This window comes from Ceratotherium simum, chromosome 35 (assembly GCF_057802395.1).
Source record: "Ceratotherium simum simum isolate JZ-2026a chromosome 35, ASM5780239v1, whole genome shotgun sequence".
In the NCBI taxonomy this organism is placed as follows: domain Eukaryota; kingdom Metazoa; phylum Chordata; class Mammalia; order Perissodactyla; family Rhinocerotidae; genus Ceratotherium; species Ceratotherium simum.
Genome location: NC_141934.1, coordinates 24,210,529 through 24,447,563, shown reverse-complemented (window position 1 = coordinate 24,447,563; position 237,035 = coordinate 24,210,529). Strand labels below are relative to the sequence as shown.

General features: G+C 46.2%; 4 protein-coding genes across 12 annotated transcripts; all 4 read right to left on the bottom strand.

Annotated features, from left to right (window-relative positions):
* Positions 1 to 1,275: 1,275 nt before the first annotated feature.
* On the bottom strand, positions 1,276 to 60,030 carry MLXIP (MLX interacting protein). Of its 3 annotated transcripts, none has more exons than XM_087423346.1 (17): positions 59,539 to 60,029; positions 19,832 to 19,938; positions 18,971 to 19,056; positions 16,983 to 17,072; positions 16,519 to 16,560; positions 15,985 to 16,156; positions 15,174 to 15,263; positions 14,508 to 14,599; positions 12,857 to 13,511; positions 12,277 to 12,398; positions 11,975 to 12,155; positions 10,534 to 10,661; positions 9,595 to 9,696; positions 9,322 to 9,449; positions 8,932 to 9,055; positions 7,376 to 7,505; positions 1,276 to 6,384 (listed from the first exon to the last, which is right to left on the bottom strand). In XM_087423346.1, the coding sequence occupies exons 1-17, from the start codon at positions 59,949 to 59,951 to the stop codon at positions 6,314 to 6,316; spliced, it is 2,733 nt and encodes a 910-aa protein (XP_087279472.1). In that variant the 5' UTR covers positions 59,952 to 60,029; the 3' UTR covers positions 1,276 to 6,313. The 3 variants fall into 3 exon arrangements, with proteins under 3 accessions (XP_087279472.1, XP_087279471.1, XP_087279473.1); XM_087423345.1 differs by having other exon boundaries at positions 1,276 to 6,435; positions 59,539 to 60,028; XM_087423347.1 differs by lacking the exons at positions 1,276 to 6,384; positions 7,376 to 7,505; positions 8,932 to 9,055; positions 9,322 to 9,449 and adding an exon at positions 11,257 to 11,381 and having other exon boundaries at positions 59,539 to 60,030.
* A 15,096-nt stretch (positions 60,031 to 75,126) lies between these two features.
* BCL7A (BAF chromatin remodeling complex subunit BCL7A) lies at positions 75,127 to 106,170 on the bottom strand. 6 transcript variants are annotated; one of them, XM_087423341.1, is made up of 8 exons: positions 105,658 to 106,170; positions 105,156 to 105,251; positions 98,819 to 98,911; positions 98,200 to 98,281; positions 94,735 to 94,831; positions 88,817 to 88,984; positions 82,040 to 82,224; positions 75,127 to 78,018 (listed from the first exon to the last, which is right to left on the bottom strand). In XM_087423341.1, the coding sequence occupies exons 2-8, from the start codon at positions 105,245 to 105,247 to the stop codon at positions 77,947 to 77,949; spliced, it is 789 nt and encodes a 262-aa protein (XP_087279467.1). In that variant the 5' UTR covers positions 105,248 to 105,251; positions 105,658 to 106,170; the 3' UTR covers positions 75,127 to 77,946. The 6 variants fall into 6 exon arrangements, with proteins under 6 accessions (XP_087279467.1, XP_087279469.1, XP_004430078.1 ...); XM_087423343.1 differs by lacking the exon at positions 105,658 to 106,170 and having other exon boundaries at positions 82,103 to 82,224; positions 105,156 to 105,385; XM_087423342.1 differs by lacking the exons at positions 75,127 to 78,018; positions 105,658 to 106,170 and adding an exon at positions 80,317 to 81,798 and having other exon boundaries at positions 105,156 to 105,393.
* Positions 106,171 to 118,116: 11,946 nt separating this feature from the next.
* On the bottom strand, positions 118,117 to 183,881 carry CFAP251 (cilia and flagella associated protein 251). The gene is made up of 21 exons (XM_087423339.1): positions 181,543 to 183,881; positions 180,230 to 180,640; positions 175,162 to 175,302; positions 173,005 to 173,114; positions 167,445 to 167,556; positions 167,107 to 167,187; positions 160,123 to 160,200; positions 158,804 to 158,854; positions 156,448 to 156,662; positions 154,309 to 154,503; positions 153,323 to 153,573; positions 152,833 to 152,984; positions 151,511 to 151,684; positions 150,212 to 150,396; positions 144,386 to 144,500; positions 143,587 to 143,750; positions 139,344 to 139,434; positions 138,992 to 139,135; positions 120,333 to 120,561; positions 119,526 to 119,627; positions 118,117 to 118,380 (listed from the first exon to the last, which is right to left on the bottom strand). Exons 1-21 carry the CDS (start codon positions 182,140 to 182,142, stop codon positions 118,244 to 118,246), a joined length of 3,738 nt encoding a protein of 1,245 aa, XP_087279465.1. The 5' UTR covers positions 182,143 to 183,881; the 3' UTR covers positions 118,117 to 118,243.
* Positions 183,882 to 183,948: 67 nt separating this feature from the next.
* PSMD9 (proteasome 26S subunit, non-ATPase 9) lies at positions 183,949 to 205,071 on the bottom strand. Of its 2 annotated transcripts, none has more exons than XM_087423340.1 (6): positions 204,856 to 205,071; positions 200,656 to 200,758; positions 196,793 to 197,004; positions 194,452 to 194,553; positions 185,927 to 186,012; positions 183,949 to 185,599 (listed from the first exon to the last, which is right to left on the bottom strand). In XM_087423340.1, exons 1-6 carry the CDS (start codon positions 204,991 to 204,993, stop codon positions 185,572 to 185,574), a joined length of 669 nt encoding a protein of 222 aa, XP_087279466.1. In that variant the 5' UTR covers positions 204,994 to 205,071; the 3' UTR covers positions 183,949 to 185,571. The 2 variants fall into 2 exon arrangements, with proteins under 2 accessions (XP_087279466.1, XP_014642622.1); XM_014787136.2 differs by having other exon boundaries at positions 185,927 to 186,015; positions 204,856 to 205,069.
* Positions 205,072 to 237,035: the final 31,964 nt, after the last annotated feature.

Below are 237,035 nucleotides of genomic sequence, written 5' to 3'. Positions count from 1 at the left end.
GCTAGGAGTTGGAATTAACTCGACAGCACTAACAACAAAAAAATGAGAATAATCATGCCACCAACTTGAGAATTGTCCAGAGGTGTGTATGCCCTCAAGGTGGCCCAACGCCTGACACTGAGAGGAATGAGATCCAGTGTGCTGGTTTCACTCCCTCTAGACACTCCGCTCCTCTCTTCCCAGCCTATCCACCCTCTACCTTGTCGAAATTATGCCCCGAGCATCTTTTAAGAACCCATACATAATAAAGCAGACACCTGTTGATTAGCTCAATGGAAATCGAGTTTATTCTTCATGAGCCACTTACCTCTCTCTAGGGCCCCTGGTTCTCAAGGCCCAAAGTCTTGCTTTGCGTCATGAAACTTTTTCCCTTGGCGGAGGCGTGGGGGTTTGATCAGACAAGAGCCTGTGTATCAACCCACTGCATTTTAGTCAAGAGATACAGATCTGGGCAGCTGCTTGCTGAAGCAAGCCAGCAGCTCCACACAGGGGCCGGGCGGCCTGCAAGGGAACAGCACGGCACATCTCATCGGGTCACCCTGCCCAGGCACAAGGAGCTGGGGTGGGAGAGTGGCGAGCACAGGAAGACAGTATGGAAAAGAAAAAAGCTTCTAAATGAAACAGAGATAATCAAAATCCTTTCAGCACAACAAAGGGACACCTCTGCTGGTCAACTTCCCAGCATTTTCCGTCTATGATATTGCGTCACAGCAGGGAGCAGGGAGCCCACAGCCTCCTGGAGCCACCACCACGACTCAGAATCCTTTCAGCTGGGGCCAGTGTTGGCCATACTGATGATAACCTACGCTTTCTTAAGTACAGCGCTTCCTGGGTTACTGAGCACCCTGACTTCCATTTTATGTGAACTTCAAAACCACCCTGTGAAGTGCACAGGGCAGGTGCTGTTTGCCCAAATTCCAGATGAGGAAACAGGCAGTTTGCCCAAGGACCACTGAACTCTGTCCTCCTGGGAAAGGTCTGGAGCACCAGGCCCGGTGAGTTCACGGGCAGATCTGTCATATTGGGTACCTGTCTTGGCCCTTTCAGTGGAGGCCTCTCTGTAGGACCACTGTCTTTTTGGACACACCTCCAGAACCCCTCACCCGCCTTGAGCCTCTTTTCTCACCCCCAACACCTCCAGTCCAGGCTGAGCCCACACCTTCCAAGGGTAGAATGAGGGAGCAGTCATGGGCATCACTTTGATTACTTCTGGTCTCATTTTATCATCTCTTCCACAGCTCAAGAGGGTAGCATTTAAGACCACACATCACAGGCTTTTCAAAAAAATACAGCTTTTTATTGTCTTGGATGCAAATATAGTTTTAAAACTGCATTGTAGTGTTGAATACAGCTGGTGGAAACGTGCTTCTCGACTGCGGAGCATAAAGGGCTGTCTTCTGGATGACGCAGGCCTGAGGGAGCCTCTGATCAAACAAGACTCTTCTGGGTTTTGTTTTTCAGACCACAAGGAGTAACTGTCTCCTAAAAGTGCCCTGACACAATCATCAAAGCTCACAACAAAAAAATGAACCATTTACACAATGAACTGAAATCTGAAAAAGGAAAAGAACATGGTGTTTCAGCTGTGGTGTTACAAAATAAGCAAATGAATACAGCATCCTTTTGCAGGCTATGTGAAAAGGTTCAGATATAGAAACCGCAGGACGTCATGGGGAGAGGCTGCATTCGAGCTCCCTGTGAGAAACACAGCCGGGAATTGTGTCTCCCAGGGCTGAGCCCTTTATGCCTTTTAACTGCAGGATGTAAACTCCACGGAAATGTATAAAACTTCAGTTTCTCCCAACCGTCCACAATCTCAGCTCTTGAGAGTAGCACAATCTCTGTTCAGAAACCCAGAGGAGAATTCTTCAAATTAGCGATGCCTAGGGTTGACTGTGGAACCAAAAGTTTGACTGGGAGATGGAGGTGAATTTTGCTAAATAATTGGAAAGGAATTTCACAAAAATAAAATTCCATTAAGTAAACATATACGCAGGCTTGTGCAAGTGCACGCGCGCACACACACACACTCAAAGTCAAAGCCAACATTCAACATGAAAAGTTCCCTTTTCTTACTCAAAGGCTGATTTTCGTAAGCCCAACAAGGAAATAGCCGTGCAGGGAGCCGGGAAAGGCGAGTCCTCAGTAGGAAAGGAAAATTGGGCAGTTGACCTGTGTGCGTGCACACAGGGGTCCGAAGGCTTCTCTCTGTTGCTGGAACCACTCTGATCACAGAAACCTGCCGAGTGGATCAAGGCCAAGGCGACTACTGAATGGTACAAACTTGTTTTGAGCTTCCAAGCTTGCTCCCTCCCACCCCACCGCCATGTTCAGATGTGAAAATCCTCTTTAATATACAAGGCATCAGGGGCACCAAATCCCAAACCACAGACCAACGGGCATCCTAGTGGCTCCTGCGCTGCCCACATCAGGGCTCTCTCAACTCCCTTCGCCAAGGAGACCAGGACCAAGGAAAAACTGCAAAGCTCGGTTTCGACATGTGATGGGCAGGTTTCACCTACGGCAAAGCGCTGAACGGGAAGAGGGCGTCTGGAGGGAAAGGCGATTCTTCCCGCCAGAGACAAAGGAGAGAGAGGCCCAACTCGCCCCAGGTTTGATAGGGGGCTTCAGGATTGAGGTGACCACAAGAGGGGAAGGGACTGCTGAGAGCAGGGAGGGGTGATGAGGCGATGTGGTAAGCCTGCCCCTCTGGAGCCAGTGGGATGAAAGGTCTGACCTGAGGCAAGGTCGGCCAGTGCAGGGCCTGGGTCCACAGCACCGCACCCACCACACACTGAGCGAGCCTGCTGGCCATGGGCAGACAGACCACAGGACGGCCCCGGCTCCTCTCTGATGAGTTCTTGTTCAGCTAGATAGTAAACACTTGTGATGCTGAAAACAACGGTGAACCTGCCGCCTTGGGACTCATCCAGGTGGAAGGCCAGCACCTCACAAGGAAGGGAAGCCCCACTGAGGGGAAGCTGGGGTGGAGCCCGCCAGGACTGCACATGGAGACAGGAGGTGTATGACCCCTCCTGCTGGAGGGTGTGCCAGGATCAGGTAACGATGTCACTCGCCACCACACCCCTTCACCTGGGGCCGGACAGAGGGGTATGGCACCACCCTGGGGTGCCATGTCCCTTAAGATTCTAAGTTTATATTTCCATTGGCCAGAGCAGAAAAACCCACAGGTCTGACCTTGAGAAAGGTGAGGTGGGCTCAGGTCACAAGGACAGGAAGTGGGGAAGGTTGGGTACACAAGGACACACAGGTGACCAGTGACCACCTCTCCTCCTGAAGAGGTTCCAGGAACACAGTGTGCTGGGGATTTCACCGTCCTCCCAGTCCTTTCTCCTTGACAAGACCCGGTGTTTTCATCAACACTAACTTCTCACATTGGGACTGCTTCCCTCGTGCTGTGAAAAACTGCCAGAAAGTGGCCCATCTGCCACCGGCCAGGGCCCTCCGGAGGGGGTGACAACTGGTGTGTAACAGGAGGGACGGGCCAGTCAATTTCAGAAAGCCCTGTGGTGGTGCCTGCTCTGTCCCTGCACTTCTCACTCATCGTGAAAGAGCAAACAGTGATGGGAAAGGAGCCGATGGCACAGAAAGATTTCACAGAATCACTTTCAGAGATTTATGTGCCAGACAGCCTCTTTTTCTTTTCAGTATGATTTTCTTATTCTTCAAAGTGTCAGCATTTTTAAGTTTCTTTTATGGGAGTAGGGACAGGAGGGGGGGTGGAAACGAGCGTAAACAAACCATAGCCCTGCAGTCAGTGTCCAGTGGAGGCTGCTGGCTGAGTGGCCTCAGGGTCCCCACACCCTGGCCCAGGACAGAAGTGCAGGCTAGGCTCCCGCGATTCACTGGGCAAGATTCCAAAACAAGAAAACTTCGGGACAAGAAACAATCGTGTCTATAGTAAGAGATACAGCTTTGTGGCCCTACAGCCGTGGTAATGCTGAGCACCAAGAGAAATGGATTTAAGAAAGATTTCAAAAGAGGAACGCGCATCTAGTTAACAGTCTGCTGGGGCACGTGGACGGATGCGCGCGCACACACATCCTTCAAAGTCTCACACAACCTAACGGCCTTAAATATTTAACAGAATCATGAACATTAAATCAGCAAAAGAGAGAGAGAGAGGGAGAGGTAGGCCAAAGCAAGAGGCCAATTATATACCCCACGGAGTTTAAAGAAAAATGATTCCCAGAAAAGGGTGGGGAGAAAGCTATTGATTTCGGAGAGGTCTTGGCGAGCCGAGCACTGCGGCCATCCACGCGGTTTACGAAGGCACAGGAACTGGGGAAGGAGCCAAGCTCATGACCCTCCACAAGCCCTCACGGCTGGGAACGTTTTGTGTTTTTTCTTTTGACCTTAGCAGAGTTCTTATCACAGCCGTTTCTCCTTTGGAAGGGCGACTTCATGTTTATCCTAGGGGTGAAGGACGGCTCTCTTACCGCTTCCCAGTGGGAATTGTAGACTGGCCCAGCCTTGCCTCGTGCTCGCCCCTCAGAAAAGTGATGTGAAGGTCTGTAAACATGTTTTCTGGGGAGACTGAGGGGTGCCGCCAAGCTGCTCTTATACGGGGCTGAAGCACAGACACCGGAGCAGGCGACTAGTCACAGACCTGTGGCATGGCCATCAGCAGGGAGAGGACCCCTCCCTCTGTCCTCCATCAAGCAAAGCTGAGGCAGGGCTGGCTGCCCTCTGAGCACCTTCTGCAGGCTTCCAAACCAGTGGGAGCCTCCGAATGGATCTGAACTTCAGGAGGTAGCCCGTGGTACCCGCCACCCCCCACCCCACAGCTCCCCGGCTCCCTCGAAGCCCACCCAGACTCCTGGCCTGCCTAGCACTGCCCAGTCTCCATTTCTGGCAGGGAGGACAGAGGTCGAAGGGAAAGCCTGCTGGCTCTGAACTTCACAGCAGGACGTTCAAAGCACATTCTTTCAAGGAGGAGGTGCCCTTGGCTGGGCTTCCTGAGTGTTAGAGAGCACCCTCCCACCTGCAGCTACCCTCGCAGACGCAGTGAGACCTGGACCCACCCTCCTGCTGCACCTCCCTCTGAACCAACTATAATTCCCACATTCGGAAACAGTCCACTGTCCCCAGATATTCCTCCACCTTGATCAAATCTGAGTATAATTCTTTACTGTCTGATCTGGGAGACGCCTAGAGACAGCTCTGAGACTGGCCACCTCGGAGTTCTGCCTGTCAACACTCAATTTCTTCCTCCAAATATGAGACAGGACAGACTTCAGGTGTGATGACATCTTTGGTCTGAGAACTGCTATGGTTTGGGGCTCCCGGCTGAACAATCCAGACAAGGGGACCAGGCTGACGGCAGCACCGTGGAGTCTGGCCTTTCAAACGCTACACCCTAAGGGCCACAAGCGTCCATCAGGCACAGCTGGCTCGTCCGTGGCTGCAGCTTGGAAGCAGGTGGAGAACAAGGGTGGAAGGGCTGTGTTGTGAGGACGCCCGAGGAGGCCCGGGCTGAGACCCCGCCATGATTCTCAAGTCAGCGACCCAGTGGATGCTGCAATGTCATGTGGAACTAAATCAAGACAGATTAAAACATCGCCCGAGAGGGTTTCCAAGCCAGAGCAGCAGCTTTGCACTGTTGTGCTTTCCTTCTCGTCCCACAGGCACCCACACGGGCTTTTGCACACGTGCGTTCTGGGGCTCCCCCAGCAGCCGGTGCAGTAGGAGAAGGCTATGCCTGTGCATAAGCCTGAGCAGATATCCAGATCTACCTACAAAGTCCGAGTCAGGGAAGGAAGAAAGATGCCTTCCAACTGCTCCACGGGTGGGCCAGAGCGGGCGCAAGGAGTCATTCCGAGCAGTACAAGTGCCCAGGATGTGACAGGAGGGAATATCTGTAAGTCTCAAGACAGGAACTGGAAGGACCCTTAAGTCTCCTAACTTGCAGGAGCAGGCGTTGCCCCCTCTTGTCCCATCCACTCCCCACACTGGCGTCGTGGCCCTGACATACACCAGCAGGACAGAACAGCACAGGACAAGGCGGTGCTCCCCTTTGTCTGGGCTGCTCCGAGGGTAAGAGAGGTCATTGAATGAGGTCACTGAGTGAGAGTTCACAGCAAGGGGTTCCCAAAGATGGGCTATTGCTGTCGGCAGGACCCGAACCTGCTTCAGACCTGAGCGTGGTGTTCTGAGCGGCCCAGCGGGCCAGCAGAGTCGAAGGGAGGTCCTGAGGCTCTGCATCAGGAGAGGCGTGGGGCACAGCCACCCCTCCACAGGCAGGGAAGGGTCTCCGTGGCATCTCATGCAGCCACGTGCCTGCTAAGCATTGCTAAGACTCCGCCGATCTCTTGCCAATTCGGGTGACAGCCTCTACCGCCTGCTCTGGCAGCTGGGACGGGTCTGTGAGAATGGAGGTGGTGGTGCTCAGATGCCGGAGGGTGTTCAGCACCACTGGAAGACAGGAGCGGGGTTAGCCTGGAGACACAGGCACACGCGGCAGCTTCGAGCCCCACAATGGATAGTACACGCGGTCTTATACATACAACTCGCGTGGTGATTCTCATGCCTGCCAAAGTGGGAGGCACAGAGCTAGACTGATGGACACCAGGAAAGCCTCCACAATGAGATCCAGGCACTCCCACTCTCTGCCTCTAAGATAACCCTCCGAACCCTGTCTCCTCCCCTGTAGGCAGGCAGAGAACCCTAAGCTGTTCCTACTTGTCCACTTGTTTTTTGTTTTTTTTGTGAGGAAGATCAGCCCTGAGCTAACATCCATGCCAATCCTCTTGTTTTTTTTGCTGAGGAAGACTGGCCCTGGGCTAACATCTGTGCCTATCTTCCTCCACTTTATATGGGACGCCGCCACAGCATGGCCTGACAAGAGGTGAGTCAGTGCACACCTGGGATCTGAACCGGGGCCGCCAGCAGCGGAGCATGCGCACTTAACTGCTACGCCACGGGGCCGGCCCCTGTCCACTTGTTTTACTATTACGATGCCTCTATAACCTTAATATATGGGCATAGCTTTGTTAGTTGTCATAAGAATTAAACAAGAAAATGTATCTGAAAGCACCTGAGACAGGGCCTGGCGAAGAGCAAACGCTCAGTAAATGTGAGCTGGATCTGATCAAACTGACACACACACAGATGGTGGGAAGCTGAGGGGAGCGCTGGAGACCTAATCCCTGCCCCGCAGTTGGCATTTCTGGCTCAGGGCCTCCTGCACAGCATCACCCTCGTGCCCCTGGCCCTGCGTGCATGACTGCTTGCAGTGGAGCCTGGGTGTTCTTCAGCACAATCTGCAGGTAAGGGTCCTCCTTTCTCTGGGACTAGCATGAAGGGGTTGGGAAAGCCCCCATGGCCCCAAGACCCCCATGCAACCCCCACTCACTTGGCCTGAGGATGGGTAGGGAGCAGTGCTGATCCAGCCAGGACAGTGCTGTCCGGTGCAGTTCTTCCAGGCTGCTGGTGGACACCATCCCCTTGAAGGACTCAAACAGCGGCTTGATGATAATACTGAACTGCATGGCACGTAGGTTAAAGAACGTAAGCGAGGAGGAGGCCCAGGGAATGCATAACTGAGCATGGGGAGAATGAAGTCAAGTTACGGGCTTGCCGGGGACCAACTTCCCTTGGGACTGGCAAGTAATTGTACACAGACAGTCGAGAGAGAGATCTAGACAAGGTGTGTCCTTACATTCATCTAAAATGTTTCTAACTGTAACTGAGCCCAGGTGATGACCACTGAGCAGGCCGGAGGCAGGGATGGAGAAGTTTCTTTGGTCTGGAATGGGTCCTGGTACAATGACATGAACATGACAGTTTTTATCTGTATTGGCAAGAATATCAGAGGCACACAGCAGACTGAAGCTATCTGTCTAGAGATGATGTGTGTCTTCTGTGTTAAACACAAATGTGCTGGCTCTTAATCATATTCTGTGCAGGTTTCCCAAATCATCTTCGGCAATCTGCTAGCGAAGGCCCGAGATCCGTTTTCTCTCTGATCTGAGCCCGGATAGCACCCAGAGTCCCCAGGCCTCAGACTGATGAGGGCTGTGGTGTTTTACTAAGAGGTTCTGACTCATCCCCGCTGCCACCCAGCTCCATCAGTGATAAGGGATCAGGACCAGAGCTAGCCAATAAAACACAAAGTAGGGAAACAGAGCTGGTGTCCGCCATCTCTTCTCTTAAAAACCACCATTAGAGTGCACACAGATAACCCCTGCCCTGTCAGAGCTGACACAGTGGTGGCTCTCTCCTCCTGCACTGTGTCCTCAGTCTGTCAGACCCACGGATGCGGTGCAGAGGCCGACCCACCACGTGTGCAGACTGTCTGCTCCGAGGGTGGAGAGTGACAAGGCAGGAGCCATCACCTGTAAGGGCCCTGCCGCCATCTGGAAGGCAGAGTGCAGGGAGCCCTTGGCCCGAGACAGACCCCAGCACTCAGGGTTACGTGCCTCATTACAGCATTCAAGGCCATGCGGCACAAATGCAGAAAACAGCCTGGAGGGAACTGCTTTCAAATCTAGGCTCTGCCACTTAGTGGTTTTGTGAGCCCCGGTTTCCTGTGGTACCCCCCTCCCCACTGTCACAGGGACTGGGCTGGCTGTCAGAATATGTTAGACTAGATCCCATCTCCTTGCCACATTATTGCTCTGCAAGTGGCTCTAGCATTGTCTTTATTTCTCAAAGACCTAGAGAGCAACACTGGCCTGTTCTGCCTCCATGGGAAGCCCCAAGCCTGGACAGTCACCAAGGACAGTGCCACCCCACACCACAGGCCTGGCCAGGCCCCTCTCTCCCAGGACAGGAACTAGCATTGCCTGTCCTGATGAACTCAATGACAACATTTAAAGAGAACCTTTCTAAAGGAACTACAGTGTCAATGTCTGTTGTTTCAGTGCATTGGTTGGGGGCGTGGGAGAAGCAAAGAAAACCCAAAGATACAATCCAGAACTTCCAATTCTGCAAGGTCCGGCTTTTCACATATTCATCAAACATGTCTCTCATGTGATCAAACTGACGCCGGGTGACAGGGACTCCCGTGGCAGGGAGCAGCTGCTGGCAGGAGCTGAAACAACAGGAGAGTCAAAAGAAGTTCAGAGCAGCTGACGGCAAATTCGGACCCTGGGCGCCAAATGGGCAGAGCCAGTCCATTGTCGGCACGGCAGGCCCAAGAGGAGAGGTCTGGGAAGGAGGAGGATGACAAAAAGCTGAAGTGCTGCAACAAAGAGCTAGCCGTCAGCCACGAGGCCACAGAGGGCCCCACTGCCTCTGTGACATGTGCGTGTGTGAGGACGAGACCACGCCCTGGAGCCCCCAAGCCCCTAGCCTCACATGATGGTGGCGTTGAGCTCCTCGATCTCCTCCCGCAGCCGCCGGGCTTCCTCCTGCATCTGGCTCCGCTCCTGCTGCAGCTTGGTGATGTACTCCACAGTCTTCTGCAGCGTGATGGCGTGGCTGGTCTGTGGAAGGGGCGGCTGGTCAGAGCAGCAGCGCCCACAGCGATGCTGCATGTCCGCCTGGCACCAAGGCTGACACAGGGGATGCAGGAAGCATTCGGCCGTCCTGTCGGTTCCCTCACCCACCCAACACCCCCAGGCCACTCACCTGCTTGGAATTATTAGAGATCAAACTGTTCAGGGTGTCAAAGCCCATCTTGATGTTGAAGCGCCTTTTCTGCTCAGCTGAAATGTGCTTCATCTGCCGGTTCTGTGGGGGAATCGACCGTCACTGCGACACAGGGCCACTTCCCTCCTCCCCTCCCTCCCAACCTGCTGCTGTGCAGCTGGGGCAGATGAGGACCCTGCAGCTGAGAGGTACGTGGAAGGAGGGGTACCAGAAAGCTAAAAAGCTCCAGGAGGAGCCAGGACGGAGAGAGGACAGGATGCTAGAAAACCACCCTGGTAGAATGTAGCAGCAGGGGCTGGAAACGACTCCCAATGAACGCTGCTGATCCGGCACTTTGCAGCCACCCTCCAACTTCTGTCTACTGACCCACTCCTCACAGCTGCCACCTCCCCTACCGCAGTAGGACGATTCAATGGTGGTTCCTGGGCTAAGGGCCCACAGTCACCACGGGGTGCTTAGTGGGAGGCAGAATGGGAGGAGCCAACTTAATCTCAAGATTAAAGCAGCAGGGGCCGGCTCCGTGGCTTAGCGGTTAAGTGCGCGCGCTCTGATGCTGGCGGCCCGGGTTCGGATCCCGGGCGCGCCCCGAGGCACCACTTCTCCGTCCAACGCGAGACCGAGTCCCACGTACAGCAACTAGAAGGATGTGAACCTATGACATACAACTATCTACTGGGGCTTTGGGGGGAAAAAAATGAATAAATAAAATCTTTAAAAAAAAAAAAAAAAAAGATTAAAGCAGCAAATATCCACGTTTCTGATGCGACCCCAGCCAGGGGGAACACCAGCAGAGTCCACGTTCTTTCCAGTGTGGCCCTAGTAAGGGAGGCAGCTGTCCCAAAGGTCCCTTGATATTCTTCTCCTCCTTGCCTCCCCATCCTTCCAAGGGAATAGAGACCTGAGAGAGATGTATGGTACCTTTAAAGCAGCCACATTTTTGGGGTCTACAGAAGACTTCCCTGAGCAGTTGTTCTGGGGAGACTGAGGACTGGGGCTTTGTTCTGAAGCACACGGAGAGGCCTGCCCTGAGTTTGGGCAGTCTCGACCTGGGAAGAACAGACACTCCTCTTAGGGACAGGGTGGGAGAGGTGGGATCGGTGAGGCTGCACCAGCCGCAGCAGTCCTCAGCCATGAAGGAAACCCCCAGCAAGCCCTGAGACTCCAAACCCATCTTGAACCTCCCATAGTGGCCCCTGAGCAAAACCCAGAGAAATTCTGCCAACATCCCTAGGGGCATTGTTAGGCCTGAGCAAGGCCTGACGAGGGCTGGCTGGACGTGGAGTGGGAATATGGCCCAAGCTCTGCCAGCCACAGGTCTTGGGGGATGTGGGAGAGTTCTGAGAGGAGGTCCAACTCCTGACAGCCTCCTACAAAGCCACCCGGAGGCCACCACGGGTCTCCAGGGTTCGTAAGGCTCTAGCTCTTACCCTGGTCCCGAGTATGCAGGGATCTGCTTTACTTTTGTTCTTTAAACTCTATGTTTATGTTTTCTCATACTTTTTTTCAATCTGACCCACTCCTCGAAATTTTTTAATTAAAGAAACAACTATTCTGCATCTTTATCTTCCTGGACTGAAGGTCCTTATTCTTCAAAACTCGTCCTTGGACAAGTCCCTCTGTCTGATCCCTGTAAGTGAAGACCTTTCCCGTCGTGTCTTTTCGAGGCAGAGGGAAGACAACTGTTTGCACACAGTTCCAGGAGTAGCCATGCCATGGTTTTATTTCAGACAAGAAGACACTTCTGTTCTCCCTTCCTGACGTGGCATCTGAAAGGAAGGAGCCCGGGTTCTGGTTCCACCCCCACCACCAGGAGCTCAGCCTCAGGAAAATCACTTTTCCCTGACCTCCCGGTTCTTCAGATGTCACTGGGCAAAGTCAGTCCTACTCTGACTGTCTCACCAACAGAAGGCCCAAGACGTGGAACCAGCTCACAGATGCGCAGTGCTTGAAAACTGTGAGGGATAACAAAGTTGATGTGGAGACAAGGCTAGGGGGCTTCTGCGGCTGCAGCAACTCCAAGCTAATGTTTTCTGAAAACCATTGACAAGGACTCTGATCCTTTTTCTGGATCAGAACTGGCAGCTCAGAGCCAGGCCTTCCTGAAGTAGGTTAGCAGTGGCACTTCCCCAAGGACACGAGCTGCCTACACTGCACCACGCCTGCTGCTTTCCTGCTGTTATGGTTTATCCAGCCCTACGCTGAGCCTTTCCCTAGCCTGGGCCACCCTAGGCCTCGCTGCATGGCCTGACAGCCCAGGCTCAATCCTGGGGCACCCCCTGGGCGGCCTCCCCAAACCAGGAGTGGGCCTGCTCATTTCACTCACAAAGTCCCAACCGTTCCAACCAGAGTGAACACTCACTGGAACCTGCAGCAGGCACCTGGGGACTGCCCCCGTGCAGTGGGACCTGCTCGCCCTTCACCAGGGAGTCTTGCACCGTGCTTGGAGAAAAGAGCCGGGAGACAGGGGCGGGCTGGCTGCTCGAGGGGTGGCCGAGGTCTGTCACCAGGATGCTGCTGTGGAACTCCGTAACTCCAGGAGCCTGAGGTGACACAGGATAAAGAGGTCACCCCCGACCACAGTCATGTGGGGTGAGGGTCACCCAAGAGCAGGGTCACGCTGGGATTATTAGGATGCTGAGGGTCTGTCCAGGGCCCCCTCACCCTGGCGATGGCAGCAGGTGTGATGACCACATTGGATTGGGACACAGTAGAAGCCAACATCCCTTCTCTCTTCAGAGGGCCTGATGTCATAATCACTGCTTGTGGTTGTCCTGAAAAGGCAGCTGCCAGAACAAGAAGGTGAGGCTGGATGCCCCAAGCCATGGGGGCTTGCTCCCGACGCTGTTACTGAACCCGGGCCCAGCCAAGCTGCACAGTGGGGCTCCCCAGGAGCAGCACACGACCCCTCTACTGCCGCTGAGACATCGCCTTCCTCACCGCAGGGCACGGGAAGACAAAGCCACTAGGGCACCTGATATTTTTTACAACTTCTTGAAGCGGACAGACTACAGACCCAGGAAAGAGATGACCAGGACCATGTTTTTTCAAACTGGGTTGAGACTAACTTTAAGACAACAACACAGAATAGAAAATACACTGGATCATACACACGTAGTATTCCCAGACTCTTATGTTTCACGTCACAATGTGTGCGTGTCACGAGTCTGCAGCCTTGCGGATGGGAAACATCCCTCCTGGGGGAGGCAGGGGTCACACTCTGGCTTTCCTCCACCTGACTCACCTGGGGCGATGCAAGCATTCTTCAACACCAAGGACATATGCTCTGGTTTGGGAGCAGGCACTATTTTGGGGGGCTGCTTGGGCCTCCCGCCAGTCCAAGATACAGGTTTGGGGTGCACAAAAGTTAAACGAGGTTGGGGGGGCCCAACAGTCGGTGGCCGGGTTACCGGAGACAGTGCCAAGCCGCAGGGGGACACTGAGGGAGTGGGATGGTGGGTTGTGATGACAAGGCCCTGGCTCTGGCTGAAGGTGGTGGCAGAGGCATCGTGTGTGAGGGTGGCGGAGGCTGTGTGGGTGATGACAGAGGGTGACTTGCCGACTCCAGCAAACTTCTGAGGTTCCAGGAAAGAGGATGGAGTCGTGGGAGTCAGGGCAGTGGCAGGAGGAGGGACCAACGGCAAGGCAGGAGACACAGCCACAGGGGCGGGACTGGGAGAAAGCAGGGGCATGGTGAACACGGGGAGGAAAGACTGTGGGACATTCAGTGGCGGCACAGGGGGACCAAAGTCTGTGGGCTGGATAAAGGGGTCCCCAGGCTGGGAAGCACGTTCACAGCCCTGCTCATCCGTGGGCTCCAGGGCAGTGGCTGTGGGGGGCGCGATGAGGCTGTCAGGGAGGCTCACGGTAGGGAGAGCGGTGGTTGGCAGGATGCTCTCCTGAGAAAGGAAGAGAAAAGAAGAGAGGAACAAAATGTTGGGGTCATACAACCCGCCATCACTGCCTAGAGCTACACACCACAAAGCCCAACAACGGACATCGGCACCTGAGACCAACCCCAGGACAGAAGGGACAAAGGCGGTGTCTCCCATCCCCATTCCTGCTGATCTGGGGAGATGATCTGTGCCTCCCGTGGCGTCTGCAGGGGTCTTGTTTCCATGGGGAACTAACGATAACACGGCTCAGACAAAGCAACTGTCTGCACACAGCTGGCTCTCAGCCTGGGACTATCTTGTTTCTGGAGTCCAGCAGGGGTTCCCCCAAGTCCCTGCCATCTTCTGTTACAGAGCAGAGGCAGCCTGGATCACAGCTGCTCATGGGGTTCCCCCAGGATAGTTTCATGTATCAACTTCTAGAGAGGTCACCTCTTTCTAAAAGGGAAACGCTAGAAGGAATTGATTGTTCAGGTCTCAGTTTCTATAGAAGAAATTCTTCCCAGAGCCAGATGGAAGAAGACGAGGCCAGGTTACTGGTGTCTACTGGGATACGGGTACCAGCCTGAGAGCCCCTTCAGGGCAAAGAGCCGTGCCTCACTCAGCTCTGTAGCCCTGATACCTGGTAATCAACTTGTGTTGACTGCTGAGTAAAAAGTAAAAGAAATACACAGAACTTCTTTTTATTAGTGATCCACATTTTTTTTTCTTTGCTGTCTTGCTAATCCTGTCTTAACCAGTAAGAACAGAGCTCGCTGCACACAGGTTATCTGGAGCCTTAGGCAGGAGCATACGTTTACTGACAGTCTCCCACTTGTGGATATTTACGGATGCTTTCAAGGAGGGCTAGAACAGTTTCGCTACCCATTAGACGTGTGCTCAGCACTACCTCTAGCAACCCCTAGCACTTTGCTTATGACTGCGTGGTTATCTCATTAGCCTAGCCCTGGGTGCAGAGCTTTCATGGCCAGCCCTGCGCCCCCAACCCCCAGCATCCTCTACCTGAGCAGTTGGGATGTTGGGATCTGGTATAGGTGCTGAGGCAGGTGCAGGCAGCATGGAGCCAAAAATGGAGCGGCTGGAAGAGAAGAGGTCTGAAAGACAACACCAGGGGCTTTTCAGCTCCGTGGGCCCATCACTTCCTTGAATTAAGATCCAAATAAATTGGGCATTGAATCCCACCTTACCCAGAGGAGTGTCATGGCCAGAGGGTACCCTCCCAGATAAGTCTGCAGAAACAAGCCCTCTGACTGGAACCGCACATGCTGGCAACCAGTGTGGGCTCTGAAATACTCCCAGGCCTGGCCTTTCACCCGTTCTTAGAAAGGCGGAGCTCAGGACCAGTTTTAACTGCAGGAAACTGCTGGGAGGTGGCTGTGTCGTCAGCACCCTCTGCTGCCTAGAGGGAGAACTGCTTCCAGTCATGGCCAAACCTGAGGCTCTGGGACTGTCAGAAGGAGAATGCCAATTTCCTTGAGAGAATAATGTCCCAGAAAACTTCCCAGACCTTGCAGCTACTACCAAAAAAAAAGGTAGTTCTGGAAAAATTCTAAGTCTTCCCCCTTGCTCATTCTAACAGTTCCCTCTAGGAAAGGGAAGCACCAGTCTGCTTTGTCCTGGGCAAAGGGAGATCCAGGAGCCATGCTCTCACTCTGCCCACGTCCTCACCCTGGAAAGGCTCAAAGGTGTCCATGAAGTCCAGGTTGGGCTGCAAAGGAATCAGCCCCGGCTGAATCATGTCTGCATTTCCCAGATGTGCTGTAAGAATCAGAAAGGAGACCAAGGAATCATTCTGTCGTCTCAGACAATCTTGTAGGAACATATAAAAGGCCTGGAATGGAAATTCCTGGCCCTGCTCACATTCTAGATTCTTCCAAGGAGAAATGTAGGCAGCTGCCTGGGATTTCTACCTTCTTCTGGATTCATGGCCATTCTCAACCCTCAGAGGGCAGGAAAGGAAGTTTTTACAAGAAAGTAAATTGTGTATCAGGGAACAGACACCCCCAGGAAGCCATACAGAGATGCTCCGGTTCTAATTTTTAGTCTGTGGGCTCTTCCCTGAGGGGTTAACTGGACGACTGAATGCCACCAGGTGAGAGGTCATGCCCAGGAATGCTTCTGATTTTCTTTAGGGTGAGTCCCAGGCCCTGTCACTCAGCCTAGGCACGTATGCTCTGCTAAGGGGAAGTATCAGAAACGTGAAATTGATTCAGACCAAACCCCCCACTGTTTTCTCACAGTGGCACCACAGGTCCGACAGATTCCCAGGAAGATTCAATTTGCAGTCCCACCCACTCAATGCATGTGGCCCTCAGATGTCAGCGAGGCTGGCTGGCTAATCCTTCTCCTTACTGCCTACCCTAAACAAGTGACACGCAGCTGCTCAGAGATGGCCCTGAGGTAAAGTCTGCCCCGGGGGCGCTTGGCAGAAAAGGAAACCAGCTGCGTGTTCAAAGTCAAGGATCTAGGGATGGGTTACCTATTTCCCGTGGGTTAGGCCAGGCCACCGGCTGATGTGAGGAAAGTGTGGAGAAGAGGGTGTCGCTGAATTCTGACATGAGCATGTCTGTGTCCAGCAGTGGGTCCTCCTCCATGGGGACTGGGGTCTTCCATTCATCCCCATGTTTGTGCCAGTAAAGCATGTCATCATCCTACCGCCAACAGAGGGGGAAGGAAAACTCAAAGGGGCAACAGGGTACCCGGATTCCCAATCCCGTCATGCTGGGGAATATGTTACCCTACTTTATGGAGCAGCAAGGGCTGCTGTATAAAAGTGGAGGTGAGTGGGTGGAGAAATGCAGGGAGCACCCCTCCAGCCCACTTGGCAAAGAGAACTGCCCATTTCCTTACCCCTTCATGTGAGGAGGGGGATGCCCCTCCCCTAGCCGCAGGGAGAGTCCGCGTCCCCACCACTTTCTGCTTCAGGGCTCACCATGGGGCCACCCAAGTCATTGCTGTTTCTTCTCAAAGAGGGGTTCCCATGAAGGTCCTCATGGCCCCCAAGCTCACTCACCTGGGCCAGGCTGGAGAGGTCCTCATCCTTGTGCTGCTGTAGCTGTGGAGAAAAGGAGAGAGACCAGGTGGTCACCCAGGGTCCTGGGAGCAGATGAGGCCCTCAGCCTCTCCTCCCCAGAGGTGAGTGAACTCTGGAAGCATCTAGGCCTCTTCTCTCTGGGAGGCAGGCGGGGAGAGGGACCCTGCCACCTGCCACCCCCAGGCCGATGCTGGCACAGAGGAGATTCCCAGCCAATTCATAGCCGGAGAAACTAAGAGCACAGATCACAGGACCAAAGTAGGCCCCTCCCTGGGCTGGGCTAGAATGCCAGTCCTACTTGGTTCTCCACACCCCCCTGGGGGGTGGGGGGCAGCTGTGGAGCCACAGCCTCAAGGGTCAGTGTCCTGAATAGGAAACTCAGTTCCTTCCCTCCCCTGTGGGAGCTTCCTGAACTTGCTCTTTTTGGATCCCAAGCCGGATACCCTTTTCTTGAAGTAGGTTCTCCACTTGTGATATTCCCGGATCACAATCTCAATGCGGCTTTTCCAGTACTTCCCTTCTGTGGTGATGGCCTGTGAGAGAGATGCAGGTCAGAATGAAAAGATGGCATCGTGGTCGATTAGCAGAACCCAACCCATGAACAAAGAAGTGTCTGACACTGGAAGTCAGCCCTGGGCAATCCAGCTCAGAGAACTCTACCACGTGCCTACAACTTGATTCACAAAGTGTCCACCTCTTATGTGCTACACTGACCTCTAAAGACATGCTTTCATTTCATGACCTACAATAACCCAGTGGGGCTTCAGCCGCACAGGTCCTGAAGTCTGGATTGGAGCATGGCGTCAGAGAGAATGCTGGGGCAGGGAAGAAGTAGAGAGCCCCTCCATCCCGGCATTGGAGGATCCCTACAGAGACCATAGGTAGCACCCACATGCCCTTTTCCAGTGGCCTCTGCCGCATTTTCAAAGGGTGAAAACAAAATGGCCAATCACAGAAGTTTCAGGTGGAAAGTGACTTCCAAGGGCATCTAGTTCAACCTTTCCATTATGCAGGGCATGAGTCCTTTCCACAATATTCTTGAAGAATTCTAGAGAGCCCACTTCTCTTTCAGATTCCTTTGTTTTTTTTATGGCTGGAGTATATTAAAGCAACTCCCAGATATCAGAAGTCTCATATAATTTCACCTAAAAAGACTTCATTGTGTGTCTCTAACAGTAAAGAATCTTCACAGTGAATAATACCATATTATTACCAGACCTACCAAAATGATATTTCTTAATACAGTCACGTGTCACTTAACAACGGGGACACATTCTGAGAAACGTGTTGTTAGTTGATTTCATCGTTGTGTGAATATCATAGAGTGTACTTACACAAACCCAGATGGTACGGCCTACTGCACACCTAGGCTCTATGGTACTAATCTTATGGGACCACCATCGTATATGCGGTCTGTCATTGACCAAAACGTCATTATATGGTGTGTGACTGTATTGTCTAAAACAGATCATGTCTGACTGCTCACAACTGTCGTTCATTAGGTTACTTTCTAATTTTTTCCCCTTTTATCATAACAGTAAGACATGCTTGGACAAAATTAAAACAACGCAGAAGAGTATAAAGTGAAAAGAGTCTCCCTTCCTCTTCCTCACTCTAATCCTACGCCCCTGACGTACCCACTAGTAAACGACTTCTGTATATCCTTCTAGACATTTCCTATCATGTATAACCACATAGATACACACTTTTAAGAATTAACATAAAAATATTAAAATACTGTAGACCAACTTGCTTTTTCTTCATTTACTATTTCTTCAACATCTTTCCATCTCAGTACATACAGATCTTGAGATCATTCTTTAATTGTTAACGACATCTGCCTTGTAAGGAGCCAAAATCCCTCCCTGTGGACTTACAGAGAAATACCAGTTTTATTTTATTTATTTTATTTTATTTTTTTTGTGAGGAAGATGAGCCCTGAGCTAACACCTGATGCCAATCTTCCTCTTTTTGTTGAGGAAGACTGGCCTGAGCTAACATCCGTGCCCATCTTCCTCTACTTTATATGGGACGCTGCCACAGCATGGCTTGACAAGCTGTGTGTCTGTGCGCACCCAGGATCCGAACCTGCAAACCCTCGGGCTGCCGAAGCAGAGCGCACACACTTAACCGCTACGCCACCGGGCCGGCCCCGAGAAATACTAATTTTAAATGAAAGCAGAGGGTAAGTGCTGATTGGAGAGTTCCTTGGTCCTTGGGTACACCTAGTCTGAAAAAGGGAGAGCCTCTACCCCCTATGTCCTCGTCACTTCTCAAGGTCACAACAGCTGATAGGACAGCGCAGCCCCAGTACTCTTCCCTGCAGTCTCCCACTGCAGAACCCAACCCTCGCTCCTAGCCCTCACTGAGTGTCTCCTCCTGACTGAGGGCGGGTTCCTGTCCCAGCCACCAATGATCACATGCCAGGTACCTCTGGCCGGCGATGCTCATCTACTTCAACAGAGCCGTCTAGTGGAGTGACAAAGTGGCACACAGGATTCTTGCGCTTCTCCAAATCTGGGCAGAGAGAGGGTAAGACACCATCACTATGACCAAAACCCCTGAAGGAGCCCTGCCCCTCTGTCCACCTCTCTCTCACGGTGGGACCCTCCCACATGTTCTTTCCTTCTCTTTCCCTTGGAAAATGAGGTTTTGGAGAAATAAAGGGGTCCAGGTTAAAGGAAAAGAATCCATCAATAATGCTTGGGCAAGAAAGGGAGTCTGGCTTACTAAGAGACACATCGGCCTAACCCAAGCGTGGCCCAAGCACGCTGATCTCCTGCAGAAGTCACCAGATACACCAGCACCCAACCCAGCTGGAGACAGAACGAGGCCTGGGCCTGCATCTTCTTACATCTGCTGAAATGGGAACTGTTCCCTGACTCTTCAAATGTTACCTCTCTGCTACACCCTTCCTGGTCCCCCTGAAAAGAACTAACCCCACCACCCCGCTCTGCTTTTACAACACTGGGCCCAAGCATCTATCATAACAGTGAGCAAACGGCTAATGCATCCATCTCCTGCAGACTAGAGACGCCTTCACGACACAGATGATTTGACTGGCCCCTGTGCCTGATGGCCAAGCAGTGTCCAGTTCACTAGGATTTGGCTTGTTTTTCCTATCTTCGCAAACTGCCTGAGAGAGACTTCTGTTTGAAACACAATGTTCCAAGAGTGGGCTCTGGGCCCCAAGGTGCAAAGGCTTCCAGGTGGTTGTACCTGGAGGTCTGTCCCCCACAAGGCCTTGGGGCCCCTGCGGTCTCCTCCTGCTCCCAGCTCACGGAGCACTTACACTGCATGTACCACGCCCGCCAGATGGCGTTATTGAGCCGGATCTTGTCTCTCCACTGGAGCTTCAGGCCCTTGAAATTCTTCCACTTTGGAGACACCAACTTCCCACTGAAAGGCAAGATGAAGAGGGGAAACTCAGTGGTTCCTTTGAAAATGAAATGAAATCAATAGTGCCACCAGATCATTCTAGGCCTCCAAATTCTGGATTAATCCATTACAAGCCACAGGCTAGGCTTGACAGAATATGCAAATCACTTTGGGATTTCTTCAGTGATATGGAGTGGGGGAGTGGTGGGGGTGGGCGTGGTGGTGATAGTGTCAGGGTACGGAGGAAACAGGACTGGCCGTGGGCTGGTAACTGTTGGAGCAGGGTAAAGGTACATGGGGTTCGCTATTCTATTCTATCTACTTTTCCATGTCTTTTAAATTTTCCACAATTAGAAGTTAAAAATCTGTTGATTTTGCAATATATACGTGTATGAAATCATCACGTTGTACACCTTAAACATACACAATGTTATATGTCAATTATATCTCAATACAGCTGGGATAAAAAAAAGAAAGAAATCTGCTGAATGCAAGCCAAGCTCCTTTAACCTGGTCTCAGCCTACGTCCTTTGCCACTCCTCATGAGGCACTTATAATCCAGGCACCCGAACGTCCCACTCGCCTTAGAACCTGCGGAGCCCTCTCCTGCCTCCAGGCCTCTGCACACACGTCCTCACTCTTCATGGAGCTCCCTCTGTCCCGGCCACCTGCTTATCCTTCAAAACACTGCTCAAACATCATCTCCTCCGAGCTGGCACTGGCCTCTCCAGGCTGCTGCCAGTTCCTTCAGGGTTCCCTGAGCACTATTCAAACCCCTGAGACAGCACCATCCACACTCCATATAGCAATGTCTGTACCCACACCTCCCTCCATCAGACTGCAGCTTCTCGAACAAACGGCCCTCAGGCATCACATACCCTAGGCACCCAGCACAGAACCTGGCACATACCAAGACCTCATGTAATCATTCTTCATTGAATGAGTTAAAGGTCCCTGCAAACCAAGATAACAGCAGGCAAGGAAAGTTCCCTGGTGGCACAGCCTTCTCGGACAGTTTAGTTTTTCCAAGGGTTTTGCCAGGAGCCACCTCTGGGCTGCCGGCATAGGGTTTCCCTTTTTCAGATGACTTAAGGTGGGCAAGGCACTATTTCTGGTCCATACCAAAGGAGGTTCTGAGGGTTCTCCCTGACCACAGGCCACAGCCCTGCCCCTCTTCCAAACCCACTCAGAAAACCCACATGACAAGCAGAGATGTACCAACAGTCAACAGCTGGGGTCTTCAAAGACAGTGCCCAAGCAACAAACAAACCTGAAACTGAAAACCTGGTTTATAAAGCAAAAGCCTAGGGCTTTGTACCTAGCAAAACCTCATGCCTCCCCCCACCCACCCCAGCACGGAGCCAGGCTTTGGATTACACAGGCCAGGAAGCTGTGACCTCCACAGAGAAAATGTCACAGCACATCCTCTTAGGATCTGAGGGACAAAGAGACACCAGCAGCCTCAGCTCAAAGGGTTAGAGGCTTCAAACTAGTCACACACCTTCTTCCTTCCCATCTCCCCCCACTCCAAAGGCACTTCTAACCCACCTCCATGCTGACCAGCTTCCACCTAAGTTCAACAGCCAGCAGCTCGCTATTTCGGAGCCTCTACTGCACAATCGCGTACTACCTGGGCAACTTTTACAGTCACTTAACTTTTCTGGCACGCCAGTTTCCTGTGTAAAATCAGAATAATACCACCGCCTGCAGAGTGTTTTAATAAGGGTTAAATGAGAGTATGTGTATGTAGGTATATGACACATACAACTGGTAAACCCTAAAGCAAAATACAAATGTAAGGTATTAATAACCATTTCAATTATCTAAATTTAAGTTATGACCGCAAGGCCTGATTTTTAACACCTCCTGACTTGAAAAGTCCTTTCTTTTGTGTTTGCCACCAATGTCTTTGGGCTCCTCCTCCTCCTCCACAGGAGGAAAAAGATGGTACCCGTAAGCCCACTCTCAATACCAGCGAACAAAGACCGGGGCAAAGGTGAGCCCTGAAGGCCATGTAGCTGCAGAAGCATTTGCTTCTTGAGTGCTTTGAAGGCAGGGACTGGGGCTCCTTTACTCATTTGACAAGTGTTAAGCACCTACTCTGTGTCATGCATGTGCTAAGAACAGAGGAAGGGAATGAAGAGGCAGATGAGGTCCCCTGCCCTCAGGGAGCATACAAGTTGCTGAGGCATAAGTCCTGCCTATGTGTTGAGTGTCGCAAAGAAGAGCAGAGGGCTGTGGGAGCACACAGTTGGCATAACTGACCCAGTCTGAGCAGTCAGGCGAGGCTTTCTGGAGGAGGTGACATCTAAGCTAAGGCCTAGAGGATAAGGAAAACTTTGCCAAGCCAAGTAGAGGAGGGGAGGCCTATGCTGTTCCTTCTGCCTGGCTTGTGATGGCCCTGAGGTGAGCAAGAACACGCCTGGTCAGGCAGTGGAAAACATCCAGTATGGCTGGAGCCTGGAGAGCAGAGCATTCACTGGAGCATATCAGGTTCCACAACTGGGCAAAGCCAACCCTCTTTCCTCTCCTCTGTAAGACCTTCCAGCAAACTGATGTCTACCTAGGCAGATGGTTCCAGGAAAAAATAAAACAAAACAGAAAATTGTCCCTATCTTTTTATTTCCATAAGGGGAAAAAAAACCTCTTCCATAATTCTTATTCCTCACATTGAAGCCCAAAATTCAAAGGCCACTTTCTCTGTGAATCCTGACGGAGCGTTTGCCACCTGCAGAGATGGCTGCAGGACAAAAGCAGGAGAAGGGATATAATGGAAAACAGGAGTCCTGGGAAAAGAATGGCCTCTGGTGTCTTGCAATGTTCTGTTAAGAACTAACCATTGGGCTGAAATACAAAGCCAACCTTACCCCCGCTTTGTTACTTAAGACAAAGTGGGCCGATAGGAGCATAAGAGCATCTTCTCAGAGAAGTCAGATTATGCTGACAGCTTCAACTACTTACAGTGAAGCGGGTGGGAAGATACAGAGAGAGAAATTAAACCCTATAGGCCAGAAATCCAATCTGATAAGGCGTAGTTTGCGGTTCTCATCTTCCTACTCTGTGTTTGCTGAAATGTTTCACTTTTCCTTCGTGTTTATGTCAAATTTGGTCAAACTTCAGCAGGAATATGCAGGATTTCAGAAAGTCCAACTGCTATCACACCATCATCCCAGGTTTCTCAACGGCCAACAGGTGGCGCTCAACCAACACAAAGAAGTGAGCCCAAAACCAAAACCTAAACTATCCACAGAGTAGAGGATGAGAGCGTCCCAGATGTTTTCATGGTGATGACTACCCCTCTCCCACAGCAGTTTCAAGATAAGATCTGAAGAAGCAACATGCATAGTTCTATAGCAGCAAAGTATTACAGAGAAAAAAGGATTCCATAGACAAATTGTTAGAAAAATGCTGGGATAAATTTCTGTACATTGCTTTACTGATGGGCTTCTCAGAGCCTTTAATGTACTGATGTCACTTCAATCTTCAAGGAGGAGAAGAGGAGACACTCCCTATGCAGACATCCACAGACCAAACCTGGACTAAGGACTCCTTTATGGAGGTCCCCAAAGTCTTGTTTCCTCCAGAACATATTAGAAGAGGCTGCTCTAAAAAGTTCTACAAGGGGAACTTGCAGCTCCTTGGCGGAGCTTCCTAGGGCAGTATCCCCAGGAAGCATCTATGGTCGGACTTCTGCTCCCCCTAACCCTGCCCCAGCTTAACTCATCTCCCAGACATGCTGACTGGGATACTTCTCGGTCTGACTCAGGATTAAGCTGTACTCCTTTTTAAAGTGTAACCGGAAACATACTATGAAAATTTCTGAGACCAATAGCTTCCCCCCAGTAAACGAAAGATCTCTTTCAGCCTTAACCTCTCAAACCTGCCCTTCCTATGTCTAGCTCCTTGGGCTTCCCCAGAGCTTCCCCATCAGAACAATGACCCCAGATTCACCTCACGCTCTCCCACACTAGGGGAAGGCCAAGGTCTAGGTCTAACTCATCCCAGCACAGTGCCTGGCACATGGGAGGTGCTTTTAAATATGGAGGTATTAAATGAGTGCTCAACTTCTCCATAAAGAAAAATCTTCACACTTTCCTGCCATGCCGCCCTTCCTAGAAGACAGGGTCATGACATGAAACAGGAAGTTCACAGTACAACAATGGTCTCTCTCAAAACTTTTATTGGCTGGAACTAGCAAACTCTGAATTCTTCAGAGGTATGGAAAGAGACTGCTTTGGAATGGAAATTAATGTGCAAGCTTTGCACAGACAGGAGCTGGAATTAGGAACAGGGAGAGTGGGATTGGCGCAGGGATTTCACACTGCTGTCAGTCCTAGGTAGGATTAACTCCTAACTCCTCGTCAGACCATGCTCTGCAAAAGAAAGCAGGCAGAGGGCTCCGGGGTCTGTCACTATAGGTCCCAGAACAGCAGTGGAGTCCATTCATTTGTTCATTCAACCATATTTGCCTGTTATGAGGCAACATTTCTCTGCCATTCCTGATGCCTCCTGGACTCCCACTAGCAAAACATTCCTAGCCCCGCCTCCCTACTACTCCTTCCCAGCCAGGTGGAGTGGGTATGTTACCAGCGAGTGTGGAAGGAGGAACTGGCATGGAGGGTCCTGGCCTTTCCCCTCCTCTCCTCTTGGGGGCAAGCTGCCCACTGAGGGCCACGTTCCTCCTGCTTGGCTCCTACAGAGACAGGGGAAGGGGAGGCCTGTCCTAGTCCAGGGCTACCTAGGGCTGCCTGGAAAGGCAGTCTATGGTTCACTCATAAGCCACATCCTCAACTTGATCAACAATAAAGGTAATATTTTGGCCACCATCTGCTGACTCTTTTTTATTGTGGTAAAATACATATAACATAGAATTTACCATTTTAACCATTTTAAAGTGTACAATTCAGTCAACCATCACTGCTACCTAGTTTCAGAACTTTTTTCATCACCCCAAAAGGAAGCTCTGTACCCATTAGCAGTCACTCCCCACTATCTCCTCCCTCAAGCTCTGGCAATCACTAATCTACTTTCTGTCTCTATGGATTTTTTTTCTTCCAGATATTTCATATAAACAGAATGATAAAATATATGGCCTTTTGTGTCTGGCTTCTCTCACTTAGCACAACAGTCTCAAGCCTCATCCACGTTGCAGCCTGTGTCAGCACAGTCAGTCCTCAGTATCTGCGGGCTCTGTATCCACAGGTTCCACATCCACCAATTCAACCCACTGAGGACCGGAAGGCCTACAGTGACTGCATCTGTACTGAATATATACAGGCTTTCTTTTCTGTATTATGCTCTAAACAATACAGTATAACAACTATTTACATAGCACTTAGATTGTATTAGGTATTATAAGTAATTTAGAGATGATTTAAAGTATACAAAGGATGTGCATAGGTTATATGCAAATTCTATGCCATTTTATATCAGGGACTTGAGCATCCGCAGGTTTTGGGTTTCGCAGGGAGTCCTGGAACTAATCCCCCACAGATACCAAGGGTCATTCCTTTCTATGGCTGAATCATATGCCATTGGATGGAAGACCACATTTTATTCTCTCATCGGTTGACGAACATTTGGGTGGTTTCACCTTTTGGCTCTAGTGAACAATGCTGCTATGATGCTATAATGCTGCTCCTCTGTTTTATTTCCCAATCAGTTCAGAACTCTGGCAGAGGAGAGAGGTGTGATCACTAAGCTGGCACTGGGGACATGATGAGCAAAAACAATTGTGAACTTTATTGGAGGGCAAGCGGACAACTGTCTGCCAACATTTTAATTGCACACCCCTTTGACAACTCCACTGTTAGGAATTGATTCTACAGACCCACTGGCACACAGGCACAAAGACATAAACAGAAGGACATTAAACTACAGCCTGTTTGTGGTAGCAAGGCTGGAAACAATCTAGATGTTCGTCAGAGGGAACTGGTTTAAAAATGCAGTATATCGGGCCGGCCCCGTGGCTTAGCCGTTAAGTGCACGCGCTCCGCTACTGGCGGCCCGGGTTCGGATCCCGGGCGCGCACCGACGCACTGCTTCTCCGGCCATGCTGAGGCCGCGTCCCACATACAGCAGCTAGAAGGATGTGCAGCTATGACATACAACTATCTACTGGGGTTTTGGGGGAGAAATAAAAAAAATAATAATAATAAATAAATAAATAAAACTGCCGTATATCCACACAGTGGAACACTATGGGGCAGCTGAACAAACCACACACATTTATATGCGCTGATACACAGGCAAGATTGACACAATGTATTAAGTGAGGAAAAACCAAGGAGCAAGATACATAGTACGCGCGGGCGCGCGCGCGCGCGCACACACACACACACACACACACACACACACACACACACACACACGAAGGAAAGGAGGGAGGGAGGGAGGGAGGGAGGAAGACAGCCAGTCAATCTCAGGGAAGATACACAACAAACACGCGACAGTGGAACAGTGATCTCCTTTTGGAGAGCTGAATTGGGAAACTGATGGGTTCAGTTAGGAGACTCAGTTTTCACTGTTTACCGTTTTACACTGTTTAAATATAACATAGGAATGTATTATTTTTCCAAAATAAAGAAAAAAGACCAAGTACAGTCCAAGACCTTACAGGGCTTCTAGTTAATTGGAGAAGGAAATTAGTCACATTAGCAGATAGAAAATTTGTGCGCGAGTCAACTTTGTGCACAGATCCAAATATGAGAATAATGATTATTAAGTGGTTTCTTTAATGAGTGAGTGGATGAAGAATGCTCAGACTAGTCTCTCTTCCAGGACTCCCATTCTTTTTCTTCAAAAGAGAGGTCTCTATTGGCTTTTCCTGGGATCTGGGCCTGGTTCCACAGGCTGCTAGGAGCCAAAACTAACAGGCTCCAGACGACAAAGGTTCATTGAGGAGCCAAGATGTGGAGCACAGCCACACAGAGAGGCGTAGCAGGAGGAGGGCAACGTGTTTAATGGAATTGCCTGGAGCAGGGGGTCCTCCACCCTAGGCGACCCACCCAAGCAGAGCTTTCTCTCAGAGGAAACTCATCAGGTTTTCAGGCCCTGATCCCACGCCCAGGCATGGGTCCTATCGCCTGCGCCCAAAACTCATCCTCCTCATGGGTCGCGCGGTGTCTATTTTTTTTTTTTACATTCAAAGAAAGTCCTGTTGGAGAAGCAGGCTCTGATGGCAATAGCAGCAAGGCAGGAATATGGGCTCCTGAGGTCCTCGTCACAGGTCTGTCCTACTGACAAGGTGAGCAAGTGGGGAGTGTATGTGGTATGTGTGGGTATGTGGTGTGTGTGTGGGTAGGGGTGTGTGGGGGGGGTAGTTGCATGTGTATCTGTGTGGGAGAGAGTGAGCCAGCACTTGTGTATGTGGGTGTGCTAGCATGTCTAGGTGTGCATCTGCCCATGTGTGTGAGCACGTTTGTGAGGGCTGTGTTTGTCTGTTTTTGTGTAAAAAGCAGGGAGTAATCATTTCCATAACTATCAAAAATTAGAACAGCTTGAGGGAGCTGAAACCAGGCAAAATCGGACTAGCTACAGTGGTGACCTCTCCTTCACCCTGTGAATGCTAGTGACCTGTGTCCTTGCTGGGAACACTGTAGTGTGTTCTAGCCTTCCACATGGAGATAGCCACCACCATGCTTATACCATTTCCAAGCAAATGAGGAAAGTAGAGTGGTTTCCATTTCTGGACAAGTGACATAACCTATCCAAGCTTTGCCTTCTGTAAAATGGTGACGAGATCAACCTCATAGGAGAGCCGGGAGGATTACAAATAGGTGTGAAAGGATGGGGCCCAGCACAGTAAGTGCCAGTCAAATCTGGGGCATGTTGCTGAATATTTGTTGGTTCTTGGGCAAGTTCCTGAATTTAAGTTGATTCTTGGGCATGTTCCTGAGTTTTAAAGCCTGGAGTTTCCTATCAGATTCTAGCCACAATTGGACTTTCAGGCAGGAGCAGGGACATTGGGCAGGGCACCATTTAAAGCCATATTCATACCTTTACAAGTCAGGAGAGTAAACTTGAATCCAGAACCCAGGATGTTCCTGATTCCTCTGGACTAGGGATGGGACTAGGCTTGTAATAGGAAAAAAGTAGTGTATCTCTTCAATTTGCATCATTTGTTAATAAATTTTAATACTTAAAAAAAAACTGTGTATTAGCCATATGTCTCTTTCACTTTATGAGGTGTTTGTATCCGTTGTCTTTTTTGAAACGTTTTATTTTGAAATAATTATAGACTCACAGGAAGTTGCAAAAAATAGCACAAAGAGTCCCGTGTACCCTTCACCCAGCTTTCCCCAGTGGTGGCATCTTCTACAGCTGTAGCACAATCTCAAAACCAGGAAACTGGCTCTTGTACATTATTGTTAACTAGACGACAGATGATTTTCACCATCCATTGAAATGTTATTTGTTTTTTTCTTGCTATTTTATGTTGGTAATATTATAATATTAATGATATTAACCCTTTACGATGTTTCTACAAATGTTTCCCCTAAGTTTTTGAGTTTTACTTCTTTTTATGGCATGTCTTGGAATAAGTAGGTTACATATTTGTGTAGCCATATCTATGAGTCTTTCTTTATAATTTCTTTTACTGCTTCCCTGCCTGCCCATTCACCTCACCCAGAGATTTCATTTTCCTTTTAATCCCTTTTTTAGCTTTTTCAGTCTTACTGATTTTTAAATAAATTATATACCCACATTAAGAGAAAATTCAAATGATACAGAACAGTACAAAGAACAAAAGCAAAGTCACCTGCAATTCTACCACCTAGAAATAACCATTGTTTAAATTTTGGTGATAATATTGTATAACGTAGAAATAACCTTATCCAAAGAGAAGTCTGGCCTTTTGCCCTCAGGCCCTGGGAGGTGATTTCTAGGCCTCTGGAATGTCCTGCCTGACAGGAGTGTGTCTTCGTTTGCCTGGGGGCTTTGGCCACAGGACAGTCTCATAATCTGATTTACGATGGAGGCTTTGCCCCACAGGGTATCAGTTCCGGGCTCCAGAAAAACTGATGACTAAAGATGTTAGTCAGATCTCTGGGAGGGGATAAAGACTAAAGGTCGGCCACACCGGCAGTATGTGATGGAGTTCTGTAAAAACTCTGAATACCAAAGACTCAGGTGAGCATCCCTGGTTGGCAATGCTCTGTGTGCAATGTCACACATCATGGACATAACGAGGTAGTACCGTTCAAGACTCCACTGAGAGAGGACAACCAGAAGCACCACACTTGGACCCCTCTTGGACTCCGCCCAATGTGTCTCTTCCTTTGGCTGATTCAAGTTGAATCTTTTCCCTGTAATAAACCATAACCATGACTATAACAGCCTTCAGGGAGTATTGTGAGTCCTTCTAGAGAATTATTGAACCTGAGGATGGTTTTGGGAACTCCCTCAACTTGCAATTGGTGTTAGAAGTGAGGGCAGTCTTGCGGACTATTCTCTCTAACTTTGTAGTTGGCCCCTAAGTCCTTGTAATATATATTTATCTGATTATATATATATTCAGATAAATAAACATAATATTTACATATGTGGGATCATAATTTTGTTTTATAACCCATTTTTCACTTACATGTCACAGATATTTTATTATGCCAATAAATAATTTTATATAATTTTTATTGGCTACAGAATATTCTACTTTATATATTTATCACAATCTACTTAACCGTTTCTCCGTAAACATTCATTTATATTAATAGACACACGTTGTTTCTATTTTTCACTATTATAAACAATGCTGTGATGAACATCCTCCTACTTACATTTTTGTGCAATTGCATGACCATTTCTGTGAGATAAATTCCTAGAAACTGGAAAGCTGAAATAGAGGATACGTGTATATTTATAATTTTGTTATAGTCAAAGAATCTTTCAAAGTTTGTACTAATTTACATTCCCAATAGCAGGGAATAGTGCCTATTTCCCCAAACCACTGCTCATATTAGTTATTAATGTTTGCTAACCTGACAAGCAAAAATTTAGTTCACTGATTTTTTCGTTCCCAATTATTAGTATCTTTTTGTTTATTGCCATTGTATTTTTTTATGTTAACTGTCTGTATTTCTTCTGCTCATTTTCTGTTGTTTGAGAGCTCTTAATTTGGTGGAAATGGCTGAATACACATGACAGAGTAAACATGCCCATTTTGACTATCTTTGCCTTGAATATTTACAATGTTCTTTGTTTTGGTTTTTGCTCTACTTAACTTTTTAATGTATAGTAGGTTTCTGTTGTTATTTTTAGCAGAAAATTTTCATTCATGTAGTCAAAATTTTAAAGTCCCTTCTTTTGTTTCTATTTTTGTGTCAAACTTAAAAAGGCCTTTTCTACCCCAAGACTGTGAAACACTTATCTATATTTTCTTCTAGTACTTTCAAAGCTTCACTTTATACCTTCAACTCTTTGCTCCATCTGGAAGTTATTCTGGTGTAATGAATGACACTGGGATCCCAACTTAGTCAATGGTTTCTACCTATTTACTAAATAATCCATATTTCTCCTGATCCTGATAGACTAAAATACCGTCTTCCTCATACACCACATTCCTATATACGTACTTGGGACCACTTTCGAATGCCCTGTTTCTTTTGGTGTTTTGTGCATATATTTGCAATGGTTTCCCTTGTTACATTTAACTGATTCATTTGGGAGAAAAGAATCAATTTAGTTCTTCATGCAGCTCACCAAAATAAATTCCAACTGGCTGACTGTTTGTCTCATCTTCCCCCACTAATTTATGACACTTCCATTAACATAAATTATAATATACACTAGGGTCTGTTCTGGGGCCTTGTATCACTGATCTGTGTCCAATTCTGTGCTAGTATTACACTGATTCAATAATTATAAATTTGTGATATACCTTACTATCTAGGTAAGTTTAGTCCCCATCACTTTTTAAAACAAATTTTAGAATTCTTGCCTATTTTTCATGTGAACTTTATAATCACACTGTCAAATGTCAAAAGAAAACTATTCTGGTATTTTGATTGGGGCTGCACTTAATAAATAAATTAATGTGGGCAACACTGCCCATTCCAACTGGGTCATCTCCATCCTAGGTCAGCATATGCTTCTCCACTTATTCAAGCTACTTAACCGACTTAAAAAGTCAGAGGAATCTGAAGCTGTCTGGTAGTCTATAATTTTCTTCATATATGTCCTTCACATTTCTTTTTTTTTTTTTTTTGAGGAGATCAGCCTTGTGCTAACATCCGCCAATCCTCCTCTTTTTTTGCTGAGGAAGACGGCCCTGGGCTAACATCTGTGACCATCTTCCTCCACTTTATATGGGACGCTGCCACAGCATGGCTTGCCAAGCAGTGCGTCGGTGCGCGCCCGGGATCCGAACCAGCGAACCCCAGGCCGCCGCAGCGGAGCGCGCGCACTTAACCACTTGCGCCCCATGTCCTTCACATTTCTAATCATAATACTTTTATTAACATTTTAAAATAGTGCAGAAGGAAAAGTTAGGAAGAGAAACCAGCAAGACAAACAAAATCACATAGTTACACACCCAAACACAAGCACTGTCCACATTTTATGGTGTTAAACAAGGCCCCACCTAGCTGATATGGTAACTGCCATCCTTACTCTAATCAAAGTGGCTAAGCCACAGACACAAGCAAGACGTTTCTATCATATTCAGTACTCGGAATAACTACCCTCAAAGAACATAGCCTTTCCCTAGCACTTTCATCCACCTGCAGGAAAAGGTAATTAGCAGGTTCAAATATTCACCACAGTTAAGATTTTTAAGTAAAGAATGAAAAACTCCACCCCATTCCAGACATCTGGCTTAAAGTAAATTAACAGAGGTCTCTGGCCAGAGTACACACCTGGAGTGAGGACTCTAGAAACTGGCTGCCAGAGATGTAATAGAAACAGATCATGCTTGCAAATATTTCTGAGTTCCTATGAAGACTTGCAAGAAACAAATTTGTTATTATCACCAGAATTAGTCAATTTTGAGGCACTGCCAGCTATATAACCTACTTAAAAGGCAGAGAAATCTGAAGCTGTCTGATGCATTTCAAAGGATAAGGTAACACTCTCCAGGTAGCCAAGACCTATAAATAGGTTTTAAAAGCACTGGCTCCTTTGCTAAAAGTCAGCTTTGACTATTAAAGAAAATCCATGGAATCTGTCCTCTGTTGAATTTGAAACCACAAACCCTTGACAATAACTAGGGTCACAGTGACATTAGGGTAAGTTAACTAAAGTTGGTATGGGTACATCTATCAAACTCTAACCTTTCTGGGTCCAGGAGATGGAGCTAGTAGTTAATTCTACATAGCACCTATTATAACACCCTGGTGCGTAATGAAAGAAATGGGTTGATGGGAAGAATTGGAAACTTCTCAGACTGCATGTGGGCTATACACAGCCTGAATATTGTAGCCAGATTAATCTGGATGAAATACTACTTTCTTCATGACGTTATCCTAATTCATCCACTCAATTTATTTATTTAGCACTGTTTTAGGTACTAAGGATAGAGCAGTGAACAACCAAGTCCCTAGCCTCATGGAGCTTCTATTCCCTTCTGTCTACAGGGAAAGACAGGCAGACAACCCAATGTGTGCCACGTCAGGAATACTCAGCGGTATGGAGCAGCACAGGCAGGGTGCAGAGGAAGCTGGGAGTGCTGTTTACACAGGGCCATCTGCGAAGGTGACATGTGAGCAAAGACATTAAAGTGAAGGGTGAAGCAGCACAGACTTGGATGGATCCTGGCTTCTGCCTCAACAAGCCAACAAAACTGCTCTTGCCAAGGATGTCAATAACGTCCACAGCGTCAAATCAGTCACTTTCAGACCTCATCTGACCAGAGCTTCCCGCAGCATCTGACGCCTCTCCCTGGCCCCCATGCCGTCACCCCACTGTCTGGCCTTCTCCTAGCTTCGGCTGCTCCTATTGGGTCTCTCCTTCGCTAGCTTCTCCTCCTCCTCTCAGCCTCCAACCCTGGTGTCCTTGGGCTGGTCCTGCACTTTTCTACTCCACACTCCCTCCCTTTCCTCCTTTCCACGTTGGTTCTCTAGGCTTCTACTTGCCTCCCTCCCACCCAGCAAGCTAGAAGCACTCTGGCAACGTGTGTGCCCGTGTGCCGTGTCTTCACATCTCTCCCCTGCTGAAACTCTTCAGGCGTTCCCCTTGCTTGTAAGATAGAGTAGAATCCTTGAATATCTTCTAGGTTGAGGCCCCCCCAGCTGCACACATCTGGTTTAAACAGGAACCTCATTCACTGTCTAACACCTTCATCTTCCAGATATTAGCTTCCTGCAGGAGCCCTCCCGGATAGCTCTAACGTAAATTAGTTAGTTAGCTATGCCCTCTCACAACACCCTGTACCTACCGCCATCTGCAATTACCTACTTATGCATCTGCTGACTGTCTGTCTCCACAACCTGTCTGTTTTGTTCACCAATATCTACCCCGTGCCCAGCACAGTGCCACTACACAGTATGTGTTGAATGAACTCCAGAATGAAAACCCACTGTCTTCCTACTGCCCACCGAGCCCTACCCTTGCCTAGAACAGCCCCTGTTCCCTGGCCTTGTCCTACATCTCCCACCCTCGGGGCTTCTCTAGGTTCCACACTGTCCCCAAGCCTCCAAGCACTCCTCTCTATTTCAGTTCACACTTAATGTTCTCCTTCCCCTGAACTTCAGACACTCACGTGGGTGTGTTAATGTCCATCTGTTCTTGGTTTATGGTGCCCCCCCATTCCACCTCCCTTCTCCTCTCCCCACCATTTAAAATCAGATAATGCAGCTTTGTAAATTAACTGATTAGAACTTTTTCCAGGTTTGCTTCATCTTAGAGAACACACCTAGATGAAAAGGAATAGTATATTAGAAATTGAACAAGACTAAACCAGGAATCAGGATGCAACACTGCAGTCCCAGTTTTGATGCTAAATAGCCGTGTGACGGTAAGTGAGATACCATCTTTACATGGCAAGTCATTTCTCCTCCCTGGCCTCCGTTTCCCTCTTTTAGATGAGAGAGAACTGAATTATCTTATCCCAACCTTCTTGCCAGTTCTAAGGTCTAGAACTGCACCCTTCCCAAGAAAGGGAGATGTTGGCCCTAAAGAATATAAATGAGAGGTACCCAAAATAGGGATGTGTTGGAGTAACACCAGCTACCATCAAGCAAAAGAAAGTACAGAAGGATCTGTAACACCCCACTCCCACCACAGACGTTTGGCTTATCTCTGAGGAGGGGGATTCTAAAAAGCATAAACAAAAAACTGTACGGCCCTCCTCACATAATAGAAATTCCAAAATAAAGCCAGTTTAATCTTTGCCGCTAATGATAATTTCCCTTCCATCTGCTATTGAGAATCAGTTGTCTGTCACCTTAAATCTCTCCCTCTTTTCAGTCTCCTCCCATGCATGCTTTTTAATCAACTTGTTAACCTTCCAAGTAGCAGAGGAGTTTGGGATGGGCAGGAGAGCTGGAGACTAACCCACTAAATCAAAAGCAAGCTAGATAATCCCACTCAGATTGGTTTCTATTTCAGAAACACTGTAAATCTCCACACCGACCCAACTGAGATGAACGCCCCTTCTGCTGACACTGTCTCCTGAGACATATGTACGCATTATATCTTTATCAACATTCAAAATACCTACTTTTTTCTTTGTGATATATTCATTTTCACTATATCCTTTCTGTCAAAAGCAACAATTTCTTATTCATAAAATCAAACTTAAAAACAGCAGTGGAAGATGAAGTTTCAGTTTATTATCATATCCCAATTTTAACCTCAGACCTTTATATATTGTTAACTCTGCTGCATGGGTATTTCCTGTCCTAACTGCTATTGCAAATGCTTAAAAAGAAGAGTGTGTTTTTTATAGCTCCATGAGAGGGTAAATACACCTTTAGTTACTACAGTGCTATAAAATCAAGGTCAGAGTAACTTATCTCTCTTTCATATCTACCCCTGCTTCAAGGCCTCCTGGTAAAATAGACATAAATAAAAAGAGACTACTAAGGCACAAATCACTTAACAAACTACAGAGCAGGAAAAAAAGTTAAAAGAGAAAGTGACGGACATTTATTTTCTTAAAACTGAAGTCCTTGATACCTGATTTTTTCCCTCCACATTTACAAATGAAAGCAACGCATGGGCCCGGCAGGAGCTTGTGGTATAAAGAAAGACTGAACCAAATGGCAAGGAGATTTTGTGTTTTCTTATCCCGCAGATCTTTGGGGACCAGTGTGCATATTTGGGGGGAGGAGGAGAGTAGGAAGAGAAGTACTTATGAAGGAAACTTGAGGCCAACCATTTGAACTGACTTTTTAACTGTAAAGTTTCAGAGTCGTCCTGTTATTGCAAGGGCCTGCTCCGCTTTCTTGGCATAAGGAAGAAGGATGACATCTGATTCCTCTGAAGTCAAAATCTCAGAATTTACTGAGGAAATCTGATCCTGTCCACTGTGCTGGTCCTGATGTCATAAAAACTCATCTATCAACAGAATCTGTGGCCAGGCCACCCTTCACGCGTGGAAACAGTGTGCCTCCTCATGAGGGCTGGCTCTGAAGTACAACGGTAGCTCTTCTAACCAGGATGCTTTCATAATCACCTCTACCTGCTGCTGGCCACAGGAGCTGGGGAGAGAGGATCGCGCCCCCACCTGCCAGCCATGCAGCCTTGGGCAGACATCTGGCCGTTCTGAACTTCACTTTCTTTGGGGGATAAAACAACATATTTCACAGAGCTGTGGTAAGAATTAAATGAAGCAAAGTCTTTAGAAGGGACTAACAGTGTCTGTAACACAGGAGATTCTCAATAACATGGATTTGTGCATTCACCTGACGTTCCCCATGCCGTTCACAACTGTTATGACTCTTCATGCTGTGAGAGAGTGCAATTAAAGGCCTCTAGGCCACAGCAGCCATGCCTTCCAGCGACTGGACTCAGGACAAAGAGAGAGAATGACTGTTAGGGGTGGGTGATGAGCCAAGGTCCTTGAGAGCAGGAGAGAACTCCCATTTAGAGATTAGATAGGCCGTTCTTCAATGAAAATGCAATCCCACCAGTACCAGCAGCACAGACCCAATTGTCTTTCTTTTCTTTTTAGCACCGTTTCACTCTCCATCACAAAAGTGTATCTACACAGTAGAAAAGTGTAATAGCTCTTCGACTGGAACTGAAGTGGGGGGGGGGGGTTTCACGACCTCCCATCACCTGCACTCCCAGCCCCCTCACCCCCAAGGCTCTCTCAGCAAGAAAATGCCGCTAGGGGACCGAATACTTGCCTCCAACATCAGCTCTCAGGCACACTTCACAGCAATGTCCCTTATCAAGCACCACTTAGGCTAGAGAGAGGAAAACCTGGGAGAGGGTGGGAGGGAGAGGAAAAATGCAAGGAAGAATGATGTTCTAAACACTGCAAGTGCTCTAGGAGAAAGTGGACAGCCCTATGGACTCATATATAGTGTAGATGACTGCTAAGCCTCTTTCAGCTCAAAGTCCATAATTCTATGAATCTATAAGAATAAAGAATAATAAAAGGTACCACATGAGAAATAATTACCCTAGAATGCTGAGAAGCTAGCTTAAAGGCAGTTGGAACAATTAAAAAGGGGATGGCCAGAAGTTTTAATTCCTGAACTATTTATAAGGTACAGATAAACAGGTCTTTTGATGAAAAAAGAGCCCGCAATTCCATCTTGCTTTCACGATCAGGAAGCAAATACATCTACACCTTGCAGATATGATATGTGCGTACCTTGCAGATGTGATGTGTGCGTACCTGCAATGTGACAGGCTCTGCACTGAGAACTGGGTGGCAAAGACCTCAGGACCTCACAGGCTAATGGAAAAGATAGAAATGTCTTCCCTTGAGGGAGCGAGGGCATGCACGGAGCATACGGAAACACACGGAAGGGCGTTCAATGGCGTCAGCGGGTCCAGGACGTCTTCCTCAAGTAGGATGCCTGAGCTGAGTCTCCAAGAACAGGCAGGAGTTAACCAGGGAAAGAGAATGTAGAGAAAAGGGTTTCAAGCAGAAGGAATAAAGAGGTCTTTCTCAAAACACCAGCAGTTTTGGCTTCTGGTCCCCTCCCTCCTCCATCCTTAGCTCTGATGAGAGGAGTGAAGATAAGAGCACTGATTGTTTGGAGCCTTGAGGATCAAAGTCTCAACCTTACTGTGCCTTCGCCTTGCCAGTGGGATGGGGTCAGCAACAGCAGTCAGGTTCTTGGAAGAAGGCAAAGCTAGGGGAAAGTCCATCGTTCTTATCTCACATTTAGGCTCAGTGTAATTTTCTGAATCTGCAGTTCAAAAAGATGATAGACTAGGAGGAGGAGCTAGCTTGTCATATCAGTTTCTGATGTAAAGCAGAATGAGAAAGAGGGAAGAGAAAGACAGAGAGAAAGGAAGAAAAGGAGAGAGTAGGGTTTAGAAAAGGGACATTTGCAAAACATATCTCTTATACTATTGGTGGTTTGAATACATAAAAGTGAAAAATCTCTTCTAAATCAATAAGCAAAGTTAGAAGATAAGTGCCAAGCTGAGGGAGAGATTGTGAAAAAAACGTTATTGTCTAAGGAGTTCCACAAAATCAGTTAAGCTCCCCAAATTACCAATTGCAGAGAGAAAAACACGTCTTTACAATGAAAAGATCTGGCAGCTAACCTTAACCAAAAGATCAAATTCAGCATCACTAACAGTCGGACACCCTGACATTATGTACCTTTGCTATGACTATCTGTGAAGCTCACTCACCAAAAGTGTTGAATCTAAATGTAACCAAGCCTTTTAAGCCTAATACGTGGAAATACAGGAGACAGCGGAACATGTTAAGTACCACACAAGAAAACAATTATAGGATGTGGGATGTTCTTAGAGACAACTAGACTGGTCACTTCAAAACGTCAATGCCAAGCGGGAAAAGACAGAAGGATTATTCTAGATTAAAAGAGACTAAAGAGATGAAAACAAAATGCAAAGTACAAGCCTTGACTGAGTCCTGATTCATAAACACTAGTTACAAAAGACATTTTGAGGAAAAGTGGAGAAATTTTAATATAGACAGTATATTATATGAATTAACATTTTCTTTGGCATGAAAATGACATAATGGTTATAAAAGGGAATAAAATGTCATGATGTCTCCAACTTTCTTCCTGAACCACTTGAAAGTAAGAGAGACAGAGACATAAAGCAAGTATGGCAAAGTTAACAAATGTGGGCTGTGTGGTGGCTATAAAGGTGATGGCTGCACTATTATTTCCACTTTTCTCTAAGATTTTTTATAATAAAAAGTTGAAAAAAAAGCTGGAAAAAGACCCACATCTCAACTCAAAAAAGAAAGAGCAAAACAAAAGAACTAAAAGAAAATTCAAAAATATAAAATAAATGGTCAAATTCAGGGAACAAAAACTCACTAGAGATCAAAGAAATGCAAATTAAAACACCAAAGATATCATTTTTTTGCCTATCAGATTAACAAGGATTTTTAAAAGCACCGTAATAATGGTACACATTTTTTTTTTAAAGGTACAGCCATTTTGGAAAACAGTTTGGCAGTTTCTCATGAAGTTAAATATAACACATGACCCAGCATTTACCCAAGAGAAATCAAAACCTGTGTCCACACCAAGACTTGTACATGAACATTCACAGCATCTTTATTCAGAATAAAGCTGAAAACAACAAAATGAAAACAAGCCAAATGTCTATGAACAGGCGATGGATAAAACAAACTGTGGAATATCCATGCAATAGAATATTAACTCCTGATACACGGAGCAACACAGATGAATCTTAAAAATATACTGAGCAAAAGAAGTCAGGCAAAAAGAGTACATGCTGTATGATTCCATTCATACACAACACAAGGAAAGACAAAGCTAATCTATAGTGAGAGAGAGCAGATGGGAGATGGGGAGGAATGCCTGGGAAGGGAACAAGGGAACCTTCTGCTGTGACAGAAATGTGCTGTACCTCTCGCTCTCTCTTTTTTTTTTTTTGTGAGGAAGATCAGCCCTGAGCTAACATCCATGCCAATCCTCCTCTTTTTGCTGAGGAAGACTGGCCCTGGGCTAACATCTGTGCCCATCTTCCTCCACTTTATATGGGACGCCGCCACAGCATGGCCTGACAAGGTGCCATCAGTGCACGCCCAGGATCTGAACCCGGGCTGCCAGCAGCGGAGCGCGCACACTTAGCCGCTACACCGTGGGGCCAGCCCCGAAATGTTCTGTATCTTGATGGAGTGATTACACGTGTATACATTTGTCAAAACCACAGAACTGTACATTTAAAAGGGTGAATTTTATTGTTTACATATTAAACCTCAATAGAGCTGATTTAAATTTTAAAATTACGGGGCCCACCCCGTGGCGTAGCGGTTAAGTGCGCGCGCTCCGCTGCTGGCGGCCGGCATTGGGATCCCGGGCGTGCACCGAGGCACCGCATGTCAGGCCACGCTGTGGCGGCGTCCCATATAAAGTGGAGGAAGATGGGCACAGATGCTAGCCTAGGGCCGGTATTCCTCAGCAAAAAAAAGAGGAGGATTGGCATAGATTAGCTCAGGGCTGATCTTCCTCACACAGACACACACACAAAAAATTTTAAATTACAGCAATGACACCCAGAGTTGGGGAGGATGTGGGGAAACAGGCTCTCATATGCATTGCTAGTAAGAATATTAATTGCTACAATTTTTTTTTTGGTAACAGCTTTATTAGGATATAATTCACATACCATACAATTCACCCATTTAAAGTGTACAGTTCAATGGTTTGTAGTACATTCACAGAGTTATGCAACTATCACCACAATCAATTTTAGAACATTTTCACTACCTCAAAAAGACAAGTGTACCCTTAGTTATCACCTCCCAATCCTAAGCAACTACTAATCCACTTTCTGTCTCTATGCGTGCCCGTTCTGGACATTTCATGTAACTGGGATCATATAATATATGGTTTTTTGTGACTGGCTTCGTCTACTTCACATAATGTTTTAAAGGTTCATTCATGTTGTAGCAAGGATTTCATTCCTTTTTATGGCTGAATAATATTCTACTGTATGGATATATCACATTTTATTTATTTATTCATTAGCTGATGGGCATTTGGGTTGTTTCCACCTTTTGGCTATTATGAAAAATGCTGCTATGAACATTCGTATACAAGTTTTTATATGGACATATGCTTTCATTTGTGGAGTGGACTTGCTGAGGCAAATGGCACCTCTTATGTTTAACTTTTTGAGGAACTACCAGACTGTTTTCCACAACGGCTGCACCATTTTACATTCCCACCAGCAGCGTAGGAAGGTTCCAATCTCTCCACATCTTTGCCAACATTTATCACATCCTAGTGGGTGTGAAGCAGTATCTCAGTGTTGTTTTGATTTTCATTTCCCTTACGATTAACGGTGTTGAACATCTTTTCATGTGTTTATTGATTACCAGTATATCTTTGGAGAAATGTCTATTCAAATCCTTTGCCTGGTTTTTAATTGGGTTGTTTGTCTCTTTATTTTTGACTTGTATAGTTCTTCATATATTCTAGATACATGTCCTTACTAGATATATGATTTGCAAATATTTTCTCCCATTCTGGGGGTTGTATTTTCTAATTGGTACAACTTTTGAAAACCAGTTTGGCAACACATATCAAAGATTTCAGTGTAAATACCCTTTGATCTTACAGCTTTACTTTTAAGAATCTATCCCAAGAATTTATCCTAAGAAAATAATTAAAGAAGTGAAATGAGAAGAGCTATAAACAAGAACACTCATCAAGGTACTATTTAAATCAAATCTCAACCCCTACCTCACACCGTATACAAAAAATGGATCATAGTCCTAAATGTAAGAGATAAAACTGTAAAACTTCTTGAATAAAACATAGGAAAAAATCTTAGAAACTTTAGGTTTGGTAAAGATTTACTAAATATGAACTACAAAAAAAAACCATGAACTACCAAAAAAAAAAAAAAAAAAGAAGGATACATTGTACTTCATCAAAATTAAAAACTTTTGCTCTTGAAAAGACAACTAAAAATGATAGTACAGGACTATTTTTTACCTACACAGGTACAGAGAAAAGTAAAAAGGACATAGTAAGAAAATAACTGGGTATATACTAGGTACATAACTCCAAGAAGAGAGTTTCAGAGGATTCTGCTCTCTTCTTTCTATCTTTCTGAAATGTCTGAATTCTCTATTTGACTATGAGTATGTATTTCTACATAATGAGGTGGAGGGTTGAAGAGGAACCTCCACAAAACTATTTCCATTTTGAAAAGGGGAAAAAGTGATTTTCCATCTCATAATTAATAGAAAATAATATTCAATTACCCAGGGGACACAGTTTACCATGTTGATTTGGAGTTATTTTTTTATTTGCCACATTTCAGAAATAAGAATATACCGTCATTTTCCTAAGAGTTTAATATCTTTGCCTTTTCACAATTTGCACGCAATTTATATCATACATACAAAGTAATCTGGTCAACAAATTTCAGTGATGTAAATGGATAATATTTAAGATTATTCTGTGAAAGAAGTTTATATGTATAGCATTATCTTACAACTATCTGGAGCTTGCTTTAGTTATACAGAAGTAAAAATAATTCTAGATAGATAATAAAGGTCTGTGCACTTGACTCAGAGAAGAGTCTCCAAACCCTCACTAAGTTAATTACTCTGATTTTACACTCAATTTAACAAGTTACGCAAACCAACAGAAAGTGGGAGGCACCAGACAAAAAGGGAGGGTAAGTGGCAAACTCACTGCCAAGCAAGAGGCAGCCAGCAGCCTGGAGGAGACAATGATTAGATGTGAAAACCCAAGTCTAGAGAGCCCACGACGGCTGAGTAGAGAAGCAAATATACCCTAGCAGTACGAGAATATCAAGAAGTTACTATAATAATACAATAAATTATACTCATAAATAGGTTTCTAAATAATCAAGTCATATTACACTCAATGTGTTAAGAAAGCAGTGAAGATTATTATGCATTTAAGAGAGATTTCCACTTTCCATTCAAAATGGCTAATTTTATAAAAGACATGATTAACAGAATAAACAACAGTGATCTGGAAAACTAATATCAAAGGAAGCCCTATTCTTTAAGAGAGGCAAATAAATAAGGTATTTTTGCAAACATATTTTAATAGCTACCTAACTTTAATGCCACAAAACTCAAAGGACTGAACTAAAGAAGTAATTATAATTTTATTTATTTATTTATTTTTCCCCCTAAAGCCCCAATAGATAGTTGTATGTCATAGTTGCACATCCTTCTAGTTGCTGTATGTGGGACGCGGCCTCAGCATGGCCAGAGAAGCTGTACGTCGGTGCGCGCCCGGGTTCTGAACCGGGGCGCCAGCAGCGGAGCGCACGCACTTAACCGCTAAGCCACGGGGCTGGCCCTAAGGAAGTAATTTAGATGCATTGATAGATTCTTCTGTCCTCCTCAAATCACATCACGTAGGTGGTTCCCAAAACTACCTCTGAATAAGAACTAACCCTGCAGATCAGATCATTTTATTTTATTTTATTTTTTTAATAATTTTATTTGTTTTTTCCCCCAAAGCCCCAGTAGATAGTTGTATGTCATAGCTGCACTTCCTTCTAGTTGCTGTATGTGGGACGCAGCCTCAGCATGGCCGGAAAAGCAGTGTGTTGGGGCGCGCCCAGGATCTGAACCCAGGCGCCAGCGGCTGAGCGCGCGCACTTAACCGCTAAGCCACGGGGCCGGCCCAGATCAGATCATTTTATATTACCACCCTCCCATCCAGCTCTGTCCACCACGTATAATCTCCTCCTGCCTTTGCAGCTCCATCTTTAAGAAAAAGCACTTTAACTTTGCTGTCTGGGGCCGGGGTCTTAAAAAAAATTTTTTTTTCATACTCTGCATTTCTCCTAAGCCCTTCATATGCCACTTTGCAACCCACATCGCATTTGGAGAGCTATCAAGTCAAATGCAAAGAAACTAAGTTCCCAACTCTGGGGGGAAATGGAGTCTGGATCTTCTCACCACTGTGTGAGCTACCTCCACCTCCACATAAGTTCCTCTTGTCTCACCCGTGAGGCTGGATTTCCACCAAGACAGCTGGATCTGACGAATCCAACCACACAAATACGAAACTGAACAAGGGGTAGAAGTAAGACAATGCAACCTAAGTTAGCACCGGAAAGAACGCAAACACTGAGTTTCTGCTCCCAGTCTTGAGGGACTGCATTTGGGAGTCCAGCCAGAGGAATTACTCGCTCTGTGGATTTACTACGTAGCTTCACGCGTCATACATAAGATAGGGACAGATGCCAGGCGAAAAGGTCGGCAGGAAGGTCAGCCGGGCAGCAGTGACAGCAGGTGGGGAACCTGGCCAGAGCAGGTGGTCTCCTGTACAGGGCAGGCAACTGCCAAGTGAGGCTGAGGCCACAAGCAAGCAGCCTGATTCCTGGAAGCTCCATGCCAAGAGTCTATGATGGCTGTGACCTAGCTGGGTCCAGGAGCGGCCTGGGATGCCTGCTGACCAGGAGACAGCTGTCTATTCTGGAATGGTTAACTAATCGCCTAAGATGCTGCTGAGCAGAGAGGGCAGAGGAAAGCAGGTTCTCCCTCCAGGACGGGCAGACCTATTCCTGCCTCCCCACAGGAACGCGGCTGAGGTGGAAGAAAAGCAGCCAGTTTCAGAGCACCGAAGCGATTCAAACCGAACCAACTGGTGCTTTATTCAAAACAATGATGGCTTTGTCAGGAGACTGCAACTGCCCAACAAGAGCCAGCTGAAAAACCTGCCCTCTTCTCCTAATTTCTACCCCTTAGGCCCCATGACTTTGAGACACCACACTAGAAAGAGGGGAAAAAAGTTATAGACATAAACCAACATCAGCCGACCCACGTGACACAACAGAAGCAGGTCAGCTGCCACTCAGAGATCACACATCACCAGAGCTGGCTATTTTGCAGCTGTGGATCTCCTACCCGGGAGCTAGAGCTCCCGGGACATACTGGAGTCTCACTTGCTGATATATTTCCAGCGCCCCTAGCCAACAAAGAACAAAGGGCTGAAATGTCAAGTTGTTCTACAGGGCTGCCGGGTCAATGTTCCAGTCAATCTGGGAGGGCAGCACACCCAAGACCTCAAAGAGAGCTACCGAGCCAGGGTGCCTGCTCCCAGCTTTACAAGAGCCTGAAAGCTCGTACCCCAGGGCCCTCTAGGACAGGAAACAGAAAGCAATTCTCTCTGCAGGGAAGGACTGGGAGGGGGGACCAGAAGATTACAATATTTCACACCACACCCTGCCCTACGCACTTCATCCATATTTTACCAATCAGCAGCAATCATTTCAAGCACTATACAAACACACCCATAACTCTAAGGAACCAGCAACAAGCACAAAAACAGAGCTAAGCAAACAAAGTTATTGAGCAAAAAGCAGCTGGCTACATACAGGCCAAGCCAGCTCAACTATAACCAGTAGGTCTCTGGTACGCTGCTCTGAGAAGTGTCTGGAGGAGGCCGTGCAGATCACAGGTGAGTTTCCCCAGTACCACCTGCCTGCTGGCTCTCAGGTGCTGTGCAAGGACAACGCCAAGGACAAGTGAGAGGTTGAGCTGATACCGAGGTTCTTTGCTTTTGTGAGAAGGCCATGGGACAAAGTCCTCTGCCAAGGTTTCACATAGGGAAAGAAAATCATGAATTTCAAAGCTAAAGGGAAATAGAGACTGGTCCAATAGACAGGGGAACAATCTGAGAGACAGCCAGGAAGCTGGGGGCCAGGCTCTGCTGGCTAGGAAACGGAGCCCTCAGGAAGGAGTTCTGAGCTAGAATGTAGCGGGTGGACATGGATGCCACAGTGGGCAACCAAACCTCTCCACTGGGCCTCAGGAGTCATAACGACCTGATCCAGTTTTTAAAACATAACCAAAGTCCTCACATCTTCACTCAGCCCCTCCACCACACGCTCTGCCAGCAGTGCAGTGGGTGGGCCAGATGGAGCCCCAGAAACCTCACACTGATGGAACTGATGAGTAAGGCTGCCAAAGCCAGAGATCGGCATCTCTGCACTTGTGTGACAGAAAGCATTTAAATTGTTTTCCAGAGAGTTGAGCCAGCTCTTCCTTCTAGGTACCAAGTCATACCAGCGCTGTGTTTTGTAACTCGCAGGAAAGTGCATCCACACGGCTCCCTATCGCACGCGAGCTCACCAAGCCGAGCAGACTCAGCTGGAATCACAACCTTTCGTGAAGCTCCATGCTCTCCTTGCTCTGGAACAACAAAAAGCCAAGGGACGGCATTCACCTGCTCACATCACTGGCCTCAGGGGTCTGTCAACCAGCAGGGCACGATACAGACAAGCAATCACGGGCCTCGGTCCAGGTGTGCATGCTGCTGGTGGGTGTGTCAAACACCATCCATGTGTCCCCTGCCCCTTTACAGGCTGTAGGGACACAGGTGAAAATGCAGTGACCTTTCCTATCAGCAGCCCAGGGCACAGAACAAAGGCTACTTTTCAGCTGCTTACCTGCTCACCACCTTCCTCCACACACGCCTTATCGTGAAGGTGGGAGGGTGTGACAAGGCAGGCAGGGTGCCCAAGGTGACAATCCCAACTGCCACCTTTCCTCAAGAGTCCTGCTGAAAGGTTCTCGGGGTAAAGGAAGGAGGAGGAGACAGAGGGACATTTTCAGAGAAAGTAGCCAACATGGGGTATGGTAACAGAGATGACTGGAACAGGGGCCCAGAAACACCTTCAAGTTACACAAACATACCATGAAATGTTCTCAATGACCAACAGAGAGGGATTAAATAAGTAATAGCACATCCACACAATGAAATACTATTCAGCCACTAAAAAATACTGCAGACGAATATTTCGCACCTTGGAAAGGTGTTCACAATCTATTAAATCGATAAAAAAATACACTAACCGTGCCAAAAAAAATGAAAAACAAACAAACAAAAAACCCACAAGGTCTGGAAAGATAAACACTAGGGAATTGACAGTGGTTATCTCTGGGTGTGGGGATTTTTTTTTTTCCTGGAAGGAGGCCTGGAAATACAGTCAAATTGCAAAAAGTAAGGTCCTAAGCTTAGAAGACTAATTCCCCAACTTTTCAGTGAACATGTCTCAGCAGAGGAAGCACTGCACCTCTGATAAATACAGATTCTACTTCAATCTGGCTTAGAAGCAGAAGTTACAGCATTTAAGAACCATAAGGCTATTTGCCAACGCCGTTAGAGATCAGATCAAATACAGATAGAAAATCCGAGTACTTCTGTGTGTGAATGTGTGTGTTGGGGGGGACAGTTCTAAAGTAGGCATGTCCACTCCTTTTCTTAACCACCCCAGATACACACACGTGCACACACACGTCTACACACTTGTACTGGGGAAGCAAAGCCAGAGGCATAGAATGCAGTAATGTCAAATGTGTAGGTTAGAAACTTTAAACAAGAGCCAAGAGAGAGGCCTCCTCAGTCTAACTTAAAGTTATAATTTTGTTTCAACTATAACCAAATCAACTGTTTGCAGTTAAGTCAAATTATTATCGTTTTCCTCCACCCCAGAATCACCCTATGAAAACAGCCCCACCCTAGTCAAGCATGGTGGTGAAGGCAAGGGGTAATAGTCCAAAATGGAATGTAAAGCTAAGAGTATATATAGTCCAAGAATTTCAGAAAATGGAGAACCAACCCTCCACCTCCAAGACAAGATTATTTAAAATAATTGCCCAAGCTCCTCATAACTCAGAGTAACTGCATACCTCTGGGGTTTACCAGGCAGATAGTCTTAGATTTTGTATTCAGAAGACTATGGCCCTGTGACTTTAAACATGTACACACAGGAGCGCGAACACCTAAAAAGATTTTCCTTGGGCCAGAGCTGACCTGTGGTAAACAGCACAACACACTTCTTCATCTCTTAGGCCAAGACTCACTTCTAAACCAGATTCAACCTAGCTTGAACTTATTCTTCCAGAATAACTAATACCTGAACTCTGACATTAAATCATAAATTGAACCATTTAAAAGTAGAGTTCACACACAAATTCAGATTTCTTCCAATTTTTCAAATACGCCAGAACTCGTAACACTGGGCTCATATTCTCAAATAGCAAGAATCACCTGGAGCTGAGTGATGGCTGCCCCCTTCAGACCAGGCAAACACTCTCTAGTTCACCACAGACCCACCACTCCCTATAACCTTTCCATCACTGAGGCCAAGGCAATTGCAGTTTATGCTTGCATGGTTTTCATAATAAAAAAATATTTCTCTGTAACCATGACATTATCAAAAGGAGGAAAATAAAAGATAGAAAAGGTCCTCTGGGCCTTACAGACGGCCTACTTTATTTTCTGGTCCTTGTGGGCATTTGAGTTTGTGACCTCTGACCCAGACAATGTTAAGAGGAAAAAAGATCTTAACAGGATAACCTTAGAGACGGTGATTTGGCAAGCTATAGCGCAAGCTGGAGAGACCAATTCCTGAGTTAGTTTTGATCCAGGGGAAATGCTCAGGGCAGGTCACTTTCCCAACCATTCTCTCATTTACTGTACACAGAAGAAGAGATGGAAGATATAGAATTAGGGAATTTCAGACACTGACATATTTAGGATCTTTAAGATCACATGGTCCAGTGCTTCCCAAATCAGATTCCCTAAAGATAATGCTGAAAACCTGAAGTGTTTTGAATATTTTTTTAAATAACAGCTCTATTGAGACATAATTTACATGTCATGAAATTCACCCTTTAAAAGTGTTCATTGGTTTTTAGTATATTCACAGAGTTGTGCAACCATCACCATTCTCTAATTTTAGAACATTTTCATCACTCCCTCAACAAGCCATTAGCAGTGACTAACCATTCTTCTTTCTCCCTGGCAACCACTCCTCCACTTTCTGTTTTATGGGTTTGCCTAATCGGGACATTTCATATAAATGGGATCACAACAGGTGGTCTTTGTATCTGGCTTCTTTCACTTAGCACAATGTTTTCAAGGTTCATCCATGTTGTTGTGTGGGTCAGTACCTCATTCAAAGACTTGTTTTCAATATTTTTAAAAGTATTTATTTGCCCATGATAAAGCCACAGTGGTCCTTCTTTAAATAAAGGCCATTTATCTCACTTTTCTAACATTATGAAAATTTTCAAAGATACATAAAAATTGAAAGAATTGTACAGTGAACACCCGTGTACCCACCACCTGAGGCTACAATTATCTCTGATATATTTACTATATCACAAATTCATCTATCCATCCATCCATCTTATTTCTTTTTTTTAAAGCAGTGGTTCTCAAAGTGTGATCTGGAGACTCCTGGAGGGTCCCAGAGACCCTTTCAGGAGTCCATGATATCAAAACTATTTTCAAAATAATACTAAGAGGTTATTTGCCTTTTTCTCATTCTCTGAAGAGTGTGTGGTGAAGTTTTCCAGACATGTGAAATCACAACAGATGAATGCAAAAGTAGACACAAGTAACCAGCTGTCTTCTAACTAAACGTTAGCCAAGCATTAAAGAGATCTGCAAATGTATAAATCAATGTCAGTCTTCTCATTTTTTTTGGAAAATAGTTATTTTCTACAAAAATATGTTGTTTATGTTAACATGTAATGGGTTTATTATTTTTTAAAATGCTTTAACAAATATTTTACTCTCTTCTCAGTTTTCATTTCTAATATGGTAAACATCAATAGATATAATTCACACAAACAACAACTCTCTGGAGTTCTCAATATTTAAGAGCGCAAAGGGGTCCTGAGAGCAAAAAGTGTGAGAGCCCCTATTTTAAAGCATTTCAGAGGCAGATGCAGGCATCAGTATACTTCATCCCTGAGTTCAATATTTGTCAATGGTTCTTTTTGTTTTGGGTAAGATTTACATATAATAAAATGCACAAATCATAAGTGTACCATTCAATGAGTTCTGACAAATGCATATACAACCCCCATCAAGATATAAAACACGACCACCATCCTAGGAAGTTCTCTCATGCCTCTGCCCTGTCAGTCCCTCTCCAACCCCCCACAGAGGCAAGTACTGATGTGACTTTTTTCACCATAGATTAGTTTCGCCTATTCTAGAACTTTATATAAATGGAAACAGCATATATTCTTTTTGGGTGAGGCTTACTTCATTCAACATAATGTTTCTGAAATTCATCCATGTTGTTGCACATATCAGTAGTTTGTTCTTTTATATTGCTGAATGCAATTTGTTTCTAAGGTAACATCTCTCAAAAACTTAAGGTCCATGGAAGAAAAATAAGTTTGGTAACCATGATTCTAGTCTAACCTTCTCCCCTCTTCTCTTGCTTTTTTTTTTTTTTTAACAGAGACACCACGACTTAGAGGGGCTAAGTGATATGTCGCTACCAGTGGCACCATTGTCCTGTGCTGTCCAATCTAATCATCTCTCCACTATCATCACTACCATTTCCTATTATCACCCTATAAGGAAGTTCCCATCTGAATCTGTAAGAGAACTTGATTATAGGAAATGGAAAGTCAATACCCAAATAACGAAGGTATTAGGCTTCTCTCAAAAACATGTCTGTCAATGAATGGATAAACAAAATGTGGTATATTGTTACAATGGAATACTATTCAACAATAAAAAGGAACAAAAGACTGATATGTACTACAACATAGATGAACCTTGAAAAAATCCTCGCTAAGTGAAAAAAGCCAGACATAAAAGGCCACATATAGTATGATTCCATTTATATGAAATGTCTAGAAAAGATAAACCTATAGACATAGACAGCAGATTAGTGGTTGTCTGGGGCTAAGGTGAGAACTGGGATTAAAGGTAAAAGGGCATGAGGGATCTTAGTGAGGTGATGTAATCCAGCTCTAAAACTGGATTGTGATAATGACGGCACAACTAAAAAGTCAATGGACTGTACACTTAACATGAATGGTATATAAATTATATATATATATGAGATATATGGCATATAAATTATACCTCAATAAAGTTGTTAAAAAACAACAAAAACTCGTCTGTCTACAAGTGGATGAGAGTCCCGCTCTAAGGCAGAGAAAGACCTGTTTAATAATTTAAAGAACAAAGGAGGCAATTTAAAAGACCCTGTTACTCAATTAGAAAATAGTTGTTTAAAACAGCAAACTAATATAATCATATACTATTCTAAGAATTCATTGAAAGTGTTTAATTTTAATAAATAAAAGGGATTTATAAATCAACTTTCTCTAAAAAGCTTGGTATCCAGCTATCTGGGCAGGTTCCAACTGCCAATCATAAGACAAGGTAGTCCGTTTGCAAAAGGGCCTGTCATCAGAAGAGCACATGAAGAGGTTCTTTAGGTTGTTTTTTGCGTGTGTGTGGGTGAGGAAGATCAGCCCTGAGCTAAGGTCCACGCCAATCCTCCTCTTTTTTGCTGAGGAAGACTGGCCCTGAGCTAACATCCGTGCCGATCTTCCTCTGCTTTATATGGGACGCAGCCTCAGCATGGCCGGAGAAGCGGTGCGTCGGTGCGCGCCCGGGATCCAAACCCCGGCCGCCAGCAGTGGAGCGTGTGCACTCAACCACTACACCACGGGGCCAGCCCACTTAGGTTGTTTTTTTAAAAGCTAGAATATTGGCTAAACATCTAGAAAATAGGTTAATTCCCCTACTTTCTACATAAGAAGTGTTTTTTGTTTTGAAGACCAAGTTTGTCTCATGGTGACAGACCAAAAGAGGTCACCTTCTTCCCTATGCCCACAAGCCCCAGAGGGAATGAATCTGAACTAGCTTTCAAAACAGATCCGCCTACTCAGAGATTATTCCTCAACAGTGAAGACGTGCTACCAAAATCCCCATGGTTTCCCCTCCAGTGGAGCTCAAACCCCCCAAACCTCCGTTTCTCCCAGGAGCTGGTTCTCTCTGCTGTCCCGTCACGAGCTCTCACTCCTGAGTTTGACTCTTCTCTGCTACCAATCGGATTCTTTACATTCACTTCTGAGACTCAAAAGTTAACAGCAAGGAATTCTGTCTCCGGTCCAGATCTTGGACACTCTCCTGGAGCTACCAAAATAACCCCTTCTACACTGCCTCTTTCTAGAAGATTTTTCTGATGGTGCAGTCTAACCTCAAATACATTAAGAATGCTAGATTTGGAGAAGTTTCTTTAGGGCATGCAAGACTAGGAAGTATTCCTCTACCACAACCAGACCGAACTGAGTAAAATTATCATTTCGGATATATGACAGTATACATTTCACGGGAAAAAACACTATGTTCTGAATGCCAGCTTGACACTCCAAAACCTCCCCTCCCCAAATGGCCCCCTCACAAGGCCTGCAGAGGTTAGGGAGGCAAGATAGAGCAGCATGGAGAGAAGAAAGAACTCAGGCTGTCTAGACTGGTCAGGGCTAAGTGGAAAACTGCTCTTGGTGACCGTGAGGACCTCACTGGGCAACTGTAGTGCCCCCCACACTGACAGCCCCCTTGCAGCCCCTTCTTGCAGAAGCTGCCCCGCCCACAGCCCCACTGGCAGGGCAGCCCACGGCAGCCACGCTTAGTGTGCAGCACAGCGGTGTCCTCAGCCCACACCAGCCACACAGCCGCCTGGGCCTTCCTCAGCTTCCTCATTTCAGTAATGGCCCCTGCGGCGCAGGCCAAAAATCTCAGTCATTGCTGATTCCTTTCTTTCTTTCATCCCCCATGTCCAAACCATCAGGAAGTCCACATCTACCTTGAATCCATCCACTTCTCATCACCTCCACTGCTACCATCCCAGTCTGAGAACGGCGCACAAGAGCCTCCCAACTAGTACCCCACTTCTACTCTTGGCCTCCTATCAACTAGTCTCCACAGAGCAGCCTCAACGGGGCATTCCCCAATGCAATGAGTATAATGTCCCAACTTCTCACCATGGCCAACAAGGCCCCTACCTCTTCATTCCTGTCTCCTACCACTCACCCTGGCCCTCAACATTCTCGCCATGCTGGCCTTCTTTCTAGCACCGAATGTGCCACATTCATTCTACTTTGGGCCCTCGCCTTGGGCTCTTCCACTGCCTGGAATGACTATCCACGCCTGGCTCCTACTCACCACTCAGGTTTCAGTTCAACCTGAAATGTCACCTCCTCAGAAGACTTCTCTGACCACCCTCCCCCACCCCCTATCACTTTCCACCTTTCGTCTGGTTTTAAGTTCTTCACTGCACTCACATCATAAATCTGATTTGCTTACTAATTCTCCTACTAGAATACAAACTCCATGAGGGGAGATGACTAATCTGTCATGCTGACTACTGTATCCCCAAGGCCACAGCAGTGCCTGGCATACAAGAGAGCCCTGATTAATACTTCTGGAAAGAACAGCCAGTCCAAAGATCATGGCCAGACTCATGCTCTGTGGCCCAGGAAGTTCTACTCAGAGAGTGAGGAGCCAGCTAGTCTCTCTCTCAAACATTTGAAGTGGAGGCTATGGGGCTCATTTAATTAGACAACTGGCAAAGAGCACCGATGATAATAGGAAGCTCTAAACGAGATCTATATGTGAAACACAGGCCATGGGCAAGCTCCGGTCAGGCAGATGCAGAAGATCCCATAAGCAGAAGCTTTTTTTTTTTTTGAGGAAGATCAGCCCTGAACTAACATCTGCGCCGATCCTCCTCTTTTTTTTGCTGAGGAAGACTGGCCCTGCACTAACATCTGTGCCCATCTTCCTCCACTTTATGTGGGACGCCGCCATAGCATGGCCTGACAAGCGGTGCATCAGTGCCCGCCCGGGATCCGAACCTGGGCCACCAGCAACGGAGCGCACACACTTAACCGCTACGCCACGGGCCGGCCCATAAGCAGAATCTTTGAAGCAGAGAAGAAACAGGGCAGCAGGTGAGAGAGCTAGCCAGCAGTGGAAGAAGTAAGACTGCAACGAAAAGCAGAGCCTGAGAGAGGAGCCGAGACACTCAACAGGAGTGAACCAGTAAAGAAGAACAAACTCCCCCTGCTGAGGACCCAGAACAGCTTGGAACCCAGCTCCAGTCTCCACTGAAGCCAGACGGTCCTAGGAAGCCTGGAGTTTCGAGAGATTACCAGCACCCTTCCTGATCCTTGCAATAAACGCCCATTACCTAAGCTAGCACAAGAGGGTCCCTGACCCATGCAGCCAAAAGAGTTCTACCCCAAACCCAAGTTCTGTGGCCTGGAATTCTAACTAGAGACAGAATTCCAACACAGGTTGGAAAATATCACCTAAGTTATTTGCTGCCTGGACTACATATATTATAGCCAAGAAGTCATTCAATTCTGAGGAACGGGAATTTTTCATCAGCCATTATACGAATCCTTAAAAATAAGTAAAATTAACTTTCTACAATATCCTATTCTAGGAATTGTACTAGGGAACAAGGAAAAGGCCCACTTTACAGACTTTACCTTTTATAACGAGAGCCCTCCTATCACTAGATCCCCTAAACTGGCACCTAATAGACTCAGCAAAACTCAATATATCCAGGGTGGGCTGCTGTGCTCTCCCGTGGTGGAAGAAGAGCTAAGAGAGACTTTTACACCTGGCTTATATGCTTAAAAACATTACCTCAAGACACTTTTGAAACCAGTCTGTATTAGTCTCCTATTGCTGCTATAATAAACGACCACAAGTTAGTGGCTCAGAACAACACAAATGTAATATCTCATAGTTCTGGAGGTCAGAAGTCTGAAACGGGTCTCAATGGGCTAAAATCAGGATGTCAGCAGGACTGGGTTCCTTCTGAAGTTCTAGGGAAGAATCTGTTTCCTTGTCTTTTCCAGTTTCTAGAGGCAGCCCATATTCCTTAGCTCAGGGCCCCTTCCTCCATCTTCAAAGCCAGCAACATCAGGCCAAGTCCTTCTCCCACTGCACCCTCTCTGGTTCTCTATGATTTCCTCTTCCACTTTTAAAGACCCTGTGACTACCTTGGGCTCATTCAGATAATCCAAAATAATCTCCCTATTTAAAGGCAGTTGATTAGCAACCTTACTTTCTCTTTGCCATATAACATAACATATTTACAGGTTCTGGGGATTGGGACGTGGACATCTTGGGGTGGGGTACTAATCTGCCTACCAGAGCAGTCCACACAGGCCACAATACAAACATCACCTAGCAAAAGCACTTAGCCTGTTGTCCCACTCCACACCCACATCCCCTAAAGCACCGTTCCACAGAGGTCGTGTTTGTCTTTGCACAGTTGAAGATAAACAAGGTTCGCCAGAGGCAAGTTTATGATGTTTTTATGATGTTGGCTTCCAGGTCCCTGAGCTTCCTTTTTCAACTCCATATATATTTCCTAATCATGCAGTATGTGCCAGACATGTTAGGTTCTGTGGGGAAGTCAAAAGTGAAGACAGCAGGAATCCTGATAAAGTCAGGTCTACGTAATGACACAAGGCCGAATCAATAACTGCCGTGGATTTACAGAGGAACGTGGCACTTGCTCCCTTTGGGAAGGCTTACTAGGGCAACTGGCACTTGAGCTGAGTCTTTTCTTTTTTTTTTTTTTTTTTAGTGAGGAAGATCAGCCCTGTGCTAACAGCCATGCCAATACTCCTCTTTTTTTTTTTTTTTTTTTTTGCTGAGGAAGACTGGCCCTGGGCTAACATCCATGCCCATCTTCCTCCAATTTATGCAGGAGGCCGCCACAGCATGGCCCGACAAGCAGTGCGCGTTGGTGTGCGCCCAGGATCCGAACCAGTGAACCCCGGGCTGCCCTAGTGGAGCGCGCACTTAACCGCTACGCCACGGGACCAGCTCCTTGAGCAGAGTCTTAAAGGAAGAGCAGGATTTCACCAGTGGGAAGGGCGGTACATGCAAGGGCATGGAGCAGCCTAAAGGCATTCGCTCTCCCTGTCCTGGTTTCCCCAGGCCTTAGTAGAGGAATTAGCACTTTCACCTCCTCTCTAACAGAACTGCAGGCTTTTGTGAGCAGATAAGGGAGGTAACTTTTCACTGGTACCCCAGAGAGACACTGCCTTGGACGAGTTGCCTCACCTCTCAGCGACGGGGCAAACTAATTTCTAAGCTCAGGTTTTCTTCTTCGTTTTAATTTGAAAAATAAGAATTCCACCATCACCTACCTGAGCGGATTATTGTAAGAACTGCTTAAGATGACATAACGAGAATCTAGGACATAGCAGTGAGCAGTTAGTGTGACTCCTCTTGACTTTTCCCACCCTAGTGAATAAACTCCCTCCACCCTCTCCTCTAACCTCTTTTCCCAGGCTCTTCCCAATTTTATCACCCTTCTTCCCCCTTCCATCAGACGGCAATTAGCCAATCAGCCTCTACCTAAAAAGGAAACTTAGTCCTGCACTACAGGAGAGAAGATAGGTTAAAGGAACACTGGGGCTTCGGTTGGGGAATGTGATCCATAATTTCCGACAGTTAACATGAGGAAGAGGAGATAAGGATCAACCCTGATGTCAGGGGAAACTGTCCACACGGATACCCATTACGGAAACAGACACTCAGTCTGGTTACGGCACCCTTCCTCGGTACTGCCATTAGACCTGGTTCACGTGTTTTACCACAGCCCTTGATAACTGTTCTACAGTTGTCTGTTTATCTGTCCCTGACCCCAAGTTTGTAAGCTCCTCGAGGACAGAGACTTTCTCACCTCTGTAGCCCTTGCTCCCATCTCAGTGCATGCCCTTTAATGGCACACTATACAATGATTAAAGACTAAAGAAAGCGCAAGAGAAGAAAAACCGCTTATCTTCGGCATGGTTGCAGAAGAGTAAAATTAATTTAGTCATTTGTGTGAATGGTTCCCATTCACAACTAGTCACCATGCCTACATTAGAAAGTTCCTCTACTGAAAACTAAAAATTTGGAGGCCACAGGGCTCTAAACCTTTAATCTCTCCTATTCCTTAGGTGTGGTAAAAACTCCCACCTTGGGTCAGGAACAGAGGGTCACTATACAGGGCATACATATACAGGGCTACCTGCCAGAAACTTGTATTCCAAGGCTATCTTACAGGTCCGAATGAAAATGTCTCCTCCAATATCCACTTAAGCACAAACCCATTGTCCAAAAAGCTATTGCTTATCTCCAAATACATAAAAAGACCGTCTCTTACCCCCCAAGATATTCACACCAAAACGCCCTAATAAAGAACTACATTAAAAGGTAGAGAAGTGAAACCAAAACCAACCACAAAAAGCTGTCTCTGAGATGTCTTCAGAATCTGTGTGGATTATTTACATGTGTGACATTCCTTAAAATGTTAAGAGGGCAAGAACCATGAACTATGTTCTAGAGTACATAGCTCCATTGTGGAGCCTTAGAAAATACGGGCAAACCAAGGATGCGGTGATTTAGTATTTTTCAAGCAGGCATTTGAAAGCCACACTAAAAGACCCCAGTCAGATACTTTATTTCCTTTGGTTTACAGATGAGAAACTTGGGCTCCTAATAAATGTCAGTTAAATGAGGACACAGAATTGGATTCAGTCTGTTAAACCCCCTCTTGCATCTTATTTGCCAGGTACTGGACACGTTCAGATATTATCTCAGTTAATCCTCACATCCACCCTGCAGGGAAGTTTTAGCCTCCCCATTTTACAGTGGCAAACAGGAAGGCTTAGAGAAGGTAAGCCGTGGGCTTCTTTCCTGTCATCTGTAAGTGTTGCCTTGGGGAAAGGCAACTTCTTCCCCTCCAAAATGTCTCAATAACTGAGCACATGCTGTGGGACCAAATGGAGATGTTTCACTGTAGGGCTACTTAACACCACAGAGTGGGAAAGACACGGATTTTAAGGCCAGCTGCATGAAGCTGGAATCCCATCCACACTGTTACTCACCCAGGCGGGCCACTCGGCACACTCACACACAGCCGTGATTCCTCAAACACCCTATTCCCCACCCAAAGTCAGTCTTGCCAAAGACCCTTCAGGAATTCAAGACTTTGCATGTTCAGAAACAGATCACCTTCAGAATCCACAGACCACTTCACAGGACTGGGGAAAAAATAACCACAACTTCCCCTGCACTTAGTTCCTCCCCCAAAGAGCTGTTGAACCTCATCTGGAAACAGCTGGGAGGCAGCAGTTAACAGGAAACCAAACCAAAAGAAAGCACAGAGTGTACCAGGGAGAGTTAGGCAGCTGAACGAAGCAGCCAGGGGACAGACAGGAAGTTGAAGTTAGAAAGAGCCTAGGCCAAAAACAGTCGCACAGAAGAGGAGGCCCAGCTGGCCTCCCTCTCAGCCCAAGGAGAAGGAGAAAACCTGGAAAACCAGTGGTGAAGACTCAAACCCCACTGAAAAGGAAATTACACCACCGTGGAGGTTAAGTCTTCTTTCCTCCCCGCCCCTCATCTCAACCCTACTTCTCAGAAAGCCAGCTAGTGGTCATGATAGGACAGCTGAGGTCAGAAATTCATTTCTGTTCTCGAGCTGCTTTCTGTGCCAGAGGCTACAACACAGACAACTGGTTTTGAGTCATTCCTCTATCAATCTGTACCAAAGTTCCACACTGCCAACTATACTCGGGGGCCATCCAAATCAGCCTCCCATAGAGAGACAAAGAGCATCTTTATGAGAGATTACTAGGCAGATATTCACTGGGGACCTGCAGTGGTTTGGGCACAGGGAATAACAGCAAAGCAAGAGAGCCAGCGGGGCTGGAGGTCCTGAAGGGGAAGGTGAGCGTTGAACCAACCTAAGGATGCATTTTGCAATCAAGAAAGTTAATTGAGCAATGGCCAGTTGCCAAAATATTTCTGAAAGAAGTGAAAAAAAAAATGGCACTACTAAAATTCTTTGGTGTTATTTAATAATAAGCCTTTAGGTTATCCAAGCTGAGGGCAAAGCGGAGACTAGTTTATTTTCTCTTTAGCAGAGCTTAGGTGAGAACTTTCTAGCCCGTGCCTCCTGCTACACACTCATCCATTCTCTCCCTGTACATGTGGAAGTTTATATTAAAATAAAGATGAGGATTAAGTTCTCTTAATAAAAGACATTCCTGTCTTTCACCCTTAGTTTTGTTTGAAAGGGATCTCTCAAAGTGTAGCATATGCTACAATCTAGTTGGGTTTGAGTTCAATGGAAGTGCTCAAAATTTGAGACTGACTAAGCAAGGCTAAAAGAAGGCACAAGGATGTAATCTCAATACCATTTGCTTTTTTGAAAACCAGAACATCTTCACAGGCTCAGTGCCAGCTGAAGCTGGTAGGACCAGAGAATGAGAGCAGAACCTGACCAATGTGCCACGTAAGGGGGATGAGAGAAGAGCTACGGGTAACGTACAATCATCAGGGAAACCTTCAAGAGACGGAAAGGGGGCTGGGGGTGGGGGTTACTTGAGGAACATAACAAAGGAACTAGTTGACTAATCATTTATTCCAGAGGGGGAAAATGCCACCCAGAGCCATGTATCTAGTGTGTTAACTTCAGGTAAATGTGTAATGTTTTAACTTGGATATATTCGGGGCTCAGGACTCTCCAAAAAGGGGGGATGGGCTGCTCCTACTCTTCTTTACACTGCTTCCGGAGTCTCCTAGGAAACTCTTCTGCCTGCAGAGCAGACCTAAGACAGCCCCAGCCAGTCCAGTTACTAATGCAATAACCCCCACTCAGCAAAGATCCTATCATGAGCTTTGCGCAGGGCTGGGCGGCTCTGCACTGCAGCTAGTCCAAAGAAGTTCTGTTGCTGAGGCAGAAGTGACCTGAAGCAAATACCTAACGTACACACTGAGGAAGGAAGAGAGAATGAAAAGACATCTTAATCCTTGAGGGCTAGGCATTTCTGTGACTTAGTAAAAAGGGATCTCCTCCTAGAACCGAATCCACGTGTCAGGATGGTGTCTGGGATGCCTGCCCTAAACACTGACATCCCCATATAATGTTTCAGGGCTGGCCAGAGAATCCTCCAATTTGCCAGGAGGACAGACTGCACCTCCAACAGCTGTGGCTCCAAAAGTCTTCCTAGGAGGTATCCAGGGCCCCTCCCAAGTTGGGGGAGGGCTTCTCAATAAAGGGGATGTGAGGGTACCCAGCATCCCTCTGCTGGGACAATAAGAAAAGTAGCTAACATTTATGGAGCATCCAATTATGTGCCAGGCACTGGAATAAGCACTTTACCTGTCTCATTCCATTCCCACAACAGCCAATGGAGGCAGATACTACTGTCATCCCCTCTTTATGAAGGAGGAAACAGGCTCCGAGATTTGACACAACCATTAAACAGTGGAGCCAGTGCTGAAGCCACCCCTGGACAGGTGGTCTTAACCATTAACTGATATTGCTGGAAACAAAGCATTTGGGGTAAAGGGTGGAGAGAGTAGAGTAACATAATGTGCAACCTGTATTTACATCTCTCTCTAGTCCAAAATCGGTGGCCTGGGGACACTGGAGGGGAGGGCCTGGATTGGGAACGTGAAGCCGGAAGAACCCAAACACTGCTGACAGGGGAAGAGGCCAGGACCCCGGCCGCTCTCGCTTCCTCTGGGGACCCCAGACGCATAAATCCTCCCGAAAGAGGAAGACCCAAAGGGAAGGCATGAAGCCAAGGAGCCCCCAGGCGGCTCAGCCCTCCACGCCTGTTTTGTCAAAGAAGGAAGCCCCGCTCGAGGTGGGGCGGGCCGGGCCCGCCGGCGGTCGCCGAGTCCCTACCTGTAGGCCAGGGTCATGCACTCGAAGAGCTTCGTGAGCGAGGCGTCGATGGACAGGTGGCAGGAGCTGGTCTTGCCGAAGCTGTAGGTCTGGCACGTCTGCTTGTTGACCGTGTCGAAATCGTAGCCCTTCTTGGGCGGGTGCTCGCGGTGCGGCGACGACACCATGAAGTGGCCACTGTGGATGATCTGCTGGCGGCGCGGAGGCTCCTCGCGGCCCGGCCCGGCCCGGGACGGCTGCGGCGCGGCGCTCGCGTGGGCCCGGGCCGGGGTGGCCGCGCCGGAGGCGGGCGGCGGGGACGGCTCATCCGTGTCCGAGTCGTCGTCGTCCTCGGGCACCTGGTGCTTGAGCAGCACCGGGCGGCCCCGGCTGCGGGGCCGGCGCGGGGAGCACATGAAGACGTCGGCGGCCATGGGGGAGCCCGGCCGGGGGCATCCCCCGGGGCACTGGGCGACGCGGAAAGCGAGGCTGAGGGGCGCCGGCCCGGCCCGCGCGCCGACTGTCCGCGAGCGGGCGGCGGGGCGGGAGGGGGAGGGCGCGGGCCGACGGGCCGCCTCGGCGCCGGCCCCGGCGTGACGTCACAGGCGCGTCTCGGCCAATCGGCTGCCCGCGTCGGCCCCTTAAAGGCGCAGGGAAGCCTTTCCGTAACTAGGCGGACAAAAAAAAGAGACGGGGACAGCCAGAGGCCACGCCTCCCGGACCCGCCCCTCGCCACCCCTCCCTCCGGGCTGCCCCCGGGTGCTGCGGGACGTGGTGGCCGGGTGGTGTCACTCGCCGGGGCCGTGGCCTAGGAAAGGCGTCGGCCGAGCAGGCCGCGCCGACCCCGCCCCGCGTTCCGGGGAATCGCCCTGCGGCCTCGCTGAGGTCGGGGCGGGCGCTCCACGTGGTGGGTGGGGGTGGGGCTCTTTCCCCCTCCCCGGCCTCGCTTTCTCCTGCAGGGCGGAAACTGTGTCCTAGCAGCTCATCTCTGATGTTGCTGGGGTCTGTGGTTGTTGTCCCCATTTTATTGGTGAGAAGACTGAGTCGCTGAATACCAAAAGGATTTTTCTAACGCGAAAACAAGAGCAAGAACCCTTCTCACTGTGACCTCACATCCACAGAGGTGGAAACTGGCTCTGCCAAGATAATTCCGTTAACTAGGGCATCACAGCTAGTAAGTGGCAGAGCCACCAGCTCCTTTAACTACAACTCAAAAGACTGTCGATATTGTTAAGATTTTAAGTTTGGAAAGAGAACCAGCCCCCAAACAATTCTAAATTCTGAGCCATAGTTTTCTCCTCTTTCTAATACCGAACAATTCCTATGCCTCAGAAAGTTGTGACGATTCAAGAAATGACTATAAATTGCTTAGTACGGTGTCTGGCACAGAATGAGTGTTAAATAAATGTAGGACCTACAGACAGAAGGAATTGAACCAACCAAACCATAGGTACCTAGAAATTGCCAATACTCAACCACTTTTTGTCCTAGAGAAACAGCAATTTCATATGGTTCAACCTAATAGTTGACACTTCTAGAAAAGCTGACAAGGTTTCAGGGGCTCAAAGCCAGTCAGGGGTGAGGGCCATGTGGGGAGGGTGGAGAATGGCAAGGCTTCAGGAGGGCAGTGAGGCCCCAGGGCAAGGAGCACCCACCCTAGTCCCAGCAGGGCCTCATGAGTCCTCCATGCAGCGCCTGTGCTCTGTTTGGAAGCCATCTTCACTTCCAGATTTGGATAGAGGTTGAGCCCCCTGCTCCATCCTCCTTCTGAAAGGGAAGGTGTTGGGAGTGAAAGAAACAAAGGGCTCTTACCAAAGTGGCTGCACTAACTTTTTCCCTAGATGTCTCCATGAGGGATAGGCCATACCGACTGGCAGCCTCCATGTGAGTTGGAGATCTCCCCTTTGCCCAAACCACTGCTCTCAACTCTGGTTGCAAATGTCTGGAAGTCCACACTTCGAGGTGGTTTCCTTTATCTGAAGACTTTTCTCCTTGGTAAACTCTTAAATACCCAGCCACATTTGACACAGCAATTCCACTTCTGCAATTGTATCTTAAAGATATGTGTACAAGGATGATGACTGTAGCATCATTTATAAAGAGCGAACATTAGAAACAACATCATGCCTAACCAAAGGGAATTCATTGACAATATTATAGCCCCCAATATAATGGAACACTACATATTAAATGATGTAAATATATATTTATTGACATGGAAAGATGTCCATGATATGTGGTTGGGTGAAAAAACAACTTTTAAACAATTATCAGTGGTTTGATATCAATTTCAAAAAAAATGCATATATTTATAAGTATTTGTCAGAAAGTACCATCACTATAATGTTAACCCCAGTTATCTCTGGACAGAGTTTTTTTTTCAGAGTTTTCATTTTTATTTTCTTTTTTATGCTTATTTATATTTTCTAATTTTCCACAGGAAACAATTATTACTTGTATCTTTTTTTTTTTTAGGAGTATACTTTTTATTTCTCTTTGGTTTCTTAAAACAAAAGACATCCATGTGGGAGGATGTATACTTTTTTTTTAATTAAAAAAAATTAACGTTGGGGTTGGCCCCATGGTGTAGTGGTTGGGTTCGCACACTCCGCTTCGGTGGCCCGGGTTCACGGGTTCAGATGCCAGGTGCAGACCTACACCACTCATCAGCCATGCTTGTAGCGGCAACCCACATACAAAATAGAGGAGGATTGGCACATATGTTAGCTCAGGGTGAGTCTTCCTCAGCAAAATAAATAAATAAACAAACATCAATTCCCTGGGAGGAGATAACCTCTTAAAGCTGATGTTGCAAACAGGCAACCCATGGGCCATAATCAGTGCACAAACATGCTTTGTTAATCGTCACCATATGTGCCTAAAAAATTGTATTAGAGAAGAAACAAGACTTGAGGAAAATCATAGTTAAAAATGGCCCCATGGCCTAGTGGTTAAGTTTGGCATGCTCTGCTTCTGCGGCCCAGGTTCAGTTCCTGGGCTTGGACCTACACCACTCGTCGGTGGCCATGCTGTGGCAGCAACCCACATACAAAATAGAGGAAGATTGGCAACAGATGTTAGCTCAGGGCGAATCTTCCTCAGCAAAAAAAAAAAATTGCGGGAAGCAGAGGACCACCAGGAGAGATCCAGAGAAGGGGGCTCCAAGTTCAAGATCGATGGCTGGAAGGAGGTCTCAGGGGCAGTTTTCCAGGAAATGTGGAAATGCTTGCAGAGGATCTAGGCTGACGGCACCCACCTCCCTTCCTCCTGAATAGTGGGCAGTGACAGCAAGCACACAGAGGGACCTGCAGGGCAGTGCCCCAGGGCAGTTAACTCCCATGGAGGACAAAGAGCTCCCACACGCAACAAATCTCAAAAACACAGAACCTCACAGAACAGTCATCTCCTGTCCAAAAGTCAGAAGCAGCATTCCATTGTCATCAAATCAGCAATCAGGCAAATAGGAATTCCCAAACACACATATTACAGACCAGCAAAAGCGAGCAAACAATTAAGGAAAGCCAGCACTATGGAAGAAAGCTCCCTGCGAACTAACAAGTGAGGGAGAAAAGTTAACAAACAGAAGACTAAAAATAATTAATAGCCCTAGAAAGAATATGGAAGATTCTGCACACATTAAGCAATAACCCATTATGGAAAAGAAGCAAATAGAGGTCTTGGAAAATACATATAAGTATAAAATAATTTTTTAAAAAGCTGAGTTGAATAGCAAAATGAATATGGTTGGAAAACATATTAGTCAGCTAAAAGATTAATTTGAGAATTTCTCCCAGAAAACTGCCAAAAGGACAAAGGGAGGTTAAGTGCCATGGAGGATAATCCAAAAGTTCCAGCATCTGCCTGATAATTCCAGAAAGAAAGAAGAAAGTGAGAGAGAGAGGAAATAATCAAAGCAGCAATAAAAGAAAATTTCCCAGTGCTAAAAACACAAGCCTTCTGGGGCCAGCCCCGTGGCCTAGTGGTTAAGTTCAGCACACTCTGCTTCAGCAGCCAGCGTTCAGTTCCCGGGCATGGACCTATACCACTTGTTAGCAGTCATGTTGTGGTGGCAGCCCACATACAAAATAGAGGAAAATTGGCACAGATGTTAGCTCAGGGTGAATCTTCCTCAGCAAAAAAAAAAACAAAAGCACAATCCTTTTATATGCGTCAAAATAGGCTGACTGTGCTATGAAAACAAACCATGCCCAAATCTCAATCGGTTAAAACCACAAAAGTGTGCTTCTGGTTCAAGCTATGTATCTATTGACTATGTGTCCAATACAGGTCGGCAGTGGGCTCTGCTGGTCATAGTCACTCTGAGACTCAGGCTGACAGAGCAGCCACCACTGCAAATGTTGCCCATCACTGTGGCAGAGGGGAAGAGAGCTGAACAGGGTCTCACCTTGTCAATTAAATGGTCTGGCCCAAAGGTGACATGTACTCACAACTCATTGGCCAGAACTAATCACGTGGCCCCACCCAACCACGTGGGAGCCAGGAAGTAAAATCTGATCTATGGCTGGAAAACAGCCAGCCAGAAATATTTGGTGAACAGCACTGATGAGGAATATACCTTTGGATTTCAAAGGTCTCCATAAATGCAATACCATAGATGACTCTCAAAAGCATTATGCTAAGTAAAATTAGTCAGATTTAAAAGGCTATGTATTGGGCCGGCCCCATGGCTTAGCGGTTAAGTGCGTGCACTCCGCTGCTGGCGGCCGGGCCGGGATCCCCGGCGCGCACCAACGCACCGCTTCTCCGGCCATGCTGAGGCCCGTCCCACACACAGCAACTAGAAGGATGTGCAGCTATGACATACAACTATCTACTGGGGCTTTGGGGGAAAAAATAAACAAACAAAAATTAAAAAATAAAAGGCTGTGTATTATTTGATTCCATTTATATCACATTTGGAAAAGGCAAAATCATGGGGATGGAAACCAGATCAGTGTTTGGCAAGAACTGGGGGATAGTGGTCTAACTACAAAGAGAAACAAGGGAACTATCTGGAGGGATTAAAATATTCTCTCTTGATTGTGTTGGTGGTCACATGACTGTGTAAGTTTCTCAAAATTCATAGACATGTACACATAAAAAGGGTGAATTTTACTAAATGTAAATTACACCTCAAAAAATTTTGGAGGATAAAAGGTTAAATGGCTTTTTCATCCATAGGCCACATTTGAAAGAATTACTAGAGGTTGTTCTCCAACAAAATAAAAGTTAAATTCAAGTAAGAGAAAGATGTGGGACACAAGAAACAGTGTAGAGCAAAAAAATAAAAGAAAGTTGAATTTTTAAAATTATAATTTTTAAAGATTTTTATAAAAATAAAATTTAGAGAGGTCGGCCCAGTGGCATAGTGGTTGGGTTCACATGCTCCGCTTCGACTGCCTGGGGTTTGCAGGTTCGGATCCCAGGCACGGACATGTGCACCATGTACCAAGCCATGCTGTGACAGGCGTCCCATATATAGAGGAAGATGAGCACAGACGTTAGCCCAGGGCCACTCTTCCTCAGCAAAAAAAGAGGAGGATTGGCAACGGATGTTAGCTCAGGGCTGATTTTCCTCACAAAAAAATAAATAAATAAAATATAGAGTTTTTAAAAGTCAAATCATGTTAGAAGGCTTATAATTAAAAATAGCAGTCTCCTATCTGGCCCACACACACCCATACCCCTTACTACCTGACCAGAACTGGTCATACAGCCTTACCTACCTCCTCCCTAGAGGGAACTACTTTCAAATTTTTTAGTTATTGCTTCTAGCATTTATCTCCAAATTAAAAAATATATATATTTTTTCTAGACTCATCAATTTCAGACATCATCTACTGACTTATGTTAGAATGATTTTACTTTGCTTTTTTATTTATACACTTCTTTCCTCCCTCACTCTACCAATATAGTTAAATCATATCTTGTTAAATTCATATCAATGTTTTTACTATTTTGACCACAAAAATATTGTGTGCTCTTGAGCCAAGTTGTGCATTATGATTTCTTTTCCTTTATTGTTCAAATTTTTGTTTTTCCTGGAGTTAACAGTTGCCTTACTTTTTTCCCATTTGCTTAAGCTTTCTTTAAACCTACAGTTTAAGTCTGTCCACATCATCCAATGGCTTTGTTAAATATCTCTCAATATAATTGTCACAGAGTCAACCCTGTCAGATTCTATCTGCCTCAATTTTCCCCTCTGATGCCCTTTGTCCTAACAACCTGGACTGGTTGTTCTCTAGGCTTAATGCACAGCCATTGTCCTGGGACCTCCCTTTATCATCCAGGAAATGTGCATCATTTCTCTTGTGTCAAATCTACTCTTTCCTGGATCTCTTGTCTTTGTCTTTCTTGATGTACTTCTTTGCTTTACAGGAGCACATCATCCAGTAGCCTCTTTGGAAAGGTCATGGGAAGCAGAATTTTTGAAACTTTGCACAACTAAAAGTTATTTTCTTTTACCTGCACACGTGTTGGATAGTTTGGCTGGGTAGAGAAATACAGGTTGAAAATCATTTGCCCTATCATTTCCGTACTATCTTGTAGCTTCTGACATTGCTTTTGAGACATCCAATGTCATTCTTATATTGGCTCCTTTCTCTGTGACCTGCTGTTCTCTCTGGGAACCTTAGAATCTCGTCTCTATCATTGGTATTCTGAATTTCATGATTATGTGCCTTGGTGGAGTCCTCTTAAAATTAAGGAGCTTGGGTACTCTAGGGGATCTTTTAAGATGGAGGTTCATGTTGTCATGCTAGGGATATTTTGTTATATTATCTAATTATTTTCTCCCCTTAACGTTTTCTGTTGTCTCTTTCTGGCACTTCTATTAGATGTTGTACTTGCTGAATCAACTCTCTAATTTTATTATATTTTCTGATTTTTCTCCCTTTGACCTACTTTTAGGGAAATTTTACCAAAATTTTAACTCATGCCACATTTAAATGTTTTTCTTAGCAATATTTCTTATCTTCTGAGTGTTACTTCTTCATATAGAGAGCATCCTGTTCTTGTTTCATGGATGCAATATTGTCTATCTCCCCAAGAATATTTTGAGTTTATTTGGAGTTATCTTTTGCTCCCTGCATTGTGTTTATTTTTCTTCTTCTTTCTTTCTTTCTTTCTTTCTCTCTCTCTCTCTTTTTTTTTCCCCCATTAGTTTGTTTTGAACTCTCTCTTCATGTGGAAAGCTTTCTCAAGAGTCTGGATGCCCATTAGGATGACTGCTCGGACCAGTGTGCATGACAGAAGTGTGGTTCGTCAACTGGTGCGTCAGTAGGTGACCAGGCAGTTCTTAGGTTGGAGACTCCTAAATGTCAGAATCTGAAGGATTTCTCTCCGGATGGTTCAGATTGCACAGATGGCCTTCAGATGCCTTCTAGGAGGGTATAAGCCTGGCAGCTGAATCTCTGGAGCAAGGCCAGGGAAGGGAGCAGTAGTCTTGCTGTGTGCTCTACCCACTGCCACTAAACTCCCTGCTTGCAGCCTCTGGCAACTCACTCCCTGTACTCCTCCATGCGTGCTGTTCCTGAGTCTGGAGCCTCTCTGATTTAATTTCTCCAGATGCTACACCTCCTGTCTCCTGTGGAAGGGAGAGAGGGGCAGTCAGCTGAGACTGTGCAGGATGGGTAGTGGCAACCCAGAGGTCTGACTGTTTCATATACAGACTTTCAATGAAAGCCCACTTTTAGTCCTCTGCTTTCTGCTGTGCCTGATGCCTTCAATTCCTGAGACTTTCTGGGATTCCAGGAGAGGAATGACCTGCTTCTCATTGGGATCGGCTTCTGCAGCACTTGGGTCTGATCTTCCTCCACCTTGCAAAGTTCACTGCCATTCCTCCATTCTCCTTTCACTTTCATATATTGTGGTTTAGGGCTTGAGATATTGCCTTATTTCACTAAACATGGATTTTCTCCTTTTACTTCTTGTTTTCTTGTACTTTGGAGTGATTTTAGAGGAAAAGAAAGGGGTGAATATGTCTTTACTTTACAATAGTAAAAACTGACATCTAAACAGTTTTTTAAAATTTTTACTTACTTGCTAACACTTTAAAAATCACAACATTTCATATAAACATGAGAGTGTTAGGATTTTCTTGAACTGTCAGAAGATCTGAAAACACTGGGCTCTTCCTATTTCCACATGGTAGCAGCTGGAGCTAAGAAGTGATTATCCCCTTTAGACACATCCTGTGCTCTGCAGCTTTCCACAGTCCCCACCACTCCCTATCGTCCCAGTGTGCTTTGCTTATTTATATTCCCTGCTGGGTTCCTGTAGGCATTTGAGTTTGAAATCCCTGCTAAGCCTCATTATTAGTTGTGTGCCCCTCAGTGGAACAAGTTAGTGGAAACTTTTTCTACCGTGGCCGTGGGAGAGAGAAGAAGACAGGCACAGGAGAGGTGAGGGTTACAGAAGGAAGAGGGCACTGAGGATCAGACTAATGGGGGAGGAAACTGAAGAAGGTGAGAGGGTGCAAAACTTTCACAATTTGGGGATAATTAATACCCTCTTCATAGGGTTGTTGTGAGGATTGAGCGAGTTAATATATGTAAAGTACTTCAAACAGTGCCTGGCACATAGTATGTGGTACTATATTGGCTATTATTATTCTTGTTTTGTTGGGGTATAATTTACATGCAGTAAAGTTCTCTCTTTTTAGTGTACAATTTCACAAATTTTGACAAACATATACAGTCCTGTAATCACCACCACGATCAAGATATGGACTATTTCCAACACTTCCTCACACACACAGGATTCCCTCTCTCCCCTTTGCCATCACCCTCTCTCCATCCCAGCTCCTGGCAACCGCTGATCTGCTTCTTGTCTGTATTGTTTTGCCATTTCCAAAATGTCATATAAATGGAATCGTTCAGTAAGCAGGCTTGAGTCTGGCTTCTTTCACTCAGCATAACGCATCTGAGATTCCTCCCTATTGTCGCGTGTGTCTGTAGTTCATTCCTTTTTATTGCTGAGTAGGAATTCACTTTAGGATGTACCACAGTTTATCCACTCACCAGTTGAAGGTCATCTTAGTTGTTTCCAGTTTGGGATGGTTACGAATGAGGCCACTCTAAGCATTCACATACAGGCTTTTGTACATTTTAATTTCTCTTAGGTAAATATCTAGGAGTGGGATTGCCGGGTTGTATGGTAAATTTATGTTTAACTTTATAAGGACCTGCCAAACTATTTTCCAAATGGCTATACCATTTTACCTTCCCTCCAGCAGTGGAGGAGTGTTCTAATTACTCTGCATCCTCACCAGCACTTGATATGGTCTATCTTTTTAGGTATTCTGGTGGGAGTGTAGTGGTATCGCACTGTGGTTTTAATTTGCTCTTCCCTAATAACTAATGATGTTCAGCATCTTTCATGTACTTATTTGCCTTCCGTATATTTTCTTTGATGAAGTGTCTCTGCAAATATTTTGCTAGTTTTTTTGTGTAGTGGTGGTGGGGGGGGTGGTTTGCTTTCTTAGTATTGAATTTTGAGAGTTGTTTATATATTCTAGATCCAAGTCCTTTACCAGATATATGTTTTGCAAAGATTGTCTGCCAGTCCGTGGTTTGTCTTTTCATTCCCTTAACAGTGACTTTAGCAGAGCAGAAGTTTTTAATTTTGATAAAGTCTAATTTATCCGTTTTTTCTTTTATAGTTAGCGTTTTTTTTTAAAGATTTTATTTATTTATTTATTTCCCCCCCAAAGCCCCAGTAGATAGTTGTATGTCATAGCTGCACATCCTTCTAGTTGCTGTATGTGGGACGCGGCCTCAGCATGGCCAGAGAAGCGGTGCGTTGGTGTGGGCCCGGGATCCGAACCCGGGCTGCCAGCAGCAGAGCGCGCGCACCCAACCCCTAAGCCAAGGGGCTGGCCCTATAGTTAGCGTTTTGATATCATGTCTAAAAACGTCTTGCCTAACCCAAGGTTACAAAGATTTTCTCCTCTGTTTTCTTCTAGAAATTTTAGAGTTACGCTTTGGTCTACAATCCATTTTGAGTGAATTGTGCAATAAGGCGCAAGGTATGGGCTGAGGTTCCTTCATTTTGCATCTGGATGTCCAATCGTTCCAACGCCAATTGTTGAATATTGGCAATGATTATTCACACTCTCAGGATTCCCAGAGTTCTGGGAACTGCGGGTCAGCAAGGGGACATCCTGGCCCCACACATCCCTCAAACCTAACAGCTGGGGGCTGTCGCAGTTCTTTGCTGGCAGAAGATTGGTTTCAGGTCGATTTACCTCCTCTCTCTCTTCCTGAAATCTCTTGTATAAAACAAACCATGAAAGGGCAGGGGTGGCCTAGCGGTCTGGCAACGTCCCTTTGAAAATAAACAAGCGCAGAAACTGAAAGGCAGCAGCCATCTCGGGGGACCACTTGGAGAAACAGCTTGGGGCCGGTGCATCCGCTGCGCGTGGCTCTTATGCCCCCCGCCAGGCACAGGTCGGATATAGCAAAGCCAAACAGGATCCCGATTGCCTCAGATGTCACCTCTGGCCAGGGAGACCCCTGACGCCCTTGCAGGGAGAGGCCATGCCGGTGGGGAGCATCTAATCGTGAGGGGAGCCAGAAGAGTTCTGTGGCTGAACAGCCCTCGACAGTTTGCACAGCCAACCTCACACCCCTAATGGAAACTGAAGCACAGGGGGGTGAAGAAATAGATGCCTGTGGGTTTGGGAGTTTTTCGAGCTTTATTGAGGTATAATTTACATCCCATAAAATTCACCCATTTTAAGTATATAATTCAGTGAGCTTTACGTTCACACAGTTGTGCAATCATCCCCACTATCCAGTCACCCAAAATCATTCCCTCATGCCTCTTTGCAGTCAAGCCTTGCTCCAAGACCCAGACAACCCAGGCTCTACCTTCTGTCTCCATAGTTTTGCTTTTTCTAGAAATTTCATATCAGTGGGATCATAGTCTGTAGTCACACTGGAATTTCAAGCCAGAATCTAACAAGGAAGCCAGAGAGCCAGGACAGCGAGCACATCTGCACGGAGGCTTCCCCTACCTGCTGTGTCTCCTTGCGGGCACCACGGTCTCTGAACCTCAGTCTTCGCATCTTTAAAAGGAAGCTACAAATTGGTCCCCCTCTCGGGGTTGAAGCCAGGGTGAAGTGACGTGCAATATCTTGCATATTCAGAATACTCCTGGAAACTGGAAACAGACCAAATGCCCAGCAGCAGGAGAACGGGTAAGTACATGTTGTGTCCTCACCCCATGGAATATTCTCCAGCAATGAGAATGAATGGACTCCAATGACATGCAACAATATTGATGAATCTCACAAACATCACTTTGAGTAAAAGAAGCCAGACACAAAAGAGCATATGCTGTGTGATCCCATGAATATAAAGTTCAAAAACAGGCAAAACACATCTGTACGGAGAGAAGTCGGAGTAGCAGTTACCCTTCCGGGGTAGTGACTGGAGTGGACAGGAGGGGGACAGCTGGGAGTTAGTAATATTCTGTTTCTTGATCCAGGCGCTGATTATGCAGGTGTGTTCAGTGTGTGAAAATTCATCGAGCTACACACTTACATGTCAATAAAAAATTCAGAAAGGTCTAGGGTCGGCTCCGTGGCTTGGCGGTTAAGTGCGCGCGCTCTGATGCTGGCGGCCCGGGTTCGGATCCCGGGCGCGCCCCGGGGCACCGCTTCTCCGACCAACCCGGGGCCGAGTCCCACGTACAGCAACTAGAAGGATGTGAACCTATGACATACAACTATCTACTGGGGCTTTGGGGGGAAAAAAATGAATAAATAAAATCTTAAAAAAAAAAAAAAGGTCTTGCATGGTACCTGGCACATAGTAGGTAATTATTATTATTATTATTATTATTATTATTCTTTCAGCTACACAGTTTCAACAGGAAAGTGTGGTTGAGTGCAGGGGTTGGCAAACTTTTTCTGTAAAGGGCCAGATGGTAAATATTTTTGACTTTGCAAACCAGACAGTCTCTGTAACAACTACTCAACTCGGCTGTTGTATCACAAAAGAAGCCAGGGACCATATGTAAACAAATGAGCGTGGCTGTGTTCCAATAATACTATTTTTTTACAAAAACAGGTGGCGGGCCGGCTTTACTGACCCCTGGTCTAGTGGAAGACAGGCTGGGTTCCACAGCCTCCTTTGCTAAGTCCCTGCAGGACCCTGTTCAGTCACTTCCCTGGCCTCAGTTTTTCTAACTGTACAATGGGGAGGCTGATCCCTGCTCTAAACTACCATTCAGGGTGGCAAGGAGGTCAAATGAGCTCATAACTGAGGGACCTCTGAGGGTGAAAAGAGCAGGATTTAAGAGTCTCTTGAGATTCTTTGATGCAAAGCAGATTGTTATTTCTGCCCAAGTCTGAAGAGAGGAAGCCATTGACCCCAAGTCACCCAGTGACTCCATGGGCACACATGTCCCAGGGGTATCTCAGAGGCAGACAGGACCCACAGGCCTGGTACCAGATCCTGGTCCTTGCCTCCCAGAGGCTTTTCCCCCAGGAGCCTGTGGAGGGAGAACAGTGGTGAAGGAGAGAGACTGGAAAAATGAATTCCCAATGTGCTGTTCCTCTGAGACCCAGGGCCCTGAAGCCCCCTGGTTGGGCCTGCTTTACTACTGATAGCCAGTGCCCGCGGCAGGGATGTGCCATCCAGTCTCCAGCCCTTCCCTCAGCCAGGCACATCTTCCCTTCTGCCTGTTTCCTGGTGGGATTCTACTCAATCCACAAGGCATGACTCAGGCTCTGGCTCATCTGGGGCATGCTGGGTAGATAACTCCCGTCATCATTTGGGGAAGAGGCCAGTCTTCAGAGAGTAAAGGGTAACTCCGAGGGCAAGCCCAAAGCAGCTGGGGGTGGGGCTTCTTGCCTTTCCCTGTGCCTCATTTTCTAGGAGCTGGACTTCTGGCATCTAGACATGCTTGAGGATAATGACTATCATATAATAGCAATAAGAGCCAACATTTATTGAGATTTGCTATGTGCCAGGGCTTGCCCCGAGCACTTTACATGTATTAATTCATTAATTCATTTAATCCTCCCAACAACCCGAGTAGGAACTATTATTCTCCCCATTTTATAGATGAGGAAACTGGGGCCCAGAGAGGTTAAGATGCTTACCTGAGGTCACACAGGGCTGGAACTCTGAGGATTATAGACAAGGCTGCTTCAGAAGTCCAAAACGGGTCCACGTTAACCTGTTTATTTCCTTGTCCTCGGCTGTGAAACTTCCAAGTCCTTGTCACATGGGAGCATTGAAAGGGCAGCAGTTTGGAAGGGGAGAGAGACACTGCCTCCAAGAGAATGATACCATCAGGAGTTGGAGCTCCCATATGGGCAACCACCCCTCCTTCTGGATTTGTCCAGGAAACACTCCAAGCCCTGGGAGAAAGGAATGGGAGCTCCCACGGGGAAAGACTCAGTGAAAAGTGACCTAAACCGTCAAGGGCATTTATTGGCTCACAAAATGGAAAAGTTCAGGAGGCAGGCTGGCTTCAGGGCCAGATGGGGTTGAGTGTCAAATGCTGCTCTCGGGAAGCTCATACTCACTGTCTTTCAACTCTTGCCTGCGTCGGCTTCATTCTCAGGCAGGCTTCTCCTCAAGTTGGAGGAAAGGTGGCCCCAGCAGCTCCAGTTTAACAACTCCAGGGAATACTCTAGCAGAACTCTTTCCCACAGTTCCTGGAAAAATCCCAGGGCTGACTCTCATTGGTTTACACTGGGTCACGTGATCATCACTGAACCAATTGCTGTGGCTGGGGTGGGGGGGGGCGAAACCTGGGCCTGGGTCTCATGGCTGCCCCTGGGACTGAGAGTGGGTGAAGGGGACCCCTACTGGAACAAGAGGGGAATGCAACTGGCGAAGAGTTATGTCTACTATGAGCCTCTGGAGGGAAATATGTATGGGGGGGGTGACCAGTGTGGGGGCAGACTTGGCCCTCAGGGTCTGCAATCCCTCCTCAGCCCAACCATGGACCTCCATGACACTTGTTGGCTTGGTCTGGACTTGGACTTGACCTGAGCTTTCTCTGCCTGCCTTTCCCACCTGACTCCACCACACTAGGCTGCGGCACTGATTGCCTTCATATCACCTGGGGGCGCACCAGCCCCCTTGCCAACTCCTGGGCTCCTGCTTGGCCTATTGTCCCAATTCCCTACTTGCCCCGCCCCCACCTCCAGTCTGGCCTTTTCCAATCCATGCCATTCACTGGCAGCACCATCCCCAGTCCAGCAGACCCTGGCTCAGAAACCTCCAGCCACTCCTTAGTGTCAACAAGGAAAAACAAGCTTCTTAGCCTAAGAGGAAGCCTGGGCTTCCTCCACCATCCTAGGAGCCTCCCTGACCCCTGCCATCAAAATGCACCTCCTCCCTAATTCCAAACTGCACCAGCATCCTAGTGCATCAGCTCTTACTGCCTGGAGGGAAAGGGTCAAGTTTGAGTCACTGTTGCCTAGGGCCCAGCACACAGATGGTGCTCAATGAATGCCCGTAAAACCTACACTTCCAGCTCCTGTGCATGACTGCTCCTTGATGAAGGGAGATATGAGAGGAAGTCAGACAGCTCCACAGAGACAGACAGGGAGCTGAAAGAGACAGAGAAGCCAAGAGACACATGGAGAAAGTGAAACAGAATGACAGAGAGAGAGATCCAGGGAGGTGCAAGCAAGAGTGGCCAAGAGAAAGGGGGAGATCCAGAGAGAAAAGTCCAGAAGGAAGGGACCTTCATCCAGAGACCCAGAAAACAGACACACGGGGAGGACAGAGAAGGAGAGAGCGAGAGTGTGCCAGCTACAGCATTTTTTTGTTAAGTAAACAAGGCCCCTATGATTTGTGTTTTGTTGAGCTGAACGTTCCATATCAGGAGTTTATTTAGCTGAGCAACCAATCCTGGTAAAACACTCGAACATATTAAAAAGAGTGGGGAGGAGAGTCAGACAAAACAAAAAGGAGAGAACATTTGCCTCTAGGTGGGTCAACAGTGATACTTGGCACAGGCCTTGTCAAAACAATAATCCTACCCCGTTCCCCACTGTAGGCGGCTCAGCCAGGGCCGGGCTTCAGGTGGAAGTGGAGGAAGTGAGATGGCACAGAGGAGAGAAAAGCAAGTCCACTCGGGGGAGGGAGTCTGAGCTGAGAGGGAGAGTAGTGTCTGAGTTGCTGGGAGGGGAGGGGCCCAGGGCAAGTTCTGGTCCGGCCTGACCACAAATCACTAGATGTCAAGACAGAGTTGCAATCCACCTGTGGGCTGACTCTGTAGAGTCCCTGCCACAGGCCAGAGCCACCCAAAGTTGGGGACACAGCAAACCAGTGTTCATAGCTAGGAATCCAGGCTGAGGGGCCAGATGTGGCTTTTACACTGGGGCTCTGACAGGCTATGCGACTCAGGCAAGGGACAGCCCTGCTTCTGCCTCACCGGCCCAAGGTGGGCGACAACACTGACCGCAGCATTCAGCTGGTGCTTAGTGATGGCAGCTAGCATCACCGTGGGAATCTCTGTGTGCAAGGAGCTTACGGTGTCCTGTACAAAGCCAGGGCCACACGGCTGTGCAGGAGAGGCCAGAGCCTCCCCAGCAATCAGATTTTACTCTTTGTCATAATGGTACAAAATCACATGGTGTTCATGATTTGATTTTTTTTATTTTCTGAAATGGAACCATTGTACATTGTACAAACCATATCTACTGATGGAATAAATAAGTGAAAAATTATACTGCTGTACAACACACCAAAAAAAAAAAATCATAAGAGGAAAAAAAATCAGGTAACAGTGAAAAAAGGTCTTTATACCTCTAACCAGCTCCTTGGCCATAATGAACATTCCAAACCATGACGTCGTTTGTAATGGGAGGTCACCACCCTATGAGGTGGTCAATTGCCTTCTGGCTTTTGGGTTAAGTGCCAGCACTTTGTGGAATGTGTAGCCGCAGCCTCCCCAGTGTCAAGTTTTGCGGGGAGTGAGTTTGCCCTGGGAGCACTTTCGGCCACGGGGCCTGGTGTCCATGGAAGGCGTTCACTTAGGCCCCCCACCCCTGGCTCGCCGGCTGCAAGGTCTGAGGTTCTGGGGTGGGAGGGGTGCAGGGTGGTGGGGAACAGCGGCTCCGAGGAGCGGGCTGCGGCAGGGAAGGAAGCACGTGTGGATTTCTGCAGTCTCATCACTCCGTGTGGAAGGCCTTCCCGGCCAGCACTGAGTGCAGGGCCGCTGGCGCTCTGCCTGGCGTGGCCGTGGTGGGGCCTACTTGGTCCCAACCACCGGCCCATTCCTACCTTCAGGCACTTCAGAGAAAAACTAATGACAGCCTCGGTCTCGTGGATGTTGTCTTCATCCTCGACCGTGTCGACTCTCCTTGCCTGTCCAGAGGCCACCGCAAATAGAAGGGGCGTAGGGGACCCCGGCCACTTGCTATTCCCATGGACGCGTGTGTGTGGTTTTCCTTTAGCTGTCTTGGTTGTAACCTCTTGTTTCCCAAAAAGAAAAGGAAATAAATATCCAAATTCATCTTTCATCAACATGGAGTTTTGCTGCAAAGAAAAAAGTTACTCTAACCCTAGAGGATCTGGAGGTAAAGCCGCCTTGAGATACACTGAGAGGTAACGCAGAACACAGTTCTCCACAGAACTGACTGCCTGAGGGGCAAAATGGAAAAGGATTTTTTTTTTAAGACAGAAACCTTTCGGCATCGCTAACTTCAACATTAAGATTTTCAAAGTTTTTTTTTTTTTTTCCCTTATTTCAGGAGACATTTTTGCATGAGGTATTTGAAATTCAGGAACATTTTGAATTCTTCTTGAAGTGCAGGAAATAGATTGGCTCCCTTAAAAAAAATAAGAGCCTCACCCTCAGAAACTCTTAGAAAATGGAATCTGGCAGACACTTCCCATGGTGGTCAGGAGAGAGATCCACACGTCAAAGGTGGTACCTGAATATGCACCAATTAGCCAAACAAAACAAAATGAAACAAACAAAACAAAAACCAACCAAGAAAACCCACAACCCTCCCCCCCACCCCCCAACTCAAAGGGAGTTGGAACTCCAGTGCAGTAAAGAGAGCTCAGGAAAAAGGTTAAGGTCTGAGGAGTCCAGATAGGAATTAAGAGCAAACCAGGCCTCAGAACCAAACAATTAGGCAGTTCGTACAAGGGGGCATCTCCATTTTAGTGAGAAGCAGCTGTCCCATCACAGGCGGGAGATGGGCATGGGGAGGGACTCAATTACCCCTTTCTGGAGGAGTGCAAAGCTTTCCAACTTCTTGGTGCCTTGTTTCTGGCCTTCGAGGCCCAATCATCAAGGCCCCGATCCCCTATGGGGACTGTTGGCGCATCCTGGGAATGAGACACGATCTAACTGTTGGCTCTGAGGGTCAGGAACAGGACGCCGTAGCAAGCCGATTTCAGCTGACTGCAATCTCACCTCCCTGGGGTGGGGCCGGGGGGAGCTGGGGAGGCAGAGGACAGCAGGTTACTGTGGATTTGCAATCCAAGCAATGTCCTATGAGAGAAGTTCAGCACCAGCTATTCCTGCCATCTGCTCCCAGCCTCCTCAGCCCTTTTATCGTCTTAAGGAGACAATCCTGCAGTCAGCCACAGAAGCCATTTCATGTTCGGAGGTGTGAGAGAAAGCGGTACGGTGGAGGCAGAGGGTGGAGGTGCCAGAACCATCTAAGGGCTCTGTGTGTCCGTCTGGGCCGCCGTGGGCTTGGAAACGCCAGCCTCAGATGCCCCGAGGAAGCGAGAGCATATCAAGTGGCCAGCCCTTGGGGACAGTGCCCTGACATCTGAGACTCCTCAGACCCTAGAGGCTGGTGCTGCCTCCACCCAGGGCTCAGGGTACCTGGAAATCAGGTGGCCTCGGGCTCTCCTCCTCCCTGGCCTGCTCTGCTCCGAATGAAGTCCTGGGGCAGGGAGGGTGGAGGACGGTGGCAGCAGCTGCCTGAACAAAACCAAGAGGGCACTTCACAAAGGGAGATGCAAAACAACCAGGAAAACATGCCAGAGGTCACCTCAAGGGCACAAGGCACAAAAAAAGAAAGCAGAAAGAATCGGGTGAACGGTGAAAAGCCGTGACGAACAGCGAATTCCTGATCAGTACCACCCTCAAATAGCTTATCTCGTTAAATAGAGAAGTGGGAAAAAAAAACAATACAGCAGCAACACAAATGAAATCTTGGCTTCAGACAGTGTGCAGACACTCCTGAGCTGTCAGCCCCGCCTTTCCAAGGACAGTCACTTCAAGACTTGAGTGTTTCACTTCACAGCAGAAAGTTCTTCAGTGTCTGAGAAGTTACGCCGTTCTAGATTTTCTTGGATTTGCACTTGGTAAACTTGAAAAGTTAGTAGTTCTGTCCGCGCCCGAGAGGAGTCACTCGGGTGAAGTTGTTCTAGAATTAAGCCTGCTGATGGATCTCCCGTGAAACGTGGATCGGAGGACTGACCTTAGCGTCTACATCTCCTCGGAGTTTTGTTGGGAAGCCTCCAATTTCATCTTTTTAGAGGGTGGCACTCCTTCAAAATCCTGGGGGAAGACGAAGAAAAGAGAAACACAGGTTAACATGTCAGGAGAGCGGTGGAGGCCAGCTGTGAGGCAGTCAGCCCTGGAAGGAACTGAGGGAAGGACCCTGCGGCCCAAGCGTGGGCTTCGGGAGGGTCACAGAGCCACGGGGAACCTCGAACCCAAACTCCTCCTGTGTCTACCAAGCCCCGTCACCCGGGCCCCACCTGTCCCTGCCACAGTGGCTTCCTTCTGGGTTTTCCAAGCTCCTTGTTACGCCAGGACTGTTACCACACTGCCCTCTGTGCCTCTAAGCCCTCCCTCCCTTCACCCCGCCCAGCCTGGAGCAGATGACCCCATTATCAATCTTCCAATCTGTAATTAATTGCGAGGGTAACCATTAGGGCACAAGTTTCCAGTTTTCCTCTCCAAGTTCTAAGGCCATCTCCCAAAGGCCCAAACCAACTTAGTCAACACGCAAATGCTCCTCTGGGGCTCTGCACTGGTGCCCGGTCTGGGCAGATGCTCAGCATTTGTTGAATGTACAATATGCATGTTATTCTGGGGAAAGGGTTCACAGTTGTCACCAAATTCCCAAGAAGTCCCATGACTCAAAAAAGAGGTTCAACATTCACTCAGCCACCTCTCCCTCGACCTTCCCAGCCAGTCATCTCAGGTATCTCCAAGCTAACCCAATACTTGAGGCCAGCTTGTGACCCTACCCCTCCTGACTGGGGCTCCCGCCTCTGTCAATGGCACTGCCACCTGCCCGGGATAAAGCTGGACGGGACCTGGAGTCCTCCCTTTCTCTTCAGCTCCCACACCCAACCTAACAGCAAGTCCATCCACTCCATCTCCGAACACCCTTGAGCCCACCCACCTCCCCCTCGGCCCACCACCCCGGCCGCACCTGAGCCTCCTCCACGGCCTCCCACACAGCCTTCAACAGAGCCCAAGCGATCTTCCCCAAAGAGAAATCATACACAGAATGCAAAATCCGCTGATGCTTTCCCACCAACTTCAGAACAAGACCCGAACTCCTTACCAGGCGACAGGCCCCGACACCCATCCCACTCTATCGCTCCGCCCTGACTCGCTGTTCTCTTCCCCAGCCACCCCGGCCTCCCCTTCTGCTCCTCAGGCTTGCTCCTGTCTTCAGGCCTGGGCACCTCTGGTTCCCTCTGCCTAGAAAACCTGCCATCCCAAACCTAACATCTCATCCTTCAAATTCCCGCTCACAGCCCATTCCTCTCCGTGGACGGGGTCCAGAAGAGTGCTCTGCTCCTGTAGGCTTCTTTGCGTCACCTGTTCTGGTTCTCCTGCGGCACATGTTGTGACTTTGTAATCCACTGTGTCTGCTGTACCCTGGCTGTGTCTCTGCCTCCCCAACTCCATCATGAGCCCATGAGGGCAGGGGGGACCTCGTCTGCTGGTTCACCCTGGGTCCCTAGAATCTGGCATAGCATCTGGTACACAGTGAGTGCCCAATAAATGTTCAAGAGACCCCGGGCCTTGATGTCGGATGTGTATGAGTTTCTTTTTTTTTTTTTTGAGGAAGATCAGCCCTGAGCTAACATCCATGCCAATCCTCCTCTTCTTGCTGAGGAAGACTGGCCCTGGGCTAACATCCACGCCCATCTTCCTCCACTTTACATGGGACGCTTCCACAGCATGGCCTGACAAGCAGTGCCTCGGTGCGCGCCCGGGATCTGAACCCGGGCCGCCAGCAGCGGAGCGCGCGCACTTAACCACACTTAATGCCATGGGGCCAGCCCCGTCTATGAGTTTCTTGCGGCAGATCCTGAGAGCAGGTATTGCAGGGAGGCCAGGAGAGCTGCCTCTGTCTTTCCTCTCCCCCTTTTATTCCCCCAATTACTTTATTGAGGTCAGAATGGTTTATAACATTGTATAATTTCAGGTGTACATTATTTATGTTTCTGTATAGACTGCATTGTGTTCATCACCAATATCCTCTCCCTTGTTTAATAAAGCAAGCGATACAAGCTCAATACAGATGTGACAAGAGAAAGTGGGCCGCTGCCTGCCGAGGAAGGGGGATCCTGTTAAGAAGGAGGTCCTTGGTTTGCAGAGCGCTTGGACGGGGAGAGGGTGGGGGGACAACACACGGACCTGGAAGTGGAAGCTGGAGGGAGGTGGACTCTCTGCTTAAGGGACGGATGAGGAGGGAGGGACGTGGGGATGAAGGAGAGAAGGCACGTGAGCTCAAGACAGACGAGCAGGGAGAAGAGCCACAGGAAACCTCTTGATACTGGGGGTGGGGGGACCACACCTCTTTTTCTTTGTTAAACAGGAATGGCCGAACTTCAATGTCAAATTGTTTGCTTTACTGCAATGCATCCTCCCCCTCGCTCACGAATCCAGCAGCTCTGTAGACGAGCGTGTGTGTCTCTGTGTGCATGAAAATGATGAGAGGCCCGATTTCAGGTCTGGGTCCCCTGGGACAGGGAGTGGAGGGGGGGGAATGTGAGGACGAACACTTCAGATGTCAAGGGGGGAGCATCAGACGCACCCAGGGCGTGAATCAAAGGTTCTGGCTGACCTTTCCTCCACTGAGTTCAGGAGCCCAGGAGACCCCAGCTGACATCTCGGTTTTACCAACTATAGACGAGGCTTTGATTTTTTTTTTTTTTTTTTTAAAGATTTTATTTATTTTATTTTTCCCCCCCAAAGCTCCAGTGGATAGTTGTTTGTCGTAGCTGCACATCCTTCTAGTTGCTGTATGTGGGACTCGGCCTCAGGATGAACGGAGAAGTGGTGCCTCGATGCGCACCCGGGATCCGAACCCGGGCCGCCAGCATCGCAGCGCGCGCACTTAACCACCAAGCCACAGGGCCGGCCGGCTTTGATTTTTATTTGTAATCAAATGGGCTCATGCTCTGCCTGAGGCTCTGCGACTTGCTTTCCTCACTTCACATTGCGAGAATATTTCTTTACTCTCTGTCTGAACCTGCGTCAACCACACTCTTCAACAGCTGCATACTAGTCTGTTTTATACACGACCCCAGATTCAGTTAACCAGTCCCCTTCTCACAAACTTAGGCTGTGGCCGATTTCTTGCCACTGCAAACATTCTTCCTCAATACTCCCTCTGTGTCTTGGGGCATTTGGAGGAGTGTTCTGTAGGGTGAGGGGAGCTGCTGATCTCAGGGTAGACAGATGTTACAGTCTGAGAGGTACTTCCATTGGGAAGGCCTGGCTCAAGGTTCCACAAAGTGGAGACCAAGTCCTGTTGTGTCCTGCCCTTTCTCTTCTTTCTGCTACTTACTGTCAGTTTCTCCCAAAAATTCTCAGCAAAGTGGAAACAGTTTTATCAGTTGAAGTTTTGATACCTTTGAGTCCCCACTCCTCTTAGATGAGCACAGGGGGCTGACGGTGAAAAACCAGAGGTGGCTGAGGCAACAATGGGGCATCTTGTGTGTCCAGCTCCACGCTAAGTGTGTTACCCACATTCTCTCATCTCATCTGCACCCGGCCCCAAGACAGTTCTGTGGTCCCATTTTGGCAGCTGGAGACACTGAGGCTCAGTGCATGCTAAGTGAAGGAGCTGGGATTTGAACCCAGGACGTTTGTTCCTATCCACTGGGTCATTTGCTTCTGCACTAATTCAGACCAGATTCTGACAAACAGCGATGACCCAGAAAGGGGTATGAGTAGGGGGAGTGTAGTCAGTTGCAAAATTCCAAAGGATGATTCACCCGGCAGTTAGGTTTCTGAAGACCTGTCTTCCCAGCTCTACGGGGAGCTGACTTTGGGTCACTGAGACCAGGCAATGCTTTTGTGGACCTGAATAAACAAAGTGATAAAGCGGAGGCTGGGATCAAGGACCCTTCCTCTTCCTACACCCTCCCCGGGTATAGGAGGGTGTAGGAGGGCTGGGCCCATGTGTCTCCTCTTCACTATAACCCCAGCACCCAGGACAGGACTCAGAAGGATGCTCATCAATCTTGCTCAATGAATACACGAAAGTGCCAATCGTCCAACAAGAAAAAAACAAAACAAAATAACAAAACGCCTTTCAACGTACCCCCGACACCCCAACGGGCTCCCGGCCGATCTGGCTGCCCCTCTGAGACCTCGATCGAGGTACCTGAGAGATTGTGGTCGTCTCTGCAGCTAGACCTGCGTCTCCAGATGGCTGCCGTTCAACTTTCTCTGAACTGTTCATCGAGTTTTCCATTGAAGACTGTGAATTTTGCTCATCAGAAGCATCTGAGGGAAAAGCAAGACGGCAGAAGCTGTTTTCAGACACATGAGATGCGCAGCCAGATGGACCAATTACTAAAAATACCTGGAACAGGGTAGTTTTGTGGCCACACGGTCTGTTAGGGCTGCAATGAGCTGGGGGGTTTGGGAAGCCTCTTGCTTATTTTTCAGTGATGTTGTTTTAAGCAACCAGGCCACACACCAGCCCTGGGGCCTCCAACCCTTTCCCTGCACACCCATTACCTGCCAAGCGCCCTGAGAGGACATCTACAGGATGCTACGGGCTTTGTGCTGCGAGCACCCAGCGCCCTCTGGTGGAAACAACGCGCTCCGACCATCATGGCTGCTGACTCCTCCCTCTTCCACTGCAGAGCCTGCATTCTCCACCTGGCAAACTGCAGAGGCTAACGCCCCTCTGTAAACATTTCTCTTAATAATATGGGTATTTTTCTGATCATCAGAGCAATGACTGATCATTGCCAGAAACAGACAAAAATAAAGTTAAAATCGCCAATTATCTCACACCACCCCCAGCCACCTCCCCACTAACATTTTAGAGGATTTATTCCCATCTTTCCAGATGTTTTCCCCTTACATGGATACAATTCTCTACTCTCCCCAAATAGGGATCACACAGTATTTTAGAAGAATTTTTCATGTCTTTAAAAATTCTCTAAATACAAGAGCATATAAGATGGCTGCACAGCATTCTATCAAGCAATCACTTAGTTTATGAACCTGTTTCGCCAGGTATTTGGGCTCCTTCTTACGCCTCAGTCTCCCTGTTTCACTCGCCAAGCTCCTGGAGCAGAAGGAAGGTGCAGGCCGTAGCAGGCTGCATGAGGAGGTGCAGCTTTGGAAGAAGACAGGCAATGGCTGTACCGGGAGCTTCTTGTGGGCACAGAGCCGGCGAGCTCACAGAGAGAGCAGCAACATCCTCCCCGGGGCCCCGCTCTGCTTGCACTCAAGGCCCCAGCAACATACGTCACCCTGATTTTTAAAAAGCACACTAAAATACTCAAGAATGCCTTACTTTCTGGGGTTTCTGAGGCAGTGGAGTAACAAAGGGAAAAAAAAAAAATCCAGGCTTAAGTTGTAAAGTGAGCAAGCAATATGGGGAAATGGGAAAAGTTGGCCACCCTCCAGGGCCTGAGGCAAGAGGGGAGGAGAGGGCTGGGTAGCAGGGCAGGAAGGAGGTGCAGCACCCTCCTCCCAAGGAGGCTGACTTCCCAGCCCGTCCATCTCAGGTGAGCAGCCCTGCTCTCTCGCAGGCAGTGCCAGGAGACCCAACACCCGCCTGGGTCTGAACTGGGTTTTCCTGCTGCCATAGAGAGGGTCAGGGGTCCGCCCTCACCAGGGCTGGTGTCTGGGAAGACACAGGGTTTAGAGACAGATCTGAGTTCCAATCGTGCCCCTGCCTCTTGTTTCCTGTGGGACTGGGGCTCTCAGTCTCAGGTCCCCCGCCCTCCACAAAATCAAGGTTGACTATAGGCACCCTGTCAAGTCGCTGTGAGGAATAAACGAAATGACAGGAAAAGTACCCAAGCAGCAAAATCACCCAGGTGAGAGTAACTGAGGGGTTATCCACGGCACAGAACCCACCTCCCCATAAACCTGACATCTTTCATATTTTTAGTTTTACCTTTAAAATCCATGTTAATGGCAGTTCCTCAAAAAGTTAAATACAGAATTACTGCATGACCCAGCAATTCCACTCCAAGGTAGAGACCCACAAGAACTGAAAACAGGTCCTCAAACTAATACTTGTACACAAATGTTCACAGCAGCACTCTCTGCAATGGTCAGAAGATGGAGATGGCCCAAATGCTAATGAACAGATGAATGCATAACAAAATGTGGTACATCCAGTCAATAAAGTACTACTCAGCTAGGAAAAGGAATGAAGCACTGACCCATGCTACAACATGGATGAACTTGGACACTACTGTGCTGAGTGAAAGAAGCCCAACACAAAAGGCCACCTATTGTATGATCCCATTTATATGAAATATCCAGAAAAGGCAAATCCATAGACACAGACAGCAGATTGGTGGTTGCCAGGGGCTGGAGGGAGGGAATGGAGAGTGAGTGCTAAATGGTACAGGGTTTCCTTTTAGGATGATGAGAATGTTCTGGAACTAGACAGAGGTGGTAGTTGTACAATGTTGTGAATGGACTAAATGCCACTGAAGTGTCACTTTAAAATGGTTACGTTTATATTATGTGAATTTCATCTCAATTAAAAAATCCATGTTAGTGTTATAGTCTATTTCATAAGATATGTTTGCTTTAGCAAACACTTTCAACTGTTACTGTCTTTCTTCTCTCTGACCAGTTCCCTTTCTGCCTCACACTGCGGGCTCTGCAGAGTGGAGAGGGAGGTGGGGGCCCCGGGTGGAGGCTCAGAAATCACGATGGTGGCTGGTCACCCAGAGTCATGCTGACCCCTTGCCCAGCTGGAGAGCTCAGTGCAGTAGCCCGATTTTCCCGGAGCAACGGTACTGGAACTTAACCAGGGGAAACTATTTTCCTGGGGCCTAAATTTAGTCCAGGGAGTTTGGACATTACGTCATTCCTGAACTCACTCAGCAGTAAACAAGTTCAAAGCAAGGTCAACAGCTGGCGACCAACCGCCTTGTCCCAGCAGGCAGCGTGCGCCCACCTGGGCAGGCCGAGGGGGTGTGCCCACACGCCCTTCCCACAGGAGCTCGGGCAGCCCCCAACAACAGGCAGGGGGGCCTGGCCACTGTGGGGGTCCCACCTGAGCAATGCTGGGCAACTGTGCAGACCCCGTGGCCTGGGGTGGCCAGAAGAGGACCCTGGTGTGGTTTCCACCCAGATGTGTAAAGCTTGTGGTGGTGGTGGTGGCAGTTACCAAAAGGGGGCAGGCATGGGAGCACTAATCCAAGACAGTTCCTGTAGCTGAGCTTTAAACGGCCCTTTAGGGCAAAGGAGACGCAGACCCCAAAAGTGGGAGAAATGAGGCCATGGCCAGAAAGAAAGCAGGACGGGAAAGAAGCCAGGATGTGCCCACACCTGGTCCTGCATGACCCCTACGCCCGGTCTCCTCACATCCCCCCTACAGGAGGGCAGAGAAGGCGGTTCCCACGCTTACCAGGCCCTTCCTGCCCGCCAGTCTCGGCCCAAGCATTTCACTTCCTTTCCCGCCTCATTCACTCCTTGCAATGACCTGACAAGAGGTGACTCTTATTTGTCTCATTTTATAAACAAGGAAACAGGAAGGTGTGCAGGAGGTGACACTGCCAGCTCAAGGCCACACAGCTAGCAAGTGTCGGCCCAGCTCCCTGTCCTGTGTCCACAGCCCCCTGGCTTCACTGCCTTCTGTCTGCAAAGCCACCTTACCAGGACGGTGCTGGGGGCCACTGTGGGGGGACGAGGGGCGATGCCCACATGCTGTACACGGTGGAAGGCTATGTCAAAGCCATTAGGATAGGAGGCGATTTTGCCCCCTCCCCCAATGTGGCACCGTCTGGAAACTTTTTGGTGTCATAGGTGGGGGTGGGGGTGTGCTACTGGCACCTCGTCAGAAGAAGCCAGGGATGCTTCTCCACGCCCAACCATGCATGCACGGGACAGCCCCCACAGCCAAGAATCACTTGCAAATGATTCTGGTAATGCCGAGGTTGAAAGCCCCTGCTCGGGGGAAAGCCATTCTACCGACCACCTCTCTGGAGAAAACACTGCAGGGCCTACTGACTCCTTAAATGCCCGCAACCTCTGACTAAACAGTTCCACTTCCAGGGCTGTGTCCTCCAGACCCACTCACACCTGAGCAAGGATGCAAAGAGATGTGTGCGCAAGAGTCCCTGCAGCACCGGGTGTGTGAGAAAAAGACAGAAACAACCTAATGACCATCAATGCAGGGACTATTTATGTAAATTATGACACATTCATATCACTGAAAGATAAGCTGGTAAAGAGAATAAAACAAATCTGTGTCCTAACGTGGATCAATCTCCATGGTGATTAAGAGAGTGTTCTAAAAAGGGAGGGTATAGCTTCATACAGATGCTTCTAGGTGCACAGACTACCTCTGGAGGGCTGCAAAATAGACTCAGCAGTGGTCCCCGCCCCGAGGATGGGGAGGACTCTTTGGGGGGCTCGCTTCAGTCTGCATCCTGATGTCTGAATTGCTCCCGTCTGTAGGGTTACCTGCGTCCCACTCCCATCTGCCCAGGGGCCTACCCGGGACCCAGACACCTTCTTCACCGGGCTCAGAAAGGGTGCCACACTGAGAATATGAGCCTCTTCCACGTGGCTGGCTCACCCCTTCCCCTGCACTTCCCCAGGCACTGCCCCTTGGACCCTTCGGCCTGGATTTCCTGTCCCCCTTCTAATCCCTGCTCATTCGTCAAGCTCAAGTCAGACAGCACCCCCTCCAGGAAGCCTTCCTGGAGGCCCCCAGGCTCCCTTTCCTTTCTGTGTCTATCACAGCACTGACCATGAACTTAAAAGCCCCTCAGGGGCCAGGCAGTGCCATGGATGAGTCACGTGGGCGGTTTAATTCAGACACAAATAAGCTTTGCAAAGAAAATCTAAAGGAATAGTCTCTGCTTCCTCAAAGAAATGTGTATTCCCCCAGTCTCTCTGCCTTTTACTTTCCCACTCTTGGTAGAGAAAGAGGTTCAAGAAACATCTTAATTTTCCTTTTAAATCTACAATAAGAAAAACAACAGTGATCACGGGGTAATACACAGCAATTGCCTTTGGCCTCAGTGTCAGGGAGGCAATAGGGAGGGGTGGGGAGTGTGGTAACTGGTGAATGCAGGTTGTCTGGCCCTCCCTGGAGGGGCAACAACGTCTCTGCTCTAGCTGATTGCTGCTCCATGGAAACGCAGGTCCAGTACTGCCAGATCTTCTTTTTCAAGAGAAGCTGGAAATCAATCTTATTTTAAGTGAAATTGCTCAATTTTTAAATTTTGACATCCAATTCCAATTAAAAATAAAAATACCACTGGGTTCCGTGGTCACACCTGCACACCACACACTGGATCTAGTCTGGCTGCACCTTCTCTATAGGCTGTAATTCTCAGTTTTGATGTTTTTCTTGCCTATGAGTTCTTGGCGGCAGGAGGCAGGACTCAGTTGTGACTGAGGCCCAGGACCAGCACAGAACCTTGCACAGGGCCAATGTGGGTAAAGTGTGTCGAAGGGAATGGAATGGGATGTGAATGAACTCCACGGCATAGGACGGCCTTTCTCCGGAGGAGACGCACGCCCTCCTCCAGCACCGAAGCCCCGACTCCAGGCCAGCTGCCTCCCTGCACAGTGTAAGCAGCACACCAGTCGGACCTCTCCCCAGAACTCCAGACTGGGCCTGCCCTGCCCTTCCACCACCTCTCCTGTAACTGATGACGGCAAGGCTGTCCCTCCAGGTGCTGGGAGTCATCCATGAGTCCCCTCTCACTCAGCCCACGTACCACCCATCAACACATCACCCCGACCTTCGAGATATACCTCGATATTAGACAATCGGGAACTACTGTTCATTTTCTTAGGTGCGATGATGGTATTTGTGATTATGTAAGAGAATGTCCTTATCATTAAAAGATGCATGCTGAAGTGTTTAGGAATGCAATGTCCTAAGGTCTGCAAGTTACTTTCAAATGGCCCCAGAAAATACTTACAGACAAAGAAAGAAAAAATAACAACTGCCGAATTCGGCTGGTGGGTATATAGGAGAGTATTACACTATTCTTTCAATTTTTCTAGGGCCAAACGACCTGCATTCACCAGTTACCACACTCCCCACCACTCCCTATTGCCTTCATTTAAAGAGAATCAGGAGACCTCAAAATACACAAACATATGTACACACATGTGTCAACACACACACACGCACACACACACGTCCTCCACAATCAGACCACTTCTTACCTCCTCTTCTGCCCACCCCAATACAGCTGCCATCCTCTCCCACCTGGACGACTGCAGTAACCCCTCACTGGTCTCCCTGCTTCTATCCTGGCCCCCCTATTATCTAGTCTCAGTCACAGCAACCAAAGTGGTCCTTCAGATCACAGCACTCAAACTCCCAATGGCTCCTGTCTCACTCAGGATAAAAGCCGGGGTCTGTGAGGTGGCCTTATGAGCCCCCCACAATAGACACCCACCTCCTCTCTGACTTCATCTCACTTTTTGAGCCCCTCACCTGCTCTTCTCCAGCCACACTGAGTTCACCCCAGGGCCTTTGCACTGCCCATTTGCTCTGCCCACAATACTCTTCTCCCAGTTATTCACATGGCTTGCTCCCTCACCTAATCTGATCTAATGTCACCTTCTCGATGAGGCCTTCCCTGACCACCCTATTTAAAATCACAACACCCCCCATAATTTGTCAGACTCTTCATTCCTCTTTCTTACTTTATAGTTCTCCACAGCAGTGATTTTCCAAATACTAGACTGCAGGATGTTTAAACCGCCCCACCAGAACATGAGCTCCAGGCATTACCTTTCTTCTACTGTCACCTTCTGGGGGCTGGCACTTGGCAGGGCCTCCTTAAATACCTGTCAACTGTCTGAACTGAGGGCTGGATGGAGAGTGGCCTCTCTGAGCCCCGCTCTGGAGGGCACGTACCTTCAGCCCCCGGGAGCTCCTTCCCGTCGGCCTGGGCCTCGTCCACCTTGGCGTCGGTGCCATCGCCGGGCACGGCCACGTTGGACTCCGGAGCAGGGCTGGAGTTGCTGCTGTTCTCCTGCTTGATGGGGGAGGCATCTGCTATGGAGCTCTGGTTGCTGTTGTCATCTGCACGGGGGAGGCAGAACCCCAGGGTGAGATCCCGCAGCTATGGAGGAGAGGCAGGCCGGGGGCTTCAGCTTCCCCACGTCTCATTGCCTGCAGCCCCACAGGACGCTCCCCCAGGAAGGCAGACGCCCCCTCCTCCTGAGCCCCTGAGCCGGCCCACCCAGGGCCGTCCACCCGTCCTGCCAGGCAAAAGACTCTGGGAGCTGGGCCTGACCTTCCCCACTGGCTCACTGAGGAGGCCGCCAGCTGCAGATGTGGCCTAGCACATTTTAAATCTCTGGGGGACATCTGAGACCTCATTCTGGGTGAAGAAACCAGACATCCAGGGCACCTCGCTCTGAGGCTATACAAAGGCCAGAGCACGGTCTGCCAGGCGGCACTGCCAAAATGTTTCCTCTGATCTCATCAAGCCCCAAGACCAGCTGCCACTTGATACAAAATACAGGGGAGAGAAGAACAAGCGAACTACATGAAGTGGGATGTTTCACAGGACCATCGGCCCAGGCTCCTCAACAAGTCAATACCATGAACACCAATACCACTGAAAAAACAGAAGAAGCAGGGAAGATTACTGTAGATTAAAGAAACTTAAGAGACTTAGGTACTGAACAATGTGAGAAAACTATCTGGATCCTCTTTTGAACGTGCCAGCTGCAAGAGACGTTTTGGGGACAATTGGGGAATTTGAAATAGTCTGGAGTTTAAAAGATATTAGGGAATTATTGTTAATTTTGTTAAGAGTGATAACATTTCTATATACAGTGGGTATACAGAAATCGCATGCTGAAGTGTTAAGGTTCAGACTAAAATATAATGCGAGGAAATTTACCTTAAAATGCTTTGGCACAGGTTGTGTATAATTGCCAGAATTCCCCAAACTTTACACTCAAGAGCTGTGCATTTTTTTTTTTTTCTTTTTTTTGTGAGGAGGATCAGCCCTGAGCTAACATCTGCCAATCCTCCTCTTTTTGCTGAGGAAGACTGGCCCTGGGCTAACATCCGTGCCCATCTCCCTCTACTTTACATGGGATGCCGCCACAGCAAGGCTTGACAAGCAGTGCGTAGCTGCGAGCCCCGGATCCAAACCGGCAAACCCTGGGCCGCCACAGCAGAGCACGCGCACTTAACCGCTTGCTAGAGCTGTGCATTTTTTAAATATGTGAATTGCATTTTGATTAAAAAACACATTTTAAAAAATAGATGAGGCAAATATGGCATCGTGTTACTAGAAACCTAGGCGGTCGGTATATGGGGTTCATTTTACTATTCTCTATATTGTTCTGTTACAAAATTTTTCATAATAAAAAGAGAAAAGGGAAGAAAGTTAATCAGGCAATGACGTTAGTGGTTGAGCTGGTGACAGAGCTGGGGGCTGCAGGGCACATACCTCCCTGCTCTGGACTCCCTTTTTTGGGTACAGAGAGATATTTTACTGCAGGTACCCACATGGTAATTTCAAAAATACTCCTACAATCTCCTGCTTTTCTGGGCCATGCTGCACACCTGGGACCACAGCCATTTTTGTAAAAGAGATCAAGAGAGGGAGAGACAGGGAGGGAGAGGGAGGGAGGGAGAGGGAAGGAGAGGGAGGGAGGGAGAAGGAGGCAGGGAGAGAGAAGGAGAGAGAGGGAGGGAGAGGGAAGGACAGGGAGGGAGGGAGAGGGAGGGAGAGGGAGGGAGGGAGGGAGGAGAGGGAGAGAGAGAGAAGGAGGGAGAGGGAGGAAGAGGGAAGGACAGGGAGGGAGGGAGAGGAAGGGAGAGACAGGGATAGAGAGGGAGGGAGAGACAGGGATAGAGAGAGGGAGGGAGAGACAGGGATAGAGAGGGAGGGAGAGGGAGGGAGAGTGATAGAGAGGGAGGGAGAGGGAAGGACAGGGAGGGAGAGACAGGGAGAGACAGGGAGGGAGAGGGAGGGAGAGACAGGGATAGAGAGGAGGGAGGGAGAGGGAGGGAGAGGGAGGGAGAGAGAGGGAGAGGGAGGGAGAGGGAGGGAGTGGGAAGGACAGGGAGGGAGAGGGAGGGAGAGAGAGAGGGAGGGAGAGGGAGGGAGAGACAGGGATAGAGAGGGAGGGAGAGGGAGGGACAGGGAGGGAGAGGCAGGGAGAGGGAGAGGGAGAGGGAGGGAGGGAGGGAGGGACAGGGAGGGAGAGACAGGGAGAGACAGGGAGAGACAGGGAGAGAGAGGGAGAGAGAGGGAGGGAGAGACAGGGATAGAGAGAACAGGGAGGGAGAGGGAGCGACAGGGAGGGAGACGGAGGGACAGGGAAGGACATGAGGGAGGCAGGAACACATCAACACGTCCTGGGCATCCACTGCATGCTGGGCACCAGGCAAGAGCATTTACAGTCACCTCGTTTAACTCTCCTAACAAGCTACCAGGTAGATGCTGTCACCACCTTCACTTTACAGAGAGGGAAGCTGGGGCCCAGGCACCGTGCTCAGGCTGGTCTGCCCCACTCTGAACCCCGAGTCTTTCTTCTACCTCACCCTGCCGAGGAAGCACCAGGCAGTCACGCAGCCCCAGCCGGGTAAAATGCGTCCTCTTTTAAGTGTACTCTGGGGCACGCGTTACACAAAAACATCCTCTCGTGAATTCTGGGACTTGAAAAAAAAAGCACACTCTCCTGATTTACCTTTCGAGAAAATCTAAACTTCCTTCCTATGCCAAGATACGTGTGTACATGTGCAAGCAGCACAGAAGGCAGGAGGCCCGACCCCTGGGATCCAGCACGAGGTTTTGTTAATCAATGACAATAAGCACTAATGTTTAGCAAGAGAGCTGCCTGAGCCTAGCCTGGTAATGTGGTAACAGCGTGACCCTGACACTTGAGCTAACCTTTGCTGAATCTTGGAGACTAAGGCCCTGGATGCAGATGCCCTCTCCCTTCATCTCCTCCTACGCCCGTCCTCCCACCTGAAGCCTTCCAGACAACTTCAGCCAGTCCCACGCCTTCCCCTGTGCTTTCACACTTACACCCCTGTGCTCAGACTTGGTCTTGGCTGCACATGTACTAAAACAGAAATGATACTGAGAAGGTGAGTGTAGCTCCTGCCTTGGGGACCTGGTTTTGTCCAGTATTCTAGATTTTTCTGAAGTGTTAGTCTGGGCTAGTGGTCATACACTTGGATTCTGCCTCCAAAGGACCTCAAATGCCAGCACTGACATTTATGAACTTCCTAACTCCGGTGGTCTAATGGTAAAGATCTGGCACTCTCACTGCTGTGGCCTGGGTTCGGGTCCCGGTCAGGGAAGCAGACCCCTGTCTGTCGGTTGTCATACTGTGGTGACGGCGTGTTGCTGTGATGCTGAAAGCTATGCCACTGGGATTTCAAATACCAGCAGGGTCACCCATGGTGGACGGGTTTCAGCAGAGCTTCCAGACTAAGATATACTAGGAAGAAAGACCTGGCCACCCACTTCTGAAAAAACTGGCCATGAAAACCCTGTGAATTGCAGTGGAGCACTGTCTGATATGGCACCGGAAGGTGAGAGGATGGCACAAAAAGACTGGGCAGGGTTCCGCTATGCTGTGCACAGGGAGTTGCTGGGAGTCGGAATCAACTCAATGGCACTGAAAAAAAAAACAACCAGGGCAGGCCCCGTGGCTTAGCGGTTAAGTGCGCGCGCTCTGCTACTGGCAGCCAGCAGAGCCCGGGTTCGGATCCCGGGCGCGCACCGACGCACCACTTCTCCAGCCATGCTGAGGCCGCGTCCCACATACAGCAACTAGAAGGATGTGCAGCTACGACACACAACTATCTACTGGGGCTTTGGGGAAAAAAAAGGAGGATTGGCAATAGATGTTAGCTTAGAGCCGGTCTTCCTCAGCAAAAAGAGGGGGATTAGCATGGATGTTAGCTCAGGGGTGATCTTCCTCAAAAACAACAACAACAACAACAACAACAACCAAAAAACAAAACCTCCAGGCAAGTGACTTCACCTCTCCGAACCTTAGTTTCTTTCTCCATACAATGGGGCTCGTTATGAGGATTAAATGATGTAAGGCATGAAATGGGTTTAACAAGATGCTTGGCACATCGTGACAGTTTCTTAAATGTTAGCTGCTAACACGCCAAGGCTATTAAGGGATTATCTTATTTAATACCCACAATAACCTTATGAAGTAGGCATTACTATCCCCACTCAACAGATTAAAAACAAATAGACAAACCTGATGGCTACATGTTAAATAACTAGCCCAGGAGCACAGAGCTGGGGGAGATCCTAGGAGAATCAGATGAGAACCCAGGTGGGATCTTGCCCTCTGCTCTAAAAGGCTCTCAGCAATAATTCTATGATTCACCCAAAACTAAGCCAGGCCAGGGGTCTCCTCGATCTCTAGAGATGGTGGGGATGCTAACCAATGCCAGGGAGACAGGTTATGCCCCTGCTCAAATACCTATTTCTGAAAATGAAATGCATCCCAATTATGTCTGTAAGGCCAGCTGGGGGCCTTTCTTGACACATTAACCGTCAGCAAGACCCTCCTGGGCTTTTCTGAAGCCAGTTCAGGAACAAGCAGGGGCCCCTGCCCTTGGAGCTGGACTGTGTTTTCCAGACCAGTCCATTTGGGCAAATGGAGAAGTCTGCTGGCCTTTGTTCCCCAGAACAAGACAGCCCTGGGTCCAGAGGGTTAGGAACTAGATCAAACCAATACTCCTTCTTGATTTACTTATTGATTTATCTAATACGACCTTGTTGGGCAAAAGGCTCGGGGTGGCCAAAAGTAAAAAGACATTAAAATTGGGATCAGGAGATGGAAAAAGGCAAGTGTTGCAAGCTCTTATGCCAGTGGGCCAGGCAGGTGACAGAACGAGGAGGTGAGCCAGGTGGGGCTAGAGAGGCCATGCCCTCCCTAAGGGACTGCGCTGGCTTCAGCAGGCCGCCGCCTCCAGGGAGCACCGCACAGGGTTGCCGGATCTGATTTCTCAAAGGATGGCAGAGATGCAGATTTCCTGATTTATAAATACGAGAAACTCAATTTTTTAGAAACCAGGTTTGAATCTCTGAGATCAGAAGTCAGGCGGTGGCTTTCCTTGGAGGGGTGGGGATGACCAGGAAGGGACACCGGGGGGAATGCTGGTTACATGGGTGTGGGCAGTTGGTGAACATTTCATGGAGCCATGTACTTACGATCTGTGCCTTGCCTCTCGGATAAAAAGGTAAAAAGAGAAATAAACACCAGCATGTTAAAACAGCTACAGACTGGCTACAGCACATCTCCAGCCTGGATTTCATCTGTGGGACACTGGTTACAACTTCTGAGATACGAGAGCAAAGGAAATCAGGCTGTCAATGTGGAAGTCAGGTCCCAGAGTGATTAACATGATGTCAAAACCCAGTTTGGAGCTTCCCAACAGCCAAAGCAAAATAGGAAATGGAAAATATAGTCATTTATATGGTACGTCAGGCCTAGAAGGGAAAAAAATAAATGTATACCCAAAAAAACCTTCCTGGGCACACAAGGCTGACAGAACATCTTCTGTGAGGTTTGTGTTACTGAGTGAGAAGAAGGTCTTATTTTATGTTGCTGGCTTATTTTGTTTCTTGGCTTGCTGAGCTGAAAAAGAAGTTTCTTCTCCTCCGCTGAGCCTTCTCCTTGGCACAGAGGCCTCCTGGTCCTGCCCAGCCCTCCTACCCTTTGCCTGGAATGTGAACAAACCTGCTGGTGAAACAGAAACACAACTAAGTGCTCTGCCATGGCCAGGGGCCTGGCAGAAGAGGCCCCCGGCAGCGAGGGGGAACTCACCGTGCATGTCCATCATCCCCGGGGAGGAGCTGTTCTCCGGAGTGGTCACCTCCGAGCCACACTTCTCCTCTTTGCCCTTTTTCTTATTCTTGTTTTTCTGGAGGAGAAAATGGAGCAGAAACCGAGTCACCAAATCGTGTGTGTGCACATGAGCGAGAACCTGGGTAGGGGTATGAATATTTTATTCCGCCAATTCATCTTGGAGCCCCCAAGTCCCTGGAGGGCTCTCCTTAGCCTGCATTTGAACACATCCCATTAGAGGCCTCACCTGCTGCAGAATCAAAGAGCTCTGCAGAAGAGAGGATGCTGGGGCTGCACTAGGGGGCTGGGAACCTGCCTTGTTTGTGGGGCCAGCACCAGCAGGCATGCAAACACCCTGGCTGGTGGGAATTTCCTTCTCCTTTAGGGAGCACACCTAGGGGCAAGACCAGGGCCACCCCGCCCAGAGCAGGGACTGTGATGCCAGGTAAGGGGTGGAAAAGCCAGAGTTCACACATTCCCACTATCTGCAGGCCCCGGGAGCTGCACTTCTCAAAGTGCCATGAGCTGACTTCAGGCACCACCTGGGATGACTAAGTGAGGAGAGAATCTCAAGGTGAAGGGATTGAAGGGGATGCTTTCTGTGGGTGGTTCCATTTTTTACAAATGGAATAGAATCGTGTTGCAAACAACCTAACTGTGTCCATCAGTAAGAGACTTGTCAAATAAATTACGGTACGTTCATTCAAGGTAATACGATGCAACAATCACAGAGAATAAGGCAGCTCTGCACGTACAAATGTGGAATGTTCTACAAAAATATCAACATATTATAATATTTCAATATCTTCAAGATGCATTAAAGAAAGGTGCAGACCATGTGAATGGAAGGCCACCATTAATGGTAAAGAACAGGATAAACAAATGTGTATTTGCATGTGTGTCTGTGGCACCCACTCTCTGGAAGGATACACACTGGTTGCCTCCAAGGAAAGGAGCTGGGTTGGCAGGGGGTGAGGCATGAGCAGGGATGGGAAGCAGATTTATAAAAAGATATACAGTAAAAAAAAAAAGTAATATTTGAAGAATATGCAAACCTACAGAGACGGAAAGTAGATTGGTGGTATCCACGATCTTGAGGGGTAGAGGAGTGACTGCTAATGGGTATGAGTTTTGTTTTTGGGGTAATGAAAATGTTCTGGAATTATAGTGGTGATAGTTATACACTGTGAATATACTAATACTGCCGTGTACACTTTAAAAGAGTAAATTTTATGGCATGTGAATTATCTTAGTTTAAAAAACAGTTTTAAAGTAACCGTTGAAAGTTGAAACATGTTTTACGTATTTATTTTATTTATTTTAATAATTTTATTTATTTATTTTTTTTCCCCCAAAGCCCCAGTAGATAGTTGTATATCACAGCTGCACATCCTTCCAGTTGCTGTATGTGGGACGCGGCCCCAGCGTGGCCGGAGAAGCAGTCTGTCGGTGCGCGCCCGGGATGCGAACCCAGGCTGCCAGCAGCGGAGCGCGCGCACTTAACTGCCAAGCCACGGGGCCGGCCCTGTTTTACGTATTTAAAAGAAGAAAATTTTCAAGAGTTCTGAAGGAAACAAAAATGGAGTAACCATGTCGTCACTGGGTGTTTAAAAAAATGAAAAGCTCTCCCTCCACAATGCAGATTCCTGGCCACAACCACCAGAGATATGGATTCAGCTGTCCAGGGCGGGGCCCAGGAAGCTACATTTCTTCAAGACTCCCAGGGGATCAGATGCTCAGCCAGGCGTGGGACCCATCGCCCTACAGGGAAAGGGGGTGGGGGAGACAGCGTACTGTACATCATAGTTCAGAGATGACAGCAAATTAATATTTCGTGAGCACCGTCTGCAGAGCCGTGCCGGGCTGAGTTCTCTCTGTGTGATATGTTGCCTTTGCTCTGTTGCAGCAAAGCCCAGGGGCTGGATATTACTGCTCCACGGCACAAGGGGGAACGAAGGCCCAGCCAGTGGGGTCACCTGTCCCACATCATGGGTTAATCAAGGGTGATCTGTCCAACTCCAAATCCAGTACTCTTTGCCCAGCCGGGAGCTGCCCTGTCCTTCCCGACAGCCCGTGTATTACGTTTTCTCCATGATCACAATCCATTTGGCACTTCCCTGATGTCTGTTTCATGCTATTCTATAATTATCTTCCCCCAACGAGATTATAAATTCCTTGAGAGCAGGGACCACGTCTTCTCAAATGCAACCGGCGTTTATACAACACCTAATGATGTGCAAGGCACAGACATGGGCAAGAGCCAGGAGCTGCCTTCGAGGAGGCTGGCCCCGCTCCGCTCTCTCTCCGGAATGGCCGGCACCAAATGCTGTGATCGTCTATGTCTCGGTGCCTCTGGGGAAAGCAGCCCTGGTGGCTCCATGAGCCAGGCCAGAACCGGAAGGGACGACAAATGCCCACGTTCTGTTCTCAGCCCAGCGCCGACTCACCCAGGGGGGAGCATGTGATCACAGGGTCAAGAATGGAGCCTCAGCCCTGCCTGGAGACCCCGGACAGGGAACTGAAGACAGTGGAAGGAGGCTTAGCCTCGCCTTTAAGGCCCCCTAGAAACCTACTCATCATGACCATGTCAGGACCAGAGCCATGTGGGTTAGTTTGAGCCATATTCCCGGAGGAGAGGACTGTTTGCATGAATAGAGAATATACTCCAGGCAGGAGGAACAGCCCACGCAAAGGCCTGTAGGTGGGACCGTTCTGGATTTTGGCTGGAAATGAGAGGAGCTGACCTGGGATCTTTGGGGGTAACTGGCCTCGGAGCCATGAAGCTGAAAAACCCCTGTGATGTGGGGCAGCTGCCTATCATCAATCGGCCATAAGATCAAGCACGGCCACTGGAGCTCCCTCTAGTGGTCGTCATCAAGACCCCTCCTGGAGCTTCCCGCAGAGGCCCATGCTTTTCCCTGCACCAAATTCTCAGGGTGGGCTCACCAGTCCTACCAGCAGCTCCAACCACCAGAAGGCTGCTCTCTCCAAGAGCAGAGAGAGCGTGTGCTTTGGAGTGAGACAGACCTGACACTGGATGAGTGACTCTGGGGAAATGGCTTCACCTCTCTGAGCCTGTGTCCTCACTTGTACAGAAAGGATAAAGAGATCAACTCCACAGACTCAGTGTGAGAAATAAATGAGGTAATGCCTAGCAGGTGGTCAGCGGCTCAGGAACAGTGCTACAATGAGGGCGCGTCTACACGTCTGTGGGTACCACCACACCCGCCCCAAACCACGGTGCCCAGGGCCCCTGGCAGGGGGCGCCTTTGCACTAAGGCACGTCCCCACTGGCCTAAGCTGGGCCCTTCTGCTCCCAGTGGCCTTGGCCCCAGGGTCCCGCCATGGTGGGCGGCAGCAGACAGCCCCCTGTCCCCTGTCCCTGTGATGGGAGGGAGCACAGACGGACAGCCCCACCCCAGGGGGCCAGCCTCACATACTCACATCATCAACCTTTGGCTCAGTCACAGGGACCCACTTGTAGATTCGCAGGGATGTGTCACCCACAGTCACCCACTTCTTCTCCCTGTGGAGAACGAGGAAGAGCCCGTTACCAGAGGGCTTCTGGGGCAGGACCCTGCTCACCCCTCGTAGGGGGCACAGGCCACACCCCCTTGCAGCAGCTGTGACACGTGGCTGCTCAGCTTGGGGTTAAGAGAATGAGCTCCGGGTCACGGAGATGAGGGTCTGAATCCCAGCTGTCGCTCACTAGCTGGGGGCCCCCAGGGCAAGTCACCTCACCAGTCTAAGCCTCAGTTTCCCCATCTGTTAGACCACATAGGGTCATCAATCTCTCCGGGCTGCCGTGAGGATCACAAGCATGGTAAAAGCTTCCCCGTGCCTGGAAGGAACGGCTTGGTAAGACTGGAGGGAGAGAGGGGCTGCCATTAGGACGATTCCTCTGGATGAAGGGAATTGGGCCCCACGTTCCTCCAGCTTTTGCCCCACAGAGCCGGTGGACTGGACCCCCCCAAGCCCTTGTGGGCAGCAGAGAGCTTCAGGCCAGCGGGGCATTTCCTCCTGTGGGGGCGGGGGTCTTCACCAAGGGCACCCAGGGGCTCACCTTGCCCTCCTGGCAACGCCTCTCAGGTCGGGGGAAGGGAAGCAGGACCAGACGGCATGGTAACCACCCCGTGCTCTTCCCAGCAAACGCCACCTGGAGCAGCCAGGGAGAGCGGGAGGGCAGTGGCCTCAGCCCTGAGGGCGGTCCCCAGGCGTCGATACCGAGGGACTGTGACAGGGAAGCACAGCCTGGCCGAGAGGATGCTCTGAGACCCTACACCTCAGTTCTGAGACAGGCGCGCGTTTCAGGGTCTCAGCTCCTGATACCCACATCTGCACGGCTGCCCCCGCCCCACCCCCAGCCACACCCTAAACTCCTGGGGGACAGCATCCAGGGCCCCCCAGCTGCTAGAGGCAGGTCTACGGGTGAGGAGAAATCACACCCCATGAGAAGGAAAAGGGGTGACTGGTTCTCATTAAGGATAATAATTACCACCCTCTCCTCCCCACCACTCTGCTCCGAGCCATGTTCACCCTCTCGATCACTGCTGCAGCCTCCAGACTCCAGGCCCTGACCCCCCTCAGTCTACAAGTCAGGTCATGTCACCTCCTGCCCCTACCACTGAGAGTGACAGCCAGAGGCCACGCCCCTGAGGACACTGGGGCTCAGGGAGAACACCCCAGAAGGAAAGCTGGGATTCCAACCCAGGCAGTTCGGGCTCTGGAGGCCACTGTCCCTGCCCCAGGCTCTGCCATCTTAGAAGTGGGAGGTCATGAAGGATCTGCCCGATGAGGAAATAGGCTGAATCAAGGGACCCACAATGGGATGTCAGGGAGGGACACATACCTGGTACAGGTGGCACAGCTGCCAGCAGCCCTCAGCAATTTTAATGACAAGGGTTCCACCAGAACCGAGAATTATATGTGGCAGGAACACCTGTTTGTGAACTGCTGGGCATCTTGTCAAGCCTCCCCGCCCAGACCTCACCTTGGGTCCTCCCCTCTGTGGGTGGGTGGCCCTCACGTGCTCGTGGGACATGTGACAGCCACCCACACCCCTTCGCCACAGGGCATTCTGGGCACCCGAGCACACTCAAACCAGCTAACCAAAACCACGGACACCCCCACTCCCCAAACTGTGCCTGCTCGGGTCCCACACCTTCACTGCTGGAGGAAGCTAGGGCCTGGCTTTTCATTATTCTACTGTGACCATTTCTAGTGCCTTCTATGCGCTAAGCACTGTACACACTTGCTCTAATCTTCCCATAACTGCGTGGCAGGAACTGTCACCTCCCTCATTTGACAGATAGAGAAACTGAGGCATGGGGAGGTGACATCATTCTCCCCAGAGCCAGTAGTCAAACCTTCCACACCACACTGCTCTTTGGAGTAGCCTCTCCTGCACCCATCCCTGCTCCTTTTAGCCCAGAAAGAATTCAGTAAAGGCAAGTATCTAAGTCACTGCCCACCTATCTCCTATCTCCTGGAGGCAAGATGGACCATCTACAATCCCAGTCTATCCACACCTCCATTCGGAATAATCCGAAGGTACCTGGAAGGGACAGGGGCTTTCCAAGGCACAACCTCGGTGACAAAGCAACAATCATAATAGCCATTGTGTGCTGAGGACTTCCTTCAGGCCAAGCACTTTATTTGCATGCCCTCTCTCCCGAAGACTGCCAACAGGCCTATGAGAGCGGGACTATCGCCACCCCACTTTATAGTTGGGGAAATGGGAGGCCCAGAGAGGTTATACCACTAGTTCATGGTCACACAGCTAGTCAACGGCAGAACCGGGATTGGACACAGGCTCTGACCCCAGAGCCCACCTTCTGCTATTCTGTCTTCTGTGAAAAGCTAAGGAATCACTCCACAGAGCACATTGGTAACAAGCTGGACAAAGAAGCACAAATTGCTAAATCCCACACAGATGGCCAAAGGCACTCACTGCTCACAAGGCCTCAAATGGCCTCCTCGGCCTGAGCCCCAGTAGGTCAGCAATCCAAGGTTCGACTGTGTTAAAAAAAAAAAAAAAAAAGTAATTGAATTGCAATACACAGGACACCTCTCAGGGCAGAAAGTGTGCCAGATCTGGGCTTTGCAGGCACATGAGCCAACACAAATGTGTGAAGTTGCAGGTGTTTCCCAGAGGTTACAGGCACCGCAGGCTGTGAGCTGAACGCAGCAGTTTCTCTGCCTCCCCTTGCCCAGCTGGTGATCCCAGGGCTCAGGTCCCCAGTCCTCCCCAGAGATTAGCAACTGTTCTTCAGCTGTATTTCTAGGTGTGGACATCGAGGGACTATAAGACAGAGGGAAGAACGTTAAGAAGTTGACCTCAGGAATGGACCTCGGGACTGCCGTTCGGTCGGCAGCCACCCAGGGAGAGACAGGGCCCCAGAGCTCAGGTCTGTCACTGAGCCCGCTCCAAGGAGGACAGGACGGGATTTCATAGACATGTTGCGTGAGCTCCGGGTGTCTCATCAAGCCAGCAGCTTGGCAGCACCTTGGGAAATGAGACACGGGTTCAGGGGAGCAGCTGAGAGTTCCCACTACTGCCCCCAAACCCATCACCCCAGAACACACTGCCCCCCCACCCTCAATGAGGGTATTAAGCTGAACTTATTACCTATATCTGGGGCGGCAAACAAGCGGCCAACAGGCGTGTTTTGTCTGGCCTGCATGACACTTTTAAAAATTTCAATCAATTGCCAAACTTTAAGAAAAAAGAAAAAAAGTCAGACTGTGCATAAAAATCCAGATTCCTGGATACTCTCAAAAACAAGATTTGGTCACAAGGGGCCTGCGTGCCCCGAGGAGCAATGGCTCTCTCCAGATGGGGCTCTGTGGCTCCCTCAGATCCCCCAGTTCTCACCACCTGTAGGCACTGGGCCCGGATTCACTGTGACCACCAGGCCGCACCCCAACCTTGCCATGAAGCTGCCCCTGGGCGTGCCCTGAGCCCTCCTGCCTTGCTGGCCCCTGGTAACCAGCCAGGCTTAAGTACCCCTCTCTCCCCCATCAGGGTCTCCTCGCCAAGGAGACCATCTGGGGGTGACGCACCACCCAAGGGGACGCTGCTGACTCCCTCAAAGAGGGCTCTGAATCCTTCACTTGGTATTCACTTCCCAGGGCTAGTCCTTGACCCCTTAGGAGGACTGGCTATGGCTGGCCTTATCCTAACCAGGCCCACTGGCCCTACTGTGTGCCCCTACCCCTGGAGGCACCGAGGTGAGGCCCTAGGCACAAACCTCCCTCTCCCCCAGGGACAGGTGGGAAGTCCTCGGGGAACAGGCCTCTCTCTGTCTTCACAAGACACTGAGGGACCCTTCAGACCAAGGTCCAGGGGTCCCCAGCCTAAGCCTACTTCACAGCTCAAGCCTTTGCCTCCCCCCAAGGACTCCCCCTCCCCTGCTCTCTTCCACCCACCCTGGGTCTCCTCACCCTGGCCCAGTTTCCCAAAAGCGGCCGACCATTTTGTTCTTCCTTCAGCCATCTTCTGGCTGCCTCACACCCTACCAGCCTGCCTTACTGCGACACCAGACAGCAAGGAGAGGCGAGACGGCTGGCAGCTACCGATGGGGTGGCCACAGCTGGCTGCTGGCTTTTTCCAGGGGCAAGGGAAGGGTAGGGCTGGCAGGGGATTTTTAGGGGTCACTGGGGCTGAGGTGAAACACCACCCCAGGCTTACAGGCTGAACGGTATGCCAGACACTTCCGTTCTCCTCTGGATAAAACACAGGATGCCAAATTAAATTTGAATTTCAGATAAACAACAAATAATCTTTTAGTATAAGTATGTCCCAAATATGGCATGGGACATACTTATACCCACCCCCCAGAAAATTTTTTTCAAGTTATTTCATTGTTTATCTGAAATTCAAATTTAACTGGGTGTCCTGTAATTTTATTTGCTAATCTGGCAACCGAGCGTCCCAGACAGTGGTGAAATGCATGGTTGGTGGCCACGCAGTTAATAAACAACCCAGAGCCTCCAGGACCGACTGGAAGACCCGTTCTAAAGGCACAGCAAAGGTGAGATTTGGCTTCTCCGGGCTGCAGAAACCCAGGAAATAAGGTGAAGTCCTTTTTGCTTACAAGGGGCAGAAAAAAAAGAAAAAAATCAGCAAAATGCAAGTTTCCACAGAGCCCACTTTACAATAAGGAGTGCATTTAATGACGCCTCCTGTGTGCAGAGATAAGTGCTCTGGGGACACAATCTTACCCCAGGAGGGGAGACAGCGCAGGACCCCCCTCGCTGCCATGGTTAGAGAAGTTACATGCTTTGCCCAAGGTCACAGGAAGGGGGTGAACTGGAAACCCAGCCATGAGATCCCAAAGCCTGAGGTCCTTAGAGGACGTGACATGTTGTTTCCCAAAACAGGAGGAGGAAGGGAGACATGCTCTCCTCCCCTCCCCACAAACACATGCTTGGCCCACAGTGGGTTCAGCAGCACTGAAGGCCTCCAGGCGGGCTGCTCTGGGGCCCAGCAGGGTGCAAAACCCCATAGCTCCATCTGCCCTCCCTGCAGAGCAGCTGGTGGGCCCGCCCTACAGGAGCAGCTGTCAGGGTGCAGGGGCCTCTGCCCGGCTGGGAACCTGGGGCAGAAGGCCCCACCATGCCTCCTGGAACAGAGAAAGGCAGCTTGTCCCCAGCCCCTTTCTCACCTACAGGCCCAGACACCAGTTCTTTCTTTGCACAGGCGCTAAGGCAGGGGACAACTCCAGCCTTCCCTCTGGGGATCCGGTAGGAGAGGGGGTTGTGGGCTTGTTTTCCTGTGTGTGTTTTGGCCTGCAGCTGTTTCTGCCATTTTTAAATGGCTTCAGTCGGGCACTGGGCGCCCTGCACGCCGGGGGAGCTCCCACAGTACCGAAGACTTGGATCTCAACTTTGGAAGGCCTCCCCTTCTCACGGTTCTGAAAATTCTTTGTCCCATTGGAGCCAAACCCAGCCCTCGGCCGGGCATCCGGCCATCTGCAGACAGCCCTTTCCATAGGAGGCCGGGGAGCACGTGGACTTTATTGATTTTCCTCTTGCCTTTTTTGTTGGGTTTGACTCAGAAAGGACAGCTAACTTGTGACACGGTTAGACCGGAGGCTCGCCCCCAGCGGTTTTTAGAGACCAAGGCGTTACTCAAAAAATGACACCCCTACCCATAAACATACCCGCCACGGGGCCGGCCCAGTTTTTAGGCTCTAAATAAAGGGTCAGGACGAGCCCGCGGGCGCTGACACCCGAGCACGTCGCGGCTGCTCCTCTCCCTCCCCGACCCTGGAGAAGCCGTGGGAAAAAAATAATAAAGTTGAAATCAGGGAACTGGGAGTTTTCAACAAGTCTGCCCCAACCTGGCGATGTGCTCGCGCCTCCGGCCTGCCTCTCGGGCCGACCCCGAGTCAGACCCCCCGAGGCCGCGCACCGTTCGCTCGTGTTAATTACAACGAGGCCACGCCGGGCAGAACCCAACGCGAGCCTGAGGAACACGCATGGCCACCCCCGAAGCCCCCTTCCCCCCGGGCCGAGAACAAAAACAACGGCTCTCTCCGCAAAACAAACACGCGCCGCGGGTTTGGGAAAGGCAGACGCGGCCCACGACCGGTTTCTGGTCAAAAATACTCGCTCGCCCGAGCCCCCGCGTCCCCGCGCGCGGTGCCCGGCTGAGCGGGGTGGAGGGTGCCCAGCGCCCGGGGCCCGCGGCCGCCGCCGGCGTTTCCTCCCCGCGCTCGCCCCCATCTTTCTTCCTCGCCGAGAGCCCTCGCTCCAGGCAGCCCAAAGCGCTAAATTTAAACGGCTCGCGCTCTGCAAACTCCGCAGACTCGAGGGCGCCGGGCCTGGGAGGCGGGGAGCGAGCGGGCGAGCCAGCGCGCAGGGAGGGAGGGAGCGAGGGAGGCCGGCGCGGGCAAGGGCGCGGGGGCCGGCGCTGCGCCGCCCGGGGCGCGCGGGGAGGAGACGGAGACGGCGGCGGCCCGCTCGGTGCCTGCACAATGGAGCTCGCGCTCTCCCCTCCGCCGCCGGCATCACGGCCCCGGCGCGCGGGAAGCCGCTTTCATGTGACTTGCACAAAACGAAATGGCTTCTGGGGCCGGCCCCGAGCCCCCCTCCCGGGAGCCGAGCGCCGCGGCGAGGACTGCCCGCCGTCCACCGCCCGGCCCCGGGCGCCCGCCGCCTCTGGGCTCCGCCGCCGCCGCCGCGCCAGGTGGGCGACAGGCGCGAGCGCACCTGGGCAGCGGCCGCGGCCCCCGCCTGGCGCAGGTGACCGGGCTCGCGCGCCGCCCGTCCTCTCCAACTCCCGGGCCCGCGGCGGCCCGGGGCGCTGCGCCCCGCCGGCTTTTTGTATGGGGGCTCGGGGTTCGGGGCGGCCGCGGCGCCGGCGAGGGAGCGAGCGAGGAGGCGCCTCCGCTTACCATTTGCGCACTTTCTCGATAGCCGCCATGACCCTCTTGATATCATCTTTGGCCCGGCTCCTGGTCTCGGCTCGAACCGACCTGCCCGACATGGTTCTGGCGGGGAGAGAGAGGCTGGGGAGCGCGCCCGCCGGGTCCTGCTCGCGCTCCGCGGCGGCCACACTCGCGCCCGCCCGCCCGCTCACTCACTCACACACACAGACACACACACACACTCACACACACATACACACACACAAAGCCTGGTGCCGCCGCGCGCCCGGGGCCCAGTGCGCAAGCGCCGGGCGGCAGCTGCACCGAGCAGGGGGAGCAGCGCCGCCGCGGCTGCCAGCAGTGCGGCCTCCGGGCGCCGCCGCCGCCGCCGGGCAGCCCCACGAGCCCCCTCACCCACGCGGGGAGGCGCCCGCGACCCCCTCCCCGGGGAGGCGGCGAGGGCTCCCGGCGACCCCCGGCTCCGGGCCCGCGGAGGGGGAGGCGGGCGGACGTGCGCGCAGACACTTACTCGGAGGCCGCAGGTGCCGAGGGGTCCCCCGGGGAGGGCGGGCCCGCGGGGCGGCCGGCCGTGGAGGGGGCGCACTCCGTGGGAGCCAGCTCGCCTGCCCGTCCGCTGGCCCGGGTTTGTGGCGGCGGGTGCAATAATGCAAGTTTCCTGTGGGGCTCCTGACTTCTCCGAGTTGAAGGCGGCGACTCGGGACGCGAGGTGCTCTTGGAAAGAGTTGAGAAACACGGATCTCTGCTGGCCCGGTGCCCCCTTTAAATTCGCGAGTAGGACGTCGCTTCCCTTTCCTTCGTCCTTTCGGAAAACTCGGGTCGGAGGAAAGGTGCCTGGGGTGAGGCAGACCACGAGAGACATTCGACTTTGCTTATTAAATAGTTTTCGGCGCAGGAAAGGCTCAATGATTATCAGCATTTCAACAGGGGCGCTTCTTTTCCCCCTGGAGATAAGTTGCCTTCACCATCAGTGAGGTGAGGGGCCCGCGCTGGGGTTTCCGTAAGGGAACCACCACTCAAATTGAAGGGACTCCTCTGACTTCAGTCCCAGGCTCAGACCAGAAGCTGCTACCGCACAAATGACCCAAGCAGGGAAAATGGACCGGCCCGCCTACAAGGAGGACTTCTGAGGTGGTTTCTTCCCATCCTGCCTCAGGACAGCTCTGGGAGGAATCTACAATTACTATCAGGATAACGCAGGTGCCGCATCTTCGTGTTGGTGTTCGCAGCAGCTAACCGACTTGACCAGAACTTATTCATGCCCTAGTTTCCCCAGATGGATGCCGGGGAAAGCCCAGTGCCTTGGAGATAAACTAGCCCAACACCAGTCATTTTACACGCGGGGAAACTGAGTCTCAGGGAAGTTCAAGGTCACAGCCATAAGCTAGGTCTCTGAATCCCACTTATTCTAGAATCAAGCAGTTTCCCCTGAGGTTTTGGGTTTGGGGAGAAGAGCTACTAGGGAAATGGAGTACCTAATGTGAAAAATGAAGATAAGAACACACCTCAGGGCCGCCCCGTGGCTTAGCGGTTAAGTGCGCGCGTTCCGCTGCTAGCGGCCCGGATTCGGATCCCGGGTGTGCACCGATGCACTGCTTGTCCGGCCATGCTGAGGCCGCGTCCCACATACAGCAACTAGAAGGATGTGCAACTATGACATACAACTATCTACTGGGGTTTTGGGGGAAAAAGTAAATAAATACAATTATTAAAAAAAAAAAGAACACTTACCTCAGAGAATCATTCTGAGAGTTATATGGGAAAATATGTAACAGCAGGTTGTAAAACAGAGGTCTCATACTGTTGGCCCTCTGACTATATCTGGCCAGCAGATATATGCTTCGGGCCACACAGAACTTTTTAAAATATATATTTGAGGGGCTGGCTCCGTGGCTTAGTGGTTAAGTGCGCGCGCTCTGATGCTGGCGGCGCGGGTTCAGATCCCGGGCGTGCCCCAAGGCACCACTTCTCCGTCCAACGCGAGGCCGAGTCCCACATACAGCAACTAGAAGGATGTGAACCTATGACATACAACTATCTACTGGGGCTTTGGGGGGAAAAAAATGAATAAATAAAATCTTTTAAAAAAAACCAAAAAAATATATATATATTTGAATTTACAATAGGAAGGTATATCAAAAATCCAAATATCAACTGATGAATGTCTACACAATGGAATATTATTCAGCCATTAAAAAGGAATGAAGTATGGACACATGCCACAACATGGATGAACTTTGCAAACATGCTAAGTGAAAGAAACCGATCACAAAAGAACAGATATTGCATGATTCCACTTATGTGAGATATCTAGACTAGGCAAACCCATAGAGACAGAAAACAGATTGGTGGTCGCCCAGGGGCAGGGGAGAGGGAGAAGGGGAGTGACTGCTAATGCATATGGGGTTTCCTTTTGGGGTGATGAAAAAGTTCTGGAAGTAGATAATGGTGATGGTTGTACAACATTGCGAATATACTTAATGCCACTGAATTATACACTTTAAAATGGTTACAATGGTCAATTTTATGTTATGTGTATTTTGCCACAAGAAAAAGAAATCAGAATATCTAGCTTCTCTAGAAATAGAAGATCTGCAAACTGGGCCCCCAGTGCCACATGGCAACAATCAGCTGGAGGGGAGGAGCCCAGTGCCACTCAGAGCTCTCCAGGTCACTGTGTGTCACTCAGTCACTTTACTCATTTGTGTTACCAGATGGCCCCTGAAGGTATTTGTGGTTTTGATCTCTGATTAAACTGTAAAACTTTCTACAAATGTTCTTTATAAATCTAGTGTGTCCCTTTTTATAGTTTCCTGTCCCCTGTAGATATTTTTAAACTTCTTTCTTTCATCAAAGCACAGTGGTTTTAAAGTCTGTGTCTGATAATTCTAGTATCTGAGGTTTTGGAGGGTCTGTCTCTGCTGGTTCTTGCTGCTGGTGTCCTATTTCCTTGTGATCTGCCTGGTTCTCTTGGACCATGCTGGACACTGTGTCTTAAAATTTATTTGTACGGATAATTGGAGACCTGGGATGAAGTTACCTTCCTGTAGAGATGCTTTACATTTGCTTCTACCAGCTCCTGAGGGCACTGCTGGTCCAGGACCACCCACATCCAAGTTCAGGGCTTGTGGTTCCTGGGACCACCCAGGTGATGCAAATATAAGCTGCTCAATTGAGCAAGACTGGTTTGCTTATTGTACCCTGAGTTGGGGTCAGTGTTGTGGGGCAGCTGGCTGACAGGCCTGCGCTTCCCAACTCTGTGTTCAGTGACTACATGCTGACAGTCTGAAATCAGCCATGGCAGGAGTATTGACACTATGGAAATGGGCAAATGCTATCTATACATCAGGACCCTTTCCCCAACCCCACCCGGCGCCAGTTGGTAAATATTTACTAGCATACCACTGGCGGAGGCTGATGGGGTCCTAAATTATCGTGGGCAAGGTCTTGTCTCCCACCTAGTGTGGTCCCTGGACTCTGATTTCTGGGCTGTTCCCTCAAAAAAACCATTCACACTTAAGTTTGAATATTTTAGCCTTGGCAATTATCTGCAGGATTAAAGTGGCATCCTTGCCGATTATCTTTCAGTGTTCTCTTTTTCCTTCAATTTTGGCTACTCCTTACTATCTTGTCAGCATGTAGTAGCTTTTAGGATGTTTTTAAATACTTTTTCTCGCATTTTTAGTTGCTTTCAGCTTGAGAGTTCATCTGAATAACTAATTACCAGAAACTGGAAGTCCAGCTCTCTCTGAGTGTTAGTTGTTATTCTAGACATGTTAAAAGAGTGATCCTAGGGGGGGCCGGCTCCGTGGCTTAGCGGTTAAGTGCGCGCGCTCTGATGCTGGCGGCCCGGGTTTGGATCCCGGGCGCTCCCCAAGGCACCACTTCTCCGTCCAGCGCGAGGCCGAGTCCCACGTACAGCAACTAGAAGGATGTGAACCTATGACATACAACTATCTGCTGGGGCTTTGGGGGGAAAAAAATGAATAAATAAAATCTTTATAAAAAAAAAAAAGAGTGATCCTAGGGTTACAAGAAGGCGGTTATTGAGTTACGTTTGTGTCTGAACCTCTCTGTGCCTCATATGTAAAATGGGGATGAACATAACACCTGCCTCGCAGAGTTGTTATGAGAATTAAAGACAATATCTGTGAAGCTCTTAGAACAGTGCCTGCCACACAGTGAGTTCTAGATCCTAGAAAGGATTTGTTAAGTAAAGTACCTGTGTGATCCCTTTCATCATTATGCCCCACCCTAGGGACTGAAGTGAACCGCTCCTCTTTCCTGGGTTGCTAAATTCAATCCTTAATCCACTCCTCCTGTTACAGCTCCTCCAGGGCGAAGGCGCCTTCACCACTGGCCGGGGTGGGGTGGGGGTGGGGGTGGAGGAGGTTCCCATCTCTGGAATGGAGATGCGCAATTGTGAGGAAAGCGCAGGCCCAGCTCTGGCGTTTCTCGGCAGCCTTGGTCCTCCCCCAGCAACTTGCAGCAGCAGCAGCAGCACGTTGTTTTCATAAACAGAGGTGCTTTGGTGTTTGGTGAACAGGCCATTAGCAAGGCCTCGCGAAGGGGGAAAGCTTTGAAGACAGTGCTCCAACCACAGAAAGAACTACAGCCCCTTCCTCAGGGACAGGAACAGAAAGGGTGTGCTGCGGAGGATGAAACCTCCCTCCTTTCACAGAGAAGGACGCTACAATCCAATAGCCACACAGCCAGTTAGCAGACTTCTGGCCAGAACCCCGCTCTCCTGAGGGCAGTCTCTGGGCTTCCTCGCTCCACATGCTTCATAATATTGATAGTTGGACATCAGCCATGGCGGGAATACTGACACTATGGAAATTGGCAAGTGCTTTCTATACATCAGGAGCCTCCTGCCCCTCCCCCACCCAGAGCTGGTTGGTAAACATTTATTAGCATCCCACTGGTGGAGCCCAATGGGGTCCCAAATTATTGTGGGGAAGGCCTTCCCCACAGTGTGGGCCTTCTGATGAGTTTCAGATAGACTGGGGAGACCTTGAAAAAAAATTTTTTTGGATAAACCAAACACTGCAACCTACCTCTCTGCATACTTTTTCTTGCCTATAACCACAACTATAAAATTTGTCACCAGCTCAGATACTACTGGATTGGCAATTTTGCAAATCTGCCCATGCAGCCATTGGCTTGCCTAAAAGTTGGGCCACTTGAGGCCAAATGAAAATAAAGAGATAGTAGATATAAAGTGCTTTGAAAGACTAATGTGTTCAAAGGTGAGACAATGTAATCTAGACGCCTTTCTAACAATGAATGATGAAATGCAGAATGTCTGGTCACGACCCAGTGCCTTGGAGCAAAGTTGGAATCCATCCACACACAGGCTTGGTGGATTCTTAGGTCAGGAATTTAGACAGCTGCCAGGATGTCTTCTCTCTCACTCCCACTGTGCAGTCCTTTTGGCTGCCCAGCGTCTGAATACCCTTCCTAGTTCTGGGTGAGCCTTGCGGGTGGAGGCTGCCCCCTGACTACAGAAGCTGATGGGGGCCTGTCTCTCTCCTCACCCAAGGAGTTAGGTCTCGGGCATGGGTCCCAACCTTAGCCAGTCAGTGGATGGTCTAGCCAGTTGATTTTTTAAAATAATAGCTTTACTGAAATATCATCAACATACCATAAAATTCACCCTTTTCAAGTGGTTTTTAGTATATTCACAGAGTTGTGAAACCATCACCACAATCAATTTTAGAACATTTTTGTCATCTGAAAAAGAAACCTTTTACCCATTAGCAGTCACTCTCCTTCTCCCCTCCTCCCAGCCCCTGGCAACCACAATTCTACGTCCTGTCTCTATGGATTTGCCTATTCTGGACATTTCACATAAATGGAATCATATGATATGTGGCCTTTTGTGTCTGCTTCTTTCACTTTGCATATTTCATATTTCACAAAGCATATTTTCATCCATGTTGTAGCATGTATGAATGTAGCATGTAGCAGGTACTTCATTCCTTTTTATGGCTGAATAATATGTTCCCTTGCATGAATTTACCATATTTTGTTTATCCATTCATGCATTGATGGACATTGGGTTGTTTCCACTTTTTGGCTATGATGAATAATATTGCTATGAACATTAGTATACAGGTTTTTGTACAGATGTGTATTTTAATTTTTCTTGCTTATATATCTAGGAGTAGAATTGCTGGGTCATATGGTAACTCTACACTTAACACTTTGAGGAACTGCCAGACTGTTTTCCAAAGCAGCTGCCCCATTTTACAGTCCCACCAGCAGTGTGTGAGGGTTCCGACTTCTCCACACCCTTTCCAACACTTGTTATTGTCTGTCTTTTTGATTTTAGCCATCCTAGTGGAGGTGAAGAGGTATCTCATTTTGGTTTTGATTTTGACTTTGATTTCTGAGGCAGTGGAGGGGCAGTGGAGAAACGACTTACAGCAGAAGTGGCCCCTGGCGAGCCTAAGAGACGGGAGGCACCCAGCTCCCAGGGGTGGCAGTGCCGTTGGCAGCCTGGCCTTCTTGATTCCTGCTCATTTTCAGAACTTGCTTCTCCAGTCTCTCCATTGATTCTGTAAGTTACCTGATAGTCTTCAAATAAAGCCTCTTTCCAGAAAAGCTAACCAAAGCCAATTTCCATTGCTGCGAACCAAACATCATGATGGATACCATATTTAAGCTGCCTCTTAGTCTTTATACTTATTTATACTTCCTTAATGCCTCTTCTCTTATTGCAATCCTTCACTTCTCCCCAAACTACTGTAATAATGTTGTCACTGTTGTCCCTTTCCCCAGCCAACCCCTCCTGCCCATGACCCAGTCCTATGCCTCTAAGGTGCAAATTTGATCCACTTTCCCTTCATTTTAATCAAGTTTAACCTCCTTGATTTAGCACACAAGGCCATCCATAATGTGACCACTGCCTTCTCTGGGTTGCTCTCCTGCCACTGCCCCTAGGCACTCCTCAGATTGGCTTGGAGTGCCTCATTTACGTAATTTCTCCTCCACCTTCCCTGGTCTCCTCCTCCTTCCCACCCCATCTGCTCTGGATGCCCCTATATCATATCACAGGATACTGTAATTATATTTTCTGTTTCCCTCACTACAACATAACCTTCTGAAGGGCAAGAACCACGCTTCGTGCCACATTGTATCTCAGGGTTTAGCACTCTCAGTTGACTCTGAGGTCACTATTTGTTAGAGGATTTGTAGGCCACAAGTTACTGCCATTCTGTCACTTATCCTAGAAAAGTGGAAAAGGCAGAGACGACCAACGGGACACTGCGGGAAGGGTAAGTGGCAAGCATTTGTTGAAGCTTCATTGTCTTCTGGCGATCACCAGCTACTCAGAGGAATGTATATTTAAACACAGTTGTGCACGAAGGGACAACCAGATCACTGAGAAAATCATGGTTACATTTTTTAAAATGCTGAAATCCCCGGAAACCTAAGAATGATGAAGCGATGCTGACTCAGGACTTAAGGTTTAAGGGGCTGAAGCCCACCGGGAGCTTTTTCACCTTTGGCAAGTGTCATGTGAAAGAACACACCAACTTCAGGGCTGGCTCCTGGGATCCTCTGAGTGACAGCCTAACCCACATCAAGACTCTTTGGAAATAAAGAAATGAGAACGGCCAGATCTTCCACTTGGAAGACTTGGCCGGCCTCCATTCCTCCTGCTGATTTCCCACATGAAAACATTCCTATTCAGACTCGTGAGGAAGAACCATACAATGGTAGTGCTGAAGGAACGCTAGCGATCCTTCTGGACCCCTGCAGACCTCGTCTTTATGGTCTGATCGCACGAACCTTTGGTGCACACTGTCCTCTCTGTCTGGAATGTTCTCCCCTTCTGTTTCAATGACTGGCTCTCAACTCCAATGTCTCAGAGAGCCCCTCCCTGACCACCTTAACTAGAACACATTCCCCTCCTGGTATGCTCTCTCACACGGCCCGGGCTTTTCCTCTATGACTCTGAGCACAATTTGCAACGACATATTTATGTGTTTGGTTAACATGAGCTCCCTCAAGACAAGGGCCGTGCCTGTCTTGTTCACCGCTGCATACCCAGCCCTAACACAGTCTAGCACGCAGTAAATATTTGCTGAACTCGTGAACGGATAAATGAACAAAGCCCATCTATGAAGAAATCAGACACGCGCAGAGGAGAAGCCGGGCGGCGGCCAGCCCCTTCCACCGGACTCTGTGCTCTGGGTTTGCCACAGCCCCACGTCTCCATCTTCCTCATGCTCAGAGCCTGCTGTTGATGCGCTCTCTCCTTCAGGTCCCAGATCCCGCCCCCTGCTCCATTCCCCCGGGGCGGACACACTGGCAGCGGGCTGGGGGACTCCCGCTTACAGCACACTCTTCTGTACTGTCTGAAGTGCTGTCAAGGAGCATGTACTAGTTATTGGGACTAAACTCATCCCCCTCCCAAAGAAAACAGCCCCACTTGCTTTGAAGAGTAAGATATACAAAAAATGAATACCATGTTTACATTGATGCGGTTGGTGACTTCCAATCGACAAGAGAATGTGAAGGGTGCGGGCGGAACACAATGCTTCAGCCCCTTTCTGTGGGGGCAACTTTGGTGCTGAACTGCCCTGTCGTGTCGCCAGTGATTTCAAACTATCAATGAGGCAGCGGTGCCAACAGTGGATGGTGATCTTCCCGGGCCCAATGCCTCTCACCTGGGCACTGAGAGATACCCACTGCCACCTAGAAAGGCAAGAGGCCTGCCTTACACATCAGCAGCTCAGGAAAACACCAGCAAAGGGGCACAGGAACCCCGCTATGAACTGTCCCCTGAGGTTGGTCCTGCACTCAGTATTGCACTGCCAGTGAAGAATGTTGCATCAGCCTGGATTTTTCTTTTTTTTTTTTTAAATATTCCTTTAAGCTAAGCTAGCAGAGGGTAGTTATGTGCTAAATGAGAGGATGGCAACTTGCTGTCGATTCCCAGTGCCCTGCATCCATTTATTACAGGCAATGTTGAAGCCGGGGCCCGTAGGTGAAATGCTGGCCAAATCCCTCAAGAACATGCTCACCAACACCACCAGTGTCCAGGGAAGCTGCGGCTCAAGGACACACATCTTTGAAAAAAAAGACCCTTTTTGTCTGCATTGCCTGGAAGCACAGCCGAGGGTCGTGTTCGCAGAGGACAGACAGCAAGTGAGGTGACCCAGGAGCAGTGGGCCCCAACCAGCTTCAGGAGTGTTTGCTTGAAAACTAAGAGCACAGGGCAGATCATGAAAACAATTCAGGGGTGGCTGAGTCAGAAAGGTGGTATGGATTTCATTTTTTAAAAAGTTTTAATTTTGAAATAATTTTAGATTTACCGGAGAACTGCAAAGGTAGAACTGAGAGTTCCCACGGACGCTTCACCCAGCTTCCCTAGTGCACACAGCTTATAGAACCATGATGCATTGATCATTGATCGTTGATTATCATGACACATTGATAAGAAATCAACATAGGTGCAATGCTATTAACTGAACTACAGACTTTAACCGGGTTTCACCAATTTTTCCTAACGTCCCTTTTCTGTTCCAGAAATCCAGGATCCCACTTTGCATTTAGTCATTGTGTCTCCTTAGTCTCCTCCGGTCTGTAACGGTTTCTCAGTCTTTTGCTGTTTGTCATGACCTTGACATTTCTGAAGAGTACTAGTCAGGTATTTTGTACAGATTCATTCTATTCGTAAAAATCTGTTGGAATGAGTATCCTGGCCTGAGGTAGAGCAAACTCCAGCCTGCAGGACAAATCTGGGGGCTTCTTTTGTGTGGTCCACAAGCTAAGAATAGTTTTCACATTTTTATTTATTTTTTTTATTTTTATTTTTTATTTTTAATAATTTTATTTATTTACTTTTTTCCCCCCAAAGCCCCAGTAGATAGTTGTATGTCATAGCTGCACATCCTCCTAGTTGCTGTACGTGGGACGCGGCCTCAGCATGGAGAAGCGGTCCATCGGTGCGCGCCCGGGATCCGAACCCGGGCCGCCAGCAGCGGAGCGCGCGCACTTAACCGCTAAGCCATGGGGCCGGCCCTCACATTTTTAAATGGTTGAAAAAAATCAAAAGAAGAAGAAGATTTCACGATATGTGGAAACTATCACGAAATCCAAATTTCAACGTCCATAAATAAATGTGATTGGAATGCAGCCACATCATTCTTTTCTGGATTGTCTGTGGCTGCTTTTGTGCTCGAGCGGCCGAGCTGAGGAGTTGCGACGGAGGCCACTTGGCCGGCAGAGCCTCGATATTCACTCTCTGGCCCTTTCCAGAGAAAGTTTGCCGACTCTGATGTAGAGGGCCTGTGAGGACCGGCAGTCACTTTTACTCAAAAGCTAAGTCAGCTATTCAAAGCACTGACGCTCCAAGTTCATTCATTTGATCTTCCACAAATATTTTTTGAGCGCCCAGTGTCAGAACTAGCAGAGACCCCTATCTGAGCAAGTGTTACTGGTGCTAAAACTCTGGAGTTGGGAGAGGTTAATTCTCATCAAATGTCTTTCCGAGTCCCAGGCACAGTTTCTGCCTGTAATAATAATAGCTGCTGTCCTATTTTGAGCGCTACCTTCTGCCAGTAACGCTTTACTTGCACTGTCTCTTTTAATCCTCACAACTACCCTGGGGGTTGTTCCAGGAGGAAACTGAGGTTTAAGAGATTAGCCACACCCAAGGGCACATGGAGCCACTCAATGGCAGAAGCAGAAGTGAGCCCAGCCCAGCCCGTGGCTTCCAGAGCCGGCGCTGTGCAAACAAGACGCTCACCATGCTCAGCAGGGGTCTGGGGGTCTGGAGTAGGCAGTGGGGGTTCAGGGGAGGCTTTGGTGGCTCCTGGAATACCACTGCTATTCTACATGTTCCTGAACTCTAGAGGCAACACACCAGGACGTCAAGGCCAGTAGCCAGAGGCCCCGTCTGAAATGGTATTCTTTTCTCAAAAGAACATCACAATGTGCCTTTTCTGTCCCCAAGTCTTGATGTGCAAGCCCAGCGATACTATCTTCGTTCTCTCCTTCCTCCTTTTCTGTTGTTGCTGCTCAGCCACCCACACTGCTGGAGAGTCTGAGTTCTCTGCTCAATTGGCAGGAAGGCCGCCGTCCGCCTCCTCCCCTGGATGGGGCACTGGTGCCCTGCCTCTCCACTACCTGTGTGGCCAGCAGGTGGGCCTGCCTGGGACAGGAGGCAAAGGTGATGGAAGCACCTGGAAGGTACACAGGTGCTGCTCTCTGCCTTGGGCAAACAGGTTGAGAGAGACCCAAACAAAAGCACCTGCAGAAAGGGGTCCCGGAGGTGAGAAGGGGCCAGGCCAGGCTGGGGGCGGGGTGGGAACGCCACTGACACAGACCCTGCTGTCCTTGCTGTTTTGGCTGTCCTGGACGAATGTCATAACCAGGCTCCCCCACCCCCCGCCCCCATCGTGCCTTAAAGAGACGCAGGAAGCCGGCTCAGCGCAGAGGGGGCACCTCGGCCTGGGTCTGACGGTGGTTCCAGCTCACTGGTCCAGCCATAGTGGGTCCAACTGGTCGCTAGCCAGTTCTGCTCAAGACAATTATCCTAATATATGTAGTCAATAAGAACAAAATCAGAGTGTGCCAGATTTAATGAGAGAAGGCTCTGGTCGCTGTCCAGACTGCATCCTATTCTGAGGGGTTTTTTTGGAGAAAACAAGTCATTTGAGAGTTTCCTCTTCCCTAAAATGTCCCCAGGAACTTTTTAAATGGCTTGGTAATATATTTCCTGGGCCCTTAGCAGCTGCAAAATTGATTCATAAAGCTTGTTTTTCCTTTTGTGTTTTTTAAGAAGAACAAAGTGTAAACCAGGTTGCAAAGCCCTGGCGACACACTGTGACGAGCAGGCTTCTGCGGGAACTTGGCCCGCGCTGTCCATCCCCAGGTCACAGTGACACAGCCTGGTTTGAGACACATGGTTCCGTTCTGTGTTCTGGGGTGTTCCCAAGACTCACTGTGCCAGATTTCCAAGTGGACGCCATGAGGTGGGAGGGCTCTGTGCACAGAGGGTGCTGCTGCCTTTCTAATTCTCTCACACAGATCTCTGCTCCTACAGAGAACATACCTTTATGGGGATCATAAACATTATCTCAAATGCTAGTTCCTCTGGGGAAGGACCTGGTTTGGGTGAGAGGGTGTGCTGGACTGAGTATGCACGAAGAATAACATGTGGCACGTTTGCCTGAATGAGACTCCATAACCGATGACCAAACTCTAAAATTAGACCCTAACTTTCATCTGTTTACATGATGATGGTACTCCTTTTTCAAGGTCAAACACTGCTGAAAACTTAGTGATGTTCCCTAAATACCCCCTGAGCTGGTGAACTGGCCATTTTTGCCTACTACGTGTTTTGAAGCCCAGCGGAGTGTGAGGTGGTGGATCAACCACGTAGATCTGTGTGGTGTGTGCACGGGAAGGGGGCTCACAGACTCTAGTTGGTGAGTTCTGCCCCACGGGGCTGGCCGTGTGGTTTCTGGTCCAGGTGCAGCACACACGGACTCTGGGGCTGCTTTTTGCATTCTCTCTGGCAGTTGCCACCGGGGTTAAGCATGGCCAGTGATGCTCTTCATAACGGCCGCACACAACTGCTAGGGTATTTTGCTGATAAGAAGGCACAAGCATGGCCTCTCAGGAGCCCAGAGCACCCAGCATCCCCACCCCAGCCCAACAGCAGGCTGGGTGACCCACATTAGGTCACATTAGGCCAAGGGTCCAGGTGGCACTCGAGGGGAAGGGAATAAGGCCATATATGTCACAGGGAAGGCCTGCTGCTGGCTGAGGCCCTCTCTGCCCCCAGGGACCACACCACCTCCGTGTCCTGTTCAACCCCCCAGATAGCAATGCCTGAGACCAGGGGTGAAGACAGGCCAGGGTACCCAGCCACTACTGACATCCAGCTGCCAGTGTGTTTCTTGCCTCCACCCATTTTTCTATTTCAGAAACAGTGGAATAGCCAACTTGGTGAACTCCATAGCTTAACAGAAATTTGCATTTAATGTCTAAATGTTCTCAAGATTAGAGTAGCGGGAGGCAGATGCGGGAAAGGCAGTGCCTCTTGGAAGAAAACCACACACCAAGTCCTGTGCGCTTCAAACATTCCTTACAACTGCCCCAACCACGGGATCTTCTCTGAAATCTTGTGAAATGGTTAAGCCAAGAATTTCAGTCGTGAATATTTCTGCAGTGATTTCGTCTGGAAGTTCTTCTTCAAAGCAGATTTCTGAACCTAGCCAAACAAGAAAAGAAAACAAATGCCTTCATAGTGATTAGGTTTCTAACTCAGAAGCACTTTCCAAAAATACACAGAAACAACACTAAAGAGTGAGAGGTGCTTTGTGCTGTGGTTTGCCTTTGATTCCCTGAAAACCCCCGGGGGGAAATGGGTTAAATCCCTCTCTTACAGTCTGGAGCCCTGTTACCCAGATCTCTGCAAACTTCACTGGAAAGCCCTAACTACACAGTAGCGTTGATTTTACTGTTTCAAGACACCCAGGCACACACATAAAAACGTAACAATTCAGAAAGTTACGTTCTGAGATCCCAAGTACACAAGGAACGGGGAATGAGGAGCTTGCAGCTTGGAACAGACCCATCAGATACCGGAGTCTAGAACTGTCTGAGTTTAGAAACTCTGTTTAATTTGAAATTGAGAACGGACAATGAAAGGAGAGGGAGAAGGAAGCCTGGTGAGGAATCTCTGCTCCAGACTCCAGTCTCTGTAACCATGGCGGCTGAACCACCACGGGGTCAGCGGGGCAGCGTCCTGGGCTGGTCAGGGGAGACATTCCCACACAAGCAGGCCCAGGAGAGCTGTTTGGATTCGTTCCTCCTGAGCTTAAATTCACAACCCTAACTTCAGGTCCATTTTCCTCCCTCCAGTGGACTAAAAGAAGGAGGTGGGAACTCCTCAGGCAGGAAAGGGGAGGAACTTTCAACTTCAACAACTTGAAAGTTCGGCAGCTTGAAGTCAGGCTTGTGCAGCCTACCAAATCGCTGCCCTCTCCTTATTCAAATCTCTCTCAATAATACCTCTTCTTCTCAAACAGCTTCTGAACTGTATCCTCTGCTTGCGGCCAATATTCACCCAGCCAAGCCGGGAAGATGAAGACCGAGTCAGTAGAATAAAGGGAAAAACAAGGCCAGAAGACACCAAGGGCGGACAGAGCAGGGGAACAAAAGCTTTCATTTCTCAGACATAACCACCGCTCACTGGTCTTTTCATAACTTAGTCACGTTAGGTTCCCCACAGACTCGCTTTGTTGTGTGCACGGTATTAAGGAGAGTGGCTTGCACCAGTCAGGAGAAATAAATGCACTTAAGTCTACAACAAATTAGTGAGCCACGGCTACATGCCCAGACAGAGCCGGCTACCTTTCACAGAGGAGGCTGCAGGCTCGGATTTCCAGCCCTCAGGATTCAGTCCAAACAGCGTGGCAAAGCAGTCGGACGTCTCCTCTGCCGTCATGTGCTCACCTAGGCGTCAGGAAGGAAACAGGTGGCCGTTCAGCTCTTGGCACTAAGCAAAACGTCAGGGCTTAGTGTCATCGTTCCGAGGTCTTAAAGAGAATTATTCCATTATTTCCTTTTCTTGAGACACAAAAACAATCTAGAGAGTCCCACATTACTGTCACATACAGTTCCTTATATGATGTTAAAAATGGTACTCCAAACAGGGGAATACATTGGGGCTCATATAGAGAAATAAGACAACTTTCTGATAAAGACAGTGCTTGGCTTCATTTCAAACTCCCTGACATTAGAACCACCAGTTTGACTAAGATGAAACGATCACCCAGAGAGAAAGGCTACTTGACTTCCTCACACAAAATAATGAGGAAAACAGTAGGTAAAAATGAAAAATTTTACTTTGGTGTGGTTTTATTTCACAGACGCCTCCCAACCCCGTGACAGCCCTGTGAGATGGATGCCTGGCACTTTTATTCCCATTTTACAAGTGAAGACACTGAATCCTGCAGTTTCAGGAAGCTGGGAAATCAATCGCATTCTTCTGGTTCCCGGGTCAGCACCCTTCCCATTACTCCACGTTTGCCGGCTGGGGCTCAGGAAGCAACATCCCTGTCGACTTAAGGATGTCAGGGGCTCTGTCTCCCCAAACTCAGGTCTCTCCAATGGGAATGGCCCCAGGGTGGTACACGATATCCCCATTTATGTATTTACCTTTCGTTAGAAGCAATTTCAGGAAATCCTCTCTTCGAATGACCTTTTCTCCTTTTGAATTGGTAAAACCCAGAATGTCAAAGCTCCGCTGGATGCCACTCATGGTGTTACCGAAAGGTGGCCTGTGATTAACGTAGACTTTGAGGAAATCTGGTAAGTTGATTTTGTCAATTAGCTTTCCGGTGTCCACATATTCACTAAATCTGATTTCATTAAACATATCTTCAATCTAGGGAAGAGGTTAAAAAAAAAAAAGGCATGGTAAGCAGAAAAGACACCTTGATATACCTTCTAAAAATTGGAGAGACACATGTTCACAGTTCGTTTAGAGCACGGCTGTTATGGGTCGATTGTATCCCCCAAGAAAGATATGTTGAAGCCCTAACCCCTAGTACCTCAGAATAGGGTCATGGCAGATGTAATCAGTTAAGATGAGGTCATACTGGAATGGGGCGGGCCTTTCATCCAATATGACTGGCGTCCTTATAAAGAGGAGAGAGATGCGCAGGGAGAAGATGGCTGTGTGATGTTGGAGGCGGAGATTGGAGTGACACAGCCTAAGCCAAGGAATGCCAAGGATGGCTGGTAACTACCACAAGCTAGAATAGGGAAGGAAGGATTCTCCCCTACAGATTCCACAGAGAGGATGGCCCCGCTGACACCTTGATTTCACACTTCTGTGAGAATAAATTTCTGCTGTTTTAAGCCACCCAGTTTGTGGTACTTTTTACGGCCGCTCTCATACAGTGTCCACTGTCAAAACTGCAGCACTAGCATAAACGCTGCTTCATTTCACGACTTTTCTCGTAAGTATCACACAGTGTATCAACTACTTCCTTGCCTTCTGAAGCAGATACTAGTTGCATTTAAAAGACAGAATCCTCAAGAATTTAGAAATTAGTTTATATGAATAAGCAAATAATTCAGTGTGAAACTCAAATATAGGATCTGCGGCCCTAGTAAGTTTCCTAAAACAATGGACTGCGCCGTGATTCTTCTTTTCTGTCTTTCTTTTCCATTTTTATTCTGTGATTTTTTTTTGTGATATTTTATATATACAAAAGATTATATGTAACATCTATATAACTTATGTGGTATAATTTAAAAAATGAACACCTAAGAAGCCAGCATTCACTGAAAAGATCAACAAAATTGACAAATCTTTAGCTAGACTAACCAAGAGAAAATGAGAAAAGATTCAAATTACTAAAATCAGGAATGAAGAGGGGACACCAGGACAGACCTTACAGAAATAAAAAAGAGTATGAACAACTGTGTGCCAACACATCAGATAACTTAGATGAAATGGACAAATTCCTGGAAAGATGGGCAAACGACCAAAACTGACTCAAGAAGAAATAGAAAATCTAAACAGACCTATGACAAGAAAAGAGATTGAATTAGTAATTTTAAAACTTCCACAAAGAAAAGCCAAGGACCAGATGGCTTCACTGGTGAATTCTACCAAATATTTAAAGAAGAATACCAATTCTCCACAAACTCTCCCAAAAACAGAAGGAAAACAAACAAGTCCCAATTCGTTCTATGAGACTGCTTCCTGATTTGGCAAGTCATTCTTTGTATATTTTCCAAATTTTCTAGAATGAGCAAGGTGTGCTGACATATCTATGGATTCAAATGTTAAAGCAGTGCCAGTTAAAGCAGGTCTCCACACAAGGCTTCTTATGTTACTGGCAAAACGCAAGGAAGAGAGAAATATAACATAAAAACAAATAAAACCACTCCTCAATGCCATCAGCCTGTCTCTGTGCAGTATTTTGTACCATGCATGTTGCAGTCGGTTGAGATTCAGAAACCTGAATTATGCCCGGCAAAGGGATAGAAATGAATAGTTTATTTTAGTATCTACATTTTTTTTTGGTGAGGAAGATTAGCCCTCAGCTAACATCTGTGCCCATCTCCCTCTATTTTATATGTGGAACGCTGCTACAGCATGGCTTGATGAGCGGTGCGTAGGTCCGTGCCTGGGATCCAAACCTGCGAACCCCAGGCCACCAAAGCAGAGCCCGCAAACTTGAGCACTATGCCACTGGGCCGGCCCCTAGTATCTACATTTTAAACTAATATGTCTCTCAATAAATTGTGGGGTTTGGAATTTTACAAATAGAATAAGAGCCACAGAAAAGTGGGAAATAATTTTTTTTTTCCAGAACGTGAACTCTACTTTGGTCTGTAGGACTGAATCAGGAAGTGAATCTATATTTGGACACAATATTTATCAGTAGGTAACCAATTTCTCCCTGTCCACCAAATACATGCAGAACAAAAATTGAAAGAGCATCAGTTTGAAGCAACGCCAAATTACCAGCCTATTTGGGCCACCCTAGTGTCTTGGTCTGGCCCTGAGTATCAAGAAGAAAATAAAAACCTCTTGCAGTCCAACCATAATTTCTGTGAAAGATTTGGGGCACTTTCTTTCCATTTCCCATGTATATAAAATATGTGTATTTTTTTTTGCAAAACTGGTATCATATATAAATATATATTTATATACACACTTTTGTATCCTGCTTTTTTCCTTTAACACTGTATCTTAGTAATCACCTAGTATTTTCAAAGAAGCCATATATTCTCAACATTTATATCCTGTAACATTCCAGGAATGGTCTTTAAATACAACATTATCGGTGACAGATACAAATGAACTATAATTGATACTATATAACTACCTTTAAATGGTAACATTTTCATATATAGCATTTATTGAGTTTATATTATGTACAACTGCATGTTATGCATAATTTTATGTATAAATAAAACACTATCCAGTAGCATTTATTTACACGTTGTACTATATAATTTTAATAATATTATATACATGCATTACTACTCACTATGAGCCAGTAAAGATTGGGGCTAAAAGTATGATCTTTGATGACAGACCTAGCTGTCTGGCTCTGCTATTTTCTGTGACCTTGGGTAACTTAACATTCCTTATCATCAGTTTCCTCATCTTGAAAAAGGGGGTAATATGGTTAAAACACACAATGAACTGTTTTGAAGCTTATTGTGACAAGGTATGTAAAGTGCCCAACATAATGCCTAACACACAGAAAGCACTCAACAGGCAGTAACTATTCTTGTGATTATTAGATTGTCTATGCCCTTGGTAATTACAATATATATAATTATAATATAAATTATGGTTTATAATTACATAAATTATAATATAAATGATATATGTAAATGATAAATGTAATATCTGATTTAACTCAATTCAGAAATAGAACACTAACTCAAAGATGACAAAAAGGAATCCAAAAGTGCCTGGAATTACTCATACCCAGAGTGTTCCAAGGATCTCAGCGAACATTCTCAACACAAACCACTCCGTAGGTGATTCACCTCTTCTCTTTTCCCGTATGACTGATCAAGAATGACTGCTCAACAAGCATAGATTTGGCAGCTTCAGCACCACTGACACTTCTTTCCTGAGCCTACTTTGCAAGTGTTCGCTAAAAAGGCAGGTTCTGTTACATGTCTAAACAAAGTTCATGCTTGGGAGAGGAACCTCGGAGATGGAGATGCTGAGAGCATTCCCAGTGTCCCATGGGAAGCTGACTCGGGGGCCGTGGGAGGCCCTGCTGTCCTGCCCAGAGCACGCTGGTTGTCTTCGGCGGGGCCTTTTATTGGCATCCTCACATGGGCCTGTCGTCTGCCAAGGCAATGGTTCATTTGATTCACCCGGGGAGCTTTAAACATTCTGAGGCCCAGGCCCCACTCCCGGAGATGCTGATTTAACTGCTTTGGGGTGGAGTATGAGCAGTCATATTTTTTAAAAGCTCCCCAGGGGATCTGAATATGTGGCCAAGGTTGAGAAGCATGGCTTTAAGGCAGGAGTCCTCAAACTTTGTCAGGCATCAAAATGACCAGGAGGGCTTGTTAAAACACAGACTGATGTTTTTGATTCAGTGAGTCTGGGATGGGGGCTGGGAATCTGCATTTCTTACAAGTCCCCAGGTGAGGCCAATGCTGCTAGTCTGGGGGCCACAGCTTTGAGAACCACTGCTCTTAGACCAGAGTGGTTCACGAAGGTGATACTCGTGCCCAAGGAATCAGCACCAGGCTTGGGACTCGCACTAGAGAGTAATGGTGGCTGGCAGCTGTGGTGCATGCACTAATTCTTTGGGCCCACATCTGTCTCCTGCATTAAGCTGCAGCAATAGCTTTCATCTCTATTTCCTCACAGCTTTGTTCAGAGCCTGACACATTGTAGGTGCCTACAGAAATGTTTACTGAATGAATGAATGAAACAAACAATGCAGGGACAAGTGAGGCCATGGAAGAACTTCTCTTAACACTCATAGAAGGCTTCTTTAGAAGAACCACTTACTGCCCTAGGCAATTTAGTTCAATGTACTGGTAGTTACTGAGCATTTGGCTTAGTGCTAAGTGAATGAAAGGCAAGTCACTTAATCATTACTAGAACAGCTCTGCACTCTAGGAGTTCACAGTCTGTCAGTCAGTCAGCAAACATTTATTAAATACCTACTAAATGCCAGGCACTGGTCTGGGCTCTGCGAAGAGACACTCAAAAGACAACATACACACCCGGAGAGAGTGAGAGAATACGAAGCCTCCATCACTGAGGTTCTCAGCTCCGACTGCCCGTGAGAAACACCTGGGGGCTTTTAAAGCCTATCCATGCCCCGACACCACTCTTAGGTTCAACCGGTGGGGGTGGGCCAGGTATCAGTATTTTTTAAGTGGTCTCAAAGTGATTTTAAGTGGGTGGATACCACGGCTCTAAGAGATTCAGTGTCCAAGTGCAGGAGATCAACACCAAGGGCTGCAGGAGTGCTCCATGCACGAGGTGGGCTTGGGAAGGCTTTATGGAAGAGGTGGGCCTGGAGGACAGCCACCAAGGATCCAGCCAGAAGCAGGTGACAGGAAGGCACTGTGGGCTAGGAAACAAGTGTGAGGAGGGGGGCACAAAGGAGGGTGCCTGTGAAACTCTCCCCAGGCACCTTCTGTATTAGTCTCCCATCACCGCTGTAACAATGATGACACACTTAGTAGCTTAAAGCACACAAACTACCTTACAGTTCTCAAGGTCAGAGGTCTGAAATTGGTTTTGAGGGCCAAAATCAGGGTGTCAGTAGGGCTGTGTTCCTCCTGGGAGCTCTAGTGGGGAATCCACATCCTTTCCTTTTCCCGCTTCTAGAGGCTGCCGTCATTCCTTGGCTCATGTCCCCTTCCATCTTCAAAGCCAGCCATCTCATCATTCTCTCTGACCTTTTCTTCCATTATCACATCTCTTCCTCTGACTCAACCCTCCTGCCTCCCTCTTATAAAGACTCTTGTGATTACATTGGGTCCACCAGATAATCCAGGAAAATCTCATCTCAAGATTCTTAATTTAATCATACTTGCAAAATCTCTTTTGTCATGTAAGGTAATGTATTCACCAATTGCAGGGATTAGGACAGAGACATCTTTGGGGACCATTATTCTGCATGCCAGCCAGCCCTGGGGGTCCAGCGGTTAAGATTCAGTGCTCTCACTGCCACAGCCCAGGTTCGTTTTCCTCTCAGGGAACCACACCACCCATCTGTCGGTTGTCATACTGTGGTGGCTGCCTGTTAACAGTGATGCTGAAAACTATGCTACCAGTATTTCCAATACCAGCAGGATTACCCACGGCGGACAGGTTTCAGCGGAGCTTCCAGACTCAGACAGACTAGGAAGGACCTGGCCACCCACTTCCTAAAAAATTGGCCATGAAAACCCTATGATAGCAGCAGAGCATTATCTGATACAGTGACAGAAGGGGAGAGGATGGTGCAAAAAGACCCGGCAGGGTTCTGCTCTGCTGTACACAGGGGCACTAGGAGTCAGAATTGACTCAATAGCACTAACAACAAAAATTCTGCATATCACACCTTCCATTTGTGTTGAGAAGTCTTAAGAAGGAGAGCTGGAGGGTTAGGGTTTGATTAAGGCATCGAGGGCCTTGGTGCCATCTGCAGGTCAGAGAGTACAAACAGGAGGTCCCAGGTTAAATCTGCAGATGTGCTTTGTTTGGTTCATATGGTGCTTTAAATATTAGGAGATTTCACATAGAAACCTGGACTTAAAACCTCTCTTGAAAAATCAGAGAAATCTGGTGATGGTAGGCCTGCATTTCCAGATGGTAAGAGCTGAGTAGAGCTGAAAAGAAACTGTCCCCTCAGAGAGATGTGCCCCCTCATTCTACACCACACTCTGGGTACCCTGAACTCCAAGATCCCCTCCCCCAAATAACCCAAGCCCACTTCTAGGGCCTGTGGGGGTCTCTTCCTGAAGTCGTCCTCGGAGAGTGAGCTGTGCGCCTAGTGTGCCCCATAGGCCTGAAGGGTGGCCAAGGATGGAGCCAGGCAAGAAAACAAGCGGACAGTCGCCGGCCTGGCTCTCGCCACGCCGCCCGGCCAAGTGCAAAACTCGGCGGAGTCCCAGAATTCCAGGTTTGAACCAGCTTGTGTTAAAGTAGCACTGTCAAGGTAGCGTGTTTACTCAACAGCTTGTCGCTTGATTTATAACTTTTAAACATTTAGACAGAGGGCACCTGGGCCTCTGCTGGCACTGCTGCCCAGGCCCCATGACACGAGGGTGGCCTGTTCCTGGTGGGCTGAGTCCCCTCACTCAGGATTACTTGATTTCAGCCTCTGTCATTCACCCTTTGGGCTTGTGATCCTGCTGTCCGCCTCAGGATGCCATTGATGGCCACAGAATTATGTTTTATAATTAAGTTTTATAACCTCCCTGTTAGAGAGGAACATGATACATTTGAACTGAGGCCATACCTCGTTTTTATAAACAGGTTTCCGGTGTGGGTTGGTTTCTTTTGTGATAGTTTTACAGACTTGAAGACTGCAGGACTGTCCTTCCTTCTTATATCCCTCCTCCCAACACACAGCACTCTCTAGAACATCCTCAACAAATGCGGAGACAGTGTTTTGTCACAGCGCATCATCTTTGCCTCACATCTCTCCTTGTCGCCTACTCAGGCATTTGGGCACCGACTGGGGCAGGGAAGGAGGGGGCCGAGGAGCAGGTTTCACGGCTGGGCAGCTTCACTGCATGGTCACACCTGGAGACACCTCTGCTATTTATTGCACCGCTCCGTGACTCACAACTGCCCCCTGCCCTCCTCCAGTAACTCTACCTGGACAGCAGCTGCCTCTTTCTCCAGGAGTAGGACATGTATGGTCAGGTCCTGCCCACTGGACGCAGTCACAGGGGAAGGCCAGTCCTTAGTGCTCGGCCACGGTGCTCTCTCCCTGCTGTCTGTGGTGAGGTGACTCAGAAACGATACCACCACCCATTCACAGGGCCCTTTATGGTGACCTTCAACACAGCCCCTCATCAGAGCCAAGGCCTCAAACACCTGCAGGGACTCTTCCCCACCAGGGTGAATGTTTTTAAAGGCTTTAAAATCTGAATGACAAGTCCTTCACCTTGTCCCAAACCCAGAATCAAGGGTTTGTTAGTTAAGTGCCCACAGCTCTCTGAAATCCTGATCCTGCCTTCTGGCTGCACCCAGAAGTATCAGATGTGTCCTGGTTCAAGTCAAGAAACAGTATGGATGATGTATGGTGACAGATAAAAACAAGACTATTGGTGGTGAACACGATGCAGTCTATACAGAAGCTGATATATAATAATGTACACCTGAAATATACACAATGTTATAAGCCAATACGATCTCAATAAAATAATTAGATAAAAATATATTATTCAGACAAATCAGGGGGTAAAAAAAGAAATAGTATGGATGAAAAACAGTTTGGCAGTTCCTCAAACAGTTAAACATGGAGTTACCATTTGACACAGCAATTCTACTCCTAGGTATATATGCAAGAGAAATTAAAACACACCTCTACGCAAAAATGTGTACACAAATATTTATAGCAGTATTATTCATAATAGCCAAAATGTGGAAACAACCCAAGTGTTCATCAGTTGATGAAAGGAAAAATAAAATGTGGCATATCCATATGAATGAATAGAATATTATTCAGCTACAAAAAGGAATAAAGCACCGATTCATGCTACAACACGGATGCACCTTGAAAACACAGAAAGAAGCCAGACACAAAAGACCACATATTGCATGATTCCATTTATATGAAATATCCAGAATAGGCAAATCCATAGAAACAGGAAGTAGATTAGTGGTTGCCAGGAGCTACAGGGAGGGGGAATGGGGAGTGACTGCTAATGTGTATGGGATTTCTTTTTACGGTGATGAACATGTTCTGGAATTAGGTAGTGGTGATGGTTGCACAACTCTGTGAATACACTAAAAGTCACTGAACTGTACACTTTAAATGGGTGAATTGTATGGTATGTGACATATCTCAATAAAGTTGTTAAAAAGAAAGAAAAATAATATGGAGGTGAAGCCATGGCAAAGGCAAGGAAGAAAGCAAATAACAGTAGTAGTTTTAAAAATATATTTTCCACTATCACCACGATCTATCCTTTTATATTCATAAAACCAGCAAAGATTAATACATTATAAAAATTCAAACAATGGAGATAAGAGAGAAGGGGAATAAAATGCCCTACAACTCCCCACCCTTCAGCAATACCCGCAATGTCCCACCTTTTAGAGATTCCTTCCTGGTTTGCACTAAGGCCCACATGTAGAAACAGAACATGGGGTCTGGGGCCAGCCAGCTGGGGTGCAACCCCCAGCTCTGCCCTCGGCAGCTGAGAGACTGTGCAAGCTTCCTCATCTCCCTAAGCCTCCCTTTCTCCATCTGTACAATGGAGATGCTGAAAGCATCACCTTGTTGTGAGGATAAAGGACGAGGGGGTGCGGTTAGCATGGTACTTGGCAGCAGCGAGAGCTCAGGAGAGAAGAGCTGTTTTGCGGTTGCTGTTGGTGGTGGTGGTGTTATAGTATTATCATCACCTCCATTCTTTTTTAGTGGCTCCGTGGCATTTCAGGACTTATTTCTTTAAATGTGTTAAGTGTGAAAAACAGAAATCGTTTTGTCGTGCCCTGATCTCTCTGCAGGGAGGCCCTGCCTGCAGGGTCTCAGGTGACCAGGAAGGCCTCCTAGAACAGTGGGCCGTTTCTCTTACTGTCAGGGTGGAAATACCTTCTGATATTTATGTTTCAGAGCAAATGCTATGTACTGAGGGCCTCTCTTCAAAGTGCAAATTTCCAAATTCCCATGGGGTCTTTATCAGAGCAGAAACTGTGCCCATGATCCTTGGCTCAAATTTCTCCTCCTCATATGGGGAGGCTGAACCACTTGGCCACGGTCCCTCCATCCCAGCTGGGACCATGGTTTAGCCACAGAGATTAGCACACAGGGCTTCGGGAGGATTTATTTGTTTATCTTTCTGGGTTTTGTTCTGAATACAAAAGCTGCACAAGCTACACGCTTGTAGTTAAGAAAAATTAAATACTACAGAAATGCATATATGAGGTCCCCCCCTCAATTTATAACCACAACCATCTTTTAGGGAGGGTGGATGCCACTAAATGGGAAGTTTCTTCATGAACAGACCCTGTGGATGGGCTTGTGTTGCAGGTTTGGGAATCAAAGCTAAGAAGAGCTGTCTGGCTAGCAGACAGAGAAGACTGTGGCATTCCTGGGGTACTCCAGGAAAGAGAAGGGAGCAGAGTGCCAAGTGCTGTGTGGGGTGAAGGCCAGCAAGGAAGCCCCCTTGGGGGTATCATCAGGACTGGGAAGAAGGTCCAATAAGTAGTTTTAGGTAACCTGCTGTGAAATACAATTATGTGTGGCCCTTTCTAGTGATTCCCAAATTTGCAATTTGTCTTTCATGAAAGGGCTTTCTGTTTTTGTGGAAACTGAAGAGGGGGCTGAATGTCAGGTTTAGGATGATGTGGGGTGGACAGAGCCTGCACACGCACACGTGGGAGTCCCCAGGCCAGGATGCCACAAGCCCGCAAGAGCTGCCCCAAAACTCCGACGGGCGGGGACCAGAGCCAGGTTCCAGCTGGTACCAGAGGCCCCAGCTGACATGGGGTTATGTGTAGAAAGTATAAGTTCTCCAAATTCCATCTCTCAGAAATCAATGTCATTAAGGGTTTAGAACATGTTCTTACAGAGTTTAGCTAGGCATATACGAATTTATATATATTATTATTACAGAAATGAGACCATGCTTTACATGTTGTTTTGCATCTTGCCTTTTGTAATTTAGCAACAAATCCTACGCATTCTTCCTGAGTCAAAAAACATAGGTCAATTTCACTTTTTAATGCCTACTAAGTACAGGTGTGCCTCATTTTATGGACCCCATCTCCTATCAATGGACATTAGGGCTGTTGTAATTTTTCACTATTATAAACTACGCTGTAGTAATTGTCCCTTCCATATGTACATCACTGTACACTTGTGTGAGTTTTTCTGTAGGATACACTCCTAAGAGTAGATTTGCTGGCTCCAAAAATATGCACATTTAAATACTCTTAAACAATGCCAAAGCTCCTAAAATTACTAAACACTTTAGAGCCACTGTCAATTACTCTGAGATCAAATAATATCATCAGGGATTCTATTTTCCTCATTGTCTGTGAAGTCAAATATAACCAACGAGCATCATTCATTCATTCTCTCATTTGACCAACATTTGCTGAATGTTCACTATGTGGGCACTAGCCAGGCACATACTTCTCTGCCAAGATTAGCCTTACATTTATAGAACTAAGTGGTTGCACTACTGCTAATTCATGGCAAAAACCTGTCAAGATTATACAATGCTCTGCAAGCTAAATAGAAATGTAACCACCAGTGACCACGAAACACAAGTGACGTGTGGGCCCCACCCCAACATGATATTCCAAAGTCCCAGAGATAAAAATCATTTATAAAGATAGAAGACAATCAGCTATAGAAACTGTGACACCTAAATTTTGGTTCCTTCTATAACATCATAAACATTACAAATCTTTCACTTAAAAAAATGAAGATTTGTTAGAGCAGCCTACCCCGACCACACTTTGGCTGTGTTTTGCCTGACTGTAGCGCTCTGCACAAGATGGGAGGATGGGAACGGTTAGGAATTCTTTGGGGAGGGTTATAGTCTGTATAATTTGGCTTCAATTTACCACACTGAGTAGATTCAAATCCCCAAGGCAGTTAAAATGATGTAAGAAAAATACAAATAATGTATAGCCTTTGGACGGCTGGTTTGAATCTCTGTGTCTGAGTCTTGTAAGTAACCAAGTGTTAAAATACTCTATTAGCTAGGCATGCTTTTTCATACAACTTCTTGGGGGAGGGGGAACAGCTGCATCTTAATAGGAAATGTTTCATTAACCACGACAAAGCCTGGATTTAAAAGTTTCAAAGCCCTGAAAACATTTTTATTAAAATCACTATAAATCTGACATGAAAACAAGAGATCAAAAAGTTCTGTGCAGCTTCAGATATAAACGAACTCACCAACTAACAATGTTTGCACACTGATGTGGCCACATCTGGATCAGAGGCCTTCAGAAAACATCTCCAAAGAATAAATGTATTTTTTAAGTGGATTAAAAACCCTGGAGACCAAGGGATTTATGAAGACACTGAGTAGGCCACTGAAACCTCTTTTCTCAGCAGTGGGGGGAGATGGGTACAACAGCCAGTGAAAACCTTATAATGACCATTTTAATTTCTTTTTGTTTTTATGTTTGTAAATAATGCTCAATGTCACCTTATAACATTTGTCGCAGACTTAACATTTTTTTCTGTGTACCTTTTACTCATCTGATAGGTTGTTAAGCTTTATTATTTTTCGCCAGTGATAGGATAACTGAGTGAGCCTTCAGTGATTACACTTCCCTACCTCTTCAGGAAGCAGAACAAGACTGGTCCCTCCCTCTTTCTTTAGCACTTTGTATGGCAGGTGGGTGATGGTCGCAAAGGCTAAACCCCCAGAATTCCCTTATCAACAAAGCAGGACTGCAGAGAAGGACACAGGTATATGAGCCCAGGGTTTAACATCAAGAATCCCGAACGAGAAGAGTGCCATCAGTTTGATGACTTTCGGTCATTTATGTAAAGCACCTTTAACAGATGAATCAAGAAAATAAACTGATTTTAGAAAGCGTATTGTGAACAAAGAACCCTGAGATCAGAGAAACACTCATCTAAAGGCCTTTTATAATCACACAGCCAGAGATGAGGATATGATGATGGAGACAATAATATTGGACGATGTTTTTCAAACATTTAACATGTGCCACATACTGTACTAAATAGACACTCATTTAATCTTCACAATAATTCCAGGAGGTGGGTAATACTATTTTCCCCATTTTATAGATGAGGAAACTGAGACTTGGAGAGGGCCAGAAACTTGACCAAGTCTCACAGCTGGCAAGTGGTTACAGGATTCAAACCCGGAGCCACCTGACCCAGGAGCCTGTGCTCCTAGTCGCTACACGGCCCTGCCTCCCTAGCAGAACAGCTTGGATCTGCAGCCATCAGAGAGGCCCCTGAACACTCACAGGAAATGTGAGATGCATGGCCCATGATGGCATTTTGGTGACTTTCATATGAACATGAACCTCAGACACCTGCAGGCAGCAACTGAGTCTGTGTGGCATCGTGGAGGAGGGCCCTCTCCCCGGCTAGATTACTGAGGAAGGGGCACCTCAGTTCCAAGGGCCTCCCCATGAAGTGAGCGTGCCTGGGACTTGCTTCAGAATAACCCCTGGGGTGGGGAGAAAGTTGGAGGGTCTGGACGTAACAGGAGTTGATCACTGTTGAACTGAATGATGGGCACACAGAGTTCATTTTTTCTACTTTTGTGTATGTTTGGAATTTTCCAAAATACAAAGTTAAAATGGGTAAAAGAAGGGCTACCCCACCAACCTCTTAAAAAGAACATACCATTTTGACAGGAAATACTGAAGTTAGAAGGAGCACTCCATTGAGTAAGTACCTACTCTGTGTGACAATGGCTGGGGCACTCAGACTGTTGTCCTTTAGTCCTCGTGACAATTCTATAAGTTTGGAGCTGTTTCCACCTTCATCTTACAGAGAAGGACACAGGAACTCAGACTATAGTTGAAACGACTTGCCAAGTGAGTGGCTAGGCATTGCACCCAGGTCAGCCATATTCTGAGTCCCCACACTTCCCACCAACATATGCTTTCCTACCCGTCCTTGATCTGGAAGTGCTAGGCATTATGCTAGCTACCCAGAGAAGATGGGTATTAATTTAAGAAAAATGTTTGGCTAAAAAAGGGAGAGGAAGGGGCCAGCCCTGTGGTGTAGGGGTTAAGTTCAGCACGCTCCATCAGCCTGGGTTCGTGGGTTCAGATCCCTGGCACAGACCTACACCACTCAGACAAGCAAGTTTTTGACTTCAGCAACTCTATGGCCAGTTGTGCCAATCACTGAAGGAAGCAACACTAGAGGTGGACCAGGTTTAATTGGTGTGTGGGTAAGAAGAAAAGATGAGTTCAGTTTTTGATAGGTTGAGTTTGTTATTCCACTGGACAGTGAAGATATACTGAGGAACACCATGAGGAACAGAGATATGTATTTGAGAGTCATCGACATGGGAGTAGATAAGATCACCTGGGGAGGGTGTGTAGAATGAGGATGAGCTAGGTTCCTGAAGATACTACTGTTCAGGGGAGGAACAGAGAGAAGAACCTGTAGAGAAGACTGAGGAGGAGCCCCAGAAGTATAAAGAAGAACAGATATACGGGGTGGGGGGACACGACGACAGACAAGTGTCAGGTCATGGAGGCCAAGAAAAGGGTGTGTTTCAGGAAGTAGGGACCAAAGATCAAAACATACTACGAAAGTACAACGATTAAAATATTGTTGAAAAACAAAATTCAACCAAGAAAATTTGAAGATCTAATTGGCTTTGTCGGCCACGCTGTGGCGGCGACCCACATACAAAATAGAAGAAGACTGGCACAGATGTCAGCTCAGGGTGAATCTTCCCCAAGCAAAAAAAGAGGAAGATTGGCAGCGGATGTTAGCTCAGGGCGAATCATCCCCAGCAAAAAAAAAAAAAAAAAAAAAGGAGAAGAAGACAATAATGAAGACAATATGCAGTGGAAGGGGAAACCCAGTAAGAGGTCTAAGACAACGTTTCTAAATGAAATGAGAAAAAGATCCATACTCAATCCCGTTTGGGAATGCTATACTGCACGTCATATATCCCTCACTTTGAGATCCCTAATGTCCAGGAACCTTTTAAAGCCTCTGAATAGTGGACCCATTTTTTTCCTATGCAGAATTTCATTTGGAGACCACTCCTCCTGGCTCCGAGTCCTCATGGTCAAGGTGGCTGATGTGCATCAGACTCCAGGTGGGGGAAGTGTCCAGCCCTGGCCGACTGGAGCAAGCATGCCCTGATGGCAGTGACAAGGAGGCTGGGGGCAGTGGCTAGGGCTCTGGGAAGAAGGCAGAACTCCTGCCTCTGGGGCTGTACCCGCTGACGCAGGCTGGGGACTCACTGGAGAAAGAAGGCAACACAGAGGAATGTGAGCCCAGGGAGAAGATCGCTTCCTGAAGACATAGTTTGAGGAACTAGATTAGGTTACAGAGGACATGACCTCTACCTCTGGACTTGGAATTCTGTGAACCAAAAACTGGTTGACTTAGGTTTCTGTAACTTGTAACCAAAGAAGAGTCTTGACTAATAATCCTATTTAACTTTGTTGAGTCCTCGTTCCTCGAACTTGTGGCCCTGGTAAAGACCCTGCCGGGCCAGTGTTCTAAAAGCAGGGGTTCACCACCTGGCTGCACATCAGAATGACCCCGGGAGAGGGAAAAAGGCAGACTCCCAGGGTCGGTATTTGGAGATTCTAATTGGCTAGATTTGGGGCAGGGCCCAGGAATCTGATTTTTTGGTAAATGCTCCAGGTAATTCTGATACAGCTTGCTAGTTTGGGAACCAATGTTCGAAGCAACACTTTTATGTGGGTTGTACAAACTTTCTTGGTAGTTGCTTCCATTTCTGGCCATGTACTTTGACAAAATGCACATTGGTCAGAAGACCTTTTGAGGAGCTTAAAAGAATCCCTGGTGTTTTTAAGAAACTCATTCAAGACTCAGCACGGGTTTATGGGCTCTGATAGCTCATTTCTCCAGATGCTATTTGGAGAATAAAAGTCACCTTCCAGTCATACCTGGAGACCACTAAAACAAGTGATTCTGGGTAGGCCACTGAAGCCAAGAGAAGTGACTGCGACCACAGCTTTTTTTTTTTTTTTAATAATTTTATTTATTTATTTATTTATTTTCCCCAAAGCCCCAGTAGATAGTTGTATGTCATAGCTGCACATCCTTCTAGTTGCTGTATGTGGGACGCGGCCTCAGCATAGCCGGAGAAGCGGTGCGTTGGTACACGCCCGGGATCCGAACCCGGGCCGCCAGCAGCAGAGCACATGCACTTAACTGCTAAGCCACGGGGCCAGCCCACCACAGCTTATATCACTAAAATGTGCTCAGTCACCTAAAGTGAACATCAAGTCTTAGCTGGGTTTCAGGAGTTATGCATGCTTAATGGCAGGCTGTAAATGCTACATTTTTGGAAACCTGTTTGGCACAAGGTCTTAAAGTTCATATTCTTTGACCCAGTAATTCTATTTCTAGGACTCTGACCCAGGAAAATAATCAGAGAAGTATGCAAAAATCATACAGATATCCTCATCATAGCCATGTCTCTGACGGCCAAAATAATTCAGACAACATATGTGTCCGTCAACTGGAGAATGGTTCAATTAAGTATACAGCCTATACAAAGCATGTTTTCTATATTAAACTAAAAAGCTTCTGCACAGCAAAAGAAATGATCAGCAAAACAAAAAAGCAACCTACGGAATGGGAGAAAATATTTGCAAACCCCATATCCGATATGGGATTAATATCCAAAATATATAAGGAACTCATACAACTCAACAGCAAAAAAAAAAATAACTCATTTAAAATATGGGCAAAAGACCTGAACAGACATTTTTCTAAAGAAGATATTCAAATGGCCAATGAGTACATGAAAAGGTGCTCAACATCACTAATCATCAGGGAAATGCAAATCAAAACCACAATGAGATATCACCTCACACCTATTAGAATGGCTATTATCAAAAAGATAAGAGAAAACAAGTGCTGGTGAGGATGTGGAGAAAAGGGAACACTTGTGCAGTGTTGGTGGGGATGCACAAAGAAAATGTGGGGTTTGGAATGGAATATTATTGGAATATTATTCAGCTATAAAAAGAAGGAAATCTTGCCATTTGTGACAACATAGATGAAACTAGACAACATTATGCTAAGTGAAATAAGTCACACAAAGAAAGACAAATACTGTATGATCTCACTTATATGTAGAATCTTAAAAAACCAAACTCATAGAAACTGAAAACAGATTGGTGGTTGCCAAGGGTGGGGGTGGGGAGTGGGAGAAATGGGTGAAAGTGGTAAAAGAATACAAAATTCCCATTATAAGATAAACAAGTCCTAGGGATGTAATGTACAGCATGGTGACTACAGTTAACAATACAGTACTGCGTATTTGAAAGTTGCTAACATAGTAGATTTTTCAAGTTCTCACCACAAACAAAAAAATTATAACTATGAGAGGTAATGGATATGTTAACTAACCTTATTGTGGTAACCATTTTGAAATATTTACATATATAAAATCACTACATTGTATACCTTAAACTTACATAATGTTATATGTCAATTATATCTCAATATAGCTGGGAGAAAAAAGCATATTGTCAAGGAATTTTCACCACATGCTCACCAAACAACAGTTACTGAGAATGTTGATATACATACATACAAACACACACACATATATACATATACACACATATATACACACATATATACATATATACACATACTCTGGAAAATGTTGATATAATACTGATATATACCTATACTGTATGCACCATATAATGTCAATTCTTTGTTTAAAAATATAGATATATCGGCTTAGCAGTTAAGTGCGCGTGCTCCACTATTGGCGGCCCGGGTTCGGATTCCGGGCGCGCACCGACACACCGCTTCTCTGGCCATGCTGAGGCCGCGTCCCATGTACAGCAACTAGAAGGATTTGCAACTATGACATACAACTATCTACTGGGGCTTTGGGGGTGGGGGGAAAGGAGGAGGATTGGCAATAGATGTTGGCTCAGAGCCGGTCTTCCTCAGCAAAAAGAGGAGGATTAGCACGGATGTTAGCTCAGGGCTGATCTTCCTCACACACACACACACACACACACACACACAAAAATATATATAGATATATCTATATCCATATATAAAACAATAGAAGGAAGTCCACCAAAATGTTAACAGTTATTATCTCTGAGTAATTTCTATTTTCTTCTTTAGAGTTCTATTTTCTAAATCAGAAAAAGTTACACAATTAAGATACATCTTTTAGAAATCATGTTTTCAGAGAATTGTTAATAAAATGGAAAATGCTTATGATATACTATGAAGTGAAAATATAGGATAAAAACATATATTCAACATGGCACCAATTAGTTTTTAAAAATTATATATATATCTCTCCACAAAATCCAGGAAGATTCTAGTAACTGTTAAGTCTGTGTAGTGAGATTATCTAAGTATTTTTCTTCATTCCACTTGTGTATCTTTTCCAAATTTTCTACAATGAGAATGTGTTAACATTTCAAGTCAGAAAGAAAACCCAGTCGATGCCATTTTAAACCACCGCATCTATGAGGAACAGTTTCCCTGGAGTGCCTCTGGCCCCTGCTCGGAGACCCGTGCAGCCGGGGGTGTTTTGTGAGGTCACAAGGAGTGACTACATCTTCTGAGCTCCACAGCCCAGGATGAGCACCCGCCTCCCAGAGGCACCATTCACGCAGGCCAGGTTAACAGCAGCCATACAGTAAAACAGTCATAACAGCAAGCAAGCACTGAGTTCTTCCTATGCATCTGGCGCTGTGCCAAGGACTTCACAGGCATCACCTCTGTGAATCCTATGAGGCTGGTCCTGACCCAGCGAGAGGCAGTCTGTCTAATTCCAAAACCCACCCTCTTACCAACACTACACTTTGGTAAGGAATACGTCTTTCAGGAATATCTTTACGGTAAGTCTGTTTCTAGCCAGCCTTGGTGGTCTAGTGCTTAAGATTTGGCATTCCAACCACCACGACCCAAGTTCATTTCCGAGTCAGGGAACCACACCACCCATCTGTCGGTTTTCACACTGTGGCGGCTGCATGTTGCTGCGATGCTGACAGCTGTGCCACTGGGATTTCAAATACCAGCAGGGTCACCCCTGGTGGACGGGTTTCAGAAGAGATTCCAGACTAAGACAGACTAGGAAGAAGGACCCAGCCACGCACTTCTGAAAAAATTGGCCATGAAAACCCTGAGAATAGCAGCGGAGCACTGTCTGAGAAAGTGCTGGAAGATGAGAGGATGACACAAAAAGATAAGGCAGGTTTCGCTCTGCTGTCTGCAGGGGCGCTAGGAGTCGGAATCTGCTCGACAGCACTAACAACAGAAGTGTGTCTCTCAGGAGTACATCTGCTATGCCCAAAACCTTCTTTCTGTTTCATTTATGTAAGAAGAATGTTAAATTTTTACTTTGACCTATAATTACTGTTCCCAGAGGTCGTTTTTACAAATAACACATCCCACTGCTGTTCTTGTTTTCCTTCTACCTACCTCTTCTTCCGATGGGTAAAAGCCAATTGCTCTCATGACAAAAGGAAGCTCCGACAAGTGAATGTGTTCCGATACCTTTCTGGTCTCCATTATATCGATACCTTGACTACGGAGCTGGGAATAGTAAAAATAGTCTTCCAGCTCCTACGTGGAAATAAAATGGAAACACAACATGCATTTTGGCTTAAGTCTGAAGCATCCATTAAGACTTCAAGGACATTTTCTAGAAAGTACATTTTGAGCTCAGTGGGGAAAGAGCTTTGGAAAAAACCAAGAGGCTTAACCCCGGGCACATTTGTTTTACAAACTTAACTAGATGTTACCAAGAAGTGTTTACTCTGAGGACAATTACCCTGTAGAATTTTCCTTCCCTGCCACCAGACACCAGACCATAGAACGGGGTCAAGTCTTCGCCCCCAAGAGAAACTGCTGCCTCCAGAGCACTAGAACAATAACAGAAACATGACTGTTAGAAAGCACTCGTGCGCAAACACGCTCAGCTGGGAGTGTGCCTGGCACTGCGGACATCTGAAGGGTGTTATAGCGCAGACGCAACTAGGGTCTCTGTAAGCTTGTTAAGAAAATTCCCTCCAAAATGAAGCTGAAGATGGAAATTTCAGTTTCAAGTGTGGAACCCGGTGGGACAGGGCACCCCCCTTAATGATGGTGGTATTCTCTCGTGGATGACGGGGCAGGTGCTTGGCGATCTGTCTGCAATCTTTGGGGAGCGTCTCTCTCCTGAGGGAGGGAGGGCAGGCAGGCTCCTGCATGCTGAAATCACAACCCTCCCCAGCAGAGGGGCTCTACCCGTCACTTTAGATCCGCACGTGACCAGAGCCAGAAGAATGGGATGTGGTACGGGGGACTGCCAACACTAATTGCTTCCATAAAAACTCCGGAGGCCACAAGGGACTCCTGCCAGTCAGATAAAAATAACCCTCTGCTCTCTAACACTGGGTCAGATTTTCCAAAAATAGCCCTTTAAATGGTAAGAAAACCTACTTTTTGTATGAGACTGACTTTGCCTCATACCAAATGCTAATAATATGAAATCATTATAATAATCCACTAACTGGATTTCTGCTAATCAGGCCATTAGCCTCTTTGTGGGGTTATTAAAACACACTTCAATGTAGACCACAGCGGGGAAGTGGTTAAGTATCCAGAATCTGGAGTCAAAGGGACACGTGTGCGAGTCCCGGCTCTGTCACTTGCAAGAGGTGTGATCATGGACAAGTAACTTAACCTCCCTGGGCCTCAGTTTCCTCGTCTGTAAAATGGAAATAATTTCAGGGTCTGACTCACAGGGTTGTTGTGAGAATGAAATAAGTGAATGCACAGAAAGGATTTGACACAAAGGTGTTTATTTTCCTCCTGTGATGAATGTTTGTTGAGGTGTGGGGTTGAATCAGAAAGACCTGGATGTGAATCGCAGCCCCACCACTTACTCCATTGCTTGGGCGGGTCATTTAACCCCTCGGAGCTAGTTTCCAGATCTGTACAATGCGGATACCAACAGTCCCTATCTCACAGGCTGGCTGTGAGGGAGAAATCAGACAACACAGGGAAGGCACTCGGACAGGGCCTGGCGCAGAGAAGGCTCAGTCCAAGGCGGGTAGGGTTATTATTACTGTTGAACTGGGTATTGATATGTGCCTACACCTCTCTTAAAAGAGGCAGCCACAAAACTGTCCTTGGTCTTCTTGTCGGGGCCCTGCACAAGCAGGCTGCGTTAGGGTCTGTGGGAGCTGGAGTATTCTCCAGGTGGGCCTGGGGTCCAGGTGGACCTGAGGCCTGTCTCCAGCAGACCCCAGTCTTCTCCCAGCTCTTGGCTATGATATTAGCCATCGAGGCAGGTGTTCAGCTGAGAGGGCTCCCTCTCTGTGGCCTTCAGGCCAGCCCAGGCCCAATGCTATCAGGCTCTGTGGGCAGTGAGGCCACTTTTAGCCATGTGGTTCTGGAGCAGGGCCAGGTAAAGGCCAGAAGTGACACGGAGGAGCCTGTCACCACCAGGAATGCCTGAGGGGACAGGTTCACAAGAGCTCCGGATTCTCCGGGAACAGCCCTCCAGTGGTCAGGACTATACTACATCCCCTCCTTCCTGGCCACCGTCAACTGACTCGACAGAGCCAGAGGGACAGGACTGGGGTTGTCCAACCAGAGCTGGGGAAAGAGACTCACTCTCTCTGTGGTGAGAGCTACAGTTTTTGCAATTTGGGGACTATCAGTGGCCACATTCCCATTGAGTGACAAAATCCAGTTGTGCAGAGAATGAAGCCAATAGCAGAGGCAAGCAGAGAGCAAGTGCCGAGGGCATCTGAGAGTGCACTGCCCCTGCTCTTCTGCAATGTGGTTACCCGAGATCTCGGTGACCTTCTCATAAATTCCCTTTTTGCCTAAGCTGGGTTTCTAACACTTACAACAAAAAAAGAGGTCACTGGGGCACAAAAGGGAAGCACACTTATTGAAAACCTATTATGCGCCCAGAAATACATACAGTACTTCCAGGAAATGAGCTAAAGCTGGAGAAGAAGTGAGCACTGTAACTAGCACTAGTAAGTGCTCAGTAACTGCTCCCTAGGGGAAGAAGAGGAGGAGTAATAGTAATGGCAGAAATCATTACCCTCAAACAACTCTGAACTCAGCAATAACATTCCCATTTAACAGATGGAGAAACTGAGACTCAGAGAAGTTAAGGGACTTGCCTGAGGTCATCTAGCAAGTAGGTACAGAGGGTGGGATTCGAACCCAGGTCTTTCTGCTCTTGTCTGAGTAGGGCAGCAGGATTACAGGTGGGTGTAATCCACCTGTAAGGGTGGCATATGAGCAAAGATGGGGAGAAGGGAGAATACGTGTGGAATGAGCTCCAGGGGAAAGAGGAAGGGATGGGGTCGCCCAGGGAAAAGTTCCATATGCTGCCACAATGGAATTTGGGCCTAGGAGTACATGGATTAAAATCATTGGAACATGTGAGGATTTATCGTCCTTATTTCACCCTACAACTCGCCATCAGTAGCTCTAGTAGGGAATTTTGTTTACTTGTTCAGGGTTTTTACATTTCTTCCCATTAGTGAAGCTACGAACATACTAAGACACCAGAAGCAGCAATGAAGTGCTAATTAGTTTATAATGATCCTTTGTCCCCACAACAGATTAAATTGAAATCTCAGAAGCCTGGACTCCGGCCAGGCACAGGAAAGCTATTGGAAAGCGAGTGCCTTTTTTTTTTTTTTTTTAATCTCTACTATTCCAGATCCTCAGCTGATGGAGAAGAGGACGAAAATAAAAAGGGAAGATTCTGTTCTCCCTCCACGGTGTCGCTCGCCCCACCATTCCAGGCAACAGGCTAGATGTCAAGGAATCCAGGGGCTCATTCTGAGGACACGTTGGATTGGGAGGTGCTTTCAATGGGAGAGCTCACCTCCAGCTTCTAAACTCCCCAAATTCCCAAGATCTGCTCTCTCAGGTGAAGGCAGAGGTGAAGGTCAGAGTTGCAAACGCAATCTGAAACAACCATGGCTCCAAAGTGGGTTTACCTGGCTATTTTTGCTCAAATTCAGGTTCAGAGGAGAAACTTCTATGTCTGCTGTAAAAGAAAGATGTGCACTCGGCAGATGGTAAGGGGTGTGCTTTCACTGGGAGCCATGAATCGAGTTTGTTCTTTAGGAAAGAAGGTGACTCTGAGCTGTTTCTACCAGCTACTCGATGTGACATTGCCAGGCAGAGGCCATCTGAGAGACGGGCTGGGAGAAGGCGGTCAGGGATGGGAACTGGCTGCCCTGCAGCAGCTCTCTGAATTTGGTTAGATAAGAGGATCGCTGGTGCTTGCCCCCTCTTCTAGTAAGAAAGATCCTGAACTAATAAGCAAATGCCTTTATAAGGAAGAAGAGAAGAACGGAAATCATTAATTTACTGATCCCTTAGCTCTGTGCTGGGTGCTTTACATATATTAACCTACCGGATCCTTACAAAGATCCTATAAAGGTCCCTATTATTAACCCCATTTCACAGATGAGGAATCTAAAAATCAGAGACATTAAGAACCTTGCCCTAGGTCCCACAGCCAGCAGAGAGTAGGCTTCATATTCGAACCCATGTCTCTTTGACCCCAAAGTCCCTGTACTCTCTGATGCTTGACCATGGAATCCTCCAGCTGCGCCCTAGGTGGGGATTCTCTGCTCAAGGCCAGGGGTGAGAAGAGTAACCTGAAAATACATACTTCAAATAACACTCCTACTATTTCTGTAACTCACACTTCGGAGATTAGGGCTAGATCTTTCTAGCTGGTGTGGATTTGCGGACAACAGAGTGAGGAGTATTTAGGGGGCACAGGTGAACAGTGGAACCACACTGCCTCAACTGTGAACACCATCAGTCCCTGCGACGGAAAAGTAACCTTCTGTCTGCACACTAATAAGAACAGATGTCATAGGGAGCAGCCTGAAGGCAAGGCCTGAGTCGTGGTCATCGCAGGCCTGTCACGGAGCCCGGTATGTGAAAAGGGTTGAACACCTGTCTGCTGCCGCTGAGTGAAAAGAAGGGGTCTGCACCTGATACCTTTCTCATGGGGCTAAGCTTCTCGCCCCATCATGTACCTTAAGTTGATTTCCCACTGCAGCACTGATCGGTCCTGTCCTCCTGTTGTGAAGGCATAGCGGCCGTCATAGGAAAGAGCCATTCCGGCTACCCCATTTGGGTGGCATATAATAGCAGATGTCTTATGTGGATTCCCATCAACCGGTAAGATCTGAAGTCCAACCTAGAAAGGAATATGTAATTGGATATTCAGACTCAGATAACTGGGCCCCAGGCTAGGCCTGGCACGTTCACATATTACCTCCAGATCTGTTTACTGGAAGGACGTGTGTCTGGAACCATTTCAGCGTGTGAGAGCCATGTTTCACAAGGCGGGGGGTTCACACACACTGACCCCTGCAGCGTGGTCCCATGGGAGAGAGACACCAGGTTCCAGCAGGGACACAGAAAGGAAGCCTTTCTCCTGTTTTCATAGTCAGATGTCCAGGTTTTCCAGAATAATTCTGGCATCCTATGATTTTACGCTTTTCAATATAGATTATTTATTAAAAGTACAACTAAGTGTAACTAATTTGTATGTCTTTATAAGATTTTCCATGTAAATAAATCAGAAAGAAAAAATCCTTTGGTGGACCATATGTCTTCACTGAGGGTACAGAAAAGGCGTAACTCTGCTTGGAAATGCCTCCTGAGTCATTCTCACTCATTCATGGCAATTTTCAGTATCATTGTTGACCAGGATGGAAGTAGTTGGGCTTAGCTATGAAACCAAGCATGCTTGAGTCTTATAATACTTGGGACTGACTGCTGCTCAAAATACAGAGTCACCTTACAGAGGTAGACAGCAAAGGCTAATACCTTATCTCTGTTAATAAACACCAGGTAGCGTTTCTGCAGTTCCATAGTGGTTTTCACTGGGAGGATCTGCATCTGCTCAATGGGAGAACCATAAACTGGCCCAAGAAGTGTCTTTCTGCATGAGAAGAAAAGGAACTTTTTTTTAATTCCACTAATTGGAACGAAGGTTTTATCACTAGCACCTTTCATGATACCCTCTACATTTTAAATTCTGAACTTTCTGTCTTGTCACTCAGCGAAGCCCATCCGTAAGAACCTCTCACTCAACTGCTGCTAACAGCTGCCATAAATAAGGGGAAACAGCTCCAAACACAAATGCTCCAGGGAAGCTCTGTGAAGGATGCTTTGTGCAGTCGAGGCTCTGACTTTCCTCCTTGACAGCTGAGTGAAGGGAACACGATGCCTTGAGAACGTGTACATGAACAAGGGAGGAGAAAGACCCTGCGAGGAAGCGACATGCATTGGCAGGCTGCAAGAAGAGAACCCCTCCCCTCAGGGAAGGCCAAGAGATTAGAATGAGATGCCGTCCGTTGTTGCAACATCTGACACACAGGTCTAGGTGCAACACACAGATTTCCAAAAAACTATCTGAATCAAACTGTAATGAACTGTATCCCCGCAATGGTCAGACTTCTTTAATTCAGACTCTATTACACTAATTAGGAATCTGATCTGAGATGAGGTTACCGGAAGTTATGTTAAGCCCAGAGTTGGGTTTTCCCAGCTAGAAAAACTTGAGCTTCAGGACCCCTCACTCGCACAGGCCCTGGGAGGGGCCCTAGCCATTTTTTATTCTTAATTATATATCCTTTTTTTTTCTAAGAGGGCCTACAAAATCGAACACACTTCACACCCCACAAAACCTGCATCGGCCCCTGTGTAAGGCCGGTAGCTATTTCATTTTATTATGTCATAAGCCCCTCACTGTTTGGATGTGTTTTCTCCCTGTGTCCCCTGCACCCAGCCCGGGTCTGGCAGGGACAGTAGATACTCCATGTATGTGTGCTGAATAAATGAAGAGCAAATCCATTAAACAGCCTTACTTGGGCAAACTCTCTATGCCAGGCACTGTGTTAGGTGCTCGGGACACAGACACGAGTGAGATTTGGTTGCAGGCCCTGAGCTCACAGCCTAGCAGGGACAACAGACATGGGAGCCCTAGGAGGGGAGAGGTGTGACACAGAGACTGTGCTAAGAAAGGAGTGAGGAGTTCTCAGGAGACACCTGAGCTGAGTATGGAATGGCGAATCGGGAAGGTAGAGAAGAATATGGAGGTAATGGAAAAAACAGGCAGTGGGAACAGGAGGATGTACAGCTATGGGATGTGGAATACTGGAATACTGTTTGAAAACTGCAGAAACAGAAAATGTAAGGGGGAAGGAGTGGGAGGAGGAGGGAGGTGAGACTGAGGAGGTGAGCAGGGGCAAGTTCTGCAGGCGCTTGATCACCAGGCTGCAGGATGCTGTAGGAGGGTGTCAGGCTGGCCTGATCCATGATCAGGTTTATATCCATGGAGAATTAGGTGAAATGTCAAAAAGACTAAAATGACCAACTGGTAGACAGTACACCAGCTAGTTATAAGTCACCATTATCTAATCATTCAAGTAGAAACGTTTAAGGACCTTCCCCAAATATCACTGAGTGGATAGAGGCAGGGTAGAGCACAGTTAAGAGCAGACTCTGGTTTGAATCCCAGATCTGATACTTAAAAATGAGGGGCAAGTTGTGGAGAAATCGGACCTTCATACACTGCTGGTGGGAATGTAAAATGGTGGGGCTATGTTGGAAAACAGTCTGGCAGTTCCTCAAACAGTTAAACATAGCTGCCACATGACCCAGCAGGTCCACTCCTAGGTCTATATAGAAGAGAAACAAAACATATGTCTACACAGAAACCTATACACAAATGTTCGTAATAGCCAAAAAGTAGAGACAACTCAAATGTCCAACAACTGATGAATGGGTAAACAAAATGTGGTCCATCCATACAATGGAATATGATTCAGCCATAAAAAGGAAGGAAGCACTGACACCTGCTACAACCTGGATGTACCTTGAAAACATTATGCTAAGCGAAAGAAGCCAGACACAAAAAGCCACATATTATATGATTCCACTTATGTGAAATGTCCAGAATAGACAAATCTACAGAGACAGAGAGTAGATGGTAGTTGCTAGGGGCGAGAGTAGGAGGTGGGGGAGAGAGTGAAGGGAATGGGGAGTGACTGCTAACGGGTATGGGCTTTCTTTTTGGGGTAATGAAAATGTTCTCGAATTAGGTAGTAGTGATGGTTGCACTTTGTGAATGTAGCAAAAACCACTGAAAAAGGGTAAATTTTATGGTATGTGAATTATATCTTGAATTGTAAATAAGTAGGGGCTGGCCCAGTGGTGCAGTGATTAAGTTCGCGTGCTCCACTTCAGCAGCCCAGAGTTTGCGGTTTGGATCCGGGGTGTGGACCTGCTCACTGCTCATCAGGCCATGCTGAGTTGGCATCCCACAAAGAAGAGCTACAACTCCACAACTATGATACACAACTATGTACTGGGGCTTTGGGGATAAAAAAGAAAAAAAAAAAAAAAAGGAAGATTGGCAACAGATGTTCGCGCAGGGCCAGTCTTCCTCAATAAATAAATAAATAAATAAATAAATAAACCAAAAAAAAAAAAAGGTCAAATTATTCAAGCTCTCTGTGCCTCAGTTTCCTCACTGGTGAAACAAGGATAACGACCGTACTTCCCCTGTAAGACTGTGGTGAGCATTAAACATGTTAACATGTATAAGGGGCTCAGAACAGTTCCTGGCACGTAGCAGGAGCGATGTAACTGTTACTCAGTATTGTTAAAATATCTAACAAGTTCATAAAATTAATGTCTTTTTATTCTGACAGAAAAAGTATTATATATTCATTGTGAAAAATTTCAAACACTTAGACCTTCGTAAAGTAGAAAATCTACCCATAACTCAACATTGCCACACCTTTTTTTCCCAAGATAATCATGGGGAATAGTTGGTGTTTTTGACTCAAGAATTTCTTTTATATATATTCTAACCCATATAATTATAATTTTATATGAAAATATGTAAGTTACATAAATATAATTTCATATGAAAATATATTCAGGCTTATTTGGCAAGTTGCTTTATCTCATATTATGTCTTGGAGATATTTCCATGTTACTATACAGAGCGCTATCTTATCTTTTTCTTTTCTAAAAGCAGCATCGTGTTTCAATATACTGACAAGCCATCATTTAACTAATCCCCTATTAATGGACATCTGGATTGTTTCCATTTTTAAAAATATTTTCGAGCAAGACATCCTTTTACTTATGTCTTGGCATACTATGAGTACTTCTGTGGGCTACATTCCTAGAAGTCAGAGATACGATAAAATTTAATAGAGGGTAACAAATAGCTCTCCCAAAAGGCCGTCCCGATTTACAACCCCCCAGCAGCCAGGGAGAGCGCCCGTTCCCGTGGACCCTTGCCAACACTAGACACTATCGATCATTTTTATCTTTGCTAATCTGATTCGTGAGAAATGCTGTCTCATTTTCATGTGCATCTTTGATATACTAGTGAGCATCTGCTCACAGGCTTATTGCCCTTTTTCTGTGAACTACCTTTTCATGTTCTTTTAAATATTTTTAAGTGCATTTTTAAATTCTTTTAGATTTATCATGAAAAGGTCATTCCTTCCCAATTAAGCTGTGGTTACGAGGCTTTATTATTCCTACCACTTATGAGAGCTTTATGCAAGGGGTTTTACTTTGGGGTGATGGAAATATTTTGGAACTAGATAGAGGTGGTGGTGGCACAACATTGTGAAGGGACTAAACACCACTGTTCACTTTAAAATGGTTAGTTTTATGTTATGTGAATTTCACCTCAATAAATTATCTTTTTTAAAAGATGCTTTATGCTAATTTTTGACTGATCGTCAATGGCAGAAACTCCTAACTATGTGGCTAAGTCCCTGGTTACTAACTGTCAGCAGGAACCTCAAGTCCGGGTCGCTCCATCCCCAATCCACCTGCTCAGCAAACTCAGATTTTCTCAGGACTGGGCATATCTGTGGGAGATTCTTTGTCCAAAAAGTTTGTGTCCACTAAAGATGAAGTATGAAGATTCTGAAATCTTCCTAAAATTCCTTTTTATGTATTTCTTTTAAATGTCTCCTTCTCAGTGTTTTAATATAAAAAAAATTGTTCTGGATTTCTCTCCTGCTACATGACATGGCATTTCTCAGTCCATTTTACTTGTGCCCTTCAGGAAAGAATTGTTAAAAAAAAAAAAAAAAAAGATCCTGGGTGATCTCGGCCTTTTTGAGGACCTATCTTATCTGAGGCACATTTCAAAAAAATGACCTTCCGGGGCCGGCCCGGTGGCGCAAGCGGTTAAGTGCGCGCACTCTGCTGCGGCGGCCTGGGGTTCGCAGGTTCGGATCCCGGGCACGCGCTGACATACCGCTTGTCAAGCCATGCTGTGGCGGCGTCCCATATAAAGTGGAGGAAGATGGGCATGGATGTTAGCCCAGGGCCGGTCTTCCTCAGCAAAAAGAGGAGGATTGGCAGATGTTAGCTCAGGGCTGATCTTCCTCACACACACACAAAAAATGACCTTCCTCAAGCATGGGGCCAGCTGCCGTTGGTCAGTTTTCCAACGTCCTTCTCCCAGGTGGGGTCACCAAAGCATTCCCACTTCCTGGTTCTCCTGTCTCAGGGCCTCTGCTCCTTGCAGCCGTACCCACGAGGCAGCCAATCTGCAGGCGGACAGAGGATGCCCTCGAAGGGCTCTCTAGGTGGGATTGCAAAGCCAGGGCTGCATCAGGGCCCAGTAGTGCCAAGTAGAGGACAGAGTCAGAGCTGGGTTCGGGTCAAGTCCTGCCCTGACCAGCTGCTTGACCTTGGGCAAGTTTCATCACCTCTCTGAGCCCCAGTGGGGTTGCTGAAGATGAAATGGGATGATGGGAGTGCAGGGCCCTGCTGCAGGGACGGTGCACCATAATTAGGATTTATCATGAGGAGCAAACCCTGAGACCCACAGGCCTCATAGCACAAGAGGTCAACCACACATGTGGACCTATTTCGGATGGGGGAGCTGCTGCTCTAAGATGCTAAGCTTTGGATGCCCTGGGCCTTTGACCTCTTCTCCATCTACCCTTCCCCTCTGGAATCTTCTCTTGTCTCATGGCCTTAAGCCACTGTGTGCTCTTGACCTCAAATGTGGATCTCGAGCCCAGCCTCCCCCATGAACTCCACTCCGCCACTAAAATGCAAACTCACAATGACAGAAACATTGTTTTGTTTTTATCCTTGCCTTCAGCACCTGGAACAGCACCTGGCTTGTACATGAACTCAGCAAATACTTACTGAGTGAACAAATGCATGCCATCAGGCGAACTTAAAAACTCCTTTAAGAACCAAGAGCAAGAAAAATCAAATAATTGGTAGTATTCAGGTGGAAACATCTGTTTTTATCCACGAGGGAGGAACAGGAGATTTTATAGAGCATCAGCGATTTTTCCAGTTCTTTCCCTGCGTCTCAGGTCCTGAGCTCTGGGTACCTTATCTCTGTGCAGTGTTGGGCTCAGAAGCGAGGGCTCTGGGTTTGAATCCTGCCTCTGGCTTTCCTAGCCACATGCCCTCGGGTGAGAATTACTTACCTTATCTGTGCCTCAGTTTCCTCCTCTGCAAAGTGAGGGAGATAGTAAAGGTAGCTACGCTGGTCCTTATGGGGGTCCTTAAGTTGGGACTTGAAATAAGCTGGGGGCTGAGAAACTGGTTTATGCACCACGTTAGTGGGAAGCTCCCGGTGCTTACCTGCACATTTTTGTGGTAGAATTAAAAAGTTTCACTTTGTAGCCACTGTTGCAAATAAGCAGGAAGAGTTCCTTGGTGAGTGGCGGGTACCAGACCATACAGGTGGGGTAGTTGCCCTGGTCAGTTCGGTGAATGTCCAGGACTTCCAGGTGGTCTTTGTAACTCTTGAGAAGATTATACTCGATCTGCAGAGGAGCCCAGATGGATACACACGAGGACTGAGCCAAATGAAATCAGCCAACAGTGCTTTTCTGGGGGGAGACAGTATCAGGCCTCCTAAAAGAATACATGCCTAGACTCTTATACCTCATAAGCTACCATTATGGAGAATTCATTATGAGCAAGATGATGAACTAAGTGCTCCAAAAACATCATGCCATTTAATACTAATGACTCCCCTGCAAAGTAGTACTATTTTGCCCACTTTACAAATGAGAAAACAGATGTTCACAGAGGTTCTGTGGCTTGCCCAGGGTCACACAGCTAAGAAGTGGTAGGATGAGAATTCAAATTTAGGTCCAACTGACTCCAAAACCTGAACTCTTACAGTTATGTTATACTGCTTCTCTTACCATTATCTTGGAACTCTTCCAGGGTAGGAATTAATTCATATCTAAATCTCAGCACCTGACAGTCATAAATTAGCAGCCTGCTGGATTTCACCCATAAGTAGGTTTTGGTGGCCAGACCAGCATGGATGGATGGATGGATGGATGCATGGATGGATGGAAGGGTGGATGGATAGATGGATGGATGGGTGGGTGGATGGGTGGATGGATGGATGGAATAAAAGGAAGGGAAGAAAGGAAGTTAAGATGGATGGATGGATACATTGATTGATTGACTTTGAATTCTTTTGGCTTGATCATGAACATCACATTTGCCAGGGTCCCTACCTTTCCCTCTTATCTCACATCCTCTATTAGTGTCACATTTAGGTAACAGCCTGGCCCCAAGCCCTGGACACAAAGAAAGCGTGAGTGAGTGTCGGCTTTCCAAATGTACACTGAGAGGTGAGGGTGGCTGAGTTCTTCGTGTTGTGGGGAACACCACCTCCCCGCCATCCAATGTGATGCTCCCCAGAAGCCTCCTCGCTCGGGAAATGAGTTCCCACGTGGCTTCACAGCCATGCTAAGGCAAAATGCCTCCTCAGAGAGGTTTATGCTACTTTGTTGTATATTTATCTTCTCCAACGAACACACAGACTGTGGGCCCAGTTCTATGCCAGACGCCAGGGATGTAGCAAGAATGAGACAAACACAGTCAAGTGACCAGGTAGACAAACCCTGAACAGCTCACCAGGACCCTGTCTTTCCCGAGGCTCAGCAGTCGAGGCTCATTGATGTCCAGGTGAAGCCCGAACAGGAGACTCTGGATGCTTTTGTGATGAGAACGAAGTCTCGCCAAATATTCCCAGACCCTTTGTCCGTTTTTGACTACCACCATGTAAACGGCCACAGTAAAATTTACATCCTGGATAGAAGCAAAAGAGCAGAAGTTATTCCTTTTTAAATTTTGTAACTTAAGAATCATCATTATTTTTTCATACTAATTTTGCTCTTAGAATATTTTATCCAAAAGAAATCTTAGTCTATCAGAGCAAGTAATAAAATAACGCCCATTTTACAGATGAAAAAATTTAGGTTAAAAGTAGGTAACTCACAAAGGTGATGAGGGAGACAGTATTTATCTGACACTACGGTCTTACTCTCCTTTCCAGCCCCCACCTCATTCTCTGCTGGAAACTGAAACCCTGACTCCTTCCGCCTTTGTTCTCCCTTCTCTTTATCCAGCTACTCAAAAGGTATGATTGAAAAAAAAAGTATGATGGCTGAGAGTGGAAGGGGTCAGAGAGTGGCTGAGACCAGCCTGAAGGGACCTGGGGCACCTGAGTCAGTGTGCGGACGGGAAGCACGAGGGACGGCTTTGGGCCTTTAAAAGTGTTGTGTACGCAGATCAGAACAGAGGCGACAAGAGAGCATTAGAAGGGACAACGGTTTAAGTGAAGACGGCTGTGTCCCCTGCCACCCAATATCAAGGCACGATGAGCACACTGCAGACCAGGAGAACTGGCAGGAAGAGGAGGTTAGAGGTCTAGGAAAATCTTCACTGAGATTAAGAGCCCTGTTCACAGAGGGAAGGAACAGAATCCAAAATACCAGTGGAAGACTTTGCTTTGAGATAAATGAGAATGTCATCTTGTCAAAATCAAAGGGAAAGATGAAAGACTGGATGCAGAGAAAGGGTTCCAAAAAACTAACAAACCAAAAATGAGCTGTCAGAGCAGCAGAATCCAAGTCTGGAAGTTCTGAGGCCCTGCTCTTGTTTTCAGGCAAAAGTCCTCCCACCTCCCTTACCCCTTTCTCTTTTTATGACAGCTTTATTGAGATATAATTCACACACCACACAATTCATCCGTTTAAAGTGTACAATTCAACGGGTTTTGGTATATTCAGAGAGTTATGCATCCATCATCACAGTTTTAGAGTGGTACTTCATGACCCCAAAAGAAACCCCGTACCCACTAGCAGTCACTCTCCATTTGTCCCCCAGTCCCCTTTCTCTTTTGGTTTTAAATAAGGTTGCTAACCCACCAGACAGTGCTCAGTGAAAATACTTACAGCAGTTGCCATATACTGGGAGTTATGGGAGAAGCTGATATGAGTCACGCTGGTTCTGGAATATCTGAAAGGCTCTGGGATTTCGTTTTCTAAGGACATGGCATCGAGAATGTAAACTGTCCCCTCCGTGAAGCCAGCTCCAAGAAGGGCCCCTGAAATCACAAGCCAGAGAACCAGGATCAAAAAGGAGCTCGTTCCCTTAGGAAACATGGACTCCGTGCCAGGCCTTGTCCTGGGTGCCGAGGAGACAGCAATAAACAGGACAGACAGAGTCCCTAGAAGGAGAAATCAACTGAAAGGCCTGACACCCTGGGATGAGTGCTCAGAGAGTACTAAGCACAGAGGGCTGCGGACGCAGAGGAGAAGCTGTCTCTTCTAACCTGGTGGGGAGAGTGGGGTCGAAATTCCTGGAGGTGTTACAGCCAACCAGCATAGCCATTGGGTCTGTTTTCGATTTAGAACCTAAAATAGGCTGATAAGATGAAAATACCTTCGGGGTTGTAGGTCAGACTTTGGACTCCAAGCCCCTTCTCAAAGACCCTGCTGAAAAGGTATTTTTTCTTTTCATAATCCCACACTTTGATCATCCCACAGAAACTCCCAATGGCGATGAGGGGTTGATACGGGTGGCAGGAGATGGCACAAATGGCATCCTTGGGCTCTACAAATAACTTCTCAAGTTTGGTCCCATCTGTCGTTAAGTGGTACACTGTTGCATCAGATGTTCCAATGATAAGATTCCTGTTTGCCATGGAGAAACCAAACAGTATCAATGTTTGCAGGGAATGGGGCACGCCAGCTATTCTTCTAATTGCACATGAAACGCCTCTGTCGTCTGTAATTTAGTGACATGATTAACCCAACATCTCCAAAAATATACCACTACCACCCAGCAGCCTCCATTTGCAAGTGAAAAAGCCCACATTTCCACATGTAAATTGAGTCATTAAGTATGCAGATGGACAGTCAGTTGTACAATTAGCTAATCTGCACATGCAAATATTCATTTGTGTATGCAAATACGGAGTTTGGTGCACACATACAGATGTGCCTGCAAATACTGCAAGGGTAATTAAGCAGACTCACAGATAATTCAGTCTTGAAATGTTATGGCTATTAATTATCAAATGCCTTTAACTGCAGTGCTAGGACAAACTCAGCTTCGAGAAGGAGACTAACCTACAGCAAAGGACTCCAGACGCAACAGAGGTGAGAGCTCAGGGATAAGCCCTTTCCAGCTCCCTGTCACTAAAAATCCTTCACAGGAAAATAATGTTGCATTTTAAAAAATGATTAAATAGTGATTATAATCAGACAAGGAGATCCACCTGCAAGCCAGGGAAAGGCCTGAGCAGGAAGGCCAGTTCCCTCTTTTCTATACCCCAGGAACAAGAGGAACATTCCACTCCACATAAACCGAAAGAAGACATCAATCACTTTTAACCATTCAAACGACTAGACTCATTAACAACTTACCTCACAATAAAAAGGTCACCTTTTAAAGTGCAGTCTGGAGGATAGTTTGATTTTTTGGTAGGAGGAGTTGCCGGGGTCTTTGAAAAGGACAGAGTTCTTATGGAGCTCAAGTTGAAGTGGCTGTACCAGTTAACAATGGACAGGGTGTGATCATAGAATTTAATGTTCCCCTTAACGTCACCTGTGACAATATAGCTGCAATGGAGAATAACATCAGTTTGTTAAATAACAGTAATAACTACCATCTATTGAACACCTAATTATATATCAGGCTCTGGACTCTGGTTGTTGTAAAAATTTCACTTAATACTGCCCTATGAGGCTGATTTTACTGTTATCTCACTTTATATCTAGGAAACTAAGGCTCAGAGAAGTTAAGAAATTCGCTCGAGGCCTGGGGTTGCCAGATTTAGCAAATAAAAATTCAGGATACCCAGTTAAATTTGAATTTCAGATAAACAATGAGTAATCTTTTAGCATAAGTATGTCCCAAATATGGCATGGGACATACTTATACCTGGCAACTCCATCAGGGCCACGTGGCTAGACCGTGCAGGGATCCAGGTGTGTCTAACACAACGTCCCTGCTCTCTGCTCTCCTCTTCCCTGCCCACCAAGATCAGCCACATGCCGTGGCGGTGGGCAGTGATTTACATTCTCTGCCGCAAGACTACAGATGATAACAGGGTCTGTCTACCAGCCCTCTGAAATCACACAGGCCGGCAATGGGATATAAGCCGCTTTATAGGAAGGCGCTGCTGTTAGAGCTATCGTAAAACCCCGTCCAGTCATCACAGCCAAAGGCAGTGCCGCGTGACAAAATGGCTTTTATTTCCAGTCCTCAGATCCATCCCAAATGGGCTTGTTTTTTTTTTTAAGCCTCTGACATAATTCTAATCATGAGGGGAGTAGAGGGATGAATTTCCTCTTTACATACGCAAAGTGATTAAATGAGGTTTCTGATTAATAAGCAAGGCAGGTGGGCAGAGTAATTGGCTAGAACATCTTTCACTGCCCTCTGCTGGACAGAAATGGCAAAACAGGCCAAGTGTTTTCAGAGACCTTTTCCTTCAAGGACTCCCTGGTCCTGGCTGGGTTTTATTTAACATGGAGAGGAGAATGGAGGCCTGGTCTTCACTGGGTCCTAACCCCCAACTAGTTAAAAGTTGATTGCATCAGCAATTGCAATTCCACTATTGTCTTTTCGCAACACGGAGTGAGGATGACAATTTGCATTTCTCTTTGTAAATCCATGCCGGGACCTCACTGTTGCCCTGTATTAAAAGAAAGGTAGAGGAAAGCAAATGGGCTTCTGGAAAGCGGATGGCACAGAGACTCCAATCATATGGGCAGGGTCCTCATCATTAGGCAATTTTCTCCACCACTTTTGGGAACTTTAGCATGCTAATAATGACTATTTTACCTAGAGCTCCCCTGTGCCAGACAGCGTGCTAAGAGTTTTACATGCCTTGTCTCACTAAATCCTCATAAAATCACTCTGAGATAGATAGTACTGTTACGCCCATTTTACAGATGGAAAAATGGAGGCTCAGCAAAGTTAAGTCCCTTGCCCAAGGTCACTCAGCAAGGAAGGGATGTATCTGGAATGTGAACCCTTTCTATCTGAGGCTGAGGCTTTTTTAATGATCAGCTGTAAGCCCCTACAGCCTCTCAAAATCAAAGAGTTAGTGAACTTGATAAAGTTCTGTTGTATTTCATCTTTTCATAATGAGTAAATGTTATTTTGTAATCAGACAGAACAATATAGCTATTCATATTATTTTCTTAAATTTAAAGTATGTAAAATTTAGGGTATAAAATAAGTCTAATTAGTGCAGAAGAAAAAAATCACTACTTTTTGTTTCACCGACACAAAGAGATTTTTTAAAGTAATACATGCCCATGATTTAAAAAAAAAAGTAAACCAATTAGTACAAATGAGACTAAAAAAGAAGTAAATCCACCCCCATCCTTGAACCTAGTTCTTAGTTTTTTTCCTTAGAGGCAACCAACATTCCCAGTTAATTGCGACTCTCCCCAGAAATATTCTATGCATATACATAATATGTGTATACATCCAAAAGGGTTTTAGAATACTTTTATAATCATCTATAGCTACTTTCTAATTAAGATAATTACCTATCAACTGTAGTAAGCACAGTGATACTCTCTCTCTGCAAATGAACCAATTTACAAGGTTTGATATAGGGTAAGTTCAAAGAGGTGGAGGCAGACGATGGTGGGCGGTAAATGTCCCAGACAACCAGCTTCCCCTCCATTGTTGCCGAGAGTATTTGTGTTAAATTCAGATGAAAGATGGACTGGCTATATTTTCCCACAAGCTTGTTGAATGTCTGCATTTCAAAAGACAGGTTATGAGTTACCGTTGGTAATAAATATAAAACAAAGCATTTATCAACACAGCGTTTTATAATATTACACTGAAATATAGTAGAAAAAAGATAAAGTAAAAAAAAAAAAATCACTAAAAAAACCTTCCCCCATGGATTGCCATGGTCCAGGCAGTTCTGAACCTCTCAAGGTTTGCTAAGAGCAAGTGAACGGTTATGTGCATACTGTCAATTACACTGTTTGCTTAAAGCAAATGAAAAAGTGGTCACTGTTTATACCTGTTCAACTCTCTTATTGAGGTTTCAGAGACTGATAAAGAAACTAATGCCTATAGTGAGCAAAAGTAAGCTCCAGTTATAAAATATCATAATTCTCCCAGTCTCCTTTTGATCATAAATTATTTTCCCATCAGTAGAAATTAAGTACTGTACATAGAAATGCCCTTAAGACTATTAAATTTGTGCTAGATAAAATAAGGCACGAGGCCATCTTTCTTAGAGAATGTCTTAGACATGAAGTATAGAAAGAACCCAGAGCAGTGAGTGAAGCCCCTCAGCGAACGTTTAGCAAATAAATAAATGAAACTCAGCAATCTGTCATATGACACAGTAATCTGCTGCCCATTCTCTAATTAGGCAGAGAAGATCCTAGGGTTTACTTCTTCTGACTTGAACACAAGAGGGTCAGTAAAGTGACAAGTGGTCAAGCAACAGCATCACGATCTTTCTAAGAGCAGCACTATTTCCATTTTTATCATTTCAAATCACAGTGGGTCCTCGTTAATTGTGGATTCCGTATTTGTGAATTTAACTACTGGCTGAAGTTTATCTGTAACCCCAAATCATCCTCGTAGCACTTTCACAATCATTTGCAGACGTGTACACGTGCAGAGTGGTGAAAAATTTGATGTTCCCAGCCAAGGCCTAACAAGGCAACACTTTGCCTTCTTGTTTCAGCTCATACTAGAAACAACTGTCCTTTTCACGGTCTGTTTAGTGCCACGTTGTTTGCATTTTTTTTAACGTTTTTTGTTGGTAATTTTAGTATTTAAATTGGCCCCCAAACATTGTACTGAAATACATTTATCAACACAGCGTTTTATAATATTACACTGAAATATAGTAGAAAAAAGATAAAGTAAAAAAAGTGTTCCTAAGCACAAGAAGGTTGTGATGTGCCTTACAGGGAATATACCCGTATTAGATAAGTGTCATTCAGGCATGAGTTCTGATGCTGTTGGCTGTGAGTCCCATGTTAATGAATCAACATTATATATTAAATATGGTGTCTTTCAACAGAAACATACATAAAAAAAGATTATGTATCTGTCAGTTGATGAAAATGTTGTGACCATAGGCTGGCAGGCACCTATTCCTGTATTTCTCCTAGGAGCAATGATTCAGTATGCGCTAATTGTGGTCTGCAGAGATTTTATAGAACATAACTGCCACAAATAACGAGAATCGACTATATTTATTTTTTGATACTTTGATTTATGAAAAACAGAGTTTGCAGACAGAATAATCTTTCTTGTGTCCATCTGGCTTATCTTTTTTTTTTTCTCTTGGCATCCTCTCTTAAAAAATAAACTTCTATAAGTCATACCAAGAGCGAAGGAAGGAAGCAGAAAAATCACCATAATGTTCTCACTGCAGGAGACAGGACTTGAGTTCCGTCTCAGATGAAACAGCTGGAGGCAAGCAGGCAAGATAAATGTTTCCTCCAATACCTGGTTCACCACCTTTCTATCGGCTCTTAAACATCTAAATATCCAGTATCATTTTTTATTACTGAAAACTCAGCAGCTTAAAAGAGACCCACTCATGTTCAACCACTATCCTCACACCACTCCAGTTAACTTTCTTTCTTCGTCACATGCACACATATATTACAAAAGCCATCACTTTTTTGAATATTTTTTCATGGTAGTAAACTTTCTTTTCCACAACATTTTATTTTTAATAATAGTTCCATTATTTCAACTGACAATTCAATATGGTAAAGGACCAAGTAAATTTTTCAAATTGTTTCCCAGTGGCTCAATATCAAGACATACAGAGAGGAGCCCAAAGTGACGAAGCTTACACATCCATATTTGTTCTCCACAAAATTAGACGCATAAAAACACAACAGGCATACTCACTTTTTCTGTTAAAAGTGGGGCACTGTGAACAAGTATATCTCCCTCTTCATACTGACAAACACAGAAAAAATAATCACTACTAAAAAAAGACCTGGTTTCCAAAAGAAGAACTACATAATAACAAAATCAAAACAAATGCATCTAAACGGGGTGGGAGCTTTGCACCTTCTACAGGTAGGAGAACCCACTGCCTCCAGGAATATCTAAAAACATTCTGGAAGAAAAGCAAATACATAAAAAATGCCACAAATGACTGTGACTTTCAGTGGTAGTTAAGGGAAATCTGAATTCTACATTTATAAGGCTTTAAAGCTATAATAAATATCTGAAGTAATGACTATCACTGAAAATCAGCGATTCTATGTGTTTTTGTTTTGCATTTCTTATTGAGGCAAAATTCATAACATAAAATTAACCATTTTAAAGTGTACAATTCAATGGCACGTTAACAATGTTGTGCAATCATCATTCTATCTAGTTCCATGACACTTTCGTCACCCGAAAAGGAAGCCCCTTATCCATTAAGCAGTCACGCCCCACTCCCCCCCTACAGCCCCTGACAACCACCATTCTGCTTTCTGTCTCTATGTGTTTACCTATTCAGGACATTTCATATCAATGGAATCATACAGTATGTGGCTTTTGCATCTGGCTTCTTTCATTTAGCCTAACGTTTTCAAGATTCATCCATGTTGTAGCATATGTCAGTACTTCATTCCTTTTAATGGCTAAATAATATTTCATTGTATGGATAGACCACATTTTGTTTACCCATTCATCTGTTGATGGACATTTGGTTTGTTTCTACCTTCTGGTTATTGCAAATAATGCTGCTGTTATGAACATTTGTGTATAAGTATTTGTTTGAATGCCTGTTTTCAATTCTTTTGGGTATATATCTAGGAGTTGCTGAGTCACATAGTAATTTTATGTTTAACTTTCGATGTTTTGTTAATCTCATGATTTTGCCCTGTGTCAGAATACATATCGCTGATCTGTTTGCTAATTCCTTTCTAAAAGGGAATAAAGTTCAAGATCTTGAAAAACCCTATATTTTAGACCTGTTAACTACATTCAAATAAATATCTGCCTCATTAATTTAAAAAACTTAAATGAAATTTAAATTATCTGCTTATGATTTAATATGCTAATTTCCAATGGGACTAGAATAAATACTATAATTAAATCAAAACATTTTAATAGATATTTATTGCTTCCTAAGTAGATACTATATTGTTACATTACCAAAATGTCTATACTCAAAGAATGAATATATACTTGTCCATACATTTAAAACAAATCAAAATATTTCTACTTACCCACAAATAATATATTGCCTGTGTTTTACTATTGCTCACCAATTCTTTATTATTTGTTGGATTAAAAGTAAGGTAGTTCTGAAATATAAAGTATAGAAATATATTACATTATAATAAATTTTCTGTTTCTCTCTGGTTAAGCTGAATTTTAAAATTAAATAATATTTTTTATTAAAATAAATAACTGAGTAGGAATATAAAACAGAAAAGACATGGCATTTTGTAAGCAATAGGAATATAATTTGAACACTGAGTGTTAAAATTAATGGTCTCAAATGTGATCCCTTTCTTATTTAGTCTTACTTGTTATAGTTCATCACCTATAAATTAGAACAAACAAAAGTAAACCAGTATTCACCAATAACCTCTATTCTGTGTCCTTTCGGACAAAAACGGCTACATACACATTTCTAAATTTGACAGGGCCACAAGGTGACTTGGAATGAATGCAAAATATTGGAAAGAGATTCTGATTCCTGCCAAGATGGTGAATAAATAAATGGGTTGCCTGGCTCCCTTCCCAAAAATCAACCCTGCAGAAACCACAGGAAGGAGGGATACATGAAGGCATGAAACTAAACAATAACAACAACAAAAAGTGAGAACTCTCTGGGAAGACTTAAGACATACGTCTTGAAATGGTACGTGTGTGGGGGAGAGTGGCTGCAGCTAAGATGAAGGGCTCCAGGCAGCAACACTGAGAGAAACTGGTTAGAGAAAAGCTTTTTAAGTTCCATTCCTGCCACTTCCACCCCATCTCCTATTCCTTGCCTCCTGCTTGCTGCTTCACTTCAGGAAGGTGAACTACTAAGGCCAATGTCAGAGAATTACTATCAGAACAGCACAGAAGCCAGGTGAGGCCAAGAACTGATGAAAGCAAGTGCATGGAGGAGACCTCAGAGAGGCTGAAAATCAGCCTCAAATCACCTCAATCTCTGATTAGATCCAGGTGACCACTTCGCCAGATGCCTGTAAGAATCGAAAGTAAGTCTTCCTTGGAGGAAGTTATCCTGAGCCTCAAATTACTCCTATACTTTTTAAAGCATAATGGGCACTCAATGAAAAATAACTGGCATATGAACAAGACATACCCAAATAACTGAAAACTAAGGGGGAACAGCAATCAATAGAAAGAGACCCCGGAGATCCAGATTTTGGCATTATCACACACAGATTCGACAATAACTCTGATTAACATGTGCAAGAAAATAGAGGACAGGATGGATAATCTCAGCAGATAACTCTATGTAAAAAAAGAATCAAATGGAAATTCTAGACCTGAAAAAATGATTTTAAAAACTCAAAATGAGGTTTAAAAGAAAACTAGATATAGCCAAAGAAACGATTAGTCAATAGAAAAGGAAGATAAATTATAGGAGAAAATATCCAGACTGTAGCATAAGGAGACAAAAGAATATAAAATAAAGAGAAGAAAAAATGGAAAGGTCTAATTTAATGTAATTAGAGTCCCAGAAGGAGAGGAAAGAATGTGGCAGAAGTAATGTATAAGGAGACGATGGCTGAGAATTCTCCAAAGCTGAGGAAAAACATGACATCCTAGGTTCAAAAAACCCCAAGGGATAAGTTTTTGTTTTTGTTTTTTAAATCAACAACATACCCCAAAACACACAGACACATCATTGAACAAACTGCTGAAAACCAAGAGAATATCTTAAAAGCACCCAGAGGGGGAAAAAAAGACACAACTTTCTAAAGAAAGAACAATACGATTGATGGTTGACTTCTCAAGAGAAATGATGTATGTCAGAAGGCAATGGAATAATATCATCAAGTTACTGAAAGAAGATGACTACCAACCTAGAATTCTATACTTACGGAAAATGTCCTTCAAAAATAAAGACAATTACCAAGAGAAAGGAAAGTATACATCGCTACAAAGACTTGTACATGAATGTTCACACAGCTTTATTTTCAATAGCCACAAACAGGAAACAACCCAAATGTCCATCAACAGTGAACAGATAAATTGTGACATATCCATTCAATGCACTGCTATTCAGCAATAAACAAGAATAAACTATTGATACGTGTAACAACATGGATGAATCTCAAAAATTAAGTTGGGTGAACAAAACCAGAGGCCTCCACAAAAACAGTCCATTTATATAAAATTCTAGAAAATTCAAACTAACAAACATTAATAAACAGGAGGGTAGATGTTGGGAGATGGAAAAAGGGATCAGATCATACCTCGGAGGCCCATAATAAGGATTTCTGATTTTATTCTAAGGACAATGGAAACTCATTGAAGGATTTTAAGTAAGAGAGTGATAGAATCTGTTTTTCTTATTTTAAAAGTATCACCCTGACTGCTGTGGCAAGACTGGTAGGGGTGCAGCAGGAGTGACAGCAGAGACATCGGCTGGAAGGACATCGTCACGCAGGGAGAGATGACTGTAGTCTGGACTACTATGGTGGCAGTGGAGATGGAGAGGAGAAGAAGGATTTCAGGATATATCTTGGATGTAAATACTTCTTAAAGCCTTGGGAACGGATGAGAATACCTAAGAAGAGAGTGTAGCAAGAAGAGGAGGAAAAAGAAGAGCTCTCAGAAGGAAACCCTGAGGAACACCAACATTTAGAAGGTGTGCGAATGAAAGAGGGAGACCCCACAAAGGAGCCTCAGAAAGAACGGCCAGGGCCGGCCTCGTGGCTTAGCGGTTAAGTGCACGCGCTCCGCTACTGGTGGCCCGGGTTCGGATCCCGGGCGTGCACCGACGCACCACTTCTCTGGCCATACTGAGGCCGCGTCCCACATACAGCAACTAGAAGGATGTGCAACTATGACATACAACTATCTACTGGGGCTTGGGGAAAAAAAAGAGGAGGATTGGCAATCGATGTTAGCTCAGAGCCGGTCTTCCTCAGCAAAAAGAGGAGGATTAGCATGGCTGTTAGCTCAGGGCTGATCATCCTCACACACACACACAAAAAAAAAGAATGGCCAGTGAGACACAGGCAAAGTGTCTTGTGAGCCCACTGTGAAGGGTGCAACTGAGGATTTAACAATGTTCATGTGATTTGGGAACACCAGTGACCATGATAAGCATAGTTTTGGTAGAGCCATGGGTGGGTAGAAGACAGATGAAAAGAACCAAAATGTCCATCAACAGTAGGATAGCTAAGTAAGTTGTGTTATACTCAAAGAGTGCAAAACTATACAGCAGTGAAAGTGAATGAATTATAGCTCAAGAATCAACATGGATGAATCTCAAAAACAATGCTGAGCAAATGAAGCAATACTAGTCTGATTCCAAATATATAAAGCTCAAAAACAGGTAAAGCGAAATAAGATAGTATTGAGGGATACATATATTGCTGGAGAAAAGTAGAAAGAAAAGTAAGAGAAAGTATAGCTCAAAATTTGGGATAGTGGTTAACTTTAGGGAGCAAAGTTAGGGATGAGATTGAGGAAGGGGAACAAAGGGGGCTTCTAGGGCTTAGGGAACATTCCATTTCTTGATCAGTGGTAAGCACACAGGTACATTTTGTTTTCTTCCTTAAAATGTACACATTTTGCATATTTGCCTTATTTAACAATAAAAATACAAAGCGATCAAATATTTCTTGCAAGAAAAAAAAGTAAATGAGATGGAGAAGTAGAGAAAGCAAGTGTAGACAGCTCTAAGAAGTTTTACTGTGAAGAGGAGGAAAGGGCCATAGCTGGAAGGAGATGTGGGGTCAAATGAGTTCTTTTTTTTTTTTTTTTTTTTCAGATTTTATTTATTCATTTTTTCCCCCCAAAGCCCCAGTAGATAGCCGTATGTCATAGGTTCACATCCTTCTAGTTGCTGCACGTGGGACTCGGCCTCGCGTTGGACAGAGAAGTGGCGCCTTGGGGCTTGCCCGGGATCCGAACCCGGGCCGCCAGCATCAGAGCGCGCGCACCTAACCGCCAAGCCACGGAGCCGGCCCTCAAATGAGTTCTTGAAGGATGAGAGACACGGAAGCATGTTTATTTGCTGATGGGGATGACCCCCTGGTAGAGGAAGAGCTGACAGCTGCAGGAGGGGCCTGGAGTAAGAGGGAAGGGATCTGGCCCCTCCTCTTAATTAGAGGCGTAAAGAGAAGACAGTGATGTTGCAGTAGGTTGCAGGCTTGGGAGTGAGACTAGGCTGGTGTTTGTATCTGATGGCTTCCATTTTCTCAATGAAATACGAGGGAGGCCATCAGCCGAGAGTGAGGGAAAGGCGTGGGAGGTGTGAGGAGAAGGTGTGAAACTGTTGTCTCTAGACAGCCTACTAGATCAGCCAGGCAGGGCTGAGAGCTCTCTCAAAATCTGTGACTGAGTTCCAAGTAAAATGAAATCAGCTCGGTGGGGTGGTTCTCCCCAGCCACATCCAGCCTGCTCAGTACAGGTACAGAGAAGGACAGTGGTGGAGTTCATCCAGAACTGGGGTGCCTCTGCAGTGCTGTCCAAAGTGCTTTCCGTGATGAGGGAGATGTTCTATAATCTGTGTTATCAAAAATGGTAGCCACTAGCCACACGTGCCTGATGAGTACTCGAAATGTGGCTAGTGAAACTGAGGAAATGAATTTGTAGTTTCATTGAATTTTAATCAATTTAAATTTAAATAGCCACATCTATTTAGCAAAGCTGATGCAAAGTCAGCACATAAAAATCAGTTTTACTTCTATAAACTAGCAATGAACAATCTGAGAAGGAAATTAAGAAAACAGCTCCAGGGCCGGCCCTGTGGCTTGGCGGTTAAGTGCGTGCGCTCCGCTGCTGGCGGCCCGGGTTCGGATCCCGGGTGCGCGCCGACGCACCGCTTCTCCGGCCATGCTGGGGCCGAGTCCCACATACAGCAACTAGAAGGATGTGCAGCTATGACATACAACTATCTACTGGGGCTTTGGGGGGAAAATAAATAAGTAAAATCTTAAAAAAAAAAAAAAAAGAAAACAGCTCCACTTATAATAGCACCAAAAAAAAAAAAAAGGAATAAATTTAACCAAGAAGGTGAAAGATTTGTACACTGAAAACTACAAAACACTGCTGAAGGAAATTAAAGAAGACATAAAGGGAAAGACATCCCATACTCATGGATGGGAAGACAATACTATTAAGATGACAATACTACCCAAAGTGATCTATACAGATTCAATACAATCTCTATCAAAATCCCAAAGGAATTTTTTGCAGCAATAGAAAAATCCATCCTAAATAGCCACGTATGGCTGGTGGCTACTGTATTAGGGCAGCTTTAAGAAGTAAGGATGGGGGGGACCGGCCCAGTGGCGCAAAGCAGTTAAGTTCCCACGCTCCGCTGTGGCAGCCCAGGGTTCGACGGTTTGGATCCCGGGCGTCACCGACACAGCGCTTGTTAAGCCATGCTGTGGTGGCGTCCCATATAAAGTGGAGGAAGATGGGCATGGATGTTAGCCCAGGGCCCGTCTTCCTCAGCCAAAAAAAAAAAAAAAAAAAAGAGGAGGATTGGCATTGGATGTTAGCTCAGGGCTGGACCTCCTCACAAAAAAAAAAAAAAAAAAAAAAAAATAGAAAGGATGGGGCCAGCCCGGTGGCGTAGCAGTGAAGTGTGCGCGCTCCACTTCAGTGGCCCGAGAGTTCACAGGCCCAGATCCTGGGAGCGCCCCGACGCACCACTTGTCAAGCCATGCTGTGGTGGCGTCCCATATAAAGTGGAGGAAGATGGGCATAGACGTTAGCCCAGGGCCAATCTTCCTCGGCAAAAAGAGGAGGATTGGCATCAAATGTTAGCTCATTGCTGATCTTCCTCACAGAAAAAAAAAAGTAAGGAAATTTTTTTCGGGGAGCAGGGGGAATGTTGGCAGGGGAGGAGAGAAGTTGGGCATAGAGCTGCATGATGACGTGCACCTTGCTGAGTCTAATCACCCAGATGCCCTGTTTGGACTCTAGTTTCCAAAAGCCGGGTAGGTACTTAACCACAGTGTCTGGCACATAGCAGGTACTCAATAAATGTATGATGAACAAAGGATGCAAGGAGGAATGAGACAATGTAGAACAGCAGTAAACTTTCTGGGTGTCATTGGCAAGGTACCTCACGCAAACTGAGAATAATAATAACTTCCCTCGGGGCCGGCCCCGTGGCTTAGCGGTTAAGTGCGCGCACTCCGCTGCTGGCGGCCCGGGTTCGGATCCCGGGCGTGCACCGACCAACTGCTTCTCTGGCCATGCTGAGGCCGCGTCCCACACACAGCAACTAGAAGGATGTGCAGCTATGACATACAACTATCTACTGTGGCTTTGGGGGGAAAATAAATAAATAAATAAAATCTTTAAAAAAAAAAATAATAACTTCCCTCTATTAAGAACAGTTAAGTGCATGCTTCTAGAATAAGCAAGGCTGCTAGCTGGGTGACTTCAGACAAATTAGTTAATAATTAATAGTAGTATTCCACACATATTACTATATAGTAATATCTCCTCCCCAGCATGTTTGCATGGATTATGTGAGATACTGTATGTAAAGAACTTAGCAGAATCTGGCAAATAATAACTGCTCATGGGGTCAGCCCCGTGGCTTAGCGGTTAAGTGCACACGCTCCGCTGCTGGCGGCCTGGGTTCAGATCCCGGGCATGCACCGATGCACCGCTTCTCCGGCCATGCTGAGGCCGCGTCCCACACACAGCAACTAGAAGGGTGTGCAACTATGACATACAACTATCTACTGGGGCTTTGAGGGGGGAAAAAAAAGGAGGATTGGCAATAGATGTTAGCTCAGAGCCGGTCTTCCTCAGCAAAAAGAGGGGGATTAGCATGGATGTTAGCTCAGGGCTGATCTTCCTCACAAAAAAAAAATAAATTACTGCTCAAAAAATTAGCTATTATTATCAAAAATAAAATGAGATCATGGATACGAATGTGTTTTTAAAAAGCTCTACTGCATCATAACAAAACTTTATTACAACAAAAAGTAGTTTTGACCTGGCTTCAGTATAAGTTTAGGTAGATCTTTACAGGCTCAGACTGAACTCACCTGAAAACCATACTCTTTGGGAAGATCAAGAGTACATGCTGGTGTTTCCACAGCCAAAGTCCACCTCCAGATGCAAACTTTCTGTAAGGGACAGCAGACAGAGGAGGATGAGAAAGCCGAAAGTTTCTGAAAGCTGCTGAAGTAACCTACACCTCCTGTGGTAACCCTGTAACTTCGGTTAACTGAGCATAGCAGTGGGAGCTAAGCCAGAGGCAGGGAGCCCCTGACAACATGCTGTGGAGTCCAGTCATCCCCTGAGAGCATCACAGACGCCACGCAGCCTGAGCAGAGCTGCTCACGGGGATGCTCGTGACAGGCTGCCCCAAAGGGCCCTGTACCTGGATTTCAGCATCTGAGATGGTTGCCAGATACTTAGCATCGCGGGTAATGGCCATGGTCCTGATGCCGTTACCTTCTGGGCAGCTGTCAAATATTGTGTGCACAGGAATACTGCAAAACAGGATGGGGAACAAGCATTTGCTGGGGTCTACCTTGCTTCTCAGAGGGACCCGCTTCAAAAACCAACTATGAATAAACAAATGTAGTCCATCCATACATGGAATATGATTCATCCATAAAGAGGAATGAAGCACTGACACCTGCCACAACATGGATGGACCTTCAAAAGATCATGCTAAGTGAAAGAAACCAGTCTCAAAAGGCCACATATTGCATGATTCCATTGATATGAAATATCCAGAACAGGTACATCCATAGAGACAGAAAGCAGATTAGTGTTTTCCAGAGGCTGGGGAGAGAGAATGGGGAGTGACTGCTAATGGAGACGGGGTTTCCTTTTGGGGTGATGGAAATGTTTTAGAACTAGATAGAGGTGGTGGTTGCACAACATTGTGAATGGACTAAATGCCACTGAATAGTACACTTTAAAATGGTTAATTTCATGTTATGTGAATTTTACCTCAATAATTAAAAAAAAAAACAACCTAACAGGGCAGCACATAAACGTGCTATTTGCTCTCCTGGTGAACTCTGGTCTCTCATGTGTTACTGAGGGCTGATTCTGGGCCGGCATGAAGGAAGAAAATGTGAGAAAAGATGCCAAGGACAACATCCAAGCTTCAGGAAGACGGGCATTCTCCTCCATAATTGGCAATGTAGATGAGCACAAGTTTTCTAGACAGCAATTTAGCTGTATCTATCAAAATTTTAATTGCGCATATCCTACGACCCAACAATTCCACTTCTTCAACATTTTCGCAGAGAAATAAAAGCAAAGGTAAACAGAGATAAATGTAAATTCACGTTCATTGTGGCACTGCTTTAACAGCGAAAAATCTGGAAACAACACAAATATCCACTGATACGGCAATTGTGAAAAAATATTATGACATAACCATATAATGAAAAACTATGCCACTCTCAAAAAGAATCGGGTAGATTTGGGAAAGTGACCAAAATTTTGCGAAAAAAGTAAATTGCAAAATGGTATACAAAGCATGATTCTGAGTGAGTACGTGTGAGTGTGTATGTGTGTATTTATACGTATAGAAAGAAGTCTGGAGGAACAGACTCTAAACTAAACAATGGTGACTCTGGAGACAGGTTTGGGTGAGGAGGGATTTCCATTTTTTTTTTACTTATACACTGCTGTACTGTGTCACTGGCAAGTCTTGAGAACTATAAGAAGCAGACACAGCCTTGACACAGGCAGAATTTAATTAGATGATATTTAAATAACTAAGAGAGCCAAAGAAATGCAAGAAACAACGAAGCAGTGATGGAAGTAAATCGTAATGTTGGGTGGTCCCTGACTTCCACTGCAAGTCCAGAGTGGGTGGTAGGAAGACTTACCCCAGGAGCGGGGGCTATCAGCTCCCCACCTTTTGTTTCAGTGTGGAGCCCTTGTTACAACAAATACAAACAGGCCTCAGTATGTCATATCAGTGTCCCAACTGGCTGGAACCAAGTCTGCGCCCCAGCTGAAGGCCTGTCGGGTGCTCTGTCACTCGAGGAACTTCATCCCACTGAGAAGTAATCCCAAAAATTCACTTGGGAAGGCAGTCCTAAAATTGTTGGGAATGACATAATAATGTCCATAGTGGGAGAATGTGTCTCATCACTGGGGATCTTTAGAATTAAATATAGAGAAGATGGAGGCAGTTGGACCTGTACTATTAACATATTTGTGACGGGCCGGCCCCGTGGCTTGGCGGTTAAGTGCGCATGCTCCGCTGCTGGCGGCCTGGGTTCAGATCCCAGGCGCGTACCGACGCACCGCTTCTCTGGCCGTGCTGAGGCCGCGTCCCACATACAGCAACTAGAAGGATGTGCAGCTGTGACATACAACTATCTACTGGGGGAAAATAAATAAATAAATAAAAATTATAACATATTTGTGACAAGAGAATTTGTTTTTTTTTTAGGAATGGGTGATGATTAAGAGAATTTAACATATCAGAGTCTCTAACATATTAGATTTGTGACTCTAATGTAGAGTCTGTAGTTGATTTAGACTTGTGATTTTAAATTCAAATCGTATTAGGTTTATAAATAATATTAGAACACTTAGGAGAACTTAAGATTTGCCATATTTATGTCTAACTTATTAGATTTACAAGAATTACTTAAGTACTGGCAAAGGATTTATTTGTTAATCAGACTACTAAAGGACTTAAAGATAAAACTGAATATATTCAATTTCTAAATCCAGCTTAAAATGTTTAAAAGGAGTTAATTATCAAATTTGTAAGTGGGGCCAAACAATAATCAAAACCTCCTTAAAGGCAATTGCAAAAATATGCTAGATTTATAAATAGAGTAAGATTTATAAGTTAAATGAAAAGCTTAAGGAAGAAGTATGGTTTTAAGTTTATCACTTCAATAAAGTGAATATTAATTCTAAAACCAAATAATCTTTTCTGGGTCCCAAAGTTGTCATTTGTGATATCGTAAAACTCATATTAACATGTTGTTTGAATTGTTAACCAGAGATATGCTTTACTTCGTAAATTACTTTGTAATAGAAAAAAAAAAAAAATGACTGCCAGAGTCACCCCCAGTCTAGTGGGGGAGACAGGTTTACAAACAAGAAAAAGGCAAAGAATAAACACTTCGTAAGGGAGCCAGCTCTGCCTGGGGAGGGGGAGCTGTCAGCAACAGCTTCAGAGAAGAGATACCTGAGGGACCCACACTTCCTGCCTTCGGACTTCCTGCTGCAGGAGACAGGCACTGTCCCTCGAGCATAGGTCGCATGTCCCATTACTTGCAGCTGAAAGCACGTAATGGCTACAGATGGACGGCTAGGCGTGCAGACGGGGAACCTCCCTTTCTGGGGGAAGCGTTCACACAGCTACAACGCAAGGTGCGTATTCCCTGTAACACAGGCGGGGTCGGCAATAGGCAGCCTCTGAAGGTTTTTGTTTGTTTGTTTTTGTTTTTTGTGAGGAAGATGAGCCCTGAGCTAACATCCATGCTAATCCTCCTCTTTTTGCTGAGGAAGACTGGCCCTGAGCTAACATCTATTGCCAATCCTCCTCCTTTTTTTCCATTTTTCTCCCCAAAGCCCCAGTAGATAGTTGTATGTCATAGTCGCACATCCTTCTAGTTGCTGTATGTGGGACGTGGCCTCAGCATAGCCAGACAAGGGGTGCATCGGTGCGCGCCTGGGATCCGAACCCGGGCCACCAGTAGCGGAGTGCGCGCACTTAACCGCTAAGCCACGGGGCCGGCCACACCCTCTGAAGGGTTTTAAGCAGGGGAGCAACACAGACAGATTTTGCATTCGGGAAAAGGTCATGCTCAAAATGTTGTGCAGATAAATCAAATGATGATACATGATAATGTCCATATATGCGTATTTAAAACAACAGCAAATGTTCTGGAAGGAAACACACCAAACTGACTTCCTCTAGGAAGAGGACTAGGATTGGAGATGGTAGCCAAAGGAGACTTTAGCTTTCAATTAAAACGATGGTTTAAAAATCAACAAGATGAATGGATAAACAAAATTGGTATATCCATGCAATGGAATCTTAAACAGCTATAAAAAGGAAAGAAGTATTGATTCATGCTACAACACGGAAGAACTTTGTAAATATTGTGCTAAGCAAAAGAAACATTACGCAGACACAAGAAGCCACATATTGTATGATTCCATTGACACGAAACGTCCAGAATAGCCAAATTGACAGAGACAGAGAGATTAGAAGCTACCAGGGGCTGAGGGGAGGAGAATGGGGAGTTCGTCGGTACAGAGTTTCTGTCTGGGGCAACGAAAATGTTCCGGAAATAGTGGTGATGGTTGTACAACATTGTGAATGTAATTAATGCCACTGAATTGTACATTTAAAAATGGTTCATTGTCATGGAAGCTGGGTTGAAGAGTGAAAGCACAGGGAGAGAGATCAGTTAGGAGGCTGTTGCAACAGCCCAGGCATTAGAGGATGGACAGAGGCAGTGGGGATGGGTTCAGAAGTCAACTGGGACATAGATGCAACAGGACTTTTGGACATTTTAGCAGGAGATGCCTACAGGACATACAGGTGGAATGTCCTCCAGCAGCTTCCTCATCTACAAAAAGAGGAAACATTGAGATAGTTACTGAGATTAAGATGGTGTGGTTTCAAATCCTGGATCTGCTCCTTCCTAGCTGCAGAATAATACCAACAGCATCCTCATCCTCAGTTAAGGAATGGCCAGAGGAAGATGAGTCTGAGAAGGAACAGAGAGTAAGTAGGATGAGTACCAGGGGGACACAGTATCAGAGAAGACAAGGGAAACGAAGAGCGTCAAATGCCACTGAGAAGTCAAGTGAGATGAGGCCTAGGATTAGGTAACATGGCCCTCTCGACGTCACCAGTTACCTGGGGGAGAACAGTTCCTGTGTCCTAGATAAACATAACTATCTAGAACACTCAAGAACATTAAACATAACTTCTTCCTGATTTTCTTGTCCAACTAGACTCATCCACCCCTCACCTTACCCTACCCCTCCACACATACCCAACTAGGGCCTTACAATCTTGTCAACGAATCTAGCACTGCTCTCTGCCGCTAGGACCAGAAATTAAGAAAGAAAATTCATCTATGAGCATCTATCATAGGCCAGGTACTGTGCTCTCATCTTCTTAACAATCTTGTAAGGTAAGTCTAGTGGGTTGAATAGCGTCCCCTCAAAATTCATGTCCACCCAGAACTGCAGAATGACCTTATATGGAAATACGGTCTTTGTATCATATGTAGTTAGTTAAGATGAGGTCATACTGGATTATGGTGGACCCTAAATCCAATGACCGGTATCCTTATAAAGGAGGAGACACATATGGAAAAGTGTGTCACATGAAGATGGAAGCAGAGACTAGAATGATTAGTCTACTAGCCAGGGAACACCAAGGATGGCCAGCAACCCCCAGAAGCCAGGAGAGGAGCATGGAACAGATTGTCTCTCAGAGCCTCTAGAAGGAACCAACCCTGCAGACACTTCAATTTCAGACTTCTGGCCTCATGAACTGAGAGAATAAATTTGTTATTCTAAGCCACCCAGTTTGTGGTAATTCCTTAGGCAGCCCTAGGAAACTAAACAGTAGGTACGATTAGCCTCTTTTTTTCACAGATGGGGAAACTCACTTCACTTCTGTGGGTCTCCAAGCTGGGTTAGTGTGAGTTAGCCTCCCTCAGCCCAGTCTACTCTGGGACACTGACAAACCAAGTTTCTGGGCTTAAAGAGCCAAGAATCGTAAATGGGAAATTCACCAAGGTAATGTCAGGCCATCAGGCCTCGAGGCCTAACCAGGCAACCAGCCTTCCCTGACAACCTCACCCCTCACCTGCGTCCCATCACCGGCTTCTGCATCCCCGGACTGGCATTATCATTTTTGCTGGTCACAGTGGCAGATACGCTACAAATATTAGCGAAAAAAGTGACGGCACCAAGCCTACCCTGTGAAGGAGTCCCATATGATTATCAGGCAGTCAGGCCCTTTGTCAGCCGTGGCGATCCACCGCCTGTCTTCGCTGATGCATAGGCAGGAGATCACATTAGGGTGGCCCTACAGAAACGGAGAGAAAATGCTCTGAAACACCAAGGATGTGGCCCAGCCTGGGCGCCAAAGGGAGACCTGAGTTCCCTTTCCCGGCGTATCTGGCTGGTCTCTCTGCTTTCACTCTTATTCTGCTACAATCCTTTTTCCACATAACAGAGGAATCTTTTGGAAACCCAAACAAGATATTATTACTCCTTAGAAATAGCCAGGAAGGGCCGGCCCCGTGGCTGAGCGGTTAAGTGCGCGCGCTCCGCTACTGGTGGCCCGGGTTCGCATCCCGGGCGCGCACCGACGCACCACTTCTCCGGTCATGCTGAGGCCGCGTCCCACATGCAGCAACTAGAAGGATGTGCAGCTATGATGTACAACTATCTACTGGGGCTTTGGGGGAAAAAAATAAATAAAATAAAAAATTAAAAAAAAAATTTTTCTAAAAAAAAAAAAAAGAAATAGCCAGGAAATAGCCCGTTTCCCTCCTTCCTCGTCTCCCCTCGCTCACTCTGCACCAACACACTGGCTTCCTTTCTGGGCCTCACGAATGAAGCTGGGCACTTGGAGGTCTCTCTGTCTGGACAGCTCCTCCCCAAACTGTCCCTGGTTGGCTCCTTCTCATCCCTCAGGTCTCAGCATAAACAGCCCTTTTTTATTCCCTGCCCACCCCGTCTAAAGTAAGTCCCCTCTCATCCTATAAGAGAGTCTCAATTTCTCTTACAGCATTTTCACATTTCTTTTTGAGCAGTTGTTATAATTTGTAATTATATATTTATGTGTTCATTGGTTTAGTGTCTGTCTCTCCACTAGACTGCAAGCTCCATCAGGGGAAATGAGACCTGTTCTGTTCATGACTACAGACCCATAATCTGAAACACAGTCGTTATGATAAATGTTTGTGGAATGAATGAATGAACAGTCAAGGCCATTCCCAGCCCCCGGACTCTGGGAAGGCTGGACTCCTGCCTGGCATGCTCCCTACTTCTCAGCCCACCTGCCCCCTCCTGCCCTCCCTGGCTCTTTGAGCTGCCTACACAACTCTGCCTTCTCCCTCTGCTGTTGCCCCTGTGGTCGCTGCTGCACATTCAACAAGCTCCAAGAGGGGTTGCTTGCTGATTGTATGTGTGTGTATTTCTGGACCTCTAGAAAGCAACTTCCTTAAGTTGCACCGCATGTCTTGGATCCCCGGCACAATGCTGAGTATTAACTGAGCTCTTGTAAAATACGTTGTGATGTTTTTGATCTAAGCATTGACTAAGGAAGATCCTTACTAAAATATACATCAATTGGAAAGGGTAACATGGAACTGCTTACCAGGTTAACTACTGGAAAGTCAGACACCAAGACATTAGGGTAGGTAAATGATGGAAATGAAAGGGATCAAAAATGTCAGGAACAGAGGAAGCAGAGTGGTGTGGGGAGGGCAAGCATTCAGGATACTCGGGGAGGCGCAGAGCGGGGTGAAAATACAGAAAGGTGCTGAAGGGAGAGAGGGATAGGAGGACAAGTGACCTACTTAATACTTTCAAGTCAGGAGACCTAGATTTAAGACCTGGCTTCACCATGTACTAGTGCTGTCTTGGGCATGTCAATGAAGTTGCTCTGAGCCTCAGTTTCTTCTTCTGTAAAATGGGGATATTAACACCCACTTCTCAGCATGATTATGAGGATCAAAGCCCTTTGAAACCTGGGAAGGAGTCTGAGCGTGAATTAGGTCTGAATCCCTGCTGAATAGCTGCTCTCCGTGTTTCACCACAGTTCCGTGGAGACAACATGATCTATCCTGACCACATTTTTACAGAAATGTAAAAAATACAGATGTTTTAAATCCTTGTTACTATAAAATCAAAATCAACTGCTGTTTGTAAATTGATTCTGATTAGAATCAGAGAGACAATGAACAATAAAACATGTTTCTAAAGACGGGAATTGCTATAATTCAGAAAAGAGATAGGAAAACATGACAGTGATGGAATGGAGTCAGCCCTTGAAATAACAAACCAAATGCCATATTCAAGTCAGAGGCAACCTCTTTTTACTTGGAGTAAGAAAAATCTCGTACCTGAAGATGGTGCTGGTCATTCTTGAAAACGTTGTAGATGACCGCAGTGTGAGCACAGGCATACAGAAGAACTCTCTGGTTTTCATCTTGAATATAGTAAACAGGAAGAGAACTATTCCATCCAAATGACCAAGTCATGGTCTAGAAGACAAAGGTAAAACCAGCAAGACGTGACAGTGTGCCGAGCCCAGAGCTGTGAGGCAAGGCACCAAGGGCACGAGTCCTTGAAGCAGAAGGATTTCACATCATCAGTCCAACAAAGAGAAATCATTTTAAGAAAGTCCTCAATAGCATACTACAATGTGGACAACCCTTGAAAACATGATGCTAAGCGAAAGGAGCCAGACACAAAGGACCACATACCGCATGATCCCATCTACATGAAATGTCCAGAATAGGCAAATCCATAGACACATAAAGCAGATTAGTGGTTGCCAGGGGCTGAGGGGAGGGAGAATGGGGAGTGACGGCTTTCTTTCTGGGGTGATGAAAATGTTGTGTAATTAGATAGTGGCAATGGTTGCACAACTATGTGAGTGTGCTAAAAACCAATGAATGGTACACTTTAAAAGGGTAAATTTTACAAGGATGTGGAGAAAATAGAACCCTTTTGCACTCTTGATAGGAATGTGAAATGGTGCAGCTGCTATGGAAAACAGTATGGAGGTTCCTAAAAAAATTGAAAATAGAATTACCATATAATCACTGTAATTGCACTTCTGGGTATATACCCAAAAGAACTGAAAGCAAGATCTCAAAGAGATATTTGTAAACCCATGTTCACAGCAGCATATTTCACAATAGCCAAAAGGTAGAAGCAACCCAAGTGTCTATCAACAGATGAATAAACAAAATGTGCACACTATTCAGCCTTCAAAAGGAAGGAGATTCTGACACATGCTACAACATCGACAAGCCTTGAGGACACTATGTAAGTGAAATACACCAGTCATAAAAAGATAAATACTGTATGATTCCACTTATATGAGGTACCTAGAGTAGTCAAATTCATACAGACAGAAAGTAGAATAGTGGTTGCCAGAGGGGCTGGGGTGGGTGAATGGGGATTTGTTGTTTAATGGTTACAGTTTCAGTTTTGCAAGATGATTTCTGGGGATTTCTTGCACAACGATGTGTAACACCACTGAACTATAAACTTAAAAATGGTTAAGATGGTAAATTTTATCTTATGTGTATTTTACCACAATTAAAAAAAAATTTTAAGAGGGTGAATTTTATGGTATGTGAATTCTCTTTCCACTAAAAAAGAAACAAAAGAGGCCGGCCCCATGGCGTAGCAGTTAAGTGCACGTGCTCCGCTGCTGGCGGCCCAGGTTCGGATCCCGGGTGCGCACTGATGCACCACTGCTTGTCAGGCCATGCTGAGGTGGCATCCCATATAAAGTAGAGCAAGATGGGCAAGGATGTTAGCCCAGGGCCAGTCATCCTCAGCAAAAAGACGAAGACTGGCTTGGATGTTAGCTCAGGGCTGATCTTCCTCACAAAAAAAAAAAAAAAAGAAAAGAAAAGAAAAGAAAGTCTTCAACAGTAAATAGAAACAACCTCCTTCCACTCCCCAGGAGCTAAACCTAGCTCAGTACAGGACCATAGTGAGCACTTAATGTTGTGAAATTCAATTTACTTCACCAAATAAGTAGAATGGACAAATTATAATAAAGTCACTAAGTAACTTGATAAGAAAGGCAATTATTCAGCCTGGGTATTTGGTCCTTATACACCATTTTCCCTGGAAGGATAAAGTATAAAGAGACAAAAATCCCTCGTTAAGATTAAAAATTCCATATTGCCAGGAATAAATCCAAAATTAAAATTTTATGAAATGGAAAATCATAGGTACTATAAATCTGACTAACGCTTTTAATTCAACAGTAGTTTATGTATATTTTTGTGTTCAAAATCTTTTACAAACATTAAGGATAAACAAACTGTGGTACATTCATACAGTGGAATATTATTCAGCAATAAAAAGAAATGAGCTAGCAAGCCTGGAAAATACATGGAGAAACCTTAAATGCATATTGCTAAGTGAAAGAAGCCAGCCTGAAAAGGCTACATACTGTAGGATTCCAACTATTTGACATGCTGGAAAAGATCAAATTGGAGACAGTAAAAAGGTCAGTGGTTGCCAGGAGGTAGAGGGGCGGGAGGAATAGCGCAGCACAGGGGATTTTTAGGGCAGTGAAACCACTCTGTATGTTACTAGAATGGTGGGTACATGTCATTATACGGTTGTCAACGCCCAGAGAATGCACACCACCGAGAGTAAACCTTAAGGTAAAAATGGACTTTAGTTAATAATAATGTATTAATATTGGCTCATCAGTTGTAACAAGTGCACCACACTAATGCAAGATATTAATAAAGGGAAATTAGGGGTGGAGGAGGCACAGTGGGAACTCTCTGTACTTTCCCCTCAATTTTTCTATAAAGCTAAAACTGCTCAAAAAAATAGCCTATCTAAAAAATTAACTAAGGCCAATTAATCAAACATGGTAGAGTGTTTGAAGTGATGGCTAAGTGATTAGTTACTAAAAATCAGTGAATTATATTGGAGTATAGAAACGAAATCTGGTGAGTTTCCTTTCTTATCTTTGAATAATACTTAATAGGTTAAATTGAGGTACCATATATTTCTCCCAAGACAGACATAGTGGGCAATGTGGCCAATTTCTCTCTCCCACATTCTTCATTCTCCATCCTCTCCTGTTTCCATCTGCTCATTCCCTGTAATTTATATATATTTAGGTCTTTATTGTGTGGGTGTGAGTGGTAGAATTACAGAATCATAATTGTCTCAAGTTGCAGCTTCTAGGAACACAACTTTTTAGTATTTGGCTGGTTCTTAAAAGCCAATTTCTTCAAATCAGATTGTTCTTTTGGAAACTTGCTAATCTTAAAAGGCATTTTATTCATCCTGGAAATTTATTTTGCCTTTTAACAAATTAGTTATAAAAAGAAAACATTCCTAACTAGACTCCTGTCTCCAGGTAAAACAACTCTTCCAAGGGCAACATTAGGCTGACTTCACTCAGTAATAACAGAACTTCCTTACTCAAGCAGCACTCAATTAACTGAAATCACACAGAATTAATCTTTGCATTTTGCACCAGTTTTAACATTCACGGTAAATGATCATGCAAATAGCCAACTCTTACATCAGTCTTTTTCTAAAACATAGTGATCTGGAAAACAAAACTTTATTGTCAAAAACAAGATTTCACTATATTCGATCATCATAAGATTCCTTCTCATAAATGCAGGATACCTTATTTCTGGGCTGGAGATGGTACCCATGGTTATGCCCATTTACCATGAGCACTGTGAGTTATTGCAGGCCTTTGGGATAAGGAAGGGGACCCCAAAGGAAAAGGAGGACGCTGCAGGCACACAGAGGGATGGAGGAGCACGCTCACTGAAGCACATTTGGTGAGAGCAAGAAATGAGAAGCAATATAAATGGCCATCAGTTGGAACAGTTGAATTAAAAATGAGAAAGTGAATCTACATGCACTGACATAAAAAACCCTCCAAGACAAAAGTGGGAAAAACATTTTGCAGAAATGCAGAATATCTCGACGGTAAAAAAAAAAACTAAAACTAAATGTGTGTCGTGTATGTGTGTGTGGGCACCCACACACATGAGCACACAGATAACATGTTTTTATGTGCACAGAAAAAGGTCTGGAAACATACACAGTTACACCAAACTGAAACAGCAGTCATGTCAGGGACATGGGACTGGGGTGGGAGTGTGTGCGAGAAGAGGAATCTTTGTCTTTGTTTAATTTTCTTATAAAGAGCACCTATTAATTTTAACAAAAAGAAAAAACAATAAAGGCGAAAAGAAAGAAGGTGTACCCAAACAGCTCAACACCTCTCCAAAGGGAGACGGCCTAGGGCTTCTGCAGAGGGCCCAAGGCTACCAGGGGCCCCAAACCTGGGCAGGGGCTTTTGTCGAGTCCAGAGAGCCGGGGCCCTGACACAAAGACCACTTGCTCTCACCAGTGATGTTACCTGGTCTCTTGTTAGCTGGCTAAACAAGACAAAGGTCTTCCTGGACTCTAAAACTCAATTCCTCTTTCTTTCAGACTGAGCAATTGCAAGCTTGAACCTTCAACTCCACTGCTCAGAGTAAGCCACATCTACAGAAGGGAGGCTGTCAGTTGTCTGCCTTCCCCGCTGGGCATTTTTCCATCACCATCATCGTCATCATCATCTAGTTAACACTTGTCAAGTGCTCACTATGTGTTAGGAACTATATTAAATACTTTATATACACTCATTCACTTACAAATCTTCCAAAGGCCTGACTCTACAAGGAAAAAGAAAAAAAAAGGAGATGAATCTTAGGAAACAATTTTCAGAAAGTAGCAGATGGAGAAAGAAGGAAAAAAAAACGCTCCTCTTCCTTCTCTCGGTAAATGATAATATTTTTACTCCTCGCAGATGGAGCCTCCCCGGAACATCATGAGCAGCAGCAAAGGCAGATTCCTTTGGACTGCCTGGTGCTTTCCACAGTGGCTTTCACTTTTCCCTATCTTTCCCTTTCTGGTCCATCTTGGAATGGATAGTTTTAGGAGCAGGTAATGGTTGTAGGAGCTTGTAAGGGTACAACGCAGAAGAGGTGAGGAGACGAGGGAAAGGGGAGGAAGTAGTGGGACGGAGGAGTATTACAATGAGAGAGAGAAGGGGCGGGGGAAGAAGAGTGGGGGAGGAAGAGGCAGACAGAGGAGAGGGGACAAGGAACAGGGAGAGGGAGAGATCGATTTGGAGTCTCCCACAAAAAACAGCACCCTACGCAACAGACAAACTACGTCTGGAATTTCCTGCCTGCTGAGCAACACTATTGAACCCAGATGCAGCATTCATGTCCATATTCCATCACACACGTCCAGCCAGAGCTCTGAACTGAACTTGAAAAGACACAAGTCTATTATTAGTTTAAAAAGCATCTTTCTGGTGGTATTTTTTTCCCATATGCATAAAATTCCCCTATTTCACAATACCCTCAAAGCACTGGGGGAAATTAAAAAGCACATTACACTCACCAAGGGATACACATTGGCACTGTCATCCTTTTGAAACAAAATGTCCTCGGTGGTGGTGGACACCAGTGAGTCCTCTGGGATCCCTTTGGGCTGGGATTCTTTTTCTTTTTCCTCATCTAAGTATGATACTCTTTTTTCTTGTCTCCTGCCTCCCTTTTCCGGCTCCAAGTCTCGCTCTTCTGGTTCCAAGTCTCCCTTTTCTTGTCCCCATTCGTCTTGGGGCATCTGGTCGGTTTTCTCCCCAAGCTTGCCTGAGGGCTGCCTTTCAGGGGAACTCATCTGTTGTTCCTCCAAACTGGTTTGATCCAAATCGAGAAATTGTAATTGTGAGCTCGGGACTCTTGAAAGCTCATTTGTTTCCAAACGCTCTGATTGTAACGAATGCTTTGACTCGCTACCACTATGGGTTTTCTTAAAAAAGAAATAAAAAGAGATTGTGATTCTAAATACAGTCCGTGCTGCTACATTCTCTCATTTATCTTCCTTTTCTATTCCTAATCAGCCAGTCTTAGTATTAGCCTCACGGTGGAATTGCGAAATAAGAAGGAGGCTGGGGGCCGGCCCCGTGGCTTAGTGGTTGAGTACGTGTGCTCCGCTACTGGCGGCCTGGGTTCGGATCCTGGGCGCACACCGACGCACCGCTTCTCTGGCCATGCTGAGGCCGCGTCCCACATACAGCAACTAGAACAATGTGCAGCTATGACATACAACTATCTACTGGGGCTTTGAGGGAAAAATAAATAAATAAAAAAAAAGAGAAAAAAGCAAAAGGAGGAGGCTGGGACATTTTGTACTTAACATGAATCATGGGTGTGCTGGGTTAATTTTTGGCCTACTGGCAGACCCACAACAGCAAAATCATTCTTCTAAGTGGCACTGGTGGTCTCCAAAAGACTGTCACAAAGTCACTTCTCCCTGGACCAGAGCTGAGTTCTCCTACAGGGAGAGTTGGTGGGAAGCCTACATTAGTGTTATCACACTGACTCTAAGACAAGCACTCTCCAGCTATCCCCCACCAGCCCTTTAAGTCAGCTCTGGCACACACCTCCTCCAGGAAGCTTTCCCTGCCCATCTTACAAGCTGGGTTAAGGTGTCCTTTTTTTTTCCTATGCATCTCTCAATTACTGCACTTAGCATACTGTTTTATAATGTTCTGTCATCAATCTGCCTCCCTACACACCCTAGAGCTCCTTAAGAGAATGGATTGTGTCTTGTTTGGTTTTGTATCCCCATAGCCTGGTATATAGTAAGCATCCAATTAATGGTTCTGAATGAATGAATGAAGAGATGAATGAACTACAATTACTACTTACTGGGAAAGCTCCTGACATGATCAACTGGGAATCAGTCAAGGTGAGTCTCTCCAAACTGATCATGGACTTGGTGATTTCTTGGGGCTTCACTGTGGTTTCTTCCTCTACTCCTGCAGCCACCTCCCCCTGTGTTGCTCCAGCCTCCTCCTCCTCTTCCTCCCCCTCCCCTTCTTCCTTCTCTTCTTCCTCCTCTTTCTCCACCACTTTTCTCTCCTCCTCCCTCTCTTCCTCCTCTTCTTTCTCCTCCTCCTCCCCTTCCTCCTCCTCCTCCCCTCCTTCCTCCTCCTCCTCCCCTTCTTCCTCCTCCATTCCTTCCTCCTCCTCCTCCTCCCCTTCCTCCTCCTCCCCTTCCTCCACCTTCCCTCCTTCCTCCTCCCCTTCCTCCTCCTCCTCCTCCTGAGACTCTCTCCGTGCTAATGTGTCATCTTCTTTTGATTCCTGTTGCATATTTTCTACTTCTTTATAATTTGGATTTTCTTCCTCTTCTTCTTCTTCCATGTCTGTTTCTCCATCTTCTTCTGTTTCTTCTAGGGGGTTTTCCTCTGCATCTGACATTCTTCTCTGTGGAGTTTCCTCTAGAGAAATTTTGACCATAATCATCAGTAGGGCCCTCTGTTTCCCATTATGATTTCCTGGTGCACTAATCTAGCAATGAAATGTGCAATATCAGCTCTGGTTCCTTTCCACGGGAATAAAAAGAATGTCATACTCCTGGGAAAACTGTCCCAAATCTTAAAAATATTTATCACGGGGCCTCTCATCTTTCTAGGAATAACTTTAGAAACCTCTAACTCATTTTAAATGTATTCATATTCCCACAGGCAGCAAAACGATAACCCAGGCATTTGCTACAATTCTAATAATGTGAATAAGGGAAGAGGCAGTGTGGCTTAGTGGTTAAAAGCATGGGCTTTGCTGTCAGCCTCTCCTAGCATTGAATCCCAGTTCCACCACGAACTTGCTCTGTGACCTTGGGCAAGTCACTTACCCCTCAGAGTCTAAAGTTGCTCACAGGCAAAATAAAAACGATAACCTTAAATTCCCAGGTTGTTGTGAAGATTAGATGAGATGACCCATGTAAAATGCTCAACACAGTTGCAGCACAGAGGGCTTGAGAAATGGTAGCAATTGTTTAAAATGTTTAAACGCCTTCTAACGTATTTTCTCATTTATTCCTTACAACAAACGTGAAGGTTGGAGGCTCTGAGAATTGAAGTGACTTATTCGAGATCACACAGCCAGTAAGAAGCAGACCTCTCGGAGGCTCAGTTCCTCCATCTGAAAAACGACTGCTATGATTTCAAGCCTAAGGCCTTAGCACAGAGCCTCTTCCGACCACCAGACCGTGCCAGTGAATCTTGATGCGGGCCCTTAGCGGGGGGCCGCAGGCGTGCGCGTCTGTGGGGGGCACAAAGCCCGGGCGCAGCCCCTCCTCCAGCTCAGGTCTCCCTGGGGCCGCCCCAGGCCCGCCAGGGGGGAAGAGTGTCCCTGCGAGGCACCAGGCCCCGCCATGCCGGGGCCCCACCCCTGACTCACAGACCGCGCCCACCCCAGGCCTCAAAAGCAGGGTCGTCCCGCCGCCCAGACCCCTTGGCCACCTCCGGACCTCCAGCGACCGCCGCTTTCTCTTCCACGGGCTCCCTAGTTACGGTTGCCACCCAAGCCCCATCCCCAAGGTAACCGCCGCCGCCGCGGGCGACGGGCCGTAAAGCGAGAGGGGTGGACGGTGGTCACGTGCCCAGAGCGCGGGTGAGAGCGGGAGAGGCGCGCCCCCTGCCGGTCCCGAGGGCGAAGCGCCGCCCAACTAGAGCTGCGAAATTGGCTTTCCTGTCTCACCCTCCTCTCTCTTCTCCCCCACTCTTTCCCACGGTGCTATACCCTGAGAAGCTGCGGCGGCCAATACTAGCGATTTTGACTTTCTGAAGGTTTGACAAGATTAAGTGAAGAAGTATGAACTGTTTGATAAAATTCTCTTTGCCAAAAGCAAACTATATTCCCCTGTCTCATAGATGCTGCACACATCTGTCTTCCCCACCTTCTCAGGGGCACTACATGTTGTGTAGAGAATTTTAGCTGGGATTAAATATTATATAGGTTACATTATCTTGCTGTTCTTATCACAAAACGTTTCTGCAAAACCAATTTGGTTAAATCTTTTAGGATCATTCTACTTCCAAGTGATTATCTGCTAGAAGCTCACAGAAGACGGCACACATGGACATTCTGAGGTTCCCTAAGGGAGACCTGCAGGAAACCAGCCAAAGGCGCTGATGCAGAAGACTCTTTGCTGCCATCATCTGAGGAGAATGTGAATGATTCTCCCTACCCCCTACCCCCGTGCCCCAATGCTGGCTGATTGATATGCATACATCTCAAAAAAAAAAAAAAGAAAGGGGGGGGATAAACTGGATGGGACAAGCTGTGTTTATTATAGTCTAGGGCTTATAAAAAGAGATTGGAAAACACTTGGAATTAGTACACACAATTCAAACAGCAAACATTGGAGAACACAGTATGTCTGTGGCTACAAGGGGAGAACACACGGATGTAGGGCTGGAGTACAGGTTTAGGGGAAGACGCTCAACAGGAAGGCTTTCCCGCTGAACATGAGAACCCATGGCTGGAAGCACACCCCAATGCTGACTCCCATCAGGAAAGCTGCTATCTGTATCCAACCCAAGCAAATCCAGTCCCAAGGAACACAGGCACGCCCCAGCAGAATGAGCCCGACCTTCTCGGAAACAAAACGTGGTCTGCAAGAACTGTGGAAACAAACACTGCGATATGGTGCAGAGAAGGAGAGCATTAAGACACAGACACAGAGTCACTAGGAATCGCTGAAACTCATTTTGCCATGTTAAAGAGAAAATAAAAGGAAGGAAGAAGGAATCAGCCTTCTCAAGGGGTCCATCTGCACACACTGCTTGTTCCCATCAGCCGTGTCAAGCACACTTTAGCAGTTTACAAAATACTGCTGACCTGAAGGCATGGCCAGGAGGTTCAATTATAAAAAGTCAAATTAGAAGCTAATTTGCAGGCTTTTTTACTCCAGAAGTGAAGGGAGTGTGCTGCCCTCTAGTGGGTGGGTTATGGAAGAGGAAGCTGACACGGCACCGGGCTACCTGGGGAACCGAATGGCTTTCCCTATTCCTAAAGAGACCAATTGTGGCCTTGGCAGTTCCACTGTTGAGGATGCCCAGAACTATTTCACAATTTCTGTATCCAGTGCAGCAATGCCACACTGCAAATGCATACGGTGCAGGCTGAGTGTATGGAAACCCCATTCACTACAGGATGACGTTCCTGAGATGTTGTTGGTCAAATCTTGACTTCAGCACAATTGCTGGTTTGTTTTGCCCAACTTTCTATGAGGATATTCTAACTCCCACCTGAGCTTTGATTGAAAGGTTCATAAGAAATTCAGTTGGGGTGATAACATGGTCATATCAGCACTTTAAAACTGTGTTTATAGGGCCGGCCCCGTGGCTTGGTGGTTAAGTGAGCGCGCTCTGCTGCTGGCGGCCCGGGTTCGGATCCCGGGCTCGCACCGACGCGCTGCTTCTCCGGCCATGCTGAGGCCGCGTCCCACGTACAGCAACTAGAAGGATGTGCAACTACGACATACAACTATCTACTGGGGCTTTGGGGGGAAAAAATAAATAAATAAAATCTTTAAAAAAAAAAAAAACTGTGTTTATTTGGGAAAAAAAAATTCCTAAAAGAATAAAGTCATATCAGCACCTGCCAGAATACCTCCAGCCCATGTGCCCGCATTTAGGCCAGAGGATTCCCATTTAGGGCTATGGTCTAATTTGCAAAAGATGTTAAGCGACAATCAAGTTTTTAACAATGCCTTAATCCCGAGAGATTACATTGGGAGGCCACAGGGTGTCCACCACCTAGAAGTTCAGGCTTCCACCCTCTTCCAGATCCTTAAGCTTCAGGGAGAGAAGGGAAGGAGGAAATCCCCACCAGACCCAAGTCTGGGGCAAGGGAAGATGCTTTTCGGTTACTGTTCCCCAGGGACAGTCATCTTTGCAAAGGAATAATGTTGCAGCTGGAAGAAAAAAAGGAATGGAATGGCGTAAGTGTGGTGGCTCCTTTCAGGAAGATCAGAGCTTTTCACCTACATTCTTTAATTCTTTTAAAGCAAATGCCCAGTTAACGAAAGAACCAGAGAGGTCAGGGCTCCATCCTCCTCGATCCCTGCAACCTCACTCCTGCCACAACCTGCCACAAGTACTTATCATGAGTTTCTACGGGCCATGTGGGGATTCCCATCATTTCCCAGTGATCCCCTCCTCCTCCTTCCCATGTTCCCCACAGCTTTATGACTAACAAACGCTCAATCACCACTGCAGTGTGAATGAAACAGATACTTTACCCAAGCAGTCCTTTTCCTGCCCAGCGTGTGGGGACAAGTCTAAGTTGGTGTTTCTCTCCTCTGCGCATCACTGTCACATTCAGGGGCTTCTGAAAGGAAAATAAGCTCATTTTATCTTCAATCTCCTTAGTACTCAAAGAGACTCAGGCTAAAGTGCTGAGCTACTGATTTTGCCCATCTGATTGGTAAAGATGCTTTTTTTTTTTTTTTTTTTGGTGAGGAAGATCAGCCCTGAGCTAACATCCATGCCAGTCCTCCTCTTTTTGCTGAGGAAGACTGGCCCTGAGCTAACATCCATGCCGATCTTCCTCAACTTTATGTGGGACGCCACCATAGCATGGCCTGATAAGCGGTGCATCAGTGCGCGCCCGGGATCCTAATCTGGGCCGCAACAGCGGAGCGCGAGCACTTAACCGCTACACCACAGGGCTGGGCCCGTAAAGATGCTTATTTTAAGCATAATCCTGCAGTTGGTGAGAGTGTGGGGGACGTGGCACTCTTGCGGCAGCCGCTGGGGCTGCAAATGGGCACCCTATGTGGAGAAACACATCTCCCCCCACCCCAAGAAAAAAAATCTTTAAAAGGTGCATACAAGATACATTTTGCACAAGTACAAGATGATATACAAACAAAGTGTTCATTCTAGGACTGTTTATAAATTCAAAAACTGAAAAGACCTGAAATATCCCTCAATAAGGTATTGTTCAAATATAGTAATAGTGAATGGAGCAGTTTTAGTAAAAATAAAACAAAACCAGCAAAGTATGAATCTATTCAAATATATGTTCTTAAAGGACATATGTGTTGCTTGGTGCCTACAAAGTTTTCTGGAAGATATATAAAACATCTGTTAACGGTGGTTACTCCCAGGGAGGAGCACTAGTAGTGTGGAGTAAGAGAAGACGACGTTAACTTTTATATCTTTCTGTACTATTAATTTTTTTTACCATGTGTATGTATTACTCTAATAGAAAAAATTAAAGTCGGCAGAATACATACCAAAGAAAATTAGAAATTAAAACAAGATGCATCAAAGTTTCAAACTTTGTGCATCAAAGGACACCATCAACAGAGTGAAAAAGCAACCCACAAAATGGGGGCAAATATTTGTAAATCATGTATCTGATAAGGGATTAATATCCAGAATATATAAAGAACTCCTACAACTCAACAACAACAAAAAAACCTGATTAAAAAATAAGCAAAGAACTTGAATAGACATTTCTCCAAAAAAGATATACAAATGGCCAATAAGCACATGAAAAGATGCTCCACACATCACTAATCATTAGAGAAATGCAAATCAAAACTACAATGAGATGTCACATCACACCCATTAGGATGGCTACTATCAAAAAACAAAAAGTAACAAGAGTTGGTGAGGATGTGGAGAATTTGTAACCCATGTGCACTGCTGGTGGCAATGTAAATGGTGCAGCTGCTATGGAAACAGTATGGCTATTCCTCGAAAAACTGAAAATAGAATTACCATATACACCAGCAATTAAACATCTCGGCGTATACTCAAAGAATTGAAAGCAGGGACTCAAACAGATATTTGCACACCCATGTTCATAGCGGCATTATTCACAATAGCCAAAAGGTGGAAGCAACCCAAGTGGCCATCGATGGATTTACGGATAAACAAAATGTGGTGTATACATACAATGGAATATTATTCAGCCTTAAAAAGTAACGAAATTCTGACACAGGTAACAACATGGATGGACCATGAAGACGTTATGGTAAGCGAAACACACCAGTCACATAAACACATTGTATGATTCCACCGATAGAGGGTATCTAGAACAGTCAAATTCATAGAAACAGAAAGTCGATTATTGGTTGCCAGAGGCTTAAGGGAGATGGGAATGGGTAGTTAGTGTTTAGTGGGTAAAGAGTTTCAGTTTAGGAAGATGAAAAGTTTTGGAAAAGGATGGTGGGGATGGTTACAGATCAATGTGAATGTACTTAATGCCACAGAATTGTACACTTAAAAATGGTTAAAATGGTCGATTTTACGTTATGTCTATTTTACCACAATTTAAAAAAATTATAGCAGATCTATCAATGTAATCTCTGAATCTGAAAAATTAAAAACGTAAAGAAAAAATTTTAAAGACGCCATTTTTCACCTAAATTGTCAAATAAAAGACTGACAATAACACAGTTGGGGAGGGGTCAAGAAATAAGCCCTCACATACACCACTTGAGAGAATGTGAACTAATGTAAGCCTTTTGGAGGACACTTTGATGACATCTATCAAATCTGTCAATGTGCAATGCCTTTGACCTAGTAATTCCACTTCTAGAAATCCCTCTGATAGAAACCATCACACAAGACAAAATACTCACTACACCATTGTTTGTGATGGCCAAACACTGGAAACAGCCTAGATGTCCAGCTGGTTAAATAAAAGATGGCAAACCAAGCATGGACATGGTGAAGATAGATGTGTCCTAACATGGAAATCTCTTCAAAGGGGGGAGAAATCTAGAACAGTAGAGTAGGTCTTGTTTGTCTTCTTTTTCAAAAAGCAATCACTACAGACATATACATCCACACTGAGAAAATGTATGAGGGACACAATGATGTGCTTCCAGTTCTGGAAATGACACCTCCAGGCAATCTAGAAACCCAGGTGTCATCCTTGACACGGTCTGTCATATTAAAGCGTGTCTATTTTATGTTCTAAAAGTCTCTCTGACTTGCCCATTCCTCAAAGCCACCATCATCTCTCAACTAGGCTGCTAACACTCTGTCACACCTCCCATCAGTTCTCTACCTAGCATCCAGAGAGATCTTTCAAGACACAAAGCTGCTTATATCTGTTACTCTCCAGCTTGGAAGTGTGCATGGCTCCCTACTGCTCCTCAGGAAAAAAGAACAAAATCCTCGCTGGGGACCACAAGGCCTGTGCGGGCTGGCCCCTGCTGACCTCTCGCCTTGCCTCCTCCCCTCTCCCCACTCTTCCTTGCTCTGGGCTCCCACCAGCCTTCTCTGGTCCTCCCATCTCAGGGCCTCGAGCCTGCTAGACGGCTCCGCCCCCTGCCAGTCTGCCTCCCTTGATAAACTTCTATACACTTACGGGTTGTGTCCTCAGGAACATTCTCCTTCAACCCCAAACTAAATCAGGACCCCATTATTTGCTCTCCTAGCTTCCTTGACTTTTCCTTCAGAACACTCATCAGAGTGTATAATTACATATCTCTGATTATTTGATTGTCTCCCCCACCAAGGTGCCCCCAAGGCAAGGACCTTCTGTTTATCTGTTTTGCTCCCCGCTATACTGCCAGCATCTAGCCCCACACTCAAACAGAGCAGGGAGGGTACTAAGCCAGGGAGAGACCCAGGACTTCTATTCTTACTTTAAATACATTTGCACTGTATGATTTTTTTTACACTAAATATGCATTATTTGCATTACTGAGATATAATTCACATACAATAAAATTCACCATTTTAAAGTATACAATTCAATGGGTTTTAGTACATTCAAAGATTTTTACAACAATCACCACTAATTCCAGAACATTTTCATCACCCAAATGGAAACTCCGTATCTATCAGTAGTCACTCCCCATTCCCTCCTCCCCCTAGGACCCAGCACCCACCAATCTACTTTCTATCTCTGTGGATTTGCCTATTCTGGACATCTCATATAAATGGAATTCTAAAATATGTGGCCCTTTGTGTCTGACTTCTTTCACTCAGCACAAATCCTTTCAAGGTTTATCCATGTTACAGCATATCAGTACACCATTCCTTTTTATGGCTGAATAAAATATGCATTATTGTTATAATAAAGACAGTTTTTTAAAATTTAAGTTTTTTTCCTTTGAAAATATGTGCATTTGATCCAGAAATTCACCTTTAGAAAGTTATCTAAAAAAACAGATTTATCTATGAGTGTTACTCTCCAGGTTTCCATAAAATTGGAAACTACCTAAATGTCTAACAAAAGAATGCTGTGGGGATTTTTTTAATTCACAGAACAACAGAAACCTGGATCCTTAATTCTCAAGCTGGGCTCTGGTTCCAGAAGGACCCAGGGCCCTGAGGGGTGAGTCCTCCCACCCCCTCCAGCCCACCCCCAGAAGCTCAGCTTTTATCTGTTTGATATATGGGAATTCTCCATGAAATTTCATTTGAAGAAAAGGTTCTGTTGCTAAAAAATGCTGAACGACTATTTTTGTAAAGAAGGATTTATAGACCTATAAAGAGCCTACAAATATATTTAACTAGAAAAGGCAGATTAAAAACCAGTAGCTATTATCAGTAATCACCAAAAACTGGAAACAACCTAAATGTTCCTCCCTGGCAAATGGATAAAGCATCTGGGGTTGATCTACCCAGTGGAGCACTACTCAGCAATAAAAAGGAATGAACTACGGTACACGGAAGAATCACAGATATATGATGCCGAGTGAAAGAAGCCAGACTTAAAAGGCTATGTACTGGACGGTTCCATTGGTACGACATTCTGGAAAAGGTAAAACTATAGGGATGGAGCACAGATCAGTGGCTGTCTGGGGTGGGGGTGGGGGTAGGGGTTAACCACAAAAGGATATGAGGCCATTTTGGGGGGATGATGGACCTGCTCTGCATTTTCATTACAGGGGCAGTTACCTGACTATTTACATTTGTCAAGATCCACAGTACTGTACACTGAAAATGGTGAATTTCGCTGTGGGTAAATTATACCTTAATAAAAACAACCAGTAGCTATGTAGTATGCTGGTGTCTGAACAGACGGTCCCTGGAAGGACATACCAGTGGAAAGCGGCTGCCTCTGGAGGAGAGGAAATGGACTTGAAGGAGAGGAAGACTTCATCATATGTTCTCTGGTTCTGGCTTTACTGTGTGTATGTATTACCTCTCCCAGGAAAAAAAACACATATTTACAAAACAAACCACTAACAATGAGCCCAGACAACTAAAAGGTTAACACTAAGTACATCGAGGTACACAGAGACATGAGTAAACCATAACATGCTAGAAAGCTGGGGGGAAAAGCGTGAAAATAGAGAGACTTCGGGTAAACAGAACAGAATGAAGCTCCATCTGCACCAGCTCTCGAAACCTCACAAAAAGGATTTCAGGACAGTAAAGTGATAACAAAGGTACGATACCTAAGGACAAATAAATAGAATGGGAGAGGAGACTGCAAAGATGAGCAACGGCAACAAAACGAAAAGCTTAAAGAAACTGGAGCAAGCAGAGAAAACAGAAACCCTGTGTGGTGGTTTTAGAATATGTGCCTAAATTCTGTGATACCCCTTCCTTCGAGAGGTATAGCCTAATTCCCCGCCCTGTGAGTGTGGGCTGGACTTAGGGAGTCGCTTCTAACGCACAGAACAAAGTGGAAGTGACAGTATGCGTCTTCAGAGACTGGGTCAAAGAAGGCATTGCTGCCTCCTCTCCATTCTCTCTTGGACGGCTCAGTCTGGGGAAGGCCAGCCGCCATGTTGGGAGGGCACTCAAGCGGCACTACAGAGAGGCCCACGTGACGAGGAGCCGAAGCCTCCTGCCAACACACATGTGACTGAGGCATCTCGGAAGCAGATCTTGTAACCTTTGTCAAGCCCTTGGATGACTGCAGCCCCTGCCAACATCCCGAGTGCAACGGCATAAGAGACCCTAAGTCAGAACCACCTGGCCTGGAGGCCTGACCCTCAGAAACTTTGAGAGATAATAAATGTTTGTTGTTTTAAGCTGCTACGTTTTGGGGTATTTTACTCACCAACAGACAACTAATACACTCTTTATGGCAAGAGGTTAAAGAGAAGCTGAGAAAGAACAAGTGGATTTGTTCCAGGGAACCCCAGAAAGGCTCAGAACAAACAGACCAATGGAAGAGAATCCAGAATTCCACATATAAGAATTATACAACAGAGGGGGCAATATAAACGAGTGGGTACAGTGTTAACTTCACCAAATAGTATTGGGACAACCACTATCCAATTGGGGAAAAAAAATGTTTGGTGCCCTACCTCATACCATTCACAAAAATTAATTCCAGATGAGGTATATACTCAAGAGAAATGAAAACAAATGTCCACACAAAAACTTGCATATAAATGTTCATAGAAGTAGTATTCATAATAGCCAAAACGTGTAAATAACCCAAATATTCATGAACAGATGAATGGATAAATAAAATGTGGCATATCCATATGCAGGGATATTATTTGGCCATAATAAAGGAATGAAGCACTGACACATGCTACAACATGGATGGACCTTGAAAACATTACGCTAAGTGACAGACGTCACAAAATATCACATATTTATGATCCCATTTACATGAAATGTCCAGAATAAGCAATTCCATAGAGACAGAAAGTAAGTTAGTGGTTGCCAAGGGTTGGTGGATATGGTGGAAATGGGGAGTGACTGCTAATGGGTACACGGTTTCTTTTTGAGGTGATGAAAATGTCTAAAATGGCCTGTGGTGGTGGATGCACAAGTCTATGCATATGCTAAAAATCACTGAATTATGTATGCACTTTAAATGAGTGAACTGCACGTTGTGTGAATTATACCTCAATAAAACTGTTATTAAAAATAATAAAAGATAAATTCCTGGGGCCAGCCCAGTGGTGGTGAACTTTGCACGCTCCACTTCAGCAGCCTGGGGTTCACAGGTTCGGATCCTGGGTGCAGACCTATGCACCGCTCATCAAGCCATGCTGCGGCAGCATCCCACATACAAAATAGAGGACGATGGGCACAGATATTAGCTCAGGGCCAATCTTCCTCAGCAAAAAGAGGAAGATTGGCAATGATGTTAGCTTAGGGCCAATCTTCCTCACCAAAAAAAAAAAAAAAGAAAGAAAGAAAGAAAAAAGAAGATAAATTCCAGATGGATTAAAGAAAAACTAAAAACAAAACAATAAAGCACTAGAAGAACTTCTTTAAGGAGACACAAAATAGAAAAGCCATAAGGCAAGAAACTGATGAATTTGACAAAATCTAAATTTTAAACCTCCACACAAGTACAGACTTGATGACGCCTCAGTGCAGAAACGAAGGCCTGGCTTCTAGCAGGAACACGGGCACCGGCCAACTGTTTTTTGGCCTGATGCCTGTCTTCTGATGAGTTACGCATGGATGAGCAGCGCGGCCAAGCAGGAGTTGAGGGGACACAAGACAAACCAAGAATTGATGGTTAAACTGAAGATTTCATTTGGGAACCAAAACTTTAGTAAATAATTTCTCTGGACTTTGAGCCCCATATTGCTCCTGCAAAGTATGGATTTTTGCCCAAAAGACACCTTTTGTTGGGGTTATATTGCTGAGAAGTGAGCTGAGATGATCAGGTGGAAATGTTATTTAATGGCGTACTATGGCAGAAGCTGGAAGACTGCAGCCAATTTTGAATTCCAACTCTTATATTTTTAAGGACTGAAATTATCAAAATGCACAAGAATCAAGCTCTCATATACTACTGTTTGAATAGTACTACACTGCTGTGCATTGCACCATATTGCTTTATTTAAATTCTCCGTATGGTTTTGGCAGTGAAAAACCCTGTAACATTAATAAATTCAATAAAATGGATATCTAAGTGAATTTTTAAAAAACTTTCAAGTAATCAAAGTCACTACAAAGTTAAAAGACAAGGAGCTAACTAGGAGAAACATATGCAACATGTAAACAGGCAAAGGTTTACTATCCAGAATATATAAAGAATTCCTACAAATCAATTTTTTAAAAGGACAAATAACCCAATAGAAAAAAATGGGAAAAAATATTAACAGACAACTCAGAGAAATGAAACTATGAACATCAATGAACATACAAAAAAAGATACTCAACCTCACTGGTAATCAAAAAAATAGAAATAAAAACAAAATGCCATTTTAGCAAAAATATGGGAAGATCAATAATACAGAGTACCACTAATGAAATGATATACTCACATACTGTTGGTTAGGGTATAAATTAGTAAAACTTTTTCAAATTACCTATTAAAATTTTAAGTGTACATACACTAAGAGCATGTAATTCTACTTTCTGGTATCTACCCCAAGGAGGGCCCACACGTGGGCACAGTTGTGAACAAGTCCACATGACTGTTCATACTGGCACAAAACTGGAAATAACCAAAATGTCTACTGATAAGGTGGTGGATGGACAAACTGCAGTCCATTCACGCACTGGAGTACTATGCAGCAGTGAAAAAGAGCGAGGTGTGTGCCAAAATGAAAAGATCTTGAAGAAACACTGTTAAATGAAAACAGGGGCAGGAAGTAGGAGCGGGTATTTTAAATAGGGTAGCTGGAAAGGCCTCCTTGAGAAGGTGTCGTTTGTATAAGATGAGGGGGGTAAGGAAGGACGATGAGGGAAAAAAGGAAGGAAAAGCATTCTAGGCAGAGGGAACAGCAAGCGCAAAGGCCCTGAGTGGGGACTGTGTCTGAGTAAGAGCACTCTGAAGGCAGCAGTCAAAGGCTCCAGCAATGTTTCCTGGCCCCAGTAATTGTAGGGGTACTGGCCAGACACCACATAACCTTCAACTCACCCCCTCACTGTGCTGCACCACGCTGCCAATGTTCTGTAGTGACTGGAAGTTTTGGGTGTTTACAGAGCCAAACTCCACAATCTCATCATCCACTTGCAGACCCTGAAGAGAGAAAAGAAAATGAAAAACCAGGCTAGAGGTTCAATGTGCTTCTGGTGTTGTTTTTTTTTTTAATACTTTTTTTTTTTTTTTGCTGAGGAAGCTTTGCCCTGAGCTAACATCTGTGCCAATCTTCCTCTTTTTTTTTGCTTGAGGAAGATTCGCCCTGAGCTAACATTGTGCGAATCTTCCTCTATTTTGTATGTGGGTCGCCACCACAGCATGGCTGACAACTGGTGTAGGTCCATGTCCAGGATCCAAGCCCAGGATCCAAACCTGCAAACCCAGGCTGCCGAAGCGGAGCACGTGGAACTTTAACCACTACGCCACGGGGCCGTCCCCTGCTTCTGGTGTTCTTTACCCTTCCATACCCAATTTAATGTCAAGGCCAAGAGTTTGTTTTCTACAGGGGAGAATGGCAGGCACAAAGCAAAGGGGTCAGGATTTAGACAACTCATGCAGGAAGGGGCAGTGGAAAATTGGGCCCCCTCCTCCTGGGGGTTCCTTCTAGGGCAGACCTTCTAGCGCAGAAGGTGGGCAAGTCTGCCCAATGTCTGATAAAAGCAGGTGGTCGTGGAGGCCTTGAGGAACGTGGGGAAAAGCCAAATGCCGTTCTTGGGGGTCCTGACCCAGGTTCAGGGACAAGAAGAGGCACGCCAGTCTGGGCCTATTTTGTTCAGGGGTCAGAATTTAGACAAATTTGCCTTAGAAGCCCCCAAACAAGCAGCCATAGGCATAAGGCTGACCCAGGACAAGTGTGATCCTTTCGTTCTAAGAACACAGATCATGATTCATTCATTCCTTCAACAAACACTGGTCATGGGCCAACTACAGAGCCGTGCTAGACGGTGTGGATACAGTGGTGAATACAACTGAGCTTATGTGTAACTTACAGCCTTGTGATCATTACCAACAACTGGCAGAACCTGGATTCAGGACCCAGTTCCATAGCTTAGGAGCCATGTGTCCTACTTAAGGTCTTTGAGGCTTTTCCTCATGGGTGAAATGGGGTTAAGATTAGTACCTACCCCAGAAGGTGGCAGTGGGATTAAATACTAAATACATGTCCACATAAAAACTTGTACATGATGTTCAGACTAGCATTATTCATAACAGCCAAAAAATAGAAACCAGATGTCCACTGACTGATGACGGAATAAACAAAATGTGGTACATCCATACAATGGAATACTACTCAGCCATAAAAAGGAATGAACTAGAGATACGTGCTCCAACATGGACATACCTTGAAAACACGGTGGTAAGTGGAAGAAGCCAGTCATAAAGGACCCCATATTGTACTATTCCATTTATATGAAATGTCCAAAATAGGCAAATTCATAGAGACAAAAAGCAGACTGGTGGTTGCAAGGCGCTGGGGGAAATGGGGGGGGTCAGGGGTAACAGCTAAGCCATATAGGGTTTCTTTTTAGGATAATTAAAAGATTCTACAATTGATTGTGGTGATGAATGCACAGCTCTGTGCATACACTAAAAGCCATGGAATTATATACTTTAAAAGGGTAAATTTTGGGGCTGGCCCAGTGGCGTACTGGTTAAGTTTGTACACTCCGCTTCAGTGGCCCGGGATTTGCAGGTTCAGATCCTGGGCACAGATCGACACATCACTTGTCAAGCCATGCTGTGGCAGCATCCCATATAAAGTAGAGGAAGATGGGCATGGATGTTAGCCCAGGGCCAGTCTTCCTCAGCAAAAAGAGGGGGACTGGCAATGAATGTTAGCTCAGAGCTGATCCTCCTCACAAAAAAAAAGGGTAAATTTTATGGTATGTGAGTTATATCTCAATAAAGCTGTTTAAAACTTTTTAAAACACAACAGGGAAGATACAAAACTCATTCAGCAGGACACCTGGTGCAAAGCAGGGGTTCAGCAAGTGGCAGCTACTGTTGTCACTCTCATGTCTATTATTCAGAGCCCAGCTAAACGAGCCCCAACAAGTAATCCTCCTCTCCTCTCTAGGGACATTTATCACCTTCTACCATGTGTCCCAGGTCTCTCCCCAACCAGTGTAGAGGGCAGCAGGGGTTGATTCCTCTCCAGAGCCCTGGCCCCAGCACAGGGCTGGGCCCCCTGCAGGCTTCCATCAGTGTCTGAGGAATGAGTAAGTGAAATCAAGCTGCAGCATGGAGACAGAGACGGTCTGTCTTTCCACAGTCCCCTCCACCTACCCCTGCCCCAAATCCCCAGAGTGCGCATTTAGGTGGCCAGGCTCTGGCTTACTGCGATGCTGGCAGGGGAGCCGGGGCCGATGCTGTTCACTTTGGCAAAGGCCCGAAGGGGGCTGAGGCCCTCGCTTTGGCCCAGGCCACGGTTCACGGCCTCTTCTTGGGCCTCGGCCATGTCCCGGGCCTGCTTTTCCTTGTCGCGAGCGTGCAGCTGGTGCAGGGCCTCCTCCACCTGCTTCATCACCGCCTTGTGATCATTCTGCAAGCCTGGGAAAAGAACACCGTATCAGGGGCCAAGGAAGACTGCGGAGGACACAAGACTCCCACATTCCTTCACGCATATTTAATGAGCACTTATTACATTCCAGACATTGGGCTAGAGGCCGAGGACTAATCTGTGAACAAGACAGAAGAGCCACCCTCATGAAGCTGACTAGCAAGGAAAGCAGCTACGGAACAAGCAGGCCCAATAACATCTGATGACTGCAATGAAGGCCTGCCCAGCCAGGGGACCTGACCTCGCAAGTACAGGGGATCAGGGAAGGCTTCCCAAAGGCAGCACGGTTTCAGCTGAGACCTGAAAGGTGAGCAGAAATAAGGAATCGTCCAGCTGAATCCACAGCCACAAAGTCAAACGCACACAAGGAGCAAGCATGGCGGCCCTGCCAATCAGTGAGGCGGTCTGGGTGTGAGGAGGGTGTCGCTTTTCTCTTCACGCCTCCAGGAGAAAAAATGCTGCCGGAGTCTACTAATACATTGTGGGGGATGTTCAGTCTGGGAGAGGTAACAGGGAGAAAAGCTGGAAATTAGGAGTTCAGTGATGAAATCCTCTGATTTTTTCAGTACTGATGGCTAATTCAGAATGTTGTGAACCACTGTGCCAGTCAAATAAGTCACTTCTGCAGGCCAGTCCAGCATAGTTGTTGGCATTTTGATACTTTTTTTTTAACCTAAAAACCACTTCTGTACTGCTCTGGATTCCGCACCTTATTCAAGCCAGGTCACTAACACACAACTCCCTTGGAGGAGTAAGCAGACTTTCAGAGACCTGAGCAGACCAGTACTGCCAGCCAGTCTGCGTCTAGCATCTGCAGGTCACAGACTTTCAGACTTTCCAGGTGCCTTCGGCTGTGGGACTGTGGGCATGCTTGGCCATCTGGCTTGGCTCCTCTGCCGTGTGACTTCACAGCGAAGGTGAGGCCCTCAGGCATTATGGCATCCAGTACTCAACCCACAGGCGCAGACGAGAAAAGAACCCAGATTTGAATCCCTGGAGACATACACCTGGGCAGGAAGACTCAAAATGATGTCAATGTATAATATAGGGTCACTCTCTGACTAGGCTCCCCATGGATCCCCAGAACCCTCCTCAACGCCTGACACCCAGGAAGTTCTTCACCTACAGCTTTTGGGTAAGGAAATGAATGACTTTTTTTTACAATATATTGCATTTCTAATCAGAATTCAAAAAAATTTTTTTCCTGGACAAAACATTTCTGAAGCATATTTCAAAAAACAAACTTGCAGTTGTAACAAATGCACCATACTAACATAAGGTGTTACTAATAGGGGAAACTGGGTACAGAGTATGTGGGCCCTCCCATGTCAGTTTCCCAATTTTTCTTTAAATCTAAAACTGTTCTAAAAAATAAAGTCTGTTTTTTGTTTTGTTTTTTTTTGTGAGGAAGATCAGCCCTGAGCTAACATCCATGCTAATCTTCCTCTTTTTGCTGAGGAAGACTGGCTCTGAGCTAACATCTATTGCCAATCCTCCTCCTTTTTTTCCCCAAAGCCCCAGTAGATAGTTGTATGTCATAGTTGCACATCCTTCTAGTTGCTGTATGTGGGACGTGGCCTCAGCATGGCCGGAGAAGCGGTGCGTCAGTGCGTGCCCAGGATCCGAACCCGGGCCGCCAGTAGCTGAGCGCGCGCACTTAACCGCTAAGCCATGGGGCCGGCCCCAAATAAAGTCTGTTTTTAAAAATAAAATAAACTTGTGAGAACAGTTTTTCAAAAGAACACCGATAAGAAGGAATTGCTCAACCAGATTCTTAAGTACATTAAAGTCATTAAGACAGTGTGATATTAGCACCCAAGGGATAGATTAACAGAACAGGGCAAAAAGCCCAGAAAGAGACATCAGCATGTCTACATATTTAATATGTAATACTGCTAGCATTTTAAGTTAATGGAGGAAGAATATACTATTTAATAAATGGTATTTAGAAATAAGTTAGTGCCCTCCCTCACACCGCGGGCTTGAGCTTCTCAAATTTCCCCCAGAATTCTGCTAACTGGGGAAGCAAGTGGGCTGCATCCCTGGGGAGTCTAAGGGTTTAGCCAAAAGCCCCAAATTTCCCTCCAGTCTGATCATCTTAACGTGGTTTTTCCCTACTCTCTATCTCCTTATTTTAATATGAAAATGACATGCTTCTTTTCCCAAAATCTTCAAGGAAAAATGATGCTCTAAGAAATTCTAGGATCATACTGTGGCTCTGAGGAACCTCTGGCATCTTATTCTGTATCCCACCCAAGGGTTACTTGTACCTCCATTGAGAAACACGGCCTTATACCAGAACACGCTGCAGATGGAGTCAAGATTCAAATAGGTAAAACAGAAGTCATTCAGTGTAAAATGTGGATGATAAATTCCCTTCTAATATGACTTTGTGGTAGAGACTGCTGGTAGCCCACCTGTGTCAGGGTGAATAATGGCCCCCAAAGATGTTCACGTCCTAATACCCAGAATCTGTGAATATGTGACTTTACATGGGAAAAGGGACTTTGTAGATGTGATTTAGTTAAGGACCCTGAGATGGGGAGATTAGCCTGGATTATCCAGGCGGTGGGCCCGATGTAATCACGAGGGTCTTTATAAGAGGGAGGCAGGAAAGAAAGAGGTATGATGACAGAATCGAGGTCGCAGAGACGTGATTGTTGGCTTTGAAGATGGAAGGGGCCATGAGCCAAGGAAGCTGGAAGAGACAAGGAAATGGGTTCTTCCCTAGAGCCTCCAGAAGGAACACAGCCCTGCTAACACCTTGATTTTAGCCCAGTGAGACCCACTCGGATGTCTCACCTCCAGAACTGTAAAGTAATAAATCTGTGATGTTTTAAGCCACTAAGTCCGTGGTGATTTGTTACAGAAGAAACAGAAAACTAATACACTACACAACCTCTACTCTCTCTCTGTTCCTTGATAATTAATACATACATACATATATACACACATAAACAAATAAGAGATTTTAGTTAGGATAGTGACACGCCCATCGTGGAGGACATTCCCAAAGTTTCCTGCAGGCGGAGGGGCCTACGAGGGGAAAGGAGAAATTGATGCAGGGGGTGGGGGTGGGACTTGCAGTACAGATCCTTAAAACGAGGGGTGCTAGGTGACATAAGACCTTTTGTCCTTCCTGTCTTCTTCTTTCCTTTTCTTCCTGCCTGGCACATGGACATGGGGACCCTGAAGATGGACGACATGTCCTAAGGTTGGCAGAGCCTGGGTCTCTGATGACCAGCCCTGACTGCCGCCCTCAAATGTCCTTACTGAAGGACTAAACTCTTTCATGTTTGAGTTTGCAGAGTCAGGTCACTATCACTAAAGCTAAACATATTTCCTAACACATAATTGACTTGATTAGGATTTAAGCAATATTTGATTTGGATTTCTGTCATTATTGCAATAAAGTTTCCACAGTGAAATAAAGTTCTTAAAAACAAAATGAAACCATAAATATAGAACCCTAGAGTCTAACCCATTCCCTTAGTCACCGTCCCTCGATGGGGACAATGAGACAATCCCGTCAAGGCAGCAGAGAGGGAGGCAGATAATATGGAATATTGGTGCTCTCATCTGTGTGCCTTTAGTATCCCCTGCTTCGAGGTTCGGGAACATCCCCCGCGAGGGTCACTCACAGATGATGTTGTGCCTTGCAGTTCGGACTTGGTACAGGTCCACGTCTGACCGGGGGTAGCCCTCGCAGTCCACCAGTGGCTCATTCATCCCAATGCCTTTTTGCTGGAGGGAAGAAAAGTGGTTAAAAAAAATTTCACAGGTGTGAAGTCCTCATACCTCTCTCCCCAGACTCCTTTCCTTCACAGTCCTAACAAAGGTAATAAAAGCTGCCATACATTCATCACTCAGCACAGACCAGGTACTTCACCCACATCTTCTCACAACCACCCTCTGAGGTGGGCACTATTTTTTAAATTAGTTTTTAATAGCACAAGTAATACATCAATCATTCTCCTCTTCTCAAGTTAGAACAGTGCGGACAAGACTGAAGACTCCTTTGACCGTCAACCCCAGGGCCAGTCTCTTCCTCGACTCCTCCAGGCCCTCCTTCCCACAGCCAGCCGGCACCGGCAGTGGCCTTGGAAGCTGCGTGGGAGTGACAGCCCCAAAGAGCACCCAGCTGCGGCAGGACTTTGGATCTTCTGAAAATAAAGAGAGATCTCAAAGCGCTATCAGAGAGGCTTCTCCTCCCTGGCAGGGAGGAAACTGATACCACCAGGCGCCTCCAGGGAGAGGAGTTGGGTGGCTGGGGGACAGGGGAGGGAGACAGACTTTCCATTTTATATCCTCTGTAGACTTTGAATTTTGACCATGGTAATGTAGTCCCTATGCAAAACAGCACATTTCTTTCAACATTTTGAAGTCTTTTCCTACATAAGTCGGAGCATGGTGCACAAAAGCAATGAAACACGTCACACGATGTAGGGCAGGGATTCTGCAGTCAGTTAGACGTGGATCTGAATCAATTCTGCCACATACACTCTGGGTGCCTCTGATTAAGACCTTCACCTCTCTAAGCCTCAACTTCCTCACTTATAAAATGAGAATAATGGCATTCACCTCCTTTCCCACCTGTTTCGAGAATTAATGAGTTGACCCAGCTAGAGTGCTTAGCACAGTGCCAGGCACATTCATAGTGGGGTGAAGAATGGCCCGCAAAAGCTATGTCCAAGTCCTAACCCCCAGAACCTGTGAATGTGACCTTATTTGAAAAAAGGATCTTTACAGATGTAATTAAGTTAAGGATCTCAAGATGAGATCATTCGGGATTTAGGGTGGGTCCTAAATCCAATGATGAGTATCCTTATAAAAGAAAGGAGTGGGAGATTTGGGACACAAGAGACACAGAGAGAAGAAGGCCATGTGAAGACAGAGGCAGAGTCTGGAGTTATACAGCTACAAGCCAAGGATGGCCGGCAGCCACCAGAAACTAGGAGCAAGGCAGGGAAGAGACTGTCCTTCAGAGCCTCCAGAAGGAACCAATCCTGCCAACACCTTGATTTTGGACTTCTCACCTCCACAACTGTGAGAGAATAAATTTCTGTTGTTTTAAGTCACCCAGTTTGCAGCAATTTGTTATGGAGCCCTAGAAATTAATACACATAGAAAGTAATAAATGATGGCTGTAATTATAAGTCAGCACAGAGACAAGGTGCCCAGTGTACATAGGTACTGGGAGGAGAGAGTCCATTCACTTCTCTCGCTTTTTCTCTGGAAGCGTCTGCGTTATACCTACTGTTTCCTGTTGGGGGAAAGGGGTCCCATATACTCTCTTAACCCAGAACTCTCTGCATACACTGCATAAATATGCCAGGGGCTAAACACCTGGATCTGCCCCCTGCCTTCCCACAACGACTAAGAATTAACTGGCCTTTTCGAATCAATACCACATAAGACACTGCTTTCCAAAGTTGGGACCCACACTGGTGGCTCACACACCAGGCATTAAATAACCCTGAATCTAAAATATTTCCTCCGGAGCTGGCCCCGTGGTGTAATGGTTAAGTGTGCGCACTCCGCTGCTGGCAGCCTGGGTTCGGATCCCGGGCGCGCACCGATGCACTGCTTGTCAAGCCATGCTGTGGCGGCATCCCATATAAAGTAGAGAAGGATGGGCACAGATGTTAGCCCAGGGCCAGTCTTCCTCAGCAAAAAGAGGAGGATTGGCATGGATGTTAGCTCAGGGCTGATCTTCCTCACAAAAAAAAATAAATAAAATAAAATATTTCTTCCCTTTCCAATTATCTTCAATCCTTCAATAACCAAGGAGAAAGTCTCCATTTGGTGCTGGTCTTTATATCAACTCCAGATCACTTGCTATCTCTGGGTTCTCCCATTTTGTTTTTAACAGATTTATCGAGATATAATTCACATACCATACAATCCATCCATTCAAAGTGTACAATTTAATGGTTTTTAGAATATTCACAGAGTTGTACAACCACCACCACAATGAATTTTAGAACATTTTCATCACCCTCCAAAAAGAAACCCGGGACCTATTAGCAGTCACTCCCATTCCCCACCCCCTCAGCCCCTAGCAACCACTAATCTACTTTCTGTTTATGGATTTGCCTGTTCTGGGCATTTTATATAAATGGAATCATAAAATATATGGTGTTTTGTGATGAACTTCTTTCACTTAGTATCATGTTTTCAAGGTTCATGCACATTGTAGCACATGTCAGTACTTTATTCCTTTTCATTGAATAACATCCCACTGTATGGATATCTCATTTTATTTATCTGTTCATCAGTTGATGGATATTTGAATGGATCACTTTGATATGCATTTTTACCTTATATTTAAGGGAAGAGATGCTCGTTTTTTCATACGCTGTAGAATAAAATTTCCTTTTAAAACAAATTTATTTAGGTAAAAAAGTAGGTCAACTTAAAGAAAAATATCAAGGGAATAACAGTAAAGGAGGTATATGGAGACAGCATCCTGACGTGGTAGAAAACAACTCAAAGTTTGATAAACTGCTGGCATAACGCTTGAAAGGACAGGTTCTGGATTCAACAGGCCTGAGATCTGAATTCCACTTTGTGACTTTGAGCAATTGACTTTTTTCTGAGCTTCAGGGTAACATACCAATTTCACAGGGTAGTTGCGAGGATGTCATGATATCACACATGTAAACCAGCACCCTTCAAGCACATAGTCAGTACCTAGGAAAATGGTACCCTGGCCTCTATATGATACTCATCTTACTCTCATCACCTAAAATGCATTCCATCCCCCCTACATAGAATGTACTTAATTTACTTTTCCTCTGCAAATTGATTTGTGGGGTTTTTTTTTAAAGATTTTATTTATTTATTTATTTATTTATTCCCCCAAAGCCCCAGTAGATAGTTGTATGTCATAGCTGCACATCCTTCTAGTTGCTGTATGCCGGACGCAGCCTCAGCACGGCCGGAGAAGCGGTGCGTCAGTGCGCGCCGTGATCCTGGCCGGTGGCCAGCAGCGGAGCGCGCGCACTTAACCGCTAAGCCACGGGGTCGCCCGGATTTGTGGTTTTTACAGTAGGTAACTTAAGAAAAACTATATCAGTTTTGGAGCCAGACAGACCTGGGAACTAGCCTGACCACTGCCACTTCCCAGCTACAGTGCCCTAGGCAAGAGTTTGTGCCACTGTGGGCCTCAGTTTGCTCCTTATACAAGAATGAGCCATACTGGTCACTCAAAGCTCAGTCCTTAGACCAGTAGCATCAGCATCGCTGGGAATTTGCTAGAAATGTAGCATCTGCTCCCGCACGCCTCGCCCTCCCATCAGTCTAACAAGAGCCCCAGGTGATTCGCATACACATTAAAGTTAAAGCAGCTCTGGTGTAAAGTGGTTAGCAAAGCACAAGACATCTGATAAATGTTCCACAAGGACTGACGATGGTGGTGATTATCATCCTGCCACTGCAAACTTAGCTCTGTGATTTGAGGCAGGTTGAAGGGATGCCTATTTCCCCACCCCTAAAACGAGGGAAATATCAGAACTCATCTCCTAGGGTCGCTGTGAGGATTAAATGAGCTAACTAATGTAAAGCACTTAAAACAGCGCCAGCACACAGTAAGCGCTCCGTAAGCGCTTGCTATAATATCAACTCGAATTGTTCTTAATTATTAATGTTATTTGCCTCACTGCCGGCTGCCGACAGAGGCCTCAGTTGCGGCGCCTGGGGCCTCCCAGGGAGGGGGAGATCCAGAGCTGCGAGCTCAAGCCGAGGCCGCCGGGGCCTCCCAGTCCTCCCGGGTCCGGGGCCCCGGTCAGGAGGCCTCGGGGCGCCCCCGCGCCAGCCCGGAGCCCCGAGCCCACACTCACGCTCTCCAGCACGTCATAATTGGCCTTGATCTGCGCCTCGATCTCCTCCTTGCGCCGTATTAGCTCCTGGATGTCGCTGACCGTCGCCCCGCCGGCCTGCGGGGAGACTCCGCTCTGCCCAGCTGCCTTCTCCGACATCACGGACCGCGGTCCAGGATCCCGGACACCCGGGTTCCCGGCTGCGGACGCCCGAGGAGACTGTGGCTACGGCTCCGCCCGCGGGCCAAAACACCGCAGCCATCCGCGCGCGCGAGGAGAAGCGAGGGGCGTGGTTTGGTCGGTGGGGCGGGGTCACCGGAAGCCACGCCCTGCTGGAACACGTGGTCTTGTGGTGACTCCAAGGAGGGCAGTATGTGCAGAAATGGATTCCTAGTCCCTACCAAGCGCTGGAGCCGACCAGGGCAGGATGATCTCTCCCTAACTGACTTATATTCTTAACTCATTCATTCAACTAAAATTTATTGAGCTCCTACTGTATGTATGTGCGAGAGCACTGTGTGGAGCTCCAATTCAGCTCTTCACATCTACACAGCCCAGTGAGGGTTTACAAAACACATTCAGATTCCTTATCCCCGATTTTACAAACCCTACAAGCTTGGGTTCGAATCTGAGCTCTTGCCACTTACTGCAATGTAGTCACCTTAGGTAAATTCACTTCTCTGAGCATCAGTTTCCTTGTCTGTAAATTGGTTCGATATTGATAGCAATCATAGAGCCAACATTTTGCCAAAAAATATTTATTGACTGCCTCCTAGGTGCTGCAGGGGTAAAGACTCAGTGCCTGCCACGTATTAAGGTCTCCATAAGTTTTGGTAAAAATAGTACTTATGATAACAGTAATAGTAATACTAACAATTTTTTGGAAACTTACAATGTGCCAGACACTGTTCTAAGTGCCTTACAGTATTAATTCCACAACTTCATGAAACCAGGATTATTGTTACCCCCATATGACAGCTGAGAAAACCATCTCAGTAACCAACTTGCCCAACTAGCAAAATAAGCGGCCCGGGTTTCAAGCCGGCTTAATGAAACGATGAAACTTAACATCCTAACATGTGTCGCCTAATATTTTGCTCTGAAAAGGATACACCGTCACCCACTAGTATTCAAACATGTTTGCCCTGACTCCAATCATGGACAACAAACAGACAAATCCAAATTGAGGGACATTCTTCAAAACAGCTGGCCTGAACTCTTCATAAAGGTCAGTGTTGTGAAATACACACACACACACACACACACACACACGGAAGCTAGGCAATCACCTAGATTAAAGAACCCTAAAGAGGTGCAACAATTAAATGCAATGTGCGCTCCTTGATTGGATCCTTGTCCCCCACCCCCAAAAAAGCTATAAAGGACATTTTTGGGACAATTGGGGAAATTTGAATATGGATCATATAGTATCAATGTTACATTTCCTGATTTTGATACTTACATAAGAGAAAAAGCACCCGGTAGTATTTAGGGGCAAGAGAGTCAACTTACTTTCAAATAATTCATAAAAAAATATGAATATATATTTGTAGACAAGAGAAGGATAAGGTAAATGTGGCAAAGTGTAAATAATTGGTGACTATGGGTGAAACATATGTGAACATTCTTTGTACTATCTTTGCAACTTTTCTGTAAGTTTGAAATTATTTCAAAATAAAAAGTTACGAAAATAATCTTTATAAGGAAAACATAAAATCGATTACATTAGGCTTCATATGTTTTATTCAATCATCTCTTTTAAATAAACTAACATTTCTAACGTTGTCCCAAAAAAAGGAAAAGAAAAAAGAGAGACATAATAACTAAAGGCAATGCACAATCCTTGATTGGATATTAGATTTTTTTTAATAAAAAGCAGCAGCTTTGGGCCAGCCCTGGGGCCTAGTGGTTAGGTTTGGGGTGCTCCACTTTAGATCCCTGGGGCATGGACCTACACCACTCATCTGTCAGTGGCCATGCTGTGGCAGTGGCTCACATACAAAAAGAGAAAGATTGGCAGCGGTTGTTAGGGCGAATTTTCCTCAGCAACAACAACAAAAAAGCAACAGCTTTAAAAGACATTGTTAGGACAACTGGTGAAATTTGAATATGAACTTTATATTAGATTATAGTGTATTGATGTTAAATTTCGTCAGTAAGATAATGGTATTGTGATTATATTAGAGAATCTCCTTATTCAAAGGAGATGAATGCTGAAGTATTTAGAGGTGTAGTGTCATGCTTTCTGCAACGAATTTGCAGGTGGTTCAGGAAAAAAGCTACACACACACACACACACACACACACACGTATATAAAGGGAGACCGAGGTGGGTGAGCAGGGAGGGAGGGAGAGAGAGAGGTAAAATGTAACAATAGGTAAATATCGGTGAAGGGTGTATTGATGTTCATGGAAACTATCTTGCAACTCTTCCGAGGTTTGAAATTTTTCCAAATAAAAAGGGAGGGTAGAAGATTCTCACTTAGGCAATCTGAAAGCAGAGCTATTGTTTAAGTCACTATATTATGTTGTTATTGTCAATATTGTCAATTATTATAATAAACCTAGATCCTCTCCCTTCTACTGCCTTCATAGCTCTCAAAGCCATCCATCACCTCCTCCTCTACTCTCATCCCACCACTCCAATCTTTTTCCAGACCACAGCGCCTCTGAATTTGTCTCAGCTTGTAGGTTGCCCCTTTCATCCATTCTCCACTCAGCCTCCTGAATAACCTACCCAAAGAGTAACATTGTCACTCTGCTGCTTAAAAGCTTTCAATGGCTTTCCAGTGCCCTTCTCTTATTTTTCAAGACCCTTCTGATCCCTGCTTGCCTTTTGACTCTGCCCACATCCCCCCCCCCCAACACACACACACACACACACACACACACACACACACACACACACACAGTTTATGTTCCAGCCACACTGAACTTCTAGCGGTTTCTGGAACATTTATTGCTCAATCTCTCTTTGCACTGGGTCTTAGCACCAGCTCATCCCTTCTCTAGAATGCCATCTCAGGCCAGGCTGGATTCAGCGCCTCCAAGATCCAACTCAAACATTACCTCGTCTGGGAAACATTCTCCCACTCACCCCAAAGCTGGTCTGTTTACTGCACTTTCCGCCTGGTATCGTAAATGCATGTTGACCTGTGTGTCCCACACACTGAGTACTAAGAGGATGTGGACTGAGGCTTGTTTATCTTGAAATGTTTGACTGAGTGTTTAATAGAGGCTAAGAGAACAATCTTTGCTCCCTCCCCATTCTGGTTGTTCTGGTTCTTCTTACCTGCAGTGGCCACAGACAGCCAACAAAGCCTTTGTTTTAGAAAACTGCCAAGATCTAGGAGAACTTAAATTGTTTTGCCTCTTCCAAACATCCGGATCTCGCTCCTTTTCATTTCAGAACGAGAGGGAGGCCAAGAGATACAGAACTAGAAACTAGAGCTGGGAAGCTAGAGCTGCCCCAGGAAGACCTGGGTGGTGGTGTCATACTGCCTGCCTTCAGGACTCAGCAAACTTTCCATATTCACCCTCCACTCTGGCCAAGGACCCAGGCAAACTGGCAAGTCAATTACCCTCAGTTCCTGCATCTATAAACCAAGGGGCTCGACTCCAAGGTCCAAAATCATGGCAGGTTTGTGTGAGTTGGCTCACTAAGAGTTTTTAAGAATTTTAAATTAGTTGCTGAATCAGTTCAGGACCCCATCACGAAACAGCTGGCACACTCAGAAGGATATTTAAGGGGCATTTAATGAAAAGGCTATTTACACAGTCACAGGCAAGCTTAAGGGAGAAAATAAGAGACGATAAAAGTGTCTGGGACTGGCGACCATGGGGGTCGGATACCACCCCCAGACCTGAAGGGCATGGGGAGGGAGTGGTTTCAGAACCTAGAGAGGGTATAGCCACCCAGCAGGAGTGTAGCCTTGAGTAAAGGAACACAGCTGCTGCTGAAAAAACATCTGGCAGAGAGGGGGCTGGGGAGTAAATACCTCTCCCCTCTCCCCTCTCATCACCTGCTGGAGCCTCTGGCTGGCTGAGAGCAAAGGGCCTGGGGCACGGAGTAGGGCAGGGAGGGAAGAGATTTTGGAGGGGCAAATAGAAGATACAGCACGGTTGCCAATATTTAAATAGAGAAAGCAGACGCAGAGACCCACAAAGTACATGATCCTGATTTTATACAACCAAGTCAACTCCACCGTATACGTGTCTATAATATGCTTGTATATGATGGCATGAGAACAGAGAAAGGTGAGGGATTACACATGTGAGATTGTTAATATTTAGTACCTGGGCAGAGTGTGGGGCAGGGAAGAAAACAATTGAAAAAATAGGATATTTATTAATTAATAAATTATGAATTCAGAGTAATTTAACAAAGAAAATAATTGTTAAAAAGCATGAAACTGTATATTCGAGTGAGATAGATCATTGTAGATGCTGTTTCTAATGGGAAGATTTTGTTTGGTTCTAGGGGTTGGTTAAAGTAATTATAATACAGCCATTCAATGAAACACAAACACATTTGATGAACGTAGGTGTTTATTACCATAAATAGTGTTTGCAAAACATATGTAAAAAAATTATGATATAGAAAAGTATCATATCTATATATGTTTATACATTTTAGAAGGTAGTCTGGGTGGATATGACCAAATCATCTATGGTGGTTGTCAACAGATGAGGGATTATGGGTGGATTTGTTTTCTGTATTTTCTTTTTCCTTTTCTTTTTCACTTTTACTTTTCTGTATTTTCTCTTTTTTTCCCCTAAATTAATTTGTATTAATTCTCTTATAAAGAATAAAATAAAACATATATCTGAGCTGGTTAAGCAGGTGTGTTTGGTTTGTGAAAATTCAGATAACTGTATACTTTTTGCACTTTTCCATGTATATTAATCTTCAATAAAAATAATATTTCCCAATATCAAAAATGCACAAAATCATAAAGAAAATTTTAGAACCAATACAGTTTTTTTTCATTGAGATGAGATTCACGTAACATAAAATTAACCGTTTTAAACTGTCAGTGGCATGTAGTACGTTCACAATGTTGCGAACCACCACCTCTATCTAGTTCCAATACATTTTCATCACCCCAAAGGAAACCCTGTATCCATTAGGCAGTCACTCCTCATTCCTCCCTCCTCTCAGCCTCTGGCACCAACCAATCTGCGTTCTGTCTCTGTGGATTTACCTATTCTGGATATTTCATATAAACGGAACTGAAATCAATCCAATTTTTAATCAATGGATTTCACATAAAAATTCAAATTCCCAGCTTATTTTTAATAAAATCTGGCCAAACTAGGCCCACATCTCCACAGGCAACAACTGGCTGAAGCTGAGACATCACTGCCCTTGTTGACAAAGCATGAGTATACAACCCCACAATCCCACCCAGCTCTTCTCTCTTCTGTGTGACTCTCCCGGCTCCTGGGCATTTGGGATTCAAGTCCCTGGACTAATGAGTTCTCCAACCCTTTTTACCTGTAAAAATCCTGAGAGTCTCCAGAGGCAGTGAAACACACCAGAAAAAATCAGAGACTTGGACGGGGAATAAGGGAGAATGAATCTCAACTTCACCACTTACTAGTATGAACCACTTAGCTTCTCTGAGCCTCAGTTTCCTAAACTGTAAAATGAGCATAATAATAATACCTACCTCACAGGGTTGTTATGTTAAATGCAAAGCATTGGACACACAGTCACTCCCATCCTTGTAGATAGCAGAGACTCATAACAGCTCTCCCTAATACTCAGAAATGGGAAAAGGAGGCTCCGAGAGGTTAAACAATGTCTTGAAGGCAACTCAGCAAGCTGGAAGCCAAAGCTCCCCTATTACCCTGTGAAGAATGAAAGTCAGTGTTCTGAACTGAAGGGTAGGAGATGTTCAAAAGCTTGGGGACTTTAGATGGTGAGCACACTGGTTCAGTCTGGAAGGGATCAATAGTTGACCTTGAGTAACTTCACCCTCGGCTTATGAAAGTGCTGGAGCCACTGATGTGATGGCAGTTTGGTCTGAGAGGAAAGAGAAATCCCCTTTGATGTGCCCACGGCCTCAATGCCACAGCAGCTGCTCAGCCTCCTTGGTCACTGTTCCCCTCTGTCCAATCATGAGAGCCTCCCATCCCTTCAACCTCAGGCCACCAGAGCTGTGGAGCAGCTCCTAGCAGCTCAGAACATCCCATTGTTGATTCTTCAGGAGGTTCGTGAACTGGTTTGTTTTTTTAAACACCAGTATTATTTAAAATTAAATTATTCTAAAAATTAAATTAAAAAGCAGCAAAAAATTAAATAATATAAACTTACAACTAAATAAACTGTGTTAAAAACAAAGATAATGAATGCTCAAATCTCATCACTTCTTAATTATTTTACTACATTTTAGTATTACCCATGCTTTTGTCTCATATCTGTGTGATATCTTACTGCATATGCCATTCTCAACTCCAAGTTCAGTGACCTCATGTCGGTAGCCTGAAGTTGGCCATTCAGAGCATACACCACAGTATTCACCAAGTGCTACAAGTCAAGGCTCAATTTATTGTTTTATTGATTGTCTAGGGCAGGGAAGGACCAACTATGGGCTCCGGGTCCAAATCTGGACAACTGTCTCTTTTCCTCACCTCCTGTTTTTATAAATAAAGTTTTATTGACACACAGCTACACCAATTCATTTATATAACGCCTTTGGCTGCTTTCTCTCCACAACAGCAGAGTTGAATAGTTGAAGCAGAGGCCACATGGCCTTCAAAGCCTGAAATATTTACTCTCTAGCTCTTTACAGAAAATGCTTGCCAGGACCTGTTCTAGACTTTAAAAAGTGATAAAGTTCGGATCACAGGCTTCACATACATGTTCCCCCAAAGGATGCTAAGGTCCTTGAAACCCTGAAAGAAGGAATTGGTTTTATGTTTCAACGGCAGCAAACATAGTGTTATAAATGTGGTCCGGATCCAAGTTCTGGCTCAGCATTTTCTAACCACAGTGGACAAGTTATTTGGGCAAGTCTTCATCTTCCTGAGTCTCAGTTTCCTCATCTGTAAAATGGGGGAAATAGTAGTAAGTTGAGAGGATAAAATAGGCACAGTGCTTGGGAGTGGCCCACCAAGGAGGGAGAGGTGGGTATGCTGTCTACCCTACGGACAGGTAGTAAGGGAGTTGTCACAGGATGGTTCTCCAGAAGCAGAGGCTGAGATGGAGCTTGGGGTGCAGGGTGTTTTTAGGGATCTACATCAGCGAAAGGAAGTGGGGAGCCAGATTGGGAAAAAGGAGCAGTCAATGGTAGATGCCCAACAAGGCCTTGGCCAACCCTGCCAGGAGCTCTGGAGACAGACTGCTGGTCAGAGTTGTCTCCCATTGGGCTGAAATGGCCGGACCTTTCTATCCCTGCCATGCTCAGTCCCCAAACGTGGGCTGCCCTGGGAGGAGGGGGCCTTGGTCAAAGTCTCTGCAGCTGCGGCGGGTCCTGTTGGAGCTGACAGCCAGCCACTCTCCCTGCACCCCGGCAGCAAGTCCCTCCTTGAAGGGAGGTGGAGCGGCATGTCTCTGTGCCTACCACAGGGGTGCACTGTCCATAGAGAATTTAAAAATGATAATAAAAACTGCTCAAAGTCTGTTGACTTTATTTTATCATTTTGTGCCAGCAAATCTAAACAACATCAATGCCAGCTGCTGAACAGTCAACTCCCACAGCCCCCCACCCAGTGCCTGATGTTGAATTAGTGCTCACAGATAATGCTGTTGTCGTCGCTATTATTATTATCATTCTCCTTGTGTCAGTCAGGAGTAGTGGCTGTAAATGCCAGAAACCCAACTCCAAGTAGCTTACGCAAAAGATGGAAAATTTTGGCTCACCTAGAAACATGCCTGGAACAGGTTGCTCAGATATCAGGAATCTGCCTGTCTTCTCTCATCCCTGCTTTCTCTGTGCTGGCTTCAGACAGGCATGTTTTCCTCCACAGAGTGAGACATGGCCACCACAGCACCATTCAATCAACTCAGCAAACCTAGAGCTCAGAGAGAGGCTCTTTCTCAAGCAAAAGTCCCAGGGCAAACCCACATTAGCCAGCTCTGGTCAGGCACCCATCCCTGAACCAATCACGGGGATTCTCATTGGCCAGTCCATGCTCACTGTCCATGCATTGGCTCACATGCCCCAAACCACATGGACAGAGAAGGGGAAGGAAAAGTGAGATGCTGTACCAACAGAGTAGGAATGGATGCTGGTGAGGCAGCAACAGTGAACAGCCAGGACGCTCCTCAGTGCTTCCAGTGCCAAGCACACCAGACATCCTTCAGACCACATCAGATCCAGTGCACCCACCGCTTGCGCATTTGGGACACTGAAACTCAGAGAGGGGCTGGGAGTGGCCCAAGATCACACAGTCTCCAGAGCTCAGGGATCCTGTATCCCATGCCATCAACTCTCTGGCCCCTCCAGGCCATCACTGATGCCTGGTGATACAGCTGCCTGTCACCCCAAAGCTCAGGCATGTGGGCTCTGTGCCCCAAGAGATAAAGACCAGCCACACCCAGCTGGCCTTGGCCAGCTACACTAGCCTTGATAACAGCCAGGCACCCGAGCCAGCCCTCATCCCCTCTGGTCCCAACTGCTGTCTCAGCCCTTGCTTGGGAGGGCTGGGGGGTCTAGTGGGATATAGGGAAGTTCTATCCATGGGCTTGTGCCTCTGAATCTTCATTAGTTCTGTCTGTTTGAGGGTCTATAGTTGTAGATTCTAGGAAACAGAGCACAGGGCTATTTGGCCATTTTTAGGTCCAATTTTAAAATGTAACTAAAGCCTCTTGGTTTACTTATGTCCTCCAAATATAATAAATAATCACAAACAGGTCACTGGGCCACTCCAGTCCAAGTACAGCCACCATGGACAGCTGAGTTTCCTGCTCAGCTCTCTTCCCCTCACTGACCTTGAGCAGAGGAGGTTTTAAAGTCCTGATGATGTTGCAATTCTGCTATAAAACCATCAATAGCTCCCCATTGCCTCAAAGGCAAAGCTCAAACCCCCTTACCTGGCATTTGAGACCCTTCCACATTCCTTATAATGCTAAACGTAATCAGTAACCATTAATTGAGTCTACCACGTGCCAGCCATCAAGCAAAGCACTCTGAATACATTATATCAGATGATCCTCACAACAACCCTATGAGGGAGGTACTATTATAATTCCCATTTTACAGGTGAGGAAACTGAGAGAGGTGAAGTGACTTGACCAAGGTTGCTCAGCTAGTCAGTGATGGAGCCAGGAGCACCCACCTCTGCCTACACAAGGGCTGTGCTCCTCTCTAGCCTGTCTGCAGAGCCCCCTTGCATGCCTGCTGTGCTCCCACCTCCTTCCTTTGCTCACCGTGGACCCCCTGCCAAGCCTGCCCTTTGCTCGGCCACAGGCCAAATGAGGAGGAACCTTCTCCAGGAGGCTGGTTTTCTCCCGCTGCTTGAAAATAGGCTCGAAACTCATTCCCAAAGCATTTTCCCAAATATCTGAGTAGTGATAGCATGGCTGGAATTGCGTAGCATATAGACTTTGAGAGAGTCAGGCCTGGGTTTGATTCTCAGTTCCGTCACTTTTTAGCTGTGTGACCAAACGCCTTTCTGAGCCTCCATTTTCTAATCTGTAAAATGGGGATGATGATAGCACCTACCTCACAGGTGAGCAAAGGGCATAGCATCGTCTGTGCTTAGCATGGTGCCTGGCACATAAAACAAAGTGACCATAAAGTGAGAGTATTTGTTATTATTATTATTATTGTTATTGTTATTATTTAGAAAAAGTGCTCTGCCTCCAGAGGTGACAACTTGGAGACAGATCACACTCTTTCAGCTGAAGCTCTTTTAGGTTAAACCCAAAGCACAAATGACAAAATAAAAAACAGATAAACTGGACTTCATCAAAATTAAAAACTTTTGTGCTGCACGTGATACCATCAAGAAAGTGAAAAGACAACCCACAGAATGGGAAATACTTGTAAATCATATATCTGGGAAGGGATTTGATTCCAGAATATATAAGGAACATTTACAACTCAATAATAAAAATGCAAATAATACAATTTAAAAATAGGCAAAGAATATGAATAGATTTTTCTCCCCCTAGAAGATATGCAAATCGACAATAAGCACATGAAAATCAACATCATTAGCCATTAGGGAAATGCAAATCAAAACCACAATGAGATATCACTTCAATAAGAGATGGGATAACTAGAATAAAAATGATAGACAGTGACAACTGTTAGCAAGGATGTGGAGAAATTGGAACACTTGTGCATTGCTGGTGGGAATGTAAAATGGTGCAGCTGCTCTGGGAAACAGTTTGGCAGTTCCTCACAATGTTAAATATAGAGTTACCATATGACCCAGCAATTCCACTCCGAGGTATACACCCAGGAGAAATGAGAATGTATGCCCACACAAAACTTGTACACAAACGTTCACAGCAGCGTTACTCACAATAGTCAAAAAGTGGAGGGGCCGGCCCCGTGGCCTCGTGGTTAAGTTCGGTGCACTCCGCTTCAGCGGCCCGGGTTCAGTTCCCAGGAGTGGACCTACACTACTTGGCAGCAGCCGTGCTGTGGCGGTGACCCACGTACAAAATAGAGGAAGATGGGCACAGATGTTAGCTCAGGGCAAATCTTTCTCAAGCAAAAAAAAGAAAAGTGGAAAACAACCCACTAACTGATGATAATGGATAAATAAAATGTAATATATACATACAATGGTTAGGTTTTCTGAATTCAGTGGCCTTTGTCCCCTGGTGCCTGGAAGGACCTTTCCTGGGTGTCGTGTCCCACATCGGAGGGCAAGTGCACAGACTGGAAACCTATCGAGGTCACAACTGAGTAGCAAGGAGGACTAGGAGGGCGAACTTTCTGGCATTTCCCATATAAAGTCTGTATCTTTGAATAGTGGATACAGCAAAAGCATATTGAAACTGAAAGAATTAACCAAGCGCATTGGGAAGACCCAGTGCAGGAATAAACATGAAGCAATAGCTGATGAACTCTTTGCAAAAATAGCAAAACTTTACAGATGTATTAAAACAGCATTGTTATCTCAAAAGAACCACTTGGGAAGCAAATGTGTTATCCAATAATATAGCCTATAAGGCTGCAAATTTAGAGACCGTGAATTTGGATAAGAACACAGAGTCAGTTAATAGTCCAGATGAAAGAAAGATTTCTGTGAATTCTGAGCCTTCCAATCCTTCAGAAGAAGCAAGTGGAAAGATTAATTTGTCACAGGACCATGATGAGGCTATTTCCAAAACGCCATGATCAAAAGAAGCAGTTTCCCCCTTTTGCAAGGGATTGGGAAAGGCACATGAGTATTGTCTGTCCAAGGAAGAGAGGGAGAAAATAAAGTAAGAAGCAACCTGAGAAACGGTATACGGGCCTGGTCCTGACATCCTGGGAAAGCTGTCTCACCAGATGTCACTGGCTTCTTCAATTCTGGGAAATCTTTACTTTCAGGTCACCAGATGGTGTGCAGGTCCAGTCAGGGTTTGGCGCTTTATTTAGCTGTGTCACATGAATGCAAGGGTCTATTCCCCAGAGTTTGGCAGCACAAAGGTTGGTTAGGAGTACCTGAGAGGAGTCTTTCCAATGAGGTTGAAGACAGTCTTTCTGGAGGCATCTTTTCCGGTAGACAAAATCTCCAGGTTGCAAGGTGTGATGCTTAAGGTCTTCGTCTCTCGGGAGCATGCTGTGAAAAAATTACTCCACCAAAGCATGATTATTTTTAACAGAAGCAATTAGGCCTTTAAGCTATTGAAGAATATCTCCTTTTATTAGCTGTGGATCAAAAGAGACAGGAGCCAGGTGCATGGATGTCCTGCAACTATCTCAAAGGGTGAGAGTTTATGCATTCCAAAGGGGTGGATCTGAGATTTAGAAGTACCACTGGCAATGTTTTTGGCCAAGGTATTTGGAGGATCTCTACAAATTTTCCTAATTGAGTCCTAATAGTGCCATTAGTGCGTTCGATTAACCTTGAGGATTGAGGATGGTGAGCACAGGGAAAGTGTTATAAAACTGGCCAAACAGCACAGACTTGTCGAAGTATCTGACCGGTAAAACGCATCCCTCAGTAACTATAAAGTCCAAGAGGGGTTCCCCAGGTAGGGATAACCTTTTCTAACAGAACTTTAGCCACAGAAGAAGGAGTGGCCTATCTACAAGGGAAAGTTTTGGTCCAGTGAGAAAATATACAAACCATGACTAAAACATATTAATATCCACGAGATGGGGGAAACTGTATGAAATCCATTTGTCAAACCTTGAATGGTTCATTGGGCAGTTCAAAGTGTCTGGGAGGAGTATGAACAGGTTTCTCTGGATTGTATTTTGGGCAGGTGGGACAAGTGAGGTAGGCATTTTTGCAGCCTTATTAATATTTCCCCACTAATCTTGGTTCATAAATGCTACCATTTGTCAGTAGACCAATGGTTTAATGCATGGGCAGTGGTAAGTAGTGGGAATTTAAAAATTTCTGGTAAGAGAGGATTGTTGTTTGGCCCAATTTTTTGCCAACGAAGATTTGCCCTGAGTTAACATCTGTGCCAATCTTCTTCTATTTTGTATGTGGGTCACCGCCACAGCATGGCTGCAGACGAATGGTGTAGGTCCACACCCAGGAACCGAATCCAGGCTGCCAAAGCAGAGTGCGCTGAACTTAACCACCAGGCCACGGGGCTGGCCTCCCAGAATTCTCTTTTTGTATCGAGCCCATAGTTACTAGATTTCCAATATTGCTTTTCCTTTTCTGGGGCCAATTGTTGGGCATCTTTAGTTAATTTTTCCAAATTATCATGCGAGGAAACATCCTTTTGGACCATGACAGCAGCGTGGCTACTGGTTTCCTTGAGAGCAGCATTTTTGGTGGAAATATCAGCCAGGTGGTTTCCTTCAGCCTTCAAGGAGTTGAATTTGGAATGCCCAGGGATCTTAATAATAGCCAAGGTGGCTGGCAAGAGTACAGCATCTAATAGATTTTGGATGTGAGAGCCATTTTTAACCTTTTCCCCATTAACAGTAAGGAAACTTTGTTGTTTCCACAGCATCTCAAAGTCGTGGGCTACACCAAAGGCATATGGACCATTGGTAAAAGTGTTTGCGGTTTTGCCCTTGACTAAAGCACAAGGCCTAGTAAAAGCATATAATTCAGGCTGTTGGGCAGAAGTAGCCAAAGGTAAAGGTGTTGCCTCAACGACTTCAAGAGGAGTTGTAACAGCACACCCAGCACGATATTTACCATTGTCATCTTTTAAATAGGAACCATCAGTAAACCACGTAACATCTGCACTGGTTAAAGAAATGTTTTGTAAATTATTACAGGGAGTCAAGAGGTGATCTGTCTGCAACAAGCAGTTGTTGGGGGTTTCATCAGTGAAGGAGGGGAGAAGAATAGCTGGGTTGAGCTCATTACAAAGAGAAAGAGTTATGTGAGGAGCGGTTAGCAAAAGGATTTCATAGGAGGTGAGATGACTGATGGAAAGGGGTTGAGTGTGATGGGAATTTAGAAGGGCTTCTACTTCGTGGGGCACAAAGATGGTTAAAGGAGATCCCAGGATTATTCCTTTGGTGGCCTTGACCAAAAGGGCAGTGGCAGGAATGGCCCTAAGACAAGGGGGATGTCCTTGTGCCACAGGGTCCAATTGTTGGCTATAATACCCTACGGGTCGATGATGGCCCCATGTTTTTGAGTGAGTACTCCAAGGGCATTCCCTTCCTTCTCACATACAAAAGGAAAAAGGCGAGCTGATAACTAGGATGTCCACAGGCAGGGGGCTTTATCAGGCTTCTCTTCAAGGCCCCAAAGCTATGCCCTCTTGATCCCCTCAAAGAATAGGGTCAGGTTTGTTGTTTTTTAGTAAAACATACAGGGGCTAGGCCATAAGAGAGAAATTTGGAATCCAGTTTCAACAGTAGCCAACTAGCCTGAGAAAACCTTGTAATCAGTGCTTCGTTTTAGGTTTGGGGAAGTTCAGGATGCTATGAAGCTTACCTGGACCCAAACATAGTCCTTATTGTGAGATCAGGTGCCCTAATGTTGAACCTGAGTTTGAGCAAACTGCAATTTTTCTTTGGAGACTTTATGTCCCTTTAAGGCTAAATGTTTCAACAGATGGATGCTGTCTTCCTGTGAAGAGGTTTGAGATGGGGAGAAGAGAAGCAAATCATCTATGTATTGTAACAAAATAGAGCCTGCAGAAAACTGTATCAACTAAATCATCCCTTAAGCTTTGTGAAGAGTAAGAGGGACTTTCTGTGAAACCCTGGGGCATTACCGTCCAGGAGTGTTGCCATTTTTTCCTAGTGAAGGCAAAAAGATATTAGCTAGCCTCAGCAAGTGGAATACTAAAAAATGCACTGCAATTACAGTGAAAATTTTACTTTCAGCGGGAATGGATGTCAGTAGCATAAGGGGGTTAGGAACAACAGGGTGCCGAGGGATGACAATGTTATTTACTGCTCAGAGGTCCTGGATAAACCTCCATCCCCGGCCATTGGGTTTTCTTATAATATTGGGGTATTTCAGGGACCAGTACAGGGGATAATGAGGCCCTGAACCTTGTAATCTTCTATTATGGGCTTGATGCCTTGAAGGGCTTCTTTATTTATAGGGTGTTGATTTACTCTGGAGAGAGGTTTTGAGGGATCTATTTGAATCCTAATGGGAGGTGCACTGTAGATTCTGTCAATATCAGCTGAAGATTTTGCCCATAAAGAGGATGGTAGCTGATCCAATAGAGACAGATGATCAGTATCCCCAGACTCAGCTATAGTGCCGTCAGAGACAGAGCAAATAAAAGAAGTTGAAGCGTCATTTAATTCACCTGATTGGCTATTTTGATTGCTACTGTCAAATTCTAGAATTATTTTCCCCTTTTGGGAGAAAGAAATTCCAGCATGATACTTTTCTTAGAAATCTCGGCCTAAAAAATGAATTGGGGCAGAGCAACTAAGGAGAAAAGGGTGTGTGTCTCTCAAAGGGCCTAAACAAAAGGGAAAAGTTTCAGAGACAGGAACCTGTGGAGGTTTATTAGAGATGCCACTATCTGAACCTTTTTAGTACTCCAAGGCTGGGACTGCTCTAGAGCAGTGAGGTTGACCATCGAGAGTGTAGCTCTGTCGATAAGGACAGAGAGAAATTCATCCCCAATCTGGAGAGCGGTTTGTCTGAGCCGATTACGGGGGAGGATTGGGAAGAGCCTCTGTAGTTCCTTGGAGCCCCATCTGATAGGTGCAGAGGAAGAAGGAGCCAGGAGAGGTTCAGAGAAGGGAAGTTCAGCAAGATATTTAGAATGGGGAAATTGAGGGGCTGACCCGTGGCTTAGCGGCTAAGTGCGCGCGCTCCGCTACTGGCGGCCCGGGTTCGGATCCCGGGCGCACACCCACGCACCGCTTCTCCGGCCATGCTGAGGCCACGTCCCACATATAGCAAGTGGAAGGATGTGCAACTATGACATACAACTATCTACTGGGGCTTTGGGGAAAAAAAGGAGGAGGACTGGCAATAGACGTTAGCTCAGAGCAGGTCCTCCTCAGCAAAAAGAGGAGGATTAGCATGGATGTTAGCTCAGGGCTGATCTTCCTCACAAAAAAAAAAAAAAGGATGGGGAAATTGAGGACATAGAGGAGGTGGAGGGGGTGCAGAAGGGAAGGAGGAAGATGGCACGGAAGCAGGCCTAAGCATAAGGTGGCTGCCATGAGTCAGGAGACAAAGAAAATGGGGAAAGGGAAAGAGAGGCCTCGGAAGGCATTTTGTCTTTCTTTAATTGTTGGTTTTCCTCAGTTAACTTAGAAATCGTATTTTGCAAAGAACCAATTTTAGACTCCTGAAAACGTTTGGAAGTCTTAAAACACCAATCAAAATAGGTGTCCCATTCAGTTGTGACAACTTGAGAGCCATGGCTATCTAATTCAGTTTTGCAAAAAGTAAGTTTGGGGAGATCGAAATGTCCTTTAGTGCTCTAAATTACTGTTGGTTAACTCAGTCCATTTAGTTAGAAACTATGCATGAGGGTGGACCGCAATTTTTTTTTTTTTTTTTGTGAGGAGGACTAGCCCTGAGCTAACATTTGATGCCAATCCTCCCTTTTTTTTTTTTTCTTGAGGAAGATTGGCCCTGGGCTAACATCCGTGCCCATCCTCCTCCCCTTTATTTTTTTTATTTTTTATTTTTTAAAGATTTTATTTATTCATTTTTTTCCCCCCAAAGCCCCAGCAGATAGTTGTATGTCATAGGTTCACATCCTTCTAGTTGCTGTACGTGGGACTCGGCCTCGCGCTGGACGGAGAAGTGGTGCCTTGGGGCGCGCCCAGGATCCGAACCTGGGCCACCAGCATCAGAGAGCGCGCACTTAACCGCTGCGCCACCGGGCCGGCCCCTGGACCTCAATTTTTCATATAAAACTGGCCGGAGGTCCCTGAAGAGGGAGTGCCCTCAAAGCATTTAGATAAATAGGATCCCATTTCTCAGAGGTTTTTCTCCAGAGCAAAAGAAAAATTCCTCAACAGCCTGCAGGCCAAATAACAGCACAGTTCCAATAGGAACAGCCCATTTCTAAAGGAGTCAGGCCAAAGTCTAATTGAGTCCTCACAAAACAGACAAAACTTTTAAAACAGAAAGGACGAAGCCTTTATAAAACCAAAAAAACAGATCCCGAATAAAGCTTGAAGAGCTCAAAACACAAAAAGAGAGCAGAGCTCGAATCCAGGAGAAAACTGACCTTCAAACTCCAGGGTCAGCTCGACGGGCTCTGTGGATATCAGCACCTGTTTTTGCTCACCAGCCTCCAAGTGTCAGGTCTTCTCTGGATCCCACTTCTCTGACACCAAATGATGTCATCCTAAAAAAAATAAAGCAGCCAGTTATTTATACCAGTGTCGATGCAAATATCCAATAGACATTCTATAGATAAGAAAGATAAGGTGAGTTTTACTCGAGCTGAGCTGAGGACTAGCCCAGGAATGCAGTCTGCACAAAGGAAGAAAGAGTTCTGGAGAAGCATGATTTTCAGTAGTTTTATCCCTTTTTAGAACAAAGAACATACATCAAACATGTCAAGGATACATATTCCTCAAAGTTTCAAAGAGATACCTAGTTACAGATTAGCAGGTCAACATGACCTTGATGTTTGGGAAAGGAAACTTATCTTCAAAGGAGTACTGATACGGCGGGTAGGAAAGGTAGTATGCATCCCTATCTTCAAAGAGTATATTCTTCACTTTGGGATAATGTTTAATGCTTTCTTTACTTTAATGATTAAAGATGCACAATGTATGTTTGACAGGCCTTAAGTCAGGTTTCTTTAGTGCATATACATTTCAGGGCGAATCAGGTTTACAACAGAATAGCTTCCCCGTATACCTCAATACGTGAAAATTTCTCATCAGCTGCAAAATGGGTTTATTCAAGAATAGCAGAGGATTGCAATTCGGGACAAGCAAGTTATAGCAAAAGCCATAGGTAACTTCAGCAAGCAAAGAAGAGGAACGTTATTCTATAGAGAAAAAGGAGGAAGTTAGGAGGGGTTGTTTTGAACAAAGGTCCATTGGTGGAAAGAGAGAGTTCAGGGTGGTGACAGTTTCTCATTGGCTGAGTTGCTGGGGTGGTTGATTTCTTGTTGGGGATGCAATGTACATCTTTTCTTGTTGGGGTCTGTAATCGACAATTCTTCCTATAATTGATGAGTGGCAGTGCTAGAACAGCTCCCACTTCTGGCCCCCCAACTCCATTTTAAATGAGGTTTCCTTTATTCAGTTTCATACCCTCAAAAAGCCGCATTTACAAATTTGTAAATCATGATGTGAGTCATGTAAATATTATTTGCTGCAGAACCAGGAAGGACAATTAGACACAGAGAGAAGGAAATAAACTCTTCGGTCACTAAGCCTGGGGTGCTCTCAAAAGCAGAAGATTCCAAATGGCATGACTGAACTATTTAAACTCCATCCAGTGGCTGAGAATCGTTGGCACGTTTTACACTGTGGAAAATTCAAATAAACTGTAAGAACAAAAATGAAAAACATCCCTAAACAGTGGTTTTTTACACGTATGGTAACTTTTCATACACACTGTTCTGTACCTTGCCTTGTGTGTGTGTGTGTGTGTGTGTGTGAGAGAGGAAGATGAGCCCTGAGCTAACATCTGATGCCAATCCTCCTCTTTTTTCTGAGAAAGTTTGGCCCTGGGCTAACATCCATGCCCATCTTCCTCTACTTTATATGGGATGCTGCCACAGCATGGCTGGACAAGCAGTGCCTCAGTGCGTGCCCAGGATCCGAACCGGCAAACCCCGAGCCGCCGCAGAAGCGTGCGCACCTAACTGCTTGCGCCACCGGCCCGCCCCTTGCCTTTTTTTTTTTTTTTTTAAACTTAACAGTGTATCTTGTTAACAATGTAACTTAACAATGTATCTTTCCCCACCTCTATGTAGAAAATTTCTTCATTCTTTTTAATAGTTAATGTTTCCTTGTATTTAACCAATCTCCTATTGATGGATATTTAGGTTGTTTATAATATTTTCTACCATAAATCATGGTAGATGAACCATTGCAAATGAACAGCCTTATAAATGAGGATGGGAATTCACGTGGCTATTACTTATAGCAGGAATTCTTAACCTTTTCTTTTTTGGCGCCATGGACACATTTGGAAGTCTTGTGAAGCCTCTGCCTGGTACAATGTACCAAAATTACAGAGTCCCAGAGGCAAGCCGGTACTCACCATAAAGTACATTGTACAGTTTAGGCATGGTGAGACGTTCTTATCAGAGAATGCTGGGAACTCTCCAGAAATCCACATTTCCAGATGGTAGCCAACCTTGTAAGCAGGCCTTTCTCAGAACTGCTAGGTTAACTCTTTTCTGCACAATCCCTTTGCCCTTGGCCAAGGCATCTTTACAGCAAAATTATGATCAATAGGACACACGGCGCAGGGTGAAACCAATGTGTAACGTTGAACTCAATTATGCTCTTCAGAGATGCTGGACTCAGCCAGGTAAAACGAATCCCATGCATCATAAAGGTTTATCTTAGAAAGGGAGGTGGATTCCGCTTCAAGTTTTTGTATGAGCCTTTCTTTACCTGAGCAGAGGCATCTATTCAGGAACAGCACAACTGTGGCCAGTAAGTCGAAGCTGATCTGAATGCCTTCCAGGGCAGAGGCAACGAATATCATGATAGTGAAGGGACTCACACAAGATGTACAATCCCAGAGGGCACACGTGGTCCCCTCAGAAACACAGAGTTTACAACATTAAGGCATCCCAGGCAGGGCATGCATTAATCTGAAAGTTTCAAAGTATCAGGGTCCCCATATGGCCCCCCATCACGTGACCTCCCATCTTAGGTTCTCACTTCAGTCCAAATAATTCTGTAGAGTCTTTGTTTTCAGAAAGACTGCTTGAGGCAGTCCAGACCATTTTGCTTATCCATGACTCGTGTGGATCCCTGGAGGTGTTCTTCATGGAGACTGCAGGAGCTGAGCCACCCGCTGCTCTCAGGTGAGATACTTGGCTCGGCATCCGAATTCAAAGCTCACAGCTGCTTGGGAAGGCAGCAAGGGGACTTTCCCTTCAGGAAGAGAGGGAAGCTTCCAGAACAGTTCTGGAAACCCAAGATCAGTAACGCTCTCTCCTCCCCTCCCCTGAGCCTCTCAGGTCCTGGGTTTTGTTTTTCTCTGTTGTTAAGAAACCAGTGTGTCCCATTCAGTAATTAAAACTTTACTCTTTTTGGGCTGGCTCCGTGGCTTAGCGGTTAAGTGCGCGCGCTCTGATGCTGGCGGCCGGGGTTCGGATCCCGGGCACGCCCCGAGGCACCACTTCTCTGTCCAACCCGAGGCCGAGTCCCACGTACAGCAACTAGAAGGATGTGAACCTATGACATACAACTATCTACTGGGGCTTTGGGGGGGAAAAAATGAATAAATAAAATCTTTAAAAGAAAAAAAAAAACTTTACTCTTTTTGGGCCGGCCCTGTGGCTTAGCGGTTGAGTGCACGCGCTCCGCTACTAGTGGCCCGGGTTCGGATCCCGGGCGCGCACCGACGCACCGCTTCTCCGGCCATGCTGAGGCCGCATCCCACATACAGCAACTAGAAGGATGTGCAGCTATGACATACAACTATCTACCGGGGCTTTGGGGGAAAAAAGGAGGAGGATTGGCAATAGATGTTAGCTCAGAGCCAGTCTTCCTGAGCAAAAAGAGGAGGATTAGCATGGGTGTTAGCTCAGGGCTGATCTTCCTCAAAAAAAAAAAAAACTGACAGAGAGAAGTTAAGATGGCAGCGTAAGCAGAATCTGAACTCACCTCCTCCCGTGGACACAGCCAATTTACAACTACTCGTGGAAAAATTACCCCTGAGACAGAACTGAAAACTGGATAAGAGGAACTCCTGCAACAACGGACAATCCTAAGTGAGGTGGAAGAGGCAGAAACAACCTTCTGGAGAGAAAAAATGCCGCCTTCACAAGCCGCAGCACCTCACGGCCGCCCGGGAGCAGCCCACAGGTACGCAGCCTCCCTGGAGGAGCGGGACCCTGAGCCAGGGAGCGCCCCCGCTGTGGGCATTTTGTGGACCCAGCACAGTCGAGACGAGTGGCAGAATATCTGACTTTGCCTGCTACTGAAACATTGGGGAGTACCCCCAGAAAAGCTGGCTCACAAAGAAATTAAAACCGGCTCTTAAAGGGCCCATGCGCAAACACACCCGTTTCAGAAAGCAACCTAAAATCACCAGAAAGAAAGGTGCACAGTGCTTTGGTGAAAAGAAACTCACTTGATAGGCCCTGAGTGCAGCTCGGTGAGAGGTGAGACCTCTCCAGGGACGTGGACATTGCGGTGGCCATTGTTGTGGCCTGGTGTGGGCGTGCTGACACAGATGACATTGGAGTTCACCCTGTGTCCTGCTAGCCCAGGTCTGCCCCATGCACTAGAGCACCGATTTAATCCAGCTCAGCCAGGGCAGGCAGCCCACCCTAGAGACTGGCCCCACCCAACAACAAGTCCTCAGGCAACTTGTGGGCCTGCATAGATTGGTGATTGGATTCTCTGCAGCCTGGCAACTGAGCCCACTTCAGTGGGGCAGGGCGTGCACAAGGAGCAGGTGGAGAGTGTGGGGTGGTGGAGGAGTGGGTGGGGCTCCCGCTGTGGAGAGACTGGATCTACTTCAGGAGGTCGGGGCGCACACATGGGGCAGGACTGTGTTGACTGTGTGTGTGGACCTGTGGGCGGCAGGGCTTGTCAGCTGCAGAAGACTTGTGATTCTCAAAGACCAACATAGGGGGTTTGCCCCACCTTCCAAAGCCTGAAACAATTGGGTGCTCCCATGCCTAAGGCCAGCCCCCCCCCGCTGCAATCCTCAGAGAGCTGACAAGAGACCTAAAGGCTGGAGGCTTATAGCAATTGTAAGGCCCTGAGCCTAACAACCTGCCACACTGGGGGCCTACTCACTTAAAAGAAATACTGCAACACAAATGTGGTATTAGAACTTGCAGCCAACTGTGCTGGGGCTCCCCACACCTGATAAAGAGACTGAAGGGCCTACAACAACTACAAACAGCTGAGCATTACAACAGCTGACCAGGAGCATAACTCAGCCTCCCTGGGCGCATACAGGGAGAGCAAACAGGCCACAACAGAAGGACACACGTAGCCCACATAGGGGTCACCCCTGGAACATTGAGAACTGAGGGAAGCACACTGCAGGCCTCCTAAGGCATCACTTATATAAGGTCACCTATCCAAGAGCAGGAGACGTAGCTGACCTACCTAATACACAGACACAAGCACAGGGACAGAGGCAAAATGAGGAGGCAAAGGAATACATTCCAAGTAAGAGAACAGGACAAAACCCCAGAAAAGGAACTAAGCGAAACAGAAATGAGCAACCTACCCAACAGAGAGTTCAAACTAAGAGTGTTAAGGATGCTCACTGATCTGGGGAGAAGAAGAGATGAACTCAGTGAGAATGTCAACAAAGAAATGGAAGATATAAAAAAGAACCAATCAGAAATGAAGAATACAATACTGGAAATGAAAAATTCACTAGAGGGACTCAAAAGCAGAGTAGAGGATACAGAAGAACAGATCTGCGAGCTGGAAGAAAGACTAGAAGAAATTACCCAAGCTGAACAGGTAAAAGAGAAAAGAATTAAAAGGAGTGAGGACAGTCTAAGGGACCTCTGGGACAACATCAAGCGCACTAACATTCGTGTTATAGGTGTCCCAGAAGGAGAAGAGTGAGACAAAGGGGCAGAGAATCTATTTCAAGAAATAATAGATGAAAACTTCCCTAACCTAAGGAAGGAAACAGACATCCAGGTACAGGAAGCACAGAGAGCCCCAAACAAGATAAACCCAAAGAGGCCCACACCAAGATATATCATATTCAAAATGTCCAGAATTAAAGATAAAGAGAGAATCCTAAAAGCCGCAAGAGAAAGACAAGTTACCTACAAAGGAAACCCCATAAGGCTATCAGCTGACTTCTCAGCAGAAACCTTACAGGCTAGAAGAGAGTGGCACGATATATTTAAAGTGCTAAAAGGAAAAAACTTACAGCCAAGAATACTCTACCCAGCAAGGTTATCATTCAAAATGGAAGGAGAGATCAAAAATTTCCCAGACAAGCAAAAATTAAAGGAGTTTGTCACCAAGAACCAGTGCTACAAGAAATGTTAAAGGGACTGATTTAAGGGGAAAAGAGAAGACCACAAATAGGAAAAATTATCTATTTCCATGATAAGAGGGTAATGGATACAAATGCACAAAAAAGAGGTTAGATATGATATCAAAAACACAAGGGAGGAGGGGAGTTAAAGAGTAGAGCTTTCAGACAGAGGTCAAACTAAAGAGACCATCAATTCTGTATAGAAGGAGAAAGGAACAGAGAAGGACTACTAAAACACTGAGGAAAAAAAAGTTAAAAAATGGCAGTAAGTACATACTTATCAATAGCTACTTTAAACATCAATGGACTAAATGCTCCAATTAAAAGGCATAGGGTGGCTGATTGGATAAAACAACAAGACCCATATATATGCTGCATACAAGAGACACACTTCAGACCCAAAGACACTCACAAACTGAAAGTGAAGGGATGGAAAAAGATACTCCACGCAAATGGCAATGAAAAGAAAGCTGGAGTAGCAGTACTCATATCAGACAAAATAGACTTTAAAACAAAAACTGTAAAAAGAGACAAAGAAGGGCATTACATAATGATCAAGGGAACAATCCAACAAGAGGATATAAAACTTGTAAAGATCTATGCACCCAATGTAGGTGCACCTAAATATATAAAGCAATTATTAACAGACATAAAAAAAGAAATAGACAGTAACACAATAATAATAGGGGACTTTAACACTCCACTTACACCAATGGATAGATCATCCAAACAGAAGATCAATAAGGAAACATTGGCCTTAAATGACACACTAGAACAGATGGACCTAGTAGATATATACAGAGCATTCCATCCAAAAACCAAAGAATACACGTTCTTTTCAAATGCACATGGAACATTCTCCAGGATTGATCACATATTAGGGCACAAAACAAATCTACATAAATTTAAGAAGATTGAAATAATACCAAGCATCTTTTCCGACCACAACGGTATGAAACTGGAAATCAACTATAGGAAGAAAATCAGAAAAGCCACAAATATGTGGAGATTAAACAAAATGCTACTGAACAACAACTGGGTCAACGAAGAAATCAAAGAAGAAATCAAAAAATACCTGGAGACAAATGAAAATGAAAATACGACATGCCAGAATTTATGGGATACAGCAAAAGCGGTTCTAAGAGGGAAGTTTATAGCAATACAGGCCTATCTCAACAAACAAGAAAAATCTCAAATAAACAATCTAACAATGCACCTAAAGGAACTGGAAAAAGAAGAACAAACAAAGCCCAAAATCAGTAGAAGAAGGGAAATAATAAAAATCAGAGCAGAAATAAATGAAATAGAGACTAAAAAAACAATAGAAAAAATTAATAAAACCTAAAGCTGGTTCTTTGAAAAGATAAGCCAAATTGACACACTTTTAGCTAGACTCACCAAGAAAAAAAGAGAGAAGGCACAAATAAGTAAAATCAGAAATGAAAGGGGAGAAATTACAACAGACACCTCAGAAATACAAAAGATTATAAGAGAATACTATGAAAAGCTATATGCCAACCAATTCGACAATCTGGAAGAAATGGATAAATTCTTAGAATCATACAACCTTCCAAAACTGGATCAAGAAGAAGTAGAGAATTTGAATAGACCAATCACCAGTAAGGAGATCGAAACAGTAATCAAAAACCTCCCCAAAAACAAAAGTCCAGGACCAGATGGCTTCCCTGGTGAATTCTACCAAACATTCAAAGAAGACTTAATACCTATCCTTCTCAAACTCTTCCAAAAAATGAGGAGGGGGGGAAGCTCCCTAACTCATTCTACGAAGCCGACATTACCCTGATACCAAAACCAGACAAGGACAACACAAAAAAAGAAAATTACAGGCCAATATCACTGATGAACATCAATGCAAAAATCCTCAACACAATACTAGCAAATTGCATACAACAATATATTAAAAAGATTATAACCATGATCAGGTGGGATTTATTCCAGGTATGCAGGGATGGTTTAACATTCGCAAATCAATCAACGTGATACACCACATTAATAAAATGAAGAATAAAAATCACATGATCATCTCAATAGATGCAGAGAAGGCATTTGACAAGATACAGCAACCATTTATGATAAAAACTTTGAATAAAATGGGTATAGAAGGAAAGTACCTCAACATAATAAAGGCCATATATGACAAACCCACAGCTAATATCATCCTCAATGGTGAAAAACTGAAACCTATCCCTGTAAGAACAGGAGCCAGACAAGGATGCCCACTGTCACCACTCCTATTTAACATAGTATTGGAAGTCCTAGCCAGAGCAATCAGGCAAGAAAAAGAAATAAAAGGGATCCAAATTGGAAAGGAAGAAGTGAAACTCTCACTATTTGCAGATGACATGATTTTATATATAGAAAACCCTAAAGAATCCACCAGAAAACTTTTAGAAGTAATAAACGAATATGGTAAAGTTGCAGGATACAAAATCAACATACAAAAATCACTTGCATTTCTATACAGTAACAACGAAGTAGCAGAAAGAGAAATTAAGAATACAATCCCACTTACAATTGCAACAAAAAGAATAAAATACCTAGGAATAAACGTAACCAAGGAGGTGAAAGATCTGTACACTGAAAACTATAAAACATTGCTGAAAGAAACTGAAGACGACACAAAGAAATGGAAAGATATTCCATGCTCTTGGATTGGAAGAATTAATATAGTTAAGATGTCCATACTTCCTAAAGCAATCTATAGATTCAATGCAATCCCTATCAAAGTTCCAACAACATTTTTCACAGAAATAGAACAAATAATCCTAAAATTTATATGGAACAACAAAAGACCCCGAATAGCTAAAGGAATCCTGAGAAAAAAGAACAAAGCTGGAGGTATCACACTCCCTGGTTTCAAAATATACTACAAAGCTATAGTCACCAAAACAGCATGGTACTGGCACAAAAACAGACACACGGATCGATGGAATAGAATCGAAAGCCCAGAAATAAACCCACACATCTATGGACAGCTAATCTTTGACAAAGGAGCCAAGAACATACAATGGAGAAAAGAAAGTCTCTTCAACAAATGGTGTTGGGAAAACTGGACAGGCACATGCGAAAAAATGAAAGTAGACCCTTACCTTACACCATACACAAAAATTAACTCAAAATGGATTAAAGACTTGAACGTAAGACCTGAAACTGTGAAACTTCTAGAAGAAAACATAGGCAGTACTCTCTTCGACATCGGTCTTAGCAACATATTTTCAAGCACCATGTCTGACCGGGCAAGAGAAACAATAGAAAAAATAAACAAATGGGACTACATCACCTAAAAAGCTTCTGCACAGCAAAGGAAACCATCAACAAAATGAAAAGACAACCAGTTGTTAAACTGGGAGAAGATATTTGCAAACCATACATCTGATAAGGGTTTAATCTCCAAAATATATAAGGAACTCATGCATCTCAACAACAAAAAAACTACCAACCCAATTAAAAAATGGGCAAAAGACCTGAACAGACATTTCTCCAAAGAAGATATAGATGGCCAACAGACACATGAAAAGATGTTCAAAATCATTAACTCTCAGGGAAATGCAAATCAAAACTACAATGAGATATCACCTCACGCCCGTCAGAATGGCTATAATTAACAAGACAGGAAACAACATGTGTTGGAGAGGATGTGGAGAGAAGGGAACTCTCATACACTGCTGGTGGGAGTGCAAACTGGTGCAGCCGCTATGGAAAACAGTATGGAGATTCCTCAAAAAATCAAGGATAGAACTACCATGTGATCCAGCTATTCCACTGCTGGGTATTTATCCAAAGAACTTGAAAACGCCAATGCGTAAAGATACATGCACCCCTGTGTTCATTGCAGCGTTATTCACAATAGCCAAGACTTGGAAGCAACCTAAGTGCCCATCAAGGGACGAATGGATAAAGAAGCTGTGGTATATATACACAATGGAATACTACTCAGCCATAAGAAACGATGAAATCCAGCCATTTGTGACAACATGGATGGACATTGAGGGTATTATGCAAAGTGAAATAAGTCACAGGGAGAAGGTCAAATACCGTATGATTTCCTTCATTAAGTAGCAGATAATAACAACAATAAACAAACACATAGAGACAGAGATTGGATTGGTGGTTACCAGAGGGGAAGGGGGGAGGGAGGAGGGCGAAAGGGAAAATTTGGCACATGTGTGTGGTGATAGGTTGTAATTAGTATTTGGGTGGTGGACATGACGTAATCTATGCAGAAATAGAAGTATAATGATGTACACCTGAAATCTATGCAATGTTATAAACCAATGTTACTGCAATAAACAAAAATTTAAAAAGAAAAAAAAAACACAAAGATTAGGGTGTGGACATCTTTGGGATTGGGCATTATTTGAGCTATTACATTACTATATTTTTCTTTACATTTTGAATTTGTACCATATATATGTATTATCTATTTGAATAAATAACTAAAATTAAAAAAAAAAACTGACAGCACTGCATTTAAAAGAAAACTTTACTCTTTTTCAATCATCTCCTACCCTCCCCCAGACCTTTGTCTGGAAGGGGTCGTACACAAGAGGGACAAAAGCATTTTCACAGAAAAACACGTTTATGCAACTGATCCAGAAAGACTCATGAGATTCAGAAAGTGGTTAGCGTGAAATCCTGTATTTTCAAAAATTTTCAGAATGGGTTTATGTAATTCCCCTCCCCTTTCATCCTGATCATTGATCTAGTGAGCAGCCTAGAAAAGATAATGTCTTTCAGGGGGAAAATTGCATTGAACAGCCTGACTTACTAAGATGAGCGTTGCTGGAGAAAGTGAGGGAGGTAGAGGCAGCCTATCAGTCCATTGATGGAAACTGCAACTCATCACCAAGTCGAATACAACGATCAATAGCAGTGAGACAGGCCCCATCTGTCAGGAGTGGATGGGAGGGTCACAGTCCCTGTGCCGGGCCCTCACCCAACTTGCTGCTCTGGGCAGGACTCACAGTTAGGAATGCAGTCAGTCTGCACCAGAATTGGAGAGCTGATCAGCAGCTGGTTTAAATGGTCCTATCATCACGGATATCTCTAAGCACCCAGACGGTCCAGTAGCATTTACGATGTTTTCACGGCATATGGTCCCACAGAGAGGTGTCCCAAATCTGCCACAGTCCTAGATCGCAGCCCTGTTCATTGAGTGGAGCGATTTCACCCAAGTTTAGCTCGTGCAAAGGCTGAGACCGCTCGTAGAAGACAGCGGCAGATTTCGCTTCGAGTCCGGTCCGGGCAATTGGGATTTGTGAATTCAGGATTCCAAAAGAGTCAGCGACAAAAAAAGGTAACTGTGTGAGGTGACGGATATGTTCATTAGCTTGATTGTAGTCAACATTTCATAATGTATACATATATCAAAACATCACCTTGTACACCTTAAATATAGACCATTTTTGTCAGTTATTCCTCGATAAAGCCAGGAAACAAAGAGCCAGCAGCTTTTCCTGTGCCGAAGCAAAGCTGAGATGCTGCAGCCAAGCCAGACAGCCGTGTCCCAAGTTCAAGAGACGGTCAAGGCTTTCCTGAGGCCTTTTCGTCGTGTTAGTCCTAGAGTCCAAGTTGACCCCCTCAAAAATATGCACATCAGCTGGAAAATCATCTCTAAAGGCTGGATATGTGATTTCACAGGAGCTCATTAGCAACTACAAACTGCTTTTTCAAACGTCAAAAGTGTATCTCCATCTGGAGATGGCCTCTCTTTTAAATGCTGTCTCCCTTTTGTTTCCAGAAGGGTCCAATAGGCAAAAATCATAAGTTACCAAGACTTGTTCTGTTTTCAATACTCAAAGAATTCAAATTCCAAGGTGCCCACGTGGCAAATGCAAGAAAGTTGTGTTCCAATGATACTTTTTTCTGCAGCTTGCCCTGATGTGATGACTTCTCTAGCACTTATGAAATTACAAGCATATAATATTTTACATCAATTTTCATCATACATCCAGATGTAATAACTATAAAATACAAAACCATTAAAAAAAAATTCCTCCCCCTTTATTTTCATTGCACGTTGCCTTAAACTCCTAGAAGTAAATTCAGCTTTTGGGGGTGGGGGGACTGCTGCAGCATCCCCTCATTATCCCCCCTCTGGTTTATCTACAGCTTTGCGCCAGCCCTAGGAACTAATTTAAAACATTTTTCCTCCCACTTGGAAGAGAGAATAATGCAAACTTTCAACATTTTAAGTCCACCCAAAGTTCACCTTTGGGGATGTTTGGGCCCTTTCTCCTCCCACCTTCAGAGAACAAAAACCAAAGGTATCACCCACGCTGGGCTTTCCCCGTTGTTTTAGCCAGAGCAGCCAAGAGAGGCCAAGACACCCAGCTAGTCGTGGCTTCTGGGGTCCATCTCTCCGTGTTAAACCCCAGAGGTAATTCTGACCTCTCACAAGAGATTCAGCCCCTGCTCATGCTGCCGTCTCACACATGGGCAGCTCCACAGCCACCCAGGCATCTAAGGCTTGTCACCCATTCCAGGAGGCCATGCAGACTGCCCCATGGCCCCTGGGCAGGTACCGAGTGCTCGGAGGACTCACTGGGCCCAGCATATAGTCATTCTTACTGCTCAGATGTATTACAGCAAAAGGAGACAGCAAAATCAGCCCAGGGAAAAGGTGCATAAGTGAAGTCCAAAGGGAACCAGGTGCAAGCTGCCCAGAGTCTTCTCCCAGTGGGGTCACACGGGATGCACTACATTCCTCTGGCGAGGGATTGTGAAACGCTGTCTACCAGGGAAGCTTGCCTGAGCCTAAGACTCCAGGGTTTTTATTGTAGGTACCTGCCGCATAGCATGTACCCAAATCGCAGACTCCCAGGTGTTCAGCATAAACCACATTGCTTGTACAAATAGTTTAGGCCCAGTGAGCCACTCTCGTCATTTCTGGGAATGGCAGGAAACTTCCTAAAATTCAAGTTCCTCAGTGCCAACCAAGGCTCAAGCCTGCAGTGTTTACTGTTGTCTGCACACCAAGGGACAGTGGAGGATGTCCTATGAGCCCATCTGAATAGTGAGCTCCGTGAGCAAGGCCTCTGAAACCTAGCTTGTAGCTCAAGTGGGGCAGAAAGTAACAAGTCAGGAACAAAGAGCAGAGACAGCCATACCCAGCCATTGCTAACCTGTTATCCAACTGGGCCCAGCCTGAGACTGAGCATCTGGGAGGGGACACAGGGGCTCCAGAGACTGGACCCTGCAGGTTCCCCCTCCCCAGTCTCTGCCTGCAGTTGGGAGAGCTACCTAGGGGTGTATCCAGACTGTGACTGAGACCCAGAGTGTTTCTGGAAGCAAAGTCCAGAGGGTAGAAGGGACAGAGCCACCAGCCCTGCCCAGCTGAGCCAGACACCGGCCCTCAGCACCCCGAGGCTGCTGTCGACATGCTTTCTTGATTCAGTAAACATTGACTTTGTGCCTAGGACACAAACCAGGCCAGGCTCTGGGAGCGAAGATTTGAGTTGGCCACTGCAAGCAAGAGGCAAGATGTTCCTCCTCACCTAGGGGGATGGGAGGGCTGCACTGAGCCCTTCTCCCCTGGTGGAACTTCCTGGCCTGTGAGGTCCACTCTGGGCTGCCTCCACTCTGGTTTTCTCAATTGGAAACCTAGACCCAAGGAGCTGGGGTGGGCAAGGCACCCCAGAAGGGGCAGAATAAGGAGGTGGGACCACCTCGCTTGCCTCCAGATTTGCCCTGAAAACAGAGAAAAGAAGGGAGAAAGTGTCTGGACTGGTGGAATGAGATCCAACTTCAGAAGCAAATAGGTCAGAGTTTGGATCTCTGTTCTTACCAGATCTGCGACCTCTCAGACATATGTTCGCCAATCTGGGCCTCAGTTTCCCCACCAGTCCAGTGGGAATATCAATATCTCCTATTTGTGTACAAGGCAATGCAGCAGTAAAAGGTGTGGGCTCTATAGTCAGAATAACTTGGTTCACGTTCTTGTCCTACTCTGCCACTCGCTAACAACATGGCCTAGAAAAGGTCTCCAACCATCCAGGGCCCCACTCCCTGCATTCCTGGCTAAAGCTGACAGGCAGGGCTTAACTCAACCTCAGACCTGGGGCTGGAGAGTTCTGAGAGGGCTTCTTGGAGAAGGTGGAAACTTGAGAGAGGCCCAGGGGGCCTGGCACGCTGAGGAAGGTAGGGGAGGGGTCCTTCCTGGTAGAGCCTGGCTCTGCTCCCTGGTGGGGAGGGAGAGACATGGGAGGGAGGAAGGAAGGAAAGAGAGAAGTAGTCTCAGGCACTTTCTTGCTGTTTGTCAGTTTTTCTCATCTGAAAAATGGGAATGTTGGACCGAATGCTCTTTGAGGTCATTACTAGCCATGATGATCTGTTTTTCTGTATTAAAAAAAAAAAAAAAAAAAAGGCTGGGGCTGGCCCCGTGGCATACTGCTTAAGTTCAGCTCACTCTGCTTGGGTGGCCTGGGTTCACGGGTTCGGATCCCGGATGCGGATCCACACCACTTATCAGCCACGCTGCAGTGGCAACCCACACACACAACAGAGGGAGACTGGCACAGATGCTAGCTTAGGGTGAATCTTCCTCAAGCAAAAAATGAGGAAGATTGGCAACAGTTGTTAGCTTGGGGTGAATTTCCTCAGCAGAAAAAAAAAAGAAAAAAAAGCCTGATGCTAGACATTTGGGGAGCCAAAATGCGAGAGGGTAGGGGGTACCCGTAGCACAGTCATGGGCTAAGACTGTCAGCATCAGAGGCTGGAAAAAGAGTTTCCAGGCAATGAGGCTGGTTGATAAAGTCAGTTCCCTGGGAAGGGGGCAAGATGGCTCAGCAATGAAGTTCCTGAGGACTGGAGTGAAGCTAGAGGCAGGGGGCTGTCCAGGAGCCCTCAGGTAAATGCCATGGCTGACCAGCAGTCACCACTCCATCTTCCAGGAAAGTGAGACCTGAGGACTCAGGTGTGGGGATGCTGGGGAGAGCCCTGGCCTTCCTCTTCCCAGAACCATCGGCTCCACCTTCCCACCACTCTGGAGATACTGAGAAGCTGGGGCAGGGCCATAACCTCTTTCCTGATACTCAGGCTGTGACGACGTCAAGGCCCCCTATTCTCCATCAGCCCCCCAAAACCCCAAAGAAACATAAGTAATCATAGCTAACATTAACAGAGATCTCACTGTGTCTAAGGCTCTATTTCAAAGACTTATGCTTAATCTCATTTAATCGCCATCCCACTATTATTGCTTCCATTTTATGGATGGGGAGATTGAGGTTCAAATGGGTGCCGTGACTTTCCCCACTCACATAGTATGTAGCAGATCCAGGACTCAAACTCCCACGCCCATGCCTCTCACCACTATGGAATACAAACCTTTTATCTAAATATAAACCACACACTTGCTATGCAAACAGGGCTTCAAGACTAGTCCCTAATCTCCCTACAAATTCTCCCTAAATAAGAATTCCGGAGCCACCACTGCACTCAGGCTGCCCTTGGCTTCTGAGCTTTGGATTCTGGAGGGC

What these genes read in the sequence shown, in the direction of transcription:
- MLXIP (XM_087423345.1), bottom strand. Translation starts at nt 59,951, where the DNA reads ATGGCCGCCGACGTCTTCATGTGCTCCCCGCGCCGGCCCCGCAGCCGG. An exon ending in TCTCTAATAATTCCAAGCAG is followed by an intron (nt 9,450 to 9,594) that starts GTGAGTGGCCTG and finishes CCCCTTCCACAG; the next exon opens with ACCAGCCACGCCATCACGCT. An exon ending in CCTACCCATCCTCAGGCCAA is followed by an intron (nt 6,436 to 7,375) that starts GTGAGTGGGGGT and finishes CCTGTCTTCCAG; the next exon opens with TGGTGCTGAACACCCTCCGG.
- BCL7A (XM_087423341.1), bottom strand. Translation starts at nt 105,247, where the DNA reads ATGTCGGGCAGGTCGGTTCGAGCCGAGACCAGGAGCCGGGCCAAAGAT. An exon ending in GGAGCTCCCGGGGGCTGAAG is followed by an intron (nt 82,225 to 88,816) that starts GTACGTGCCCTC and finishes CTTTTCCCTCAG; the next exon opens with ATGCTTCTGATGAGCAAAAT. An exon ending in AGCCCGTTGGGGTGTCGGGG is followed by an intron (nt 78,019 to 82,039) that starts GTACGTTGAAAG and finishes GTCTTCCCCCAG; the next exon opens with GATTTTGAAGGAGTGCCACC.
- CFAP251 (XM_087423339.1), bottom strand. Translation starts at nt 182,142, where the DNA reads ATGATTATGGTCAAAATTTCTCTAGAGGAAACTCCACAGAGAAGAATG. An exon ending in GTGCCAATGTGTATCCCTTG is followed by an intron (nt 175,303 to 180,229) that starts GTGAGTGTAATG and finishes TTTGTCTTCTAG; the next exon opens with ACCATGACTTGGTCATTTGG. An exon ending in CCAAAGAGTATGGTTTTCAG is followed by an intron (nt 160,201 to 167,106) that starts GTGAGTTCAGTC and finishes TTTATATTTCAG; the next exon opens with AACTACCTTACTTTTAATCC.
- PSMD9 (XM_014787136.2), bottom strand. Translation starts at nt 204,993, where the DNA reads ATGTCGGAGAAGGCAGCTGGGCAGAGCGGAGTCTCCCCGCAGGCCGGC. An exon ending in TGCAAGGCACAACATCATCT is followed by an intron (nt 197,005 to 200,655) that starts GTGAGTGACCCT and finishes TTCTTTTCCCAG; the next exon opens with GCTTGCAGAATGATCACAAG. An exon ending in GCAGGAAAAGGACTGCTTGG is followed by an intron (nt 185,600 to 185,926) that starts GTAAAGTATCTG and finishes TTTTTCTTCCAG; the next exon opens with CTGCAACATTATTCCTTTGC.